This window comes from Jatropha curcas, chromosome 11, assembly GCF_041381405.1.
Source record: "Jatropha curcas cultivar XTBG-Jc1 chromosome 11, XTBG_Jcur_1.0, whole genome shotgun sequence".
NCBI classification, from domain to species: domain Eukaryota; kingdom Viridiplantae; phylum Streptophyta; class Magnoliopsida; order Malpighiales; family Euphorbiaceae; genus Jatropha; species Jatropha curcas.
Genome location: NC_143161.1, coordinates 3,346,729 through 3,621,135, shown reverse-complemented (window position 1 = coordinate 3,621,135; position 274,407 = coordinate 3,346,729). Strand labels below are relative to the sequence as shown.

Genomic DNA, 274,407 nt, shown 5'->3' with positions numbered 1-274,407 from the left:
GTGTGCTATTATCAACTCTTTGGAATTAAAAAATTTGAGTGCTTAGCTATGGCTGTAATAACTGAACCATACTTTCTTCACCTGAATTCATTTCTCAAGTGGTCCCTCCTTCCATAATGCATAGATTCTTGCTTGGACTTCAAATATACTAAAATGCATAATTATTGCAAAATGTATTAATATATATTTTTTCAAACTGCAATTATTAGAATCTTTAAATAAAAATTTAATCTAAATTTAGCAAGAACATATCTAGTATCTATGAAAGCTCTAAGTAGGGATGGTAAAGATGATCTTTGACCATATATAATTGTGATCAACATTGGATATTCTATAGTCAACATGAAAGAAAAAAAAAAAACCATATTTGATGGTTCAGATTTTGCTTAATCATGCAAATTTGGTTACTAAAAACAAGCCAAACTCATTTTGATTCTTCTGATTATTGTTATTGTTAATTATTATTGTTATTCCCTAAAGAATGGAACTACTTAAACCTCCCTATAAAAATCCCTCAAGTGTTTTAAATTAAGTTATAATAATTATCCAAAATTCCATTTCCAAAACCTTCCACTTGAAGCATTAATTAAATTCAGCTTTTTTTTCCCCATATCATATCAATTGCTACTTATTATGCCTTACTAGTATTGGGTAAGAAATTCTTTTTTTTTTTTTTTTGTTATATTATTTATTAGAATATAGTTTTAAAATTGAATTTTCATTGCATTTTATACTTGGACTGAAAGTGATATTTAAGAAAAATCCTCCCAACAGTGAGACTCTAGGTTTAAAATACTTGAAAGTAAGTTGAGCTATATATTATTTAGAGTCTGTTCAGCAAAACTAACTATTTTGGTAACTAGTAACTGTTTGAATAGTTTTTTATAAAACGCTAAAAACTAAATGTTATATGTGTTAACTTTTTATAAAATGCTATCTTAAATCTAAAGTTAGTTTAAACGCCATGTTACTGAACACTATAAAAAATAGCGTTTAGTGTTTTGACCGATCAAAATGCTAAAAGCTACTTAAAAAATAGTAAACGCTATTTAAAAAAATCATTATCAAATGCAATCTTAATATTGTGGACGTCATTTTAAATATTATGAGATCTATTGTAAGATTAAGCTCATTAAACCAAAAAAAAAAAAAAGAATCCAACGAATCAAAAGGAAGGGGAAAAAAAAACTTTGAATTAAATAGCCTAAAGAAAATAGTGAAATTAAAGGATTAATACATAGAGGGTAGCTAAAGAGTTAAAGAGGGGACAATGGATCCTATTAACTAACCCAGATGATATAGAAATGATTAGTTTTAGAAGGTGATGTTAAGCAATTAGAACAAATATGCTAATGAGTTATGGTTTTGTCACCCAAAACATTATCAAGAAAAGATCTAAGAATTGCTGGCTTGCTTTCTTGTTTTGCCCCCCCTTACCAAATACATTTGAAAAAAAAAAAAAAGTCAGTAAGAAAATTTTTTTAAAATAAAAAAAAAAAAAAAAAAGGCAAACACAAAACATATGGTCAACCATGTTTGTGTCTCTATTAGCAAATATGGGATACACATAAACCATCCTTAATTAGGTTTTAAATGTGATAAGGATTACTTAACCTCCTTTCTTTATCATTAATCATGATTAGTGATCATATCAAGTCTTTCTTTGTCATAAATTAGTCATGCTGTCACCAAAACACTAACATGATTAACCAAATGGGGTCCACACTAATCATCCAATTAGTCTTAGTTTTGGCCTCTCTATACGTGTCACATTGTCTTAATTCTTAAACTTGTTTTATATTCCAATTTTTTGTTAAGACAAAAAAATCAATACTTAATTTGTTTATTGAATTAGGGCTCTACGTATCAACATTCGGGTTCAAGTGTGGCTTTCAATGTTTTTTATTAAGATAATAATATTATTATTTTTATAATTAATAAATCATATCACTTTGTCTTAAAACTTGTTGTATATTCCACTTTTTGCCGAGACAAACAAATTAAACGCCCTATATAGCATAGTATGTGCCTTTCCTTTATCCCAAAATATAAGTTATTTATGATTTTTTTCATTAAAATTAAGAAAATATTTAATTCTTCAAAATTATAATAAAATCAATGGTATTTTAACTAAATTATTTTTTATCTCAAAACTAGAGTAACTTGTAAGGTAGTTATTATATCTAATGTATATAAGGTAACATTAGAAAAACGTGATTTATTACTCATTAAAAAACTCAAAACGACTTATATTTTAAAACAAAATAATTATCCAAAAATGACTTATATTTTAGGATAGAAGGATTATTGAACTACGGAGTTACATGGAGTATTGAATTAGAAAGCTAGATATCAACATGCAAGTTCAAAATTGGCTTTCAATTTTTTTTTTTTTTTTATTAACAACAAGTACCTTCAACTTAATGGGTTAGGACTAAATCCTACTCGTGCCGAGTCTGTCCAATAAGAGAAACCGAGAGAACATGTAAAATACACAATAGAGATAATCCATTCTAAATAACATTCATAAAATTGATAATAATTTTTTTAATAAAGAGGACTCGAATTTGAAATTTCCATTTTTCCACATTTTTTACAAAATGTGAGAATAACAACTATAACACAAATAGCATCACCTTTCTTAGACTTTATACGAATGATGTAGTGCATTTTTCCTTAACTCTCTAACTCCTAAGTATACATTAATATACCAAAAATGTGTATTTTTATAATAATAATAATAATAAAAAAAATGTTATAAGTTTGTGCCGCTTATGGCGTCTCAATAAGTACCAACAACATGTCTAATCGAAGACGTACACGCATTTGGCTATTAATTTGCATTGTGATTAGGGAACCCATAATCTTTTCATAATCACTCTTTCAAAACTTACATCATTTTTTCTTTTACCAAAGCTTCCAACTTGCCTTGTGCGCATGCTACTTTGCGGTGCCTTATTATGCTCTAATATCCTACTTTTTTTTTTCTTTTTTTTTTTCTTATTCCATCAATAAACTCTAACACCCTAAACCGTTTGGAATAAGTATAGTTTGCATATTGGTAAAAATCAGTTGCTTTCAACTAGAAAGAAACTGCTATTTTGGGATGATCAATTAGGGATAATTGTAGTAAAAATTAGGGTTTTATTGTAATCCAACCCTAAAGTTTGCTAGTCTTTTAATGACCTATAATATGTCCAGTTGGCTCCACTTACAAATTGTTTTGTGGATAGCAATTAGGTCAGCCAACCCTCAAATGATGTTTAAAAAGGCTACCAATTTTTTAGGCAACTCCTTTATTGCAAATGCACTCAAATCATTCCCTAAAATATGCATTTGTATACATTATGTTTGAAAAGGCTATAAATTTGTAGTTTTGTACCCATGCTGTCCCTTAATTAAGGTTGGGTCTGGATTGAACCATCTCACATGAATCTAGATATCTTGATCCTGCCCTAATTTTGCTACCTTGCTAGCTCCTCTCAATTCAAATATAACTAATACAAATCATTTCATGGATTCTGATATGGTTTGTAAATTTTCATTTTTGTTTAAATTGCAGCATATTTAAGATAAATTTGTAATAGAATGTCTTTGTACATAAATATCTCATGCCAAAATAATGTATATATTCCATTTAATAATACTAAAAATAATTTTTCTTTATATATTTGAAATTCGAAAAAATGAAAGAATTGTTAAATTTGATTTTTCTTTATGGCAAAAATGCTATTTGCATTAACTTGAATTATAAATAGACGACAAACATTTTGGGATATTATCCCAAACTTGGAAGGGAGCATAAGAGTGAGAAGCCCTAACCAAAAAATAAGGTCCTACATTAGTTTGCCTCCCAACGGATATATTAGATCTATCGGAGAATAAATACCTTACGATCCTTAATAACAATGCCTAATTCAAAATTAATAGAAAAATTCCGAAGTAATTAATAATTTTTTAAAAATATTTAGTAATTAACAATAAAAGAGAAAAAAATACATTAAATTATATCCAAAATAAAATTTGATCCCCACGAAACACACTTACTTTCTTTTTTTTTATATGAAATACATGCGATGGTGGGGAGCTATAAATTAATACATGCGATGGTAGGGAGCTATAAATTAATGGTGTACCCTCTATAGGTATTCAAGATGTTCCCTTCCAATATTTTTTTCATCTTGCAAGGCAAAAAATATATATGGAAATGATTATACATCTAAAGTGGAAACACTTCTCATATTTTGCCTGGTAAAAGTCCACTAGACTTGCAATTGCTCTCTCTCTAAAAAACATGTTACTCTTTCTATTTTTATAATTTTTATTTCTATTTCTTTTTTCTGAAATTGAACAAAAAAGGAAAGAAAAAAAAAAAATCAAAAGCTAAACATTGGTGATAAAAGGGAGTTGAAAAAGTTTAGTAAAAAATTTGCATTCTCATCCTACAATTGATCATTCTGTACGAGGTTAAAATTTGAAAAAGGGTAAAAGGACTACAAGAAAATGACTCTTCAATCAATTTTACTGTTATCACTGCTAACCACAGCAAAGTTCAAAGATAGAGAGTCCTGCAACACAATTTCACTTTCTTTCTTTTTCTTTTCCATTTTCCTTTTGGATATTGAGAAAAAGGAGATTTGAACTTCTAAACTCAAATTCAATAATTTAGTTCGAACATGAGAATACATCATTTGAATCTAATCTCTTGATTTAATCCACTAAACTGAAAATTGAATGACAAAAAATATACAAATTGAGGTTTTCTCATTCTATATTTCACTGTCCCAAATATTATTTTGTCTAGAGAATTGGATCTGAATAGCAAGAGACAAGATCCACTAATTGAATAATCAAACAAAAATATCTAAATCATTGTGGTTACAATGTCATACGTAATCCATACCATCTCCATTATTCTTGAATATTTCAAAATTTATTCTTTAAAAAAATTATCTTTCTCTCCCATTTTTAAAGAAACGATCAATTTCAAATATCCTTATCCACAGAATGTAAATTTAAGATCATGTCATCTGAACTTGACCTAATTCCTAAAATAATTTCAATGAGGATTTTACATTTGCTGGGAGTTCTGTTGGACCTTTCCTTTCCAAGAACCAGTGTGCACTTCAGTTGATTGAATATTGTGGAATACTTCCAAAACTTATTATGCTTTACTCCTAAAACAATAATATTCAATTTCTGACAAATAAACATTTATTATACTGTACCTCCAAAATCATATTAATCTTGTTTCATCCCAAGGCAAGAGAAAGCTAAACCCTAATTTTTATTTATCGATATTATTTTCCGAATTTTTATATTATTAAGATGAAATGGAATTAGAAAGATAATATGCTAAATACATGTTGGAGTTGATTGAGATTTCTCTTATTTTTATTAAAATTAAGTTCTTAAATAATTTTATTTGCGGACAAGAAACTTAAATTTCTGTTTTTTTACAACATTTTATTTGTAATGATAAATTTCAGTAAGCCTATTTCTTACTCTTAATTGCTTGGATTGCTCTCTATCTATTTAGAGCCTAATCTTTACAGAAAATAAAAATTAAAGGATTTAATGTCAATAAATAGATATTTAAAAGCTTAATAAGTAAATAGTTAATATATTTAATATCATATATTTTTATGTTTACACAAATTAAAAAACAAAAAGTTACTAAGATGAAAAAAAAAAAAAAAGTAGGTTCGTTTCATAAATAATAAATATTGAATAGAAAAAAAAAAAAAAAGTGAGAGCATTGATTAAGAAAAAGAGAGTGGGAGTACAGGAAGCCGGTAAAAAGAGAGCCGCATGGGAAAGCGTGCGGCTAAACGGCTGAATAGAAAGCGAAAGAGTGTTGACGTCCCGTCAAAGGGGACGATATCTTGACCCACCATATTTCATGGGTCCCTCAAATCTAGCGCTTAGCTGTTGCTTTTTTGACATCTATCGCTTTTCCCTAAACCCACTCTCTCTTCTTTTTCTTTTTCTTTTTCCACTTAATTAAATACTAAATCATTTTTCAACTAACTCATACACACCTTTTTTTTTTAATTGATAATTATCTATTGTAAAATAAAATTATTTGTTTTATTGAATTTTCAGATTACAGATCTTAAACTTGTGATCTTAAAAGTAAAATCTGGTAATGCATTTCATTTTTTAATAATTTAAAGTGATCAATAACTTAATATTTATATCAATATTCAGAATTTGAGAATCGAATTATAAAACGCGATTCCTTTAAATATTAACGAAAATTAATAAATTAATTGAAAGTTTAAAATAATTATTAGATACTAAAATAATTAATTTTATTAAAATAGATTATAATTAATTGTTTTCTAATAAAAAAAAGTAACAATAATAAAGTGTGGGATGGTGCAATAGTCAAGCATCTTACTATTAGGCTATTACTACTAATTATGGAAATTATCATTTCACTATTCATTTTAATATAATATAATAATTTTTATTTTCTTAAAGTAATATTATTATTATTATTTTAAAAAGTGAAATCAGTAAAAAAAAAAAGGTAGTATTTGTGATCCTGACGTTATCTTTCATCACCATCCATCTCTTTTTCTTTATGACACTGACTCGATAAAATATGTATATTAAAATTTTAATCAATAAAAATTATTTTACTCTTTTTTATTTTTAATAATAAATTAAAATACTAAAAGTCCTTTATTTAAAAAATAATTATAAAAAATAATTGATTATATATCTAAATTTAGAAATCTTATAAATATTTTAAAATATATAAAAAAAAACAAACTAACAAAATGGTTATTTCTTTTTTCTTTGCTTAATTATTGGGGTGTCATTTCTCCTTTGCCATCTTTGTTGACTTTTATTTACACAACTGCCACGGTCGGTGTTTATTTCATTTCGGACATAAATATCTCATAGCCGACCTTTTTGAAAATTCATTTATATATTTAAAAATTCTGATATTATATAGTTAATGATAAATTCCTACAAAAAAACATTTAATGACAAACTGAAAAATGAAAATTTGGCCGACTTTGTTGATATTTTTGCCTTTTTATTTTTATTTTTCTTTCCTTAATGGCTTTGGCTTCATGAAAAGTTGGTGGAAATTTTCTCTGACATTTTTGTCATTTTCAAACTCAAAGATGTTTATTAAGATCTCTACGTAATAGTTTTAAGAAAAGTAAGCATATATTTCATCCACAATTTTAAAACGTAACTATAAATGCAACCAAAACCTCAGCTTCATTCGTTTTAACAAATTTTGTACCATTTTAATAAATTTGATTCGTTAGGTTAATTTCAATTTTATCAATAGAAATCATAATTATTTTGTAGACTGTTTAGCTAAGAAGGTAATGGATACTGCATAATCTTTTTTTAACATGGCTTTAAAATTTGGTTTTATTTATGTAATAGCATGATTATGTATTTTTTTTTTCTTTTTTCTTTTTTCCTTTCTTCTTGTCTCAAGAAGAAATTTGATGAATGGCCCTTTTGATTTTGTTATATTGAGAAATTTTTATCAAGTTTTTTCACTTAACTTTTTTAAGTTAGGTTTGGGTGTATCGGGTTAGATTATTTGGATAAGTCAAGTTTTTCATGGTATGTTTTATTATAATAAAATAAATTAATTTTGCTGATAAAAAAAACATCATCTAATTAAATTGTCATATTTGAAAAAAAATATTATATTTTCAAATATTTATCATATCTGTGAATCTAACAAATAATAATATTTTTTTTCATTTTTGCCCTTACCAATTGAATTATTTTCACTCGAATAATAAAATTGAGGATAGTTTAGTCGATTCACGCAATAATTTATTATAACGTAGACAAATCGAATAATTTTATGAAGGCACATGAAATATCCAAATGTAAAAAGTATTTGGACACGGATGGAGTATTATGTTTTTAATTTTAAACAATGTGCAATTAAACAAAGTTGTTGACTTATAAATACAGTTTGAGATATTTTTATGTTAATTTCAGTGCATTAATATTAAAGTTTATTTTTAGATGGTTTTAAAAGTGCAATTATTTAATAACATGATGCATTTATTAATTCTATTCTTAAATTGCTTTCTACCAATTAAAATAGTATTATTGACAGGTACATTATATTATGGTAAAACAATAAAAAGTATTAATTACATTAAATATTTTAAAATCTCAAGATCAAAAATTGTTATTAAGCTAATAATTCAATGTGTAAGTGTGTGTATGTATATATATAAAAAGTTCTTTCGTTTTTTTATAAACTACATATTAATGGAAATTTTTATTTACAATTGGTCTATGAGTTCACTTATATCATTAAATCAATTTATTATTTAAAAACATTAATATTTTGTCCCTTTTTCTAATTTATAGTTAAAAATATTATCTTTTCAATTAAAATACTATTTGTAATAGATTTAGTGTGTATATAAACTCATACACCGAGTATAAATAAATATTTAACTTGTTAATTATCCTAATTTGGTATTAAAAAGAAGGGACAAACCATTTTGGTTTTTCCATTAATGGATAAATTAATATACAATCATTTGTTAATCATATCACATATGTGATCCATCCGAAAAAAAAAAAAGTTTTTGAAATTTTCTTTTTTCGTTTTAAATGGCAAGATTAATTTGAACATGAAGCCATGTATTGTACATGGGAAGTATTATTAATTATTATTCTATTCATACGTCAATTCTACATGCAAGAAATAGGAGTGGAGCCCGCTAATGCTTGCTCCCCAACCTGCTTGCAAGACATCTTCCATGATTTTGTGATATTGGCCCCTTCTTCACATATCTCTTCCTGTGAATTTGTGGACCCTTTTCCATTCTTCCTTATCTCTTTTTCAATTTTCTATTTATAATATATATTAAAATTATGCCAAACTTACTTTATTAGTATTAATTAAAATATCAAATGAAGTCACATACTCATTAGTGCCCTTTTTCATAAATATTAATTATTTGAATATGAATTTTTCATGAAAAAAAAGAATTTTAAAGGGTTCTGCTAATAAGATGGTGGTTTAGTTAATCTTTTCACTTATATAAGAAGTAAGAGATCTCGAGTTCGAGTCATCTGTATAGCCTATAGTATTATTTCAGCTTATAAAAGCTTCCAATGAATTAAAAAAAAAAAAAATTAAAGGTTTCTCTTTCTTTCTCTTCATAGTGGGGTTTTTTTTTTAACTAAATGAGAAAAAAAATCATTTTATTGACTTTCGCCTTTAAAATTACAAGATAGTGGAAATTAATTAATATATTTTCCATGAATAAAAAAAAGACCCTGAGTGTATATTCCTTGAGAAGGAATTCAATTCATCAACATCTGAAAATACCATCATTAGGAACATGATTATTAGGGTTTGAAAGGGAAAATATTAATTTAATTTCTCACCAATCCGTGGGCAAATTTATCCTAAGTTAAAATTAGCAGTGGTTCAGTCAAAATAAGTGTATATATTGATGGTTGTGATGACTATTGACTAGTGCTATGATGACTCATCAAAGGTTCTTTCGTTCTAATAGGTCAATTTTTTCAAACCCTATATTGCCCACTCAGGCTAAAGTAAGAATCAGGTTATCCTTCTAAATTCTAATTGGTGTTAAATTATTATATACCCATAACTGATCCTTCTAATTAGGGTTACAGCTCAGTATTTATTTATACCATAAGTTCTCTATTTATTCCTTTATTCCTTATTATATAATAGAGAGTCAAGAAGTGAAAGTGAACTATATCTCGAAATGAATTTTAATTTAAATATAAAGCCAAAATTTAAATTTAGAATTATTATTATCATTAAGAAGGTTTTACCTGAATATCATTCTGATTCAAGCGTAAATATACGCGTGCAGATGAAAAAGAAACTCAATTGAAGTTAGAAGCACATAAAAGCAGGGGGAATTACTTAAAATATCATGGGATATAATTTTGAATTTTCCACTTTAATTATGATGATTTTGATTAGTTAATTATCTAGCTGTACAAATTAAGGGGCACCCCCTTAATTAAGAGTACAACTGTGGGCATTAAGTTCCATCACTTTCTGCAGGATTGTTCATTGCCAAAATTATAAAAAGTGCAAAATACCAAAAATGTATGACCTTTTAGGTTCATGTTTCACTCACAAACTGGTCCATTGTCTACATTTCTGATGGTAATAACAAGATGATAAGGGCCATGTCCTCCTAACTATATATACATATAGGTATAGGAAGACCATATATATATGATGATATTTTACATATATAACACATGACCCCACACAAGTTTGATGTTTTTGTATAATTAATAATTATCTATCTAATTAATTAATCATGTTTAGGTGATATTGCTATTATTAGAAGTGGGAATGATGCAAATTGATGAATAATTAAAGAAAATAATTAGGGATAGCCTAATTAATCAAGAGTGAAAATGGGAAGATAGACGAGGCCATGTTGTTCATGGAAAAAAAAAAAGGTGTTAAGATATGAAAAATGTACCATATTTGAACGAGACATAAGCTTTGGAATTAAACCAAAATTGGAATGATGTGTTGTTGACTTGCAATTGTAAGGAATAGATGTAAAAGGCATCTATCTATCTATACCTTCTTCTTTGAAACGAATGTGCACAACATGTGATATGCTCAACTCTCATACCAAGTAAAGAGTTTCTTTAATTTCTTTTTTCTTTTTTTGTTCTTTGTACTTGGAAATAGTTTTGAGTTTCTTTCACATGTGCTATTGTGAAAAGAGGAATTCGTATTTCATGTCTGTCTTTCAAAAAGTGCTTTGGAGTAGAATTTATTGAGAGGTGACTTTTTATTTTTTTTGTTCTTTTAAAATCACAAGGCAAACTAAGCTATATATATTTTACATTGGAAATTTTTAAATAAATTCATGTTTAAAGACCTATGAAATAAATTAAATCAAAATTTATATTCGTCAATAGTTTTTTAAATATTTTTTACTAATTTGAGTTTGCTAACATATCGTTTGAACTAATTTTAAGAGTTGAATGGAGCGTTTTATAATCCCTATAACGTTTCGCTTTTAGCATTTTATGAAAAGCTTTTAAAATAGCTACTTATTTGCGAAACGCTACTAAAACAACTGACAACTTTTAAAATAACTAATTTTACCAAATAGGATCAAAGTATTATTTTTGATAAAATATAAAAAAACTCAAATAGTTAATCATATTTAGAATAATTATTTTTGTTTAACACTATTGAAAATTTTCATTTTAATATTAATGTATATATAGCGAAAAAAAGATTTTTGATTGAGAGTTTGAAATTTGAAATTGCTATTACCCAGAAATATTTATCTAAAAATTATTTATTGCTCCTATTCGAACGTGAAAACACGTATAAAACTAAATGAATAAATTATTATAAGACGTAGTATTTATGTTGACCTATATGCATTATTATGAACTACACGTAAAATACAGAGATGTGATTATGAAGTATACACGTTTCTATCAAATAATCTCTCTAATGGTTTTATATGGTGGAGAATTCCGATGACGTGGCTCCATGAACGTCTGGCCTCAACCCCACCATGCATACGCTCATACCAGAAAAAAATAAAATGCTTATCGACAGAGAAAAGAAAAATCATGAGTATTGTGTCCCTGCAGAGATAACTTTCAGGGAAATTTTTGAAATCCCGATTCGAAATTTTCATATTTAAATTTGTTGGCGTTTTTTTATTTTTCGTTTTTTTGCTGTCTGATTAAAGAGAGAACGTTTTAGATTCCTCATTTTCATAATATTTTTATAAAAAACAAAATGATTATGTTATGTATTTATGCATATTTGGTGAGCTGCAATAGTCAACAACGTCTGTATCATAAACATTATTCTAGGAAAAAAAAAGGACAATAGATGTCACAAAAAAAAAAAATGAGAAGCTTAAAATTTAAGGGTAGAATTAATAAGAAAAATGCTAAAATTGATATGAAATAAAAAAGATAACGATCTTATATTGTATTTTTATATATGTATTTTACTTTTTTTTTTCTTTTATTCATTAGTACATCTTATAAATCAAAATAACTGCATGATAATAAGATATAACTGTCCTTAAATTTAACAAATTGATGAAAATTTATAATTACAGATATTCGAACTCAAAATATCTCATCATTCATGAAAATAAAAAAAGACGAATCATATTATATCCATCGGCTTTCTTATGAGTTTATTCCATTATGAAAGGGTGGATTAATTCCATACTCCTAATTAAGATAGTGTAATGTACCTTTTGAAGTTGTTGATTAGGATTTTGTCTAAAGTCAAACAACATATTCTTTTAAAATTCATCCTCTAACATCAACTTTTTATCTTCAATTGTAAATATTTAATTTTGTTATTAAATATCTTTTATATGAAAAATGGAAGTCATAGCATCAATTCCTTAACTGGAATTGTACTAATATTGGATTAAGAATTTTGTTCTATGCCTTTCCCCACCATGTGTGAAAGATAATAAAAGATACAAAAATTACACAAACATTTCTAATAATGTTTTTGATACTCTTCTTATCTATTTGTTTTAAATAAATTACAAACTGGCTACCCAATCTTTGCATTGATTTTTTTTTCACCATTACCAATTTACAGTGAAAGAAAAGGGAAAAAACAAATTAAATTTCTTAAATGAATTGGGGTTTAATTGAAAATAATATCTCATGAATTTTTTATAATTTTAACATATACTTTAATGTTTATTAGTTCAAAATTAGTAATTTTGCTGCCTAAGCTCTTTCAACAACTCAATATTTTAGTTGTTATGTATTATTTATTTATTCTGATTTTTAAGCAATAAATTCCGATTTTGAGTATTTATTAATGTTAGATTAAGTTTTGGCACGTACAATGCTATATAAAATAATGCTATAAAATTTTTAATTTTAATTTAATTATATATTCCATGAATTATTGTGTTGTAAAATGTTTTACTAATTGATTGTGAAACTGTAAATATCGGATTAAAGCAAAAAGCATGTTTTACTGCAGAAGACTGAAATAACACAATGGAATATAGTAGGGTTAACTTTTTTTTAATTTGTTAAATTGATGAAAATTCTCGTGGTGAGGCGAGAAAACTCAAATTTAATATCTTTTATTTCTTATATTAGTAAAAAAAATAATCAGAGCACATAAGTGATACGAAAACGGCCGGTGATATGGAAACAGCCGTCATTGTTGATACTAAGCAATTTAAAAAAAAAATTTCATAACGTCTCCATCAGGCCAAGACATAATTAGCTAGCTAATGATATATGAAAACAAGATTATGGTTTGAATTATCATTAATTGTACCTTAATAAAGGAATGTTTTATAAAAGAAGAGCAGAGAAAGAAAAAAAGAAAAGAGGGTTATTCCAAAATCATAGGACAAACAGTGAATGAATGAAGGAATGACATACAGAGGGGGAGAGAGACTGACATATTATCCACTTTATAATATGACAACCTTTTTCACTTACAACCTGCTTATTTACATTTATGCCACTCACTCACTGCCAGTGATGAACGAGAGGGTAATTTATTGCGTGTGCCGTTTCTACACCGTACAATCTGACAGTGACCAATAAAAAGGTAAGCAGCGGTTCACCGTCAAGTCCCATCATGCCTTTTGGGACCCGCTATTCCATCAGCCAATGGTCAGGATTCGTCCTTTTCTCTTCTCTCCTGTTTGTTGTACGATAATATCTGCATTTTATCCGTAGGATCACAAGATTCGATGATGTCACTTTTCTTTTTTTTTTGCTAAACTACCCCTCGATATGTCTCTATTCCGCCTAAATCGCAAATGTTTGAGTTTGACTAAACCGGCTTAGGCCTTTCTTTGGTTCTTAACAGAAAACGGTCCAAACTAAACTGAACTAATAACAAATTTCATTTCTCTTCACCAAGTTAGGAGTCTTTTTTTTTTTTCAAATTTAAAGGAGCCAAATAAAAAAAAATCACAATCTTATATAAAAAAATTTAGTTATTTCTTATTGAGCATTGAATTTCTGCTCTAAAACAAAACCATGAGACAATCACCTATTAAATCTACTAAAATAAATAATAATAATATTTCGAGACAAATTAAAATGTTATAAATAGTATTACAGTCGATCCTTACTAGATAAGAAAAATTTCAACGAGAATATTAAATCTCTGAAGGGGATGCACATAACCCTCTTAAGCAAATCTAACGTTCAATAAACATGAGGGACAAATGCTGCATTTGAATATGTAGATTCCCTAGACCAACAAAAGGCCTTTTGGTGTAAAATATTAAGTGTATGTTCAAAAATAAAACTTTGAATAGATAACCAATCAAATCTATACCAAGAATGCAATTTGAACGAAAACCGAGTAGATCAGCTCACTTCAAGCTTGTCTCCAAGCTCGATGTCATTCTTAATAGGCTCGATACCTATGCAAAAATGATAGTCAATGGCCTCCAATCTTGATTTTGGGAATTTATAATTTTGAATTTTTGGAAAATTAGGGTTTTGAATCTATTAATTGCAATGAAAAGTTATCTTGGAAAAATGATTAAGAGAAGGAATGGTGATGATGTTCTTTTGGGATTTGATTTTATGGGTATAAGAGAATGGCGTTTAAAGAGTCGTTAGTGGTAGGAACAAAAGAGCCACCACGTAGCTGCTGCAACTGTTGCTACCACGCCCCATTAGAGTCCTTTCGTAGTTGTCACTTATGGTGGTTTAGATTATGATGAAATAAAAAAAGAATAGAGAAGAATATGGAGGAAAGAGAGAGAGGCATAAAATTATAAGGGAAAAACACAAATTTAGACGATAACCTCTACCTTTAATTATTAAATCATCGCTAACTCTTATCCTAATTTAATTTTAAGGTATAATTGCAACTAAATTTTGAAAAACGAATGTTGAACTTCAACTTTTTGCAAAGTTGAGAGTAAAAAGAATTATAGTTAAGCCATCTTTTACTTGATTAAATAAGTAGTTTAAAAATAAACAACAATTAGAAAAAATGAGTATGTTCATTATGATTTTTTATTTACTTTGAGTAATTTCTCTGATCGTTTGAAGTTTTTACAGAATAATTAAAAATAATAATCAAATCACTTAAATTATAATAAATTATTTCGTAATATAATTGAATTTCCTTTTTGTCTCGTCTAATTACTCCAATCTCAATAAATACTCTCTTTATTAATGTGTCACTAAAGTTAAGAGATACAAAGAGGGAGGTGACGATAAAGATGAGTTATTGAAAATTGAAAAAAAATAGCTATTGTATTTATAAATATAACGGTAAAATTGAAAATAATTAATTAATTAATAATTTTTAATATTCTTAAAACAATATATACTTTTAAACAATATAAATTTCTAAAATATGATAGAAAACAGAGAGTAGTTTCTTAACTTATTTGCCAAATTAAACAGTGTTTTCTCTAAATTAATTTCATGAATAGAAATCTACATTTATGAATAGGCACGGGAATTTTTTTCATAAACCTTTATTAATTTGCATAAAATGTTTAATTTTATATGAAAAAAGAGTCGAAAAATAGTATACTATACGTGTAATATCCTTTTATAAATAATTAAAAAAATGTCAATTGCTTTCGTTAGTAAATTTGGAGCATTCAAAAAAAAATTTTTACTATATAAATAATGATAAATTGAGAAAAAAAAAATCAAGATTGTGTAGTATTATGGTTTAATAAATTGTTATGTGTCCTTTCCGAAAAAAGAAAAAAATATTATGTGTCGGTTGCAATTATTTAAAATTTGAGGTTCAAATTGATCCCAGGAAGGTCATTAGGTCAAGGATTATAGTTTATTAACATATATTTTATGTTTAAAATTTTAAAAATTAATTGCTTCGTCGGATGACATATATTAGATCTAACCACTAAATTCATGCAAAAAAAAAAAATGCATGGAAAGTTTAATAACCGGGATAACACTATGAGCTGAGGGAGGCTCGATAGACCATAATAATTTTATGAGCTACAACCACAAAAATAACCATTATATTTAAATAACATTTATTAAATTAGCTGTAACTTTTGTAGCAAACGTGAAAAAGATAATTAGATTATAATTGACTAAGAAAAAAATGGAATTTATAAAATGTTAGAAATCAAAATGTTATTACATGGTCCCATGAAAAGATGTAATCCTTCTGGAGCTTAATGGATGGACCCTTCCCTCTTAAATTCTCCAGTAGTACATCACTTGCATGGATTGGTTGGACCTAACATTAGAAAAATGGAACAGTACTCTTTACCTATCATTTAATGAATTTAACCCATTTAAATATTTTTATTATAGTCCTCCTTTTTTTTATATTATCATTTAATATTTATTATCAAATAAAATAAAAGATTTTTAATTAGTTAAATTGCAAGAAAGTGAAGCAATTCCATAAAGATTACCAGAAATATCCAAATTCCTCTTAGTGATATGTTTGTGGGGATGCACTAAAACATTTTTCACCTTAGTAATAATAGTCTAAATTAGTGTTATTAATTGTTTAATTTGACTGATCAAACTATAGATTTTGTTTTTTTTTTTGCTAAATCAAATCGATTTGACCAATTTCAAGATTTGATTTCTAACAAATCATCTTTGCCCTACCAATTTTAATTTTGTGGTGAAATATTAATTATGTACACGTAAGTTAGATTCCTTTATAAAATTATATATTATGGTGAATTATAATAATTTAAACATCGATTTTTTAAAATTAAATTGAAATTTTTTGGCTAACACTTTAGAATGATGATGAAAAATAATTCTAAAAAAAAAGAGAAAATTCTCAAAATAAAACCATTTTGTTTTTCCTTTTTATTGTGTTTCTATGTTTAACCAATAACAAGTTATGATTTCAAGCTCATGCCAAAAAAAAAAAAAGGTGAAAATAGCTAATTTGCCTTTTATTTAATTTGCAAGAATACAATCATATTCTTTTTTTTTTTAACTTAAAATATGATTTTTATTGTACCTTATCACATAATATTGTTGTAAATAGGTTGAAAATCGAGTAAAATGGTATAATGATATCACAAAGTAAAAATAAATGAAAGTGCTTACAATAATGAGTTATTATAAAAAGAAAAAAGAATAAAGGTTTTTAAGTCATACAAATATATGAAATATGACTCATTAAATTAGTATTTACAAATAAAATTTATAAAACATGGATATATTTCCTTTATCGTATGGTAATGAAACATAATATAATACAATAAAATATATTTACATCATGTTACATTACGGTTCACCAAATATTATAATAAATATATAAATTATTTACAAAAATATTATAGAAGTGGATTTATAAAAAAAGAGAAATTGCTTGAATCAATTATTTAACAACAGAAAGAGAAAAAAAAAAATAAGATACTGAATTTTCTTTTATGTTTAAAAAGAAATAGGGCAGTGGAGATGTCTTAAAGAATCAAAACATTCATGCATGTAAGTTTTAATGGGAGCTGGGTTTCCTAAAAATATAATTGTACGTGTAGTGGGACTTAGAGTTGGCCCATAGCTAAGCAATGACAATCAACTTGCAACCATACTCTTATGTACATTTCAATCTCAATCATTTCATTCATGCAATGCTTTTATTCATATTCGTGGACCAACCCATTTCCTTATTAACCATTTCAAATACAAATATTTTAACTTGTAATTTAATCTAAGATATTGATTTTTTACGTGTATCATCACAAATTGGTTGATTAGTCCTCCTGACTTAAAGCGAGTTCAAAAAATCAACTTCTTAACTCGAAAATGGCTAAGAAGAGGATAAATATTTTTTTTAAAGTACTATCGGAAACAGATACATTGAAAATGGGAGTAAAATCTGTAGCTTATAGAATTAGAGCACATGACTATGAACCATGAATTTGGCTCCCTCTTTAACGAGATTATATGAATAAATTTCAGTGAGTTGGAATGCCGTTTTAATTAAGGACTTTTGTGGTTTCGACAAATCCTATTACAAGAAAATAAAGAAGGAAGCTCAATAAGAAATTTTCTTATCTTTTTTATATTAAATTAATCTTATTTGAATAGTAATTATTCTGATAAGAATATGTAATTTTACTGGAATTATCAAATCAATTATGTGCTTTTATATAAAAAACAATATTGTGAGTTCTGTTTTTGTTTTTTTAAACAATATATTTATTTGTGAATCAAAATCCAAAATCCTCGTTTATTTAATAAATTTATTAAAAAATAAAAGAAAAAACAAAAATAAAAGGATACCAGAGTAAATCTTCCCAACTTTGAGGGTAAATGATTCCTTCCACAATTGTCTGAAATGAACACGAAAAGTCACAGTAAAGTAAGAAAATCAAGAAAAAAAAAAACTCTCTAATGACAATCTGACACACACACTCTCACTCATAGGAACACGCACAAGCACTCACTCTCTTTCTCTCTCTCCTTGGGGTCTTTTGTTTTGCCTTGCCTTTTTCTCTTGGTATAAAAAAGAGGGAAAAATAATGGCGGTTCGGTGTTCATTGATTGAGCCAAAATAGAGAGAGAGAGAAAAAGAGAGAGGGGTAACGCAGCAGCAGTAAGTAGCAGCAGCAGCAGCAGAACCATCACCTCCACCGCACTATTTTCCATTACTGGAAACAACTGCCCAAACCCATAAAATCCTCTCCTTATATATATATATATATATTAATAAACTTATGTCTTTATATGGTTATAGCTATATATTCTTCTGTTAAGATCTTTAATATATGTTGAAAGCGGTTGCTATTGCATGTTCATGTGGCTTCAACTTGCTCTGAAATGCTCTGTACTTGAGTTTCTAACTTGTACTATTTTGGGGTTTTGCTCGTGTAATAAGATCTAGGCTCTTTTTTTTTTGCTTGTGAAAGTTCCAAAGGAATTAATATTTGGTGCTTTGAAGTGAGATCTGTTGCTATTTTACAAGTTTCGGATTTTGGGTATTTCTGGGTTTATTTTCAAGTTGCTTAGTCTTTGAGCTTTGCTCATCTGATTGGTGAAATCATATTAGAGAAGCACGCGTGTGGGATTGTAGAGTTTGGAGCTGGAATGTGGGTTACCATTTGCTTGTGGTTGAAGAGTTTTGTTCAGTGATTTGTGAAGTTGGGGGTCGAGGGTGAAGAAGATAGCAAGCGGATGTGGCTGAAATCGATCGTCTTTTGTAACAATACCGGGTTCGGTTGAGGATTCGGGAAGTGGGTTTTTCTGTTTTGGTTGTTAGATTTCAAATGAAGTTTCACATTGAATATTATTTGACTTCTGGGTTTCTTTAAATTAGAAGCCTGAATTCCTTAATCTGGATTGGTTTCTGAAGGGCAAGGGAGAAGGTGAAGGTATGGTATTGTGCAGAGAGAAGCAAGTGAAGAGAGTAATTGTTGATTGGTTTGGTAGGTTTAGTTTGGGGTTTAGTTGGTGTGGTTAATAGTGGTTTTTGGATCTTTTGGTTGTGGGTCTAAACGGATTTTAAAGGTTGTGTTAAATCTCTGTGATAATGAGGCTCGCTTCAGCTGGTTTTAATCCACAAACCCAGGAAGGTGAGTATTATTGCTGGCAGATTTTATTTTTTTCTCTCTCCTTTTCCCCTTTTCTTTCCTTTTCTTTTCTTTTTTGGAGGTGGGAGGGACTAAGTGATGCGCTCCTTTTGAATTGTTTTATCTATTCAATTTTATTTACCCAATGATTAGCTTGAGGTTTGGGGCAAATTTATGGTTTAAGTATAGAAATTGGGATTTCCACAAAATTATTTTCTTATCCAAAAAAATATGGGAAAGGGACAGAAATTGAGATCTTGAAAAGAATAGTTGGCGGATGGATTCTCTTAGGCTGGTTTAAATACTTCAATTTTTGGGTTTTCTTTTTGCGTTTTGATAGCCTTAGCTGCAGAGAGCTCAACTCAGTTGATACGGATACTGGGATTTTCTTTCCTCTATTCTCTGCCTGTTAATCAGTCAGAGGGCTAATTCGGTACTCCTTTTTAAGTTACTAGTTAAGGCCCTTCGATGGCATATGTAATTATTTGCTTTCACTAGTAGGTGGACTTATTATGAAGTCTTTCTATCTTTGTGACCTCAAATGTAGGTTTCAGGTGATTCTAACAGTACACTTGAAATGAATTTTTGCAGGGGAGAAAAGGGTTTTGAATTCTGAACTTTGGCATGCATGTGCGGGTCCTCTTGTTTCTTTACCTGCTGTTGGAAGCCGTGTTGTTTATTTCCCCCAGGGTCACAGCGAGCAGGTAAGCAGATATAATCTGAATTATCTTTTATCCCTGTAATTATGAAGCGAATTGGTATATTACTTGTCAGTAATTATGTTTAGATCATTTAGCATTTATTGTATCTTCAGGACAAATTAGGATTATTTTCTTGGGTAATATACAGACTTTAAAACGTTTAATATTGCCTTCACGAGTGGAGAAAATTTATTTATCCGATCTGCAATCATATTTGGGCTATTTAAGTATTTTGGGCTGCATGTTACATTTCCCTTTTTTTTTTTTTTTTTTTGGTTTTTTTTTATCTTCTATGAAACTGTTAAGTTGTCCATCCATCTAGAAAATCCAACTTGAAAATGTGAATTAGCATCCCTTCATCCCCTTCCTTCATGTTTTGTATTATTTGTCAGTTTATTAGCTACATGATCCCATTCAAATTGGGAGGTAAATTAACTGTATTCTTACCCAAATCAATAATCTTTATGCAGGTTGCTGCATCAACCAACAAGGAAGTGGACGCTCATATCCCTAACTACCCAAGCTTACCTCCTCAACTTATCTGTCAGCTTCACAATGTGACTATGCATGTAAGACTTGTTTAGTTTGCTTGTTCCTTATGCTGCATATTTCCTTTGGATCTATCTTAGATACTTGGAAAATATCTCTATTGCAGGCAGATGTTGAGACAGATGAAGTGTATGCGCAGATGACGTTGCAGCCATTGAGTCCTGTATGCCATATTGTCTATACTTGTGTTTTACTTTCTTGATCTATGGTTGACATGAATTGCATAACATGTTCAAAATAACCTTATTTCTGCAGCAAGAGCAAAAGGATACCTACCTTCCAGCAGAATTGGGTACCCCCAGCAAACAGCCAACAAATTATTTTTGTAAAACTCTAACAGCAAGTGACACAAGTACTCATGGAGGGTTCTCTGTTCCTCGGCGGGCAGCTGAAAAAGTGTTCCCTCCTTTGGTATAGCTTCAGTCTGAGATCATTAGATTTAAGTTCCCAACAGTTTAAATTTGGAATGACATACTTACATCAATTCTTTACATACAGGACTTTTCCCAGCAACCTCCAGCTCAAGAGTTGATTGCCAGGGATCTGCATGATAACGAATGGAAATTCAGGCATATCTTCCGCGGTGAGTTTTTCTTCCCTTTTATGCCTTCTTCTTTTTACTTAATTTTTATTATTGATCAAGCAACTGTACTTGATCTTGATGTTGGTTACATTGACACTTTCCTAGTAATGAAGCCCCACTTTGGTTGTTTAAATTGAATGGGATTGAAAGGCATGAGCTGTGAGCATGTCAATACTATCTTATGCCCGAAGTGATGAGAGCAGTGCATGTGATGGTCTTTGACTCAAAGTAGTTTTTGAGATTTAATGTTTATTTGGTCTCTTCTATGGGACAAGATTCATCCCTTATGTTTCACAATTGTGCCTTTCTATGTCTACCTTCTGTGTGGAAACTATTTGATGTGAAAAGGTCAAGTGAACTAAAATTTTAAAGATTTGATGTAAGAGCTGTAATAATGGTAAAATTGAGTAAATGTGAGTGTTATAAATCCACCTCCTACATTTCTTCACTGGTACAACCTTTTATTGGGTTTCTATTGGTTGAATGTTTAATCTCAAGTAGATGATAATTCTGAGGTTGCTGGAGAATTAAGATAAAAAATGCCTCTAAATGCTATACATCTGACAGTTCCATGGTTTTTTTTCTGTCAGGCCAGCCCAAAAGGCATCTCCTTACAACAGGTTGGAGTGTGTTTGTTAGTGCTAAAAGACTTGTTGCTGGGGATTCAGTCCTTTTTATCTGGTATTGATTCTTTTCATTAGATATTATGATTCTTTCCGAACTTCTGATTTCGCTAGACTAGAACATATTTTGGTTTTCTTTTATGATCTCTTTGAACTCCAAGTATACGCATGCCTGAAACTCATTTAGTCTATTAAACTGGTAAATTTATGACTTGACATATTTGATCTGCCTTCGAAAATACGTGGTGCGTTTAATTTGTGTGCATGCGTGAAATATGTGAACTTTTACCTCCCACTTCCCTTTAATGGTAAAATCCCTGTTCTTTAAAATAATTTAAAAATGAATCGCTGCAAAATATGATATTTTATATCTTTTAAATGCCTAACAGAGATGAGTATGACTTTATCAGGAATGAAAAGAATCAATTGTTGCTTGGTATCCGCCGTGCCAATCGTCCTCAGACTGTGATGCCTTCATCAGTCTTATCTAGTGACAGCATGCACTTAGGCCTTCTTGCTGCTGCAGCTCATGCAGCTGCAACAAATAGCCGTTTCACCATATTTTACAATCCGAGGTATGATACCTCAGTGTCAGTAAATTTACATTTTTATTGTTATATACACTTCTAAATTTTCAATGTCTCATCCAGGGCTAGCCCATCAGAATTTGTCATACCACTGACCAAGTATGTTAAAGCAGTCTATCATACTCGGGTTTCTGTTGGCATGCGCTTTAGGATGCTATTTGAAACGGAAGAATCTAGTGTCCGGCGGTAGGCCCTGCTGAACCTTTGCTGTTATATTCATTATAATTTTACAGTTACTCATTATTGGGCCATTGCTTATTCACTTTCTTGCAATTTGTTCTGGAAATCTTTTTATTTAATTTTTTCCCCTCGCATGTGTAAAGGTGATCTTCATTTTTGGCAGCACACTGAAAATTCATTGTATAAACCAAACACTGGAAATAAATATCTCCCTGCGTTTAATTGGGATCTAATGCTGTTAATTGCAGCTGGTTAGTTTCAACAGGCTTGATGTTGGATCCCTCTGTGTGTGTGTGTTGTGTGTGTGTGTGTGTGTGTGTGTGTGTGTGTGTGTTAGGGCAGTTTTATGCTTCTATCTATTGCTTCCTTGGCTCATCAATGATATGTTTTCATCTCTGTGTTGTTTTATCTTGTTTCATTGTAAATGACTTTCTTCCAGAGAAATTTTCACATCTTCTTAATATAAACATCTGAGAATTGTTTTCTCATCCAGCTACATGGGCACAATAACCGGCATAAGTGATTTAGATCCTGTTAGGTGGCCAAATTCACATTGGCGCTCAGTTAAGGTACAGTGAGAATAATTAGAGATGTTGTTTACCGTTGAATAAATCATTTCTTGGTAGAATGTTGTTTTTGTCAAGTTTTCTCAAATGTTTGGCTTGATTTATTTTTGTAAATTGCCTATCTAAAATGCATGGAACAAATAAATATAGGTTGGCTGGGATGAGTCCACAGCTGGAGAGAGGCAACCAAGAGTTTCTTTGTGGGAGATTGAACCACTAACAACATTTCCAATGTATCCATCTCCATTCCCTCTGAGGCTTAAGCGACCTTGGCCACCTGGACTGCCCTCGTTCCATGGTAAGCCTGTTGGTTGCCCATTTGATTGTTTTTATATCTGTTAAAGTCCAGTTCTAGGCTTTGGCTATCTTCTTCTTCTCTGGTTCTTTGTTTATTTTATTTCATTTTTAGTGCCTCCTTTGTTTCAGTAATAATACTTTATTAAGGATGATGTTCAAGTCTTTTAGTTCTTTTTACAGAGAACTTTTTCTTTAATATCTTGTCAACCAATCTGCTGACTGTAGGAATGAAGGATGATGATCTGGGAATGAATTCTCCTCTTATGTGGCTGCGAGGTGATGGGGACCGTGGAATTCAATCTATGAACTTTCAGGGACTGGGAGTCACACCATGGATGCAGCCAAGGGTTGATGCTTCCATGCTTGGTTTGCAAACTGACATGTACCACGCTATGGCTGCTGCTGCACTTCAGGAGATGAGGGCTATAGATCCTTCCAAACCATCAAATACATCCCTTTTACAATTCCAGCAACATGTGAATCTCCCAAGCAGAACTGCTGCTTTGATGCAGCCCCAGATGTTGCAGTCATCTCAGCCTCAACAGGCCTTTCTTCAAAGTGTTCAAGAAAACCAACATCAGCCTCAGGCTCAAACTCAAACTCAGTCACACCTTCTTCAGCAACAATTGCAGCACCAGCACTCACTAAGTACTCAGCAGCAGCAGCAGCCACTGCCACAACAACAGCAACTAGTTGAGCATCAACAGATTCAAAATGTTGTCTCTTCCATATCCCAATTTGCTTCAGCCTCTCAATCCCAGTCACCACCATTACAGGCCATCTCTTCCCTGTGTCAACAACAGAGTTTTTCAGACTCAAACGGGAACCCTGTGACGAGCTCTGTCGTTTCTCCTTTGCACAGTCTCATGGGTTCCTTTTCCCAGGATGAAACATCTCATTTGATGAACATGCCTAGAACCAATCCCTTAATGACTTCTTCTGCCTGGCCATCGAAGCGAGCTGCTGTTGAACCTCTTATTTCTTCTGGAGCCCCACAATGTGTTTTGCCACAAGTAGAACAGCTGGGGCCCCCTCAGGCAAACATCTCTCATAGTTCTGTTTCCTTGCCACCCTTCCCTGGCAGGGGTTGTTCTTTAGATCAAGAAGGTGCTGATCCACAGAGTCATCTTCTGTTTGGTGTGAACATAGAGCCCTCGTCTCTTCTACTGCAGAGTGGAATGTCAGGTCTTAGGGGTGTTGGCAGTGATAGTGATTCCACAACAATACCCTTCTCATCTTCTAATTACATGAGTACTACAGGCTCTGATTTCTCGCTCAATCCAGCAATGACACCTTCAAGTTGCATTGATGAATCAGGCTTCCTGCAGTCCCCAGAAAATGTGGGCCAAGTTAACCCACCATCTAGAACCTTTGTCAAGGTAAGTTGCCTTTTTGGGATTCCAGTTGGTGTTCATAACCTCATTTGGCTTTATGGAATTCTTGTCTTATTATTTTATTTTATTTTTTTGAAAGAATATGCAAACTTGATTTGCTTTTCGTACTATCTGATGCTGATAATATAATTGTTGGCAGGTTTACAAGTCAGGGTCCTTTGGTAGGTCGCTAGACATTACCAAATTTAGCAGCTACAACGAGCTGCGGAGTGAGCTCGCTCGCATGTTTGGCCTTGAAGGCCAGCTGGAGGACCCTCTGAGATCAGGCTGGCAGCTTGTATTTGTTGACCGGGAGAATGACGTGCTTCTCCTCGGTGATGACCCCTGGCCGTAAGTTTGCTGTCTCATTCTAACAATTCTTTTAGTTGATTTTTCCCCCCCTTAAAACTTCTAGATTATTGTTTTTCTGAAACCTGGCGATTTAATCCCAAGTTATACCAGATATGTTGTCATGAAATCATTTGGAAAATAAAGGCATCTTTCTACGTGCTGTGGTTTTGAAATAAATATTTCCAATAATAACTAAACAATGTTTGCTTTCCATCTGTTCTTTGCTATTCTTAATTAGCACTGCTGATATATTCTATGCTTCTTAAACCAGGGAATTTGTGAACAGCGTGTGGTGCATCAAAATACTATCACCACAAGAAGTGCAGCAGATGGGCAAACGTGGCCTAGAGCTTCTGAACTCAGTCCCAATTCAGAGGCTTTCAAATGGCAGTTGTGACGACTATGCAAGCCGGCAGGACTCAAGAAATTTGAGCACTGGTATAACTTCTGTGGGGTCTTTGGACTACTGAACAATTTAACCAGTTAAGATACCATTTTCTCTTTTGTAATATTAGTTTCAACCTTGAACACTTCAAGAGGTGGGAAGTACTGCCTGATCCTAGCTTAAAATTTATATATAAGCTATTACTGTAATTAGAAGATGCTGCTTCTTGTTTCTTATGTTATTGAATACATACAATCCATTATTAGTAGGACAGAGTCTTTTGTGGACTTAGCTGTTTTTTTTTTTTTGTTATTTAGAAGTCAATTTATGATAAGATAAATTTGAACGCAGAGAAATGAACATGATACTCCCGTGTCATTATTTGACCTTTCGGTGGATGTGACAAGAACCTTATGCGATTAGATGAGTAATACAAGTTGTAGGAACCAGTTGCCATGTGCTGAGTGTACAATAGCTAGGTCTTGAAAGCTACTTTCTAGGCTTGCATTAATGTGAAAATTGCCTGATTTGTTAGGTTTTTTGGCTGTGGAGGAGAGAATCTTAAACCACATTTTTGACTATTTTATCAGTGGTCCTATCTGGATGCCTTAACCTGGCTTGGATAGAACTGAATGCTCATAGGTTTACCTAATGCATGAATAGGTAAGTGGTGTTTAGTGGCTATATGACGTAAAATCAAGATGGCATGTAAAAAATTTTGGGCGAGTGATACTCTAGATGTAGATGGAATATATAATCTATTTCCATCTACATCTAGAGTTACATGAGTATTTTAGGTTAATAATTAGAGCTAGGTACATCGATACATTATCCAAAAGGAAGAACAGGCAGACAGTGTTCTTCTACAGAGTACATTTGAAGCATCTTCAATTATTACAGGTATGTCCAAATGTGTGCCCTAGGCTTAACAATGGGTCATCAAATTGTCGGTAGATTGACCCCCACGTGAGGCACGTGAGTCCATCTCCTGATTTTTTAAAATCTCATCAGTCTTCTACATTTCTTTGGTGTTTGAATCAGTGAAAGGGAAAGAAGGAAATTTGCTTTTTCAAGTTAAGCTGTCGTTTTATCTTTTGTTGGACTTAGACGGGCTCGTGTTCTGTAATGCATGTTGTGGGGGCACTAATTGTAGATAGGACTTGGTTAAGGGATGGAATTGTGACAAGGTACAGCACTATCAACAATAATAGTACCAATAAAAGGTAGGGCTGGCTATCCAACAACCCCTTCTAAAGGACCTTTACATTAAGAGTTGGGTAGGGTAGGGTAGGGTTTGCCCCTTTTTACTCTTAGCTTATTATATGTAACTTTTTGATTGACAACCTATTCTCTATCAACCACAAAAGGATGAAAAATAAAAAGATATATCTATCTTTGCTTAACATGTTTGAAGTCTGCTTCATCATGTGGCCACTTTGTGTCTGGTTTTTGCTAAAAAGTTGTGGTTCAATCCATTTCATACTTCTTTTCTCCTTTTCTTAGGTACAATTTTGAAGACATCTCTAAATTATGGAAAACATTTCCAACACCACACCTAAGGTTGGATGGTTAATTTCAACTTGATTTGTTCTCTAGGCAAGTGGATTTTTATCTTTTTATGTTTATTATCAGATTGTATATATATGTATTTGCCTTTAAGACTCTATATTTTGATATATTGAACTTTTGAAAAATATCTATTTCATTGTATTATAATCTAAATATTGTTTTTGGTATGCATAGAACTTTTGAAGCTTTTCCTGCAGCATAACTAGATAGACACTAATGTTGAATAAATGGTGGAACTGGAGATTCCCCTGTTCCTACAGACGACAGGTCGTTCTAGAAGGTGCTTGACTCTCTTTATTAAATTGAAATTTGAAACTTAAAAAAATTATAAATACATGCCAACAATATTAACTTAATCCACATTTTTAAAAAGTAAAATATTAATTCGTTTTAGCTTTTCCTCTTAGGTTTTGGCCTTTTGCATTTGTGTGAGTTTTAAACGGCAGATTGTCGGTCGTTTTCAACCCGTCGTGTCATTCGTATTGTTCAATAGTTAGAAAAACACGCATCTACCAATCTTTATGTCAATACTTATTCTTCTTCCTCCTTTTGCTCTTTTAACTTTCATAGGATTTTCTCATATAATATAAAATGATAATTTTTTTTATTTGATAAATTTTGGGTTTTAAACAGCTTACAAATAATATTAGCAATTTTTAAAAATTAAAAATCAAAAGTGGATGACATGAAAGTCTATATATATTCTGCCTTTTCTTTTAGTATTGGAGGACACAAAAATTACGGTTAGTAAAATTGATCATGGAAGAGGCAACTTCTTAGTTTTTGGGCCTCCTACTACAGTAGAGCTTACACCCATCCAACTCGGCCCAGACAAATAAGGCCTATCCTGGGTCAGAAAAGCCGAGTCAGGGCTTTTATAGTCCAGTTCATATTGTCATGTTGAAGTGTACCCCAGCCCAAGCAAACTATCAAACACTATCGGAATATTCACAAAGTTGCAGCAACAAGCAGTCATAAGAAACTTATTTAGTAGCTTGTACAGATTCTGAAAATAATTATATTTAATTTAATACTTTTTTAGGGTGTTGTTCTTTATCTGGCTTTCAGGTACTCAAATAGGCACACTAAGTTTGCAAATGACTCAAAAACAATAAAAAAGCAGTGAAATTTCACATTTTAACCTGAAAACTAAGGTCACCCGTTAGATACAAGATTGAGCAACATACAAGACAAGTGGACAACGCTCAATGAATTATGAAAGAAAAACAAAAAGTACAAGAGATGCCACTTTGGCTCAACGAGATTATGAGCAGTTTCTTTCTACTTGAAATACTTCAATTTTTCCAGTTTTATGATAACCAACCACAGCAGATATAATGGGATGAGGGCACTCGGCCTGTTTGGCGAATATAATCAACTTGAGCAGCAGTCCTTTCTGCATCCCTACTTTTCCTGGCTTCTGCGGCTGCTCTTTTTTCTTCTGATTTTTGCCTTGCCATAGCTATCTTCTTTACCATCTTTGCTTGAGCCTGCGCTCGCATTTGTTCAACTTGGGCCTGAAAAACAGATGGATTCAGTTATAGTTTCGCGACATTGGTGATTGAATCAGTCTCAAAAATTTTAGGTAGTTTGTGCCGTAAATCATTTGTTATGATGCCTAGATTTCATCTACGCTAGAAGTGAAGTTGACCCACTTCAGAAATTTTTTGGCATTATAAAATTTCTCTTTAGCAATTTTCATATCATCAACCTATGATCTGAATATTTCCCGAGTCTATTACACAAGAATGTCCACAAAACTGCAATGTTGTAACGACCTCTTCAAAAAAAAACATTTAAATACCTCTATTCTCCGCATCTCTGCTTCTAGTTTTGCTTTCTGCTGACTTTCCCATGCTTGAATTTTGATTTCTTCACGCTTATATCTGAAAGGAATCAAGCGTTCTTTTGTCAGTGAAACAAGTTAATTGAAGTACTCTATAAACTAAACTTTATGGGAATGCTACTTTGAACCATGTTCAAGAGTGAGGGTCATAGAAGAAACCTTGCTGTGTGTTTAGATTTTTCAACTTCCTCCCATGCAGCTGCACGTTTTTCAAATTCAATCCGCTCAAGCTCCTCAACATCAGCAGCAGTCTCAACCGAAGATGTGTTCTTTTCCTGATCTTGTTTACTTGCCCAAGCAGCAATATTCATCTTGCCAAGCTGGACACCTAATGCCACAATCTCTCTTCTTGTATTTAGTTTCCTTTCTTGCTCAGTCAACTCTTTTTTACCACTTCCAGTGGCATTATGCGTATCATCATCAGCACTGTGCTCCATAGGTGTCGGCGCTGGTGCTCCTCTTCGGGGAGTAGATGGAATTGAAGAAGTTGGGCTGCGAAGAGGAGTTGTTGCACCCAGAGGTGTAGCAGTCCTAGAAGGCTCTTGACTTGTAACAGGGGTCATTTCTGTTCCCATGTCTCTCATGCAAACAGATCTTATGACAGGAAGAACTGCAAGGCCATATCAGCATATTATCAAAAATAAAATAAAATGAAAAAGATACCAGCTAAATCAGAAGAAAAGGGATTATTTCTTAGACTAACTGTCTATTTCTCTGAATCATCCAACCTATTTTTGCAAGTCCATAAACTAAAAGTTCCAATTATTAAGTTCCATACATTTTGAAGACTCATAGACCCTAAGTGTTCACTGCATCTTACCATCCTATTAGGATTGCAAGCACCAGCCACCAAAATAAACATTGTTGTGTTAGTTCCTACAGGCGTGGAAAATAGGAAGACTTCTTTCTTGATTATTTTGATGAAGGAGATCAATTGGTAAGTACCATGATGCATCAGCAAAAACTCACTGAATAAAATATTGATATCGTAGTATAAACGTATATTCCTAGAAAAATGCCATATCATTATAAAAGAACTTCCATATATTTCTTATTCATACAAAACCTATTAGTACAGGAAAAAGTGTTTTAAATCCACAACAAGCTTGCAGTTATCAGCCCAGACATTAGTTAAAGCACAATATAAATGCAAGTTTACCTGTTGTCTCTTCTGTTGAACTTTGTGCGCTAGATAGTCCTCTTTGATCCACTTCCTTCAAATCCTTACTCTGAGTGCACTGATCTATAAGCACATTCCCTCCATATGCTTGACCAGAAATGGAGGGAGTTCCAGGAGGAATAAAAGAGAACTTCTCAATTGCCATTTGTGTAGCAGGCTGACAGATATCTATGCGCTTAGTATCCACCACTCGACTCATTGATGACTTATGATCATGATTTGCTGATTCTGGAGCAACCCTCACCATATTTGTCCCCAGCATCCGATTAGCTTGGCTGTGTAAAGCATTCTTCTTAGAGTAATTAGGCTGCATATTTTGCCTATTCATAATCCATTTCTCTGCATCATTCCACTTAGATGGCATGGACCTTGAAAATGATCTTGTGAATTGATTATGTGCCGATCTCTCCTTATGGAACTCAAAGCTAGATGAACTAGCATTACTATCATAATCAAGATTCTCATCTTCAAGAGATCTCATTGGATGTACTGCACTTGAATTACCACTTTCAACCTTTGCGAATTGCTGCATTTTAACACGACCCACATTGCCATTTTCCTTTGGCAACGTCTCCTTGGCCTGGCAAGACATCTGAGCAGCTTGGCTGGGATCAACCACTGTATCGTCCAGTGCAGTAACAGATGGAACTTCTAAACTGGGAGCTACAACTTGATACCACATTTCAATATAAATACTCAATGTTATGCACAAAATGCAACGTTTAAAGAGTAACAGAAATTCAAAATTGAGCTAAATGCTAAAAAAAAATGTACTCTATTAAGCTAGTACCTAACCCTATTTTTCAGAATAAAACCCTAATAAAATTTGCAATCAAAGGGGGGAGAGATAGTAAATACCAACCTTCTTCATCGTCAGTGGCTAATAAGCTATTATTGACAAATTCAGTGTCCTCAAGCCTTGAAGGAGATGTTCTTGAAGAATTACTGTTTGATCCATCTTTCTTTCTATTATGATGAGGTCCCATTAGTTTCATCCTTAGCTTACTTGGAGATATTATAGCAGTCTGCAATTGACAAATCAACCATTCAGTCCACAAATTTCCAAGAAAGACAGCAAAAAGCTATTCAAATTCTTTCAAAATAGTCCCTATCAAATAAATTAAAGTGCTCTGTTGTGCAATTTCCTTTGCAAAATCATATAGTGCATTTCTCAAATTCTCCCACCGACCACATATATAATTAAAAAAAAAAAAAAAAAAAAACATAAAGAAGAAAGCTGTTGAAAATTTGACCTTTCAATACATTAACATTTGTAAAACCCCAAAAATCTCCCAATTCAAATAATAGATCACAATTTGGAAATTAAAATTTTTATAAAAAAAAAGATATAACGAGAAATCACAGGCTAGATAAGCAAAAAAACCCAGATCATAACAGAAGTAGGTGACAACAAGAATGAAAACTCATTAATATAAAAACTCATAAGACACCAATAACGGACAAATAAAAAGAAAACAGAGAACCCATTACTTTGAAAGTAGCAATAACATCAAGAACAAAAACAGGACAAGGGTCTTTCAATACTCTATTAAAAACAGAGTTTAAAGGACAAAAACAAAACTATACCTGCACTTTGTGTATTCTCTCGTACTCCATTAGATCTTTCTCTCTCTTTCTCACTAAACTGTTTGGTTCTCTAGAAAGAAAGGAGGAGGAGAGAGAGCTACACGCATACGTCTTTCTCTGTATCTCTTTGTTTAAGAGAGCTGTTGTGTTATTGTAGCAGACACTACAGGTCACAGGTGGAAAGAACTGTGCCTACTGTTAATCAAAGATCCAAGCTTTAGCTTCTCTTCTTTACTTTCCCCCCTTCTCTTCCTACCCCACTCTGATTTCACCACGTCACCACCGGGGGCCCACATCTCAATCAGGCAAAAATGGTGGTCGGCGATTTCTTACTTGACCAGCCGAGGAATTGCCGATTCTTTCAAAAAAAATTATAAAAAAGATAACTTTTTTCTTTCTTCTTTTTTCATCAAGATTTCCAAATTTCTAACACTTGAATTCAAAAAATGGCAAAGAGAAAAACGTGGAGAATGATTAAGGGCAGGCTTTTACACAGTGAGCCCATAGTGGAATTTCACTTTGCTCTGTATAGTAAGCTGTTCAAGTAAAGTAAATGTGTCATTATTCTGTCAATCACTTGAACATATTACTAAAAATACAAAGTAATAATAATATAAATGCAGAAAGAGTTTATTTTTGTTGCTTTCATTATTAAAGCAGAAACAAAAAGCTCTTTTGTTATAGGTTTTGATTCATTATTTCACTGGTTCTGTTCATTATTTGCATTTTGACCAATTTGGATTTTTCTTATATTAAGAGGGAGACTATAATTTTATTTTGATCTTACAAGTTAAAGTTATGTTCAATTTTGGGTAAAGAGAAAAATCTTACTGGATTTGATTTTTCTGTTTTTTTTTTTTTTTTTTAGTTTCTAGTATTATTCATTTTCCCATTAATTATATTTTATATATTGTGGATCAAATTTCAAATAGATTATACTAATTTGTAATCTGCATTTACAGATTATTAAATTGTTTATGAGTAATTTAAGATTTGACTCGAAAAAAATTTATTTGAATTTATTTGATAAATTTAATGAGTCAAATTCGAGTTTAATTATTGAGATTGTTTGATAAATGAGCTAAGCTCAAGTTTGAATTCGAGCTTGTATATTTTATTTTTTTTAACTAAAAATTTTAAATCAACCAATTCAAAATTAGTTTTTCATTTTAAAATTGAGTTTAGCTATATTTTTATTAACTCTAATCCAATAGAATTCAACTTGACTGGATTCATTTATTTATAGCAGTAGGTTTGTGTATTGTAAGTAACTTTTAATTTTGTTTTTTTGGACGTAATCTATGTTTGACCACATTGAAAATGAAAACTCAAGTATATGGAAATTTACTCAATGCCATCCCTACAAAATCAAAATTCGAGGAAAGTAAGATAAAAATAAAGACGGTCAAACCGTCAAAAGTAGCAGGCACATTTACTGTCACTGCCATGTGAATTTTTTATGGTGAATCTTTGTACAGATTTTAACTAGATGTCTCGCGTAATAATACACTGACATAATTTTTTTTTTTATTTTTAGGGTATAAACTTTTATATATTTTTCTGAGGAATTATAAACTGATATTAACAGGCCCCTGAAAGAGTAAAAAAAAAAAAAAAATAGAAATAAGAAAAATAAATAACTGCAACAACTATCGTGTCCTTTCATCGAAAATCAGACGGTATGCGAGAGCAGTTAGGTTGGTTAGGTTTACCCGCTCTCTGTCAATTAGTCAATTGCTTATTAAAATATTCTGAAATTATTTTAACAGTGAACTATCAATGATCACCTTCATTTTTTTTTACCTCTCTTCCTCCTATAAATTAAATAGGCTGAAAAAAAAAAATTATCAATTAAATTGAGTCAGTCCAATTCGAGTTGATATTTTACATTTTATTTAAATATTATTGAGAAAATCAAATTTTATTTTTTTTTCATTTTTATTTTAAAAACCAGCAAATTGGCAATTAAAAAAAAGAAGACTAAAAGCCAAAATTTGAATTAAAAAGGACAAATAAGATTTGCGATAATCACGCATCTATCATGGCCTTAAAATAAATATTATTAAGTTTATAATTTAAATAAAGTATTAAAAAAGAAAAAAAAATGAAATAATGAATTCCTCGCAGAGGTATTTAACGAGTAATTAATTAGAATTTCTTGGGAGTCTTTAGTCAAAGATACTTTTGTGTCCAAAATTGCAACCATTTACCAATGCTTTCTCCTTGCTTATTTTATTGCTCTATTGCTTATTCTTATACATTAATGTCAGAAATAAATAATAAAAAGAGAAGAAAAGAAAAACTTATGTTTAAATATAAAAACTTTATTTTTAATATTCATTATATTTTTATTTTCTTTATTTTTTCAAATGGTTCTAGACAGCTATAACTAGGGTTTATAGAATTCAATATATAAGAAATTCCTCCAAGAAAATAGAGAAACTCCTTCTTCCTCGTATGTTGCCAATTTGCCATTGCCAAGGCTACCAAATTCAGTACTATAAAATTCTAAGTAAAATTCCATATTGTCTTATTCTATAGCAATTAATCTAGAGACATGTGCACTCTAATTTCAGGTTTGAATATTCAATTTAAAATTATAAGTATATATTTCCTAAATTCTCATTTTATAATATACATGTAAAATATACACATATAGTACACAAATATTTTTAAAAAGAAACTTAAATAGAAAAAATATTTTAATAATTTGTTGTTACCAAATGATTTTGGGGTAGAAAAAAAATTCTACACAGAATTTCACAAGAGGAAATCCAAAGAGAAATACCTGCAGAACATAGATGGGTAATTTTCTTCTCAAGAAACATTTCTAGGGTTGCAAAACTCTACGCGTAAATAATAAAGAAGATGACCCAATACGTTACAGAAACCTTTATAAAGTGTGTAAATATAAATAATATTATCATGAATTTGGTTTCCAGGTAATTCTTGCAAATGCATCATTAAACTTGCGATTCAATAATTTAAATTGGATTAGCAAAAATCCATGACATATACATGTATAATTTTCAAACATTGTTGAAAGAAAAATAAATTTTGAATTCAATAATTAATAATTTAATACTTAATTTTCCACAAGTCGAAAATTGATAATTTAAATCCGAAACGTTTTTCTTTAAATAAAAAATTATAAAATGAGAATAAAATTAGTCCATGCTCATTGGTTATAGAAGAAAAACCCATAGGATCCCTCTTCTTAATGCTTTTGATGTGATAATCCCACCTACATAATAATAAATTAATCAATAATATAGTATAATAATTGTCTATCAAAATGTTTTTTTGGGCTCCAAACCCAATATTATCATTTCTTAATTAAATAAAAAAGCCTAAGTAATAATATATATTATCCACTAAATCTATCAGCCAGAGGACAAAACCCTAGAAAAAGAAAGTAGAGGTCCCCTCCAATATTTTTAATCTTCTAGCAAGTAAAAATCCTTTCTCAAAAGAATACTTTTTTGTATGTCCAAAAACATTCTTTATAGTATTTATATATGACGTGGCATCATTAAATTAAATAGAATTTGTAATTGAGCCCCACTCACATGTATTGTTCCCGTTGTCCTTTGTTTTCTGGTGACTTAGGGCATGACATGTCATCAATGTCCTTTAGCTCAGGGTTTTGACCCAATCTGTCTCCCTTTCAAATTAATTTCTTTCCTTCAATTAATTAACCAAATATGAATACATTGACTAGCCCACTTCTTTGACCGCATGACTCACATTGTTAGACAAGACGGCGCCGTGCCAACTTATTGTCATTATTATTATTATTATTATTATTATTATTATTATTATTATTATTATTATAAACTTAGTTGCAAGAATTATATTTACTTTCTCCTTCTCAATTTTATGCCACTCTATGCATCTTATTATATATGGGAAGTTGCCTTTGAAGAGGGGCAAGGTGTGTTATGGTAATAACAAAAATATATTTTTTGATAAGCATATATTCTAAGAACAGTTGTAACCTTATAAAAAAAAAAAATAATTATCCTAAAATACCATGTATCTAGATGTAATGGTAGGGTATAATGAATACTCAAATTGGGTAGAATGAATCTTGGGCAAGGCAGGTTGAGCTGGACAAACTAAAAAAGAAGAAAGGAAATGATCTGGCACAAAAAAGAAGTTCCCTTTCTTCTAAAAAATCACTCAAAGTACAAAGAATGGGGTCTCTCTTTCTCAAAGAAAAATTGTGTCTTAAATACACATTTGTCTCTTATTTTGATCAAAGTTGTCTCCATTAAGCTCTGTCACTTTCTCCTATAAAGTGCTACCACATGCCTTCATATATTTCCTTTGATCGTCTTTCATAAGGCAAATGGAGGGAAAAAAAAAAAAAACAATTAATACCAAATAGAAATGAAGAAAAGAAGTTCTTGTATGATAAATTAATTACTATTCTTCAGCCCAATAGATTGATTTATAAAACCCAATGTTTGTGTTAGGAATACCAAAAATTTTCTTTTAGGGTTTTTGTATTACAAACTAGTTTCACATGATTTTGTCTTTTTTTTTTTTTTTTTTTTTTTTTTAAAAAAAAGGAAAATCATTCATTTAATTAAATTCATATAATATTTGCCTTATGGAAGCCACATAAATTTTTTCCAATAAATGACACAAATTTATGTGTCATGCAAGCTTGTTTATCCTTAATATTATCTTTTATAGAACCTAACTAATTTTAGAGGGCATTCTCAAAAAAAAGGGCAGTAGAAAATTGGTTCATCAATTTGGAAAAAAAAAAAAAAAATTAAAATGCTATTCCTATATTCTTTTTGGCAGTCAAATTCTTCCTAGTTTTTCTTACATGAATCACATTATTATTTGTGCTTTGCTTCCCAAGAATTCAAAATTTAACAACCATCAAAGAATTTAAGGCCCATGGCTTAGAGCAAATAGCACATGAGTCTTCATGGCTCCTATTGAAGCTTTGATTTTTGCCACAAAATTTCCAACCCAAATAGAAGGGAAAAAATGTGGGACATGCAATTGGGAGAATATTAAGATTTGGGACTCATTCAAAAATATGGAGTTTGAGTAGAATGGGCATTATATAGAAAAAAACTTTAAAAATTTTCAAATGGGTCCCTATAATAGTATTACTTTCCCTTCAATCTTTGAAAATTTTGATATGCAAAGTCACCTTTTCTCCTTTGACCAATGAATGCTGTTTAGCTTTTATATTGTCAATAATGGTGTATGCCCTTTTGGAAGGATTTAAGGTCGGGTGGAGCAGTTATTGAAGGTGGCAATCCAAAAAATTTAATTATTAATTCTCAACGTGTTAAAAGGAGAGTTCTTGAAACTCAAAATAATTTAGTTCAGTGGTTGAAGCGCACTGGATCTCACTCTGACGATGGTTGTGAAGTCAGCGCTTTGGAGAGGACTTTTAAACATAATCACTTTCCAGTCTAAAATGAATTAATCTCTTATTTAAATCAGAGGTGTGGGAGAACACCTACTTGATAAAAAAGAAAGAGAGATCTTTAACGTGATAATTTGAAGTTTTAATTATTGTTTATGTGGGTCATGAGTTATTATTAGGGTTGATGTTTACCCACTTAAAGGAATGGTTAATAGCCTAGAAAAGTTGGGACACTTGATGTTTATTCTCAAGCAAATCAAGTAAGGTGGGATTATTATGATTGAATGTTAATTGGCATCTTGTGTTTGTGTCGTTGAATCCCTAAAACACCAAAAAGGCCACACAACCCAACCGAAGCCAACCCAGTATGATTGATATAATCTTCTTTATAATAAGGTAAATTATTCTTTATTGTGATAATTCTTATCAGCTAATAACAATTGTTCTCAAATATTATCTAATTGATAGGTAATCATGCATATTATCATTTGATAGGTAAATTTTGATTGGAGATACAGTCTATTTTTATTAACCCAACCGTCTTGATTGGGTCTCCTATAAATGTACATTTTTTAATTATTCTTATTTCTCCGGAGGCCTAAGTTAACAACTTGGTTATAGAACTTGTTTTTGTTGAGATTTGCCAAAGCCCAAATCTGTAGTTGGCCATAGACTAAAATTCACAAGGCAATTGCAAAAGAAATGGGCCTAAATCTCTAGTGGGGTTGCTGTGGCACTTTTGTATTAGCATTTGTATTGAATAATCTCACCCCTGCATGCAGCCCTTGCCTTTATTCGACGTGTCGTTTAACGACAGGGACAAAGCCAAAAGAAAGGTTACAGCCAAATGAATGATCAGCTGAGCTTGGTTATGGTGAGTAGCCGACCGGTCGTTCAACAGCATGACGAAACGACTAATCAGGTTACTATCAATTAATTGCTTATGTTACACATTATTATATACAAAATTTCTTGGGGCGCTGTATTTCCCTTTGGCACTCTACCTAGTATTGCTTGTACAATCAGGTATACTTCTTTACCATAAAAAAGTTATCCTGGGACGATCACGATACTCTTTTTAGTCTTAACTTATAAAAGAAAGAGGCATACGACTTAGTGAACACTATTAATTTACATTATACATCATTAATTTACATGGTTCAAAAGTTTCAACCTTGCATAATTACTGTTCCCTTTTCTTTGCTATTGCCTCCATTTTGTAACATGTGATTAGGAGAACGATGCTTGTAACTTGACACATTTTCACTACTAACAAAAATTACCCTAAAAATATCATACTTAATGTCAAAAGAAAAACGTTCAAGATATGGAAGCATGGTCTTTCTATGGTCAGAATTTATAATCCAGGAGTAACAAAATTGCAGAGATTTCCAGACATAAAGACATGCCACTCTAGGCTTGCTTTGGCATTTCAGGCATACTCCGGCAGTTGCACCTCCCATTTTCACGAAGTGAGATTTAAATATCGCTAAATTTGCATAGGATATTTCATTTATGTCTCCGGATTCCGGCACTATCATGTTCATTGATATTGCATCTCCGGTTGAGAATTTCGCCGCTGAGGAACCGTCTCTTGATTCTCCGGCATATGCATCGAAGAATCCATGTTCAATCAAGATTGCCATGCTTGATATATTTGTTAACATTGATAGCTGGCCAGAAATCGAAAGAAATAAAAAATTAACGCAAATAAAATGTATTTGAAATTAAAAAAAAAAATTGAGATCATATTTCATTAGAATATATTAAACATGACCTAATGGATATGAAGTGCAATTGACTTACAAGGGCTTCAGTTAATAACTCTTTGTTTTCACTCGACTTCTTCATCCATGCTCCATACCATATGATCTGAAGGGAGATTAATTAAGGATTAATAAAGTCAATCATGGTCTTTAAATAACTTGCAAATCTTTTGGTTTAAGATCTGGGAATTTTAATTAATCAGGGTTAATTAAAGGAAAAAGTTAATTAGGTCACTTACCATATTTCCATGGATGCTTTTGAGAATGGAACTGTGAACACACCCAAGATTCTCGGTGCTTCCAGAAAACTGCTTAAGGGTTTCCAGAAGTTCATCAACTAAAACTACAGTTGGCCTGAAGACAAAAAAGCTTACATCCAAATTCCTGCTATTAAGAGGCAAAAAGCATGCCATCATCTAATTTGCTTTCTCTCTCTCTAATCAAATAAATTAATCAACAGACAGAAACAGTACAAGAAAAAAAAAAGGCTAAATGGGTACTTGAAAAAAAAAAAATTTGAATGGAGATGGGAATGACCTTAGCTTTAAATGAGCTTTTTAAAGGTATTTTGAGACTTTGGAAATGGCTTCCAATTCATTATATTCATTAGTCTTTTGCTTTGACTATTTCTAGATGTTTACACAAATCAATTACAACAGGAGAACGAAATAATTGAATATTAATAATGTTGGATGAATATTGAAGCTGAAGACCAAAGTGTGAGCTTAGTCAAGCGCATGGGTTGAATACAACGTAATTTAGAGGTTGAAGATAATGTCAGTCGTGGTTGGGTCAAAGCAAATATGGATTGTTGCATACAAACAAAGTTGCAACATATTCTCAGCCCTATCCCCACGTTGAGTTCTAGGAAACCAAAATACACGTCTAGAAAACTCCCAAGCTTCCCACCACCTGTCTCGCCCACAGAAACTCTAAAAGCCCGCAATACTATTGCTATCAAGCAGAAACTATTTTCCTTCTGTGTTTTTGAAAAAATATATTACCATATATAAAAAACAAACACGAAAGTTTTGAGATTAGTCCAGCACTTCAATGTCCAGGCTGCTGAATTTGTTATTGGGGACCATCCATGAATCATGATATTTTAAGTAATTTTTTAAGCAATTATTGAGTTAGAACAACTCTTTCGTCCTAACATATAAATATGCCTCTGAGAGCCTATTATACTTTGTAGTTTCAAACCTTTTTTTTTGTTAATAGTTATTAAGAATTTCAAGTTAATTTTTTTAACAGTTTTTAAGAATATCCTTCCATCCTGTCTTGTATTTTGATTGGATAATCCCTTTTCAGGATAGACAATAATTAAGTTCTTTCTCTAAAATACAAATTCCATATTTTCATGCTATTAATGAACTTATACATTTTTTTTTTCTTCTTTTTTTGGACTTAATACCCTCCTCAGAAGTTTTTAAAAAAATCTTTTCATTTTTACATTATTCAACAAATTATTAATTAATTTAATTTTAATAATTGGAGTATTCAATCGAATGATTTGACAATAAAACCTAAGTGTCGCAAAAACAGTTGAGAGATTCTTTAACATCCTATCGTCAATTGGCTCGGCCAACCACATAACAGACGTGCGCGCTTAACATTCGCGCAACACCTTTACAGCGCTTTCGCTTTACATCGAAGGAATTTGAACCTCGTATCCGTGGATATTTAGATAGGTGAAATTTTGAAAGTTAAGATTAACGAGTCAAAATAAAAATTGAGAAGGGCATTAGATTCTTCTTGTAATGTTCGGAATAAATTCATAAATTTGGCTAATTTTAATAACAGCACGACCATATGTCCATATAAAGGGCACCAATACCCAATAAAATACGCAGTAAAAAAAGGTTAATGTTTCTACAGAATTTTGCTAATCCATATAAACTAAGGGTCTAATTGAAAAAACAACAAAAATAAAATGTTTTAACTATTCAACTGATCTCTGCTCAAGCTATATAAATAATTTCACCTTGATGGAAATTATGGAACACACCTTATGATTAGTGTGAAGAATAATACCGCAACCTGCATATAAATGTTAGTATCATTAATTCCAAAAATTAGCATGCGATTGCAGAAACGCTAAAATCAAGAAGTGCTAGCCCGGTAGCCACCTAAACCATAGGGGTAGGGCCTCACAATGGCAATTCAAGGCCATCCCCCAACAAAATCCTTATAATACCCCTCCATAGATTTACCAAGCTGATGAAGTTCTGAAGATTAGATGTATATATTTCCATAACAAGAGTTGGGTTTACCTTACTATAAGTCTATAGGAACTCTCATACCATCATGTGCAAGCTGCACCGGTATTCCTTCCCTACATGCAAACAATGACAAAGGTAACAATGATAAAAAGAAGAAGAATTCTGATGAAATAAAACACAATATTAAATCCTTAAACTATACTGATATGATCTATTGCACTCTGCCCACAGCCAAAACATGAACAGCGTCAATGAAAATGCACTCTGTCAATGAGAGCAAGATCATCAAGTCGAGAAAAGTACATACCTTTTAGACCATTCCATTAGGAAATCATTGTCCTCGTGATGATCAAACTCATGAGTCATTCCAATTAAAAGAGCTCGCTTGGGACATAATCTCTTCACAGCTTCAAGGGTCTGCATATTAGCAGAATGAGTGACAGTACATTCCAAAGATGAAAGACAATGGACAAATAGAAACAAACCTGAGGAAAGCAGAAGTGGGTATTATGGGAGCCACGCTGCAGAGTAAAGGCAAGCAGAAGTTCAGTGATTCAAGGAAATTATATACATATAGAAAAGCAGAATGGCAACAGAAGATTGCCTAATCATGTGTTGTCAGCGGCATAAGGGGGAGGACAGAAAAAAGGAGGTTTCTCAAAGTGTAAAAGGGCCCATGCATTATACACCGCCAAATTCATTGATCAAAAGATGGTATTTATACAAGAGAAAGGCCTACCTGAAAAACCAACTATGTCATCCTTAAATTCTATTTAAGCTTTAGTTCCTTTATTCAAAACATATCAACCAATCATAATGATTCCTTGCAAAAATTAGAAGGTGCATAAAATGCAATGGATTTGAATGACAGCTTTTGTCTCATAAATAAATGCTAACATTCCAGGTGAATGGTCCATTAATTTATTTATTTGAGAGAATTGCGCTGGTTTTTCCCTTAGAACGACAGCTTTTTTTCCACAAGTTTTAATTTCAAAAATTTAAGTTAATCTAGAGTATCGGAAAGAAGGCTAAAATGGAATAGTCCACTAGTGTGAGGAAGTGAGACCTATAGCTAATGGCTCGCCTTATTAGAGCTTATTAGAGAATTCATGTTTATATATCTGTGCGAAACATGTCAATAATTCAATACATGCTCATTTCCAGGTAACTCATGCATATTCTGCTGAAATTTTGTTAGCATGGGTACATGTGGATGAATCAGCATATGGGAACCCCTAATCATTATGCTGCTAATAGATCTTCTTTCCTTTGAAACAATTGAGGGTCAATTCAGGAAGTACAAGTAAACATAATTTTGTTGACTCACCTTGTACAATGTGTCTAAGATAAGAAGATCCAACTGCCCAGCCCCAGCTTTTGAAATCACTGCCGAAAGAAAGATTTATTAAATGAAAGGGAAAAAAAATTATAAAAAATGTGATATGAATCCATAAAACAGTCCTCCATCTTATACAAAAACAACAGCAAATCTCTTTCTACATGAGAAAAGAATCTTTGTTCATTTCACAGGAATTAAAAATCTCAGAAAAGATGGAAATTGGATAAAATATGCATAAAAATTAATTATCATCAGAAAGATGAACAGATTAAGACTCACCGTACTCTGTACTTGCAGGGAAACGTGAAACATCAGATATATAAGCTACTCTACTTTTTTCACCAAAGAGAAAACCCAAAGAAACATAATCTTCTCCATGCATCACCTGCATTATGAAACAAACATAAGAAACAAGGGCATGTGTATGAACCATCTGCTTGTCTCTCCGTGTGTATAAATATAGACAATGTCTTCAAGAGAAGTTTAAGGAAACTAATTAACTGGCAAAGCAACAAATTGCAGGCTTGATGCAACAAATGGTCTCTGACAGTCTTCCTCAATTATCTGCCAATCCAACTGTGCTACCCGTCTTATTTCTTGACCTTCCCTTAATTTTTTCTTTATCAGGTAAGGAAATTTCACTGCAATGCTGTTTTCAAAAGTTTTAGCAGATATCAATGCAGTGTTATGAGTTGGATCACATTTGACAATTCAAAAAGCAACAGTAAATTAAAAAAAAAAAATGCATGAATTCTAAAGACAAAAGTTCTATGTTTGAGAGTTCAACGTATGATAAGGATTCCTTGTTCTCCATAATCTGATGATTATCAGCAAACCAGCAGAGATCTGACAGTATCTTTATAATTCAGCCATAAAGCTGATATTTAGATCGTGTGAGTTATTCGTACTGACCCGTGAAACAATTAAATACATAAAGTAAAGCTGGAGATCCAAGGAACTTCAAGCTTTAATTAATGGCCTCATATAAATCAACTCAGATTCCAGTTGTTAAATATGTATGTTCAACAGAACTGACTATTACAGTGACTGTTACCTGGGAATTTTTTTTTTTTTTTTTCTTTGGTGAAACAAAAGGGTCCTAAGTTTATGATTGCAGATCTCATCACCACAAAATAATAAGCAGATCAAGCATCACACGGCCATAATTATTACACACTACAAATGCATATTCTCACAATCAAAGAGTTTAAATAGAGATTGGGCAGATTGTTGAAAGCTGTATGCATATAGCTGAAAAGGAAAGAAAATTACCTATCCATGGCAGATTGACTTAGGTGAATGGCAGTTGGATCAATGTCATTTGTAGGACTAAACGGTTGCACAGCACGTATATCATCAAGACCAAGAACTGCATCAGCATGTTCATGAGTCAAAATAATCTGCAAGTAATAAAAAAATTTATTACTAATACTACCTGAAGGAGGCAGCCCAGTCATGAAGCGAAATGAGAAATACTAATATGTTAGGATGTATCACAAATCCAAGACCACGTGAAATAAAGTCCCCTTAAATTTTATGATATCATGGGAGATTATGAACACCTACGGTTTGATTTCATATTCTTACAAAGTATTCCCCCCGTTGCTCATAATGAAAAGAAAAGAAATCTGGCATGGAAATTACAGAAGGCGGCAACTCAAGGATGTTTGAATTTCTCAAAAAGGCAAGCTATCAACATGTAGGGGTATGCTTGTGTCGATACATACATACGTAAAAGATTGATAGTGTATTATAATTAATGCAGAGAGTTGACAATCTTATGAGGTTGATTTTTTTTTCTTTTCCATTTTATTGCTTGCTCATCTTGCCAACCATGGCTACCCAAGCAACCAACTACTTTTGGTGAGCTTCCCATTGCTAAGTTTTCCCTTAATATTCTTCATTCCAACCTAGGAAAAATCATATTGTGCGAATTTCAATAGCAGAGATCACAGTTTGCGCTTTACATACAGACTCGCATATTGGAATTTGCAAAAATGTTCAAACAAACCATTCAATTTATGAAATTCTAAAAGTAAAAGGCTGGAATAAACTAAATGAAGGCTTGAAAAACTAGCCGCTTAGAGATGCCACAACTTTTATTCCTTCTAAATCCTTCTCCATCTAGGACCAAATTCTATGACAATAACAAAGTTAACTAACATTGCTACTCATATCGACATTCTCATTAGTCTTTATCTTCCTCCATAACTTGAACTCAACCCAATCTTATAACAAGACCAAAAGACAAAATCTTTTCAAATCAATCCAATTTTTTTATAAAATAAAAACTTGTACGACTACTCTATCTAACCAACATAAGAATTCATCAGCGTAGAAGAGAGTTTTGCTTGATGTATGAATCATTAATGAGAGAACAAGAACGTTTTGGTTGATGTGTAAATAATTAACAAAGAGTGCAATGAAGAAGAAAGACGACTCACAGAATCCACACGAGGGATCTTGTGGAAAGTAAACCACCTAAGTACTTGCTCCCTGAACGTCTTCCCAACATCAATCAATATATAGCTATGTCTCTCATCACTCTGGCAATAATCTATAAGCAGAGATGTATTACACCTACAAATATTAAAAAAATTAAAAAATAATAGTAAGAAGATAAATAAATGAATATCCAAATGTTTAATTTGCATAAAAAAAATAATATGATCTATATTAATTAAATTTTCTCAACAACCAAACACAGGACAAAAAAACATTCCTGATTGAAACTACAGCAATTAAAATAGGAAAATCGAACCTGTAATTAGGGTTTTGCTCCGGTGGAACCGAGAGCGCCTGAGAACAAACATGGCAAGGAGGATCAGAGGGCTGTATAAGGCACATTGCGTTGGGGACAGCGCTGGAGCAACCAGTACCGAGAAATATGAGAGCCGATCTAATATTGCCATCATGATTAGTAGCAGATGGTGCATTGGTAGCGACGCCATTGACCAGATTGTGAGACTCCATTGCAAAATGGAGAGTCTCTCTGACTTCAATGTGAAAGGCGTTCCAGTGCTGTGTAGCGAGAGAGAGAGAGAGAGACCTGAGTCGCGTACAAACAACGTGGAGGGGAATCTTTGATGGCTAGGGAATTTTTGTGACAGATCTGACCCGCGAAATTTAACGGTTATGGCGGTTGATGGTGCTTCTTCTGTTCACGTGTCCGCTTCCCATTTACAATGCGCTTGCCCTGAAAGTATTATCACTAAGAGAACGTTTGTTTCACGGGTTTATACCAGCTATCACGGGCTGATAGCCAACAGCGGTCACCTGATTATTTATTTCGTATTTGTTAAAATATTATTAGCAATTATTTTTACGAGATTAACAAAGTCTGTTAAGAAAAAACTCTAAAATGTAGCTGATTGTGATTATTATCAGTTATAAATCACTAATTAAAAAGTTTATCAAACATTTATTAACCTAATCGTTGGACATGAAACATTTAAATTATTAGGAAGTAACTCCATATTATTTAAAATAATTAAAAGCTTGTGATGTTTTTTTCATTAAATATTATTGGTTTATCTATTATACATTGAATAATCATATTTTTAGTGTAAGTATTATATTAAAAATATTTTTGATTTTATATTATATTTTTAATAAAGTCGGTATCTTGTAAAGAACTAAAGAACTTTCAACATGACAAAATCTATCACCAACTACCATAGGTGGGAGGATACTTTGGTAGTACCAAAAGATATATGTTTTGATTTTATTATTATTGCATTAATTCTATTACTTCTTCATTAAATATATAAACTTAATTCAATTGGGGATGTATGTAATAATTTTAGTCAAATCCCATGTCGAATAAGTACATGAGAAAAATGATATACTTAAATATAGAAATGCAAGTTTGCCCAATAGAGCAATAAGTCTCTTTAACAAAATAAAATTGCAAAAATAAAAACTGTATATTCATGATATATTGAATTTTTATTTTATGACAATTTTACAGCATAAAAACAAAATATTGTTACTTGTTTTAGGGCAATTTAGAAAATTTTTTTTCATAATTTTATAAGTTTATTTGAGTTTTTTTTATGGATTGTTTAAAAGAAATTTATGAAAATTTTAGAACTAATAAGTTTAATGGAATAGAAATGTAGTGTCTTTTTAATAAAAATGTTAAGTAAAAAATTCATAATAACTCAATGCTTAAATAGTAATTTAGTCTTATTGTTAATATAAATAGATAAATACAAAGCTAACGTAAATGAAAAAAAAACAAATAACTATAAAACTATATATATATATATATATATATATATATATATATATATATATATATGTATATATATATACAATGAAAAATAAAGACTATAGAGTTTGGAGCTAATAGGGTGAACGGGTGTTGGACGAAGAAAAACCTGCTGACTGAACCCATACTTCTTTTCTCTGGCGTTTTTATTCAATCTGAAAACTGCTAATACTCCCAAAGCTTGCCTCTTGATTTTCTAAAAACCATCCAAGAAATTAACCTTTCCTATCTTTCTCTATAATCTAGCAAAATTTTTCATATAACAACAACCTCTCTTTCTCTGTCTCATTTTCATCCTTTTATCTGTCTGCAAGTTTCAGTCTTTGACCGGTTTTTCACGCTGGTTTTTTCAGAAGATTATATATATATATTCCTGGCACATGATTTCCATTGACAGGTTATAGGAAAAGCAATAACTTCTTCTGGTTTCCATGATCTGAGGATAATTTAGCAGTTTGGGATTGACTAGTTGATCATGTGAAGGCAAATTTAGAGCAATTTGCTCAGTACCAAGTCGTACTATGGTGACATGTTCTGCTTCGTTTTTCTTTTATTTATTTACAGTGACAGCATCTCATCTGATCAGAAGCCAGAAAACTAGGAAAGAAAGAAGGAAAACTGGGAAAGAATTTTACTTGTTTTTTTTTTTTTTTTTTTTTCGATCAGCAAATAAGAAAGTCACATATGCAAATGCAACCTGTCATTTTTTTTGTCTGCTTAGACATCATCATTTACAAAGAAAGTTCATTTAAACTTGTCTGCAATTCTACAGTGATTCCAGAACGGTCCATATATTCGTATATGTTTGTTTTCATTCAAGTGAATCTCCATCGATGCACTAATATTCCACGTTAATGTCACAGATCACTGTCAACGCACTTTATATACAGGTCTATAATAGTTCCATATCCTTCATTATTAGATCACTTCGTGCAACCTTCTCGAAAATGATAATTAAACTCAATTATCTTAATTGATAGACGTTAACATATGGTGCTGATTGGAATAGTAATTAAGCTACTTCAGTCCTCATAAAGGTGAGAAAACAAATTTTATCTTCTAGTCGGGAATCTACTGAGTTGTCTGAAAACTAAGCTAATTAGTTAAACTTTTTCAGTGAAATTATTTCCAAATAAGAAACCGAGCATATATATACATCAATATGCCGTTGGTCGTGTATTTTTTTTTTTTTTTTTTTTTTGAGAATGGTCGTGTATTCATATACATGATTTTGTATTTTCTGGCAAATATAATTTTTTTTCACTTATATATATATATATATATATATATATATAGTCTGACTTCAAAAGGGTGAAAAGTCAAACTACAAGAAAATTTTCCCATTTTTATGTTATAGTTGAAGCATGTGTTAAAAGTGAAAATGAAGTTCACGCATGGCTAATGAGACGAGAGGTTCAATATTCTTATATCCTAATGAGGTTTAAAGTTTGATCCCATCCTCATATACAAAGTAAATATTTATTAATTAAGCACTTTATTCTTAATAAGCCAATTAAATATAATCTAATGCGGTGAGCAAATATTCACTGAACGTTATACCTATTAATGGGTCGATCTAGTGTGAATAAAATTTGGTCTGAACCTAATAGATTAGAGAGTCATCTTGTTAATAATATTAATAATATATTAGATAATGAACGGTAAAAATTAGAAACACTTTTCTCTCACGATCTACTGTACGAGAGGAGATTAATTAATTTGTGTTGATTGATGCATAAGGTACAGCTCAAGAATACTTTGACGGTTCAAATTGGGAAAAAACAAAATGGAGATTGGGACATGTTTTAGTTAAAGAAAGAAAGAAAGGTACTAGAGCTTCTCACGAAAAAGTTTTGCATCACAACTGGCAGACAGGATAAAGAAATTAAGATTTAGCAGAAAAGAAAGGAAGCAATATTATGACAGACGAGTTGGCCATTTCTTGTTAGAGCAGTTGCAGAGTGCCAAGTAATATATAATGGTGGCATGTTCTGCTTCGTTGTTCTTTGATTTATTTATAACAATATTAAGAGCATCTCATCGGAGCAGAAGCCAAAGAATATGGAAAGAAAGCAGGAAAACGGGAAGGCTTTTACTAGTTTTGCTTTTGTTTTCAAGAGATGAAATGGTATCTTATGTTGAAAGGTACATTTGCAAGCTTCAAACTTGTCTGCTTTATGGCCGACCCAACGATTTCTTAAAGAATGAAAAGGTGATGTGTATAGAAAAATTCATTTTTTAAAAAATTTGAAAGTATAAATGAGCATTTAGTTGAACCGAAATAGATTAAATTACCCTGATAAAAAAAAAAAATAGTACAAAAATTGAACCAAACTGAAATAATTTGATTTTATTGATAAAACTGAATTCATAATTTTTATTAAAAGAAATCGATTTAACTAAAAAACTGAACCAAATTGACTGAAATCAAGCCAGTCGGTCGTTATAGCCTATTCCACAAATAAAACCTAACCAAAACCATAAAACAAAATTCATGGCCCCCTCTCTTCAAACTAATCATATTATATCTATATATTATATGATTTCTGAATACGAATTAAGAATTCCAAAATAACAATATATAAATGCAATGGATGCATTGTTTCTAGTTCTTCTAGCAACCCTTTCTTCTAAATTATTTCTCTGTTCAACAAGAACTTTTACATATATTTGGCAGATTATCAATGTCTTGCTGTGGATTTTATGCAAAGCAACCTTAAATTTCCTTTCAAACACCTATTCAAAAAAAAAAAAAAAGAATAAATTCATGTTCATTTAACACATCTACGTACAAGGATTTCAACAAGGTCCATATTCATGTTTGTTTTTATTCAAGTATCTCTGTACATGAATCTCTATCAATGTATAAAAGTTCCATATTATTGTCCCATATCACTATCAATGCACTTTATACATAGGTCTATAATACTTCCAGATCCTTCATTATTAGATCAATATATGTATATAGAATGATTTTGAAAATGATAATTGACTCTATTTTTTCATAAATAAATATATAAATCATATTTGTTAATTATTAGTATGGTTATAATATTTTTATTAATATACCATTATATTAATTATTAAGTTATGTATATTATTTTATTATAATTAAATGACTCATACTAAATTATTTTAAAAGCTTATCAAAATTTATATAAATGCACATTTAATAGGGATAGAACAAAAAAATCTAAAAATTATTTTCTTCTGAAAAAATGAAGTAGAACTATAGTTTGAGAAAAATGAAAAAATAAAACTAAGATAAAAATTATGAAACAGACCAACATTTAAATACTTGATGCTTATTAAGTAGACATATAAAAAAACAAGGATGAAATTGAAAAAAAAAATTATCTCCTTAATTTTCTAAAATATCAAATGAGGTAAAAAAAATAAAAATAAAAATAAAATAAAGTTGTGTCTATTTAATGGACTGGAGAAAATATATTTGCAATATTTAAATTAAGTCAAATTCAAAATTTGACTGTTGATGGTCTTTAAGAGTGAAACACCCCGTAATTTTATTTTCAAAAATTTAGAATTTTTATTAAATCAAAAATCCGAATGTTGACGGTATGGGCTGTAAATACCAAACAATTTTAATTTGAGCCCAAATTTGCCAATTGGGCCCAAGCCCAAACATATTCTATTGGAAATTCCGATTCGAGAACCTTTAAATTTCCCGAGAAATAATATAAAACTCTATCAATATGATTAATATTAATTAAATGGAGGAAATGTTATGGAACCTAACTAAAATAATCAAAATAAATCGAACCGGACCCGAAAATCAAATTGATTTTTCGAAAACCACGCGAATAACTTGAAAACCAGTGGAAAAACTCGAGAATCAAGCAAAATCGAGCCAAATTGTTGAATCAGATCAAACCGGTTCGAATCGAACCGGAATGATCTAGAAACCGACTTGGTTTCTTCTTTTCTTCCTCTCTCCTTCTTCTTCTGGGCGTGCGACAGCAGCCTCCTCCTCCCTTTCCTTCTCGTTTCCGGCCACCGCTCAACGAAAGCGAGGTGGCGGTCGGCTCGTCTGGTACTGGTGGTCGTGTTTCCAGCCTCCTCTCGCGCGGAAAGAGCTTCAATGGGAGCGAGACGGAGCTGTTCTCCTGGACAGTTCGTGTTCACCAATTTCCGGCGATCCACGCCGATTCCGGCAGCTTGAGGTCGAGGGACACGCTTCGGTCGACTCCCCTCTTCTCGGAGATCTTTTTTCCCCCAACAATTCCGGCGATGAAGCTCGGATGACGGAGCTGCCATTAATGGCAGTGGCGAAGCCACTGTCGGGGCCATTCCCGGCTAAAGCAGGCACACCCAGTTCAAATGGAACACGCGATTGGAGTCCCCATAAGATTTCGAGCATTTTGGTGTGCGAGTCACAAATTTCTGGGTAAAAGTCGATTTTCCGGCCACCGTGGACGGCGGATACGGCGGCGGTCCGGCGACCGGCCGGCGAGCCTCCGGTGAGGCACCAAGGGACAGAATGTTCCTCTCTTCGCGAGGATCGTGGAATTGTCGCCCAAATTTCAATCGGTACGCCCTAAAACTCAATTCTCAATTTTCGTATAAATTCTGAATTAGTTAATTACTAAATTTAATTGAGTAATTAAGTAAATTAAATTGAATAATAAGAAATTAGGTTATTGGAATAGCCTAAATATATATAGAACATTTTTAGTCCTTTGTCATTAAATTAAATTGATTAGTATGCGGATTTTGCGATAGCGGAATATATTTAGTTAATTGGTTTAGGATTTTAGAATAATGTAATTGCAAATGAGTTTAGAACTTTGTCAAATAAATTACATGAACTATAATTATATTTAGGAGGTTTGATATTGAAAAAAAAAAAAAAAAAAAAAATTTTAATTCTTAGCTAATATTTATGTAAGCTAATTTAGGAACTTTAATGAATATCGTCTGGAGGTTAATAGTTAATATAAATTGTTAATTAATTGATTTGGAATTCTTAGTTATTAATATGTGAATTGATTATTTGTTGATACAAGAGCTTAACGGATGTTGAGTTACGAATGTGGCGGATGTGAAATGTTGTTGTGAGTTGCCCGACGGATGGGCTGTGTGTATTGATTGATATATATATGATATTATTGTGATATTTAAACAGGTAGATAGTCCTACTTTTAGGGGAGGTGCTGCCGAAATTTCAATAGAAATTAGATTAGTTGTAAGTAATAACATAATTAATAAATTTATTTAGATTAATTCTATAACTCAATACATAATAAATATAGTGCTCTAATCATTTTATGATTATCATTATTATTTATTTAATTATTCAATTATTTATTTATTTTGATTATCATTGTTTATTATTATTATTATTATTATTATTATTTATTTTATCTTTGTTGTTGTTAATATCATTTATTTAATTATTTAATTGTATTTAAGAATGAATGCCTAATTGTGCATTGCATTATGATGCTCAACTGATCAATATGTCTGCATTTGATTGCATTGTTTGATTACCTGTGCTGTGAATATGTTATGCCTTGTTTGTGTGGAATTGGGATGAAGTGGACCACCATGGGTTTGTGAGGACGGTCTGTGATATGGATCCGATTATGATTTGACATTTGACCGTCGGCCGGGAAAATGGGAGATCGGCGCCCCCTTGTGCACCTGATGATATAGATTATATGGGAATTCACAGGATGGCTTCTTGTTGTTGCGCACCTGACAATCTAGATTTGATTGTAGCCCGCAGGGTGGCCTCCTGTTGTGAGCACTTGATGATCTAGATTGGATGGAGACCACCGGGTTGCCTCCTGTTGGTATGGAAAAGAAACGAGAGAATGGAAAAATAATGAGAGGACTGGTCAGTGAGGATTAGACCAGTTGGCCGTATGGGGGATCGGCTCCCTGGTGCACATGTATGAGAGGGCGAGCCATGTGTGAGGACGGCTCGTTGGGGTTTCAGGTGGCGCCACTGACTAATTTCCACGTGATGTGATTACATGAAGATGTTTATGATTGTGAGTGCTGATGATATGCCATTTGTGTGACTGGCTGCGTGAGCATATAACTAGTCGGATGACTAGATTGATATATTTATTCATTTGTGTGAATGAGTGTGTTGTGCTATAGGTATTACTTCTTAGAAGGCTCACATATCTTGTTTAACTTTTTAGGAAGTAAATTTCTCTTTAATTCGGTTAAGTTATGTTCCTTTGCCGCAGGACTAGAAGAAAATTTTCCCAGTTTTATAATTATTTTACAATGTAATTATATGTATAAAAAGAAAAGCTATGTATACTAAATAGTTAGTGACTCCGCAGTTGTAGAATTTACATACGATTAGTCGTGTATTAATATAGACGAAATAATTTTGTGAATCCATATTAGAAATGTGATGTATTGTTAATTGGGCCCGAACTATGAAATGTTGTAGATGATGAATTTGGGCCGAGATTTAATAAAATCTTGAGGTTTATTTTTCTAGTAGTATGGGCTAAATGTTTGAAATTTATATTGAGAAAGGAGAATTTTATTGATTCAGGCTTACTACGGGCCTCGGGGGCCTTAAGCTTACCTGGGCCCTAGTGCCGGTCCGGCCCATGGTTTCGGGTCGTGACAAAGTTGGTATCAGAGCTTAGGTTAGAATTCTAGGACACAACTGCGGAATATAGGGAATTTCTTTATGTTGGGATCGGCCGTAACCAACATAAAGAAAGAAACTTTGTGATTTTCCTCCCTAGGGATGGTGGACGCACTAGACCCTATGAGGTGGGAAAATCCACACCTATGGCGTAGATCAAGGATTATAGAGAAAGTAGTTAGAGATTTGAAGTGAAAGTAGTAAACAATAAGATAAGTCTATTACAATACTTATAGGGGCCAGAGCTAGTATCAATTTTTAGGCTAGGGAATAGAGTAATACCTGGATGGTAGTGGATTGGCCTGATCACCCAGTACACTACTTTTCATGTGAGCTCTGTTCCTATCAGTGAATAGGATAGTGTAGAGAATAAATAGGTTTTTCATTTGTATGGCGGATTGATGAACTTTTGGTGATTAGGAATCGGTATTTTAGTATTCAGCTCGGCTACTGAATTTCTTTAGAATTTATTCAAAAGATAATCTTTTTATTGTTTTATTTACTTGATATTTGATATTTAAATTTAAGACCCCATTTTAATTTTGAATTTAAATTGTGTTATGATAAATAATTTGAAATTGATTATTTATATAGAAAATTATTTTTGAAAGTTGTCTATTTATATCACGGGGCCAATTGGATTAGATCATAAAATGAAACGATTACAAGGATAGTAAAATTTGAAAGAAGATTGGAAAAAGAAGAATAAGACTGGGGGTGATAATAATAAGTAAGTAGACAATTAGTAGTCAAGTTGAGAACATGAACGCTGGAAATGTCGGGTAGCCGATTTTGGTATAGAAGTTAAGTGACGATTAGATTTAGAGTATAGGATTGTTTAACGTAATAAATGGAAGAAATAACATTAAGAATGAAGTTGGATAGTTTAAGGTATAAGGAATAATCTATGACGAGTTGTAATAAATATAAGAGGATTAACTAGTAGATAAAATATTAGAAGAATTCATGAATATCTTACTAGACTTAGATAAGGAAATTTTATTGGAAAACTTTTGTGTTGATAGGTGTTAGATAAAGGTGAATATTTAAGGTAGGTAACGATGATTAGGAGACGAAATAATTAATGAGAGTATTTAATATCTTTAGGATGAACTAATAAGCAACATTGGTGCAATGAAAGGTTATTAAAAAGATAAGAACTAAGAGAGTGTGCTCGAATTGCCTTGTGATACTATAGACAACTAAAGTTATGAGAATGATTTTCTTGAAAATCTTGGATTAAAGTAATAGTTTTCAAAATTTTGATTGAGAAGAGTTTTAGTAAAAGTATTACTGAAAGTATATGTGAATTGATGAGTTAATTCTTATCATTATAAATAAATTAAATTTTGATTGTTTTATTCTTTTGGTGAGTTATATGTTGGTTTTTATGGAGAAATGCCTAATAAAAAATTTGGATTTTCAAGTGGAACTATATAATCTTGAGAAAAATATATACACGTTATGCATTTTATTATTAAACCCGATTTTCTTGTAAGATTTTATTCAAAGAAAGATTTTCTAAAGATTTCAGTAGCTTTCTGCAGATAGTAATTCGAGATTTAGGTAATGATTTTAAGTTCCTTGTAAGCTTTAGCTAGGTGGTACTAAATAGTTAAACGGAATTTTGTTTTTTAAAATATGATGGTTGGTGATAGAAGTACAATTAGAATACCCGATCCTCTTTCCTTCCTCGATTTATATTAGCTACTCTTGAGCTGTCTCCTTCATATTGGAAGTAACTTCGTATGACTTTGAAATTCCCTATGTATCCATTCTTATACTTTCCACTAGATTTCAATTCGAGGACGAATTGTCTTAAGGGGGGGGAGATTGAAACACCCCGTAATTTTATTTTCAAAAATTTAGAATTTTTATTAAATCAAAAATCCGAATGTTGACGGTATGGGCTGTAAATACCAAACAATTTTAATTTGAGCCCAAATTTGCCAATTGGGCCCAAGCCCAAACATATTCTATTGGAAATTCCGATTCGAGAACCTTTAAATTTCCCGAGAAATAATATAAAACTCTATCAATATGATTAATATTAATTAAATGGAGGAAATGTTATGGAACCTAACTAAAATAATCAAAATAAATCGAACCGGACCCGAAAATCAAATTGATTTTTCGAAAACCACGCGAATAACTTGAAAACCAGTGGAAAAACTCGAGAATCAAGCAAAATCGAGCCAAATTGTTGAATCAGATCAAACCGGTTCGAATCGAACCGGAATGATCTAGAAACCGACTTGGTTTCTTCTTTTCTTCCTCTCTCCTTCTTCTTCTGGGCGTGCGACAGCAGCCTCCTCCTCCCTTTCCTTCTCGTTTCCGGCCACCGCTCAACGAAAGCGAGGTGGCGGTCGGCTCGTCTGGTACTGGTGGTCGTGTTTCCAGCCTCCTCTCGCGCGGAAAGAGCTTCAATGGGAGCGAGACGGAGCTGTTCTCCTGGACAGTTCGTGTTCACCAATTTCCGGCGATCCACGCCGATTCCGGCAGCTTGAGGTCGAGGGACACGCTTCGGTCGACTCCCCTCTTCTCGGAGATCTTTTTTCCCCCAACAATTCCGGCGATGAAGCTCGGATGACGGAGCTGCCATTAATGGCAGTGGCGAAGCCACTGTCGGGGCCATTCCCGGCTAAAGCAGGCACACCCAGTTCAAATGGAACACGCGATTGGAGTCCCCATAAGATTTCGAGCATTTTGGTGTGCGAGTCACAAATTTCTGGGTAAAAGTCGATTTTCCGGCCACCGTGGACGGCGGATACGGCGGCGGTCCGGCGACCGGCCGGCGAGCCTCCGGTGAGGCACCAAGGGACAGAATGTTCCTCTCTTCGCGAGGATCGTGGAATTGTCGCCCAAATTTCAATCGGTACGCCCTAAAACTCAATTCTCAATTTTCGTATAAATTCTGAATTAGTTAATTACTAAATTTAATTGAGTAATTAAGTAAATTAAATTGAATAATAAGAAATTAGGTTATTGGAATAGCCTAAATATATATAGAACATTTTTAGTCCTTTGTCATTAAATTAAATTGATTAGTATGCGGATTTTGCGATAGCGGAATATATTTAGTTAATTGGTTTAGGATTTTAGAATAATGTAATTGCAAATGAGTTTAGAACTTTGTCAAATAAATTACATGAACTATAATTATATTTAGGAGGTTTGATATTGAAAAAAAAAAAAAAAAAAAAAAATTTTAATTCTTAGCTAATATTTATGTAAGCTAATTTAGGAACTTTAATGAATATCGTCTGGAGGTTAATAGTTAATATAAATTGTTAATTAATTGATTTGGAATTCTTAGTTATTAATATGTGAATTGATTATTTGTTGATACAAGAGCTTAACGGATGTTGAGTTACGAATGTGGCGGATGTGAAATGTTGTTGTGAGTTGCCCGACGGATGGGCTGTGTGTATTGATTGATATATATATGATATTATTGTGATATTTAAACAGGTAGATAGTCCTACTTTTAGGGGAGGTGCTGCCGAAATTTCAATAGAAATTAGATTAGTTGTAAGTAATAACATAATTAATAAATTTATTTAGATTAATTCTATAACTCAATACATAATAAATATAGTGCTCTAATCATTTTATGATTATCATTATTATTTATTTAATTATTCAATTATTTATTTATTTTGATTATCATTGTTTATTATTATTATTATTATTATTATTATTTATTTTATCTTTGTTGTTGTTAATATCATTTATTTAATTATTTAATTGTATTTAAGAATGAATGCCTAATTGTGCATTGCATTATGATGCTCAACTGATCAATATGTCTGCATTTGATTGCATTGTTTGATTACCTGTGCTGTGAATATGTTATGCCTTGTTTGTGTGGAATTGGGATGAAGTGGACCACCATGGGTTTGTGAGGACGGTCTGTGATATGGATCCGATTATGATTTGACATTTGACCGTCGGCCGGGAAAATGGGAGATCGGCGCCCCCTTGTGCACCTGATGATATAGATTATATGGGAATTCACAGGATGGCTTCTTGTTGTTGCGCACCTGACAATCTAGATTTGATTGTAGCCCGCAGGGTGGCCTCCTGTTGTGAGCACTTGATGATCTAGATTGGATGGAGACCACCGGGTTGCCTCCTGTTGGTATGGAAAAGAAACGAGAGAATGGAAAAATAATGAGAGGACTGGTCAGTGAGGATTAGACCAGTTGGCCGTATGGGGGATCGGCTCCCTGGTGCACATGTATGAGAGGGCGAGCCATGTGTGAGGACGGCTCGTTGGGGTTTCAGGTGGCGCCACTGACTAATTTCCACGTGATGTGATTACATGAAGATGTTTATGATTGTGAGTGCTGATGATATGCCATTTGTGTGACTGGCTGCGTGAGCATATAACTAGTCGGATGACTAGATTGATATATTTATTCATTTGTGTGAATGAGTGTGTTGTGCTATAGGTATTACTTCTTAGAAGGCTCACATATCTTGTTTAACTTTTTAGGAAGTAAATTTCTCTTTAATTCGGTTAAGTTATGTTCCTTTGCCGCAGGACTAGAAGAAAATTTTCCCAGTTTTATAATTATTTTACAATGTAATTATATGTATAAAAAGAAAAGCTATGTATACTAAATAGTTAGTGACTCCGCAGTTGTAGAATTTACATACGATTAGTCGTGTATTAATATAGACGAAATAATTTTGTGAATCCATATTAGAAATGTGATGTATTGTTAATTGGGCCCGAACTATGAAATGTTGTAGATGATGAATTTGGGCCGAGATTTAATAAAATCTTGAGGTTTATTTTTCTAGTAGTATGGGCTAAATGTTTGAAATTTATATTGAGAAAGGAGAATTTTATTGATTCAGGCTTACTACGGGCCTCGGGGGCCTTAAGCTTACCTGGGCCCTAGTGCCGGTCCGACCCATGGTTTCGGGTCGTGACAAAGAGTGTGGCTAACAATGATTAGATGAGTTAATTAAAGTAGACAGCTAATTATTTTTTTTTTATACATATGTGCCCTCCATTAGAATACAAAATACTAATAATAATAATTAATTAACTAATTTTTTAATTAAATCCTATAGTCATTTGAAAAGAAAAAGTTTTCTTTTTAACTATGTCCCCCTCCCCCACCACAAAGAGCAACACAGTTGCCTAGATTGCCTATGGTTTGTTTTATGGACCACAATACCCTTAAAAATAAAAGATTTTTTTTGTTGGATTATCTCTTAATTTGTAATCATTATTAGGGATTGTTCACTTTTGAAACACCCTGAATTTTTATTTTCGAAACTTTTGAATTTTTATTAAATCAAAAATCGCAAATTTTGGCCGCGTGGGCTGCAGTTGTAACACAGTCCCAATTCAAGCCCAAATTTTCGAATTGGGCCTAAGCCCAAAATAGTTCGTTCGGAAATTTCGAGTAATAAAATGAAAGTCCAGCAATTAATCTATTATGTATATATATATATTAATTTTTCCTAAAAATCAAATATGATTACTAACTATATTTTTATTGTTATTAGTTAATGGAGGAAATGTTATGAAAACTAATTAAAATAATTAAAATAAATTGAACCAGACCCAAAACGCAAATTGATTATTCGAAGACCAAGTGAAAAAAAAAAAAAAAAAAAAAAAAAAAAACCTGCAAACCGAGTAGAATCGAGCCGAATCATTAAATTAGACCAAACCGGTTCGAATCGAACCGGAATGGTCTAGAAGCCCAAGATTTTTCTTTCTTTTCTTTTTCTTTTTCTTTTTCTTTTTTTCTTTTTTCTTTCTTTTCTTTCCCTTCTTCTTCCTTGCGCCAGCAGCAGGTGCGTGACCTCCTCTCCCCCTTTCCTCTCTTCGTTTCCGGCCACCATGCGAGGAAAGCAAGGCGGCGCTCACCTCCATTCACGCCACCAATCGCGTCTCTCGCTTTTTCTTCGCGCCGAACGGCCTTGCAGTGGCGTAGCTCGAAGCTGCCTCCTTCGGCAACTCCTTCTCCTCCGGCCTTCCGGCGACTGCTAACAACAAGGTGAGTTGTTCATGACTTCCTAACCTCCTTTCTTGGATTTTCTTGTGTCAATAGATAATTTACTGTGGGATTTAGGGAAATTCCTTGAAGAAATTTTTGTTAAGGTGTCAAAAAAAAAATTAAAAAAAAAATTAAATTAAAAATTAAAATTTGGGATTTCATTAGATAATGGCATGATTTATGTAAAGTGAAGAGGAATTTGTAATTTTCATGGAAATATTAAGCAAATTAGTGTCGAAATTGCTTGATCCTAGACTGCCGCCTCCCTCGCCACCCTGTACGGCGGCGACGCCGGCAGCCAACGGTTGTTCCGGTCACTGAAGCATGCGTATGGCAGAATGTTGACCTTTTTATGTAGATTACGAATATACAGTTAGTTTTGCAACCCGAATTCAATTGACCTTCAAATAATTATTCGACGCAAATTTAGAAATTCGGTGTTATAGCTGAAAAACTGTAGAAGTTTAGATTTAGTGACTTTAGCAAATTTATGTGGATTAATTATCAAAGTAGGTACAATAAAACAATAAGTAAAGGAGAAACTGGTTCTTAAGTTAGTTTAGTTTGAGTTAATGATTGTTGTTGGACTATAAACCAAACGAGGACGTAAATTAAATTCTCCCTGTGATGCGAGTTACTTAGAACATAATATGTAAATTTGGGTAAAGTAAGACCTGTTGTTCTAATAAGCGGCAACTAATGTGAAGTTAGTGTCAATTTATATAAGTTAATATAGTAACGGATTTGTTTATTAAGTTAATTGGAAGTGGTGAATTTAGTTACTTAAAAGATGCATTTATCTAAGTGTAACTTAATTAAAGCAATGATTCTTAGCAACTAGTCTAGGATTTTATTAAAGGATACTTTTGCCCGAGTAAGGTGGATGAATATAGATTTATTTATATTTATATATATGTGTGTGTGTGTGTGTGTGTGTGTGTACGAAATGTTTCATTTATTAGATAACTAGCTAAAGAAGCTAATTATATTGAGGTAAAGTAATAATATCTGATAATGCGCTTGGATCAATGAAGATTATTTCAATTTATATGTTGAGAGTTGAATGTAATTTTGATTTTGTTATTTGGAATGGAGGAAGGGAAATTTAACTGTTTGATCGCCCGACGGATGGGCTGTGTGCATAGATTTGATAAATATATAATAATATTGGGACATTTGAGCAGGTAGATAGTCCAATTTTTAGGGGAGGTGCTGCCGAAATTTTAATAGAAATTAGACTAAATTTCAATAAATAACATAATAAATAAGTTTATTTAGATAATTTCTATAATATGATGCAAAATAAATATAGTGCATTAATTACCTTATCATTATTCTTATTATGTAATTATGTATTTATTTTCATTATCATTGTTTATTATTATTATTATTATTATTATTATTATTATTATTTATTTTATCTTTGTTGTTGTTAATATTATTTATTTAATTAATTATTTAACTGTATTTAAGAATGAATGCCTAATTGTGCATTGCATTATGATGCTCAACTGATCAATATGTTTGCATTTGATTGCATTGTTTGATTACCTGTGCTGTGAATATGTTGTGCCTTGTTTGTGTGGAATTGGGATGAAGTGGACCACCATGGGTTTGTGAGGACGGTCTGTGATATGGATCCGATTATGATTTGATATCTGACCGTCGGCCGGGAAAATGGGAGATCGGCGCCCCCTTGTGCACCTGATGATATAGATTATATGGAAATTCACAGGATGGCTTCTTGTTGTTGCGCACCTGATAATCTAGATTTGATTGTAGCCCGCAGGGTGGCCTCCTGTTGTGAGCACTTGATGATCTAGATTGGATGGAGACCACCGGGTTGCCTCCTGTTGGTATGGAAAAGAAACAAGAGAATGGAAAAATAATGAGAGGACTGGTCAGTGAGGATTAGACCAGTTGGCCGTATGGGGGATCGGCTCCCTGGTGCACACGTATGAGAGGGCGAGCCATGTGTGAGGACGGCTCGTTGGGGTTTCAGGTGGCGCCACTGACTAATTTCCACGTGATGTGATTATATGAAGATGTTTATGATTGTAAGTGCTGATGATATGCCATTTGTGTGACTGGCTGCGTGAGCATATAACTAGTCGGATGACTAGATTAATATGTGTACACATTGTGTGACTGCGTGTGTTGTGTAATAATTATTACTCCTTAGAAAACTCACATGTATTGCTTAAATTTTTCAGGAAGTAGTTTCTCTTTAATTCGGGTTAAACTATGTTATCTTCGCCGCAGGATTATTAAGAAGTTTTCCCAGTTCCATAATTGTTTTGCTATGTAATTATATGTACAAGAAGCTATGTATAACAAACAGTTAGTGACTCCGCAGTTGTAGAATTTACATACGTCTAGTCGTGTAGTAATATAGATGAAGTAATTCTGTTAGCCCATATTAAAAATGTGTTATATTGTAAATGGGGCTCGAACTGTGAAATGTAGAAGATAAACTTGGGCCGAGAAATAATCAAATATTGAAGTTTATTTTTTTTTTTTATTAGACCGAGATAATAGACTCTAATGTTTCAGGCTTACTACGGGTCTCGGGGGCCTTAAGCTTACCTGGGCCCTAGTGCCGGTCCGGCCCATGGAATCGGGTCGTGACAAAGTTGGTATCAGAGCTTAGGTTAGGGTTTTAGGACACAACTGCGGAGTATAGGAAATTTCTTTATGTTGGGATCGGCCGTAACCAACATAAGGAAGGAAACTTGTGATTTTCCTCTCTAGGGATGGTGGACGCACTAGACCCTATGAGGTGGGAAAATCCACACCTATTGTGTAGATCAATAGACTATAGAAGAAGTAATTCAAGGTTTGAAGTGGAAGCAGTAGACAATAAGATAGATCCATTGCAGTACCTATAGGGGCTAGAATGGTATCAGCCCTTAAGCTAGGGAATAGAGTGATACCTGATAGTAGTGGATTGGCCTGATCACCCAGTACACTACTTTTCATGTGAACTCTATTCCCGTCAGTGAGTAGGATAGTATAGAGAATAGATAGGATTTTCATTGGTATGGTAGATTCATGAGCATAAATAATAACTTTGGGGCAATTAGAAATTTGTGTCTAGTTTTCAACACAGCTACTGAATTTCTTTAGAGTTTATTCAAAAATATAAACTTTTTACTTTTGTTTTCATTTTATTTACTTGACATTTTAAATTTAAAACCCCATTTTAATTTTGAATTTAAAGTGTGTTATGATAAATAATTTGAAATTGATTATTTAAATAGAAAATTATTTTGAAAGCTGTCTAATTATATCACGGGGCCAATTGGATTAGATCATAAAATGAAATGATTGCGAGGATAATAAAATTTTAAAGAAGATTTGGAAAAGAAGAATAAGGCAAGTGGTGATGATAATATTAAGTAAGTAGACACTTAGTAGCTAAGTAAGAACATAAACATTGGAAAGGTTGAGGAGACAATTTTAGTTTAGAAGCTAGACTGCAACCAGAGTTAGAGTGTAGGACTGTTTAATGTAATAAATGGGAGAAATAACAATAGAAATGAACTTGGGTAGTTTAAGGGTAAGACATAATAGGTAACAAATTGTAATATATATATAGGAGTAAGTGGTAGATAAAATTTGAGGAACTTATAAATACCTTACTAGACTGAATAAGGGAAGGATTGATTGACCAAAGATAGATAAAATAGGTAAGTTGAATATGAAATTGACGTAAAGCAGTGATAAGTAGATGCGAATCTTGAATAAATAATTCCACATAGAGAATTAAACTTTTGTTTAATTAAGGTTCTAATTAAAATGTTAGAACCGTGGGTTGTAAATTCTAATCTAGGCCACGAACAGGAAGTGAGATGTTAATAGTAAATATAAACTGGACAATGAGGAGTTATTGAGATCAACTTAATGTAATATGTGGATGGTAAGGTATTATTAGGTTGGGAATTAACGAAATTTAATTGAAAAATCTGTGTTGATAAGTATTAGATAAAGGTGAATATTTAAGATAGGTAATAAATATTAAGTTGAATTATTGGTGATTAGATAGATCGCGATTAATGATGATTAGTAGACAAATGATTAATAAGAATACTCTCTTATCCTTAACGAATTAATAGGCAACATTAGCAGAATGGAAGGTTATCAAATGAGATGTAGGTTGTGAATGGAAGTGCGAATTACTAAGAGATATTATTATGAAAGTTAAAATTTTGTAATGAGTATTAAGGCGACATAAGGAATAAGCGTTGGAAAGAGAAATTGATGGTTAAGTGGAAGGAGTGAAAATTTTATAGGATTGAGATAGCTATGGGATGCAGTGATTTAGGATCTGTATAATAGATGAACTAATCTAGAGTAAAGATATTATAAGGACAATCGAATTTGCAAAGATGAGAAACAAAAACAGTTATTTCGAAGCGGCCTGTGATATAATAGATAGCGAAAATTGCAGACGATTTTGCCTAAAGTTTTGAAGTAAAGCAACCAGTTTTCAAAAGTTTTAATTAGTAAGGGTTTTATTAAATAACACATGTGAATTGAACGAGTTAATTCTTATGATTGTAAGTAAATCATAATTACAATTGTTTGCCTTTGTAAATTATGTTTGGCCTTCACAGACGAATGTCTAATAAAATTTAAATCTTCAAATGAAGTTACATAATTTTGAGAGAAATCTATGATATATGATATGTACTTTTCTGTTAAACCTGATTTTATTGTCAAATTTTATTCAAAGAAAGATTTTCTAAAGAGTTCAGTAGCTGTCTAAAGATAGTGATTGGAGATTTAGGTAATAAACTCAAATTCTTGTGAGTGCTAGCTAGGTGGCACTAAATCGGATTGTTAGCAATAGAAGTACAATTAGAATACTTGACTCTTTTCATTCCTAGGTTTATATTATCCACTCTCGAGCTGTGCCCTTGGTGTTGGAAGTAATTTCTTATGGCTTTGAAATTCTCTGTGCGTTCATTCTTACTCTCTCCTACTAGATTTCAATTCGAGGACGAATTGTCTTAAGGGGGGAAGATTGAAACACCCTGAATTTTTATTTTCGAAACTTTTGAATTTTTATTAAATCAAAAATCGCAAATTTTGGCCGCGTGGGCTGCAGTTGTAACACAGTCCCAATTCAAGCCCAAATTTTCGAATTGGGCCTAAGCCCAAAATAGTTCGTTCGGAAATTTCGAGTAATAAAATGAAAGTCCAGCAATTAATCTATTATGTATATATATATATTAATTTTTCCTAAAAATCAAATATGATTACTAACTATATTTTTATTGTTATTAGTTAATGGAGGAAATGTTATGAAAAGTAATTAAAATAATTAAAATAAATTGAACCAGACCCAAAACGCAAATTGATTATTCGAAGACCAAGTGAAAAAAAAAAAAAAAAAAAAAAAAAAAAAAAAAACCTGCAAACCGAGTAGAATCGAGCCGAATCATTAAATTAGACCAAACCGGTTCGAATCGAACCGGAATGGTCTAGAAGCCCAAGATTTTTCTTTCTTTTCTTTTTCTTTTTCTTTTTCTTTTTTTCTTTTTTCTTTCTTTTCTTTCCCTTCTTCTTCCTTGCACCAGCAGCAGGTGCGTGACCTCCTCTCCCCCTTTCCTCTCTTCGTTTCCGGCCACCATGCGAGGAAAGCAAGGCGGCGCTCACCTCCATTCACGCCACCAATCGCGTCTCTCGCTTTTTCTTCGCGCCGAACGGCCTTGCAGTGGCGTAGCTCGAAGCTGCCTCCTTCGGCAACTCCTTCTCCTCCGGCCTTCCGGCGACTGCTAACAACAAGGTGAGTTGTTCATGACTTCCTAACCTCCTTTCTTGGATTTTCTTGTGTCAATAGATAATTTACTGTGGGATTTAGGGAAATTCCTTGAAGAAATTTTTGTTAAGGTGTCAAAAAAAAAATTAAAAAAAAAATTAAATTAAAAATTAAAATTTGGGATTTCATTAGATAATGGCATGATTTGTGTAAAGTGAAGAGGAATTTGTAATTTTCATGGAAATATTAAGCAAATTAGTGTCGAAATTGCTTGATCCTAGACTGCCGCCTCCCTCGCCACCCTGTACGGCGGCGACGCCGGCAGCCAACGGTTGTTCCGGTCACTGAAGCATGCGTATGGCAGAATGTTGACCTTTTTATGTAGATTACGAATATACAGTTAGTTTTGCAACCCGAATTCAATTGACCTTCAAATAATTATTCGACGCAAATTTAGAAATTCGGTGTTATAGCTGAAAAACTGTAGAAGTTTAGATTTAGTGACTTTAGCAAATTTATGTGGATTAATTATCAAAGTAGGTACAATAAAACAATAAGTAAAGGAGAAACTGGTTCTTAAGTTAGTTTAGTTTGAGTTAATGATTGTTGTTGGACTATAAACCAAACGAGGACGTAAATTAAATTCTCCCTGTGATGCGAGTTACTTAGAACATAATATGTAAATTTGGGTAAAGTAAGACCTGTTGTTCTAATAAGCGGCAACTAATGTGAAGTTAGTGTCAATTTATATAAGTTAATATAGTAACGGATTTGTTTATTAAGTTAATTGGAAGTGGTGAATTTAGTTACTTAAAAGATGCATTTATCTAAGTGTAACTTAATTAAAGCAATGATTCTTAGCAACTAGTCTAGGATTTTATTAAAGGATACTTTTGCCCGAGTAAGGTGGATGAATATAGATTTATTTATATTTATATATATGTGTGTGTGTGTGTGTGTGTGTGTGTGTACGAAATGTTTCATTTATTAGATAACTAGCTAAAGAAGCTAATTATATTGAGGTAAAGTAATAATATCTGATAATGCGCTTGGATCAATGAAGATTATTTCAATTTATATGTTGAGAGTTGAATGTAATTTTGATTTTGTTATTTGGAATGGAGGAAGGGAAATTTAACTGTTTGATCGCCCGACGGATGGGCTGTGTGCATAGATTTGATAAATATATAATAATATTGGGACATTTGAGCAGGTAGATAGTCCAATTTTTAGGGGAGGTGCTGCCGAAATTTTAATAGAAATTAGACTAAATTTCAATAAATAACATAATAAATAAGTTTATTTAGATAATTTCTATAATATGATGCAAAATAAATATAGTGCATTAATTACCTTATCATTATTCTTATTATGTAATTATGTATTTATTTTCATTATCATTGTTTATTATTATTATTATTATTATTATTATTATTATTATTTATTTTATCTTTGTTGTTGTTAATATTATTTATTTAATTAATTATTTAACTGTATTTAAGAATGAATGCCTAATTGTGCATTGCATTATGATGCTCAACTGATCAATATGTTTGCATTTGATTGCATTGTTTGATTACCTGTGCTGTGAATATGTTGTGCCTTGTTTGTGTGGAATTGGGATGAAGTGGACCACCATGGGTTTGTGAGGACGGTCTGTGATATGGATCCGATTATGATTTGATATCTGACCGTCGGCCGGGAAAATGGGAGATCGGCGCCCCCTTGTGCACCTGATGATATAGATTATATGGAAATTCACAGGATGGCTTCTTGTTGTTGCGCACCTGATAATCTAGATTTGATTGTAGCCCGCAGGGTGGCCTCCTGTTGTGAGCACTTGATGATCTAGATTGGATGGAGACCACCGGGTTGCCTCCTGTTGGTATGGAAAAGAAACAAGAGAATGGAAAAATAATGAGAGGACTGGTCAGTGAGGATTAGACCAGTTGGCCGTATGGGGGATCGGCTCCCTGGTGCACACGTATGAGAGGGCGAGCCATGTGTGAGGACGGCTCGTTGGGGTTTCAGGTGGCGCCACTGACTAATTTCCACGTGATGTGATTATATGAAGATGTTTATGATTGTAAGTGCTGATGATATGCCATTTGTGTGACTGGCTGCGTGAGCATATAACTAGTCGGATGACTAGATTAATATGTGTACACATTGTGTGACTGCGTGTGTTGTGTAATAATTATTACTCCTTAGAAAACTCACATGTATTGCTTAAATTTTTCAGGAAGTAGTTTCTCTTTAATTCGGGTTAAACTATGTTATCTTCGTCGCAGGATTATTAAGAAGTTTTCCCAGTTCCATAATTGTTTTGCTATGTAATTATATGTACAAGAAGCTATGTATAACAAACAGTTAGTGACTCCGCAGTTGTAGAATTTACATACGTCTAGTCGTGTAGTAATATAGATGAAGTAATTCTGTTAGCCCATATTAAAAATGTGTTATATTGTAAATGGGGCTCGAACTGTGAAATGTAGAAGATAAACTTGGGCCGAGAAATAATCAAATATTGAAGTTTATTTTTTTTTTTTTTTTAGACCGAGATAATAGACTCTAATGTTTCAGGCTTACTACGGGTCTCGGGGGCCTTAAGCTTACCTGGGCCCTAGTGCCGGTCCGGCCCATGGAATCGGGTCGTGACAACTTTGTTTTCAAATTTTCTATTCTCTATTGGCACCACCATTATTAGTGTATGTGTGTGTGTTGATGATAATAATCTTTGGTTGAAAGATTTATGATCATCTTTGTTGGAAAGTAGAGAGGTGAGGAATAAAGTTTTTTTTATGACAATCAATTTAGGGCATGCATTGTCCCCTCTTCAGTTATCAATCAAATCCTTTCCTTCACCGGCCTTTTTTGTATCCAATTCATTGCAGCTAATTTTAGTATCCCTCCTTTTTCCTCTAATAGTATCAATAATAATGCCAATTATGTCAACTTGTCATTTTTTCAAAACCCTTATCTTACTTTTCTTTTTTTTCTACCCCACTTGCCGTTTAACGGTTATACGAGAGATCAATATTTTTATTGAGGGCTGGAGAATAATTGTGTTAAAAATCATATTCAAGATGCCAGCTCTATGATTCAATCCTGAGATCATTAGAGTAAGATCTAATGCGCTTAAACCACTAGACCTTGAGTAACTTCTTCCTTTCCTTAACTTTCCTTCTGCATATATCTAGATTCATGCTGTCAACTATTCAAGCCTTTCGCATAAAAACATGAGCAAATGACATTAAGTAGCAAGAAGCTAAAGTTGTAAGGAGTCATTATAGAGGTGAAAATGGCAGGAAGCAAGCAGATTTTAGTGGCTTGATGTATACCAATTGAGCAATATTGTCTTGTGTTGTTTGTTATTTCTTTTAGTGCCTTTTTGTGCCTTTATTTCTTTTCATCCGTAACTTATGCATAATGTAAATGTTCCATATTTTGTTTGTGCTTCAGGATACAAAGCAACTAAGTAAGTCATACTAGAGTGTCCAAATTTCATTGCTTTGATTGAATTTCATACCTATATCCTTGTTAGCTAGGGTTTCTTTCCCTCTTCCACTAAATTATAAAAGCATTTATTAGAGTAACAATCACGAACTTTAAATTGATACGAAGATAGTCGTTGAACAATTTAAAAAAAAAAATTATTAAGATTAATGTTTATAAACATAATAACATTTACATGTATATTTATATTCTCTTCTAAATATTCGAATTTCACTAATATAAAATTTATTCCTATCCAATGTAAAAAAAAAAAAAAAAAAAAATCCATTGTTAAAGAAAGATTTGTTTTCGATTTGCGGAGGATTCAATAAAAGCTGAAAGGGGATAAAGAAGAAGACATAGGAATTGCTTTCTTGACTTGCCTTTTAACTTTAATCACATCTATTCAAACATTTGCCCCTTTGTTTTTCGTTATTGGTATTAGTCACTGAATGGTATATTCCTTCTCCTGTCACTTAATTAATTGGTTGAAAATTGGAATAAATATAATAGTCCCTGTGCCATAATTAATGTTATAAGCATGTTTTGGCATCTGGGGTTAATTGTACAGTTAAAACAATAATTAATTAATTAATTTCACAAAGTCCATGCTTCACGATGAGTTAAATCAGTTATTTTCTGATTTATATTATTTTATTAATCTTTTCTTTTTCTTTTCCTCTTCATCTTTAGCAAACAAGAAGAGAGTAAATCCCATGCACAAAGTTGAAAATTTATTTTAAAGAGAAAAAGGCAAATACTCACATCATGTTTTTGTGTGGGGACTGAATCTCTTCTCTCCATCCAAATACAGCTTTCCAGGTAGACGTGGGAGTGCCAACTTTGATGATGATTTCCCCACTCCTCCATATATCTCTCTCTCATTATATGTCATTATCATCTATATATATATATATATTTATTTATTTATTTATATTCGATTAGCAAAAATGGTTATTTATAAAATTCTTAGACCGAAAAACAGGTATGCAAACAAAAAAATAAAAATAAAATCTTGAAAATTTTATTTTATTTAATAAAAAACAATATCAAATATACTCAAAAATCAATTGTATACTGACTTTTATTTTGTTTTTAAATTGAAATATTAAAAAAAAATGTTAACACTAATTTAAAAATGAATAGAAATTAAAAAGTTACCGCCTTTTCCTCAAAGCTGCCTTTCTCATATGTAATGTATGGTATGTATGTGTACATACTTGTAGCAGTAACTAGAAAAATCTCCATATATATATTGTTGGCTTATAAATCCTGTTAAGCTCTAAGCAAGCAAAAAGAAACTATATGGACGAATCGTGGAGAATGCGGATGGGAATGCCGAGCCGTCCACGTCGCCGTTCTATGGAAGACACGTCGGTGGCTGGTCATACACGGCGTTCGATGGAAGCTCTTGACCCTGAAGACTTCGCCGATGTTTTTGGCGGGCCACCACGGAGTGTTCTGTCCCGGAAATTCTCTGGCGACTTCACTACTACTAGATCATCTACTTCTTTCTACGAGGAGATTTTCCGGCCGCCGGAGTTATTTTCTTTGGTGGATAAGAAGAGTAGTGGACGGAGCTTGCCGGCTTTCAGGATCCCAGCAAAAGGTGAAGGATTCTACAGTGATGTTTTCGGGTGGGAAGAGGGACGGAGGTCGAGGGAGAGATCAGGGCCCAATTCCAAAGCTAAATCGAAGTCGAACTCGTCATCGGTGTTGAGTTCTGAGGAGCTGAGTCCTCACCGGAGAGCCGTGACCGGCGATGATGTGGCATTGTATTCTTTTGCTTCAAAACTCAGGTACACACATGACACAAAGATAACTGTTTTCAACTGTTTTTCAATTGAGATTTGTCGATCTGACTTTTATGCCCTTGTAATTTCCCCAGAATTAAAAGATATTTTCAAGTGTTTCCCTTCTTCTTCTTTTTTTTTTTTTCCCCCTAAATTTTCAAGTTTTTTAAGAATTATAATGCTCTTCAAATTGTTAGAATAAAATCAAAATGGTCTTATATTCATAATTTTGAAATTTAAATTCGCCATTGTTAGTAGAATTTTACCAAAATAATATCCCAATCTGAGTCGGTCGGGGAAAAAATATATATATATTTACACAGAAAAAAAAATCATAGTTGAAGTATTCTAGTTTTAGTTTCATATCTATGGTTTTTGGTAATCACCATATAATTTGACATTATTATTAATAAGATGCTTTTAAACAAAGAGAACATTTCACATGGTTTTGTGGGGTAGCTAAGGCTCCACAAGCCATTTCAAATCATTCAAGATTCCTTTGTGTTCTAATAATTAATTTTCTTTCTCTTCAGCAAACAAATTTGTTGTATACCACACTATTCCAACTTTTTGGAAATTCCTGGGAATTAATTTTACTATATATGCAGTTGTTTAATGTTGTTTCTCTTCCATTGTACCTGCTCATATGCGCAGGTCAAAAAGAAAAGATCATGATTCTAAGTTTAGATGATATATTTTTAGATATTTTAAAAATAGAATTAGAATATATATATTATGATCTAAATCCTAAACATTCATTTTCATTTTCATTTTCATTCATTTCGAGATGAATCAAATATAAATATACTCTCCATTATCTTTCCTATGATTGATAACCATTGCTTGTGTTCCATAAGTGGGGAGAGCTTAGATTTTAATCTTCTTACAGGCCAATCAATGTACCATGTAGGTGGAACTCCAACACTGCGAGACCTGAAGAACAATTTAGGAAAAATGAAGTACCACCTTTTCCAAGCAATAGTAGTTCCTGTGCTGATAGTTATTGCGTGGGAAATGAATACGATGACAATAATTTCAGAAGCTCCTATGTTAAAATTTCGCGGCAGGTCTCATCCCCAGAAACCATCAGTCTGGAACCTAATTCGTACAGGAGCATTAAAGTATCAGTGGATGATTTAGAACTCAATTCACCTTCATCTCCCGTGTCTTCACTTTGTCAAGAACCAGAGGCAACAAAGTGTTGTAATACAATGGGAGAAGAAGAAAATGAACAAGAGGAAGATGAAGTTATGAGTTCTTATGTTATTGAGATTAATTCTGATCATAGAGAAGTGTCTGGCGAAGCCATTTCTATTGATGAAGCAATTGCATGGGCTAAAGAGAAGTTTCAGTCACAGAATTTTGACAGACAACAGAAAGAAGATCACTCTGCTGACAAATTAGAAGTTAATCAAAATTTTGGAGAAACACCAAAGGCGCAAGAATTTGTAGAAATAATGCAATCTCCCCCGGTAAAGTATTGTTCCTGAGAGTGTAAATGATAACAAAAATGAAAAAGGTATTGATAATATATTTTCCCTCTACTTTTGCAGGAAGAAGAGCTAAAGAAATGGAGAAGTGAAGAAGAAAGAGTCCAATCAGAAAAAGATGTAAGGTCTCGATCCTATCAGGTCAATGGACTAAAAAGCTTGAAAACATCTAAACTGCAAATAAAACTGAGCTTTGATTGATGTTTTTATTTTCCTCCTGCAAAAACTACAGATGGAGATGGAACTACTGGATGAAGACATCAGGTTATGGTCAGCTGGCAAGGAGACTAATATCCGTTTACTTCTTTCAACGTTACATCATGTAAGGTCTTTAATTTAGTTATTATAATTTTTTTTCTTTTTAAAAAAAATGGAAAAAATTTCATTTTAGTTACTGAATATGGGTAATGACTCCTTTGATTGCATGTAATGTTTGATTGGTATTGAATTCAGATTCTATGGCCCAACAGTGGTTGGTATGCAACTCCTTTGACAAGCCTAATTGAAAGCTCACAAGTAAAAAAGGCCTATCAGAAAGCAAGGTTATGTCTCCACCCTGATAAATTGCAACAAAGAGGAGCTACACTTCCACAGAAGTATGTTGCAGAAAAGGCATTTTCCATTCTCCAGGTAAATCTCAAGAAACTTTTTCCTAAAAATTGTTTCTGTAGGAGCAGAAAACAATCTAATGACAATAAACATTTCTTCTGCTGAATAAAGGGTAATAATTTGAAACGTACGATTACAGGATGCTTGGGCTGCATTCATCTCCCAAGATGTGTTCTTTTAACTCGTAGACAATTCAGGATCTCTCCTCTTGTAAACAGTTTTGAGAAGCTTGGATGTGATATTTGAAGTATGAAGCTGATTGTCAAATATCTCACAAATGAATGCACACAAAGCATCTGTTATCAGGTGGTAAAGTGCATGAGATCTTTGTATTTGAGAATTTTGTATGTTCATCTGATGCCTAACTTGCTTTTCTCTTCCATCATTATAAACTAAATAATATGAACATGAGACGATAGTATTGTTGATATCAGTTATATTTGGGCTTGTACAATATTTTTTTTTTTTTCCAGATCAACAATTTCCCCTTTCAGACCACCTGTCTATCAGATTGACATGCACAACAATATGGTAGAAATTATCTTCCACACCCTAGAAAACAATAAGATGAACAATCCACGGAAAATTTAAATAAAGGGGAAAATACGATTTTATTCCCACATTTTGGCATAATTAACTACTTTATCCTTGCATTTTATATATTACTCAAAAAAATTCAGAGATAAACTATAAGAATAAAATAGTAAAAATACAAAGACAAACTATAAAGATAAAATAGTATAATTTTTAAAATGGCATGGATAAAGTAGTTAATTATGTCAAGATACAGAGAAAATAAAAAAGAATTTTTTCCCTTTTAATCCATCAGTATACAGGGTTAGTCCTATAATTTCACTAACACTTAACTACTTAAATCAAAAGGATAATTTCGTTCAACGGATACAAACTACAAGAATAAAATAATATAATTTTAAAATACAAAGATAAAATAATTAATCATGTCCAAATATAAGGACACAAATATAATTTTCCCTTAAATAAATACCTCTGATATCAATTCATATGAGGAAGCAAAAGAACTGAAACCAAGTCATTTGAGTAGAACGTCTATTTGAATAAAAGATTATTTTGTTGCCCTTGCGTAAAGAGATATATATAAAATTTACCATAATCAGGTCCCTCTAAAAATAATTATCTTGAACGATAATCAATGTAATTGAATAAAAGATAAAACAATAGGGTGGTTGGCCCTTGACCTACATGAACGGTGATTTCTTTTAGAAGACGAAAGGAAGAAAGAAAGAACAAGAATATTCTCACTTATTCCTTGTGATCACTCTCTGAGTTAGATCGATTAGCGCTCGCCTCGACTTCCTTACTTCTTCATCATCGGTTTCAGGAAGAGAATCAATAGCTTCTGCAGCAGCCTTAGCATGCTTTGCAGCTAACTCCCTCGTCCTTTGTATTCCACGGCTCTTTCCAAGGTACTCCAAGGCCTGCATTTTCCAAATACAGATAATCTCATATAAGGTAGACGATCCACTGGCGTATACATTCATGATGAAATTCATAATGAAAAATAAATCACCATGACTGCAGAAGTAGAAACAATCAGCGCATATAACTTTGGACCAAGAAACAAAAAGTTACTGCTACGTCTTACATGAAGATAATCAGTTGTACTTACTCAGGTAAACAAACATCTGAGGAACAGTGATCAAACACAAAATAGAATCAAAATTCGAAGTCGGTGATTTTTGTAGAAATCAAAATGGAAAATGCATTATAGTCTAAAACTGCTTGGAAATTGATGGTGCTACATTAGACATCCCATATTTGATAATAAATATAACTAACATGCATGAAAAACTGCTAAGAGCATAAAAGAATTGAAAATATAACATGGAATTATAAGAATCTCAAAAATTTCATTTTAAGCGTCATCTGAAAATCCACAATCTCAAAGGAAACGGTGTTACAGCCTCAAGGGTCAACTTCATCTAATGAATAATGGAATAGCACGCAAGACTTCATCATGATTTTAGAATATAAACGCTTTCACCAATACAGATTCAGATAATGAAGAAAAATTAGAATTTCACAAGTTCCCTGAAGAGCTTACAGCATTAGGATAGATTAATAGTAACGCAACCTATCCACTTTTTCTAGATTAAGTACTTCATAGTAATGCTAGATAAAACTACTAGAGACTTACAATTCTAACATTTTCAGGTTTGTCAAAGCCCTGTTCAACAACTGCTCGCAATTGAGGGAACTCTTCCATGGCAAACAATATTGGAGCTGTCACTATTCCCTACAAAATTTATCAAATTTATACACATAACTATGATTTAACTAAAAATGGTGGATGCAATATGAAGGATAGATGAACTACATGGCGAATGTCAGATAATGAACCCTTTCCAAGGGAAGCTGACGTGCCAGTGAAATCGAGAACGTCATCTATCAGCTGAAATGCCAATCCCTGAAAAAATAAAAAGGTCCAGTTCAGAAAAATGAACCAACTTAAAAAAATGATTCAAACGGGAGCAAGTCCAGCCAGCAGCAATTAAGATACTAACAACTGCAGCATGAAACCCCAACCATCAACTTATGCAATAAGCAAATAACTTCTCTCAACACATTAAAAAGAAGTGTGTTGAACTGTGTTCCATTTTGCAATGTGCAAAAGAGAGACATCAACTAGAGAGATCATATTAAAACTGATTCCCCAAGCTGAGTATCACTAGAAACTAGAACATAAGAAAAAGATTCACAATGCCTTAAGCACTTCCCACCACTAATAAACAATATATGGTTGTTCTATCTGATTTACAAGTTCACTGACTTTGCAAATATATTGACCTTAAAAGAAAAATACACCAAAAAGCTTGATATTTTATGTAGTTGGCAAATCAAGGACCTAGTAAGGAATTTACAAACCAGATTTTTCCCATACTCAAAAGCCAATATTGCAACTTCTGCTGTTTGCCCAGCAAGAAGAGCTATTGCCTTGCAGCTGTTTGAAATCAAAGATGCAGTCTTGTAGTATGTCTTCTGCATATAATACTCCATGCTGCATGAGAAAAACAACTTCTTAGTCGAATCAACATTTAAAAAAAGTTATTGCAGGTACAATTGCAAATCAGCTTGAGTATGCCTTATTTACTGGCATTTTAGACAGCTATTTGCATTCAAATACGTATATAAATTCCTATTTTAAAATTTCACTTTAACTTCTAGGCTTTCCTAGTAAAAAAAATAAAAAGCTAAAATAATTGATATGAAGTTAGAGGAAAGGGTGCTTAAAATTTACAAAACAAAGTTAAAAAGACTCTTCAGATTAACAAGTTCTCTATTTAATACAAGTTTAAATCCTCAACCACACAACATATGAAGCAACTATTTACAAATGGAAGGAAAAGGTAAAGCAGCATACCTACAACATTGCTCAGATGTACTAGTCATCTGCATGGTTTCTCCTGTCACAAGATGCTCCACAACTGTTGCTAATAGCGAAACAACCTAAAAAAATCTAGTTATGATGATGACAAAAGGAAAAGATGAAATATATGCAAATGCTTTACCATTTCCTCTGCCCCTTCACCCAAACCACCCACCGGAAAGGGGTTTGGGAGGAGAATTAAGAATGATATAACATAGATATTCCATATTACTTGTCAAAAGTTATGCCCTTCAATAACTTTGGCTACCAGAAGTAATTTCCTCTCTCAATTCATAATGCAGACCAATGATGTCGACAGATAAATTAAGGTAAATGATGACATTCACTTTAACTATTTTGGCTATTGCAGAAAAGTAAAAAGCAGCTGGTATTTTACTAAAGATAGACAATCCATTATGCTAGATGTCCACCACCTATTCTTACCACGATGAATAACTGGTTGTGAAACATATTGAGGAATAGTTTTGAGGATTCACTAAAGAGATGAAGAAGGTTATGATGTCCATTAATGCTAAACCTGAACTGATATGCATACCTCTGTGTTTTTCAGAGAAGCAAGAGCTACACAAGCTCGTGAAAGCAGAAAATCTCCAGCTAATACTGCTACCTGCAATAAAATGAATGGAAACCTTAGAACACAGTCCTTCGTAATTTTATTCTTCTACAACTAATAGAACTCCCAAGTAGCACTTGATTTCAACATATTTTCAAAAAAAAAAAAAAATCATAAAATTGGAAAGCTCCACGATATCTGATTTTCATGAGCAGAAAGAAGTTATCCCTATCCATTGTATAGTACATGCATAAACAAGAGCTAAAAAAACAAAAGTTGTGATGCTCCAACAAAATATATAGTATGAGGAACTACATGTCATAAGATGATAATTTGTTCCTCCTAACTCCTCAAGAACCCACAATTCGTACAGGAAGGAAAACATATGTAAAGAGTTGCAGGCACTACAATAAATACTTTTCACTGCAAGCTTTTCTTTTCACAAATAAGCAGGAAGAATGAGAAGTATATATTATTCAGAGAACTAGATATCTACCACAAAAAGTTGTTCAAAAATATATAATGATATTATGGGGTAAAATATTATAGCATTACCTTATTGCCCATTACATGATTTAGTGAACCAATACCCCGTCTTGTATCCGCATCATCCAAAACATCATCATGGAGAAGACTTGCCACCTAAGATATGTAAGTGATTGCATCAGTCTCGGGAAAGCGACAATAAGCTCCTTTAAATAAAACAATTCCATAAAGACTGACATTTGACCATAGAAAAATAAAATGAGACAAAAAGGAGAAACTGAGAAGAGAAAAATGATACAAAAACATGAGAAATTGACATGAATCATTTCTGTAATCTCAGCTATACGTTGCTGTCTTGTACGTAGTTCCATTGGCAATGCGTCTCCAACAGCATTAGGTGCCAGTTCAGGTATATGCACATTCAAAGCTGTTGCCATCAGCAACAAAACCTGCACAAAACAGGCCCCTTATTCTATATCAGACAAGAACAGAGAGATCAAAATACGTAGATAATTCCAACAACTCTACAGCACTAAAAATTTTGGAACTGCAAGGGTAAGGTGAAAACTCCATAGTTATAAGAAGTGAATGGATAAAAAAAATGGAAGCTAGCATCAGTGTCACTAATTTATGACTCAATTACTAAGGAAACAGCCAGTTTCACAGTCAAATCAATGATCACTTAAGACTTATAAGAACTGATAAAACCATGTGAAGGAAATATTACGAAAGAGCAACAGCAATTATTGTACTTACTGTGGGACGAAACCTCTTGCCTTCCACTCCCATTTTGAAGAAGTACTCAGCTGCTGAGGCAAGTTTTGGAACCTGGATGCAATTGAAATTCAACTTTGATAAACACCACACACGCACACTATTGAAAGAGAAAGCTGTCCACTATTCTCACAGAGCATAAACAACTCAGGGAAATAACAGGAGGAAGAGGAATTAGATACCTCAGCAATTACCATTGACCTCAACCTATTAGCAAGAAGTGATAGTTCATCAGCAACAAGTGAAAATGGATCATTATGTTCCTGAAAGAAAGAGTACATCTATCTCGATTGAGTGGATAACCACAATACCAAACAAGAAAACATATGGGGGATGTGGAAGTGGCAAAAGAAAGGAGAACGTTACGCTTAACCTCAACAAAAGTGGTGCTCTGATGATGAACTTGCTGTTTAAAGATATGAAAGGCAGGAACACTCCAGGAATAAGTTTCTTTGCTACTGGAAACCTAAACTTCACCAGAAACAATGTAAACTAAACCCTAAACCTCCTTATCTCTCAGGTGTAAAGAAAAGTACAGATAAAAATGAATAAACAAATAAATAAAACAGTTCCCATGGTTACAGAGAAGGTAATGAATGATAAGCCATTAACGACATACAAAATAATCCGATCGAGACTTCCTTTTCGGTTTTTGAAAAGAAAACTGTGAAAAAAACAAAAATAAGTAAAAAAAAAAAAAAAAAAAAAAAAAAAAAAAGATAGTTCTGCATCACCATTTGAGTAGTACAGTTGCCATGAGGCGATTGCAAGGAAGCAAGAATCCGTCGGCAGCCAAACAAACCACCATTTCTGGAAATCCGCAGCAACTCCCGATACAATGACATCGCCGTATTGCCGCTTCGTTATTTGCTCCTCAGAAGAAGGAAGATGAAAGTCTAATTTGTTTGAACTTTGAAGTACGATTTGTTGCTTGAGCAGCCACAATTAAATCAACGACCGTCAGTTTGACCAATGATTATAACAATACAAGCATTTGCTCGAATAAATAAGATTGAATTAGTAATATTTAATCTCTTTATTGTAATAAATTCCTAAAAATTGATTTTATAATTTTTATATTTTATTTACATATTACTATAATATTTGGCTATTTTCTATTACGAATACTTTTTATGCATTTTGGCTAATTTTATTTTAATTCCAATTAAATTACTCTCTAAAATAACCATAATGAATATTATTTTAGCACTTAATCTTTATTAAAAAAAATAATGGATAGATTTTTAACAACCCTCACACTTTTTAAAGTTTTTCACATCTCCAACAACTAGATCGACGTCGTATGTGGTGTGTGAATTACTGGCCACTATTCGTTTTTTTTTTTTTTTTCTTCCCAATTCCCTAAAGTTCTAGGCTTGGACTTATTAATTGTTCAAGTCCAGCCCACCAAACATATCCTTTCTTTGTGACCTTCAGCCCACAAAAAAAGAAGGAATAGTTGTTTATAAATTAGTTAAGTTCGGGTGGATTTTCATTTTTCAAAATATAAATAAAACTTGTTATATTTTTATACTCCTACTTATTTATATTATATAATTTCGTTTTTCAAAATTTTTATATTTAAATTTTCAAAACGTGATTTTAATGTAATAATTTATTTATTTATTATTAGTCTTCGGCATGTATCCATATATGGAGCTTATTTTTTCATAATTTGAAGTAATTTTCATTTGAATGCGAACGGAAAATATAGTTATTTTATATGTACTCGTAATATGTTTGGTAAGATACAATGAACCGTCATTTCATTTTATATGTATTCGTAATATGTTTGATAAGATACAATCTACCGTAAAGTAATTCAAGAAAGTAAATTTACCTTGGAAATGTATCTTATTACATTATATTTTATTAGGCTTACCAAACCTGCCAATTGAGAAACTGTTAAGGAAATATTCTTTACAAATTAGACAAATCACCAAGATTTACAAGTGACACCAAAATGTCAATTGAGAAAGTAACAGAGAAAGGAAAATGAATCACACCATAATTCCTTATCCAGCTCCTTGCCTTAGCAACTCCCTAAACTGTTCATCAGTGCTCTTAAGCATAATTGGCAAAGCCATTTTAGTCCCCAGTTGAGTAATCTCCAAATGCCTTGGCTTAATCCTATTTTCCAAACTAAAAGCAAAATATTGAGGAAACGCTTTCAACTCCTCCAATTTCCCATTCATCTCCTCCATGAAAAAACTGAACTTTGGCTTAAAATTATTCTCAACACTAAATGTAAACAAAGCAGGACATCTTAAAACCATGCCCACAGTCTCATCTTTTGAAAACCCTAAACTCTCCAAATGCTTCAATTTAGGAATCAAAGTCTTCTCTACATTAGAAACCAACAAGATAGAATCTTGATAAGCCAAAGCCTCCAAATCCTTAAACCCTAGCCTTTGGAGATAAAATAGGCATGGTTTAAGCTGATCTTTAACACTAGAAATGAGCAACCTAGGGCATTTATTGATAACCCTTCTAAATTTATTTTCTGGGACTTCAAGGTCATGGTAAAGGAAATCAAAAACTGGGTTAAGTTCAGTTTTGATGTTAGAGGTGAGGATTTGAGGGCACATGCCGAAGATTCTAGCTAAGTCTTTTTGGAGGATGCCTTTGGAATGGAGAAATGAGATTATGGATTGAATTGAATCTAGAGAAGCTGAATGGAGAGAAGGGTTTTGAGATAATGCTTTGCCAGAGTCAATACCCATGATTTCAAGGCATAGGATTTTTTCTTTGATTTGGAAAGAGATGTTAGTGTGAAGAGGCGTATAGAGTGGGTGCTTGTGGAGAGGACTTTTAGGCTTTGCTGATAAGTGGGCGTTTGGTTGCTGAGAATTTGAGGGTGTAGGTGTAGGCTTTTGGGTAGAGAAGCACAGCGTAGTGTGTAAAGCTGCTGCTGCTGATGATGCAGGCATGGTGTGTTGGGGAGAGAGAGAGAAGGTTAATTTTATCCCTTTGTTTATATTGGATTATGCAAATGACACGAGGGCATGTAGCTCAAATTTGATTGGCTCAAGCTGGATTACAAGGATTTTTTTTGTGGGTGGAAAGAAACTAGGCTTTTTTGGCAGCGATTCCCTGTATCGGTTCACTTCTTGGCTCTTATTGTAATTAACACAGACATCGTCACATGGACCTCATTCAAACGACGAAGGACAAAAAAACAGCTAAATGCATTAATGTTTTAAAAACTAAAGAATTCAAAAAATTTATAGTTCAAGAATTCGGTGAAATCATCCAATAATTAGTTTCTCAATTTCAAAGTAGAGTTTAATTCTTGGTTAATCTCATGAGAATAATGCTAAATGTAGGCTGATAATGAGGCAAAAACAAAATTCATAATTTCATAATTAAGGACTATAATATTATGTTGAATTTAAAAAAGTAAAAATAAAAAACTCAAGAACTAACATTACTAACTTCATCACAACAAAGACAATTTAACGGTGTTTTGTTTGATTAACCTAAAAGAAAATGATTAACGATTGCCTTAGTCCTAATGATACACCTCACATTCACTGAATACATTATACAGAATGACTGAAGGGAATGGAAAATGATAGCCATCAAATTCATTATCTTCTCTTTCGTAAAACATACAAGACTGGTGGAGAACAGAATTACTTTTGTTAAAGACAAATTATAAACACTCAAAACTGCAACTATTATCATGAGCTTCAAACAAAAAGAATAAAAGAGAACCAAACAAATTTTGCAATAATAAAAAGCAAAAGGTTTCTGATCATTACATCATTGATTAACTGTGCTGCGGTGTCCATAACAATGAAGCAAACTACTTGACATACATGAACAGGCAAATTATGCTGGCATTAAACAGCACCTCATTTTCTTTTCTGAGTGACATAAAAATTATCCAAACACGGCAGGCAGCGGGGGCGAAAATGGGGAGGAAATAAAAAAGGAGTGCTATAACTTTCACCAGCAGCAGCTCTTCAGCCAGTTAGCAAAATCGATTCCAATGGTTACTTCCAATACTGATGCAGTTTCATCCTACACAGGATTGGCATAAGAATGATAAATGATTGCAGTTACTCGGTTGCATTATTAAAAATGAACTTTTCCTCTATTATACTACACATATTCCATTCAACGCAATCTATACATGCTTTATTCTGCCAAACAAGTTAAGCGTCTGTTTAGCATTGCTATTGAAGTTGCTTTTTGGAAAAACATCATATTGAACATACTGATTACAAGGCCGTTAAAAACTGCTTCAAAGGTAAAATCAACAGAGCAGCTAAAAAGAAGTATGAAACTGCTTTTTGCAAATGCATCTAAAAGGGTCCTACTTGAAAAGGCAATTACAACCTCAATGTCGAATAGCCTATTAGTGACCTTGCGTGGAATTCAGCTTCATTAAAGTCAACGACAATTACATGTAACAAGGTGCATTACCACAAGAAGCTTTGTGCAAAATTTATTAGTTGAAATGATCTTGCTATAACTGTGCAAGTACCTTCACTATCACGGTTAAATATCAATGCTGCCCTTGGCTTTTGCTAATAGAATGCCGTCGAAGGAGCTTTTGACCAGGAGTTTGATGATCATCCTGGTAAAGAACCCAATGAGGAAAGGCGAAACAAGCAAATCTTTTACTAATAGATATACCAAAGAAGGGAAAAGAAGAGTAAGCTACTTGAAAAGTTAAGATAGAAATTAAATTTGCGTCCAATTTACTGCTCAAATGGGAGAAAGCAAATTAGAATACGAGATGGTTGACCTTGTACAATGATGCCGCAGACTCAGACTGTACAGTTTGAATCGGGATATTCCCTAGTGACCTCAGTGCATCTAATGCATCCAAAGTCAGCTGCCAACCACATAGTGCAGCTGCATCAGCATTGTTGCCAGAACCACCACGGCTGCTACAGCCAGCAGCAGCAACATTTCCATTCACCCATGGACAGAATTGATTGTGATAAATAATTGGATCGAACTCTACAACCTCTTCGTAGTTGCTTTCACCTTTTGGAGGTCCTGAGAATCAAGTAGGGCAACAACGCATCAGCCATACATGGAGAGAGCAAGAGGAAGACTAACAACCAAGCTTTGAATGATGCTTTCATTTGAATCATTCCATCTGAGTATGCTACTAAATGTGTAACGGGAAGAAAAAAATGAAAAACAATGGGCAAAAGTGGAACGCACATAAAACATCCACTTCATGACAATCATCCAATGCAATGATATCAATCTAAGAACAAGGAAGAAATTAGACAGCTTAACAAAGGAAATAACAGAACAAGTAATATATATAAGGAACTCACCTATCCCATTGGCAACTGCATAATCAGACTCTATGCAAGGACAGTTGTTCGTAGATGATGATTTTCCAGCCCTGGTGACCCCTTTCTTGGTTGATTGATAGCCAGAGTACATATTTGCATTGCAGGAAAGCGAAGGGTGAGCATTGTTATCTAATGCTAACTTACAGCTTTGGCTTGCCTTTTCACCACTTTCAACCGATTCAGCCTTTGTAGAACCATCTACTTTTGAGCCACTATCTGCCCTTTCCACAGATCGAGAGAACATCTCCTGGCTATCACCATGAGGATCTTCCCTGTTAATTTCATCAGGGACAATCTCATCCATCAATCCAGGATCAGGGACAGACTCACCAGTCTGACCTTGATTTTCAACATCTTCTATTCTGGGTTCCACATCACCAACTACACTATCTGCTCTGTGGACAGAAACATCAGCTCCGTGAATTTCAGCTTCATGACTAGCGCACATGCCAACACTGCCTCCACTGATACCAAAACTGGGACCATCCCGAGCCTGAGCTGTCACTGTTTCTGCATTGAAAATTTCTTCACCATCATTTGTACTACTGACACCCATTTCACCAGCGGCTACTTCAGCAGCACGTGTGAAACAAATGCTTTGCTGGGCTTGATTGCTATAATTCAGTTCAGATGTCTCATTCATGTCCAGATTGCCATACGTACTGGAAGAAGGGAAATGAACATCATCAATATCGCCAGGATGATTTTCAACACTTTCCATAGAGTCATCATCTGCACTATGACAGACTGTATCCATTGCAATGACAGATGACGCACGTGTTGAATCCCTAGCTGATGGAATTCCAAAAACTTGGTCACTTCCTTGACGAAATAAATTAGCTCTATTTCCATCTGCATAAATTTCCAGACCCACTGAATTGCTAGGTCCAGCACCAGATAAGTCTCTCTGATACAGTGAACAGTTTGTATCAAAAAAATCCGAATCACGAGCTCGCTTTGAAGGTCCAGCTGAAAATTGCCTCCCATCTGTGACTTCATCACCATCACGATCAATGACAGTTCCCTCCACACTATCAGCAGGCTGCATTATCAAGTTTGGCCTATCATCTGAGCTGCCACCTATCTCCAGGCTCCGCTTACGAGAACTAGGTCCTCGTGATTCATATGAAGCAGCACGATCACCAACCTCACTGTGTGAAGGTTGACCAATCATTAAATCTCTCCCCATCTCAGCATCATGAACATTTTCAGGGATTTCTACCCTGTCTGCATGAATAAAAGGTAAGCCCCCTGCCATAGTGAGATTCAAATCAACTTCTGTGTTCTGCAGCAATTTCCCCTTGTCGGTTGTTGCCACTTCATCACGGTCTTCTGTATGTTCTTTCTCTATATCATCAGCAGCAACCCAACCACTGATTCCACTGGCTGCACTTACTCCACGTGTCAATGCCATTTTTTTGCTTGCATCAGGAATGTCAATATTATTAGGAGCAAAACGAGCAGGTCGAGAAACTGTCAAGAAATCCAATATCCTGACGGTAGCACCACATAAGCTACAATCTAATAAGGGTGACCTGGAATCACATCTTGACTCCACAACTAACAGTTTGTTTTTTCCAGTGTCCTTTTTTGCTGAAGTAGAGTGTGCTTTCTTGCTTGTACCAGGATCATGTGAAAGATGGACTTGGGCCTGGGCAGGGCCAAAAGAACACCCATTTCGAGCTGATTGAGCAGAATGTTCTTCGCAGTCTTGAACATTTGGAAGCCATCTTGGTTCCCATCCGCAGAGACTTATAAGCTTTTGGGCCTGCCAGAGGAAAGAAGCAGAATGGACAAAATTAGAAGAGTATGAGCTGGTAACTGATTAGCAAAATTATGAATGACTCAGCAAAGTGAAAACGATAAAAGAGAAAATCTTACTTGAGAGTACAGACAGACAGATCCATCTCTAGAGGTTTCAAGTTCTGGTATGCACTCTGACCTGAAGTCTCCATCTCCAGAAGTAAAATTCTGAGACTGGGACAAAAAGCGATCAACCAGTGGACCCCGAGAAACCTGCATCTGCTCAACTGCAGATGCAGCAACAATAGGAAGAAATAGAAATTGCAGAAGTCCATCACATCTGTCTTTATATCCACCAATGAGGGCAGATTGAGGAGTGGGAGGGAACTGCACCAAGCTTTCTGGGCAGCTGTTCCCTCTCCAAGGACAGCTAGCTTTGTGACCATCATCAAGCTGTTTCGCAAATGCCTCAGCAGCACTTTGAACTTCAAAAAGAAGAAAGGCAAAACAAAGAGGAACAAGAGCATAATATCAATATGAGCAACAGTCAGATTTAGCAATCGAATAAACTTTGCTTAAACAGTGACAACAGCGGATACGTCAATTTATACACAAAGATAACACATCATGGCCTAAAAAAGGTAATAATGGGAAGAAACAACTTTAATCCAATCTCAAGAATAAGAAAGCGACTCTAATTGATTTTCTATCCTATGAAAAATTCTGCCATTACTGTTCCAAGCAATCTTATTTTGCTATTTGTGGTAAGATGAACATGAAAGCCTATTATAAGCCAGAGTGATCTTTTCAAAAGCAATAAAGCTCAATGTGATGGAAAAAAGTAATTTTCTCTGGGATTCTAATTCAGCTATCTGCAGTAATTGGCTTAGTCACCATAGCAAATAAAATAGAAATGGCAACATTCCAGTTACTCTTCTCTTTATCCTTCTACCTAAATCATCCATAATTCATGTAAGTCTCGAAAGTGAGAAAAAAACCAGGTCAATTTTGCCAATTCCCCTTACTCTGTTTGCAAATATAACCAACTATGGTTAGATATATGACACCTCCTGCTTCATAAAACAGCCCATAATATCAATGTTATGAAGATCATGACAAGTGAAAGATGCTCCTGTGGTAAAAGAAAGTGAGTGCTATAGGGAGATTAGAAGTACTAGAATTACAATATCTAACCTTCAGCTGCACTCCAAGATGGTAACAAAACAAAACTCAGGCATGCACCGCATGATTCACATATAATTTTATCAATATCAACATTCATCCAACCCCTCTGAGCACAAGCTAATGAACTAGTAATCTGCAAGAAAGTAGAAACGAGATGATTATGACCCAAAACTGCTCTAGTCTTACTAAAAGAAGAAACAGTCACACTGTAAAGCAGAATAATTTACAGAGCTGAAAACTAATTAAATTCAGAATCTAGATTTAGACTGAAACATGTCAATGGGGAATATCTTTATCTCCTCCTTGTAAGCAATTGTTATGCAAATCCTCCGGAAGTGTCTTAAAAGTGATTATAGAGTAAATCACCATCCTTGTATCTCGATATGACACCAGGAACACTTTTGCCAAAATATCCATTTCAGGTCTTCCTGTTATTCAATTTTTTTATATCTTTTTCCAAAGCATTTCTGCATCCAACTGCTGCTTTAAATTTGAAACTAGCTAAAACATCAGATGGTCAATTTGGACAAAAAAAACTTGAAGTGGTTTTTATCTATTTTGCCGGAAACAGCTTTTGGAAAAGCCACAACTAGTAAGCACAGGCAGGCATTCATGGATAGGTTGAAATTTTAATTCTTGGAATGTGGGTGAAATCTTTTTATCCTGGAATTTAGAAGTGTATTTCCATTCTTTTTTAGCTGGTATCTAGTAGCAATTACAGGGGGTAATCTAAATTTTGAATATGAGTCTTCATAGTTGCCCTAACAACAGCTACTTTTGTAGGGTACAAAACTGAGATATCATGTAATCATGAATTCCGCATAGAAGTATAATAAATGCAGCGGTACCTTAGGCTTTCCAAACCAATTGGACGGCTTAAAAGTAGCCAACCGCCTTAGCAAATCCCCTCTTTCCCAAGGCCTGCATGAAGGCCTTGATGATCCAAGAACAGAACCACCAGCACTGGTGCTCAAGGAGGTCCAAGGTACTTGTGAGCCAACACCAGATAGAGAGGCTGCTTTGGAATTATGAGCTTGACTGGACCTCTCTATACTTCCAACATTTGCTGGTACAGCAGGTGAGGATGCCCCAGCAGAACTGGAGAAAGGCAACATGCGAAAAGAATTGCACTTCATAAGAACAAAAAACTAAGCTTAAGACATTTATAAATATTGCATGATTCCATGAAAAATTGATTTCCTTTCTCCTCCTCACTGCCAATCCCAGTTACATAACTACACTCTCCAGCTCTTACGAAAATAAAATAACCATAATAGAAAACAAATTACAAAGGAAATTTTTTTTCCCCAGTTACTTATTAGTGTAGTACATTAAACTCAATTGAATTTTTCAAAACCAGAAAAAAAAAAAAAAAAGAAGACATGTGAAAGCTCAAAATTAGACTCCCATTTCTTTGCCTCCGCGTTCCAAACAAGAACCCAAAGAAGCAAAAGGAAAACCAACTACAAAGAACAGAAAATTCAGAACCCTAATTTCACCGCACCTAGCTGATTTTAAATACTGGAACAACTAAAGCCTGGAATTAGAGATCAAGATTGAGTGAATGCATGCGCTGAGGTTAGGGAGAGATGTTAGGCGGGATCTAGTACCTCGCAGCAGGGGTGGGATCCATGTTCCCTCCTCCGGAGCTGATAACTTCTTCTCTCATGTTTACTTCTCCAAGGGAAATTTTTTGGGTTTTTTCCCCCGTTTCGAAAAGAGCCAGAGAGACGCGCGTCACGGACGTCGCCTTATATCGAGTGAGTATTGATTCTATCTAACCTTTGCGTGGCGCGTAATGCCCAAGTCAACAGTCAAATATAATTTTCTATTTTTCCTTTTTTATATAAAATAAAAAAGGCTGTATAAGTTTATATCTTTGCAAAATAAATTGCATGAGTCTGTAGAAATGAAGTGCCATTTCTTAAAACTCACTTTATCACCTCAATCGTTTTCATTATCTTGTAAGTGTTGTTAATATTAGAATGGCTAGTTTTCTTGAACGTGTTGCACATTGTTTCTACTCCTCTAAAGACTCCCTTATGGAATATGTTGATGTTGGAAGAATATACTTTTCAGCTTTTTTTTTTTTTTCCCCTTTCAACTGAACACTGAAGCAGAATAATAAAAACATTTATACATATAAGATAAAGAGGTTTAATTAGTCTCGTTTTCTCCCTCTCCCTCCTCTAAATCCCTCCACCGCCGTCATTCACTGCATTATTTAGGTGTCCATCAATCCGTTTTCTCACCTGCTTTTTTTTTTTTTTTTTTTTTTGTAGTTTGTTTCTAATTATTTATTTTGGTAGATCTTGTGTCTTGTTTCTTTTTGCTATCTCATAGATAAAAAATAATGAAATTATAGACTGACTTGCCAAAAGATCACAAAGTCAAACAATATATCATAATTTATATTTCAAACACATATTACGTCTTATATATGTTTTCATATACTTTCCTTTTGAAAAAAGGAACAATAAATACATTTATGCATCCAATATTGATGGTTAAAGAAAAACCACTGATGCATTCATTGTTTGAACCAAATCAAACCAAGCCATGGATACCATACATAAGCAAGTTCATGTCACAAGTTCATTGGAAAATTACAATACATACTTTATATCTTGTATAGCAATCAATATACACTCCCAACTACAGATGATATTTCTTTCAAAGATCAAATATTTGGAGTTTCATGGAAAAGAATTCATCTATAGACTACTGTGTCGGAACCACCGTAGCACCTGTAGAAAAGAAATAAAATATCAATTTACTTAAATGCTTACAGGCAGTAAGCATCAGAAATGTGAAGAGTCTAATTTATCGATCTTTGCAATTATTACAAGATCCCATAAAAGCAAAACAAAGTTCCAATCACATAAAAAAAGAGATGTTTTTAGAACTCCAATTCTGCACCATTTCAGCCTACAAATAAAATTTTTTCCCAACAAATACTAACCATTTGACCCTTCTCCCTTTTCTTCATCAATTGTTTTCCAAACAATATCTTTCAGTCCAGCTGATAGGTTCTTGTAGAACTGTAAGTAATTTCAAAATTAGAGAAAATTAAAGAATGGGCTTGTGTACCTTTCCATAAGCCAGAAGCCTAGAAAATCATTGTTTGTACGTATCAACACATCGCATTAACATATTTAAAGCATATTGAGCTTTTTCGTAACATCACAATAACAACAAATAACCAGGAATAGACATGACCTGGCTGCAGAAGCAATCACTGATTGTTGTCAAAGCTGAGACTGTTTTCTATTAACTTGTCTCCTTTATCAGAAGCAACACAAGCATAAACATTTTTTAGTATCATACCTTGTGAAATTCCAGGGTATCTCCAGCTGATTTGCGAAGTTCAACCATATAAAGAGAAGGGGCCACCTCATAGATCTGAAACAAAGAGAATATCTCAATAAAGAATAATCTTAGTACCACAGGAATATTGTTTTCTGTCTAGCTGATCTTCAAGTATCAAAACATACTTCTGTCGAAACAGATAAGTGACCCTTGCGTCCAGTCTTCTCCCCCTGAATCTTCATCTGATATTGGAAAGAGAAAAATGGTTTCCATTAGAGATAAAAATCTAACTGTTGACCATAACAGAACAGCTAAAATTTTAACATCATCGATTTATTTCATTTCATCTATTCCATGATCAGAAAGTGGGAATACACGTTACACCACTATTTTTGGTTTCTTTAAAATTTGATCTTATTATTCATCAAGTAACAAGAATCATGCAACTAATGACTCTTGCCATCAGCAGTACGCTTTGGCCAGCAAGAGCTTTAATAAAAGATCACTCACTTTTGTATTATAAATTTAAAAATGACCAAAAATGGAAAGAAATTTTCAGTCAATCGATCATATCCATGCCATCATTATGATCCCTAACATGAGGTAGCCAATTATAAGCAATAGTGATAGCGAGCAGTCTGTTAATAAAAGAACAACTAGATGATTAGCACTTGCCCAATGTTTCACCTCGAATATTATTCACCTTTTAAAACAATTGCTAAATAACAATTTCATGCAATCAAGTACTAAAACAATTCACGCCTTCCAGTCACATGAGCTAATCTTTGGTATTGAATCAAAGCTGATTTACAAGTATCAAGAAGAAATGCATGCTTAAATGTAGGGAAAAATGCCACGTAATCATGCAATTATTTTTAGGAACTCCATTGCAAAAAGAAGTATGAAGTTGTGGATAGAAATCCAGATAATCCATCTAAATTCACATTGGGAAGAATGGAGATAATCCAACCTTGAAGTTATTTTTCTTTACATCAAAACCCAAAGGCATTGCAGCTTCTTCAATTTTTGTTATTATCTCGTTAGCAGAATATTTGGATGTAAATCTAGTTTCCCGTTTCACAAGGCCCTGGTCAACAAAGGAAATGTACTCTGTTAAGCTTTTGGTAAAGAATAACTCATATAAGACTCCATACCTAAAGAGGTATGGCTCATCAAACCAGAGAGTTAACGAGTAACATACAAGATGAGACACAACAATTACTCTTGACTGTTCATTCAGCGATATTTTACAACATCCTGCTCAAAACAAATTATATGATTTTTCTTATTTTATTTTTCATTTGTTTATTTATTTTTCTGTTGGGGTACAGTGAGTTGAGGCAGGGGTTGCATTACAACTCTGCGAGTTGGGGCAATAATTTTACACATTAAAAGAATAAAGGTAGATGAAGACCCAGGACTAAAATAAAATATACCATTTGTTTCTCAAAAAGACTACTGAGGTTAAGACCCTGAGACGTGGAGATAAGTTCAAATGCATTCATAGTCAGAGGTGCAACAGGCCCTATAGGAGCTTCTCGCCTCTCCACAACAAGGTTTTGAGAATCCTGTCCACCAAGAAGAAAATTAAGCACATAGTAGTAACAAAATAACAATATACAACCAAAATAAAGGAATCTTACCCCTGATTCATCAAAGATAGAGTTCACATCATCAAGACTGACATCAGCTTGTTCAAAAGTGGGTGGTTTATATCCCTTTTTGAACCACTCATTTTCAATAACTTCAGCAATAGTAATACGCTGTTACATACCATTAGAATAGATAGTAAATTCAAATGCCCCTGGTGCTGTGATGTGTTTCGTTAAATCATATATTAAAAGAATAAGAGAGGGGGACATACGGTTGAAGGATTTGGATCCAGAATTCTTTTGATTAGTTTCTTTGCACTCGATGAGAACCACGGAGGACATGTGAAGTCCGCCTTAAATATCTGCAATCACATAGGAACCATATATAGCCAGCTATAAACTTAAAACATAATGATTTACAAAGCTTTTCAATAGGATGCATACATATATCAATTCAAACAACAACAAACTCCCATTTTAGAAGACCAGAGGATTATATATGAACCATTTATTCTCCTATTGCCATTTTGAAATCCTGGTCAATCGGACTTCTACAATAAATAGAACAGCTGGTAAATCTATTTGTGACTGGCTTGTTACCTTGTGATTGGCTCCTTCACAATCTCTCTAAAGCTTTTGTATATCAATGTGCCAGACATCAGCAAAAGCTTGCAATTTATGCATGTAAGTCATGCACACACCAAATTTCTACGTAGTTACAGTGCATCATGTTCTGTGTAGCAAATGACTTCTAGAAGAAACATCTGAAGTGCCAAGAGATATATACATTTTGAAAATAGCAATAAAGAATATTAAAGTGCAACTGCAAAATATCATTGATGTGTGCTTTTCCTTTCCCCTACACTAGACAGCTTATGAACAACAAATATTTCATCATTTAACAAGCAAGATTTTTAAGGAGGCAAAGACATTGCAAGGGATCTTGATCAGCACTCCAATCATAGATCATAATAATGTTAACAGAAAATATTCTCACCAAATCACCCAAATATCACATATGACTAGAATTTTTTTCATACACTTCGTTTGAGTAGTCTCAAAAACCAGTGCACATACAAAATAAGTTGCAGGAAACGATGGAATTAGTCACCTTTTTATATAGAGCCATAAGGTTGGACTCTTCAAAAGGCAAGAAACCAGCCATTAAGACAAAAAGGATCACACCGCAAGACCACAAATCTGCCTTAGCTCCATCATAGCCTTTATTGTTGATGACCTAGAAAAGTGAAGCACCAAATAATTGGAAAAGGAAAACAAAGGATTGATGACGCAAGAAATAATGGTCTGCAGAAAATACTGGCACACCTCTGGAGCAACATAATTCGGTGTTCCACATGTGGTGTGAAGTAACCCATCTTCCTAAATGACATTCAAGAAAATCAGTAATACTACTGTATGAAAAATCTCTACATGACAACTGATGCATTTGCAAATTGACTTGCCACTATATGTTACATATTGAGTGAGATAAATTGCAGAGTACTCAGGCCATGAAGTTATTAAACTCACTCGAACTTGCTGAGGCAGCGCACTTAATCCAAAATCTGAAACTTTAAGAACTCCACTAGCATCCAGCAGCAGATTCTCAGGCTGCACCAAAATTCTAATCTTACATAAGAAATAAACCATCATAGCAATAAGAGAGAAGTGCGTCCCCTTAAAAACTCAACTAAAGCAATTCTAGGTATTCGTGTCAGTTGCAAATATAAGTCATCAAACCTTCAGGTCTCTATGGTACACTCCTCTGCTATGACAGTAATCCACAGCATTTATAAGCTGCTGAAAATACTTTCTTGCTTCATCCTCTTTCAACCTCCCTTTGCTTGCCTGACTCAAGAAAACAGCACAAAAACCAAAAAAAAAAAAAATAATAATAATAATAATAATAAAATAAACAGAGTTCTTTAACATTCTGCACAACAATAATTTGGAAGTATTGTTTTCAGTTATCCAGCTTACAATTTTGTCGAAAAGTTCACCACCAGTAACAAATTCCAAAACAATATATATTTTTGTCTTGCTTGCCATCACCTACAACAAAAATAGTACTTTAATTGAGTTATGCAACTTAAGCACAGAAAAAAAAAAACTTGGATTGACACTTTGATATTCAGGTATACAAGATGGATGATACAGAAACCCAAAAGACAAGCACGAACAAGACCAATACTACTCAAATGACTTACAGTTTAAAAGAATCAATAAAAATGTAAACGGACTTCAAACCTCATACATACGGATCACATTTGGGTGCCTAATTAGTTTCATGGTTGAAATCTCACGTTTAATCTGCAAAAGGAAAACAAGGAAACCATATGAAGTCGTTAGGTAAAACAGCAATTATGTTTATGCCCAATATGTCATTACTGTAATTTAACACACACCTTAAGTTTACATAGAACCCAAAAAGTAAAGTCTCTACTGGTGAGAAAATTAAATTTGCTTTTTTTTTTTATTATTTTCTTTGCTATGGTATTTTACAATGAGATAAAAACTAGCAAGATAAGGAGCCTAAAATGAAGATGCAGCACTAACTTAGCTTAAACCAAAAAAAAAAAAAAAATTCTTTTTTCCTCGAAACAAGCTGGAAGAGCATTACTAGCACAAATTTAGATTCCAAACCCCAAATAATTATTTTCCTTCCCCTAGCACATTGAGAATTGATAGAATAACAGACAAGAAAATTACACAGCCAATCAACGGAAAAAAAAAAACAACTAAAGAGAACAGTAACAAAAACTAGCCCAACAGCAACAATCTAATGAATAAATCGACTGTCCTCCATGACAGCAAAACGACGATTCTACCCTTTACAAGTTGACTTTTCCACCTTTCATCTTAAAATTTACATCGTTGTTCGTTCCTTCTTTTCCCAGTTCAGTTGCTCGGCAACCAAATAGACTTCAAGATAATTTTAAAAAATTGCAGTAATCATATAATCAAATGAAATTAACGAGTAAGCAAACAACAAAATCATCAAAAACAAAACAGCAAGGCCTATATAAAATTACTCGATACCTGACCGATCATTTTATGCTTGAGAACCTTCTCTTTATCAAGAATCTTAATCGCAACATTTTCACCGGTCTCAGTATTCCTAGCAAACTTCACTTTCGCAAATGTTCCTTCTCCCAGTGTCCTTCCAAGCTCGTACCTCCCTACGCGCGTCCTACTCGCAGCATTCCCTCTAGAAGTCATTTTTTTCCCTTTTTTTCCCAAACTATTTTTTGTAGGATTTCGAAATTCCCTTTTGTCACTGTCACTTTCTATACCTAAAAATGGAATTAAATTCCCTCCTCTTGAATATTCCAAATTTCAATTCCTCTGTGTCTCCGCCGTCCCTCTCTATTGCCAATCGTTAAAATCTCTTCTTCTTGCAAGGTTGCCAGACCTGAGACTTTTCCACCCTCATCTTCCTTCACTTTTCCTAAAAACAAAAACAGAAATACAAACCCTAGATTCCTACAGGAAGATTAACCTTCAAAAAACTTATGTCAACGAAAATGTTTCGAGACATAAAGAAAAGAAAAGACTACTGACGACTTCATCAAATTTGAACCCCATGAGTCGATAAACATAAATGAAGATAAAAATTAAATCCTACAAGAAGAAAGAAAAAATTTGATCGAATCCACTTCAATCATGTAAAAGAGACAAGCAGCAATTTCACACTAGCAACTGAATTCTGGCTAAACAAATTTTAAAAAACAATGTGCAGAGATCTCGAGAAAGATGAAATCGGAGACGTTATCTCACTGCGGGCGGCTGTTAAATCGAAGGGTTGAATCTTTGGGGTCATAGGTGGTTTTTTGATGTGATTTTAGCAAAATCAAAATATTATATTTCGTCCAAATGCGAGGAAGGCGTTATCTGGTGTTGGGTCTGTTATTTATTTATGGAATTTGGTTCCGCTTAATAAGCATTATAGTAATACCCGCCAGAACAGACCAAAAAATAATATAATATATTTATTAAAATAAATATCTTTATTTTAGTAAATTGGCAATTCATTTGATAATAAAAGGAAAAAAAAATACAAATATAGAACTCTAAAATATTATATTTGGAAATAACTCTAACATAAGAAATTAATCTCCGGAGTAAATACTTGCCTTTTTAAATAAATGAAAAAGAAAATTTTCCCCGATTTTCTTAAAATATTATATTAAATTTAACATTCTAGTATTTACAATTGACTTAGACAAAACTAAATTGTAAATTTTATTTTATATATGACATAATAAAATAAAATATTTTGATTATTACTACATTCACATTAAAATAAAAAAAAAAAATAGAGTATCGTATATATGTAGATGAATATTAAATGATATTAGGAGAAAATAGTGAAAATAACTAGAGATAGAAAAAAAATAATAAAATAACTATATTTTCTTCGTGCTTAAGATGTGAAATGGTTTTTTTTTTTTTTTTTTAAGAAAAACAATCAAAATTCCATTAACCAATAGAAAGAGTATTAGCTAAAACAACCGGCATAACTTTCTCCATCCATGTTTTTGCTCATCTAAAATAAGATTAAGAATAGCTAAATTAATTGGACAATGATTGAAATTTATGATGTGAAATGGTTAATTGATTTCCTTTATTTAATTTAAATTAATTAAATCTGTAAATTTTTATTTTTAATTAACTAAAATTACCTAAATGATTGTACATAAAACTAATGAACATTGGCTTTACTAACTATATTTTCATCATTGAGCTTAACTCAAGTGTAATGTTTTTTTTTTTTTTTTGAAAGATTAAGTATAAATTGATAAATCAGAAAGCTCTTTTGGTTAATGTTACTATAATAATAACAATTTTATCTTATTCTATAAATTAGCATTTGCATGCATAATTAACATTTGATTTTTTTCTCAAAAATGTATACTTTACCATTATTTCTAATAGCTTTATCTAGTGAAATTTAATCAGGGATTCCCTAAAAAAATTAATTAGGGATTCAATTGAGTAAAAGTGAAAGTTCAAAAGTCTCAGTTATAGTATAAATTAAAAAATAAAAAAAGGATTCAATTGACCAATGTGTTAAAATTCGATTTGTCGTAATGAGATTTTCCTCCTGATTCGTACAGGAGGGAAAAAAATGAAATTCGCGGAATATTCTTTCTGTTGGGCCCACAAATAAATCGTGAAACATCCGGTAACCGGTTTGGGAATTATATGGAAAATACAATTAAAAGGTAAGAAAATGATTGATTTTAAAATCTTAGTTTACTTATTTACCCTTCTAATAAAAATGGAATTACGTACTTCTTTATTGGACTTATAACTTTGCGTTAGTTAATCCTAATTCCTAACAAGGATATTGTAGTTTTACATTCACTCACCTTTCCTTTCCTCGGTCTCCAAACTAGAGAGGAGAAATGTCATCATCAATCATTGTTTTTGGTAAAATATTAATGCGTGTGAAAATTCCTACTATTTTTTTTATTATTATTATCATTATTGATTTAGACAACGTACTATTTCACATGTAGTTAACTGATCAATTTGGAGAATCAAACTTAAAATTAAATTGATATTATTTTTAAACTATTTAAAATTAGACTGAAGGGATTGAAATGGTCTCACCAATCACCCTTCACAAATCCAGATCTACACCGATTCTCTTTTTAATATATATTATTAATTATTAATATATTTATGACTCGATAAGTGAACCGACTTGTGGATTAAATCAATTTTAATCGAATAAATGCTAAATTGGATCAATGCTGGATCGTATTTAATGGCGGTGACTTCATGCACTTATTTTATGATTTTCATTTTTTAATTAAATTGTGAGCATGATTGATTTCTTCATGTATACAATAATATTCTTGGGTTTTGATGGATTGCATAATTGATTTACCTTGACTTACTTCCCTTAATGGAAAGACATGAAGGCCCCCCGCCATGTGGACCGATTTTGTCTATAACTGAAAGTGGAAATAAAAATTCGGTACGCTTCTTATTAAAATATGTTGTAATTTTAAGGTTTTAAGCAACAATATATAATTATTACGAAGAAATGTATTTGTCTGTTTAGAATGAATCAAACTTTTAGTAATAATACTCTAATATCTATGTTCATCCCCTTTGTTTTTTTCATTGAATTCTACATACAAAATATATATGTTACGATCTAAATATAGACTGTTGTAATTAAAATAATTCCATATCACAATTTTAAATATATTATTATAAATTATATCAAATATTTAAATATTGGTCTTAGTGAAAATGACTCAGATCTAATCTTGATGTTCAGTAGAAAAAAGAAAAAATAATTGAAGTAGCAAAGTTTTTAGCGTTACTGTTTGAGAAATACAATTGGTTAATGAAGTTTCATACCAAATTCTGATTTCAATTTATGAAGAATCTTCTCTATTAATTTCTAGCATCCGAAATTTATTTAACACGTGTTTGAGAAAATATGTTCATTGTCCACAATACTATTAAAAAAAAAAAAAATGTGCGAGAAAAACTTTAAAAATCGGATGGAGGATGATTAAATGCATAAATAAATATACCTTTTATATTTTATAGAAATTTTTTTATGGTGTTTTTATTTTTATTTTGACACGTTAGACATTTTAATTTATAAAATTGCATTTATTAAACATTTAAATCTATAAAAATTTTCTATTTAACATTCCAACGTTGTAAATTTTCATCAATTAAATATTTATTAAATGATTTAAAAATATAAAAAACATTCATGCTGTATCAATTCAAAGGATACAAAATTCCACATTGAACTAATAATTACATAAATAATCATGCTTCGAAAATTTTAATCAATTATTTGAAACTTTATATCCTAGCATTTTAAAAGGGAGGAATCTTCCAATGTTATGTTCGGTCATTTAGTCTTATTAAATAAATTTGGGACACCCGGCAATCCTCACTTATCGTTAGTCAGCGACGACATCGTTTCGGAGATCAAGTTAATTATATCATGATCATATAATTAAACATAATATTCCATCCGTCTCATTTTGTTTGATTGTTATTTTTTTTTTTTAGATGTCTCAAAATATTTGCAAGTTTTCTAAATTTAAATATGTAAATAATTATTTTTTTCATAATAACCTTTCCAATTATTCATTAAATTAAGAGATTTTAGTATCTTAATGAGTTATTGAGGATAAATAAGCGCAAAATCACTTTGTTGACTAAATTCTTAATATATGTGTTTTGTCAAACTATGCAAATAAAATAACACGGTGGGATTATATTATTTAAATTTGAAGATTCTAGTTAAATTAATATTTTTTAGTCCATTTGTAATTTTGTTAGTCAGCTTTGTGTCTTTTTTCCAATATGTCAATTTTCTATTTAAGCTTAGCTATTCCCTCCAACTACCGAGAGAATCTATTGGTTAAATGCTTCAGATGTGATAAAATAATATGCAAAAATGTTACAAACTGGATTTTATATAATAATGAATTTATTGGCTTTTAAATTTAAACACTTGTAGCAATAAAACATACCGGTAAGTACATATACCATATACGTATATTCTGATTTCAATTACTTCTCGCAATATTTAAAAATTTTAAATATTTATATAAAAATGTTAAAAATATATGAGAATAAAAGCAATTTATAGTTGATGTTCTTAATTTATTATAATAAAATTTTAGATTAATGATTAACAAATTTATTCTTATATAAAATGCATGAATTTTATTATGTATTTTTTATGGTACTCACTATTTTGAGAGATACTTGTTTTGTTTCTAAAATTATTAATTTTGCTAGTATTGCTAGTCCTTTTATACAAATAATAATAGTTTTTAAAATTTTGTTAATATTATTTTGATGTCTTGTTAATATAACTTTTCGAACAATTAATTTTTATATTTTTATGAATTAATTTATGAATTAAAGTGTTTAATTCAATAGTTTAAGTTGAAATGCGAAAGGCATCAAAATAAAAATTGAATATATAATATAAAATTAAATAATAAATTTATTGGTAGTGGGGTGTGATGCTAAATCGATCTTATCTTGATTTTAATATATATTTTCTTTAATATTGATTTAGGAATTAGCATAGTACATTGACTTTGCACAACAGCAACTTTAAGATTTTAATATGTATTTTATTTACGTTGGTCAGGTTATCTATTGTGAGGATTTCATAATTTTACAAATTTAAAAATAAATTTTTAATATCATTAAATCAAAATTTCAATCATTTAAAAGTTAATAGTTAATGATTCTAGAAAAGTTTGACGTACTATGGTTTAATAATAAATGATTGTCCTTAAATAATTATTAATCATTAATCTTTGTTTTATGAGGAGATTAAGGAATCATTCCATGTGTTATCTAAGGCTGTTGTTTTTTTTTTTGCCTAATAACATTGATTGGGTTCATGTTCTCCACTTATCTTGTTATATACTTATCTTGTTATATGTTTTTCATTTTTTAATTTTAGATATATTTAAAATCTTAATAAAAAACTTAAAAGTGAGAATAGAAAATGGTTGGTTATTGTTATTATTACTATTATATTCTCCAACTTCACTAATATTGAATTTTTTTCTGTTTTTATTTTATTTTTAAGTGTCTTTGTTATTTTGATAATATAACATGTAGCATTTTATTAATTCTACTCAAAATAAAATGAATTTTTCCTAAAAAAAAAAGTAAAATGAATTTTCTAATTTAATTATGAACTCAAAATTTATGTGCTAAGTTAATTCAAAAGTTTGAAATTTATGTTTTAAGATTAAGATTGTATTTGGTAATAAAACGTAACCGCTAATTTTGTGGAATGTGCAAACGTACGTACAACAAAGTTCAAGGTCCAACTGAGCATTTATCTTTTGTTCTTTGATGGGCCTGCAAAAGTGGAGTTTTTTTACCGTAAATTTACCGATAAAATTTGGCCGTTGGTTTTAAACTTGAAGAGTTGAACTGGGCTAGGCCTAAATCTGGAACTGTTGGGCCCCAGTGAATTACTTGGAGCCCTTCTGTTTCTTCTTCCTCCCTCCCTCACTGTAAAACCCTAGTTCCTGCACTGTATCTTGGGGTTTAATGTGAGTTTTGGGCAAGAGATGGAGAAAGAGAGGGGAATAATGGAGGAATCAACAGCAAAGAAGCGTATGCCGTTTTTGCCATGGATGAGAAGACCAGTTGACATTAGTGAATTTCAAAATTGCCCCATTGAGCTCCTCCCTTGCCTTGACCCCAGGTACCCACTTCTCTATTATGCTGCTATGTCATTTTTCTTAGTATTTTTTGCTCAGTTTAAAATTCTAAACTTTTTTATTTTTTATTTTTTATTTTTTTATCTTTTAATTAAGGTTGAAGGTGGCATTGCAGAACATGGGTTTCTCATCACTCTTTCCCGTACAAGTTGCTGTTTGGCAAGAAACGATTGGACCTGGTGGTTTTGAGCGCGATATTTGCGTAAATTCACCAACTGGAAGTGGGAAAACATTAGCTTATGCTTTGCCGCTTGTCCAAATGTTATCAACTTCTGCTGTTAGATGTATACGTGCTTTGGTTGTTTTGCCCACTCGTGATTTAGCCATACAGGTTAAAGACGTTTTTGCTGCAATTGCACCTGCAGTAGGCTTATCGGTTGGTTTGGCTGTAGGCCAATCTTCAATTGCTCTGGAAATTTCTGGTCTTATTAAAAGACCTAAGCTTGAGGCAGGCATTTGTTATGACCCAGAAGATTTTGTGCAAGAGTTAGAGAGTGCTGTGGATATATTGGTGGCGACTCCGGGACGGCTTATGGATCATATTAGCAGCACTAAGGGATTTACACTTGAGCACCTACGGTATCTTGTAAGTAGCAGAATGTGATAACTCAGTTACATGTGTATCTTGGAAATCTGAACTCTTAAGGCATTTCGTGTTTATGATTAATCTCTATGGATTACGCTTAGGTGATACTTTTTATGTGCATTTCGTGTATTATATTATATTATATCTTGCGATACGTATGGCTTAACTGCTATTCATCTAGATAAAAGTTTTTTTAGAAACTGATTGTTGGTGGAATTTGTTTTTACGTGTGCATTGACTCAGAATTCATCCCTATATGCTCAAGCTAATGATGAGTTTCATGATATATTTACTTAAAAATATATAGGAAGAGTAACTGAATTAGTTAGTGTCAGTTATAAAGGATCTTGTGCGCATTTCCTCAGTTTGTGGTTTTCAACTTGTTCAATAGAGTGGAGATTCCATTGATTTATAGCAGATTTCTTGGTGGTTATTGAGCACAACTTTTTCTTTTATTGTATCAGTTTGATCTTTTTTAATTGACTACTGACATTAAATTGGGAAAATAGCTTGTGTTTCTTCACTGTGGGAGAACTTGTTTGGGAAAATAAATTTAAGTGTTAAAATGACATATCTGGTTGTGTGCATGGGCTTTATTTTAGCAGACTTCCATTTATTGTTGTTTCTTGTTTGGTTGAACATATGCTGATAATTAAGCTATTTTAGGTTGTCGATGAAACAGATCGCTTACTCAGGGAGGCATACCAGTCTTGGCTTCCTAATGTGCTGAAAATGACTAGTTCTCATGATGAAAGTATCATTCCTCATGTTAATAGTTACCTTCCTCCTGTTTTTGGTTCTTTGAAAACCATAAGGAGATGGTGAGTTCTATTCTGTTTTTCCTTCTTTTTTGTTCACTTTCAAATTTTTCTAGTTCTTGCTATGAGCATGGCATGCACCATTATTTCTACTTTAGCAAATATAGTTCACTTGGTTGCTACTGATGCTAGGATTGTCATGGTTACCAACTTACTGATGCTTGAAATGACTGATGTGTTCTTTGGGTTTGGAAGCATCAATCAAATTCCTTGATCAAATTAACACAGCAGTTGAAATTTCTCCCTATTATTTTTGTCCGAAAGATGGATAAAGATTTATGTTAACTTCTACTTACATATAATTAAAGCTTCAAATTTGTTGCAGTGGTGTTGAGAGGGGCTTTAAGGGCAAACCTTACCCTAGGCTTGTGAAGATGGTTTTGTCTGCCACGTTAACACAAGATCCAAGCAAACTCGCTCAACTTGATCTGCATCATCCATTGTTCTTGACAACTGGGCCTAGGCGTTATAAACTTCCTGAAAAGTTGGAATCCTATAGAGTGGTATGGTTTTGTAACAGTACTTGTAAGCTAGGTCAATTTTCAACATGCTACTGACTCCATTTTAAACAACTAGTGGAGTTTACCTTATTATCAGGCAGCAATATGAAAAGTTACAGGCAATGAATTCTGAGACCATTTTAATTTATGCCTAAACTTTTTACTTAGTACAGTATTACTACCTTACTATGAATGGAATTTAAAAAATAACTTGATATGAGATGGGAAAAAAAGTTGAAGAATGTCTGAAAGCTATAAAAAATGTTGAAGCTTGGGATATTTTCAAGGGGAACAGGTTTCCAAATGAAATTAATTCAAACCTCAGTTTTCATACAGCTTTGGAGCTTTCATAATTGGCAATTTGTATTGGGATGGTGGAAAACATAATTCAAGGAAATTTTGCTTATAATTTGTGACCAGAAGATATTATCTTAATGCAACAAAAGGGAAGTTGCATCTATATTTATTGGCTTCATTTCCATGATTATGGAGAAACCTTAGATCACCTATTCCTACTTTAGCAGGCCATGAGTCTTTTGACTATTTATTTATTTAGATTGGAGTAAGTTTGTCATTTTTGAGGTTCAGCAATGAAATGGTACAAGTATGGAAAACTTAGTTCTTAGGGATTACGGCTACGGTTTGTAGAAATCAAGAATTAGGGTTAAAAGTAACTGGGAAGATCTGATCTTAGAGAAGGATAAATGAACAAACAAAATGAAACTACCATTATCATACTTGTAGGATCTAGGACTCACTCCTATCAAAAGAAAGCCTCATTGTAGGATCTAGGACTCCTTCCTGTCAAGAAAACCTCACAATTTCTAGTGTTAGAATTGCATCAAGAAACTCGAAGAATTTTTAAATTCCTTGTCTGTGTCAAGCATGGTTTTTGAGCGTGTATAAGTGATGTTAAATTTAGATTTCTATAGAGGATTATAAAATATTAATATGACACGTTGATTTTGAGTAGTTAGGAAAGTTTAAGATGTTCTGAAATTTGAATGCTGGCTATTAAATTCCTATATTAACTATTTAACATGATTCATTATTTATCCTGACTTGCCTATATGCCTTTGACTTAACTGAAGCTTCACAGTTGTAAAGAAAAGCTCATTTGCCAGCATTGATGTTTTCAACAAAAGTATTTATGTCTAATTCCCTCTGCTGCAATCAAATTTCCATCTTCCATGCAGATTTGTGAGTCTAACCTGAAACCTCTTTACCTGGCTGCTCTTCTACAAAATTTAGAAGGGGAGAAGTGCATTGTTTTCACATCATCAGTGAAGTCAACTGATTTGCTTTTCAACTTGCTCAAATTTTTTGGTGATCTAAAAGTCAAGATCAAGATGTATACCGGTCATCAACCTCAATCCGTGAGAAGGTAATTTATCTACTTTTCAATTTTATAACTGTGGGATCCACGAAAAGTATATCACAACTGTAGGAGAATTTAAATGAATTCTTGTCTGCTGGTATTTAGAATGATTACTTAAAGTAGTGCTCCACCATCATAATGCAAAATATTATGATGTTTGATTATAAAACTTGTGATTGTTCTGCTGTTCCAACTAGAAACTTGATATGGCATATTACTTCATAATCTAGGGGAACCTCTTGTTAGAGGTTTTGATGAATAACATATAATAGTGTTATGGAGAGCATATTTTAGTTGTTCTGATGTCCAATGCTAACTAACATCACTTGGCATTTGTAATGATGGGAAAGAATTAATGTTTATCGATCTAAATTATTTAACAAATTGAAAGTAATACAAGCAAATACTGCAGCAAGACATTGAAGGCCTTCCGTGAAGGGGAGATACAAGTACTTGTTTCCTCTGATGCAATGACTCGTGGAATGGATGTTGAAGGGGTGAAAAATGTTATAAACTATGATAGTCCTAAACACATAAAGAGATATATTCATCGTGCTGGTCGAACAGCTAGAGCAGGCCAGACTGGCCGTTGTTTCACATTGTTGCATAGAGAAGAGGTATGAGTATCGGTCCAGCCTTGCTTGAAATATATTGCTTAATTTTATATGCCATCATTGGGTCCAAATTAGGTGTTTCCTGGGGATTCAAACTAGAATCTCAAGCTTGACACCAACGACTCCTCTAGACAGTTCGGCTTGCAACTGAAGTGATAAGCTGGTCTGAAACTAAGATCTTATCTCAAGGATTATCTATTGAATGGGTTTGATGTGTAATGAGTATATATCTCTCATTTGTATATGGTAGAGCTGGTTTGAGGCCAAGTTATTCTTGATTGAGATTGAGCTCAACTGAACTAAACTTGGTCATTGGAACTAGCATTTACCAAGTTCAGCTGAATTTAGAATTTCATCTGTAACATGGTATGCAAATTATCTAAAATTTTACTTGTTACAGGTAAAGCGTTTCAAGAAACTATTACAGAAGGCTGACAATAATTCTTTTCCTGTTTACTCTGTCCCTTCCAGCTTGGTTGAGTCGCTTCACCCTATTTATATGTCAGGTAATTTCCTAGATTTCTTTTCTAATGATAAGCTTATAACTGCATTGATGAACCTGCTTTGAGTTTTGGTACAGGTGCAATTTAATTGAGAAATATTCATTTTGGATTTGCTTATCTGCACCATTGACTTAAAAGTTTGAATTTTGATAACTCTCAACTGATTTCCAGTCCATTTGCGGTAGTTTTCTGGTTGCTTTTAATTTTTGGGTGCTTTTGGAACAAGCCTGGGTATTGAACCCAAGACCTAGTATCCTAATTGAGCTATGCTCAATTGGTTCTTCGTTTCTTGGTTTCTTTATATCTTTGGTGGTTTTTTCACATTTAAGGGCATATACTAGAAGGAAGAGTTTATAATGTGATATATGTTGACAAAGATCTTTATAGCGATATCCTGTTAAAGAGTTGGTCATGTTTTGGATTAGGAAACAATGCAATGAATGGCCTAATTTTTACATTGAGAATGTCATTTCATGCGCCAAGAGCACTGAGCCTTTCATTTCTTTTTGATGTGTCAGCACTGGAGAAACTGAAGGAGACTGTTGAATCAAAAAAATCTAGGAAGCGCAAAATTCATTTCAAATCTTCAACGATAGTCGGAGAAGAGGTGAAAAAAAAAATAGCCGGGGAATAATTTATCAATTAAACAGCCTACTTTGTGTGAGACATTGTTTTTGGATATATACAGGTTCGTTCAGGCTTATATTTTACCATATAAGTTCGCTCTTACAAAGTTTAGGTGTACAATTCTGTCTTTGTACCATATTTAGTTATATTTCAGCTCAACCTTTTCCCTATGATCAGAAATTGTTAATCTGTTCTCCATAGGGAAATTCTTGATTTGTGCAAACACATGGGGAAAATCTGCCTGTCCTCTTTTGGAATTTATTGTGATTTTGAGATTACTATAGTATGTTGTATATTTTAGGTTTAATAACGTTATTTTTTAGTTGTAGAACTTCCTGAGACCAACTGTGTACAGAAAATGTGCTCTAAATACTAGCAATGCCTAAAATAACAATGTCCATCCATTGAACAATGATGCTAACAATTATCAGACAACGGAAGAGATGGCCATTGCGACTTACATTGCTTCTTTCTCCTGAAAATTTCAGACATATCTTAAAATAAATGTGTAATTGTGCCGATGACTTATTATCAAAGACAATTACTCTCGTATATGAATTTACAGTTTCAAATTTATTTTTATAGTACCATGTCTTCTTTTAATTATACGTTGTGCTGTTTCTAAGGCTTTGTTTATTTTATGGAAAATATTTTCCCAGACCCATTGATTGAGGGCTTAGAAAAATTTATCAAGTTAATGTATGTTAGTCAAGGAGAAAGCGAAATCATTTTCTTTGGCATAACTACTTCCTACTTCTAAACAGAGTGCTTTTTTTTTTTTTTTAAATTTTTTTAAATTTTTTTATTTTTAATTATACAAAGAAGAAACCTATAAGAAACTAATCAAACTATGTAGGTACATATTCATTTGTCCAACAATTGCTGTCAATCTGGTAACAATTCTGAATGACTACAGTGAAAGAATTATGTTGTTGATTCAAAAAATTTTAATAAAATATTATTTATTGAAAGGAAAAATTTTTTTCCCAATGCACTCTAAAATCTAAACAGCAGAAAAGCAATTTTCAATTAATTTTAGGTACCACAACCAGATAAATTGTTGAGGAAACAGAATTTTATTTTCTAAAAAGAATTTATTAAATGATTTTGGTGTTGATGGTGGTGGTAAATAGGTGGCTAGCAATAATTGTGGTACTGGTGGTTATAGTAATGACAGAGGGTATATATTATATATATATAATTCTGGAACAAGTTGCAGTAATACAAAGGCAGCCATGCATGGTGGAGTAGTAGCAGCGAGCAGTAGTTTGGTGGTGGAAGTATGGATGTAGAAATAATTGTGCTGGAATAATAGACTTAAAAAAAGTGGATATAATTGAAAAATATATTTAGACAATGTGAAAAACTATATTTATGGTGTTCATTGGTGCTCTGGATAGAAAAACAAAAAGAAGTATGTTCAAAACTTCAACTAGCTTTTTCTGATTATTATTACCGGAAATTTTTTATTATGTACAACATTGGCATTACAGTAGCAGTTGCTTAACATGAGCAACTTCTGGTCCACCAAAACCAATTCCCTCAACTTAAAAATAACACAAGGGAGTGAATAGCAAACAAAAACTGCATTCCTCTCAGTTTTCAAAGATTGAGAAAGATCTTTGAACTCCTTTAGGAAAATACTTGGAGTTTGCTGCAGTAGTTGCTGCTGTTGCAGCAATGGCATTGGCAGCAGCAGCAGTAGAAATAGGTGATCTTGGAGCAGAAGCAATAGAATTGCTAGGGCTAACATCTCTCTCCTCTTCATTAATTGTATCCAACATCTTTGATGCTCTGTGCCTCATGACACTAATATATTGTGGTGGTGCAACTTCTATAAAGAACTTTGCTATGCGTGAATTCGCCATCTTTTTTCAAGTATTTTGTAAGTTGAAGAACTCAGGAACAGAAGAAAAGCTGAAAGATAAGAACTCAGAAGCTTGGTTTGATGGGAATGAGGTGAAGCTGCTGGTGAGATTTATAGGAACATGTTTAGGCTTAAATTGAGCCACGGGTCATATCAAAATGGGAGGATAAGTAAAATTAGTCTTACCGGTTAGTGCCGCCACCCACTTTTGACATTAAATATAAAGGCTTGACCTTTCCATTACAGTTTCAGGAGATAACTTCATTGTGGTCCATGTTTCTTGTATGTGTCACACTTTGTATGGAAAATTGAGTTATCTCAAGAGATATGGTTTTTGTTTTGATTGATAGCTTCCAGTTTTGCACTTTTCTTGGCTTAAAGCAGGATGGCCTCTTGCTTGCCATCTGTCTCTTGATAGACGTCAGAATCCTTTGTAACTTTCTAATTACTTGCTTGAGAGAAACGTTTTTTTTTTTTTGATTTTTGAGCCTGATTTTAAGAGTGATGGTACCTGGAAATTCATATAACTTTGCTTCATCTTCAGGGAATTGATTTTGTCTGGCTCAGGTTTTGTATTTTTGCATTGGTTGGATAAGCATTCACCATAAAATTATCGCTGTTTTGTGTTTTTCACTAACTTGAGGGGACATCCTGAGAATAATGCGCGTGGATTTTTATCCAAAGGTCTCAATTTCAATTCCTGTTAGGATAATGCATGGAGTTTACCTTGTGGTTTTTATTTGGCTTGATATATTGTTTATGAAAATAGAAGATTTATACAACTGACTCTAACTAATTTAAGAACTAATGCTTAGTTGTTGATGTTGTTTCATGGTTACAGACTGTTGGGGGTTGGTTGGAACTTGAATCATTGAGGCCTTTGCATAATGACATAATAGCTGGGTTAGAGCCTATCTTCACTGGAAACCAAGATTAAGCTTTTTTTTTTTTATTTTTTTTTATTCTAAGAGTAAGCTAGAAACAGATTTGGAGTTAAAGCAGATGACAAAAAGAACCAACGGTAGAATTTAAATTGATGCTAATAAATGTTCATAACAATAAAAATACTAAACGTCTCAATACTGTATGATTAGTGTGTTCTATTCAATCAAATCAATGATGAATTTGTAATTTTGTACTTGCAGAATTTTTTTTTTCTTCTGAAAAAGTAGTCGCTTGACTGAGAAAGTATAACGGTAAGACCTAATTGAGCAAGGATTTTGACTTTCAAACTATAAGTTAATACATCAGAATAGCTGGCATGTTATTATGGCAAACAATGATCTTAAAAAAAAAAAAAAAAAAAAAAAAACCGTCGGTCTAGTTCAAGTTCAGATTAAAATCAAATTACAAAAAAAAAGTTCAGATTGAAATCGGCTCAATGGTTCGAAAACACTGGTTTAAAATAAAATTTTTTTAACAGACGTATTTTTATAATTCGACAAAAAAAATCTGCATCAAAAGAATACATATTGACAACCTCAAATTGTTTCCAATGTACTAAATTATCTCATTAGGATTATTGAATAATGTAATTAGAATAAAAATCTAGATATTGTGTTAATTAGATTCATGATTATACTAACAAGTAACAAAGATTTTGTTTAATTAACAATAATGTTGCATGTAAAATGTCTCTGTGTTCTTATTAGGCGGTCGTGGAATCATATATAAATAAAATATCCAATGCTATCCGGCAGTATCGTGGGTTTTTGGCTAGGGACTGGCAACTGGGTGTGCTGCATTGTTATAGGGAGGCCAACCAGGTGGCTGATCTCTTGGCTAAAAAGGCGGTACAGACCCCCCTAGGCAAGCAAGTATTTCATGTGCCTCCTCCTCCTGTAGTGCATTGCCTCAATCAGGATCTTCAAGGTATGGCTTGCCCACGGGTTGTTAGGAGCTGTCAGTTTCCTTTGTTTCTTCGGAGTCCCCTCCTCTGTATCCAAAAACAAAATATTAATTTCTTCTAGCAAGATAATTCCCAAACAAAAACTTTTAATTTTATCCTTGTGCATTTTTTATTCCTTTTATAAAATATCATGATGTAATTATTTTGTATTGTTCATTAATAAATTGCCAATTAGCTTAAAAGTATAAAAACTAATAAATCCCTAAATCGTTAGAAATTAAACTTCAAACGAATACGAGTTGTCAATTCTAGTGAAATTGGCCTTTAGGGTTCGTCAAGGGTTTCTTAGATCTTATATTTTAGGGGCATACCTCTATAAAAGCTTGTGGAGGCCATGCTCCCCTCCTCCTTACCCTAAAACTTTTCAAATTTTGATTTTCTTCCTCACAAATTTTATATATTTTTTTAAGATATACGATTTAAGCATGCTAATATATATATATATATAAAACGCACCTCTATTTAAAAAGAAAAAATTATGTATTCATATTTCATATATTTTTTTCCTTTTCTATTTTTCACATAAGATAGAAGAAGGAAAAAGAGAGTAAGAGCTACTTCAATGCGAGTAAATTATACCCGCAACATCACGCGAAAATCAAAGGACCCAAACCATTCGAAGTTGCAAAATTCACAAGGGATGCTAAAATTACCTTATTGGAGAATATGAGTAATCGAAATAGAATAAAAGAAGGATCAGGGCTGATGCAAGATAAAAGAAATAAGAGAATTTATATAACCGAAATATACATAATTATAATTGATATATAAATATTTTTATAATATAATTAATTATAGCATTCAAAAAATTAAAAATTTTAATCTTGTCCCTTGAATTAAAATTTACTCATTTTCATTTCTATTATTACTCCCTAATTTACCAATTCTGGTTTTTCATTACCAATGCTGTAACTTAGCTAGGGTTTTCCCAAAACACAATACACCGCTCATGTCGACATCAAGATCGAGCTATCTAAACCTAATTTTGCAGTCAAATTTAAACAAATTGAGATCTGAATGAAGACCAAAATTAAATACTAAAAGTGCAGTTGCAGACAATAGTCATTGTTAAGTTTTTCAATGGACCTACAAAATCACATGCATATAACTAGAAGCCATCGCATGACTTTACAAGTAAGATGTTGATACGAATATGCTATCCCAATCCAATTGCACTGGTTAAGTTAAAAGAATTCGAATTTGTCCTTGTTTTGTTCAGAGAAACCCTTCAATTTTCTTTTGCCTCTTATCCATGGCAATCGAACCAGAGAAACTGAGCAGCCAAATTAGGACCACAATTTTCGATCTTGAATATTTTTCAATTGAGATCTTTTAGCGGAACTTTCTTTGTTCTTTCAATCACATGGGAGATGGGTATGTAGAACTACATTTTCTTGGATCAAAGAAGACAGGAGAGCTGGCAGCTGCAGAAAGCTATATTTGCACTAAAATGGACAAGGACAATAAAAAGGGACCTTATTTGGGTTTTAATATTCAAAAATTTGAGTTTGAATTTTGAGATTCTATAATTGCATTTTGCATTTCTTTAGCACAAGTATCAAATGGTTTTGGCTTAAATCTGGACTTTAATGTTTAATTTAAAAGAGAGAACACACGAAGTATAATTAAATAAATCAAATGTCCCAAACTCGTCGAGTTAAATATAATTTTGCTTGCACTATGTCATACCCATAAAAAAAAAAGTGCTCCCAGAGGAAATTTTTTAAATTGGTTATATCATATCAAATTGGGTATAAGTACTTTGCTTATTGATTAGTAAACCTACTCATCACGTTATCGATATTGTTACTTTTTGTATATAGAAGATTTTAAGAATTCAATACCTCTTTCAAAATTTTCTATTCTAAAAAAAAAAAAAAAACACTTCTATGATAATTAATAGTAAAAGTTTTGCATATTGTTGATTCATTTGTTGGAGAATAATTAAAATTTTTTCAATTAACTTAGCAATAACTTTCTAGCTTGAAATTTTCTTGGCACCCATTCTACACCACAATAATCAGTTGTAGATGATGATAAACCAAAAACCCTAAAATGACTCGTGGTAGGCAAAAGCACATGCACAAGATGATGTTGAGGATATGGCAAGGACAAGTATAACCTTTTCTGTTCATTCATCTTTTTATGAAATTTTGTTGTTTTGTTTAGCAAGTGTATGTTTTGACTCCCGAATAAGGATATAATTGATGAGAATGATGATCTAATAATGTATTATAGACATAAAACATATAAGAAATTTCACATTCAACGTGTAAGCTAGGGCAAAAGTATAGACTACAAGCAGCAATCTGGATAACACTTTTTCAAAGCAGTAGCAGCTGCCTATCGATCAATATGGTGGCCGAGCTATAGAACGACACAAAATAACAGTCTGTCAGGGTGCGTACAAATGTCGTTTCTAGGATTTGAAGAAGACTTGTTAGAAGAAAACGACACTAAAACGAGCAAATCCAAATCTTGCATTTAAGTCTTAAAGTAAAGCAAGGGCACTTTTTTCCTTCAAAGTTGTCAATGCTTAAATTTTCTATGGCCCCACTTTAACGATCATAATCAATTCCATTGACGAAAATAATTCTTGCATTAATTGGTTTTCTAATTTCTGATCTAACTCCATCGTCATCCTTGATATGTATTATTATCATTAATTTTACCGATTTATAATTTTAATTCAGACCGGACTAACTATTTATAGAAAGTAAAAATGACAATTTGATTTGATTTGTTTTGTTTTACACTTTTTTAGAAGCCTACGTAGAAGGCTGCCTTATGCATTAACAAAACTTACCTTTGGTTTTGAGAAATCTTGCCATATATCATTTGGTGTGGGTGTTTTGAGAAATCTTGCCATATATCATTTAGCATGGCGCGAAGCTAGGATTTATATTTGTGAAGGGGGATAAAAATTGAAAATGCAAGTTAAGGGGAGCAAAGTGATGAAGTTATGTTATATTTTCTTGAAGTGAGGGGGGGCAATTGCCCACCGTCGTATCAACGTAGCTTTGCCCCCCTAATTTAGTGGATAATGAACTATTTACATTGTTTATATTAAATATATATGTAAAGAGAATTCCCTTTTTAAAAAAGAGTAAATGATTTTTAACTTTTTCTTGAGTTGATAGAGACTTTTATATGGAAAAAATGATATTTACGAGTTGAATATCATAAAAAAAAACACTCTTATCCAAATGTTTATGGATTATTATGGATCATTGATCTTACACATGAGGTAAGATTTATGTAAGATTGATGAAATCTATCCACTGAGAGATAGTCGGGAGTTGTATAAGAAATTTTCTACGTTATAAGATAAATATTTGTTCATTGAACTATTAATTTGATGATATACAATAATATTGGATATTGTAAACAATAAGTATAAAAAAAAAAAATAGAAAAATCTTATTCGTGAATGGCATATATGTGATTATATGAGAAAATAAGGACATTCTAGTTATTATAGCTTGTGCATAACTTCAAAACTAAAGTGTGGGATTCATGTATAAAAGCAATATCCCCTCTCCCTTTATGAAGTAAAACTTGATTGCTAACTAAAGCAAGAACATAGAAATCTTCATCAAGAAATTAAACATGGCAAGAATAATTCAACCATCTCTACCAATAAACTCACTGTCAAGTTCTCTCATGTCCAACCCTAACCCTAACCCTAATACCTCGGTAAGGACTCCATTTGCTGCAGTTGCACCAGCTCGGCTAACCAGATCAATCTCTGGTTATAGGGTTGGTATTCAAATAACTTTGGAAACAATTTATGAAGAAGAAAGTGAAGAAGAATGCATGGATATGAATGTTCAGAATTGTTCTTCATCAATCTTGTCAAATCATCACTCCATTTGTTTCTTACAAGGTCAAAAAACTTTTTCTTCTTATAGTCGTAACCATAATCTGGGGTGTGCTTAATTAATAATAGATAATTAAGCATTTGTAATGCTAATTTATTTTTGTTGTTTAAGTAGGATGGATTTCCCTTTTATGTAATTTTATATAGTTTTAACAATATGGTAATATTTTATCTATACTCTTGAATTTGCATATATATGGAATAGGCCTATACATATGCAATATATGTAATTAGGTTTTTCAATTTGTGAAAATTAAAATAATTAAGTATAATTAAGAAACCTCTATATATATATATATATATATATATATAGTCTTGAACGTCAAAGGTTAAAACTTTAACAATTTTCATTTTTATTATTTTCGATTGTCGTAATGAAAATGTTCCAAATGAAAATGACAAGCTAGAGTACTATCTCTGGTCCTCATGGATATAATAGCTTATCCATAAAATTATCATTACTTTAAAAGTCTTTGATATCATACACTCGGGGGAAAATTTTTTGGTGTAAACGTGCATGCATTTATGCATGTTTTGAATAAATAAATGTAAAATTCTTTTTGTTTGCAAATATATATATATATATATTCTTATGTTTATGAATTATATATAAAAAATTTATTTTACTTAGAGCTAAGTGGCTCATAAACTAATCGGAATTTGACTCTATTGCTTAATGTTTTATACAAATCTAATTATAATTAATGGGGTTCAACTTGTTTATTATCAAGCTAAACTCGAGCTTAAAAAACTCAGTTTAGTTCAACTCAACCTATTTAAATTAATTATGGAAATTTTTTTAAAAAATTGATTGGTATGATTAATGGATCAAAATAATATTGTGGACTATACGATAATGTATTTCTCATTTTTAGCTGACATTTATTAAATTTGAGATAACCTTTGTAGTGAAAATGATTCGAACTTTAGACTCCTCACTCCATACATCTTGTACAAGACGTGGAATGCTTGTTTAATTTCTTATCACTTGCCTCTTTTTGTTTGTTATTATTATTTTAAATATTTTAGTTAAAAACCAAATGAGAGTTTAATACTAGTTTTTGCACATAATAACTGAAAATTTTCTTAATTAAGGTGTGTTCGTTAACATAAATTCTAATTAAAGGTTAAGATGGCTTAACATTGACTAATTCCATCTCTCTAACAATATTTCCATTTTACTCTCAATAGACTTTAAACCACTTCGTCCACATATGAATACGCAGCCTCAAGCCTCTTCCTAAACCATATTAATTTCTAGGCACCAAGAACTCAAGAATTCAATAAAAGAAAATCCAACATCTGCTAATCAATTTCTTGTTTAAAGACTGAAAATGGTGAAGGATGTGAATAGGTGCATCCAGCAATTACGGGAAGTAGCACCAGCTCTTCTCATATCGCCACAGAAATGTTCGACTTCCCCTAAGTTAGAGACCATTGTTGAAGAAAGATTAGAAAGCTCTGAAATTCTATCGAAGAGGGCCTTGTTTTTCCTTCCTGTTGTTCTTTCTTTTGTTTCTTATTTCTTGTTGCATAGATATGTCGTTTCACCAAGTTTTTAATTAACTAAATTATAATTAATTAAATGAAAATCATTATCTTCTACATCTCTCATGTGATTTACTTTCCCATTTCTCTTTTTTTTTTTACTGATATCAACTTCTGAGCATTTAATAATAATGAAGTTGCATTTCAATTCATATAATTTAAGTTTTGGGGATAATGGAAAAAATAATAATGATGAAGCAGAATACGTATTAACATAATTGAATAAATTTTCTTTAATAATAAACTGCAAAAAAGAAAGAAAAAAATAAAAATAAAAATAAAATACAGACCACTTAAAATAAGGTTACATCCTTATTCTATTTTCATCAATATACCTCAAAGAGGATGAAGTTGTTCAACTTGTGATATTTCATAAAATTTGTTCAACTTGTCCTAAATTGTAGACTATTATTGAAGAAGGAGCTGAAAGCTTTGGGGTTCTTCTAACAAAAAGGCTTCTGGTTTTAATTCCTTCTTTTTTTTTTTTTTTTTTTTTTTTTTCTGCTCTGCATATCAGGAGTTCTTAAGAGGCAAAAATCATTATATCATATTTCGAGCAAAAATAGTCAAATTTGATATTTATATTGCAACATATACTTAATCATTAAATTGGTAATTTAATGATAAAATATTATACATATGCAAAATTATTATTATTAATTAAAGAAATCCAACATTTTCATACCTTATTCTTGAGTTCAAAGTTCGAGCTCCAATTTATTAAATTTATTGAACAAATTTAATAAATTGAGCTTGAATAATGTTTTATAAGGAAATTTTTTGCCTGTCGAGGATGTAAGAGTGCACTCATACACTAAGCCATTAAACAAATGATTTTTTAAAAAATGCTAAGTTTTTTTTTTTTTCTCTGTATATTAGGAATATTCTCGTTTAAATTAAAATATTATTTATAATTAATTTGTCATATAGATGAATCAATACATCACATGTACATAACCCTTTGACTCTACCCGTGGCCATTACTATAATTACTAATTAAATTGATAAAAAAACTAATAATTAAATAAGTAATAAATTTTTGAGATATATTCAAAATTTGACCTATTACTAATACTGGAATTTAATAAAAAAATTAATAGTTTCAAAAAAAAAAAAAACAAATTTGCATTATCATTTTTATTTTTATCTTTGAGTAGAAGCATACACAAACGACTGCATTCTCTCCAGGGTTTCTGTTTTTAGTCTCAGCCGCCGCTCTTGGTCTTGGGTGACCCTTTCATTTCTTCTAAATCTCTCTCTATTTTCTATCTACTAGTTGATTTCATTTATTTCTTTTGTTCCAATTCATTGATTTGTATTATATATTCATTGAATTTCTCAAACAATCCCTTGATTTGAGTTAATAATTTTGTTCAGGAACTGAGAGAATCCGATTACGAGAATGAAAGGATTAGCTTTTGGAGGTATTTATTTTGGTAAATATGCTCTTCAAGCTCTTGAACCGGCTTTGCTTACGGCTAATCATATAAGAGCAGGGCGAGATGCAATTACGAAAAATGCACCGCGCGAAAGAAAAATATGGATACGAATTTTTCCCGATCATCCACTTACTGTAAAACCCGCCGGAACTCGTATGGGTAGAGGTAAAGGATCTTTCAAATGTTTGGCAGCTGATGTTAAACCGGGCACAATTCTTTATGAAGTGGATGGAGTAGCGGAAAAAGTAGCGAAAAAGGCAATTTCAGTAGCAGCATCCAAAATACCTATAAGAACTCGATTTGTTATTTCTAAATAGAAATAAAATCGAGTTCTCACAATCCAAATTATGGAATTCGGAGCATAATTGGAGGTAATTCTTGTTATGTTTGATGGGTTATTTATTTTTTCTATTTTTGTCCAATTTGGATATATTGATTTCTATTTGTAGTGGTTCTTCTTAAATGAAATTAGGGAATTAATTTATGATTGTTAATTGAAAGGCCATTGTTGTTTTCAGTAATCAGATGAACTATCATTTTTAAATCAAGTTATTAGGAATTGAACTTAATTCTGACTTTGTGTGTTAGACTCAGATGGGAAAGGAATTTTAATTTTTCAACCACATTGTGATTAGCAGCCTCTTAAATCTTAATTAGAAGATTTAGAGATAAATAAAGAATAAGGAAAACATCAATAAAACTATAATTTACATACACTAATATGAGATTGAAATTGCAACTGCATATTGATTAAACACATCCCAAATGTTTTATCAATACTTTTTAGCAGATCCCTAATTACAAGATCAAGATTGTTGAAGTCCTTCTCTTCCCCCTCCTCCATCTCCATCAATCTTCTCAATAAACTAATATTAAGGTAAATTTGATGATCTTCCACCTCTTCTCATAAACTAATAACACTGTCCACATATTTATTTAGCAAGAAATACATTCCCAAAGCCAAGACTACAGGGAGAAGGAAAACGACTCTTTTGGGCAGAATAACTTCTTCAAGATTTTGGTTATTATGAGAAACTGATACTTCTTCAAAGATTGTCTCTAGCTTTGGATAATTGCTTGATGATTTCCTGTGTGATGATGTGAGAAGGATTGGTGCTACTTCTTCAAAAGAATGAACAGATTTGACACCCTTCACCATTTGTGTATGTACCACTAATTGAACTTCCTTTTTTTCTGGATTTGAAAATTGGGAATTTTTTTTTTCTGTGATGAAGGGTTCTGGAGGAAGATAGGGGGACTAGAAGATTGGTAAATAGTGGAGTGTAGAAAGAGATATATATAGAGAGAGAGGGGAAAGGAATGGTTTATTGAGGTTTGAAGATTATGCTTATAAAGGAGAAGGAGAAGTGATTAATTTGCTAAATTAAGGATTGTTTTTTAAACCAAGGAAAGGCCATGGAAGGCGGGTTGTTGTTATTAAATCTGCTCGAATGTTGAGTTTTTGACTCGGTCTTCTGCAGTTTTCTATTTCGTTTCCTTTTCCTTTTTCTATAGTTTGTCTTGTTAGGAAGTTGGGATACATGAAAATATGCAAACTTTGGGGTTATAATTTTAAGATTTGTCCTTTTCTTAGGTTTTTTATTTTTATTTTTTTTTAAAAATCTTTAAAATAGGAATAGGGGAAATATTTTTTTCTGGTGGAGAATCAACCCAGTCCCTTCAGAATGCCATTTTTAACTTCAAGAAACTTGCATTTGAATTTGAGGTGGAGCTTAATTCAATTGCATAAATAAAGATTTAGACTGAAATTAAAGAAAAAGAGATTTTGTATATTCAAATGCTATCTAGCTTTCGGTAATTAAGGAATACTATATTGCTATTATTTATCATGTTTTTGTTGAATATAGATAAAATTTTTTATTTTGAAAATACATTGATTATCTATTTGCATGATAGGAAAAGATGAAACTCTTTCCATCATATAAAATTTTTCAATTTCAACCAAATAAAATTTGAGAGCATAAAATATTTAACTTATAATTCCATTATTGGTTGATTATTGTGGTTTCAATATCAGAGCGATGCATCAACTGAAAACTTCAATTCAGAATTCCCTGGGGAAGAAGCAATTACATTTTGTGGATAAGGCATAAATATGGAATATCACCAATCTGTGTTTTTGGGGAAGAAGCAATGTTTTTCTTTTCATTTCTGAATCATAATTTTTAATAGGAATCTCTATATCATCAGATGCATTTAATCAATAACAATGTTTAATATTTCTACTGAAAATCTTTTTATAAGAAAAAAAGAAACATTTACAACGAAATCTAATTAAAATTAAAATCTTTAGCATCATGAAGAGGAAGGTAATGGGTGCTTTCCGACAAAAATTAATATACCTACGCGTGTGGGAAACTATGTGAGACCCACCACCAACACCCATTCGTGGGGAACGCACGTGACGCACAACCACACCCATCAATGGGTGCCACGTGCTGCCACAACCGCAAACAGCCAAAAGCTGGAAAAGTGGTTCGCGTCGGGTACTCACATCAGTCGAGTCAACTTTTGTTGACCTTATCCACTAGCGCAATAATAGAGCGAGTGTCCACCCCATGCATAATAAGACGGACTTGACACTATATAACCTTTTAGCCCAAACATTCAAAATGGATCGAATGAAATTTTATAAAATTTATTTCTGCTCTATTACTAGTGTTTCTTTTTATATTTTTGCATACCATACAAACACCTGTTAAGAAAATGATTGAAAAATCCCAGATTTTCAATTTTAACAAAATAGTTGTAATTGAGTAAATTACCTATTTACTTAATTCTCGAAATAATTAATATTTATTTAGCAGATGTAAGAAAAAGCAAGTAAATTTATAAAAGAATAATTAATGACTTCTTTAATATTCTAGAACATTTATAGCAGAAGGTAGATAGTATGAATTTACCATTGTCATTTCTTTCAAAGCCAGAAGGAATGACGTACCTACTCCATGACAATGAACGTGTTACTATTTTCTGCCGACAAATAAGCTAATCACCAATGGTCGTCAAAATCATGCAGTTTCAATGTTTATGGATTGGGATACTGATTACCCATCCTTTTTTTCTGATGTAATGGCTTTTGATAGCATTATTAAGCCATTTTGATTTTTCAAAAAAAAAAAAAAAAAAAAAACAGTATATATATTCATAAAATAAATCAATTTCCCATATATATATATATATAATCAATTAATATGGATATTCGACCAAGATCAGTTGCCTAATCTACTCCTACTGAGCTAATATTTATGGTAAAATACAACATGATTCTTCTTAAGCAGATCACAAAAAAATAATAATAATAATAAATAAAATAATAAAAAATAAAAAATCCACCGTCTCTGGCTTGATGTATTTTGACATTACTCCGGCAATTTCGAGATTTACACGAATCTATAGGATCAACCAGAATCATAATAAATAACTTGAATTTTGCACATCAACTTTTCAACTAGAAATTCCTTTTCTGTTCCAGGATAAGTATGTTATGTCTCCATATGGCCTGCAAATAAATGATGCAGCAGCAGATACGGACTGTATTAATAGAAATTTCACTGGAAATCAGTATCTAGAAATTGATCATTAAATCTCAACTGCACAAGGGACTACTGAAATCATGGTAATTCCAGAAAACCAATAGTTGCAAACACATTTAATTATGAACGGATTACAGAGAAACAGTCATAACTCAGATGTCCGGTCAAGGCAGTAAAGCTGAACACATATACACATAGTAATTATACAGGTGCAATGAGCAAGGTATGCTAGAATTTTCTTCTCTTAAACAAAAACGGATCTAGACAAATAATCATGTTGAATACAAGAAAAGGGAATGAAATCAAGACAAACTACATCACCAGCCAAACAAAAGAAACAATAATAGGAATAAATCCTTGTGCTAGAGTAAAGTAGATCCTTATGTTAACTTGTATGAAATTAAAAAAAAAAAAAAAAAAAAAAAAAAACACACTACGATTTACATTGATGGAGAGATATCACAATGTGATAGGTCATAAAAATCAAAATTCCAGGTTTTTTTCAGATGTGGCAGCAAAGGACTAATGCAGTGATTCAAGGAAATTATGACGGGAATCAACTAACTATTACCTTGGATTTTTCACATGAAGCAATAAGAAAACAAGTGAGAGGATTATGGCAGAAGAACCAACAAAGATGTAGGCAACACCAAGGAAGTCGTTCTTTCCTCCCAACCAGGTTGATGTTGAAATAACAAGCTTCTTCTTCCCTCCAAAGCTGTATGTATTGTAATTGTTCATCAGGTAAACAAATATAAGATCATCTGCATCCAAATCCTCTTCAATTCTTCCATACAACTTTCGGAAGCTAGGAAGAGCAGCAGTACGCATCCAGACAATAAGATCCTCTTGATTGCTTAGCTATTAATGCAATGCACCCACATGGACCAGAAAGCCATGCAAAACAAGAAAAGGAAGATAAGAGATTAAGATTTGGCTGAAGAGAAGGATCAAAGAATTGTATCAGACATGTAGGTAATGGAGCTTCATCAAGATTAGAACCATGCAAAAGCACTAATTCTATGTATATCATGTATATACAACCCAACAACTGCACAATATGGACAATAATGTTGGACAAGAAACAATGAAGTCCTGGATTTTGATATTCAGGTTACTTTGAGTATTCTGCACAAAGGGTTCAACAACCATTTCTTGCAATACCACCATTCAATCATATATATTCAACAAGTATGAAAAATATTATGATTACTTGGTAACACGTTCCACGAAATTTTCATATCACAGTTCAACTGATTTTTGCAGACCAAAGTTAGGGATAGGTCCAAATGCTACAATGATTTTGATCATGCACACTACTTCTTTCATTTTTAAAGATCAGATACAAGTTAAGAAAAATACATCAACTGATGACAGTAGGATAGTCATCTGAGGATATAATAAATAACGGAAAGGTGACAAAGTACATTTCTGTTAGTGAGGCCAGTGCATAAGACATTTCTATTTACTCCAATGTGGCTATAGTCACGAAAAATTATAGAAAAAGCAACTAACAAATGCCCTATTCTATTGACACTCACAGGGATTTTTGGATCTAGTTTTCCACCACCAATCAATGTCCCATTCTGAAAATTGAAGGGATAAACATGCTTCCCAAATTTGTGGTTCCGATCACTCTTCCAAGCAATGTTCTTCCTATTGATCATCAGTTCTGATTTCCCACGAATAAATGTGTATGTGTCATTGAACAAACTCCATGCTATCAACCCACAAGGGACAATAGGAAGACCATTGTTGGACTCTTCAGGTTTACAGGAACTTGTGTCATTGTACTCCAGTCCATGTAAGAGTTGCTGATCACTTCTACTTTTGACATACCTGCAAACCATTCGGGAGGTGGTGATGCAAGAAAAAGTTAAGGATGTTGAAGCAATAGCTGAGGTTATTTAAAGACATACAAATTTGCACAGATCAAGCAAGAAAAGCCCCCAGTTATTGCTGAAGAAACTAGCCAGAATTTTGTTCAACATGAAGAAATCAACTAATCACTACCTTAGATGGAAGGAAAGAACTCTCACCTTCGGTGATTTTGGTAGTAATTATCAAGCTGATAATATATGTAGATTGGAGCTTTCATATACTTGGGTACCTATTGACAAATTAAAAAAAAAAATTCAATATGAACAGCAATAACTAAGAATTTAATTCCACTGCATAAACAAGATTTCAGAAGAACTTCTGAGCTGAACAAATAAAATTTCAGAGTTGAAAGTCACATATAGAGATGGCTTGTTCATCCATGAGACACATGAAAAGAAGCAATGCCAGTTTAAATAATTTGGTAGGTGATCATGTGCATGATAAGTTGCAGGCTTTTAAGATCCGCATGTTAGAAAGCAAACCTGTACAAATCCCTCCCACTATCCCTTTCTATGAGAAAAATGTACAGAAATTTCCTAAAGTAATCCAAGTGAATAAGAAAAACCCCTTTCTAAAGCTATTGGCCCATAAAAGGGCACCTGAAAGCTTGAGGAAACTCATAACGGACAAAAGCTCATTTACTAAAAAGTAAAAATGAAAGGAAGAAGTGTCAGCTAAAATATTTAGATGAGTCATTTCTTGAGAGCTTCATGAGTCTCAAATGATAGCAATACCCTCAATTCATTATGAAGACTCAGCAAAAGACAAGTTAACACCAACAAAAAGCATAACCTTCAAAATACGAGTGCAATTTTTGGGAACCGAAGTATCCTTGATATATGACACTTTGTTGCCTTTAAATGGCTCAGGTACACAATCTGCATCATATCTGTCCACAATTTCGACAACCTAAAAGATCATATAAATTCTCAAAGTTATAATGGATTCCTTTAACACAAGCAAAAGAATTGAAAAGCTTTATGGTAACTTGATGCAATAGAGAAGGCATTTACACCACGTGAAGCACGGAGAGTGACAAGTCCAATAGGAATGAAAACAAAACCTAGCAACAAAAATGTAGTAATGACCTGCAAAAAAGAAAAACAAAAAAAAAAGTCAATCCCGTGAAGCACATAAACAAATCATAATAGCGACAGAAGAAAGATATCAATCGTAGCTTTCATACACTCACCCATGCCGGTGTCAAGACAGGTTTACAAGCTGGAAGACTTTGCTGTTTGAACTGACGCAAAGCTGCCAGGAAATATTACAAAAGGAAGTAAATACTAAAAAGTGGAGTTTGAGAGGTTGAGAAAGGACAAGTGTTCAAAACACCACATCTCAGCTGCAACTATCTGCACATCTAATCGCAACTTTGAAACCTAAAATGGAAAAGGAATGAATACAAGATTCATTTCTGATAATCTCATAAAGGTCACAAGCATATTTCCCACATTAAGACAAGACAGACAAGCATGGACCACACTAGGAGTTATTATTGGTTCTTCTTAATAGTCCACAGTTACCTTTTTAAAAAAAATTAACATGATATGCTAAGCCAATCTCTTCCTCTACATGCATTCTGCCTCTAGAAAAATCTGAACTCTTGTAGGAAAAAGATCACCCATGACAGCTGAGGTATAGAATAGGAAAGAGGCATAATTTTTATTGAAGAACTGGATCATAGGAAAACCTCTTTAGATCATATTTTTTTCCAGCATTCATTACAGAAGTTAGTGTAATAATTTCTTTTACCAACTTATTCATTTTCAATTACATGTTTGCAGGAGAATAAATCATAAAGCAAGATATTACATAGTCAAATCACAACCAGGGCCTTTTCCCCTTGCGTATAATTGAAAAAAATGATAAGGATAAGAATAACCATGGAACTAACATGGTACTAGGACATTGCTTTTGTCTTTGAATTAATTATTAATTGTTCGCTTATTTATTTAACTACTTTGAGTCTGGGACTTATCTCTACCACCAAAATAATACAATTGTTACTAGGAAAACAAACTGAAGAAGATAGAAAATGGACAAAAGCATACACAGATACCTATTTAACAACAACGTTTTGCCCATAAAATCAAGAGCTATTAAGCTGGTAAGAAATTAGAAAGATTAATCACCTTTGGATCTCCTAGAAAGTGTTGGTCCTATTGGAATTGATCGAATTACTGTAGAATCCGATGAGGTACTCCCCCCATCCCCATCCATTAATCCCAAAATTCAGTAATAACAGGAAGCAAAAATCCAAATCCTTTGAGAACAACCCCTTGACGTCCAACAATAATCACCTGAGAAATTTACTTTATTTATATGAGAAGCATCTTATAGTTTAAAAAAAAAAAAAAAAAAAAAAAAAAAAAAGGTCAGTGTATGCTCATTCAAATTCAGGGCCAAATGCAAATATCAGAATTTAGCTTCAAAGCTTGAAAACCTAACCCAGGGTTATTTTTCCGGTAGCCAATCACCTTAGCAACTAAAACCACAAAATTTAAAGTTTCACATTCCCCATCACCTTGAATTCCCTTACAGATTTCACGCACCAAAACAACAAATAAACAAACAAACAAAAAAATTCAATTTGAGCAGAAGGAAATGGCAACTATTTTTCTTTTCCTTTTTCTCAGCCATATTTTTCCTTTCTAAAAGTTAAACAAATAAATAAAAACACTTCGACTATCTAAAGGAAGAGTACACACAAAAGCACTTCAAATTGCTAAATGAAGAAAGGTTCAACTATCTAAATCATGCATTAACCTCAATTAGGCAAACAGAGTCATGTTTTTCACACAATCAAAACAGAAGAACTTCAGCTAAATAGATACATGTTTCTCGAGGAACAATTTTCCTTACATACCTACATTTTCTCTACAACCAAACAGAGAAAATGGTACAAAATAAAAAAAAATGAAAAAAGAAGTACCTAAAAGATCAGGTAGCTAATGTCATTTCCCATTCCGATGAATTGTAGACTGGAACACCCACTGGAATTGATAGGAAACGATACAATAAAGAAAAATAAATAAAATCTTAAATGTCAAATGAGATCAAAAGGGCGACGAGACGAGACGAGACGAGAAATACCTTGAAAATGACGAAAATTAAACGACTTGAAAAGGAGGAATGGGAAGGTAGGTAGGGGAGAAAAGTTGTTAGGGTTTGTGATTCGAAGGAGAAGGAAGCGAGGGATTGCTTGAGTCAAGAAATTTAGAATATGCGATTTCATAATATACTTTTCTCTCTGTAATTTTCTGTTATTGTATGCTTTTGGAAAGGTTGGTAGCAACAGCTACCCACGTGTCCAACAGACCAAAAGCCTCATTTCTCAGTTGGTAGCCAATAACTTTTTACTTTGATGTTTAGCTGCTTAACTGATTATCATTAATAAAGTATAATTTTTTTTTAACAGACTTACCATTTATAATTTGATAATATAAAAAAATTAAAGATAAAATAATTAACAACTGTGATTAAAACATAAACCATTAACAAAATTTTATATTTTCAAATATAAAATAAATTATGTAAAATGAATACAGTATTGATAAACAGTCATTTATATTGAAATAAGTCATAAAACACTTATTTCGTAAAAGAAATCATAAAAACACTTTTTACATATAAATATAAACACATTGATAATGAACAATAATTTGTAAAATTTAAATTATAATGCGCATAGTATTTTTAATTTTTGACTCGAATTACACTTAATCTTCTTTCTCTTTCTTTTTTTTTTTTGTTTTAAATAAAAACTAAAAAACAAATTGATGTTTAAATTTATGAACAATATGAGAAATTTAATTAAGAAAAAGAAGTCTTTATCCACTTTTTTTTTTATGTGGTTTAGTATACGATAATATAATAATTATTATTATCATTAAGTTTAGTCTTTCTTCGTCGGCAAAGTCAATTTGGCGTTAAAACAATGAACAGTAGCAATAAAAAGCCATTGGCCCAACGGAGCCATCCGAATGCTTCCTGCAGGGCTGCAACTGCCAATCTACGATGCTTCATGCTCAACGATCAATCAATTTTCTTATCCGAATTTTCCCTCTCAAGTTCTCACTCTTTCCAGTTGCCCAAACTAGGCTATTCACTGTCCTCTCTGTCCACTCTTCCCTTTTAAATTTATGCAAAAAACCAGAGCACCTCCAACAGGTACATGCTAGATTTATCCTCTATGGTCTCCACCAGTACCCAACACTCTGTTCTAAATTGATTGACTGCTATGCCAATGTTGGTTTTCTACATATGTCTAAACAAATCTTTAATTCTCTCTCTGATCCCGATACGCTTTTATACAACACAATTTTGAGAAATTTGGCTAAATTCGGTGACTTTAAAAATGTCCTTTTTATGTACCAGAAAATGAACTTAAACTCCACACACCCAGATGAGCAAACATACCCATTTGTTTTAAGTTCATGTTCTTGCTCATTGGATATTGTAAATGGTAAAGCAATTCATGGGCATCTAATAAAATTAGGTTTTGAGTTATTTTATCTTGTGGATATTGCTTGTGTAGAGATGCATAGGAATTTTGATGAGCTTCAGAATAAAAGAAGGGTTATTGATAGGAAATCCGATAATGATAATTTGAATTATGGGAATTCTTCGGTACTTGAGGTATCCAAAACTGTGAATACAAAGGAAAGTTTTTGGTCTTATGAAAGAACGAGAACGGAGAAAATTGAACGTGACACTGATACTGTGATTAATTTGTTGAGGTCAACTGTTGATTCGAGCTCATTAATAGGGGGAAAGGCCATTCATTGTGTGATTTTGGTGTGCGGTTTATGCAGAAATGTGTCAGTGGGTACTGCTTTATTGTTTATGTACTCAAAGTTGAGTAGTTTAGCTGATGCAAGGTTACTGTTCGATGAAATGCCTGAGAAGGATTGTGTTGTTTGGAATATAATAATATCTGCACATTCTCAAAATGGGTATCCTCAGAAATCCCTAGAGTTTTTAAGGTATATGGGAGGATCAGGGGTTAGAGCTGATATGTTTACTGCATTGCCTGCAGTTTCTGCAATTAGGAAATTGAAATCTCTTGAATTGGGCAAAGAAATGCATGCTCATGTGATAAGAAATGGTTCTGATTTTCAAGTATCGGTTCCTAACTCTCTTATCGACATGTACTGTGAATGTGATTGTTTGCAGTATGCCCAAAAGATTTTTGACTTGTTGGAAAATAAGACTGGAGCTTCGTGGAGCTCAATGATTAAAGGATATGTAAACCATGATAAGTCTCTTGATGCTTTGTCTCTTTTCTCCAAGATGAAACAGGAAGGACCATTTGTTGATTTCATTACAGTTATTATCATCTTGCCTGCTTGTGTGAATGTTGGGGCATTAGAACAAGTAAAATACCTCCATGGATACTCAATTAAAATTGGTCCAAATATGGTATTTGTTAATACAGCACTTCTTGTTAGCTATGCAAAATGTGGTTGCATAGAGATGGCCAGGACGCTTTTTGATGAAGAAAAAATCAGCAAGGATGTAATTGCTTGGAACTCAATGATCAACGCGTATGCCAAGCATGGAGCCTCATCCCAGTGTTTTGAGTTGTACAACCAAATGAAGCAATTGAATTTAGAACCGAATGAAATAACCTTCCTTGGTCTATTGACAGCTTGTGTAAATGCCGGTCTTGTTAAAGAAGGACGAGAAATTTTCAAAGAGATGGTAAAAACCTACGCTTGCCTACCCCGCCAGGAACACTATGCTTGTATGGTTGATTTACTAGGGCGTGCTGGCCATGTGAGTGAAGCTAGGGAAATCGTAAAGACTATGCCATTCAAACCAGATGCGCTGGTGTGGGGTCCTTTGTTGAGTGCTTGCAAGATTCATTCCGATACTAAGCTTGCAGAGGTTGCGGCTAAGGAGTTGATATCTATAGAACCGAGAAATGCTGGAAATTACATTTTGCTGTCAAACATATATGCTGCAGCTGGAAAGTGGAATGGAGTTGCTAAAATGAGAAGTTTTTTAAGAGATAGAGGATTGAAGAAAACACCTGGCTGTAGCTGGCTAGAAGTAAATGGGCGTGTACACGAGTTTCATGCAGCTGATCGATCTCATCCAAAAGCGGATGATATACATACTGTATTGAAGAACCTAGAGTTGGAAATCAAGGAAACTAGAAATAAGTTTGAACTAACTCTCTTGAATTCTGATTTTGTCCATTTCTTGATTTTTTCCTGTAAATGATGTTTTCCATTTGGTGCCCAACTTTAATATCAAGACTCACAAGTGCCCCTTTCAAGGGGTTTTTCAAAGGAATATCTACATTTGGTGGTGACTTGTTTCCGTTTGAGAAGAGTCTTTCAAGTTGGAGGGGCCAAGTGCAAGGAAGTGGAAATTCAAAGAAACAAAATTTGATTCGAAAGTTTAAGCTGTTAAGGCCTGTCGTTTCTTATTAACGATCTTAACGACTTGTCGTTCACCTAATGACGTTTTGGTAATAATTTGTACTTTCCTTAAACCCGACTACCCGATCAAAACCTTTTCGAGCTTCCTTCTTCCATAGGGTTTTTCAAATTCCGAAAATCATAAACCCTCAGGGTTTGAAGCTTACAGCAACGCTACCACGACCACAACCACGATGAGTTTAATTGCAGGGTCTTATGAGAAATTCATCTGGGGCTTTAAGCTCAAGCCATTGAAACACAATGATTCACAAGAAACTTTAACCCTAACCCCACTCTTCTCCTACCCTTCTCATCTCGCACCCATCACCTGCGCCGCTGCTGCTGGCCCCGCCGCTGCTTCTGGATCTTCCGACGACACTATTCATATATACGACCTGCCCTCTGCTGCCTCCCTCGGCTCTCTCCACCATCACACCTCCTCAATCACCTCCCTCTCCTTCTTTACCCCTCCTTCTTTTTCCTTCCCTCGCAATCTCCTCTCTGCCTCTGCCGATGGCTCTGTCTGCATCTTCGATGCAGATCCTTTCCTCCACCTGAAGACAATACGGGCTCATAAGAAGGGTGTGAACGACTTGTCGGTACATCCATCTGGTAAATTAGCGCTTACAGTGGGGAGAGACGAGTGCTTGGCGATGTTGAATTTGGTGAGAGGAAGGAGGAGCTTTTATTGTAGACTGGGAAAGGAAGCTAGTTTAGTTAAGTTTGATTTGGATGGAGAGAGGTTTTTTATGGTGACGGAGGAGAAGGTTGGGATTCATCAGGCTGAAAATGCCAGGTTGGTGACTGAGCTCGAGTGTCGCAAACGGGTTCTTTGTGCTGTACCTGGAGAGGTTAGTATAATATCTTATTCACCAAAAACCTCCGTATTATTATTGATATTTTAATTATCTCACATCTTCATCTCATCTTGATAAAGTCATTTGCTTGGTAATATTTTCAGTTTATGAAATATCTTTATCATGGGTCTTCCAAGATGACACCTTTCGTTTACATTCAGTTTTTCCATATTATATCTATATATAAATGCTATCAGTTGCTTATCTTATTCCATCTCGTGAATGCTCCTCTGTTTCTATCCATATTGATATTGAACAATTGAGTTTTAAAATATTCATTCATATAATTATTCAAGTTAATGTGCTTGGCATCTACGAGAAAAGTTTAACTTCCGAAATAACTGTGGATGAACCTTTGGACGACCAGTATGGCTTAGTTTTTCCTCCAAAAGAGTCCTTTTTTAAAAAAAACAATTCTGTTTGTGATTATGTTTTCTCTCGCTTATAACGTTTTGTATTTCCAACAGAATGGAATTCTTTTTACTGGTGGTGATGACCGGAATCTTACAGCATGGGACACACACACTGGCAAAGCTGCATATTGCATTGAGAATGCGCATTCTACCCGTGTGAAGGGTATCGAAGTGCTTACTAAGAGTGATGGAGTTGCCGATGATCCTTATTTATTCGCATCTGCATCATCAGATGGAGTTATACGTGTTTGGGATGTTCGCATGGCTTTGAAGGAGAAACCAAATCCATTGGCTGAGGTTAACACAAAATCAAGGCTGACTTGTCTTGCTGGATCATCTCTTAAATGTGAGTGTTGTTTATGATTGATGTTCTCCTTCCAGTTGAATACACACTCTTGTTTTCTCTAAATGTCTGCTCCATTTTTTTTCATTTTTAATCCACTATCCTATTTGCTGGTATCATTCTTATGATCTGATTCGACATGCTTCCTTTTTGATTCTCCTGTCCTAGTGAAGGTGATGTGTGCTTTCTTTATGCTGAAGTCAAGTGATTTCTTCAACTAATTTATGTTCAGTCTATTTGTTTTACCAATTACTTGTGTATTCTTACAAATGTTATGGCATGATGCTACTTGAAAGTGGAGTAACTTTGTAAGTCTGCATGACAGCAATTTGGCTTTTAACAAAGAGCGCACTCCTAGCACTCCTAACACTCCTTCCACTTTTGGAAGACCCTGCCTTATATCATCAAATCTCAATTTTTCATATAAAAATGTAACTACTGTATCTGATTCCCTTAATTGCTTTCTTGTCTTGCAGCTCTCAAAAAACCAAAGATGGGAAACAGGATTCCAAAAGAAAAGGATGATGCAGCGGATGAAGAACTGCAAGGTTAATGAATGTAGCATGAGAAACGTGGGGGTCAAAATCTCAAGGCGTTGCCAGCTGAGAAACAAACAATCTTCTAACGGAGCTATAGTTTTTGTTGTGTCTAGTTGATGCAACAAAACAATTTTGACACTGGAAAAGTTTGTTCATTTCAAAATTTTCAGTTGTATGGTGTTAGTTCTTAATGATATCCAGATGCAAAAATTATTCGTTCTGCATTGTGACTTTTGCTGATAGTTCTGATATATAAAAAGAAATCCCTACTTGTATTTAGCATTGTTTGGATTGAGGTCCTCCAAAATATCATGTAATTCTCAGAATCTTTCTAGATTTTATATATTGGAATTGAACAATCGAAATTGATTTGCATGCAAATCAAATCTCAGATGAAAAACATTCACTTTGAGAGATTTTATGGAATTAAGATCATTTGAAAAATGCATGAATTGTTTTTTTTTTTTTTTTTTTTCCTTTTTTTTTTAAACCAAATTGATCGAGAGTGATCAATGATATTGGGGAAATAGGGAAATTATCACAATTTATAATCTGTAGATTGTAGTTAAGTAACTAACCAAATGGGTCTTAGTAATACCGCTAAGAGCAGTTAATAGTAATTAGTATACAAGTTTCTCAAGTCGAACGCTTTGTCGCAACTGGGTCCCTCCTGATACGACATCGTATTAGCCTATTGATCTTTACCTCCAGTTACTATCAGAAAGGTGTTTCTGTTTTGCTTGTTGACAATGGAGACTTTCCTGAAATCGCAGTTAATAGTGGCAGAGCCACAGGCCACCGTACAATTTGGCCAATTGGGTCATTTCCTAGCGCAACATGGACTTACTAATCCTAATCAAAATACCAATTTAAAACGAAACCCTTGAAATTAAAGCATCTCCCGTCAATGGGCCAAGAACAAAAGCAAGCTCCTTCTCCTCCTCCGTCTCAACCGCCGATCGCTTCCGCCGCTGAAGCTGCAGCTACGCAATCCGATTCTCATCCTCCACCATCACCTCCTCCTTTCGATCCTAGTCGAAGTAAATTCCTTTCTCTTTCTCTTGCTTTTGATATTTAGGCGTTTTATTGTTTTAGCCTTTTAGGGTTTTTGCTGCTTTCTTGCTATTCGTTCATTACATAACGTGTTGGGATGAAATTGCTGTGCTGACCTGAACTTTTATAGAATAATATTTATTGTTATTGTGACTTCTTATAGTGAGAAATTACTGAATATGCGATTTGGTTTTCGTTGTACATATTATGATTATACGCCTCGTTTCCAAATTCTTTTCCTTGATTCCTGGCGATGATGGCATTTTCTTATTCAATTATTGTATCTGCATTTTCTCTATGTGCCTATTTGCTTTACTGAGAATTCCATGTTTGTCTAGCAAACTGACCTTTTTTTTTGTTTAGAAATTGAGTGGCTAAGAAATTTATGCTAGGAAGGATTGAGGTTGTTGAGCATATTGTAACATATGAACTTATTGTTATTTGCTCATTATATCTGATTCATGACATGTTTTTCTTCTAAGTGATTGGTATCATCAAGAGGAAGGCTTTGATAAAAAAGTTGGCAGCAGTTTACCATGCTGAGTGCCTTGCATACTGTCAGGAACTTTTGGAACTTCAAAAGAACTGGGAAGAGGTCAGAATGATGTCACCTTGTTTTTTATACATTCTTCTCATTATGATATTTTCATCACTTGATAAATCTATATGTCTGCTAGAAGACTCTGTTATCAGCATTGAGACCTGGTAACTTCTTAGATTATTAGAGTTGTCCATATAAGTTGGGTTCTTGACTTCGCTATTATTCTAAGTGTAAGTTGAAGTTGGGTTTTGGTTGATAAATAAGATCGTATTAGGATTCTTGAACAATGTCGTAACTGCACGTTAACCTTGTTAAATAATGGGCAAATTTTAGAGCATAACTAAGTTTCCCTGTAATGACAAAGTAATGGGAGATTTCACAGTGTTTCAACTTTAAGAGTTGAGAGATTTTCTTATTCCCTTCTCTTGTTAGGAATGAAGCAAAAACAAGATTATGCCTAACAACATTCATGAAAATACTGTCTCAGGGAGTGAAAATACTGTCTTGTTAGGAATGAAGCAGAAACAAGATTATGCCTAACAACATTCAGCATAACAGGACTTGCAGCTAGTATAGTTAATCCAAAACTTCCCATTGTTCCCATTGTTAGTCTTTGACCACATATTCCAATCAGTCTCCCTTGTTGAAAATATTGGGAATAGTTATTGGCAGGACAATACTATTTCTTGATTTTCTTCCCAATAATTTCTGGTGCTAGAGATGAAGTAGAGAAAGACTTACTGTTCTATGGTATAATTACAAGAAATGGCAAGGGGATAGGAGTAGTGCTCTTATCAGGTAAATTGTATATAACAAATATAATGACAGGTTTTGACCTGAAAGTGAAGGGATTTATTGTTTGTAACTCTCATTTGCCTCTAGTTAAAGGCTTGTGTATAATTATTCCAGTTGCCTGTAGTGAGAACTTGTTAGGAAAATGCCATAACCATGGTTGCTATTGTTGTTAATCAATATAAGTTGCTATCTTTGACGTAGGTGAGTGTAAACTCATGGACAATAGAAGGATTTTTCACTGCTGAATATTGTAGTAATTTGGTACAGAATGGTGAAATGTTGTTTTCAGTTTCTTACTCGTGTGACTTGAAAATGTTTGCAGCCATTTGTGGATTTAAAAACTCCTGATGATTCAAGGAAAGAGCCAATGAGGCCTCCCAAACGTCTGAAAAAAACCCGCTAAGCATATTGCAAGTAAGATTTTGCTTCTTAATTTCATTTCTGCCTGGTAAAAGCTTAAACATGCATCAAAACTACAGCTAACTGTCTTTGTTAAACTTGGATTATTGTTGTCCTTCATGTATCATATTTCCTCAATTTACATTTTGCTAGGGCCAAAAAAAGGTTACTGTTATTGTCATTTCTCCGGAAGATATTCTACATTGATTATCTAGCTGGTGTATGCCATGCCATCTATGTCATGCTATAGTCCCCATTTAGGATATTGTGGTCTTGGAAAATCTTTTAATCCAATCTTTACATATTCTAGTGTCCTGAGCACTGCCTGTTCTTTCTTCAGGTGTGTCATGTTGGAAGTGATATGCTTTTAATTTCCATGTTTACAGATATGGCGATGGTTCGGTCTGTTCATCAATGTAAGAACCACCACTCTCTAACCAATTTGACTCTAAATAGAAAGGTTTCAGGGCCATAAGGATTCAATATTGCAATTGGTGCCTTAATGTGCATGTCATTGTGGCTGTCTTAGTATGCTTGTAGACTTCGTTTCAGTTTGTACCGGTAGTGAGACGTGTATCTCCAATGAGTTTTTTTTCTTCTTCCTTTTTTTTGGGGGATAGATTCAGTGATTGTATTGTACTATAGACAAGTAACCTTACCGATAAAATCAGATGTTTTTCAAACACCACCTTTGATTGCGTTCAGAACAACACTCCAATGGCATTATTGAACTTCTATAAGGTGGGATACATCAAGTAAAGAATGTTTGGTAAAATTAGTAAAAGATATTTTCAAATAGTTTTATGCGTTTGATTAATAAATACTTAAAGAAATAATTTAATTTATCAGAGTGATAAAAGAAGAGGTTTGTTAAGATGAGGTTATCATTTAATCTGATTAAAGAGTAGTTCTAAAATAAATAACTAATCATAAGAGCACTTTGTTTATCATTTTGTCGTGCGGAAACCAAAGACCCGGCGTTCAGACTCCAGAAGACAGCTATTAAAAGTGGGCTTAACCTCTGGGCCAACTAATTAGGCCCGCCAATCGAAAGCCCCATAAGCAGTTGAAACACACGTCTGTCGTTTGTGTCATCAGTATTAATTCTTCATAGCAGCAAGACTCTTCATGCTGTCGTTTATTTTAGAGGTCGTTTACTTACAAATATCTTATCAACTTGGCGCTGTTTCTTTACTCAATAATCAAGCACACGAGATTAAAGAAAGTGTCATAAACCAACGGGATGTCGTCCGTGTCACCAGTGGAAATTGTCCATCTCTCCGTCGTTTCTGTTGTAATCCATTAAACGTTTACTCCTAAAATCCTACTATCCTATCAAATTAGCTTTTCTGAGTTATTTGATTTGTCTGTCCCACAAACGATTGTACGTTTAGCTCTAATTAATAATCACTAATCAAATGACCAGTGGTTCAATCGGTATATCAAACTGGCTGTCTTTTTTTTTTTTTTTTTTTTTTTTTGGAATAATTGTTATTTCCATATTATTTCAGCAACCTTTTCTTCTCTTACAGGTCCACCTCATAGTCGTTAGTAATATCATTTTAATTAATTTTCATTTTAATCATGAAGCGTCTACTGCTTTTTCTATTAATACAAAAGTTAATATTAACAGTTATAGTCTTCACTTCAACTTCAAGGACTAGCTGTTATGTGGTGTAACGGTCAAAGAAGATAGTTTAGTTTGACAGCAGAGTCAAATTATGAGCAAAAAGAGGAAAATGTGTCAGGAAGAACAAGAAGAAGAAGGAGGAGGAGAAGGAGGAGGGATCAGATTCACATGTATTCTCTCTCTTTATATTGGTAGTACTACTGGAAATGAGAAAATCATTTTGGTCAAAAACATAACAAAAAATGACTTGCTCAGCTCATGATTTCATAAACGGATTATAACAAATCCTTGAAAACGATACCTCTCATCATTTTCCTGCAACCTCTCTTTACCTTATCTATATTCTATTCTGTACTACCAAACTGCCACTCTTCTTCTCTCTCACTCTCTGCATTATCTACACATATAGCCATGTCCATGTGATTTTCTTTCAACATGTGAATTCTATACATATATAATGTATTCCCTTTTTGCTTCTTTTTAATGGTGTATAATATATACAACCTTCTAACTAATTAACCTAATTTTAGATCACATTAATACATGCAAGAAATTAAATCTTTTTTCATTATGTAATTAAGAAAAGTTAATTACTTTTTTTATCAATATGGAAAAGGAAAATACCATGCTTTATATTTCAAGGGTTAAAAAGAAAATCATAATCCAAAATCAATATAAATAAGTCTCTGCATGTGATCATGTCATACAATGCATGAACTCTAAAATCATATCAACAACCTAACAGTACATTGAACAAATGTAATGGGTGATGTCATTTTTTAACTGTTTGATTTTTAATTTACAGACAATTAAGAGCCTGACAAAAGAGGAATTTGATTCCCAATCCCATAATATTCATACTGCACTTCCCTTTTTACTAATATCGCCAGTGTAAAATCATTGACTGATGGTTTGCATTTTTAACCATTGTAAGAGTAACTCTAATTGATATCGTGGAAATTAATATAACCATCAGTATTCTGCTTAAACATCAGCTTATTTATAATTGATTAATAAAACTTAAACCCATCAGTTGCTTTTAAGTATAATTTGTAGAGACCGTTAGTCAACTTAGGGTTAGTTAATTAATTTCTCGATCATGCCCTTGATATTAATTTAACAATTATACTCTTCACTGACGCTAAAAACTTTAGCATTTTGCACCAAAAAACAAAGAGAGAAAGCTTTCGACTTTAATTTTCATTACACCGCCGGCCAACCATACAAAATTTTCCGGCAACATCAGATAATAACAATATAACATCCTGCTTTATATTACTAAAAAAAGAAAAGAAAAGTGTAGAAATAACTTTTTTATATATAAAAGTTGCACTTTATAACGTACAATGTGATATTAATGGTCATTAACTAGAAAAGCATCAAACTGTTAAAGTAAATGTAACTTTCTTCTGTACATTAAACATACTGCACTCAGAGAAAGAAGAAGTTAGCAAGAAAATATTAAAGAAAAGAAACAAGGAAGATGAGTTATATATTAGATTAATTAATTCATGAGAATTAATTAGTTAATTAGAGCCAAAGAGCACCAGCGTCCTTGAGAAGAGGCACTAATGTGCCATTAATATGACACGCCATGAGCGTTTCAATGCCACCAAGAAACTTGCCACCAACAAAAATGGCCGGAACTGGCTGCTGACCGTCGGATGAAATCTGAAAGAGAACGGCCTGGATGTCAGGCCCAGAAGAGTGGTGGTCAACCTCTATTATGGTAGGTCCAACGCCCAGACCAAATAGAAGGCGTTTGGCTACAGTGCACATGCAGCAACCACTCATACTGAACAAAACGACGGCGTTACTGGACGCCATTTGCCTAACCATCTCATATGGGTTCTCCAGCTCCTTCACTGCTTTCGACGACGAAGACGACGTCGGTGGCTCGCTGTTGATTGCTACACTGCTCGCCATTTCCGGTGTTTCTTCAAATTTCAAGCTTAATGAAAATTGTAAAGAAAGTAAAGATCAAGAAAATCGATGGTCAAAGTAGAGAGAAAAAAGAAACAGTAACAGAATAACAGTTGTTTTTATCGTATTGACTTATCGCAGCATTAGACAGTAGGGTTTGGCTTCTTTTTATATATAATAAAGATTTTTGAAGAGAAGTATAGAAAATTGAAAAAGAGCATCAAAAACCTGATGAGTAATATCAGGGAAAGGGACGTTTCTGTGAACCCGGCAAACTCTGACGGATATGATCGATTTCTGATATGCTTATTATTGCTGTTGTTTCAATGCAATTGTACGGAGAAAGACCGCCATAATCATCAAGCTTTATTTCTGGGCATGCTTGCAGAGCATTTCTTTTGACGTGCAGATAAATCCTCTCTGTATAGAAGAAGAAGAAGAAGAGAAGAGAAGAGAGGAATACTATTTTTATAAACCCTAAAAACACATACAATGAGCTGGGACCCAAAGAAATCCCAACAGAAAAGGATTCTTACACAGAGAGAGTCACGCCAATGTTAAAAAAAACCTGAGAGATGAATAACTGAAGAGAAAGGAATCGCATGAGCCTTTCGTACAGATACTTCAACGGCTTAGATTTAATTAATTAATTAAACAGATGGATAAGCTTTTATCATTACTTAATTAATTAATTAATTAGTGTCAAGTAAATTTAAGTGGGTAATAAAGGTCCAGGCCCAAAAGAAGAAAGCAATGTTTAAATCTGGGCCTGGCTAGAGAGAGAGAAATGGATATGAAAAGAGTAACCGACAAGCCGACAAGGAGCGTCTGAGACGCCGTCGTTTTGAAAGAGGAGTCAGAGTCAGTAGCTTTCGTTGCTATACTTACCTGCTGCAATCTGGGAAAGTGACCCCGTCAGATCATGCTTGGCCAGTTAGCCTCAGCTTTGGTCCGGTCCTTGCCTTTTTTTTCCCTATGCTGTTCGGTCAAACATATATCTCCAACATATTCTTTTCCTAAATTATTTGCCTTTGATTTGCAGTTGCCAATATCCATCTTAATATGTAGGGTGTTCAAACTGATGGAAAAAGCTTGCCTTCGTCTAAGTCATAGCTCCATTTAGGAATCAAATAAATGAAATTAAAAATTTTTTAAAAAGTATTCCGACTTTATCCACTCATATCTCAAGTTGTAAAACACGTTTAAATTGAGCGGATGATTTTTAGCGTGCCATGAACTCCAGAGTAAGAATAATCAAAATTTAAGTCTCGATAGAACAGAATTTATGATATAATATTTACAATATTAGATTTACAATAGATAATTAACAATATCAGGCATTTAGTTTACAAATTGAGATACAAAAGATACACATTCAGTAAGATACAAATCAATAGAGTAATGAAGGGCAAAAACAAAATATTAGTGCCTAATTAAGAGAAAAGAAAAATAACCCTAACCTGTAATGAATGGAGAATGGCGCATGGGCCAAAAGCAAGCCCAAAAAGGGTCACAAAAACTCACATGCCACCATGAAATTGAAGCAAGCTTGTTCTTAACCTTGTCCCAGAATCTCAAAAAACAGTTTTGGTTTCTGGTCATAAGAATTGCAGATTGAAGGTAAACAGAAGCTGCATGCTTCACCAGTTGATTGCTGATCATAATATATGATGGATCAAAATCATATGATTGATAATAACATAATGCAAGTGTTGGTGGTGAATTGACAATGATGTCCTTCAAACTTGTGTACTTATGTTCTTCACCAAGTTCCTTTGTTGATGGAAAATTATTAGGGTTTTGAAGCTCTGCGTCCATAATTAAATTAATTAACGTGAAGGTATGGGTGAATGATGGATTTGAAGGTGGTGCTTTGTTTTGGTTTAGGATCAATAAAGTGAAAATGGAAAAGGGGAACGGTTCCCATTGATGGTTTTTCTTTTCTTTTGTTTTCATCACTGTAATTTGTTAATTTGAATGTTAGTTACGTTGGAAATAGGGATTGAAAGATTAATTAGTAAATCGTGCTTTTAAGTTGGTATCTATTATTGTGATTGGCTAGGCATTCATAACGGACACTGATTTGGACTAATTTTGGCGGTTATTGCTTCTGAGTTCTGAGGTTGTTTCTTTCTTTGGTCTTTTTTTTTTTTTTTTTTTTTGAGAGGCATTTAAGAAGCTCACGGACAAAAAGACATCGTGGATTATACAATCTCCATTTTGATGTACTTTCTGTTTTCTAATGGAGTTTAGTAGGGAAGGTTATGGATTTATCCACATGCATTTATATCTTTCTTCATTTTGTTTGAGGATATATATATATATATATATCTTCACTTCGTAATTTGAAATTTGATGGGATACGTTTTTTATAAAATTTTAAGTGAGTTATAACTTTTTTAAACATTAGAGATTACCTCCTAATGTTAAGATTATATAACAAGATAAGATAATTTTCTTTTTTAAAGAGTTAAAACTATTTGAAACTGTCTTTTTTTTTTTTATTATTATGAGAAATAAGAAATTAAAAAATATACAATTATCATGTGAATTATATTTGATTATGAGAGTGTACCAAATTCACAAAGTAATTCATGCGAATTTAGTTCCCATGACAAAAATTAACGTGAATATTTGTATTGATCCCTCCATTTTGCTTTAAAAGAATAAAAAATTGTCCCTTCACTCTAGTCATCCTTTTACCTAAAAGACAGGCCCAATCAATGAGTTTGGGTTTACATGGGCCCAAGTAAAGTAACGTGAACAAATTCCAATGGGCCTCTTTGAATTCCTTTTTTTCTAATTTTTATTTGGGTTAATTATAAATTTAGTGTCTGAATTTACGAAAATGTTCTATTTCAATGTTTCAACAAAAAACGTTTGTAATTAAGTATCTGATTAATTTTTTTCAATCTAGTGTGTCGTCCTACGTGGTTTGCCAGAATTATAAATAAGACGCATAAGACCCATTAATTGTTAAAAATGAAGCTGAGTATGATGCCAAATAACATGATACGTCGGATCTAACGTGTCAAGCAGTGAAGTGTAAAATCAAAGGACAAAATTGTCCTTAACAAAAACCCAACTCACTCTCTTTCTCAACCTCCTCAATGCAGGAAAAAAAAGTTGAGAGGTGGTGATCCATTGAGGAGGCTGAGAAAGAGAGAGAGTTGGGTTTTGAGTAGGGTTTTTGTTAAGGGTAATTTTATCCTTTGATGTTTGCACTTTACCGCTTGATACGTTAAATCTAAAGTGTCATGTTATTTGGCTTCCTACTCAGTTTCATTTTTAATAATTAGTGGGCCCACGTGTTTTATTCATATTTCCAATGAGCCACGCAGGTTGGTGACATCATATTGAAAAAAATTAATCAGTTCCGACAGTTAGTTGTAAATATTTTTCGTTGATATACTGAAATAAAAAATTTTCGGAAATTAAGCACTAAATTTATAATTAACCTTTTTTTTATGTAGCAACCTAAAGTCTAGTGTGGTCAGAGTTTATTTGATCTCTAATTTCTATTTAAATTTACGTAAATTGAAAAGGGAGGATGATAATAAGTGGTGAGAACGAGTAGCTTATTAAATGGGAATCCTTTAGCATTATTCTTGAACCTCTTTAGCAAAAGCAAAGTGGGAGAAGTAATCAAAGGAAAGAAAAGAAAGAGAAAGACCATTTTTAGCTTTAGGAATGGTCCAGAACCAGAATCTCATTAAACTTTTTGAAAAGTATTACTCAATTAGTGGGTAGTTGAAAAAGGAGAAAATTGGAATTTTGATTGGACATGCATATAATAAATTAATCATACTATATAATATCAATATAAAACAATGTTTTAGTCATAATTATGAATGTTAGATGTGGTTTGAAAAATAGGTAACTCTTCAATTTTGATGACTTGGAGAAGGCAAATTAGGAAATGTAAATTAAAACAAGCAATTTGTCACGTGTTTCATTTCCAAATTCAAATTGTGAGAATGTGAAAATTCAACATTTTACATAAGAGCTTTTTTTTCTTTTCCTTTTTTTTTTTATTATATATAAACCTTTGCATACACCAAGTTCTATTACTATTTACAATTAAGGATAGTGCAGTCTTCATTTTCTTTTTTCTTTTTTCTTTTTTTTTCTAAGCAAGCATTATATATATCATAGAATTAGTAATTCCAATAAATCAATTGAAATTTACACTACGCAATTGCAAGTAACATCTTGAACTACTAAGGTACCTGTTAAAAAAAAAAAGAACAGTCAACTTGTTATAAACAAAGATTAATTGAGAATTTCATTTTCAAAAATATTAAAAAATTTTCTCTATCTTGGCTACGTGGACTACCAAATTAAGAAGATCGATTAAATATTAGAAAATCAGTCATCTTTACAGGCATAGCTAGTGGAAATTGATCATGCATAATTCTATAATTTTATTGACTAATAATTAGAAATTAATGAAATAATTATATAAAAATTAAATATTAACCAATCAATCATAACATTACCAACCGTGACAGCCAACTCTTTCGGCAGGCATTGACTAGCTATGAACTCTGACCTGCCTGTGCGATGTGATGAGAGGCACAAGGCAAAAGCTTCTTATGATATATGGAGAGAGAGGGGAAAATAAAAATAAGTAAATAAATAGAGGTTAACTAATTATTTAGTCCATCGAGTTGTATTATAATTATAACTATTACGATTTTTTTTTATTATTAGTAAATTAATGGACTAAATGATTAAATTATACAAAATTAAATAGTCGGGTATTGATATATTAGTAGTTTTCGTTGTCACTGCGGTGATGTCGTTGTTGGTAGGTAGTCTTTCTCTGCAGAGTATAGGCCAAAGAGAAAAAAAAGTTGATATCTCTTTGTCAAAAAAAAAAAAAAGTTTTTGGTCTCTTTTGACAGTCAGCCGTTGACGCTAAAACTTTTTATGAGCTTTATTAATTTAAAAAAGAAGATTGAAGGGAATCTGGCAACCTGCGTTTGGCTTCTTTTGTATACAAGAGTGAAGAACCCCTCTTGTTACATCAAACCCCATAACTTCTCTATAGTTTTACAGATAAGCTTTATTCTCTATTTTATAATTTTTTTTCAATTTAATAACTAAGAATTTATTTATTTAGGAATAATGATTAATTTTTTTGAGCAAAACCTTCTGTTACAATAACTTCATATATATATATATATATATATATATATATATATATAGATAGATTTTAAAATTTTTGTGTTTGAACTGAAAGTTTTTCTAAATGTCTCAATCGTGTTTCTTTTTATCATTAAGATACTTAATTTGAAAATTTATCATTGAAATATCAAAATAAAAAAAAATTAATATACATGAGAATATAAAATTGTTGCATGTATAAGAAATTAAGAACAAGTGACTTTTTTTTTTTTCTTCAAAAAAAGGAACAAGAGCATATCTGTCAAAAACACCAACTTTTACAAAGAGAAATGCGACACATGTAATCCAGAGTAGAGCATTTTCTTGATACAGCCTCCCCAAATTAAAAAACAAGAGTCACAACTTGAGTGTCCCAAAAATTTGATGGATCCTTAAGTTGTGACAACCATACATGCACATAACCCATTTGAATGATAGATTTCCTTTATTTTTGGACTTAATACAATCATTTCAATGTGTTGGTTCATCGTTACCTGACCCCCACTTACCTTCTTTCATTTGGGTATTATTTTTTTGGTATATTTGATCTCATGTCACACTCAATGCTCATTCTTATGTGTTTATAAACTTTCTACTGTATTGTTCAACACAAACATTTGTTTTATTTAAGGTTGGACTCTGATTTTTTATATTTTAAGATTATAATTCTATATTTTATAGATGAATATTAGGATTAATTAGATTAAATTTTCTGTCACACTTTTTTTTTCTTTGTGCGTCATACTGTTAGAAAATAGAAAATAACTCTTCGGATCATCTGAATTTTTTAAGCAAGAAAGTGATGTTCGAAGAAAAATAATAATAATAATAATAATAATAATAATAATAATTTCTTCTATAAGAGCTTTGAAATTAGGCTGTCAATGGCGTCATCTTTCTTCCAAAGAAAGGACTTTTTTTTAAAAAAAAAAATTAAGTCAAACTTCCTTTCTTTAACAAATTAGTTAAATTGTTTTTTTTTTTCTTTTAAAAGGAAAGATGTTTAATTCTAGTTTAAACACCAATTTCCGAGGAGGAAAGTATATATAACTGCCAAGGCGAGACTAAAAATTTGACCGTTATTTAGTGTGAATTATTTTAATATTGAATCTTATCCATATGTATATCAAACAAGATTTCTTTTTCTGAATTTTTGTCATTTACTTGTATTTATTTTGCCCTTTCCCTTTCCCTGGCCAAAAGAAAAGCAAAACGAGATTAGCGTTCACATTCTTCAACGAGCAACTGGGGGCCGGGCTATGCCCGCTGCCTCGATCCCGGCGCCACGTTTATAGATTTTGCTCTTTTTCGTCCCATAATCCGATAGATAAAAAAGAAATTCTATCTCGACACCGTTCTTCCCCATCCTTATTATGAAAAAAATTTAACAGGAGTAGGACTAAATTTGAGGCAGTTTCGAACCTCCAAATACCAATAAAATATAATTTTGAGATGAAATATTAAAATATTAAAATAAATCTCTTTATCTGGATAGAGTTTTATAGTTTTTTTTGTAATATTTTATCGTCTTTAGAGTTGTAATTATATAAGTACAATTTTATATTTCAAATTAGTCTGGAAATAAATTTTAAACCAATTGAATAATAAAAGTTTCTAAGCATTTATCCTCTACATATAAAGAGTATGAATTTCCCCGGCAAAATTATCATGTGAATCATGGAGACAAGAAAAACATAATATGTGAATGTGATGAATCATAGTAGTGTAATGATTTTAGCAATCAACATCAAGAACCCAACAAGTTGGTGGAGTACTCAGATTCAAGCACGTGGATTTCAAATCCTCGACCTAGTGGAGTCACACCATGCTTCCCCCAATTAAACCCCATATGTCTAATTTTTGCGTTGCCTGTCCTTTAGTAAGCTATATTTCAAAATAGCAAATGATGATTGGGTTAGTGCCACAAATGGATGTCCTCGTTGGATTTCAGGTCGGTTCCCCTCTCGTTTCTATTACTTTATGGCAATTATGGAAATTAGGGCGAACATTTTCCAATTGCAGCCACTCTTGTGCTGAAGATGAACAGAGATAAGCGTTATGCTGAAGTCATAGATGCATGAGAGTATTCACCTTCGAGGAAAAAGCTACGTGAGTGGAGTGGATGAACCCAAGATTTTATTCTGTTAAGTCGCTAACAGACCGACGACCTCAAATCTTTTTTCCTACAAAGATTTTATTAAAGAGGTAAAAAGAAAAAAAAAACAGAGAATTAATTAGTCAAGTTAACTTCAAGACATTGGAGTTGTCAAATCATAGTAAAAAACATGGATTTTTTTTTTTTTTTTTTACTACATGATAATTGGATTGGGATTTGGACCATTAGATTAAAGCACTAAACGCTAACGACCTTCAAAATTAGAGAGAAAAAGAAGTGGAAAAGCTGTGGCCGACATCAATTGGGACCATACCATGTCAAAAATTTCTTGTTTATAGAATTTATGCATCCACATAAATAATTCATAGTCCTTTTCCCCTTTCTCTTTTCTTTTTTTTTTTTTTATCTCTCTGTCTTCCCCCTTGCTTTCCACGTTTTTTTTTTTTACAAAAAATAATACGATAAATGTTACTCCTTTGTTTTGCTTTAATAGTAATAAATAGATATTTATCTTGTTTTGCTTTAAATACTCATTCAAAATTTTGAGATTTTATTAATTATTTTTTTAATTTTATTTCTATTTATTATGTATAATTTATTTTTATATTTACTTTTAAGAAGAGTAATTTACACATTTTACAGTGTATTTTTTAAAAATCAATAAATTTAAACATATTTTTAATTCATATAAAAAATAAATATTACTATTAAAATGAAACGGATGAAGTATATTTTATAACTCAATAGATTGGAAATAAATAAATAATTAGTAAAACCTTAATACGCTTTCCCACCTTTTTTCATTGCATTATTTTTATTTTTAAATAACTCATTCCTCTTTTATTATTCCTCAACCACTTAATTATGTCTTATTTCATTTAAAACCTTAATTTAGAAGATCATAACTGGGAAGGATAAAGCTCAACGTACCTCCTAATTTTAATTAAAAAAATCGATTTTTTAGCTCATTTGTCTCCTCAACTTGTAATTACACTGAAATAATACAAAGAGCTTCTAACATCAACTTGTGACTTTGTATGAAATTACAAATTTAAAAATAAATTGAGTCAAAAAGCTGAATTTTAGACTTTTTTTTTTCCTGAATAATAAATTCAAAACGCAAAATAATACTTTATTTAAAAAGCAATAATAATTAGATAATAAATAGGTATATATTCTATTACAAACGACAGGAAAGATGGAAGTGCATGCCTTCAATTCCGAACGGTGCAGGTATATATCAGGCAGATAGAGATGGAGCTTATGCTTATCCTTTTTCTTTTTCATTTTGATTTTGCTTTCTTATTATTAGGTTGTGACGGTTGAATTTAATGCCCAATTTTTGCCGGTCTATGAGGTATTTATATATTACTGATTTTTTATTAGGTCTGTTGTCATCTTTGTCTTAAAATTTGTACAATTGAACTTTTACTACTTGAATAAAAAAATTTTTTTTAAATTTTCTAAAATATAAATTGAATATATATGATGAGAACACTCTATATAACCAACTATAAATCAATAAACAAAAAATAATATCCTCTAATTATGATTAAGGAAATAATATAAAGAAATGATGGGATCTATAATTGATGAGCCTAAAAGTTGTTCATGATTAAAAAGGGCATTAATCCAAATAAAAAAAAGGAAAATATATATAATAGAATAATAGTAAGTGCATGCATGTACACGAGACTTTGGAAAACGAATAATATCTAGTCTAATATTTAAAATTAAATAATATGGCAATGCTATATCCTTCTTTAATATTATTATTATACAAAAAAACCTTTTCGGGATTCTACAATAATAATAATAATTATAATGTAAATAGAATACTGAGATTAAAAAAATTACCTCCCAAAAAAAAAAAGAGATTAAAAATTAAAATTTTTTTAATCAAAAGCAAATTACAAATGCATCTTGACCTTATTTTATAAATATTTCCATTTTCTTTAATCTTTAAAAGCGATTTTTTTTAGAAGATCTTTGAAAGTGATTTAAAATCTTTAATTAACAGAAAATTACAATCCCCCCCCAAAAAAAAAAAAAAAGAAAAAGAAAAAGAAGGAAAATATAAATTCCAGTCCCTATAGTTTTAAATTAGTAATTATTTTAATTGTATCCAAATATTTATTAGTTGGTGATTTCTTTTTCATTCTTTTTGTTCAGGAAAAATAATGCATTTTGGTATTATAATAATTATTGAATTATATTTTTGGGGAAAAAAATGTTTGATGTATCTGTTGAAAGCTTATGAAAAGGAAAATTATAGGAACCCCAATCAATACGGGGAAAACAAAAACAGAAAAATATTTAATATATTAAATAACAAAAGTATGGTGCATTGAGAAAATACACGTATCTGTCCATGATATTCCTCCCTCAAATCGGACAAAAATTCTCAATTTGTCAATACATATGAACTTAACATTCCTTAAATAATCAATAATTATATATACAAACACGTATTTAATTATAATATAAATGGGTAATTATTATTATTATTATTATTATTATTATATATGTAATAGATCAGTGCTACAAATGTTTTTCTTAATTGATGGTTTGGATTCACTTTTAAGGTTAGATTATATTATTATTAATTATTTAATTAAAGAAATGCTTATTTTTTTTTATTCTATTAGGCTTAAATATGAAAATAAACAAACGACAAAATTAGTAGACTAAGAAATCGTAACTCTTGACTTTATAGCCAGATACTCCCAGAGGTCCCGATATTTATAATTTAACTCAGACTCACCTTCTCATTGCTCCAACCCCCAAAATTTGTCTTTCACATTTTCTCTTGTTTTCCTTCACTTTCTTCTCTTTTCTTGGAAAATTCAACTCCAAGAGTTTGCTACCAGTACTAGTCTTATCTCTTTGTTTCTATACATATGTTCTTTTTCTTTCTTTGTGCCAAAACTACATAGAAAAAGAAAAAGAAAAGGGAGCTTAATCCTCTTCTGGATTGAAGAAAATGGAAGGAGGGATACATCCTGGAACAGATGCATCTGCTTTTAGAGAATGTTTCTCTCTTGCTTGGAAGAATCCTTATGTTCTTCGTCTTGCTTTTTCTGCTGGCATTGGCGGCCTTCTCTTTGGCTATGACACTGGTTATTCTCTCTCTCTCTAATTGAATTTTAATTTACTATATATATATATATATATATATATATATATATATATATATATATATATATATATTAAAAATATTTTTGGAAATTTTCATTTTTGGTTGCAGGAGTGATTTCTGGTGCCCTTCTTTACATAAGAGATGATTTCAAGTCCGTGGATAGGGAAACTGTATTGCAGGTGATTTTCTTTTTTTTTTTTTAATTATAATTAATTATAATTTATATTTTATTCTTTTACATGTATAATTAATTATTATGTTAATGGTCCTGGATTTTATTTTAGCTTTTTAATTTTTAGAAAATTTGGTGTTCCCTTTATTTTCAATTTGAATTTTCACCTTTCACCTAAAAAGCTTTTCTCTATCCTTATGTTTGTTTTTATTTTCTTTCACATATATATTTTTTAAAAATAAATTATTTTTACCTGTCACCCATCACTTTGAATAAGTTTTTAATCATTTTAATAGTTTTTTATGGGATTAAAAATATAATATTAATTTATCAAGAATATGCTTTTTGTGTTGATAATTCAGAAACTCATAGGCATAGGAATTTAATTGTATATGGCCAAAACTTCCAACAGATCCTGGTATGCAGACAAGTGTCCAACCAGGATTGATAGTGAAGTTTCTGGTTTTGGGCTTAGCAAGCCCAGCAACTCAAACTGACTATTTCTGGGCTGGTATAAATATTTGTAACAGCCCAAAACACTAATCTGTTTAATATTACTGTCGCATTTTTTTTTTTCAAATTATAATTTTAAATTGAAGTTAATTTTGACATATTTTGATTAATAAAAATTTCAGAACTAGTGAATATTAATTTAAAACATAGACCATATAGACAATTGTTTTTATGTATATAATACTAAATGTAGTTTGATGAAACGACAAAAAAAAAAAAAAAATAGGAGAGCATAGTGAGTATGGCTGTTGCTGGAGCAATAATTGGAGCGGCAATTGGTGGATGGTTAAATGATCGGTATGGAAGGAGAAGTGCAATTCTTGTTGCAGATTTCCTATTTTTCATAGGAGCAGTAGTGATGGCTGCCTCTCCTGGCCCTGCTATGTTAATCATTGGTCGAGTTTTTGTTGGACTTGGCGTTGGAATGGCATCCATGACTGCCCCTCTTTACATTTCAGAGGCTTCTCCGGCGAAAATTAGAGGTGCTCTTGTTAGTACTAATGGGTTTCTTATTACTGGTGGCCAGTTTCTTTCTTATCTCATCAACTTGGCCTTTACTAAGGTAAACTATTACGAGGATTGATGATACCAGAAAACCTGAAGCTCCTGAATCAATCTGTAAACATTTTCCTTTTTATTATCGTTTAGGCGCCAGAGACATGGCGATGGATGCTTGGCGTTGCAGGTGTCCCAGCTCTTCTACAGTTCATTCTGATGCTATTACTTCCTGAATCGCCTCGTTGGTTATACAGAAAGGTTTAATTAAAACCTGATTTTTATAAAAGTACTATTTCTTGTCAATCACATACTTATAATATTTGCACATGATAGGGAAGGGAAGAAGAAGCTAAAGCCATATTGAGGAAAATATACCCAGCTGAAGATGTTGAAACAGAAATCAGAGATTTAAAGGAATCAATCGACAAAGAAATTCTAGAAGAAGGAAATTCTGAGAAGATTAACCTTATTAAACTATGCAAAACCAAAACAGTGAGAAGAGGACTAATTGCTGGTGTTGGCCTTCAGGTTTTCCAGCAGTTTGTAGGAATTAACACAGTTATGTATTACAGTCCCACCATAGTTCAATTGGCCGGTTTCGCGTCTAACCAAACTGCTTTACTGCTCTCACTTGTTACTGCTGGACTCAATGCATTAGGTTCTGTTGTGAGTATATACTTCATTGACAGGACAGGAAGGAAGAAACTTCTGATAATCAGTTTGATTGGCGTGATACTTTCGCTTGGTCTCTTATCAGGAATTTTCCACGAAACTACAACTCACTCGCCAATGGTTAAACCAACTGAAGTTCGCTTTGGAAATTATACCTGTCCTGATTACAGTTCGGCTACAAATGCTGCTTCTTGGGATTGCATGAAGTGCTTGAAGGCTCATCCTGAATGTGGGTTTTGTGCTTCAGCTTCTGATAAGGTAAAAAAAAGGGCACATATCACTATGTCAGATAACATTTTTCTTATCAGCTTTATCACTAACTGACATTTGCATTTCATTGCAGCTATTGCCTGGAGTATGTTTGATCTCAAATGACACAGTGAAGGATTTGTGTCACAACGATCACAGAGAATGGTATACAAGGGGATGTCCAAGCAAATATGGATGGGTGGCACTAATTGGCTTAGCTCTCTACATTATATTCTTCTCTCCTGGAATGGGTACCGTGCCGTGGATCGTTAATTCTGAGATTTACCCTCTAAGATTCAGAGGAGTCTGTGGAGGAATAGCTGCAACAGCAAACTGGATTTCAAATCTTATAGTTGCTCAGTCTTTCTTGTCTCTTACACAAGCTATAGGGACATCATGGACATTCTTAATCTTTGGTGTTATATCTGTAGTAGCATTGGTCTTTGTTTTAATCTGTGTGCCTGAAACTAAAGGGCTACCGATCGAGGAAGTTGAGAAAATGCTGGAGCTCCGATCTCTGCAAATCAAGTTCTGGGAAGAGAGGCCTAAACCATTTGAGAAAAAGCCAGAAGTTTGAAATTTGATTAGCAGTAGGACATAATTATACATAATGAATTTATTAGGGGACCCTGCAAATTTAAGAATGGGGTTTCCTAATATTATAGCTAATTCAAAATGGCGGTTTCTTGAGTCTTCGTCAGTAGATGATTGTCCATATAGTTTCCTCCATTATTATTGAAATGAGGAACTTATTTATGTAAGTAGAAGGAATAATATAAAGCTCCATAGTTATATAATCTTTCTCAGACTCTGTCATTTCTCAAAATCAATATTTTAAGCTTAAGTATGGATGCAAAAGCTGTTGATTTTAAAGAATAAACGATGAGTTCTTGATTGAAGAAAAATTTTTCTGATCAGTGGAAAATTTTCCGTGGAAAATATTCCTGTGTCGTCCGTTTATGAGGTCGGTTTCTGGGCCAAGTTGGACCGTGTTGCCCTCCATGTCATTTAAGCGCCTAGGTCTTCTTCTCAAGACTCAAGAGTCGAATATTGGAAATAGAAAGCCCAAATATAGTGAAACGAAAGCTAAACGATGTCGCTTCGTTCCGATCATTTAAGCCGGAAATATCAAAAACCACAGAACCGTTAAAATTTGAATTCATTAAAAAAATCGTGCAAGATAAGAAAACTGGTCATGTAGGCGGTTGTGCGAATATGCAATTTTATTATTTAAAAATATTAGTGATTGTTTATTAGAATTATTGTTATTAATTTTATCAATGATTAATAGCTGAAAAATCGTTAATATAATTAATGATACTAATTCAAACTCCATTAATGTCTAAATTAAAAAATTCAAATAAAACTAATTTCCTTTAAAGTGAAAATTAAACATTCCTCAAAAGAAAATATTAGTGAGGTTATAAATTTCATTATAATTTATATAGAGATTACTAACATTATGATGTTGTTAATTACTTTGAAATAATATTAGTGATATTACAAATTTCATTAATTACTAAAAAGAAACCAAAACATTTTATTATTTATTGAAAAAGAAATTGAACTGTTTTCGAAATATTAATTTTATTAAGTATTAGAAGAATAAAAGTATCATTAATGATATTAACCTAACTCCATCAATACACATATCAATATTAAAAAGATAACTTTAAAAAAAAAAAAAAATGAAGTCAACGAGATCATATTTTAGAATTGTGCCACCTTAGCGAATTTATCCACTTCAACGTAGTGATTATGGTTAGGAGCCAAACCCACAAACCCTAAGGCCGAACGTAGTGTTCATGACCATATTGGCCCATTCATACAGCTCAAATTAATCAAATATATTTAATGCTATTTTTAATTCCGAAAAATATTTTATTTTTAAATATTTTTTTGTATACAAATATTTTATTTTAAAATTAATACCTGTGAAAATCAAGATTAGGTCCTTTTTTTATTATATTTTACCATATATTAACCTATAAAATTTTTTTTTATATCCGCCGTTAGTTTATGATTTGATTTGACTTATTTTAGCTTGAAAATTGAAGCTAAGCCGCAATTTTTTTTTTTATGTTGTTGCTTCTGTCAATAACTTACGACTTCGAGAAGATTGTTGTATGGCAATTGAAAGAACTCATATCTCGCAAATGCATTCAAAATTAATTATTTTTAATTTATTAATTAGTTTTCTAGTCAAAATTGAAAGCATCATATAATCAAACCCAACTTATATTTAATTAATTTTTGTATATACATTGAGTTCAAGAAAATATTAATTTTTTATTCGGTTCATAACTACGTCTTTGAGAGGTAGGAGGAAGATCGTCCAAAACAGGCTAATCAGACACAAAGATTGGACATGCAGTTATCTAGTCAAATTTATACTGCAGCAACAAGAAAATCCTAACCATCTACATGCAGAATCCTACCGACTTTTTTTATTTTAAATTCCAGATTTTAAACTAATAAATAATAACAACCAATTCTAAGGAGATTGTTATTTATTTATTAATATTATAATCTCTCTAGCTGGTGGTCAAACCCAAAAGAAAGAACATCTCTGAATTATGTGAGTATAGTGATAGATTAGACACAAAGAAAAGGATTAGACCCTTCAAGCCATTGTACATAGTACATACAAAGTGGATTTAACACTTTGTTTGCTTTTATACTCCAAAGAGTATAACTTTGACTCCCAAAACATGATTTTGACAGGACCACCATTAATCCTTCCCAGCTAGCTCCATTACCTACTTTTCTTTTACTAATCAAGGAAAAGCATGGAGGGTTAAAGTAGGCAAATTAAACTTACTGTTAGCATCTTATTCTTTCTTATTCAGCATCAATTTTCCTTTTTAAATATATTTTTTTAGTCAACTTGGAGTTGTCTAGTTATCCAAGCTTTCTCAAAATAGAAAGCTAAAACCCTTTTGGAATTTAAATTTGATTTGTTTACATTAGGGTTATTTTTCTTTTCTTTCTTTTTCTTGAAAGAGATGTGATTTGATCATTCATCAGCAAAGTCATTGAATTTGTACAGTATTTTGAATTAATTAGATTGAATGTTTCTGATTATGGATAAATTATTTTATTATAAACTCTTCATTTTTATTCTCTTTCTCTTTCATAATTAGAAGTTTTTCTAAACTGTAGAGAATCCAGAGGAGACGAAGAAGACATATAGGTGAATTACTATTGGAACCTTATCTTGTTATGATCAGAAAGGACGTTATAAATATGCATTTTTCAAAAGTTTATAATTCATCGAACCAATTATTCTCTTCGCTGACTTGAGAATTGAAACATTTGTAACCTAACTCTGACTTTATCGTACAGGTCTTTTCTATCCAACATTTGGAAAAAAAAAAAAAAAAAAAAAAAAAACAACATCAACGGTAGAAGAGATATTTAAATATTATATTTTTTATATTACGAAAATGGACATTACCATCATCAGCCAATTAAAAAAATCTGACTTTATTTGATAAATATGCAATTTTGACTTTTGAAAAATTTGAATACTATAGCAAAAGGCAAAAGAAAGAAAGAACTTAATCAAATAAAGCTTTTAACGATTTAAGGATTGTGTCAAATATTAAACATATTTTGCAAATTTTAAGGATAAGTGAGAAAATTTCAATTAGGAGAAAGAAAAAAGAAAAGGGAAAAATAAAAGAAGAAAAAGGAGAAAGAAAAGAGATCCCTTAAAGTGAAAAAGGTAGAAAAGAAGCAAAGGTAAAAAAAGCTATAAGAGAGGACAAGAAAGAAGGCTTATGCTATGTATCTTGTACTACTGCCTTTTTACCAGCATAAGGCTTTGATTTATCATTTATCAAATAGAGACTATATATATATATATTTTTTAATAGAGACAATCAAAATGATAGTGAGAGATAATTAATCATTAATATTCCAACAATTAATCCTTATAAAAGGTCTATTCAGTTCGTTTAATCCCAACAATCAAAATGATAGGTAGCTCCAGTTAATCAAACTGAGTTAGCTTAGTTTTATTTATTTAAATATATTTTTTACAGTATTTAAATTTGAAATTAAATGGTATAACAATCGATTGAAGTTGAATTAAATCGATTTGATTCGAAACTGAATTAGTTATTTGTGACTTAAAAAATAAATTTAGTTGGTTATATATGGTAAACAAATTTCTAAAATAACTATCCGAATCTGACCGAAGTGAGTCGATTTAAAATCGAGAATTGGTCACATGTACTCTTAAAAAAAAAAAAAAAAAACATACAAACAAATCATCCACCGTTATGAATAGCAATTTCATTTCTATAATTTTAGTTTTAACATTAAAACAAATTAATAGAACAGTAAGACCTAAACCCTAAGGCAGAAAAGGAGAGAGGCAGAAGAAGCACGAAGCATCCAACGAAGAAGAGAGAAGGGCAAATCATGGTGGTTGCTCATACACACTCAGTGACCAAGACCATGACACGTGCTCTGGTCTGGTCATCGAGAAGTCAGCCACTCCCACTCCCACTCCCACTCCCTCTAAAGCGCATTGATATATACTTTTTACACTTCTCTTTCCCTCTTAGACCACGAGACACGTGCCTCTGCTTCCTTCCTCTCATTCTCGAGCGTGTCACAAACTCTGTCACTCACTCTCTCTTTGCCTTGAACTTCTCAACATAACCCTACCTTTTTCCCATCTCCCCATTTGGCCATCTTTTACCCTTTTTCTCATATGCTACATAGTGGGTTTTGCTTATAGTTTATGCCTTAATCATATCATACTCTCTAATCCACTTATTTTATTAATCTAAACTAATCTTAACTGCAAAGTCGGTTTTGCTTAATTATTATATAACTTTAACAACTTTGTTATCCAGCATCAATAATCTTCACGAATGACTTTAAGCCTATTGGTAAAAATAATTCTACCTTTTTGGATATTGAATCCTTAATTTTGCATAAACAATAAATTTTACTACTTGAACTGCACAATACGAATTAATCCTGTAATTATTTTTTTATTTAGATAAAAAAATACATATTCCCCTTTAATGATAAACGAGAAAGATTTACACACACGAGATGAATGAATTTATTTATATACTATATTAATCACATGTAGGCATTTTAGTTTAATACTATAAAAAAAGATAACACGTTAATACTTGTTAAAATGTTTTCTTTTAACTGATCCCATGTATAAGAGGATCCATAGACATAGACAAATCTTATTTGATCTAGAAAGAAAAGATAACAATTCACATGAAACTATTGTAGGCAGTTTGATTTGAAGATTCATATTTGATAATAAATCCCACTAATCCGACGGTGTAAAATGTGGGTGCATTATTCTTATGTAGAATGATTCGTGTGGAGTAATATTTTTCCCAATTTTAAATTTGTAAAAAGTAGAGTATAGGGGATTATATTAAGGTTGGCTTCATTTTAGCCGGCAAGGGATTGAGCATGGAATTGCGAGCAACACGCCTTTCCTTTGCGCTTGAGTTTTTATTTCTAAATTTTTGACCGTTGATGTATTAATATATAGTAATGGTGAGTTTTTTGTTTTTAGATTTGTTTTTGGTAATTGGGGGTTATGGGGAGACATTACTATGATTTGGATAAAAAAACATGGTACAACCCACAACTCCACAACTACCAATTTTCACCTTATAATCTTTCTTTAAATTTTTCAAAAAAGAAAATGGCTATATATATAAATAAAGGCAACAACCTAGTATTTCTACGTATTTCCTTCCCTACGTGCTAGATTTTTCTAGCATCATACCAAAAAAAAAAAAAAAATGGGCCCCCCTTGACACCAAAGTTAGATTCAGTGGATTAAAGTGTCGCATAATCTTTTAGGTTATGGAATGTGATGACCATTTCACAAAATCTTGGCTTTCTTTTCTTTTTACACGTCCAACTTAGTTAATTAGCCACCCAAAATGCAATTGTCATTGTATAATCATTGTTGAATTTTTGGGTTTTTTTTTTTTTTTTTCATGAACGTGAATGATAAACCAGTCTTTAATTTTCTAAGTACATACTTTATACCTTATACAGTTAGCTGATCTTTTAGCAAATTAAAAGATTCTTTATTTATATTCTTTTAATTTTTTGACTGATCTTTAATTATTTTTAATAAATATAACCCAATTTATCAAGATTAATTTATGACATCATTAAAAATATACTATAAATATTATTTTGTGATTTACAAATTAAAAATCCAAAATTAAAAATATAAACAATAAGTATAACACATTTAATGCCAATAAAAGTTGTTTATGTGGAAATTCACCTTTTTAAATTGTAATATACCCCTCAAAAGTTGTCATTTTAGATTTCTTCCATTTCATGCGATGCTTCAATAATGAAAAAGGAAAAAGGTGAGTGCCAAAAAACTGGTCTCGTTGCTATTTTGTTTGCCAGCAAAGGGATCATAGTTGATTTCTGTTGCATCCACAGCCCATCAAATGTAATCTTCCATAATTAATTATTATATAAGTATATATTAAAGATGGGAAGCAAAGAGACACATCATTACTAACTAGTACGGAATTATAAGTTTAACCACATTAATTAAATCCCTAATTCCTCATAAGATCCTTGCTTTAAACAAATCAATTTAAATTTTTTAAACAAAACCCAAAAACCCCTTTTTTCAAAAGTTTGTGATTAGCTGTAAGACTGAGTTTTCAACTTTGACATTTGGGTGCTAAAGACTATTAGTTTTTGCATCAACTTTACAAGCTGCATACTGCACTCTATTAACCCTTCTCTAATTTAAAGCCTTTTCTTTATCCAATTACTATTCTACCATTATCTATTTGGTCATTAAATAATTAATCAATTAGGGTTATGTATGGTGTTTGTTTCTTGATCTTTAAAAGTTAATTAGGGTTTTAATACCCGTCTTATTTATATATATATATATATTATAAATATGTAGAGATGGTAATTCAATTTAAACAAACCTAATCCGTAAAGGATAAAAATTTCAAATTAAATAGTGAATAGATAGGAACTTAAAATTTGAGACATTTTCATATTACGACATCGGCATTGTTTATCTTGATGAGGCATAATTTACAACGTTCATCTTAATCAATAGGATTGAAACTACTAAGTTAATCATAAAAAAAAAATGTTTTTACTTTAATTATAGATAGTGAATTCTGTGACTCCATGAAGGGTTGTCCTTTATGTCGGGCCAATGACTGTACAAAATGCCCAAAATTACTTCCATGCCGGAGTGTGTTGTGGCCCATATATTACAACCAAGTATGAATAATTTTGAATATGGGTCCCTATGTTGATTTCATTTTTGGACTAATTAAGGTCAGAAATCATACATATGTCTGTTAAATTCCAACTTTTTCTTTGATAATATAACTCGCAATTTTTTAAAATAAAAAAAAAAAAAAAAAAAAGCAAATGCGGTGATGAATCCTTTGAAAATAAATTCCTAGTATTTATTTATTTATTTTTCATGTCGTTTTAAAATCTCTCTCTCTCTATTAGGATCGCATATGGGAATGGAAATCTTTATTGCTTTCTCCACTGCTTTTTGTTGGGTATTGCTTGCTTACCTTCATTTTATGTGATAGAGATATACTTTTTTTTCTTTTCTTTTCTTTTTTTTTTTTTTGACCGAGTAGTCCTTAATGGGTTTTTATTTATTTTTTACTGCTTTTATTGAGCTTCGATACTGTTCTAACTGTTGCCGATAGATTTTGATATTATTCTAACTCACCGATAGTGTAGATCGTATAATTTTCCTTGTACATGTAAAAAAAACACTATATATATATATATAAATTATCCACCACTACATTAGAGTTGTTTGTTAGGGTTAGGAGGGCATATATTTATAGCAAATATCATATTAGCTTCTAAAACTTTGATTGTAATGACAAATTAATTCCTCTAATTATAATATTATTTTTTGAAAGGTTCTAATTATAATATTATTTTCATTTTTTTTTTCTTAGTACTCAGGAGGAAAGTATAAACATCGCAAAGCAACAATAATGGTTCTGTTCATCAATATATTTTATCTATGGAATTCTTTCAAGAACAAGTATTTAATAATGCAATTAAATCATTTTTTCATCTTGTTAAAAATACATAGATATATATAAATTTTTGTTTCTTTTTTTATTTAAATTCATGGATCTTTGTAACTCATGGTTATTTTATTTATTTCTATAAGTAATTAATGATGGCAAATATATTTGTCACTAATTACTTTCTGCGACAGCTCTCAGTCAATTATTTTACTTGTCTATGTGAGTAATAGAAACTATAGGAATAGGTCGGATCAGGAAAAGCACGATGTAATTTTTATTCCCATTTCAGTCATATCTGTAGTTTTATTCGAGACACAATGGGATAAAATCTGAGATTGTAGGACGAAATAAAATGGATTGGACTAAATATTTTTCATATTTTTTCTAAAATTATTATTTTGAAATAGAAAATATAACTGTTATAAATATCGATTGCAATCAAATAAATTCATCAATTAAAACTCGAGCAAAATAAAGATGAAAAGGAAAAAAAAATGCAAAAAATTTAATGACGAGGCAAATCTTCAAGTCGGTAAATATTGATTTTAACTAAACAACTGTTATCATTCCAAAATTATCTTTGCAACATTTTGATAAATTTAATAAGGGAAATGAAATTTAAAACATGGAAGCTTATTAAGCTATTAGTAGTAATATTTAATAATTATAATGGGAGTGGTTGGTCCATGCCAATGCAGTTTTTGATATCCAAATCTTCTTACTGTAATTGTTTAATTATGACTTCAAAGCTATATATAATCCATGTAAATTGTAAAAGGACTTTTATGATATTTTATCTTCTTAACTATTTCACTTGATTGATTGTAATTTATAAACCCTAATAGTGAACAACAAATTGTAATTTGTACCTTCTATTTTCATTTTAAACCCCAAAGTTTTATTTCTGTGATCATATTAAGTAACCTAAACCGTCACAATAATGCATGCTAATAATAAAATTAGAAAAAAAATCATAAAAAAACCAAACCGAAAAGTTAGTTAATAAGTAAAAGTTAGATAATAAGTTGTGGTTAGATTAGTTTTCGAGTTCGAATTCTCCCGATCACAAAAATGATCTAAAAAGTAGAATTATTTTAGTTATTTGGCTTTATTTATCTATTAAAACCCCAATAAATAAAAAATATATTGAAATGATATAAGGCATGAACACATATTTGAATTGAGAATTTTAAAATTTATGAAAATTTTTAAAACCCACAAAGATATTTGATATATATGTTATTTTTTATATAATAACAATAATTAAATTTTGGTCCCAAATTAATTAAGAGGATTAAATTTAAACTAAATTTATGAATTATTCAAAATCTTTGATGGAGCATCTAATGAGAACGAATCAAGAAGGTTGGTTTCTAAAATAGTAGTTCTCAAAAGAGAGGTTGATTGAAAGGTACATACAAAAATGTTTGGTTGTTCATTTCTTTTATTGTCATAAATATTTTTTTTCATTCATTGCATAAATATTTTAAAGCTTCATTTTTTATTTAAAAGAAAATCCACGAGACAAATGAATTTTTTTAAACAAATAGAAAAGGAAAAAACAATAAAAATACAACCAATCAAATAAAAAACAATTTTCTTAAGAAAAAAAAATAAAAGAGTAAAAAACAAAAGAAAGTGTATTATTGCCAGTGTACTAGTATTTCTAATTAGCTGGAAATTTTAAAAAACACATTATTTTTCATTTTTTGCATTTTTTTTAATGATTAGGGAGTGGCAATATAAGTAATTAAGTGATGAAGTACAGGGCAAAAGGAGGAGAAAAAGAAAGAGATATATTAAAGGATGAGGAACGGCGCAGTGTCTGCTCTTTCCCGATAAGCCCGGTGGTTTGCTCGAATGGGTATGCATCAGCTTCTTCAACCCCTAAACTCTTTTTCTCCTCACTTCGTTCCTTCTCTTCAAAACCTAAAACCTAATTACATAATATCTAATTTTTCTCTTATTGTTATTATTATTATTATTTTTATTTATATTTTCTCAGTTTTCCTCCATTTTCAACCCTAACTTTTTGTGTTAGCGAGTGAGTGTTAATTGTTTCTCTGAATTCGAGGTCTGTTAATGGTGGGCTACCTGTTTTACCTTTCTTTTTTTTTTCTAGGGAAGGGTGAGTTTTTTCTAATTAAGCTGAAAAAATTAGCAAATAATTTTGAAAAAGCTCTTTCGTATTGTTTTGCATTTTAAAGCTGAGACTTTAACAATCTATAAGTAAGCTGCAAACTCTAGCTAGCAAGTCAGTACCAGTCTCAAGAGTCCTTTCTTCTTCTTATATTTCTTCAAAGTATATAACTGATTTTCTACTTGCGTTTTTTCTAGAGTTTGCTGTAGTAGCATTTGCAAAATTTTTTCTTTTCTGAAATGAAGGTTTAGAAGTGTGAATTATTTGAAATTTTCTGTTTTATTTTCCTTCTTGGATATTCACTTGTTCTCTTGTTTTTGAGCTGACCTGAAACGCTTACTTTAATTTAATTTAATTTTCTTCTTCAATGAGCTTATAATTGCAGGTTAAAGATAATGATTGATAGTATTACATTGAAGTACTTCACTGCATTCATTAGAAGAAATAATAATTTTGTTCTGACGACGAAATTTCAGTTCAGGTTGTAATTAGTTTAATTACTGTCACATAATCAAAATTGATTATTTAAATTTTAATATCTTTTTCATTTTTGTTTTGTGGTTTTGCAGTACAAGGACTGATCCCTCAAGCTAATTAATCTTCTCCAGCAAGGGCCACAGATCCGTCAATTTTGGATGCTTGTAAACAAAAGATCTGCGAGTAACCAATTGGTGAAAAAAGCGCAAACAGGAACAGAAGAAGCAAGCAAAGGAAAGAAGAGGGACAAAAAAAGGAGAAAAATAAAATCTTTTAAGAGCTTGACACCTGTAACTATACCCAACATTGTTTCAGTGTAAGCTACTCTTTATTTTTTTATTTTTTTATTTATTTATTTTGGTTCCTTTGAACTATAGTCCGTGTTGTTGGTAATTTTGAAACAGTGTTTTAATAAATGATTTTTTGTCATTTATTGTTCTTGTGTATAGTGGTGGGAGGTGGTGGTGGTGGGAGGAGGAGGTGGTGATGGTGGTGGTGGTGGTGTTAAGTGCCTGCCGTTTTTAGAGTCAGAGAAAGGAAGCTTTGAATACAAGAGAGAGAGAGAGAGAGAGAGAGAGAGAGAAAGAAAGAGAGAGCTAAAAAGAAAAAGAGTCAGGCTCAGATCGGCAATCCGTACGCTATTACTGCTTCTTCTTTAGCTTAATTTTGAAGCAGAAAGGCATAGATCAAGAGTCTTTGTATGTGTTTTTGTGTGGTGTGTGCAATTTGAATGCGTAGGTTGGGTCTTTTTTTTTTTTTTTTGTTTCGACTTTTGTTAAAGCTAATAATCTTTAGGTTTAAGCTGCTAAAGGTCATCTATAGACAAATAACTCAGATCTCAGGCTATGAAATGAGCGAGTCTATGGCTATATATCTATTTCTCTATATGTGGGTGCGGTTAAGGCAGCTGGGTGTGCTTCTGTGTACCTATTTAAGCCATCTTTTGCTTTGTTTTTTCTCTATCTTTTACATATATATAGCTGTTTAGTCTTTTCTCTTCTTTCTTTCTTTCCTGTTTTTTTTTTTTTTTTTTTCTTGAAAAAAGAAGACATCTTGTTTGGTTTTTTGATTGCAGGGCTGAGGCTGCCATTGCAGGCTTTGCTTTTTGAGAGTCTTCTGTGCAAACTGCAAAAAGCTTAACCGAGAGAGAAGCTGAGAAGGGTTTTCTCTTTCTATCTCTCTCTCCTGACTTGGACCGTGATATATCGAATCGTGAAAAAAGGTCTTTTTATCACTACAAAGCCAAAGTACTCTTCTGAATTATCGTCATCAATGCATAGGACACAGCAACCCCACCTACTGCACTTCTTCTAGCTTCTTCATTTCTCTCTCTTTCTATAGAAACCACAACCATTTTTCAGCTTTATTCTCGTTATACTAAGTACGAAAACATAAGAAAGAGAGCTAGATAGGAACAAGAAGTAAGCAAAAAGGAAAGGGGAGAAGTGGAGGAGGGTCTTGGCTTTTGAGTTCTCGTTTTGACAAAGGAATGAAAGTGCTATGGAGGTGGAGGAGATTCAGACACAACCCTGTAAATTCTCTAGAGTTGGTAATGGCAGAAGTGACACCAGCAGAATAGCCAAAAAAGGAAGTGGTGACCACCAATACCCAGATGACGAAGAAGATGGAGAGCTCAAAAGGTCTAATCTTGGCAGTGGAAGTGGAGGTGGTGCCGGTGGTGCAGGAGGCGACTCCGGCAGTGCCAATCGGTTTCGAGGTTGGCACCCCTCTTCACGCATAATTAGGGTTTCTAGAGCATCCGGTGGAAAAGATCGGCATAGCAAGGTGTGGACTTCGAAGGGGTTAAGGGACCGGCGGGTCCGGTTATCAGTAACCACGGCGATACAATTTTACGATCTCCAAGATCGGTTGGGTTATGATCAGCCAAGTAAAGCGGTAGAATGGCTGATTAAAGCAGCTGCAGATGCAATAAATGAGCTCCCTTCGCTTAATGGTTCTTTCCCTGACACTCCAAAGCAATTAAGTGATGAGAAAAGAAACAGTGACGGTACTGAACAGGGATTTGATTCAGCTGATGTAGAGCTTGAAGATCCAAAATTTAACCAGAACCAGAGCCAGCATCTTTCATTGTCTAAATCTGCTTGTAGTAGCACTTCAGACACAAGCAAAGGTTCTGGTTTATCTCTATCCAGGTCTGATATTCGCCGTGTTAAGGCTAGGGATAGAGCAAGGGAGAGAGCCAAGGAGAAAGAGAATGAATCACGCGTTGCACATCACCAGAATATGAACCCAATTTCTCAAAATTCTACATTTACTGAGCTTTTAACTGCGGGGATTAGTAGCGTGAGCAATAACAACCATCACACTGCTGCTACTACTAGTCCTTCTGGTTCTGAGGCCAACTTGTTTCACAAGTCAAGGCATTGGCCCTTGACCCCAATGGATTACTTTGGTACAGGGTTCTTAGGGCCGTCCTTGTCACGGACAGCTCACAATTCATCAGGGTTTTCAGGGCAAATCCAGTTAGGGAATTCAATCCCTCAAGCAATGACAATGTCAATCCCGCCATTTAATTTCTCAGGGGAGAATCACCAGGAGCAATTGCAGCATTTTCCTTTCGTTTCCGATCATTTGATCCCAGTGGCCACAACACAACCGGGTCCCGGTGGGGACTATAACCTTAACTTCACTATTTCTTCAGGCCTTGCTGGTTTCAATAGGGGGACCCTTCAGTCCAATTCATCATCACCGTCGCTTTTGCCTCACCTCCAGAGGTTTTCTTCTTCTCCTATAGACGGCTCAACAAACGTACCTTTCTTCATTGGTGCTGCTGGACCACCGCCACCACCTATGGAGAATCATCAACACCATCAGTTCCAACCTGGGTTGCAGCTCTGCTATGGCGATGGAAGCAGGCATTCTGACCAGAAAGGCAAAGGAAAGAACTGATCATTGCCTTGAAGTGCTCATTCCTCTTGGTCCATCTTCTTCCGGGTAAGCTAAAACAGTCCTCCCTCCTGTATTTTTATTCTTATTTCTGTTTCGCATTTTAGTTATATTGTTTACATGGTTACATATATTATATTCGCCGTTCTTGTGGTTTTTTGTTTGTATGTCTTGTGCTTTTTTAATGTTTTTGTGATTTCTCCATGTGGAACTGGTATTTAGGTTTGCGTGAAGTGCATAGTAACACTAACCATGACAGTTTTTTTTTTTTTTTTTTTTCTTGGTAGTCATAAAGAAAGTTAACCATTGGGTGTATTTTTATGGAGGTTACGTATTATAATGCCTTTTCATGGTTTGTACATGGGTTGGGGTGAATGAAAATCGGCTGGTTGTCTCCTTGTTTGTTGTATTGCTTGTTCCCTTCTCCCTAACATCTGTAATCTTAGCCAGGTGTTAGCTTCCCTGTGGCGCAATAATGTGGTTGGCACTGACTGGAATAAAGGTTAGACCTTTCAAAGGTGGAAACCTTAATAAGCTTTAGAATCCCAATTCTTTTCTGCGAGTAGGGTTGGGCCACATGATAATAGATCGGCGTATGTCGGTTCTGCTAACTGTTTTAGGGTTTTAGTTGTTAAATTGGTTACATCAATAGAATGAACAGACTGCCTAAATTTGAAAAAGAAAAAAAATGAACAGATTGTAATGCTGTAATTGTACTGCTGGTTATTTCATGCCCGTTGTCTAACTTAGTTTTCCTTCAATAAAAACTTATGTTATAGCTAATAAATTCCAACCTCTATTTAAAATCCTACAAGGGTTCAGGAGGATTTCACTTGGTGATCATTCATTTTAACTAGAAGTACCAAAAGAATATTATTTTCCCCAATTTAGCATTTAACTAAAAACCTCTTTGAGCAGCCTAATGATGGAAATGCAAATCATAATTTAAAAGGCTTGAGATTTTAATCCTATATTCTTCTTAGTTTTCCTTTGAAAGGGAAAGAATCCATTAAAATTATGATTTTTAGGTATATAGATAATATATCTGTTCTTTTTGAGAGAATAATATGATAATCTGTTGCTTTCATATTTATTCTTCTTTATGGAATCTGCTAAAAGACATACAGGAAAACAATGAATATTCTGAAATGACAAATTTAGGAAATTGTTAATAAATGTTGTTTGTTTGGCTTCAAATGAAATAATAAAAGAACAAAAATAACTATTCTTCTTATACTATGATAATTTTAAATATTATATCATTTTGGCAGCTTTTGTTTTGATAGGACAATAAAATTTCTATAAATACACAAATAGCACTTTGCTGAATAGAGAAAGTAAAGAATCAAATAATTGAATGATCATAACTATTACCTTGTTAATTGTCCTCAAATGATGATTCTTGAGGTTTCAAAAAAAAAAAAAAAAAAAAAAATTATTGGCAAAATGAATTTTTTTTTAATTTTAAATTCAGGAAAAACTTAACTTATTTAAAAAAAATATATCCAAGTAATAAGGCTCCCTAGTCCCTACTTACTAATTTCAAAATTTTGATGATTTCAACATCTAGCTAATTGAAAAAGGGGAAATTCTTTAAAATTACAACTAACTTTTCTTTTAAAGGAAAATTACAATTAACTTTATTTTTAGATCAAATGGTAAAATAATAATGTAGTACATAACTATGGTTATTTATTTAACGTGATATAAGGCACCCCTTTTGGCTTTTATATGGGTTATATACACAAGCTAATTTAATTGTTTAAGGATAGAGTTCTATGTATACCTGCTCTGTATTAGGCCAATATTTTATTATGTTATCCTAGAAAAGATGAATACTTGGCATTGATAACTTGTTGAATTGCTAGAGGAGCACATGCGAAAATTTGAAAGACAAATAGATTTGGTAAGTAATGGCTAATTTTGAAGGGATTACCAACTGGGCATATGGTACATAGTGAAGATAAGTGATATAGGGTTTATATACCTAAAATTTATAGGGAGCTGATCATATTGCGAGGATACCTTTGTTAAATTTTAGTTCTTGGGAAGTGCCTCTTTAGTTCTGTGCGTTCTATTCTTCAATCTGGTGTCCTGGTATCAAGTTTCTTTCCTTAGCATTTTAAGTCTTCGGTTGAGTGTAGAGGGTGAATCTATCCATCTAAGTTTAGTTTAGACCTTATAAGTTTAGTTTATCTTGATTCTTATTAATAAAATTGTAATTTCCAAGATAAATATAAGTAAATAAACCTCAATGTTAAAATTTATTTACAGTTTAAATTTCAATACAAGAATAACACTCTGATGCTAAATTTCCCAAAATGGTTAATCCAAATTATGTTAGGCCTAACCATCAATTTTACTATAAATTATTCGAATAGTTGTAAATTTATCCTAAATTGTCCTTTGTTTCCTAGGCAGCTTAAATTTATCAATTTATTTATAATTACACTTTAAAAGAAAATTAGGTTACAAAAATTACACTCTAAAAGCAAATTAAGAAGGTCTAAACTTTTCAATATGTTGTAATTGCATGCTAAAAAAGAAATTAAAGGTTAGAGCTTTAACTTAAGCTCAATTAAATGCAAAACACACTATTTGATTTTTTTATTACTAAAAAGAAATTTTGTTTTATTAATTTGGTCTAAGAAAAACTTTAATATATCTGAAAATTAAATCCGGGCCAATGGACACTCTCATATATCCAAATTTATCCTAGATTTATTCCGTGAAAAAAAACGTGATCAAAACATCGAAAGTAAAAGGAACATACAAAAATAATCATACTAATGGCCAAGGAACAAAGTACTGAAAGTCTTGGAAAAAAAAAATGATGAGAATAGTCTTGAAGTAAGAAAAGATCGACCAACATACCTCCTGAAGCTCAATAAAAAGAACTAAATCCCACTTAAAACAAACCAGCAATAATAAAGCATACGAGACACACCAACTATAGGAGAGAAGAGGTAGTTAATATCTCACACCAACCTAACGAATCTACAAAAGGTGGAAAGGACTGTTGAAATGTAAACCTAATCTGATTGACCAAAAGAAGAGCCAAACCAGTAGTTTATAACCATACTAAAAACGAATCATTTGCATAAGATTTTAGCCAAAGAGTCTGTGAAGTGTTTGTGTTCTATATCTATCTTAAATTGGAATTGTAGAGGAAAGGAGAGGAAAGGAGAGAAAAAGTGGAATTAAATATCTCTTCCCAGTAAAATGAATGTTATTATTTTTTCAAAATATTGATTAATAATATACAATTGCAAAACTAACTTTCACATTGGGATTTAATCAGCTGAATTTTTAAAATAAGATACAGTTATGAAAATGCAAAAACTTTGAGGTATAAATAACCAAGTCATTAGGCCATGAGATGAACATCTCCTTTAATAGCTTTCTTGTATTCATAACTAATCATCATCATATTACTTGGAAGGACATGACAACTCCTACTTCCTAATAAAAGGGATTCAAATTCAATGCGGGAAAATTTTATTTAGACTGGGTCTATGGCCTCACTCATAGACCAAACAAATGAGAATAAGATTTTTTTATTGAAACGAGGATATTTCTGACTATACACTGGAAACAAAAAAGATAAAGTGGGAACACTTTTTAAAAAATCCTAGTTTGATCCATAAGTGTGACTATGGACCCGATCTAGGCGAGTAATTTTTATCCAACACCTCTCTCTTTCCTAATTAAACTGTATGAAGAGACTTCTATTATATCTATAATAAGAGCTAGGTGACTAACAAATTTTATTCACTTATTGGGAAAAAAAATCTGGAATTTCATCTTTATTAGGAAAAGAAATTATCATTTTTTTTTAATTTTTTAAAAAATACATTTATCAGTGTACACCCTCTTCCTTCTTCCCTCCTTCCTTTTACTCAATTTCACTTAGTGAGCTATACCCTTTTTGTAACTACATTCATTTTCCATGTGAGTTTTAAGGTTGGTGGAAGGGGAAGTTAATGAAGGTGATGCTGGATTGGGAACGAAGGAAAGTAAGTAATTTGTTAGAGATTTTCAGGGTAGTGATAGGTGTATTGGGAAAGTTTATTGGCTTGGGATGGATTCCTGAAAATATTACTTTTTCTGGTTTTTTTAATTCTAATAAAATTTTTTGTTGCTAATAAAAAAATTAAAGTTTTTTTAATTCATTGGAGGCTTTATGGGGCGAAAAAACAATGCGAGTTACACAACAGGGGGTAACTCTTGACTCACCAAATTAGTGAAAACAATTATGGTCAAGAGGACTTGAACTTTTGACCTTTCACTCCTCACATAAATGAGAAAACTAATTAGACCACTACCTGATTGGAAAAAAAAAAAAAAAAAAAGAAAAGAAAGTGATTTGTTAGAGATTAATAAATAATGAATATATAGCATTTGGAAACCTTTTGTCTACGTTTTTGCCTAAAGCTGTTTTCCAGTTAAGAAATGATGTTTATGCAATTATGAAGATTGTGAGACTTCGCCCTAGAAGTTCTACTAGAGCCTTAGGGTTTCCATGTTTAACCGTGTAGAGACGGAAAACTCTGAGAGGACATAGAATGACCTAGTTTAATGAGGGATTGCTAAACCATCAATGTGGAATTGATAACTTCCAATGAGAATGTTGTATAGCTTAAAGAATGCACTACAAAAAGCTATAGAAAATATTATAAGTTGATATGAAACTTCTGAAAAATAAATACATGAAGTCTAGGATAACTATCCATGCTAGCTGACCACATGGTGAATTCCACGGCTTGATATGAGGAACAATCCAATTGGAGAATGAAAACAGTGGTAAGCAAATATTTGCTTGATCAATAATTTGGTGATGTGATCTGTATGTCCTTATTTTTTGCGATGTGGGCTTGTGGCTCTCAGTTTAGCATCCTAAATCTGAAATTGAACACTTACTTTCACCCGCTGCCTAGGAAAAGAAAGCAGTTGCCTAAGATTTGGGAATATTGTAATTTCTCAGGTCAAGTTTTCCAATTTAATGGTAAATTTCTCATCTGGAAAGAGCTAGTGTGGGATAGTGTGTGGAGTCATTCAACCACCTTTTTGTCAATCGTGTGCCAATTTTTGCTGCAGTCAAAAGAAAGATGAGGATGATATTCTGCTGACTAGAGGCAAGTAAAAGCTTCTGATAATAAGTTAGAACACTCCTATGCAAGTCAGGAAATATGTTTTGTACCTTTCTAGAAGAAATTAATTTGTTGTTTGGTTTCTATTTTATCATTTGCATTCCCTGCGTCAAACTAATTTATATTTAACGGAAATAAGTTGAGAGATTCACTTCTTATGTTATGATGGATAACAATTTAGATGATTTAATAACTCTCATGCATTCTTTTCTTGAATTCTTTGTAATCTAACTTTATTTGCAATACTTGATTGCTGCTATTAAATATGCTTCTACTACAATCTAAAGTATGCTGTGCTATGCATTATCATACTAGTTTCCTAGGAGGTTCAATATGGATACAGCAATGGGGCATCTCTTGCATCTTGACCTTCTTTTCTAGGCATCTCCATGCTTTGTATTAATAGGCGATTACTTGGGAAGCACTTCCCTCTCTGCCCATGAAAAGGGAAAATGCTGCTGATATGTTAGGCGGATTGAATATGATTAAATGTAGTTTCAACTTTGCAATTGATTGCAAGATCCCTAAATACCATCTGGCATCCCAATTTTATGCTCTTATATTTCTATGAAATTCCTAATAAATTCCTTACATGCATAAAGATTAGTACTGATTTTGTTTGCAAGCACAAAATCTCATCTATATATATATATATATATATATATATATATATATATATATATTTTTTTTGTTGATTTGTGCCAATATCTAATGAATACCATGTAAAAAACTGTTTGATTCAGGAAATTTTAAGTGAACAAGGAGAAAGAGCAGGCAAAGCCATGAGCAAATGCATATGCCTTCCTAGCTATGATTGGGATGGTAATAACATAAAAGTATTAAGGTTCTGAAAGTGTTGGTGTTAAGATTTATCCATTTTGGAATCGTTCAGTTCAGCTAATTGCATTTCTCATGTCAGGAGTGCAATTTTAATGTATGCGTGGATGTGTGTTTTTTGATGAAATATGTCAACAATTCGATTGGAAGTTACTCTTTTTCCCATTGTGTATGATTTATTATTCTGAAATTGTCTATACCATTTATTTGTCTCTTCAATTCATTTTACCATTCTCTTACTATATATCTTCACATCAACTTGTATCTATAAAATCTGCACCCTCAAAACATTTATCTTAATTTCTTTGATTTTGGGGTTGGAGTGACCCGCACAGGGTAATGGAGAATCTTGGCTTGCAACTTGCAACTGCTATGTCTTTTCTCTATTTTCTCTTTTAATCTTTCTCCAAGGAATGGAAATCTTGGAATCCGCTTGCTTTTGAAATAACCAGGGAATTTAGATGCTCTATCGAGCGGTTTGATATATTTTAAATTTGGGATGTCTTTGGTAATTGTATTTATTTTGAAAAAATAGATGTACTACTCCTAATCAATTCAGACATTAATCTCAGGAATTCCATTTCTATTCCCTTAAGTTTTTAGCAGAAAAACTAAATCTTTTAGCTGAGTTATTAGTAAACTTTCTAACGAGCGTTTATGTATCATATGTAAAGGCTCACACTCTGTATAAAATGTGTAATTATTATACAGAAAAAAGTATGAGGTATGAATTGATAAAATTAAAAAAATTGATTGAAGTTGTAAAAAATTATCAAAATTGGGACTGTTTTTTTCTCTTTTATCACATGGCCTTACCGATATTGTACAAAGTGACGGAAAGTTGGCTTATAGTGGTATAGTAACCAAGTTGCGAATACTTGGCAGGAATCACGTGCTGCAGCAAAACAACAAGAATCGGCTTATTTGCATCACTCCATGACTGAGCCCACTCCAATTACTTTATTCTTGCTTCTATAAATAATATGAAATGATGAAGCAAATATAAACGGAAACGGTGTAGAAGAAGAGCAAAGATAATAACAATGGAGAAAAAGCTTAAGCAAGATTCTGATATTCGGAGGAACTGGTTACATAGGCAAGTACATGGTGAAAGCAAGTGTGTCATTAGGCCATAAAACCTACGTCTATACTCGTCCCATTACCTCACAGTCTCCTCCTTCCAAGTTACAAATCCACAGTCACTTTCAATCAATGGGTGTCACCATAGTTCCTGTATACTTCCTTTCTCTCTCTTCACTTACAAACACACCTGCCTATGTATATATATGAAATAAAATGAACTCATTGTTATTTTTATCTCCTAACATCAATTTATTTTGGCTGTAATAACACTTCAGAACTTTGCATTAATAATATATTTGGCAGGGAGAATTGGACCAGCACGACAAAATTGTAGCTTTACTTAAGCAAGTAGATGTAGTTATCTCTGCATTAGCTTATCCTCAAGTTCTTGACCAACTCAAAATCGTAGATGCCATCAAGGTTGCTGGTAAGATAAAGGTATATATTAATTGTTTTTGTTTTTGTTCAAGTTCTTGTGAGATTCTTTAAAAGAATCTTTGATTGGTATGTGTATTTATGTTGCAGAGGTTTTTTCCGTCCGATTTTGGGATCGAAGAGGATAGAGTGAGTCCATTGCCGCCATTTGAAGCTTTTCTTGAGAAGAAGAGAGAGATTCGAAGAGCCACTGAAGTTGCTGGGATTCCTTACACTTTTGTGTCCGCGAATTGCTTTGGTGCATACTTTGTCAATTACTTGCTTCGTCCATATGAGCATAGAATGGATATTTCTGTCTATGGTAGCGGTGAAGCTGAAGGTACGTCCCCTCCTCAACCACCTATAATAAAAATAGAATAAAGTTTGCTTAGACCCGGTCCATAGGTTTACATATGGACCAAATTAACTACGGTAGGGATTTTTTTGAAAATTATTCCTGCTCTGTATTTTTTTTTTTTAACTGGTTTGATCTATAAGTGGCCTTATGACTGGATAAAGGAAAGTTATTGTCGTAAAATTATGCTAATAAATTGATCCACTTTTTTTTTTTTTTTTTTAAATGAAATTTTATGTCATGCATGCACTAAAATCCTTCTATGGTAATTCAGCTGTACTAAAACTACGAGGAAGATATAGCAGTTTATACCATAAAAGCAGCAGACGATCCAAGAACGCTTAATCGAGTTATAATTTACAGGCCAAACAAGAATATTATATCTCAGCTTGAACTAATCTCTCTCTGGGAGAAGAAAACTGGTCAGATTTTTAATAGGGTTCATATCCCCGAAAAACACATTGTGGAGCTATCTGAGAGTAAGTTCTTGAAATAAAGAAATTACATTTCAAGAATTATTTGTTTTCTTTTTGGGGAACTTGAAATTAATTTTTGTCCGTAATATTGTATAATTAATGCAGCCCTACCACATCCACAGAATATTCCTGTGGCCATACTTCATAGCCTGTTTGTAAAGGGTGATCTGATGGGCTATGAACTGGATAAAGATGATCTTGAGGCTTCAATGCTTTATCCAGAAGTTGCATACACTACAATTGATCAGCTTCTTGATCTTTTTCTTACTAATCCTCCAGAGCCTGCATCTGCTGCATTTGATTGATATGATCCGTCTAAGGTTTCAAAGCCAGTCTTTCAACTTATTAATAGACATCATATAAATTGAAGTAATTATAGATACAAGCCGACTGTGTTGATTTATGTAATAACAGTAATAATGTTACGGTCAACTGGGTTAGGAGATTAGCGAACAAAGTCGTGCTTTAGTTAACGTATCTTGTTCGTATGCTGATGTTGATCTTTGGTTTGAGCTTCCTTCTCATATTGAAGCTCTTCTTGTTCTAGATTCTAATAATGAATGGAAAATTATTCTCTCTTCAAAATATATATATATATATATATATATATATATATATATATATATATATATATATATATATATATATATATATATATATATATATATATATATATATGTACAAGCTATAATAGTTATTTTGTTTAACTATTACCAGTCGTTAATGATATATATCATCTTTTATATATAATGTATTAGTTTCTTACTTATTATTATTATTTTATTTGACATGTACAACAATCTCACAATTAGACTGCTCTTAAATCCTGGATTAATTTGAGAAATAATAAGATGATTAGATAATTATAAATGTTTTTCTTTCACTGCAATAACTTTCAATAGAAAAAGAGAGAGATATAAATCTAAGAATTTCTTCCTCTAGTTTGTTACCTGAGAAATCGATTGCTTGACATCCTTCCATGACAGGATTGTTAGCATCTGGTGCTAAATTATCAATTATATTTTCTGTTTTTATAGTTATCTTTTTTTTTTTTTTTTTTTTAAGAGGTTATTATAGTTATCTACTCATCTTATTATTTCTCAAATTAATCCAGAAAATGTGAAAATCTGAAAATCAACAATTCAGTCGTTCAAGGATGTCCAATTGATGATTTCCCTTAGATTCTTATTTAGACTTTTCCATTTTTAAAGATTCGGAAAAAAAAAATTCTTTACAATTATATTTGAATTAATTCTAATTACTTACTGGCTGTTACTAATTATTTCTAATTATTTCTAAGATTTGGAAAAAAAAAATGTTTTATAATTATACAAAAGAATATATAGGCCCAGAATAAGGCCTTATTAACCTGGTCCCAATAAAACAAAACCCAGAATATTAAGCCCATTCTAAGTAGGCTATTTTAGGCCCTAAAAGATTAGCATGTGAAGTGGATATGTAATTTCTAAGAGTAAACTTCGTTACGAAACCATGTCCCACAATTTCCCTTTTTACTTTTTCTTTATTTTAGGCTCCAAAGAACCCATCAAAAGGACTTTTATTTTAGACCTTTGAATCTAAGAAAATAATTCCAAAACCCATTAAATCAATAATCTAATAAAGTAATAATTGGATATCTATTTTATAAAATCAAAAGTAAAAAAATTTAAATCCAGCATTTCATTTAAGAACTTCCAATGTAGTAGAGAAAATAAGAACAAAAAAGCTGAAGAAGAAAAAAAAAAAAAAAAAAAAAAAAAAGCAACACGTGTTTGAAAGAGACACCTCATGGTAGAAAAGAGAGAGCTAGTGCATGCTTCCATTTTTATCGGCCTTTTCAGAGGAAATTAGTGCATAAAAATTGCGTTGCCTCTTTTTGAAAAGCACTTTACAAAGTAATTTTCCGTTCTTGTAGAGCCAGCAGAGGTTAATTTTGGTCCCTTGCAGTAGGAGGCATTATATGTTTCTTTTCAATTGTCATATTATCTGAGTAATATATAAAAAAATTGAAGGGCAATATGGTCATTTGACCCCAACAAAAAAGAAAAAAAAAAAAAGGATAATAATTAACATCCACCTTACATTCTGTGGCTGAAAAAGGAGAACAAATCACTTGAAATGCTTGTATAAAGAACATGAGGTGGAGAGAGTGGAAGAAACAATCATATAAAAATAATTAATTTCGCAAATTAACATGTTTGCTTCAAGAATTGCAATTTATTAGTACATTTTTTTTTTTTTTTAAATTATAACTTCCACTACTAAACCTCCTTCCTCTCACAGTCACAACCATTGCCTGCCAATAAATAAACATGTGGGGCTCTATTTTACCATATCTGTTCCTCATATAATTCTCCACTATGCTCTTTAAATGGGAAAAAATAATTCTAATTATTATAAAATAAAAATAAAATTAATTACATGCAAAGCCAACTGTGACATCTCCAATTATGAAGGTGATTACATTTTCAATCATATTTGGTGGTATGATTATAATTATCATAGCACAAAGTCAAAAGGGTTTTCTTCACGTGAACTGTATCGAGCTAAAGATCTATCATGTGATCAGCAGATAAAGGTAGAGGAAGAACCAGCTAATAAATGGTGGCCAATGGAAATTTATAACTTTCTTCTTATTTTTAGTAGAATTTGATAATACATTGAAATGGCATCTTCTTCTTATTAAGTTTTGGTAGATAAAAATTTTTTGAAGAAATATTTTATATTTATCGAGTATAATTATTTTACAAATGGGAATGACAGATAGCCATCATTCCATCATTCCGTTCATGAAAATTGGGCACATAATAATGCAATTATGCAGTGCTTGGGGCCCTGAAAGCTACGGATCAGAAAAGGAAAACAAAGGGTAAATCGCCCCTCTGGTGTTTCATGGCTAATATTAAAAATGCAACTTGTTGAGCTGAATAATGTAAAGTGAGAATGCCGTACCATTTTTCATTTGTGTTTTTTTTATAGAAATAATATAGAAGAAAACAAAAAGCACTTTGTTTGTAGATGTAGCCAAGGCATTCTTCTGCTGATTAAATATGCAACCGCTTTGCTGCTAATAATGCTAAAGCGATTTTGATCATTCATTAACTAGCAATATAGTTTTGTATTGTGTTATTTGGAGACCCAAATATTGCCAGATTCGCTATCTTCGAGCTTCAAAATGATTACAGTACAATCATCAATTCCCTCATCTGAAGACTAAAATGCAAGTTGCCAATAAAACACTCCTTAGGTGCAATACAGCTTTATGTGAAAAAGAAGTACAGAGGCCAACTAGAATTAATTTAGGGGGAGAGAGAGAGAAGAGGCTCAGGGTTAATCCGAACTGGATTTTCTCAATGTATGTCAAATGTGTAATATAAGCACAACATATTCATACCTATAATTTTTCACATACAGAGATTATAGATTAAAGTAAAATGACTACAAACTCAAAGCTCTTACAACATTTATCTAGTTGCATGCGTGCACCCTTACAAGCATATGCCTCAATAAAAACAAGCAGATGCATTTTCATTTTCATGATTAGTTTATGCGTCGAACTATTGCAAACTTGCATTGCGTGATCGACTAAGGATGGCCGTTGGCAGTGGCAATCCCTCACAAGATTTAGGCTCCATGAGACGGTGAACCCACTTCAGGCAAAGTGAAAAGCAAAATTGGTTTCGAATCTCCATTCTACTAGAAAGAACTTGCACATTCACCTTCCCCAAAACCATCCGCGCTTTCCCTGAAAAGTCCATAAATTATCAAACCAAAAGCAATTGCTTTAATTTAAGTAATGAAATACATCTGTATTACAATTACACAATAGCAATCCAACTAATATCATGTAGAGCAGTGCAGTCCAGCAAAGAACATCTTAACATTGACTTGTAACACTTCATAAGAGTATTGTCACCAGAGGTAATGGATTTCCAAATTCTTCATTCAGGAAGATCATTCATTGCCGATTGGCATAAAAATATAATTATAAAGCAATTAGCATGCACTAGATTGCAAATGACAGCATAGGTAAATACTCTAGCTATATAAAAATCCATTAAAACTCTTACAAAGCATAATTACAGATTCTAAAATATTACCTCAGCGCCATTGATATGTTCAGAATGAGTTCATCTCCAGGCAGTAAGTCCTCCTTTTCACTAGCATCTTAGCAGCAGTACCATAAGGCTCCTCAAATGCTGTTGAAACCCAAGAAGAATCAGAGACTTCCTTCTTGGTAGTAGACTGTTCGCTAGGTCTAATTGCAACCAGAGTTGCCCCTTTTAACACAATCCCATCAGGCAATTCCAAGTGGGGTGCATACCAAAGCCGCATATTCAGTGCAGGCACAAGCGTCCTCTTTGATGCAGAAGAAGCTGATAAAGGCTTCACCCTTAACTCCTCTAACTGTTCCCTATTCATACACAGCACTCCTTGCCCATCGGCATCAGTAAGCACCAAGCTATCAAGAGTCTTGTGCTCTGCAATTATTGGTTGAAGCAAATAATGCCTTGCAGATGCAGCAATCAAGGAGCTAATTGTCCACACTACCCTCAACTTTAAACCACCATTGGTGTAAAACGACTCGGGTATGCTTCCATTATCATCACCAACACTATTAACATTAGCAACAGCATTGCTGTTATTATTAATATTCCCGCAAGCAACATCAGCTCCATTTTCTTGCAAAAGAGAGAAACTTTTGCCATGGCCATTGTTGATTACCGACGCAGCACCGAGAATAACACAATTATCAAGGGTAGATCCAAAATCAGCTCTCCATTTCAAAAGAACCCCATCGTCAATCCCTAATTCCCCACTCGGCAATTCGATCCGCAAAAACCTAATTTCGTTAAAATTCTTGAGAACCTGAGTAGGGGAATGATGGGTAACACCGCCCTGATCCATTTCCCCATCATCCTCGTTGCCAACAAAAAGGGAAGAAGAAGACGACGCTGCAGAAGTCGAAGAGAAGGAAGAAGAAGAATAAGAAGAAGATGATGAAAAAAGGCTATTCCGCGAAGAATAAGAATTTAGCATCTCTCTTCTGGGTCCAAGCAGCTGACCCAGAGCCTGGAATGGCTTAACGATGCCACCAAACACCAACCGAAAAAGAGAAGAGAACCCGGAAGACGAACCAGAAGAGCGAGATTTCTCAGAGGAAGAGGAAGGCGAGCTGTCGTCATCAGAAATGACGCAATCGACACGTACTACAACGTTGTCTACTTGTGGAACAAGAGAGTGGAAACGGCGAGACACCACGCAGCACCGGCCAAGCGCTTTAACATCTCCAATTTTGTTAAATACGAGGAGCAGAAGCGAATCTGGTAAGCGGTCGAAGTGATCGATTGAGAGAGACTCTGGTTCTGGGTAGATTCTGGAGGTCGGATCTGAGCGAAAAGAAGTCATCTTTAACGACTCAAGGAGGTGATTAGAAAAAGAAGAATTAGAGAGATCTGGGATTTACAGGGAAGAAGTTAGTAGGAAGAAGAAACAAAGTTAGATCTCAACCAACGAGATAAGGCCAAATCAATGGAAGGAAAGAATTCTAGCTGCAAAAATAGGCAGGTCTGTGAACAAAGAAAGAGATGGAGAGAAGGAAAGAGGAGGAGAAAGGGAAAGAGAAGAGAAGGGGAATGGTCGGAGGAGATAGATCCACGGTTTTGTCTTTACAGAGAGATGAGAGAGACGATGTTGACATATCATAAATCACAGAGAAAGCATATTATTGTGCGCGTAAAGAGAAAAAGATGCGTGTGTGTATGTGAGAGAGAGAGAGTGAGAGATCGACAGAGAATTTTATTTTCGGATTTTATATGCTAATAAAATTTATTTAAACCTTTAATTTATTTTATTTAAGAGAGTGCATTTTACTTTTTTTTTTTTTTCATTTTAAAAGAAAAATCATAAAGTATTTAACAATAATATAGGTATTGCTATTATTGTCTATTGACATTAAAGTAATGCATTTACCTTTCAGCTGAAAATGATAATATTTTAATGCTATGTTTTAATTATAATTTTTAATTTTTTTTATTAGTTTGGTCCAAGAAATAATTCAAATTCAATAAACACATAACACACTTAACATAAGATAAAATAGTCTCCATAAATTTCTCATATATAGACAATTATTAACTAAATAGAGTATTTAAAAATATTATATGCATACCCAATAGCTATTATCAAAATTAACATTATATTATAATAGTTTCATCCCCTCCAAACACATTTCAAGGTAATCGCATAACAATTAGAAAAATTATCAAGTAACTCCAACTTGAAAAAAATTGTTATAATTGATTAAATTATTCATTTGTCAATTATCTAAATATCAGTAGAGATACTAAAAGACAAATGTAAAGTTAAAAAAAAAAAAACCAAAACTTTCTTAATATTCTAAAATGATAAATGAAATGAAAAATAATTTAAAAGATATTTTTAACTGATACCTAACCGTTTAAATTAAAATAACAAAAAAATATTAAATATTTAATTAAATGAATTTGGTGAAAGAAATAATAGATATGATTATAAAAAAATTTAATTAATATTTTTAAAATCTTTTGTTTTTTTTTTTTTTTGAATACTGAGATAAGGGGAATTTAAACTTGGACTAGGCATCTACATATATATATATATATATATATATATATAATTTAAACTTGGACTAGGCATCTACATATATATATATATATATATATACACTTACGGTGGGGTGCACCTTGATATATAATCTTTGTAAAATTTAAAACATTGAAATATTTAACATTAGATAAAAAGCTCTCAAAAGGCTACCAATTCGTTTGGAACGAATTAATTTATAGAATTCATTTGAAAATTCAAAATACTGTGTTTAGAATGGAAAAAATATAGAATTCTACTAATTAAATTATATGAAATTAGATATGTATAATCCAAATTCTACTAAAATTGATGAAATTTGTAAATAAATTTCACAAAATTAACTATTGAAATGTTTATCGATAAAATTACCCCTACTATAAACTCAACTATTTTTACTTTTTTTTTCCTTTTTCGTTTTTGTTTATTTTTCTTTGGAAAATTTCAAACTATAACAATGTTATTTTTTTTTATCCAATAATGATGTTTTTTTTATTTTTATTTTTTTCTTTTTTTTTTTTTTTTGAAAAATTTCAAACTAGTAATGACATTTTTTTTAAGTTTAGTAATAACGTTAGTTATTATTACTGTGATACTATAAAAACCAAGTATCATCAATTGTTTTCAAATGTAATTAAAAACAATAATAATATTCTTAATATTTTTTTAGTTTTCAAATTAATTACTTAAATCAATAAAATTTTTTACATCATTTAAAAATAATTATTATGGTGAATGTTATTGCTTATGTAATTAATTAATTAGCGTGAAATATTAGTGTACTTATTTATATGAAATTTATTATTTATATTTTAATAAAAAATGGCAAGTTATTATATTATACATAATAAATATAATTGGTGTTTGTTATTCATTTAAGAATTTATTACAAATATAATTTTGTGGAATTCAATTGAATTCCTTATTTTAAATTGTAGCATACCAAATATGATAAACTCATTTGCAAATGAATTCTACAATCATGATTCATTTGTTTCAAACATGCTCTAAAAGCTAATTGTCCAACGATACCTAAGACTTTAAAATACTTTTGGTTAATTACATTTTAAAACCATTCTGTTCACTTATAAATTAAAAAAAAAAAAAAAAAAAAAAAGAGAGAGACAAAGGGGAATAAAAAAATATATTTCAATTTGGTAATAAAATGAGCAGTAAAGTATATTTTAAGGCGATATTTAATTTAATCGAGTTTTAATTTTAAAGTAATGAAGCTATTAGAGTATGGGTGGTAGACAGTAGACACCATAGACAGGTAGGGCAACAACTTGTGATTCTGCTTTGATTATGGTGGGCCATGGCCCTCAACCGCTACTCGATTTGCCTGCTCCGGGGCGTGTGATGGATCGACCGAACCGAACCCAATATGAATCAAGGCCCATTTATATGGTTCATATAAAGAATATTTTCCTTGACAAAAGTAAATTGGTAATAAATTTTTAAGTAATTTGTAAATGTCGTTTAATCAGTTTCTCCAATTACTAAAATTTTAATAATATCAATCAAGATTTAAGAGTTTATTAGATAAAATATGTGAAAATAATTATTTTCATCAATTAAACACTTTTATATTAAAAAAATTTTGAAAATCAACTAGCATTTGTAAGTTCAACCTCATGATCAATACTTGAAAATAGATCAAATTCAATTATTCTTCTCTAGTTATTAAAAATATAAATTGTTTAAATTCATGTGTTGTCAATTTAATTAATTATTTTGGAATTAATCATAAGTGTCGTATGCTTTAAGTTGAAATTTGTTCGTCTCCTATACTTTAGGAATGAGCTGATTATGAATGACGTAATTTGAAATTATCCACACAATTTCTTAATAGACATTAAAACAAAGCTATTAGATGACGTAAATCATAAATGTTTTGTTCATGGGTCACACAAATCAGGTTAGTTAATTAGTCCAAATTGATGAAAGGGTGATAAATTCAATTATAATCACTCCATTCATTTTTAAGATTCTAGTTGAATCCTGGTTTACTCAGTTTATTTTCAAAAAATAATTTATATTAAAAATATTTTGACATTGGAGATACACAAAAAAATTAATTAACGGAAAATATTTATCTGAACTGATAGAAAATTAAATTGTAATTAAAAAAAACTTATATTAACAGGATCTAAGTGGAAAAAACGTAGGACATCATGCAGTAGTGAATTAGGTTTAATCAGATCTAATCTAAGAAATCAATAAAAATACACTTAAATTATAATAAATAAATAAAAGCAACCTCACGCTGTGGCATGTGTTCTTGATTTGTATCTTTTTAAGGTTGGACGCAAAGGAGTAACTATAAAGAAGAGAAGTATTAATGTACAATCTGATATTATTTCCGTACATCATGAAAGTACAGATACAAAGGATTAATTTACCTATGCTTTTTTTATGCTTACATTAAAATTTTGGTCAACTATATTCACATGATTAATTTTAATTAGCAAGTTTTGGTAATCTTTTCTTTTCCTATAATCTCTCCCAACCACATACATAAATGATTATTAATTTTTTTGGTTCAATAATCACTTTCCTAATCAACCTTTTTCGATTCAAATTTAATATAAAATCATGTCTTTTCTAATTGCGTTGCTAATTACTAAATCAATCAAATTATTGGTCAGTTCTTCTTATCCTTAATTTATTTTTAATATTAGAAATGAAATTGTTCTAAACAAAATTTTATTTATGATTTAGTTCACAACAAACAATGAAAGAGTTTATTTATTTCAGTGGAAAAAAAAATACTATTTTAATTTTAAAGATCTTAGTTACATATGGATTTGAAGTTCACTTAAAAAAAGTTGAAAAAAAAAAAAGAGGTAGGACTTAAAAAAAAATTATAATTTATAAGATATTATTTGTACTATATATATTAATAATAATAATTAATATGGTGCCATTTGGCATAGGTTTAATCAACTTGTATATGTGTATATGTAATGGTTGTCATTGTCCCCTTTTCTTTTTGAAAGGTACACGTAGACATAGTGACTTGGTCCTTCACATCCAATAAGAAGCTTAAATATTTGAGAAAAAAAAAAAAAATTTATGAGTAATGACAATAAATATAATTATCTTAAATTTGGTAAATGTGGGTCCCACTTAAATTATAATTGTCCACTCCCGTGATTACACAGTGAATGATGTTAATGTTTTAGTACGTGCTTAACATTAATGATCGATGATGTTGGGATTCAACTATATACTACCACTACATCACCTTAAATTATAAAATTACTATTATACACTTTAATTTGTAAAATTAAATTGATACACATTTATTAAATTGTTAAAAATAATAAAAATCATTATTCTAAAAAATTATGTTAATCACATATTATATCATTATTTTATATTAAAAAATAAAAATTCTAAAAATTATTATTATTAGGTGAATAAAAATATGTGCAAATTGATAGGTACAGTAGGTTTCCGGTTTCCCACGACAAATTTAATATGACACATAATCTAAGGATAAATTTATGTATTTATTTAATTATATTTTCTTATTTAGATTGGGATAATATTTAGATAAAACTCTCTCAATAACGAAGAATGAAAGTTTTGAATCTTTGATGTTGTCTACTTTTAAAAATATTATTTTTCTCAAACATGCATTACACGTTATTTGCACTTATTGATTTTTAAACATCGCAAGTAAATATAATTTAATTTTATATATAATTTATTATTTTTTTATTATAAAGCATAATATTATTAACATACTTATAATAATAAAATATTATTATATTTTAATAATTAAATTTTCATGAAAATAAAATTACTTATCAATCAATTTAAATTCTTTATAACCATTTAAGTTTAATTAACTTAACTTTTTTGCATATAGTATAATACAATAAATGGCCTATATTACTAAAATATGAGAAACCAATATTAATTATTATAATAATTAATATATTAGTCATTATAAAATTAAATTCTTTAAAGGCATCATATTCTTACCATATTTATTATATACCTTATTTAGTCTTCATCAAATAATATTATCATATAATATTTTATTACCATATATATATATTCATATTTAATATATACATTATATACCTTATTTAATATTATATTATATGATTTCGGTTTCAAGACTACTAATTGTAAAAAAGATGCAATCAAATAGTATTATTATATTATATATATATTTTATATAGTATATAATATAATTTCTTATTTTATCCAATACAATTTAGTTTTAAATATATATAGAAAATTAATATGAACAATCAAAATTAAATTATTTTTATATTTTCAATTAATCAAATAAAAATTTTTTTAATGATATTTCTATCAATTCATAAACTTACTATATATTTTTTAGCAATCCTAATATTCCCTCCACCCATTCCCATTTTTATATATATCATAGATTATTAAATATTTTTTTAAATTGCAAAAAGAATAATTTCCATTAAATAATTGAATTAGACTATTTTCATTTGAATGAGACGACTTAGTTAATTAGTGAAACCTAATAATGCAACAGCAAAGACATTGTCATAAATGTTATATTCATTTCCCAAAAAAAAAAAAAAAAAAAAAAAAGAAACAGAAATACTTGTATCATAAGGAATGAGAGGACAAAGACAGCTGGTTCAAAGAGTATAATCAGAAATGGTCGTTTCTTTCTCACTTTTCTTCTAAGATTCCACTAAGTTTAAGGTTTAAGCAAACATAATCACTTTTAATTATTTTAAGAAAGAGCTACTTTCCTTCATTTGAATTTGATGAAATGCACATACAAACAGATCACTTTACTGCAAATTACTTTTTTTTCCGATGTTAACAGGAGAAACAGAGTAGGCTAACTTCCATAACTTTAGAGTTTTTGGTCATTATGAGGACTAAATTAAAATACCATTTAGTAGTTAAACTTGGTCTAACTAACTTTACAACCTTTAGATTGTTACTGGTTAAGAAACTTGCTCTGAAAACACTGGAATTTTCCAGGTTTCCAACTTCTGACATTGTAAGTAAAGTTCATACACATATTTCTACATTCGAGTTCAAGAAAAATATTTAGATAAAACAGTTATAAATTTTAATTTTTAATGGATCGTATTCTTATGGACTCAGTATATATATACTTTTCAAACATTAATAAAAAAAGGATGTTAATAGAATTTTTAGTTATGTATTTTTAATATTGCTGTGTAAATAGTTGATTACTGAACTAATAATTGGCTGGCAAGAAAGATATGGACCAACCAATACTTGAAATGCTCAGCCACAAATAGGATTTTACAAGCTTTTGAGCAAATGAATTCCATGAAATAATTTTAACTGGGGTCACAAGTTGTTTATTTATCCTCTATATCTCAAATCCACCGACTACAACATCTTCAACCACCATGAAAGGATGTCTAGCCACATTCCTTATTTAATAGGTTTTGGTACTATATATTATTTTTTTGGCATTTACATAATACATGATAAATTGGCTATTTCGCACTCTCAGCAGGACAAAATTATACTAATTACACACTCATATACGTTTAAAAACTGTTATATTTATATCGAGATCAAAGCTTAAGTATAATGTATTACGAGGTCAGATTATTATTAATTTGAGTATCTTCCTTATAGTGTAGAAAATTAGTGATTTTAATTAATATAGTTTTCTTTTTCGAAATTTCTTGAGTATCATCAGAAGTGGTAGAGCCTAAACAATATTTAACTTTGTATTTAATTTTGTATTAAATACAAAGTTGCAAGTTCTTACAATATTATGATCATTCATATATAACAGCTAAGCCTTTTGCAATAAACAATAATGATATCCAGCTAAGGTGCAAACAAACACACTTCTAAAATAGAATTTGTAGGGCACATGATCCATTATAATAAGGTGAGGCTGCTAACAAGGGCTCCCTCTCATGGGTTAACATGATCCGTCTGCAAGTATATCAAATAATTAAGAAGAAGAAGCTGTTTCTTGCTATATAATTACATAACCACCAAAAGTTTTTCCATTATTGTGTCTCTAACATGTCTCCCTCCACCAAAATCTTCAAAAAAAAAAATCATACCCTTTAATTATTCTGGTGTATACAATTAATATACGTGACCTTATTTATACTTATACCACAAGACAAGGATAAAAAATAATAAAGAACAAAGCTATGGAGTGTGTCTAATTCAACAAGAAGAAGGAACAAAAAGAAAAGTGATATAGAACTTTAACTTGCTAGCATTTCAAATGAAACCTGAAAAATCAGTTAAATGTTTATCCATAAATTATTAATCTCTATTTAAAACTAAAATGGCACCACCAGACAAGAATATATAAATTAAGCAGCTTCCATAAAGAATACATGTGACGCCTGTGTGAGAAGCTCAGAAGAGAGAGAACACTATTAATATGAAGCCCTGTACTTGTTTACAGGAATGAGTTTGCAAACTCATGCGTATGCAAGCTCATGTATAAGCACATGTACACTCCTCTCTTCTACGTTGGTGTGTGCATATATATATAGAGAAAAATTATAATTTTGTATCAGATAGGATTCTATCCTAACTGAGAAAGAAATTTAATGTACCTGAATCCCATGTTTTGCCCATCTCCTATTTCCACGTGCAACTGGACAGGTATTTGATTCCGAGCCATGCTGCACTTAAACCGATACAAGAGAGCAACAAACTTTGGGGAAAAATGCTTTCTCCCTTTGTCTAACATGCACAGATACAGACAGTGTATAAAACCTAAATAAGAACAAAGTCATATAAAAGTTGAAAGATCACATTTTATGGGGCCAGGGCCATCTCATCACCTAATCTGGCAAATCAGCTTTGAAGTGAAATGACTTGCTTTAAATTATGTTGCAAAAATATTGAGGATAAATTGCAACTCATCAGATTTTTTCTGTGAATTTCAGATAACTGTTGGTAGCAAATTATGAAATTCAGTACTCAGGAATGAAGCTTATTGGTTGCATATTGGGTACTATGGTTGGACATCTTCCATTCCAATATCACCGTCCATATTTCGTTGAGTACAAAAGAATGTTTTGGGAAAAAAAAAAAAATAAATAAGGAATGGAACATTTAAAAAAGTAGGTCAAACAGAGAAATATTCTACTTCTATTATTCTTGCACAGTATAAATCGCTTGAATGATGAACAGTAGAAAGTGAAAACCATCATTCAGATTGAGATGAGAATCTCAGTTGCATAATTTTTATAAAAGAGGACTAGAAATGAGCTTATAAATTTCAGAGAATCTATATGCTGGTATAGTATCGGAGATAAAAATCCAGTGTCATCGCCTTGAAACATGCAAGTTGTAGTTTATAAGTCTTAGCCTGAAAGAACTAGTTATTTATACATCTTAATCTGAAGAACCATACAAATTTCGCCCACAGTGATCACATGCTGCAGAAGCAGCTGGGGAAGCCTTCTCTGGTTTGGTTTTCTGCATGCTTGGTAAATCAAGTTCCAACACTTCACGCAGAGCCTTCGTGCCTTCTCGGAGCTCCTCCAAACTGAAAACAACACAGTTATTTATCAAGTCATATACTTGTACCATAAGAAACAATTCTAGTTAGCAAACAATGGAAGATGGATATTAAATATTAGATTAAAAATTTTAAGAGAGAGAAGTGGATTGGTCCAATTAAGATATTATACAAAACTACATAAATCTAGAAGATATTGACTCAAGAGTTTGTACTAGAACATATATGTCTAATGTCTTAGTTTTCACAGCATAATGAATTTCTCATCAACTTCCAAGTAAAGGCATCCTATTGTCATTAAATAAAAGGGAACAAAATGCCTATCTGAAAGTGAATCTGCTCAGAGCTCAGTGTAAGCTACTGTTACAAGACAACATTTGCAAGAATTCTTCGACTGAAAATGCAAGAGATATCATCCAAAAGAAAAATGGATAAAGCCACCAAAAACCAAACAGAAGAACAAGGATTACGAAAAAAATCTACTCCTCACAGAAAAGATGCTCAAGGCTTTCAATATATCGTCATGCAGTGATAAGTTGTTATGCAAAAATGTTGTCTATTATTTCTTTGCACATGATATATCTTCAGCCTACCTATCAATTAGTGTCATATTGAACTAGAGGAAAGAATTCGGATGGCCTAGTACAACATTACAAGGTAAACCAACTTAAACAATGCTATTGGTTGATGGCCCAAGCATTTATCAATTATCAGTATGGGGTTTGAATAGGTCCCAACTATCCTACTTTAAGGCCTACAAATGGTTATCATTCATCCTGGGGAATGCAAAAACTTCTCGATTGACCAATATCAATGATTTCATTTATTCCTTTATTTCATTGCACCAAAAGGTATCATCAGATCAGATTAAGTTCATAAAGAGAAATTTAAAGTTTTCAGTGCCACAATTTTCATTCAACACTTATCAATGCTTCCTTACCTCATGGAGAGTGGAGGTGTTAACCGGACAATGGTGTTATGTGTGGGTTTAGCGAGAATTCCTCTGTCCTTCAACTTCAGACAAATTTCATATGCAGAAACTGGGGACAAAGTCTTGCTGTTGAACTCCACAGCATTAAACAAACCTCTTCCTCGAACTTCCTTAATGTAGTCTGGAAACTGTTGCTGAACCTTAAATAGCTGATTCCTGAGTTCCTCCCCTAAATGGGAAGACCTAAAAAATTGAAGAAATTCAGTATCATGGATGAATTCTTCAAAAAGAGAAAAACTTAAAACAAGGAGAAAAGAAAATGGATAAAAATACTCCTTCCATACCATAATTTTTGTCATGGTTTGAATTGCACATAAATTAAGAAAATTTAGTTAATATAGTTAAAACTATAATTTTTGCATTGTTTTATCCTAATATACTTTTACATTAATCCATTACATTTAATTGGTACATATTAATAATGTCATATAGTTGTTTGACAATCATATATATTGACAAAAAAGCATATTAAATAAGGGAAAATAATAAACTTTAAATATTATTCACTTCTAAAAATAGGAAAAGGACAAAAATTTAGAATGGATGGAAAAGGAAAGTAGGATAAGAATTATGGAATGGAGGGGGTAAATGTTTTTATGCTTAAGTGAGGTTTATAAGAAAGGTTCTCAAGCAAATTTCATTTAAATGGATTTCAAATTTGAATTCAAAACATCAAAACAAATGAAAGAGATCCTCATGCGAAGAATGTCTTTTGCTTCCCAAGAAGGGATGTCTTATGAGTTGAACTTTGATTAACAACTCTATTAAGTCTTCTTATTAATAAATCAGATCTTAGTAAATTAATGGAGTTTGTTCAACTTCTGTATCTCTCAATTTCCGATGATTTAGATGACAAAAAAGCAACATTTTATCAAGTATTAATTATTAAATTTCCAGAAGATATCTTGATAATGTATTATATGGATATATACCTTTCAGCAAGCTGCTCATCTTTAATGACATCAAGTGAGGCAACAGCAACTGCACTGGCCAAAGGATTTCCCCCAAATGTGCTGAGGATAATAATAACAGAGCCATTATAAGCAGTAACCCAGTAATAACACAATGAAGATTGTAGACACTAGCTAAGAGAGATCTCAGAACAGAAAGCTATAGATATCTAGGAAAGTAAATAATATACATGCTAATATACACATAGAAACAACCAGATAGAATAGACAAACCTTCCATGCTCTCCAGGTTGAATGCAAAGCATCACATCTTTGTCTGCGAGCACTGCACTTACAGGTATTACTCCACCACCCAATGCTTTCCCTAGTATCTGAGCAGAAAAACCATAGAAAGAGTTATTTCACTTATGGAAGCATATAAGACAAATTTGTAAAATAATATTAATTCACTCAATTAGGTTTAGCATGCGTAAGAATCAGTCAATTTCTAACCTAGAAAGCTTAGTTAATTCGCCAAAAAATAAATAAAGAAAATCATTATAAAGGTCGATAATCGACAAAGGATGGTTATTGCTCTTATAATTAGCAAAATCAATCCCTTGCAGCTCACAAACTGGAGTGGATTTGACCAACATATATGCTTGTAGCATTAACTCTCTGTTTACTTCAAATTCCAGAAATTTTCGTTTAAACAAGGGAAATGATAAACTGTAGCTGCAATAGTGGGTTCATTTCTGAAGATGTAACTTCAAAGTGTAATAGATTTAGGCCTAACTTTTCTTCGTCAAGTTAAGATAATATCAAGTTTATAATTGTGCTGCATTTCCGAAGGCAAGAAAACACAAATGCAGGTAAACATATTATATATATATATATATATATATATATATGTGAAAGAGTATAGATATTGAAAGTCCAAATGAGACTATCATTCATTTACTTCAAGCAAATCCAATAAAAGTTCATAACCAAGCATTCTATTACAGGACGAATAGTTTGGTTTATGGAAAGTCAAAGATGTATATAAAAGCATATTCTTAACAGACTTCATCCTAGGACAGAATTTGGATCTAACATATCCTTCTAGGAATGGCCACTGCATCTCAATCCTCAGGAGATGAACCCAAGCATTTTTACATATTGTGAAACCAAATTATAGCCAGCATTACAATAATCAGTTTCAATTCAACTTGCTACATTTCTGCTGCTTATAGTACCATATTTCCTCAATACATGCTATATGTGCTGCTTCAGAACCTAACTACAGAATTTAGAAAAAAAAGGAAACCGGCTGGTGAACCAATTTTTATGGAATTATAAATAATCTACAATTCAGGCAAACATTTTTTCACTAAATGTTAAAGAGGCAGCATGTTCATCTGAACTAATTTTGAAAGGAATGTCTTCACTACAGCAGGAAACCCATCAAAACAAAAGAAGAAAAAGAGAGTTACCACTACATCAGGGCGAACTTGTTCCCAATCGCAAGCCAGCATTTTTCCTGTCCGTGCTAAGCCAGTTTGAATTTCATCAGCAATCATCAGAACATTATATTTTGAGCAAAGATCTCTGACAGCTTGTAGGTAACCATCAGGGGGAATTATAACCTATCATACAAAGAGAAAGTAAGCATTTAAAATAGTTCACAAGTAAACAGAGAGGTGGGAATGATTAAAGGGAACAAGGAAATGGAAGAATTAGCTCCTCCAAGAGAACAATAAACAAAAAGAAAACTCGTTCTCTGCTGAACAAGGAATGTGAGCTTTGACATAAATTGCATACGTTATATTATCAGCACATACATTGAACACGCTCAACAAGAAGCAGATTCTGCATTCCTACTTTACTATAAATTCCCTAACATTGTGAATTTAAACATGAATATTACATTCTTAATTTAGTTTATTGAAAGGAAAATAGAAAATGATTGAAGCAACCACGTTGCTCTATTTCGTAAACATTCCACATCAGAGTTAAGTATACTGCTACAGGACTTACAAATAAACAACAGAACAATTATTCACTTCTCATTTGAAACTAAATTCATGTACTTAGGCAAAGATCTAGATAGACAGGCCAAAGATTTGTACTTCAAATCTTATAACAATTTTTCAATCCAAAACCAGAAAACACATACCCCTGCCTCTCCTTGGATAGGTTCAAAAAGAAATCCAGCTATTTGGTCTCCTCTTTCTGCAAGCATAAATCATTTAAAACATTTTTTCATATCCCTCTCGCACAATAGAGCTAAAAACTATACAGATAAATCACAATGGTTCATAAAATGAAATATAAATTATAATGATCCATGAAGTGAAATGCTTTACCAAAACATCGATACCATGCAAATGGAATAAGGATCATGACTATTAAAACCTTTGGTATTCAAACCTTTAAAAATTTTCTCAAGGGCAACTTCATCACCAAAATCAACCTTAAGATGGCCAGGCAACAATGGCCCAAACCCCCGAGTTGCCTCATTGTCACAGCTCATAGAGATGACAGCTAATGTACGGCCATGGAAGCAGCCACAACAAGAGACAATAATGGCCTGCATAAACCAAACTTCAATTAAGAACAATTTTTGCAATAATAAACTAAAAAGCAAAAAGAAGTAATATTTGAGGTTTGAAAAATGACAAGTTATAAACTAAATGTTAGTTGTTAAAATGAGTATAATATATAATACTGCAACCTTAAATTGTGAAACCCAAATTTCTTGATCAGCATCATTAAAAAAAGAAAAAAGAAAAAAGAAAGAAAGAAAGAAAGAAAGCAAAAGACAATTACTTTATATTATCAGCAGAACACTTTATATAACAACTTCAGATTTTAAGACAAATAAATGCTTGGAATACAGAGTAAAAAACAAAAATTTTACAAAGAATCAAAGGCAATGGATGCTATAAAATCATTTATAACATGAATTTCAATAATAATAATAATAATAATAATATAATCGGCAAAGAATTGATATAGAAAAATTAAAAACAAAATATTTATGTTTTTGATGATCATTGGTAGATTTATCGGCATTATAACAAGTCCCAATTACTTTTAAATTTTAATCACAAGCAAAAATTCAAAGAGGCAGTATGGCATGTTAAACAAAATTTTCTTTTGCTTGCCTTATCTCTCCATTGCCAAAGTTCACTTGATTGACTAACATTCTTGAATCTTCATGAACTGGCATAACGGCATACCAAGAACTATCTTTGCACATAAATTGATTAGAATAGAAGAATTTCACATAGTTTTACATAATAGCCATTAACCACAGCAGGTATTAATACACACAAGCTGCTCGTATTTTACCTCATCCTTAGGAATTTTCTTCTTCTCATATCCCCATTTCCTAGCCAACTTCAGAGCTGTTTCCACACCCTCAGCACCAGTGTTCATCGGCAGCACCATATCATAGCCTAACATGCTTGTCAAACGCTCTGCAAATATTGGAAATTTATCATTATAGAAGGCTCTAGAGCTGAGAGTAAGCTTTTCTGCCTGCTCTTGCAATGCTTTCATTATCTTTGGATGGCAATGTCCCTGTAAAAAGGAAGCTATAAATTTAAATCCAAATCCATCTTAAACAAAGAAAAGCCTTCATAAGCAAAAGAAAAAAGTGCTGCTTCTGTACACGAACAATTATCTATATAATTGATTGGAGATTAAACCCATTAAGAAAGTATAAAAAATATCATTAATTACCTGATTAACTGCAGAGTAAGCTGAAAGAAAATCAAGATACTTGTTGCCTTCAGGATCCCAAATAGAAGAACCCTTCGCTTGAGAGAATACAACAGGAACTGGATGGTAACTACATTACATCGACAAGACCAACAAATTACACCAAAAAAACAAATCTACACATCAATTGGAATGTTATGATCATAGAAAACAACATGAATTCTAATAAAATGAAAAGAAACAGAGAAAAAGAGAGGATTTTTTTACTTGTGAGCGCTGAATTCATATTCCAAGCCGATGAGTTGTTGAGAAGAGGAAGGAGAGGCACCTTCAGGAAGAGCGCCATAAGTCCTTCTAGTTTCTCTGCAAACTCTGCTCAATAAACACTGGATTGGTTTCTTAGCTGATGCAGACATTGATACAAATGAAAATTTGAAAATTTTTAAGATAAAGTAGTTATTAGCAAAAGTGGTTATCAGTTGTGTTATTGTTCTCTTCTCCGTCAATAATTTATATTATCTCTCCAATGGCTTTTTATGAAGGAATGATGTTAAGGATAAACAACTACTACTAGTTCATTAGTCGGAATTTTCTTTTTAAAAATCAATTAAATAATTTTTATTAATTTTTCTATAAAATTAATATAACAAAACTTTAAATTCACATTTTGCATTTTTTTTATTTATCGATGGACAATAATAATAATAATAATAATATTATTATTATAAGTCATTCTTTAATTTACCCAATTAATGAAAATTCTTTGGATAATTATTCACTTTTTATATTAATAAAAAAATAAATTGATTCGTAATTTTTTACTTCTACTTTCTTTGATGATTATTGAATTTCTTTAAATATATGAAAAGTTCTATTTAATGCAAAGTCAGGTTGATCGGATCAGTGACATTTAAATATAAAATAGTATAAGAAAAAATAAATAAAAAATAAAAAATAAAAAAACAAAGAAGAGAGTGTTTTGTATAGTAGGTGTTTACGTTTTCCTAAGATTTGACGTCATATTGCGGCGATACACCTCCCAAAGCACATATTATCGTAATCACTCGCTTCCCAATTATATACCAGTTTCCAAAGCCACCTATCACCGTCGTGCTTCTCTTTTATTTCCTTTTTATTTTATATTATTTATTTAAAGAAAATATATACTACCACTAAACCAAATTCTGCAGTAAATATCAAGTGGATATTCGACTCGATGCATATTTGCTTTTCTTTCTTTTTCTTCTTCTCTTTTATTGAATGACATATTGCTTAACAGTTGTTATCTAGGTAGAGTATGATTCAGCTGTTGATTTGCTTCATTCCCATGCAATCTTTAAATAAGGTAATTTTTGAAACGTTTCTAATAAGACAAGCATCACCTCACAATTACTATTTGAAGTAGTGTTTTGTTCCTCCAATGAATCTCTCTTTCACAATACAAATTCATCCAACAGAATATTACGCGACTTAGAAATATATGCAATTTGTAAATTATAGCGTCTTCTACGTCGGATATCCACTTTGCTTCCCAAACCAAAATTGGGTTTTTCCTTTTTGTAATGCACTTGCTAGCAAGGCCTATCATAGGCCGTGTCGTTTCATATGCACAGCTGATTTCAGTACCTTTTCTTTATGCAAATAGATGCAAATGGGCAAATATCAATTTGTTGACTAGAGAAATAGACATTCCACCAATTGCACATTGGAAAGCTTAAGCCGAAACGGCAAATGTTTTGCAAACTACACCGCCAAAATTGTAAATCATGGAAAGCATTTTGTTTAGTTGCAAATTTTCTTTCTATATGAATCCTACGGCAAGTAATCTGAAAATTGACAACATCTACTCAGCTTCTTACAGAAACAGAGTAAATCAGATAAGCTTCATCAACAAATCAAGCCAATTCCGCCATTTAAAAAGTAGCTAAGCATTTTAAAAGATGCAATAACTTTAGTGCACACAAGAATTACAATATAGTACGCGAACCATGAATACAGAAAAAATGAGGAAAACATTTGTTACAGAAAAAATAAGGAAAACAAGCACATATACTAGTGCACATACAAATACACAAAGGAGAAAAGATAGCCATATACAATATCATTTGACAAAAGGTTCCCCCTCTTCATTATGCTTAATTCAAAAGTTAAGCAAGTTCTCTAGTTACAACAACAGGTCTTTACAACAATATACAGTACTGTCTATAGCAACTGAAAAAAATAAAAAAAGTACAAAACTAAGAGAATACATAAATTGCTTTCTTCTCATCTAAACAGCTACCATATCTCATTGACCTCCATTAAAACTGTACAGGGACGCAAAAAAACTATTGTATCTATCAAATGCTAACACAATTGGTCAAGAAGTGCCCTGTGCAATTAAAAGGAAGGGGCACAATGAAGGAAATTTTTGCATGTCAGTAGACAGAGAGCAAAGAAAGTGGGAAATCTTGCTTATCATAGCAGACTATGTTATCACAATCTGACAAGGCAAGAAAGAAGCTAACCCTATAAAATAAAACTCTTCATTCTAAAAACAAAGCTTGATATCCAGTCAAAACCACCACAAAGTGACTCAGCATAGTACAGAACTGTCAACTGTAAAGGTACTCTACCATTAAAACTTTGTCAAGTTCAAAAGCTTGCACTTTAGGATCGACCTCTAAGATTTTAAGAAGAATGCCGCTATATAAGAAATTAATATGAAATCCTGATTGGAGGGGCAGCACCTAAAAAGTTGAGCTTTACCTACAGATTTTCAATGCAAGCGTACTAGGACAAGATCACTTGGTTGTCAAATATAGCAAAAGGAAGGAGCTTAAGGGGAGGGAAGGCTGTTCAGACAAAAATGCCTAGTGGATCAACATCGATAAAATTATAATAAACAACATTGCCAGAACATGGCAATCTGAACTTCGCAAATTGCTTTGCAGTTCATTGTCACAAGCTAGAATTATTTGGGATCACAATGAAATACTAGGATTGAATCCCAAACCAGGCAATCCCGCTTGCGCATAAGGAGCATCGTATACCAAGTGAGATTAGGAACCATTCTTGTGAAAGTCCAGTATCAATAATCCTCAAATAGACACAAAGAAAATGGAAAAGTGACAAATATTCAGTGAGAACCACATAGTAACATGTGACTGACACTGAGTTGCAGCTCCCAGAAAAGACATACAGGAAAACAAGATCAACTGCCGTTGAATGAAAATTAAGCAACTATCACCAACTACCTTTTACATTTAGATTGTGTTATATAGATATCTAATAACCATAAAACTCTGCATGAATTTTCAATCTTAACAAAGCATTTTCATTTTCCCAATTTATCCTAACCTTTTGATATTGGTAACCATTTTGGCCAATTTAGTGAGAACTGGATTTTATTTTTAAAGCTCACTTAGCTGTCTTGGTGGGCAAAAATATAGTTTAAATTGCTTTCAGATGTTGATAAGACAAAATACTATTTCTTAAACTATTTCCTTCCTAAAAAAGTTAATATTTTTATTTACCAATTATTAGAACAGTTTTACATAGATATCTTTTAAAAGAAAACATAAATTAGTTAGTTTCAAATTTAATAGTAGGGATAAAAAATAAATTGATTCCTGAGTTGTAGTCAAATTAATAAATGAGGACCTCTATTTTCAAAAACTAACTATGAAATCATTAACTTATGATTCCATTAACACATTGGTCCTTTCATTCAAAATAGTCTCTTTTAAATGTCAATTGATTAAGAAATTAGTCTCTAAATTATAGTCAAATTAACTATGAAGTCCCTAACTTATGACTTTTGTTAAGGTTTCATTATGATTTTCGTTAATACTTTGGTCCCTTTTTTTTGGACAGAAGGACCAAAGTGTTAATAAAATCATAATTTAAAGATCTCGTAGTTAGTTTTTAGAAATAGAGGTCCACATGTGTTAATTTGACTATAACTTAGGGATTTTATTATTTGCCCTTAATAGTACGCAAAATAATATTTTGCAAATTGAGATAGATATGAAGGATTTACAGAGATTTCATTTTCTCTAACTAAATTGGCCAAAATTGTTATCAATGCCATAAAGGCAGGCTAAAATGACAATTAAAAGAATATGCTGAAGTTGAAAACAAAATGCAAATATTTGGGTTCTTTTGTCACAAGGCCTTATATATTTTATGGACATAAAGAACGCTGTAGAAAGAAGATTCACTATAAAAAGGAACCAGTAATACTTTTTCAGAAGAGCCCTTCATCAACAACTAAATAGTGCATTGAAAATAATGCAAGAAACAGAAAGTGTACGAACCAAAGTTGTAATAGATGGAACTAGAATTGGAGGGAGGCCCAGAACGAAGTGAAAATAGAGTGGGAGCCATTAGATGGGAAGCTTATTTAATTATGCCCTTACAAGTCATCTAGAAAAGATGCTCATAACATGAGTTATCATCGCTACTAACGGTCAACTAAATTTAAGATGCAGCAAACTCAGCAGTCAACAGAAACAGCAACTAATCGTTACAGAAGAAATAGGTGAGCCAAAGAGTAAACAAGAAGTACATCATGTGATTTGTATGGAATAATAAAAGTTTTCAAGACAAAAAAGATATTTGAGCCTTCACAGAAGGATATTGAACAAATAATTCGCAAAAATATATATTGAGGATACTAAGAGATATCCTGGAGCTGGATGGTGGCGCAATTTAACTGCCCTCTGAAACATTCTCTTTATAAATCAGAAAAAAGAAAAAGACAAGACTCTAAACTAAGAGGAGAATTAAGAAAGTTGAGCTCCTAAGAGTCATATCTACTTTATTTGAAGAGGAACTGATAGCCTTTAGTAAGCTACATTAGAAATGCAAAAACCAGGAAAATATAAAGTAGAGATTCAACATCAAATATACAGCATTTTGAATTGCTGGGAGAGATCTTCCAACAAGCAGAGTGCACGAGATTGTATCGCCAGAAAAACAACACACATTCATAGAGTTTGGCAATATGGTCACTGAAAACATTTTCTGACGTGAGTATAAAATTAGAGAATAAACAATAACGGAAATAGGATGGGCCTCATACTAGTTAGTGATAAGACCTGATAAAACAAAAGAAGGGAATGAAAGAACCTAAAAAGTTCTAAGATCCGCAGATCAGGGAATAGATCAAGCAACAATGGCGGTAAATCTCCCACATGATCTTGATTGGCAGCGTTATGTAAGAAACAGGAGGACTTCAGTTGTGGAAGCCTAGTAAATGAAGCCCCTTCCAGACGAAACCTAAATAAACTAAGGACAAATTGCCGAAGAAAATTTTCCAAGATTTTTAACCATTCACCTTCAAATATCAAGAAGTGTTCGCAACACTTAGGTGGCCATTATAAATGCCTGGATCAAGTTTTCAGCTGCACGCTTCTGCTCTGGTGTGCCAGATATATGAGCAATACGATCACCCCTAGCAGATTTGGCATCAGATATCTCGATCATTGCCCCTGATATCTGAAAACAAAACAAGCATAAGATGTAATTTAACTCACATCGGAAAAAAATTAAGATCAAATATGAGGAAAATAAATAACCCTTGCGCGCGCGCGCGCGCACACACGCATAAAATTTCTGAAAATGGCTGTAGCATAAGTTCAAATGCTTTTATGGTATTCTGGAATGACAATATGCATAAATTAGCATGGCCAACTGGTATACAAATTCAATATAGTGGAACCAAAATGCAATACAAGTGAAAGTGACAATTACTAACAACTTAAGTGTGGACAAAAGCAAACAAAGGCAGTAGCAATACACATGTAGATTGCGGGGATTTATGATCTCAACCCCCATGTACAGTAATTCACGGTCACAAGCACTTAATCAGCTTCATCTTTCATCTCTTGCATGAGTAGGAATCTTGTCCAACAGACTTTGCTTTAAGAAACCCAGTAGATATACTTGTGCTCAGTCATACCAGATTATACTAAGAAAAGAAAGATCCTGTGTGAATACTGTTTTTTGCATCTTTTTTTCCACAATGAATGCAATTTTTACTAAAATCCCCAAAAGTTTACATGTTTGCATCTGTGCATCCAGGGAATGAGCAAAGGTATGAACACACCTTCCGGATGTTGGCTATATTAGCCCCTCCTTTGCCCAAAACTTTACCCACTGCATTAGCAGGCACCAAGATCTCTAACGTTGAGGGTTGAGGCAACCTGCACAAGCACATAGAAACAGCTTGAATTGAAGGTATAGAACCAAGGGTAACAGGCTTATCTCAAGAATTCACGAACAAAATGTACTAACCCTCCATACAGCTTAGATGATGAATATGAGGACATTGAACCATAACCGTTTTCCCCCATCTAAACAAAAATAAATAAAGAATGAATACTAACAGAAGCAAGAAGACATTAAATCAGAAACTCACAAGGAAAAAAAAATTCCAATGGAGCAGCAACCATCATCAAATTTTGATTAAAGCAAAGAAGCATGAAAAGAAGAAGAGGAAATAAAAACTTTAACAGAAATGTGCACATAAGAAAAATAGCAGGAGAACTCAATAAAATATGATATATCAAGTAAAACACGCAAACGAAAAGAGACATCCTTCATCAATTGACTTGAACAGAACTCCTGATGCCTATATGAAGGCTATAAACTAAAATAGTAAATTATCATAAAGAAGAAACTAGTGGGGGACAAAATTTGCCCAAGTAGGCTCATACCGCCAAAGATCCATATCCATAAAGGCTGTTTGTTGAAAGCAGGCCCAAGCCACTTCCAGTTTCAGCCCTCTGGTCATAAGCCAGTGGAGCAACTGGTGGAACAGAAGGCAATAGAGATGGCATAGGAATACCAGCGCCACCTGAATATAGAGAATCAGCACCTGCTGAAGGATTACGGCCATTATCTTTCTCTTTCAATATATCATCTCTGAGTCTCAAAACAATCTGGACTAGTGCATCTCTCACATTACCAACTTCTCCTAATACCTACAGAGGTACAAAGTCAGCGCAAGCCAAATCTAGATATGACATAAACTTATAGAATAAAGTCTTGGATAAGTTCATAAACCAGACCTCAACAAGTTCATCATTGGAATCAGCACACTTGGGCTTCTCGCCTTTTGATATGCGCACATCTGCTCTGGTTCTCTTCCGAATTTCATTTACAATTGAACCACTTTTCCCAATAATGCACCCAATAACTTTAGAGGGAACAAGGAGTCTGATGCTAATGGTGTCATCATCTTCATCATTAATCTTCCCTTGGAGTAGTAAAACAGCTTCAACTGCCATGGATTTCAAATCGTCGGGTGACTGCCACAATGGTAGAAACATTAGATGACCAACACTCAACGTATTCTATGAGAACATTTCAGTTTATGAGCAGAACACCAATTGGTATCAGATTTCTTTTTATAAGGATCAATATTCTCACCAAAATATTTGAACTAGAACATATAGGAGAAGTAAAAACGCTCGCATCCAATCTATGAAATAAGTTTTAAGAAATAACTGCACTAAGTATTGCTATGAAACTAACAAATATTTGATGCAGCTTGGAAGTGAGATGCTTTATTTCATACATCTTTTGTATTGAGATGCTTCTTCGAAACAGTATATTAACAAGGAAACTTTGATATAATCAGGTTCCTTCTCCACATAGTTTGACTGTTCACAAAAATTCAAAAAAGAAAAAAGAAAAAAAGAAGAGGAAAAACAACTGTGGAAACTGGAAAACAAAAAAAGAAAAGAATTGCACCTCTGTTGCGGTAACTGTAATGATGCACTCATCACGGTCAGCCTTGGTATCATCGACCTCAACACGAGCTCCACTAGCCTGCCTTATGCTTTTAATAGTGCCCCCTCCCTTGCCAATTACTCGCCCAATCTTGTCAAAGGGGCACAACACTCGTATTATTAACTCCTCAGATCTCAAGTCACTGCCAAAGCTAGGTACTACAGGGAGGGTGGATGAATATACAGGCCATGAATTCCTCGTATCCCCATAACCCTGAAGTTCAGGCATATGTGTTGAACTTAAAATTGGCGGAACAGATCTAGGAGGGGCAATTTGATCTGCGTTTGGATATAATCCACCTGGTGGATAAATAGAAACATCCGAGGGTATAATAATGCTTGGAGGAGCTTCTGGCACAGTTGTCTCAAGAGGAATTTCTTCTTTAGGGTTGAATTTATACATAATTGCAGAAACTGCAAACAATGCTCTCTTCACAGATTCTGATTCACCAGTTATCTATTCACATGGGAAAGAAAAAAAAATCTCTTAAGCACCAAGGAAGAGCTCATAATGAAGCGTATGGGAATGCCTCAAGAGTTCTGGAGAAAATGAGGCCCACAATACCAATATTAAATTTCATCATAGAAATGTGTGTGCGCGCGCGCACACACATATAGATAGAGAGAGAGATAGAGCACAATTAAGGTTGTGGAGGCAACTCTGTAACAAACTATGATATCATTTACAAGAAATGGAACTGAACTGACAATTAAGCACCAAAACCAATCGTCTGAAAGTCATGACTTTTGAGAGAGGTAATCTTAATGTATCACTCATATGTCCAGTATCCAATCAGTGTGAGAATTGTGACTTCAGTGTGCTTTATTTTATGAAGCTTCTTATTTCTTTCCCTTTTTCTTTTTGTTTAGTTTGAACAAAAGTTAGAACAAGTTACATAACATTTATGTAACTTAAAGAATGAATATTAAACACACCAATTATATTGGAGAAAGTAAGTCAACAATTAAGCAACTATTAACAACCGTGCCAAAAGGGTCTAACTTTCGAGAAAGCATAGCGACTCAATATTCTACACATGCATGTGCTATTAAGAGGATTTAGGCTTTTGATCTCATCATGCCATGTTTAATTGTTGAGAGAGCACAGAGAAGTAATATATACCCAGATGCAAACAATCAAAAGAACTTTAGGACTTGTGACCTCATCATCCTACCAGGTTCAAAGAATTGATGAGCAGTTGAGTTCATCTAAGTATATTGAGATGTCATAACAAAGGTCAAGTATGTTGATTTGAGGTCTTTTTTCCAAATGAAATACAGGTTCAGCTGTTAAACTCTCATATTATAAATAAATATCAAAAGGCAGACTGATGTTGCACGGAAACTTTCTTTGGCTGCCGTTCCCTCGTTTCTGAAACATTTACTGCACACAAACATTTGGAAACTCCTCGGAAACATTTAGTGGCCATTTCCGTAAATTGGGTAATTTGGAAACATGTTTCCCCCATCAAAAACAGAAAACTCTTGGAAACTCGATTCTTAATGAAAATAAATACATACATAAAAGCGAATTCACACAACATCTATTTTTTATGGGTATGGAACTTGTAAACGTATTCTTTTTTCTTTTGGATATAATTAAATGTTGAGTAATAATTAATTATTTATGTATTTATAATTAAATTTCTTGTCGAACAATGGTTTATAATAATTTTTTTTTATATTTATAAATATACCCTATATTTTTCACATTTAGGAGTTTTCCCACGTTTCCGTTTCCTATATTTCCTATATTTTTAAAAATACCGTTTCCAGATAGACTTTTCCAAAATGCACTAAAGTCTATATAAGAAAACCTTAAACGTAAAATGGAAAGAAATTAATGTTCTACATACTAACCAGAATAAAGTTGTCAAAGTCCAGAGCACACGAGTGAGTCGGGTCGGAGGCATCCTTGGCAGTAACTTTAATATTTGTCCTCGTCTTACTTCTCAATTTCTTTATTTTCATCCCAGCCTTACCAATGATATTTGCAGACTGGCTAGACGGGACAAGAATTTGGCACTCCTCCTTATCTTTCCGTTTCTTGTCAGAATCTACAACAGATGCAACTGCGTTTGAAATTGCAGCATGAACTCTAAGAAGAGCGTCCTGGGCAGAGCATAACGGCTCATGGTCATTGAATTCTTCGTCAACCTCCACATCTTCTTTCGTTTTGACATAGCAATAGATTGTTATGACCCTATCCTTCGCGCCAGGAAATGGGTCCACAACCTTAACCTTTGCCCTTGTCTCTTGTCTTATTGAATTTATGACTTTCCCATTTTTGCCAATTACACTTCCTATAACCTCATCTGGACATAGTATTCTATAAACAACCAGTTCATCGCTGCCCCTTTCATCCTTCTCATTTATCCGTCTCTTCTGATTCTTACTGTCGCTATCGTGTTCTCTATGCGAACGGAACCTCTTCCCACTCTCGCCCATTTTTTCACATACCAATTACCAATTGCCTCCTGAGAACAGAAAACAAGTCTCAACTGAAGCAAAAGATAAAGTCGAACAATTCAAGTGCCAATATGTTATCCTGATCTTTTATACAAACGGCAACTGCAAGCATCAAAAAGATTCAGATAAACATTAAAAATACAATTCTAATATGTTTAGCTATATTATAGGCCCACTCTGAGAGTAAAGAACTTATTTTCCTGGCCTCAAATCACAAGAATTATATCTGGAAAATTCTCTAAGCAATTTAACAGATACAAAATAGCCACAATATATACAAAGAAAAAAGGGTTAAGAGCCAATACAGAGAAAATAATATAAAATATTGAGACGATATTGAACCATTATTTATAACAATGAATTAAAACAAAACCAGCACAGTCAAATAAAAGTTAAATTGCTCTTTTCAGCTAAATTCAAGCCAAAAAGTTCATATTGGCCCTTGAATGCCATCACAATCTGGCATATAAATTAATAGGGCAAAAAGAAAATCATAACAGCGAAAAAGGTTTGGCAGTAAAATAGAGTATACAAAAACCATAAACACGGGAAAAACGAAACACAAAACAAAGGAATTGAATCAAACTGAAATTGTTGATTAGCTAATGTGAAAAAGTCCTTACCAGAAAAAAACGATGAAAGAAAAACCCTAAACAGATGAGAGAGATGGCTTGTTGGCTTATGCGTAATAGCCTTGTGGCCTTGTAGCCTTTGCTTGGATTCGCACTCCCACTCCAAAGTCAAGTCGCGTATTTTTTTAAGGTTAGTTACAGCTTTTAATCGACTATCCGCCGGTAATTTTTTTTTTTTTTTTTCACTTTATTGTTTCTTAATAAGAAATTAGTAAAAACATTTTATTAGGTGAGGCAACATGTTCAACAAGTTGGGCTTTAGATGAATTAGGGTTAAGTTTTTTACGACAACAAAGGTGAGTTTAGATGATTCTAACGGTAGGTTTCATGTTTATTATATTTTAATATAAATTTTGACTGGATTTTTAATTAGAATGTAAATTTTACAAAGGTTTGATATTGAAATATTTGAGATTAAATTCAATTTACGGTGAAATTGTTATAAGTCGGTGATATTGTTACAAGCCGCAAGCAAATATTGACGTATCGGGTATGATTTAACCTAAAAAGGTTCTGTCGTTCAGGTCGTTGGACTTATACTCCATTGTAAAAGTCTATCGAAATGCAATTGTCGTTTCATTAAAAATCAAAGCTCCACAAAAGAAAACATTTCCACGTAACCACGAACGACAGGGAGACTTTTACCGTCGTTTATAGACGAAAGGAAAAGTTTCTCTGAAATCTCGTCTTCTTAAAAAGGTTTCAATAAATAAAAGCCCCGTCGAGAAACAGTTCTCTTCGTATGAAGTAGCTCGATCTATCCGCTCAAATCGAAGAAACTTTTGTGCTCATTCAATTCAATCGTTGAAGAGGTACTATTCATCTCCTCTTATCAAGAATCGCAATTTCTTTTATTTGCTTTTGGGAACTTTTTCTTTATTTTAAATTCACATACTACACAAGTTCGATTGCTGAGAAAAAGAAGTAAATCAATATATGAAAGGAAATCGAAAGTACTGTAGTGGGTTTTTGAAGAAAGAGTTATTGGTTTAACTAAGGGACAGAGGAGAGGAGTGTTTGCTTATGAATGGATGTGGGTTTTCATGTGGATTGCATTATGGATGAGTATACTGCATAACCATCTTGTTTTGTGTTTGTGGATCTTGTAAATGAATTTAGTCATGGGTTTATTATCCCAAAAGGGGAGATGTTAAGGAGGGCAGTGAGCAGTGTTAAGGAAGAGATTAGGATTAATGTAACATGTGATTGTTGGGGAATGAGATGGCCCTTTCTATATGTTTGTTTCAACAATATAAGTATTGTTTTTTTTTTTATTTTTTGGCCCAGAAGGGGAGGAAGAAAAGCAAACCTATGCGAGGTGAGTTGGTGATGTAAACAATCTGATGTTCTCCTAGGAAACAGGGAAGGATGCGATAGGAGAAATGATAGAAATAATGAAAAGAGTTTAACTTGATCGATACTAAGGAGAGAAAAGAAATTGATAGCTACTGGAAGTTAGTTTCTATGAACGGGATTTGAAGGCAAAAACTGTTGAAATTTTCAGCAAAGAGGAAGTAGATATACAAGAAATAGAAACTATGGATTGTGGGGGTTGGTTCCTCCTAGCTCTCTACCAACCATAGTATCAGGTGAACTTGCTTTATAATGAATGAAGCTATTTGTAAGCTTGTATGCTACTTGCCGGTCCTTTGCTTAAGGTTACTTCAACGAATTACTTAAATACTAAATAAAAACTGAAAAATCCAGGAAAATGTGAATAACTCAAATTGTAAACAAAATTCTTCAAGCCTTATAGACTGAACTGTAATACTGTGAACTTGTTGATCAACTCATAGGAAGTGGTCTGCTAAAAGTCAAGCGAAAGCTGCTTAAGAGGTTGCCAGAGATAACTAGCCAAGTTACTCATGCGTTTATCATATTGTTGTTTCTGGTGCCTGATGCAAAACTCATTTTTGCCTATTTTGGATGGCTAGAAACTCTTCTTGGCTTTTGTTTTTACAGCAGAAATGTGTTATTTATCCATTTAATGCCTTTGTGATTAGGTAGTTGATTTTGATTAATAGGAAAAGAACAAACTACAAAGGGTGATACTTGAGATAAATGCATTTTTAACTCGTTATATATGATGGAGATAACTATGATGAGAAAAAAAAAAAAAAAAGAAAAAATTTTGGAAGAACGAAAACCTAACTGAAAAATAGTTGTTAACCAAACCAATGGGTTTGCTTTTTAATTTTATCATTTGAAAATTCAGTAGTTGACTTACTGAACACAATATGGTTCTATTGCACGCTATTTTATCAAATAATATATGCTAGATCAACTTGGCTGCTGTTGTATTCTCATGAACTGGGTTTTTTTATTTTTTGGTTATCCTCGGTTTTCAATCCATGTCCATACTTCATGTGCAAGTTTAGACATTTTACACAACTCATACAGCATATCTAGATTTTTCCATATGTTCTTTACTGCCCTCTTTCCTTTTTCTGTGCATAACCGCATCCATGTATAAAACCTCCATCAAGTTGCAATTTTGGTTTTTTCTCATTTATTTCCCTAATATATTAGATCTGAAGATCAACTGAGACTCTTCTCCCTCTCTTTTTTTCATTAACAATGATCAATTCAAGCACATGGACATTGATATCGAACACATGATGGAATCCTCAACGCTGCCAGGGAGCTCAGATGGGTCTAACCCAAACAGCTCAAGTCTTGTATCTCGAGTGAGGAAGCTTCTGTTTCGCAGGATGCTGGTAGGAATTAAAGATGGGCGCTTTTTCTTGGGCATGTTTCATTGCATTGACAAGCAAGGGAACATCATTCTGCAAGATGCAGTAGAATATCGAAGCACCCGGCGGTCCTCTCCTTCGCCAATGGAACAGCGGTGCCTAGGCCTTATTCTTATCCCTTCCTCTTGCAGAACTTCATGTCATGTAGATTGCTCCATTGAAGAACAATTGTCACTGTTAAAGTTTCAGGAGTAGAGAGCAATTTTGGATTCCACACCTTTCTCCTTAAAACCAGTATGATTCCTGGTTTGTAGAACTAGCATACCTGCTAGAATTTAGATGCAGAGATTTGTCTTTCCTTTGGGAATTGTCTTGTATATGCACCATTCACGTGATTGCAATTAATGACTTGATAGTGGAACAATTTCAGCTTTAAATTTGTTTTCTTTTTCGAAGCATATGCATCTTGGGTATAATCTTCCTAGTCTTTAAATTGATACATCTTGGATACTTATAAAAAATTCAAATTTGTTGGTAGCTTTGAAATTTCCCAAGGAACAAACTCAACATACGTCCTTGTTTGGTTCTGGGAATCCGAGGAATTAAGTACATGAAAGCATTAAGAAAAATAAATTATATATAGTTCATTTTCATTGTTGCAATTGCCTATCAGAGTTATTTAACGTCAACTATTCGTAGTTATCGACTTCAACTTCACATAAAATTATCATGGCGGCAACAAGAAATAACAAACTGTTAACAATATAAATTGACTTCATTTTGTTTAAAGGATATGTTAACACATTAAATTAAAAAAGTTCATAGTAACAGAAGAAATGGAGAAAGAATACATGGATGGCCTGAACTCTCACCAAAAGGCCATGTCAACCTCAACAACCACCAATCGGAATGCTAACATGCCAGGATTGATCATTCAATTGAAAAACATATACAACAGAAACCAAGAAATTCGTTTGGAACTTGGTTTTACAAAAATCTACAGGATGCCTATATACATGGAAAGCGATCAAAGAAGAAAGAGATGATCATCAATGCACATACAAGTACCTAACCCAAGAATATGAGACCAGCAAAGTTTCTCTATTTCTCGTTGTTTTCTGCACAAGTTGCTTCTCTGATCCTGATTATATCAAAGGCAGAGCATTTGTCCCCTAATCCAACAAGAAAGTTCCCCCACAATACCTGTATATAACATCAGACGTAACAAATAAAATTTTCTAACATTCAGCAACTGGTAAAAATGATATGCATTTAATGATAATAATAATAATAATAAAAGAAATGATCTACCTGTTGCTGAACTTCTCGATAGCATCAGAGGCATAAAGAAGTGTCTCGTTGGCTTTTTCCAGAACCATGTAAAGCTCTTTCCCTCTGGTAGTACGAGCAATAACCCAAGCATTGTTGTTTGCTCTGATGCATATTTCCAAATCTTTCTCCTGATCTACACTATCCTGTTTCACTCTACTCTTTTCTAAATCTACCTCTTCTCTTAGTTTATTCATGGCAAGTAAAGATTCCTGCAACATGTGACAAAACAAACTCTTCAACAGACCAACAATAAGGCCCACAAAGGTCAATTTTAGAGTGAACTTGTTGCGAAAATGCATTAATCAATCAAGTGGATGAAAATGTCACTTTTCAAGTCAACAGTCACTAAATAAATTTAAGATGACTTTTCTGAACTTGCCATCCCTGTATTATTCACAATTTTGTTATGGACTTGTGCTTCAAATTCAAAATAATAGCAAAATTTCATATGTGTGCTTCAGTGTGAGGAAAAGAGTTATGCTGTCAAATCCACTAGAGGTAGGACATGCAGCAGAAAGTTAAACCAGAAAAGCATGTCTTCATTAAGCAAGATTGGAGGCTCTTTACCTTTGTAAGTGTCGTAACCTTTACAGGTGGAGAAGCCCTAGATACATTTCGATCATCATCAACCAGCAAGTAACGATACCCGCTGACATGATAGGCATTCTCACCACCCCATCCTTTTGATAGTTTCTCTTCAACTTTCAACATCTTAGTTGATGCCTAGTACAGTAGCAAAAAAGAAAAAAAAAATTGTTGATGAATGTATATTCAATATTCAATTTTCAAAAAGAAGATAGAATAAGAACATAAAGCAGAATATCTAAATAGCTTGATCATTATTGTGTACTTAACAAACAAAGTTTCAGTATGTGTTATTTATCTAATACTGGGTCAATGATGCAAGACTTTCTTTACTGTGCAACACCATGCTGATGTTCAAATCTCAGACAAGCAAGAACAATCAATGACCTATCCTCATCTATCACATTTCAAAGTTACCTTTAGGTTATTTATGCACAAATCTTTGCACATATAATGAGTGGACATAGGTAGAATCTAGATATTACTGGCTGAAATAAGAAACGCATATTACATTTATGTAGAGAGCTATTTTGAAAGACTAAAATTATTAGATAAAAGATTGTGAAATTTTCATACCGGTTCTATACAATGAAAACAACTAAAGCCCAACCATGTACCATAATGGAGTATCAAGGCTCTAAAGCAAAAGAACCATTTTATAAGGCCTGGTTATACGAGTCCTACAAGCTTTTTTTCGACAAACAAGGAAAAAAAAAAAAAAAAAAGAAGTTCATCTAGTTGAGGGAAAATTTTAGGATACTGCTTATAAATTACAATGAATAAGGCACGGTAAATGAAGAAATTTCAACAAATGAAAATTGACAAGAGAAGCTGAGAGGCAATGCACTACTAATCACCAAAGGTAGGTACTTACATTTTCAAGAACTTGCTGCTTCACCAGGGAAATACCTTGCTCCCCATTAAGAATGGAGGAAACAGGAATCAGAAGTATCAAGGTCAAGCTTTTATGCTGATAAGCACAGAGATACATCTGTTCCTCTGTCTGCCGAAGCCAAATGGTTGGGGTGGCTGAGCTTGAGCTAGCAATCTCTGTTCCCCAAATATTAGTGACAAGAAAACCATCCTTCTCTCTAGCCCACCTGCCAAGCTGTAAAGGTCTTTTAACATGGTAACTACCATCTTGGCCAACAGAGTTACCATGTGAATGATAAAAGTGTTCTAACACAGAGGCTGAGTGGACCACGGGAGACCCTGCAGCAATACGAGATGCAGAATTTCCTTTGCGTAAATATGACCAGGAACTTACTCCAGATGATAAAGCACGAGGAGTCAACCTTAAAACTGCATATGTAAATAAGTTTATGGTGTCATCCTGACAAATGCAACAAAAGTTAGAATTTGGCCCAACAAAGTCTTTTGGCAACATAATTATTAGAATTCACTTTAAAAAGTGCTATAAAAGCTTTGAGATTCAAATAAAATTTAGAAGTACAGGAAACTGCAAATCATGAAAAGTAGACATCTATCAAAATTAAAAGGTGTATGGAGAATGAAACATACAGGAGAAACTGTTGTGGAAACAAGCAGGTCCTGAAAGAAAATCAGTGAATAGCAAGGCGTGGTCCCAGCACAGGATTCTACGACCCTGACAAGTGACTGCCAAAAAAAAAAAATGTAATAGTTAAAATTAAAACACTTCTACTACTAACACGCCAACATGGCAACAGGTGCATCTTCGAAGTATTTTTCTCAAAACTGACACTGGTATCTTGTGTAGTATATAACAATCGAGTTTCAATCAAGTTACTTTCCTGTATGGTAATTATAATGTATAATGGCTAAATTACATTGATGGTCATCAAAGTTTGCATTTAGTTTCATTTAAGTCACATAACTTCAATTTGTTACTTTTTTTTTAGTCATCTAAACTTTGATTTTTGTTTCAATGAGAAGTCACCCACAAAAATTCAGTGACCATAAATACAAGTCTAGCACTAAAAATAAAATATTTTATTCAAAAAAAGATCTTATTTCCTCTTAATAAACTAATGAGACCTACTCATCAATTTAGTTAGGAAAAGAAAAAGAAATTCAAATATACCATTGGATATTGTAATTGTCTCACTCAATCTATGGCCTTATAGAGCTTATTCTGGAAAATTTTCAATGGAATTTGGCATTTCAAATGTGTATGAGCACTAAACATTTTATAAAGGCAGACCTGAACTTCAATTGCAGCTTCCCTCCCAATAGTCAACATCTGTACAGTTCCACGCTCCGTTAAACAGTCACGAAATGATGGTAATTGGATTTTCTTCCCAACGAGAAAATCTGTCCCAAAGATAAAAAGTTACATGTAAGGTACTACAAGATACAGCAACTTCAGCAATACTTTTGGTGGTTCAAATCCAATGGACGCGATTTGATACAGCAACTCCAGCATTACCCCAGCAGCAGTTTTCCAATGGAGACCACATTTGATATGCTGACAATTAGTGACTTACAATGAAATATTTTGAATCAAATACAGAAACTTTAATAATAGAGCAAGCAATACTAGTTGGGTAAAACAATGGAATAATTTATCTTACCACTTAGATAATCCATTATGAAAGGGTACAAATGAGATCGAATTAGTCCTCCACTTGGTTCTCTTTCAAGTATTGCTCTTATAGACCCATTAAACATCATGAAAAGAGAGTGAACTTGCTTGAGAACCTCTCTTAATGCATCGATCCGCCATATAACTTCTAGCCCCTTACTTTTCTCTACTACCTGCAGTAAAGAATAATTACCAACTAAACTAAGCAAATTTCACCAAAATTATATTGAAGAATCATTCCAAAATGACAATTTTGAACAAAACCCACTTCAGAAAAAATAAATTTGATAAAACCAAAGTTGATTTAAAAAGGAAGGAATATCATACCATCACCATCCAGATATCAGGCTCTGCCTCATAAAAAACATGAGAATGTCTTTCTGCTTCTATCACCTCACAAGCTGTTTCCGGAGAGAAGATTCTGCAAATAATTCATGTGATAACCTTAAACCAAATTAGGCAAAACCAATAATATCTGATCAAATTGATGGATTCCAAATACAAAACAAAATTGGGCATTCACCTTGTAAAGGTGATAAGTCCTTCGCTGAGGCCTATGACGGAAAGTTGGGTAGAGAAGGGCAAATCAGCTGGGAAGAAGAAGAGGATTTTGTCCAGTTCCTGCCCTTCAAGCTGACCTCTTCTTAAATCAAAAACGCAGAGTTGCATGCCTTCACTAGCAGTATTAGCGGAGGCCATAACCATATTTGAAATGAAAGAATGCTTGAGAATTTCAAGATTCCAATGGCTAAATGGCAATATTGCCTAATTGGGTTAGTCGGTGACATTTGTGAAAGAGAGGCAATAGGCTTTCAAGTATTAAGCCCATATTTTGTTGGGTTTCTATTATACTAGTCCTATGCATTGGGTTGGTCGTTGGCATGCTTGGACCTAGCCCATTTTTAGTTCTTTTCCTATCCCCTTAAAATTCATTTCTTTATTATATTTATTTTAAATAAAACCAAAATTTATAAAATGTAAATTTCATTTATTGAATGAAAAAAGGATGAAGGAAAGATGTTCAGACAATTGGTTTGTAATATTTGATGGGAGAGATTTGGAATGGAGCCTCCAACAACAAGAAGTAACAAGTCATGACATTATTGAATTCAAGTTATTTTATGTTTTTGCTCATTCTATGAAAAATAAGATTTTGTTTGGGGGAAACTTTTATCTATCATTTCCCTCCTGCACTATTTTCAACTTAGTAGATAGATCACCCAAGGGCCATAATATGTTTGTATCATTGCATTAAAATTATGATACACATCAAATATATAAAATCCATAACCTGCATAATATGGTACATTTCAAACCTACAAATGAAAAAAAAAAAAAAAAAAGGAAAATCCTTATCTACATGGTATAATTTTACATATAGAACATATCAATTCCAAAACCTACATACATAGAATACAAAACGGTAACGTTCATGTTATTGACATTGATAACTTCTTATCTATTGCTACAATAATTCCAGAGGTCTGATCTTAGCTTCACCAGGAGAACTAAAAATGTTCAAAACCTGTCGCTGTAAGGAGTTCCATACACAATAAGATAAGGTACAGTCCGCAGGACAGTATCAATTGGTATTGCAAAATTCACACCAGAGGATATTCCTGTTCCTGCAATGAATGCAAGTAAAAAATACATTTCAGAACTTCGAACTGGACCAGTTAGCTTCCAGTATTTTTCTTTTAATGTGCCAGTGGCAAGAACCAAATCCAAAAAAAGTTATAAATTATTAGAAAATGGCTTACCTTTAAGTAGTAAATCTAAGTCAGTGCAGACTTATTTTCCAAATTCAGGTGTGAGGGAACACACTAAGAATGATTGTTTCATAACATGTTTACTCAAAAGATAAAACTAAGACCTAAGAAATAAATGAAATGAAAAGCATCTCTCTTCACCTTTTCGAGTGAAAGTTGCCGTATTCACTCCAATAACATGTCCATACGAATCAATCAATGGACCACCTGAGTTCCCTGTATAAGTTTTAAGATAAAAGTTGAACGTAACCATATATGGATTTAATTAAATATTATTTTCCTAATGGCAGGTAAAAGCGTTACCATTCTTAAATAAAACTTAATTTAGTGATGGAAAGTTTAAACTGGAGTCAAAGAAAACAGTCTCGTATACTAAAAAGGCACTCCATAGAAATTATAAAGCAATCTACCTGTATTTTGAGCCTACTATCACTTCCATGAACAAAGCATTCAAAAAACATAAAATAGAATGAAATAAAATAAACTATTAATTTGTGTTGTCTAGAAAACATTTTAATATTTTACCTGCATTAATAGCTGCATCTGTTTGAATAGCTCCTCGAATGGCTCTTCCATTTGGTGAAGGTATTTCCCTGCCTAGGCCGCTGACCACCTGCATCATTTTGACCCATTATCCAAATCATCATGCTTGTGAACAATCACTGAATCACATACATCCTCTCTCCGTATGGAAAAACTTTATTTAAAAGATTCTAATTTTGATTCCAGCAACAGCATCTAGCTAGATAATATTACTTAAAACAATTTAGAGCAAAACGGACCCAGAGGAAAAAAGGAAAACTGTCACCTCAATAAACTCCAGACCATTCATTTAAAAATGTCGACTAAATAAACAAAAGGACCCTCGCAACGCAATTTGATACTCCATGCAAACACATAAATGGATATAGGCAATCATCCCAAAAAAGAACTTTTACATATTATTGAAGATTTACCCCTGTTGTAAGTGTGTTATCATATCCATAAGGATTCCCAATTGCAAAGCAGCTTTGACCAACACGTAAATCTTTAGATGTACCAAGAACAGCAGGCTTCAGTTCATGGCCCTCAACATCAACCTGCAGATGGAATCAGAGTAAGCATCTTCCAAAACCTGCTACATTGCAAATCCCAGTATGACTACAAGAATTCAAGCAGAAACCAGATAACCAAATGCATTCAAATGCATTTGCTAATATAAAATACTTAGCAATTCCAAACAGAAAGATTATAGTTTTGTTATAAATGCAGCAGCATGACCAGCAGAATTTGCGCCTCAGATACTTCTTGGATGAGCGTCTATCTGAAATCCTACTTGCCTAACTGCCTACTGTACTTGGAACAGCAAGGTACAACTTTTAACCAGTTTTAAAGGCAAAGAAAGATCTATAGATCATGCTTGAATGGAGATAACAAGGTCTGCATATAGGATATAACATATAGAACCTGCCCACAAATCACTGGGACAATTGTCTAGATACTGAACAACTAGGTCCCAACTAAGAGAGTGAATTTGAACTCTCCATGTATCAAAAATAAGTTTAAAATATTTTCAATGCACAAGTCCAACTGGATACCTTAAGAACAGCCAGATCATAAGCTGGATCAAAACCAATGATCTTGCCTTCCCTATACAAGCCATTGCCTCCAGCATCAACTAGAAAGACCTATGAAAGAGGAGACCAAGAATAAAATGCTGCTCAGGCGGATGACCAAAACCCAAGGAATACAGTTTGACCACTTGGAGTAACAAATTGAGATAAATAATCATTAAACACATGATAACTAAAAATGGACAAGACCTTACAACGCTGTAATCCGCTCTTATCCGTTGCCAATTTATCAACAACATGGTAGTTCGTTACCTGTCAAATATTGAAATATCTGAAAGAATCACTTGAGCTGAAAGAAAGAATTACAGTGAAGCAAGCAAAATCAAAATTCACTTGGATATGAGCAAGTGCGTCGACATTAATTAAAATTCTTAACAATTAGCAGATCTAATGAAGTTATCTGCTAATAGTTTATAAATGGTGATCACTTTTATAAATTCTACAATATAAATTTATAGACCTATAAGAAACAAAAGAAGGGAAAGCTTACAATGTGACCAAACTTATCCCAAATGAAGCCCGAACCTGTCCCCTCAACTTTGGCATTTTCATCCTCAGTAAACGCAACATCAAAGGACGAGCTTTCAGGGCTTTTAGCTAATTCAAGATCCTTAATGAAAACAACTGATGGTGAAGTTATCTGCAACAGTATGGGGAAAACAAGAATAAAATTTAGTCAAACATAAAAAAATAAATCAAGCAAGAAGCTTGACGGGTTATCAAATTAGAGCTATAGGCGAAAATTAAAATGTGATATAAAGAAAGAAACCTGGAAAAGATTAACAATTCTATGCTCTTCTTTCTCAAGTTCATCTTCTTGAGCAATAGCATAATTAAAAGAAAGTGGTTTTGAATGGAGATTTTGCAAATTGAGCAGAGAAGCCAATACCAAACTGGAACCAAAGGCTGCTGCTCTTCTCCTCGTAAGAATGAGAATTTTATTTGAGGAATCCTGAGAATTTGAAGAGGAAGAGGAGGTTCCCTTGAGTGAAAATGTAGAGGAAATGCCATGCAAAGAGCCTAACACCATCATGCTACTCTGTCTCTATTATGCAACTGACAAACCGTTCTGTGATCTTAAAAAACTGAAGATAAAAGCAGGGAACTGGACCTAGTTGGAAAGACCTGCTCTTTCTTGGGCTTAACCATACGGGTTTGATATCTTGGATCCATTTGAGACCCAATTTTTTTGTTTGCATACCCATTAGGTAGAAAGAAAGAAAGAAAATCCAAATTTGACTAAAATTAGGGCTCTCCCATTCCATCATTAGGTACGTGACTTGTCATAGTTTGCCGCCAAAACAGAAGTTGACTGCAGTTGAACAATCTCCGACAAAATAGAATTAGGGCTCTCCAATTGATCTGCTAATAGATGATCAGTGCATTTCTTGCCAAAATCGAATTCCCGGTTGATACTTTCTGAAATTTGATGAATCTGGCCTTTCGCGTTGGATTTTCCTTGTTTCGTCTCAGAACATGAAGGAAATTCGTCCCTTAACTCTCTGAAGGACAGAGGGAAAGTGTTCTTTTGTCGAGCTTTGTTTGTCAATGAAACGACAGTTGCTTTGTAGTTCGTTTTATACGAACAACGTGAACGACAGGTCAAGAGTTTTGTAGTTGGGTAAATTTGGGCTTTTGCATATTGGGGTTTGGTTTAGAAATATCCCTGCCTTCCTGGGCCGTTTATGTGGGTCTTGTTATGAAATAAGACCAACAACCCTAAACCTGGCCCAATAACAGTGTTATATATAATTTATTATTATTTATGATTCCCATGGAGTTTCTGTTGTGGTTTTTTTTTTTTTCCTTTATTTGGCTAGAAATTCGTACTTGTATGGAAGTTGAGCTCCAAGCTCTTATTAACTGTCTTTCATTAGCATGGGATATATATGGGACACAGATAGATAGTTTTTAATCTGATTTCTTAACGTCGGTCTCCTTTTGGCTTGTGATTGGATTGTTGTGCTTCAACATTGTTATAACCAGATTGCAGACAAGTTAGCCAATTAGCTGTGGATAGTGGTTGGACATATATTCTCACTCTTATCTTTTTTTTAGATACTCTATATACCATATACTGGGATGAAAAGTCTGATTTCGTAACGAATAAGGTCTTATTTGGCAACAACTTTAAACTGACTTTTATCGTTTTAATCAAATTAAAGCTTTATCTTTATTCATTATATTGTTTAGTAAGATAGCTTTTAGAAGTTGACGAGATTTTTATAAAATGTGTTTTGATCAAGTCAAAGCTCTTTATCTCTTCTAATTAAATTGTTAAGTAAATCTTAGAAGTTGATGAACTTTTATAAAACATTAAATATCTTAATGTTTTTATCGTTTTGAAAAAGTCAAAACTCTATCTCTATTAATTATGTTATTCGGTGACATAACTTTTAGAGGTTGATGAGTTTTCTATAAAATATTAAATATTCTAATGCTTATGGGTTGTTTGAATGGAGGTAAAATATAGGTGGATTTAAAATAGAGAGTGAAAATATCTTGAAATTTTTAAAATTCCTTGAAAAATATCAAGGAGTGTGAAAATAGCGGATTAAACATAACATTAGCGTCGTTTTATACTGTTATTTCACTTCCTCTCTCTTCCCCTCACATAAATTAATTGAATTTTTTTTTAGTAATCATACTCATTGTTTTTCTCCCAAATTAAACTAATTAATCGTTTAATTTTTATTTTTTATCATTTTAAATTAAACAACTATTTTTTATCGAACGCTTCTAATTTAATACGATATATAAATAACTACAAGCAAAAAGTTAATTCCTAACTGATAATAGAATAACTAGCTACTAATATACTGTGAAAGAGGCACTACAACGGTGTTTGTAGTTTCTTTTCTGAGATTTACCCCTCCTCTGTATTAAAAAAAAAAAAAAATCTTAAACCAAATTAATTATTTGCTCAAACCATTAAACATCATGACATATAGATTATCTTTAAATAATCTTGTCTGTTAACTAAATTAACTAAACGACACAAAAGGCCGGTTGTGATTTGATGCACTAGTCCCATCAATCAAACGACTGCGTTAATTTTTGTGCTCTTTTGAATCTTCCTCTGCTCTTGCCGATCTTTTTCATCCGTCCTTTTTTCCACGTTATCCTTAAATTGTCTTTGTTAAATAGAAGTACCTAAACTAATCATCTCTGTATTGTTTATGTAGGCGAATGATCTTTCTGATGAACTAGTGTTTTTTATTTTCTTTTCTTTTATCAAATTTTGTGGTTTGAAACCATTTTTGTTTATGAGAGGCAAAATAAACTATTAAACTTTTTCCTCTTAATTTTTATATATAAATATACTTTAATCATTTGCCAAAAAAAAATTTAAATAATGTAATAATAATATTTACTCATTAATTGTATAAGTTTAATAATAATAGGTTTGACCTGTTTCATCTATCGAGTAATGGATTAAATTTGAGTCAGTAAAAACTTTACTCGATCACACTTTTTCCTCCTCGAGAACCACAAAAGATAATCATTTTCATTATAAAAAAATAATTTTTTTAAAAAAAATAGTGTAACATCAATGATTGGTTTTCTTAGGGGAAAAAAATAAAAAGAAGTTAAAAAAGCGAGTGCGTACAAATCTATAAACAGTTTAGAGAACGTGAAGTCGTTTTCTAAATAGGTTAAGCAATGACCTACATGGGGCAATACTATAAACAAGTCTACGGACCTCCTCAATTGATGTCTTTTCAGGGGAAAATGTACGTATAGGTCTGATTGAAGAAAAAAAATATCTTTCTACTTATTTTTCTAGTTTCCTCCTTCATATTTCTCCATCAAGCACACCTGGAAAATAACATGCATAACAAAAAGAGAGAAAGCCGTCTCATGATTTGGGATGCCCAATTAAAATACAAAAGTAGGTTTGCAACTCAAAATCATATGAAATAAAAATGTGAACGAATTTTTTTTTTTTTTTTTATGTTTTGCATGTAAATTAAATAGAAATTTCAGATATATATTCCTTTGTTTGATTGTTTGGATAAAGAAGAAATGAAATCAGAAATCATTAGATAAGAATAATTTTAACTTTTTTTTCTTTAAAAAAAAAATGTATATTTGGTATTTTTATGGGAAAAAAGGGCTATTCCCTTTCATTTTTGTAATAAATAACGGAGTGAAAATTGACATTTCATTTCCTATTCTATTCTATGTAGCAAATTGAAATAGTAAAATTGAGATTTTTTTTGTTTTGTTTTGGCATAATTGATTATGATTAACATAAAATTAGCACATTTTTTTTTCTAAAAAGAAAAATAATATTAATAAATTTAGTGGTAAGCGATATTATAAAAAATAAGGTGGGTGAGAGATTTCAAATTTATATCATTTTTACTATAAAAATTATCACCATTATGATAAATGTCATTTAAAACCTCTATTTTGTAATTAGCAAAATTCTTCCGATTCATTTGATTTTTTATCAATAATAATAATAATAATAATAAGAGTATCATTAAGATGCTAAGTATTTAGTTAATGACTCAATATAGAAATTAAATTACTAAAAAAATAAATTAACAACGACTCCAACATTTAATTAATTGAATAAAAAATTCCCAATTTTACAAGAAAACAATTCACAAGTCTTCCAGATCAAGATATCGATCTGGCTTATATACAGTTAATTGTCAATATCAATTTCTTGATTTATTTTCAAGAAAAGTTTTAAATTGCAAAAGCAAATTCTACATATAAGTATTAATAAATATTTCCAACACTCTCAAAATCTGGATAGAGAAGACGTACTTTTCATGTTGGCTGCCGTATTATACATTAAGATCATCCTGATCTTGTAGAAAGGACAGTCACCGACCCACTGGACTGCTGCCGTGCAATTATTAGTAGTGGTCAATCTAATCAAATCTAAACATCAATCATATGGAGAGAGAATGGGAAAAACTTGAAGAATAACTAGGGTTTAGAAGCTCGACTCACTCTTTTGAATTATTTCTTGACGATTAAACGGTAATTTAATGTTTAACCGATGAATATTGATATTTACTAAAATTTTAGTAGCAGTTACTATTGAAGTGTATAATGATCATTAATAGTGTTATTATTTTTATAAATTATCATGTAACATATATGTATATTTTTTATTTTTAAGATAAATATATTATTTTCTATTTTAATGCCTTGTATTAAATTTTATAATATTTAATAGTTCTTTTAATTTTTTTTTTTTGGAGAAAGTATTTATTATCTTTAATTAATTATAAAGAGATGATCATAAAATATTAAATTCAGAAATTATAATAATCTTAGTCATTATTACACTTTCATAAGGTTAATAAAATTTAAAAATAATAAAAACACCAACTAGCTAGCAATTGATAGGACAAAATAAAGCTCATAAAATTTTTATCAACTATCAATTGTTGACCAAAATTCTTAGCAAAACACCTTTGTTCTTATCAAAATCCTCTTTCAAAGTAAAAAAAAAAAGATTCCATATGATAGAGTAATTAATTGATTGTACTTGCGATAAATTTAAACCATAAAAAATATTTAAAAGTTCAAGTTGCAGAATATGGATCATAGAAGAAGTTAAAAGAGAGATTAAGAAAAGAAAGTAAAATATTATTGACAAAGACAAGTCTGCACAAAGTCTAAAGCATTTACAGTAAGAAAACTTTAAAAACCATCTATAAAGAAGCTGGTGGAGGACAAGACACAATCAAAAGCATAAGCTAAATGACACAGCAAAATGTCTTGGAAGATCTCCTCCTATTCACTTAAAATATATCTTTTTCTCCTGGTGATTTTACAGCAAAATTTCTAGCGAGCCAGCTGAAGCCTCTCTTAATTAATTTTTATACTCAAAATTCGCCTAATAAGAATCTCTCTGAAGCCGGATCTGACTATTGAATTTCTGAATAAACTCTTCAAATCTTTTATTTAATTCTTCATTAGACATATTTGCATATTCATTATTTTTATCTTCTTCTTCATCACCATTTTCAACGTTTTGTGGTGACTCATACTTTTCTGTTTCAACTCTTCTAATTATATTCTTGCTTTCATCAATCACTACCCTTTTAATAATCTCCGATTGACTACGTTGAAATGTTTTTGCAGTAATGGTATTCTTGTCGCAAACATTATTAATATTGCCATCGAAGCCAGTCTGCGTGCTCGTGCTCGTTTCCGTTCTAGGTCGACCTTCAGGGAAAGTTGTCAATTTCTTTTCAGGGATTAATCTTTGATGAGCCATAATCCTCTTTTCTTGAATGGATTCTTGAGCTTCTTCTGCAGGAATGCAAGTTCTTATAATAATTTGTGGGTCATAAGATTGTCTAGAGAATATTGGAGCACCTGTTCGCCTTCTTATTATGTATTCTTGATAATTAAAATCATGTTGTTTGTCTTTGTAACAAGAAAATGCACCATAATCTACTAAAATGATAATTATCAGAGTGTTGGAAATAAAGAACCAAAACTGGGTGTTATTGAAGAGCTTTGAAGGGGATAGTTTGAAGATATAAAAGATAGAAATATAGATAAAAACGGAGAAAATAAAGGCAAAGAAAGACATGCCCTTAGCTTTTTGTGGATAGTTATCTTTAAATTTGTAAGGACTGCATAGTTTTTCCATTTTCAGAGAATAAGAGAGAGGAAGAAGGTCTAGAGAGATTTTTAGTGTATATGCTTATTTTTAGTAAGCGGTTGGTGAAGTTCATCTCTAATTTTTGGGGTTTATATAGTGCAAACTATAGCTATCGTACGCATGGATTCGGCCAATAATTGAACTTTTGTAATTACAAATAGATCCTTACTCGTGTATTTTATCTGCCATTCTGACCACCATTAAAACTGTCTATTAGATTGCCATTGCATAAAGGGCCACTAATTGCCACATCATAATCGGATCACATGTCTTACATAAGATACGTGGCATCTTTTTTTAATTTTTATATAAACACGTCATTTTCTCTATATTTCATATAAAAATTTCAATAATTTTGAACCATTTATTCTTAAAACATGTCTTACATAAGAAACTGCTATCCAAATTCCAAAGTATTAGTAATTAGTTTCAAGTGATCAAATTTTAGTTGACGGCTAGGATTATCTTGTATGCAACACTCCAATGAGGCATAGATAAATGGTGTGAGACTGTGAGTGGAATATATATAGTCTAGAGTTTTCTATACACGATGATTGGAGAATGCATGATTAAAGCACTTTGAAGGAAACTCTACATGCATATCGACATTTCTCATGTCAAGAGATTCTATTCATGATAGTTATGTATCAGAAGAACAAAACAGACAATTGGTTTGGCCTGTAATTGAGTTTTACTTTCTATTTTAATAATTGGAGTTCCAAATTTTAGAATCACAATTTAAAATATATTTTTTGAGTTATTAATATAGTTGTGTATATAATTTTATGTTTTCTTTTTGGAAAGATAAGTTGGAGCCTATATTATATTAAATGATGTTGAAGAACGTGATTTGAATTTTTTTTTTTTTTGAATTATTTATGATTGAAAATTATAAACTTTATTTTTGAATATAATATTATAATCTAATCATTCAAATAATATCATCAAGTAATGATTTAACGTGATATACAGAAAGTAATTAAGCGTAATTTACCTTTAATTCCATTGAGGAATAGACATGATACGAGATATTAATTTATAATATGATAAAAAATAAGAAAGAAAGAATGGTGAAAGATCAAGACCTTGTCCCATTGTGCACACAATAATGGTGACCGTGGTGGACCCTTATCAAACACAACCACATTTTATGTTAATCCTATGCAGCTATGCTGTTAGTTCTTTTACACGTATACCATGAATTTACATTTAGGACCCATGAGCTATGAACTCTCTCTTTCATGTAGCCGCCAACTGCTGGGTCCCTGCCGCACAACTCATCTGGGTGTTTGCCACATGTGAAAAATCCAACAATGTGACACTAGAGCATCTATAAGATTACGTGGAATATTTTAACATCTTCAAGGTTTCCATAATGATTACAATATAATGAAATAATTGTACTTGTAATATAATAATCAACGATCATCATCACCGTAATTTTGTAATATTTTTGCTTACTTGTGCTTGAATTTCACTTCTTCCTTGGAACAAACTTTGGTTTATGACTTGTTATTAATTATATAATAATAATAATAATAATTATAAGCTAATTAAGAGAACAGATGACTATTGTGGGGATTGAAGATTAAATGGCATTTGCTAATTGGTTACTACTCTCTCCCTCTCTTGCATGATGGGGTTATAAGATTAGATTATTTGTCGAATAATCAAGTTTTTAATGCAATAGAGTATTGTAGTAACGAAAGGAACACTCCAAAGACAGCAAGACAAAGATGTCCAAATGTGTGTTTCTTTCTTGTGACCATTTAATAATTTTTGGTCACGGAAGACAAGGCTACATTTATGGTGGCTTTTTGTATAGTTTAAAGACTTTGGTATAAAATATTTTATGAGGAGTAAATCACACTCTAAAGCAAAATTCTACTTATTTCACGTTTTTTTTTTCTCTTTCGAGTTTTTTTAAATACATTAACTTTTTGAAATGGATTCACAAATTAGATTTGTGTTTATCATGATATATCCATAAAAGTAATAAACAGTGTCCTTTCGCATTTGTTCATTAAAAAGATTAATAATGCATCTTTTACATTCCCTCGTATCAAATCGTATTTATTTATCTTCGTAAGAAACCAAAATTAGTAAATCAATCATATAAAATATGTCAGTTTTCATATTCATATTCATAAGATATAAACTGAATTTACACATAAATTATTCTTTAAATTCTTTTGATAAAATTTATTACTCTTGAATTTTTATTGAAATCTAGCTTTGGGTGAAAGTATTTAAGAGAGAGTTTTTAAGCTATACTTAGAAAATCATAATAGAACGTAGTATACTTTAACATGGAAAGACATTTCTAGTAGGAGCGGATTTACAATGGGGGTACTTGCCCCCACTCGCTTTTTACCGTTCAGTTTATAATTTATTATATTTTAGTATATATAATTATGTTAATTTATATTTATTATATTTTGCCTCCATTGAATTATTGCTCTTATATATCGTCCCTACTAATTTAATTTTCAAGATTCGCATGATTTCTAGTGCATTGTTGATAATGAATACAATGGATTTTTCTTGAAAAAATGCAATTGCTAATTTATGACCTTGTACTTTCTAATGGCACGTGGATGTCAATGCATGGTACGTCAAATAATTTCTCATAGAAATAATAATGTTTTAAATAGTTATTGACTTGGAAATAAAGGATGGAGTATATGGGCTTACATGGGCTATTAGTCACAGTATACGGAACTAATCACCTTGGGCCCTGATTCTGCTTTAGTCCATGCCATGCCAGCTTGAACCCATAGCAAAGCCTATGAGCCCGAAATAAAGACACTAGACATAATTTACTTCCGGCCCACATCACAGAGCTTTACTATTTTTATGCTCCTCAGTTGTCTAATTTGTATTTTCATTTTTATAAAAATTGACGTTGCCACTCACTTACTATTTCGATCAAATAAAATTAGTTATTTAGTAATTTTTAAATGCCATTAACGGTCAATTGTTTTATTAATATTTCTACAAACATTAAAAAAGAATAATATTTTATAATGTTAAGTATCACACCACTCAACACTTCGAACGGAGACTTCATAGAAAAATAATAAAAGAACCATTTTGCATGTTATTCTTAATCATTTTGCTCATAAATCGAAATTAAGTCTTTCTCGGATGAATTTAATGGCAAATCTTCATTGGTGTGCACGTAGAAGGCACAAATTAAAAAAAAAAAAATTATGAATGTATTTAAAAAAAATAAATTTTAAAAGAAATTGTTGTATACAAGTACACGTGACTGTTTAAATAACAAAAATATATAGATCAAATTCAGAACATCCAAAAAATTATAGGTCAGAGCAAATTTTGAGAAAAATAAAAAATTATTATTTCTACCAGTCATGTCTAACCAAACTGTTAAGAAGATGAATAAGCTTGAGAGTTGAGAACCAAACTAGACTGCAAAAACAAAAGATTCCAGTAGGTCTAGTGGCCAATCCAATTACTATTAGTCCATTCCAGAAGACAGAGACAGCAATAAAAGCCACATAAATAGCTCTACGAAATCATAGCTATACAGTGTTATGTTATGTTATGTCGGTCTCACAGAAGATGCTCATCAGGTAGCTCGCCATAGCTCTGTCCCATCATTTTACCCCTTTCTTTCCCTTTATATTGCCATTTTGACCGTTCTGCAATTTTTCCCCGTTTAATTACTGTTTCTGATTCCAATCCTGTCTTCTCATTTCACTCCTCTTCCATACAACCTCTTAACACTATCACTTTCTTTGCACTGTTTAACATGGATAAACAAAGGCCACACTGTATATTAGATTTTCCATCTGCAGCTTCAGTAAAGACACATACAGTAGCACAATGATTAAAGTAGAACGAACTGCTATATGTATATATCACTGTCTGATATTATTGTTTGAATAACTATTAAGAAAATATTATATTTAAAATATTTATCAGAGTTTTTCTTTTTTCTTTTTTTAACAACATATATAAAATAATATTTTACAATGGACTCAAAGAATTAAGAGGATTAAAGGGAATAATAGCTCAAGTGCTGGATCCAGTACGAGAGGACAGGATTGGCCTAGTCATCACTTGCTTTTCTTTCCCATCATTATATAATATAAATACAGACCAGGTTTCTCTTGTTATTCGTTACCTACAGGACAAGGTCTCTCTTGTTAGCAATTAGTTTCTTGCTTCTCTCATGGCTTCTTCTTTATTTCTTTATTTCTTTCTTGGGTTTCTTGTTTTAGCAGGTGAGGTGATTGCATTATCATCAAGAAATGAGAGTGACCATATGGTGATGGATAAAGAAGAGCTTTTAGGAGTTTTTGAGGTTTTTGATGCTCTTTTAGATGATCCTATTTGGGCTCAACTTCACCCACAACCATGCACTGACACACCATGGCCTGGTATTCAATGTGAAATAGCTTTTGATGAAAATAAAGACAACCCTCCTGTCTTTCATGTCACAAAAATTCATATTGGTCCTGATATTGTTAACCCTCCATGTAAATCTTCTGCTTATCTATCAAACTCCTTACAAAAACTACCTTACTTAAAAGTTCTTTCTATTTTCAACTGTTTTTTAAACTCGCCAGCTATTCTTTCTCCTACTCTTTTTGATTCTTTATCTTCTTTAGAGCATTTATCTCTTGGTTCTAACCCATCTCTCTCTGGGGATATACCTTCAAGTTTAGGGCAAATTACAAGCTTAAGAGTTCTAAGTCTGTCCCAGAATAATCTGCTTGGAAATATCCCTAATGAGATTAGTGGGTTAGTAAATTTAGAGCAACTGGACCTCAGTTACAATAATTTAAGTGGTGAAATCCCTAAAAGGATTGATGGGTTAAAAAGCTTAACCATTTTGGATTTAAGCTTTAATAACCTTGAAGGGCAGGTTCCTCATTCTTTAGGGCAACTTCAGCTTCTGCAGAAAATTGATTTGGGATCTAACAATATTGTTGGAAGAATACCTCCAGAATTGGGAAAGCTAAAGAGGTTAGTCTTGCTCGATTTAAGTCATAATTTCATGAATGGACCAATCCCTGAAACTTTCTCAGGTTTGCAGCAGTTACAATACTTGATAGCAGACCACAACCCTATAAATTCAGGGATACCCTTGTTTGTGGGGTCACTTAAAAGACTAACATCGATGAGTTTGGCAGGTTGTGGTTTAAGAGGCACCATACCAAATTCTTTGTCCTCATTGAAAAATCTCACTGCCCTTTCTTTAGACAACAACACCCTTATTGGGACAATCCCTTCAAGTTTAGGGTTTCTTCCAAATCTAGACCAAGTAAATGTGAGCAACAATAAGCTAAGTGGAGAATTACTACTTCCTGAAGAGTTTATTATTAGACTTGGCAAAAGATTAGATGTTAGAGGAAATATTGGATTGTGTACAAGCAATGGAACTTACAGTAAGAAAAAAATTTCTCTATATTTAAAGACTCCAGTTTGCTCGGGTAAAATAGACAATGACGGTCCTGAAGAAAACCCAGATGAGTCCAAAGGGATGGAACCTTCTCGGTTCCATGGAAACATAAGTTCAAATGCTGTTCCACCATGCTTGGATCATCAAAAGCTTCTTGTTTTATGTATTTTTGTTCTTTCTTTTTGGCTTTTCTTTTTGTAACACTGTATATTTTGTATGACAACTGGCTTTTTCTATGAATGCTTGTAATGGAAATTTATGAGTTTTTTCATGGCTAGATATACTATATTGGTGTCAAATATGTTTAGATGGGTACATAGTATGCAAAGTTGAAGTGAAATTTTTGCATTGAAAGGTGAAAAATATTTACAGTTTGCTCTTTAAATATTTAATATTTTTTTCCCCTTTTGTGGTTTGATTTTGATGTTTCATAAGCGAAGGAGGAACATGAAAGCTGATTGTGTTGTTCCACCAGGGAGTGTAATTTTCTGTACCAGTCTTTCAGAAAAAGAAATAGTATTTATAATTATATATACACAAACTTATCTGGGAACTTCAAATTAACAGCTATCTTGAATCTTTTTTTTTTTAATTTAATATTTTACCGATTGAGTGAAGGACTAAATATTAATCAATAATAAATATGAGAAACTAAACAAATATATTGAAGTTGAAAGATCAAACATTCAAATATTACGCTTAACCTCTGAAATGATTCTACTTTTTAAATTAAGGAATTATACCTTAGGGATTAATTAATCAATAAATTTTTCAAGCAATAGAAATGGAATTGTAATTATGTACAAACATGAGGGATTAAATAGTTAATTACCCATTCAAAAAAATAGTATTCATTACACTGGTTGAACATGAAGCCTAATTAGCGTGAGTTGAATATATATTCATTGCACAGACCTAAAAAAATTATGCATTAAAAGCCCAATGGACCTAGACCAAAAAGATTAAAATGAACAAGAAAAGCCCAACCTGACCCAATTTATAAACTATATAATATAACAGAATTTTTAAGAAATCCATCTAATTGTTGAAGCTTTCTTAAAAATAGCTGAGTTGGACTATTATTCCTTTTAGACTGCAGAAGTTTAATTTTGGTTCTTCAGTTAATTGTCGATTTTCTATAAACAAAACCAAACTAATCAGAAAACTCAAGGTTCATTAAAACATAAAATAAACCGAATTGAACTGATTAATATAAATAATTAAATCGGAAAAATCAAACCGAAATTTCGATTAAAACTGTTAGAATACTCACTTCCACAACTAATCAACTCCATTAAAAAAAAAAAATCAACAATTAGTTTGAAATTAAAAATTTTGAAAAATAATAATAAAAAATACATATTTTCTTATAATTTCTGTTTTAAATATAAAGTTATATAGACTAAAACCACAATAGTCCTAGGCAGAGCAGAGCGTTGCCGTGACTCTTTTTAAATACATAACAAAAGTAGTCAGCAGAAATTATCAGAAAGGATATGGTTTGGCATTCTTAATTCTAAGCCCCCAGAATTTGAAAATATAAGCAATCAAAGCCGCCTTAAGTTCTTGATTATTCCGAAATATTTTTTTTTTTTACATCATCGTTGAAATATAAGCAATTAAACCCTTTCTAATTTCTTATTAGTATTTGATTATTCAGAAAGAATATTCTTACCCTTGCTTTAATTGCAACATTATAATTAAATTTAATTATTAATAAATATTTTTAAATCTAAAATTCTTGGTTGTATATTTTCCAATATATATATATATATATATAGATTATGGATATATTTTGATGAATAAAGGACTAAAGAGCAAAGTAGTACTGAAATTATTTGTTTTACTTCCACTTGCAAGAACAATATATGTATATTTACATTAAATAATCAAAAGTACTAAGATAATAGAATTCAAAATTCTCTTTTCAATAAACTAAAAATGCTTATATATGTCAGAAGCATCTATTCACATTCTCCTGTGTTTTGTTTTGATCTTCAAATTGAATTTGGATTATTTGCCAAATTGGGTCTTGATAAGCAAAACAAAATGCATTTATTTTACCTTCACCCCATTTGATAAAATTAATTTATTATCCATTTATATTTACTTAACTCCTTGCACATGGCCATGCATTATCTTAGCCATAAGATAGAGGACTGAATACTCTTATCTTTGCTGAATTTTGTGAGGCAGCTAAGCTATCCCAAATCTCCATCACCTGCAAATAATTGTCATTTTATGTCCAAGCATGTGAATAATATCAACCAGTCAATACACAGATGGGCCTATCCAATTTCCTACATTGAAATTTTGTATTTGATTGGTTATTAATTATCATAATTCTGGATAATTATTTATTATAAAATTAAAATCACTCAGCAATTTTCATGTGACCCAGTGCAGAATTGCTTTTGTTTTGCATTTCTTGACCTCCAAAAACTGGAGCAATTGCCTACTTGTTATGCATTAGTTATTCTCATATTTCATCAACCACAACTTAGAAAGAGATTGTCAACTAGTAACTCCTTGTTTTCCCTCATCTAATTACTCATTTCATCTTAATATCATTATTAAAAAATGTCATAAAAGCTTATTTTACATATATATAAAGACTAAAGAATTTGCAAATTCACAGAAAAGGAAAATTTCTGATACTAGAGCAAGAAAATAAATTGTCTTATCAACTAAATTGTATTTTTGGGGATATTGACAGTGACCCTTTCCATCTTTTTGCATATCCAAATAATATTCTCAATTAAAGTGTTGTATCCTTAACATCTGCACTAGTTAATCCTTTCGAATTAGAACATATTGTGTAAATTAATTATTTTAATAGCAATTAATATAGTTATTTACTAGCGTTTCATCGTCAAAGAGAGAGTAATGTTGTATAATTCAGAGTCTCAAACTCTAAATATTGATATTGATACTACATTATCGAACAATAGAAAAGATAGATATGCTTTTTTGACTTCATCCAAAATGTTAAACATTCTTATTGCATTAATGCACAATAATAAATGTATACATGTATGACAATATTCTCAGTACAAAATAAATTAAAAAAAGAAAAAAGAATGAGCATTGTGAAGTGATAATCCAACAAAATTGCTCTCCACACAAGTCTCAAATTTCCATGAAACAGATTTGGCTACAAATACTCACCTTGAAAAACTAATCCTTCCAGCTCTCTCTGTGACTCATCTCTCTCATTTGATCCCCACCCTTTTTGTCTTTTTGTCCATTTTTTAATATTTCTCCGCATACCTTATTTGTTTTCTTGCGTATCACTTTTGAGCTCCAGACTTCCTCGTGTCTCTCTCCAGCATTATATTCACTCTTTCTTTCATTAGCTCTTTCCATTTTCTCCCTCTCCTATTGGTAGAGTTTGGCCAAGGTCTGTTCTTTCTTCTCTTTCTCGCTTCACTCTTATATTACTTTTTCTTTATATATATTTTGATGTTTATATTTCCTCAATTACCTCCCATGTTGTGGGGCTTTTACCTTTTGCTGTTTAATCTTATTGGTCTGTGAGTTTACTATCATTTGGGTCTGAACTGACAGTTCGGGTTTTTGTAATCTTCATTAATCATGTTATACTTTGTTGTTGAATTCGTTATTTGACTCGCATGATTTAACTGTTAACTATTGATGGTTTCTTCACGTGGGTATTCATCAGAGTCGATGATATTCGGTTTCTAGTTTTGTTTTCCTTATCTATAGGATTTAATTTCACATAATTGTGATTTTGCTGTTTGATTTATTCAAATTCTAACAATTCACAAGCTTATAACATATTCTTCTGGAGTGTAAGCTGTAAACCCCTGAGCTTAACCAAGCTACTCTTTTTCTTTATCTAAACAGAGTTCTTGTATTGGATTTTAATTTAATATAATCTATAAAGTGTCATCCGCTATCAAGATACGAGACATGTAGGAGAATCCTTCTCCTTTAGTTATTGGAGGATTCTTGAATCTTGCATTCGCTAACTAAAGCAGCTCATTTAGTGCAATTACAGGGGACTTCGAATTTTCTTTTATTACGTTTTCTTTTCTGGTAGAATTTTCCCATGTGTAATTTCCTGTTTCCTTCTTAACTTTTTTTATGGATAGTTTCTTATTCTTTTATCTTCCTTCAAAAATTTCATATTGGATTCCATTATTCACAAGTATCATTGTCTTTGAAGTACACTTATGAGATGCTATATGTGATTATGTTCATATTCTGTGTGAAATAGAAGTGATACTCATAAAATCACTTGGAATATTCTTTTTTTTTCAGAAAATATTGTGTTAAGGTACAAATAATCAATTTGGAAAGATGGAGATAACCAATGTTATGGAATATGAGGAAATTGCTAGGCAGAAATTGCCAAAGATGGTTTTTGACTACTATGCATCAGGAGCAGAAGATCAGTGGACTCTCAAGGAGAATCGCAATGCTTTCTCTCGAATTCTGTGAGCTCATTCATATTCCCGTTTAAATAATCGTGGCTATTCTTTTGGTTTTGATTATATCAAACAATTCATAGACATATTTTAACATTTTTGTGAAGGTTTTGCTTAAGCAATTCTTAAGTTGTCTGCTACTTTTTTTTTTTACCTTATATCAAGTGCTCTATCTTACTTCAGATTTAATCTTGGTGTGCTCATTCTATATTTTTCCCTTAAATAGATTTCGACCCCGCATTCTTATTGATGTGAGCAAGATTGACATGACCACAAGTGTCTTGGGCTTCAAAATTTCCATGCCTATCATGATTGCTCCAACAGCCATGCAAAAAATGGCTCACCCTGAAGGTATATGCTCCTATCTTCAATTACTTGGTTTTCTTTAAGTGGAATTGATTGAATACAAACACATGTAACATATGAATTGATTTCTTAGTGTATTAACTCGTACATTCATGTCTACATATCTGGACTTCCTGGCACGTTAAGGCATAAAAGGATATGAGCATGAAACCCAGGATAATCATGACCAGGAAAGTTGAATGTTTATAAGATATCCCTGAAAAAAACAGGCCTAATTAACACTTAGAGCAGAAGAACCCAGTACACAGCTTTCTGTGCTATGCTAGCTTCAGCATGAAGTGTCAAATATGGTTTCAAAAAACTGATCGTTGAAAAATTAGGCGTTATGTTATTCTTCAGTTGATAACAAATTCCTATTGAGTTCTCTTTTTCCTTCCTCTGTTCTATTACTGGCCACTGAACATGGAAAAGGAAAAAAAAAAGAGTGCTTCTGATTGGGAATTGATATATCATTGCAGGAGAGTATGCCACAGCAAGGGCAGCTTCAGCAGCTGGCACAATTATGGTCTGATTTTTCTCACCTTATCTTTTGTACATTTAAAATTTTGAAAAGTTTGTTCATAATACTAGTTTTTATTAGCAAACTGCAGTAGCCTGCTTGGCTCAGAGTTGTTAATGTACTTTGAATTGGTATTTTTCTGTGCCTAATTCAGTTGATCTTTTTTTTTTGTGTCTCAGACATTATCCTCATGGGCTACTTCCAGTGTAGAGGAGGTTGCTTCAACTGGGCCTGGCATTCGCTTTTTCCAGCTCTATGTGAGTTTGAGAAATCATTTTTCTGTTTCTTATCAGTTTTTGTTGCTATTTTCATCAGCATTATGACTGTAAATTAATATAGACAAATACTTTTACCTTTTTTCTACAAAAACTGTTTCAGTTACTAATTTTCTGGTGATATGAAAGTTGGAAAAAAAAAAAAAAAGAAAAGTATTCCATTCCCACAAGCAGGCCTCTGCAATTCATAACATATTATAGTATAATCTGTATGGTTGAAATGTTTTATAATTGCATTATCCTTGAGAGTTGACTTAATTCTGTCCCTTTTATTTTCTTATCATTCAGGTCTACAAAGACAGGAATGTTGTAGCTCAGCTTGTGAGAAGGGCTGAGAGGGCTGGTTTCAAGGCTATCGCCCTCACTGTGGACACTCCAAGACTTGGCCGGAGAGAAGCTGATATCAAGAACAGGTGAAAATCTTAAATATATAATAAAAATGTTCAGAAATATTTACACAGGTTTCTTGTTAGGTAATTTAGAATAATCAAGGTCAACTAAATTTAGTTCGCTATTTTATAGGAAGTGCATAATTTTTCAATGTATTTTATCACAGATTTACCTTGCCACCATTTTTGACTTTGAAGAATTTTGAGGGCTTGAATCTTGGCCAAATGGACAAGGTATGGCTGATTGACTAAATTTAGGATACCATTTTTCTGTGTATTGCTTTTATGTTCTTGAGTTGAGGTTTATTGACTCTGCAGGCTGATGATTCTGGACTAGCTTCATATGTTGCTGGCCAAATTGACCGGACACTTAGCTGGAAGGTAGGGTTCCGTAAAATGATTTTTACATTCTTGAGCTGAGGACATAAACATGATCTTTTTGTTAAATTTCTTCTTCGGCAATTTGGACAGGATGTGAAGTGGCTTCAGACAATCACATCATTGCCAATCCTGGTTAAGGGTGTCCTTACTGCTGAGGATGGTAAGAATACTAACAAATTCTTCTTCCACCATACAGTAAGATAGAGGAGCAAAAAAAAAAAAAAAAAAAAAAAAAAGTGAAATTCTTAAAAATCCCTCGATATTCATATTTTGGTAATTGGTGCAGCAAGACTAGCCATACAGAATGGAGCTGCAGGAATCATCGTCTCCAATCACGGAGCTCGCCAGCTTGATTATGTTCCTGCAACTATTATGGCTTTGGAAGAGGTATGAATGTTGGTTCTTGTAAAATTAATTTATTCCAATTGCAAGTAATTTTAACAAGTTCAAGAACATTCACCAATTTTGGAGATTATCATCTTTAAATCCTTTTTCTTTTTCCTTGTAATTACTTATTTTCTCCTTGAAATTGAAACCTTTTTTACTTTTTCAAAAATAATAACTGAAATAACCTCCTCTTTAATGGTTATGTGTCTTTGCTTATACTGAAACTTCCAATGTTTACATTATGGATGCAACTGAATTACAGGTTGTGAAAGCTGCACAAGGCAGAGTTCCTGTTTTCCTTGATGGTGGAGTTCGCCGCGGAACAGATGTTTTCAAGGCATTGGCACTAGGAGCATCTGGAATATTTGTAAGTACATATAGTCCTAACTAGTAAAACCAATAATCTAACTCATCAATCTCGTCTTTTTTTTTTTTTTATAATTGGGATATAAATAATCTTACTTTTCATACATTATTTGAAAATTTCAGATCGGAAGGCCAGTGGTATTCTCATTGGCAGCAGAAGGAGAAGCTGGAATCAGGAAAGTATTGCAGATGCTTCGCGAGGAGTTTGAGCTAACAATGGCATTAAGTGGTTGCCGTTCACTCAGGGAGATCACCCGTAACCACATCGTGGCCGACTGGGACCTTCCTCGCCCTGTTCCCAGGTTATAAGCAGTCTGCCTGTCATTAGAATCCACCCACATATATGAGATTTTAAGGGTTGATCAAACATTTCAAAGAATTTGAACTTTTTTATTGTGACAATCAATAGTATTTCTATGAATGGCCAGCGTTCTTGTATATTCTTTTATTCCAAACTAGCTGATGCACAAGCCTCATTTTATATTACTTGATCAGCATTGTTATGCTTTCAAGGTGCAGAATTGAGTTCAGTTCCTGTTTGGTGAGCAAGAAAATAGGATATAGAATTGTGTCATACATTTTGTAGTTTTCTCTAATTATGAGGTGTTTAACTTATCCACATTACTTAGATGTATTTGAAATCTTAACCTTAATTATTTACAGAAAAAAAAAACTATTTTATAAATAATATTTGAACCTTCATAGATTGCCAGAATGATCCGCCATTGTTCTGCTCTGCTTGCAAACTTGCAGTTGGTGTTCGGACGAAACCCATATAGGAACGATACCTGAAACACACAAGCGCAGTCCATGCGTGTAGTAGTTGTTGCCTTCCTGTCGTTTGGGTAATACCTGTGGGCTTTTGAGCAAAATTATCCGAACGGTGTAGAGGACATGTTAATTTCTTGGATAGATTTAATGGCCATTTTGTGTTTGGGTTCGCTTCGCTCGTAGGGTTTGTAGTGCTTCTGATTTATTGGGCCTTTTTTTTTAAATCAAATTATTCAACCGACAAGAACTACATGTCGGCCGAAGTAATAAGTGCAGCAAGCAGTTGAAGCACTTACTTGATATAAAGTGACTCGTCGTTTGAGAAAGATGACTGGAGAGAAACAGGTGTGAAGTGACAAGTGTTTAGTCTGTTTTTTATTAAGAAACACTGATAAAGCAAGGTAATCGTGTATTTTATGTTTGAAAGGTAATAAAAGTAGACAATATGAGAAACCAACAAAAAATTAAAAAATTTAAACCCTTCCTTCCCCTTCAATTTGGTGGGTTCAGAAATGAGGTGTTTTGGGTTTTTTAACCTAACAAATGATCATGAAATTACCTTCTAATCCAAATCCTCTTCTCCAAAAACCTTTAAAGAATCCATCCAAACCAAACCCTTTAATATAAATAATTGGCAGATTGAAAGTTTCCTGTTCATAGCAAATAAAATTAGCCGTAAATGCGGTGTGCTTCTGCTCATTCAATCCCCATTAGTTAAATCAATTACCTAGTATTAACTAACTTAATATTAGTAATGGAGTAATTCAATTGATTTTGGCATCCACAGAACGACCATATCAACAATTCAGTTGTTAGGTTTCAGACAAAGTGAAATTAATCATTTAAAACATTTTATTGGCGGTTATATATACCTTTGAAGTCACAATTAATGGATATCAAGATAGGTGCCAATTCAACTAAAACTATCATATGCCATTAAAAAAAAAAAAAAAAAAAATACTATTTTCTGAAAAAAAAAAACTTATTTTTCTTGGGTTTACTGCTTTTCACCTTTATATGTCTTTATATATTTGGTATCTGCGAGTTTTGAAAGTGTTTTTCATGAAATTATACTGTCAAATATTTTTATTATTTCATTTATTTTTTTTAAAAAAATGTCATTTTCACTATTTTCTGCTTTTCTTGCTGTCAAGTGTTATCACATGTCTAACAAACAGGCAGCTTCGTGTATGTTTTTTGTGGATTGTTTGTGATGAAGAAGATGCAGAAAATAAGCATACGAGGATGGGAAGTTTCGTTGTAACCATTTGGCAACGCAAAACTCATAAGAGCTGAAAGTAACCGCTCAATGCATGCAGTTTCCGTGACATAGAGTTTTTGAACATTAAAAAATTGACATCTTTTTATTTAATTACAAAATATTGAAGTTGCATCTTCTCTTTCAAAAGGAAATGTTTTCATCAGATATAATCAATTGTTATATTTTGAAATTAGAAAAATAATATATTTAAAATTTATTTTTCTTACAGAGGCATATATAATCTGTGTAGATGTGCAGAGGCATAAAGAAATCAGTGTTGAAACTTGAAGGACACCATACCAAACAGTTGTCAAATTGGGAATTTTGTGGAGCTCTAGCTGTGCTTCTAAGATAATTATTAGCATCAAATCAGATTTAATAGTATATTATCCTTATTTGACGGACCCAATCGTGAGGATCACGATCTGCATGATTTTTATTTGGAATGGCATGAGAATTTGATGAGATTTCACACATAAAATGATATAAACACAACAATATTTTTCACATGTCTTTGTAAAAATTAAAATCACAATTATATGGGTGTAAATGACAATACTAAATTTGACTTTAAAGAAAAATGTTTTAGTAATTTTAGTAATTATGTCTAATCATAAAAGTTAAGAGGCACATTTTTGGTGAGTGTGGAAAACGTATACCAATGTTGAATAATAATGTCAGTCCAAGAGGCTTCTTTAGTACTTTTTCCTTTTTTTTTTTTTTTTTTTTTTTTTTTTTAAAATGTTGGGGAAGTAGACAACTTTAGACTTGCCCTTATCTAGATGTTGAATTATAACGGATCACTACCCAAGATTTTGTGCTTTCAAGACTCAATCATACCTTCATTTCTTACTTTCAAGACTCAGTCATCAATAGAAATCTTATACCAATTGGACTTGAGATTTCATTATAAAATTGCTTTTAATTGGGTATTTCAATATAAGATTATTTATTGGCTATTTCCACGTGGAAATACTTATTTATCACCAAGTCAGTAATTAATTGTCATTTAAAAAAACTCTCGTAATTTTTTATTAATTTGTGTTTCTTATTTTTAAATGAAAATTATACATTGCACTAACTAAAGTTATGAGATTAGTTGATACATGAGCAAGCTCATACGTCAACTGTAGTTAATCAAGTTACACTCTCTCAAAATGGTTATATTTTGTTATACATAAATAACAAAATATTATTAAAAAAGAATAAATGTATCCGCCTAATTCACGTTAACACATTTTATAATTATCAAGTTCAATTTATTTTATTAATTTATTAGAAAAAATTTAATTTATTTAAGCAACTAACCTAAGCCAATAAGCCTCTCAATACACTCAAATCTAACATGAAAAAATTAATGGAAAAAACCTAAAAGAAATATACAAAATAGATAAAAAAAAATCAAACATAATGTTTCTTATCGAGATAAAAGAAATAAACACTAATCATGTTATTCTGGAACATAATATCATCATCAAATAATCAACAAATTGATTAATAAATGCATACATATAATGTATTAATTATTATATACAAGCCCCATCAGAAATGTAACCCTTTCAGGAGAGAAGGATTAATTAACGCCTAGAGATAATCCTTTATATATAATCATGTATATATCATCAAAAGCTAGCCTTCATGGTTATAAGGAGAGGTTGCATGAATCCTATGGTTCCTCTTCTGGAGGAACCTTTGGATTGATCTCTTCATGGAAAGACCTGCACTAGGCCTACACAGCTGAGATGGCAATTTCTGAGAAGCTGTTTCCGAGCTGCAGGTCGGGGTTCCCACTGGGCTTTTTAGCTTTTCTTCCATTTCCCGACTCGCCAACAGCAAAATTGCTCTCGCCTGTAATTATATGAACAAAACTAATTATTCCTAATATTTTCTATATTATGAAATTGATACTTAATAATTACGTTTTATTTGCTTTTTTTTTTTGATGTCCCAAAATATTTGCAAAGTGTCTAAATTTATACACGTAAACAATTATTTTTTTCATAATAATATTTATTATTGTTCATTAAATGAATGACTTTTATTAACATCTTAATGAGTTATTAAAGGTAAAAAAGGACAAATAACTTTTATTGACTAAATTTTTAATATACGTGTTTTGTTAAATCATAACAAAACGAGACGGAAAGAGTATAACCAGTAATAAAGCAGAAAAATAAAATTTTAAATAAATAAGACATGAAAAACTCATGCATTTGTATTAATATAAAGTCAAATGTCAAACACTGCGTCTTGCATTATTCAAATCATGAAAGTTCGATGAAACTTGAAATGTCACTGACTTTATATACACCGACCAAGAACTTGTCGGCATCGGCCTCTTTTATTTTATTTTTTATGAGAAATTAATTTGTTGAATTTAATTTTTCTTTTCTTTAATATAAAGAATATGTGTACCCAAAGGGGGTAATTAATTACCTTACTCTGATAAAGAAAAAAACTCATTTCAATATTGGCCGTAACTTAATAAGCCAAATCAAAATTTATAGTTCGAGTCGATTCAGATTCAAAAGAAAAGAAAAATACACCTAATCATATTAGAATCAAATATGAAAAAACTATTTTAATTATTATGTTTTTAAATTATTAATTAAATATGTAAAGTTGATTTAGATTAATTCTTAAATTTACATTAAATTTTTGAAAGAAAAATATGTGAGATTAAAATCAAAATGATTGTACTGGAGTTTTTTTTTTCTTTAAAAAAAAAAAAAAAAAAAAAAAAAAAAAAAAAAAAAACATAAACGTTGAAACCATGAGATCTAGGAACCCTGCTGGAATCGAAACGGGCACCGAACCGATGGTTCGGTTAATAGTCACTTCAAGTTGAATCTAAAAATTTTTTGAACCGGCGGTTGAACGACTGAAACTGTCAGCTTATAAGTCAAGAAAACCAACAACTAGGAACAGTATCTTTAACCATTGACAGAGCAATAATGTATACGCATGTAAAATTATAAATATTAAACCAAGAAATAAGAAGAAGAAGACGAAAAGAGAAGCAAAACACCTACTTGAAGCTCAGTAACGTCACAAACGCAAACGCTCCCATTATAAAAAATAGTTAGCTGTTGCTTCTGCTGTGGGCTTTCACTACCTTCCTTCTCTGTCCTTCAAGAACAGAACAAAAATTCCAATTAATGCATGAAAAAGCAGAATAATTAAAAAAAAAAAAAAAAGAAAAACTGAACCTTTTAGCAAGCACGTTCATCATCAACAGAAAAAGAACCAAAAAAAAAAAAAAAAAGGAAGGAAAAAATGAAAGAAAGAAACTTACGATATTGGTTGGTGATGGCGGTTGTCACGGTGGTGATGGTCGATATCAGAGAACGGAACAAGCCGGAGTTCGAGATTGCAGTTCCTTCTCATGTTTGATAGAATTAAGCAATTTAAAAAAGAGAGTAAAAGAAGGGGCGGTTTCTAAGTAATATAAATAAAATCATGAGTGTGTTTTGCATAATTGTGCAACGCGTTTGGTGTTATTATATATAAAAGGTGCAGTGTAGTGCAGTGGGTACAGATGCGGAATGTGTTTTGACAACTAATTAAGAAGAGGTTAATTAATTGTACGAAAAAAAAGAAATAAAAAGTTAATTAAACACGTAACGCACCTAATAGTAATTAGAAACTAACTAAGCTAAGCTAACTAGTTACGCACAATGTCATCAAGCGGAACAGAAACAAACGTTAATTTTATTCTGCACGTGAAACATACCTTCCTAATATTCCACTTCTAAGCTTTACCCAACAATCGCGACTAGTTTTGCTTTATTTGTTCTCTTCCTTTTATTTCTTCAATTTTTGCCATTTTTGGATTTTTGCACCGCTTCCAGTTCTTCATTATTCATGTTTTTGTAGATTCAGAAAGATAGTGAATTCGAGTCATAAAGTAAGTCACGTCTGAATCCTACGGATTTTTTGCAAGTTTAAGAATTTTGATCCATGAGAAAATACTTATCAAATGGGTAACTACAAAATTTCTGTCCAAAGAAAATTTAAAAATTTAAAATGAAGAAAAAAAAGAATTGTCATTTTTTTTTTAGAAATATAATTCATTAATAACAAAATCAAATATTACAAATACTCAATTAGACCAGATATAGAACTTACTATCATAATTAATAGAAAGTTTGCTGATCCTTCAACAACAAAAGAATTATTTATATTCTTTTAAATAATAAAACTAAAATTAAAAGAAACAATATAGGATTTTTCCGCTCGAAGATAATCTTGACCGATATAAATCTTTATAGTAGCAACTGATCCTTTAATTGATTTTGACGACAAAATAACTTCTCTGGACCTTCTATGCTTGGATTGTTTTTTCAAAAATATGACGTACACAGATGAGTTTAAGCCACTATGTATTAATAGTTTCAATGGAGAAACATGTTACATTATCAGACTCTATTAATCGAAGATACACATTAGTAAAACAATATCTAAATTCTACAACCAAATGAAATCAAATATCATATTTTTTTAAGAACAAACTTTCACAAAAAAAAAAGAATCAAACCCTCAATTAAGAAAGATCAAGAGAGCTTCAAATATGGAGAAAAAGCAACAATAACAAAAAAAAAAAAGAAAAAATAGATCTATTAAAAGAAAATAGATCTGAGTTCATTAAAAATAAATAAAAGATTAGAAGTGAGAAGAAAAAAGAAAAGTAGGGGGCTAACGCTGATTAACAACGCAGCCCAAATAAAAATTAGAGTTAGATAAATCGGAGAAAAAAAGATGAGAGAGAAACCGTGGACTTATGTGAAATTCCTTGAATGGTCAATTTTTACACGGTTAATTAAGATAAACATTAGGATGGGTTAATTACTATATTGTGCTATTAATTGGTCTAATAATAATAAGCTATATACTTATTACTTCTATAGTTCTATAGATATATTTGTGGGAGTTTTTCCAATCCTACAACCTTGAAATAAATACATATAAATTTTTCAAGAGCATGACTCAGAGCAACTGACCTTTTACACAAAGTTCACAATTTAAATGTTTAAATAAGATAAATATGAAATATTAGGAAATTACAGGAGAAAATTATTTTTATTACATAAATCCTTTTGACTTTGATATATAAACTTTAAATATTTATATTTTAATCAATATATAAAAGTCTTCATTTATATATAAATAATTTTTATATATGTTATTGAGTTAGTAATTTTTTTCAAAAGAAATATGCATAAAAAACCCAGTTTGGGAAAAACATTTGGATGTTGGGATATGTTGGAATTTGTCTCCTACTTGTGGAATGTGAAATTGGGTGAATAACTAGCTAGTGGCCGTTAGGTCGTTAATTTATAATTATATATTAATTATTTATTCACCGTAACCTGTATGCTGTACCTTTCAAGGAAAATGGAGAAATTCATTTCATTAATAAAAAGACTTAAGTTCATTTAAAAAGAAAAGTATCCAATAAATATTTAAAAATTCAAATGTCCCACTCCCAGCAGAAAGAATACAATTACCGACATGCTATCCATAAATTGATTGGTCGCAATAAAAACACATTTACAAACTCAAACAAAAAAAAAAAAAATTGTTATTTTGATATTTTACTAAAGAGCTATACAATAATTTTATTTAAGATATGAATCTTAATTAATTTTCATTTTAATAAACTGATATATTCAAATTTAACCTAAAAAATAATTTCCTTGTCTTCGTTTGACAGTATAATATTATTATTAACTTTTTAAGATCCAAAAAAAAAATAATAATAATTAATTATTTAAAAAAAAAAAAAATCAAAGATGAATAGGTTGGCGACGGTCATTCGTTATACAATTAAAATCGGTGGCCTACCCTTTCATCTGTCTGCCGAAAGAAAAATAGAAAGAAACTTTTCTTTTATCATTTGTCGCATGTGAAAAATACTTTCTTTGTAGCATTTCTAATACTCTAGATGACAGATTGATGTTATTGACGGGTTATTTGAAAAAAATTTTAGTAAAGGTTTTTCTTAAAATATAAAATAACTAATAAGAATATAGTTATTTTCATATTATTTAATATTTAAATGAATATATTATAAAAATAAATATTAATTAAATTTTATAATATAATTAAATAGTTATTTTTTTTAGTAAAGTTATTTTTTATATCTAAATATTTATGGATAATATGACTTTTTAAAATGTTATTTTAAAATAATTTTAATTATTACTAGTATAACTACTAGCTAATATGAAAAAAAAGTTTGAAATTGAAAATTTTAAAATATAAACTGACTGAGACTGTTACGAATTATCCATATTATTTAAAATTTTTACCGAATTAATTTTGCCAAATTATTAGACACAAATTAGTGAGAGGAAATAATAATAAAAATGATGTTTTAAGTGGTTTTAATTTTATGGGACACAATATAAGTTTTATATTAGGCATGTCTGTTGTCTAGTGTATTTTAAGCATGTAAGAAATTAATTTTAAAGATTGAGCTATACATATGTTCAAAGACCTTATTTTCAATTTCAAAGGAGAGCAATAATATGAGAGGATGACATCCGAATTTCTAAGTAAAAAAATATATTAATCATATGAATTTCGAAGGTATTTTATAAAATCACACTTGCTTATAATTGACAAATATTTATCTAAAATTTTTATTTTTACTTGAATTAAATTCTTATCAAAATTTGTAAATTAATTCAAAGATAAAAAACCTATTTAAAAAAAAAAAAGACGATATATTAAGAAAATTGACATATTTACCTAATTAGATGGGAGATATAGATTTGGAGATATTTAAAATTTGGTATTAGCTATCAATATCTACTCATATCACATGTTGTTTACCAATTCTATAAGGATTCGTATCCACCAGATTATAATTACCACATAATTAAAAATTCAGGCTTTAATTAAATTCCATGATTAGGTAAATAAAAGCTTTAAAGATGGTAGGCAATGTTGGACCGAAATTTTGGCGGGCTATCACGAGCCCCCACATGCATCTGTGGGGCGTGGATTGCACGTATCAGTCACGTGATAGAAAATAATGCTTTCTGTCCTCTAAAAATAATTTCTATAAAATCTTCTTTCGTTATTATGTATTTTTCATTTGATTTAACTTTTTTTTTTGAGAGGAAAATGAAAAAATTTCATTAATCACATCATTTCATTTAACTTCTTAGTAGGACTTAATAAATTATTCTGTTTTTATTGTTAACATACAATTTAAAATATTATTAGTATTCAGGAATAATGTATTACACGCAATTATTTTATTTTCATATCAATTATGCAAATTTTAATATATAAATATATAATTTTAACCAAAAAAATAAAAAAATAAAAAGATAGAAGCTATAGAAAGTTCAAATTTGTATATATGAATTAATTTGCAGTCTGCCAATCAAGCAATAACATCCATTCCAATTCTCAAACTCGTCTCTGTACATCCAACGTTCCATTGAAAGGTTTTAAAGTATGTTAGGTGCCAAATAAGTATTAAATTCTTAATCCCCTTTAGAACTTTAAGATAAATAAATAATACTAAAACATTGAATATTGATTCCATGACTAAGACTGAAACTGCATGATTCCCATGATCTGGTAATGTCTCCATTTCTCTGACAATAAATTAAAATTATATAGTATATCAGAAATTTCAGATTACACAAGCTTAATGTGCATTTAAGCAGAGTCATTATTTATTTTATAAAAGGTGAATTGGTCGAAATAATATTATGGATAAGTAATTCAAATTAACGATCTGTCCGCATAAGTTTTCAGTTATCAGCAATTTTTATGATTAAAATATAAACATAGTGACCGGTGCTAGAATTGTCTAGTCGGTAGTGACAACGGAAGCCTTGACCAACTTCTTATACGTGTGGAAAAGGTTTTTAAGGCTGGACTCTGTTATGCATGAATGTCTACTAGACTTCTATTAAATGTGATTTATTTTTTTGATTTACTTGCCTAATGCATGTTAATGAATCCATTCCACATGACTTCTTCAAAGCTACGTAATTTACATTCATTTTTTTTTTTTATCAAATTGAAAGTGATTTCTTATTTTCATACATGCATATGGATAATTATTTTATTCATCACTATAGCCACTTCCTTTTGAGTTATTCGTTGACAAGTAAATAACATGTACCCACCAAAGTACAAATAAAAAAAATGATACTGAAGACTGATTAGTTATTCATCACTTATTTTCATACGTGCACACGTTACGTTTGGGTATTGGTTGGGCTTCAAGGTTTCCTCTATTGATGATATTGAAGACTGATTAGTGACAATTGGGCTTGAATGGGCTGGGCTTAAATATCTCTCTTTCATTTTGCTTAATATCAAAACTTGAAAGTGCAGACAATCTGATATTTTTCACCTCCCTCTCTCTTATAAACAAGTAGGTCTCCTAAAAACAAGCTTGTCACGTTAAATAAACCTAATCTGGTTACAAGTAATAAATTAAAGTTTATCATCTAGTTTAATAGCGTTTAATACTAATACTTCCACTAAAATTAGCGAATAATTAGCTAATACTGTTGAATATGGCCTTCAAAAGCTAATCTAGCATAATCTTTTTCAAATAGAAAATCGACTTAATATTAAAGATGCATAAATAAATAAATAAATAAATGTGTAATTACACATATATAATAAAGGATAATGCAAGCTTTAGAATCCTTGATTACTCTAAATGTGCTAATGAACTATTGTTTCGTTACGAAAATTGAAAAAATTTGCAGTTAAAGTCCATCAACCATCCAGCCTATATTCGCGTCTTCCATTTATATTGTACGGATATGTTGCTTGGATCCGATGATTTCTCTTCTGAAGGAATCTTTGCAGCGATCTCTTCATCGATAGACCATTGTTCGGACTGTAAACCGGAGATGACAATGTCGGCGATGTCGGTTCCGGCGATCCACTCGCGCTTCTTATTTTATCATCCATTTCTCTACTGGCCAGCATCAGGATATTTCTAGCCTGCATATACATACATACATATATATTACCAAAAACATTAGCAAATTTTAAACAATTCCAATAAATAAAAGATATATTAATCATATTTTGATTAACAATGTTAATGTACCTGTAACTCTGTAACATCACAAACGCAAATGTTGCCATTGTAGAAAATAGTTAACTTTTGCTGCTCCTGCTGAAGCTTTCGTTGTTGTTGTTCTTCATCTTGTGGGCTTTTATTGGACTCATCCACACTTTAATCATCAAAAAAAGAAAATTCAAAAAAGTCAGAAAATTTCAATTTATCATTAAAGAAGAAATAAAGATTTCAAAAGAAAGATGAGTAAACTTACAAATATCGGCGGTGGTCGTCATCGGAATCGGGGAACGGAAACAAACGGAGTTCAAGATTGCAGTTTCTCCTCATGTTTCCTTGTTATTATATTGGAGATCTAAAAGCAAACGAAGAGAGAAATACACAAATAGAAGAGATGTGAGTTTGGAATTTGGAAGAAAGAGACGGAAATGGATATATATATAGAGGGTGCATGAATAGAACGTTTTTTTGAATGAATGGCTCAAGGGTGTGAAGTGGGTGGGGGCCACAAAGATTAGCTCATCGACAGCCAGTAAACGATAAACACGTAACGCACTTTCCCGTTTAATAATCACGTGGAAAATGCTCTTTTTCTATTTTCTTACTTGCGGCGGGTAAAGTGAAGCACAAGAACCGCCACGGCGCACCCGTTTTTATTTACTTATTTTCTTTTTATTTTTCAACTGCTTTCTATTGTTAATTAATAAAATAATAGCAATATAATAGTATTCAATCATGCACGTGATTTATGTTTATAATCTATTTTTGTAATCCATATGGAAACGTGGTTTCACTTTTTCAATTTTATTTCTTTAACTGGCTTTGTGATTATACTACTTTAAATTAATTGTCGGCTTGGCCCTTTTTTTTTTTTAATTTCACAGAAAAACCCAACTGCTTTTCTTGTTATTATGATTTTTTTTTTTTAATCCAAGGGAACTATCTACTTTTAGAAAGTAAAGACACGTGGAATTTTTGTTCAAATCATTGGTACTCCATCCATTCATAAAAAGGAACAAAACAGGACTAATTAATTTCGATACACTTTAATTTTTCTTAGTTGATATATACTTTCATTTTATATTAATATAAGAATATAATAATATTTATATTTTTTATTCATTAAGAGCCTCAACATATTGAAATAACATAATAAATTATATAATAAAGTTTTCTAAAAAAACTTACATAATTGGGTAAAAAATAGTTTATGTTTTAATCAATTGTTTATTTCAAGATGATTAATAATTTTATATTTTATTGATAAAACTGCACACTACATAAAGGAAAAATATTATATGAATATAAAATATTTTAAGATGATTATAAAATATTACTCCCTTTATTCAAAAACATGAGTCGTTTAAAGTTGTTATACGTTGATTAAGAAAATAATTAATTTTTTAAAGCAAAATGGTCCATTAATTTTACTAGATTACTCCTTAAAAAATTATAGAGATAATTATTTTAATAGTATAAATATTATTATTTTTCAGTCAATTTGCTCATTTTTTTATGAGATTTGATTTTTTTTTTATCAAATTTAAAGTATTATCGAATATAATCTAAAAATTCAATCTTAATTAGAATACAATAATACTAATTGAGAAATTAATGATTATGAATTATGACGATGATACAGTTTAATTTAGTTTGGCGGTGCACTGAATAGGAACATGGACTCGGAAGCTTCATCTTCTTGGAATTTGGCTGGCAAAAGCAAATTCATGATGAGGCAGTTTCTTGAATATTAGTCTCTCTCCTAGAAATTTTCATGAAGCAACTTAGCCACGCATAACAATTTCTAAGGAAATTTCGTTTTTCTTTCAATATTATAAATAAATCTTCTCTTAATTAATTCTACACAACAAATAATACTACTCCATAATTTATTTGCATGAATTATGTAATTAATTAGAATTAGCAAATGATTCCGTTCCCACGTTTATTAACATTAGCATTAATAATAATTAAAAATTTCTCACATGGAAACCAAACCAGACTAGAAAAAGAAATTAAAAATTTTTCACGTGAACCAAACAGCCGAGCAGGCTGTGTTTGTGGGGTTTGTTTTTGGAAAATGAAGAGTTCATTTCATAAACTGGATGGCCTACTTGCTTTTCTGGTATTGGGAGAAGAAAGATAACCTCTGATGCTCTTTATTTAACAAACGTGATTAATGTGTGCATTGCTTACCCATCACATGCTTATGGATCATGTCTAGGGCATGGAAAATGACTAGCTGGGTTTTGAACTTTTCATCCAAGATTCAAAAGATTATCTATTTTCAAAGTAAAATACAATGAAATTGTTTCTATATAAGAGTTTTATTTTTATGGACTAAAACAAAAATACAAAGGTAGAAACAAATAAAAAACAGTAAAAAAATTGTAATTTATTTATGGGTTTTAATCAATTCATTTTCTGTGTCGTTTCTGCGTAGTGATGTTTTAAAATATATATTTATGAGGTTCGTAGTTTTTTAAGACTAATTAGTACCATAACAAACATACGGACGGACACAAAAAAAAAAAAAAAAAAAAAAAGTCCATTGCTTATTTGAATTTCAAGTATGTATTTTATTTTAATTAAATAGAGATAACATAATACATAAATCACAGACCTAATTCAATGTCTTAATTATATAAATAAATCCAAATTGAACAGTTTTGATCATTGAAGCAAGCATTGTGGCACGTTGATGATTACTAATTTGATTTGATGTTTACTTCCTTAAAGACGGAAAAAAATAAAAACCGTAAAGTAGGCATTGAAGTTGAATTTCAATATATTTCTTTGCAAGAATATAAATTCACCTTATGAATTCGGTTGTCTTATTTTAAGAGACTTATTGAAATCTTAAAATTATGAATTTTAAAAATATTGCACACCTTCCCATACAAGTAACAATAATTCTTTAAAATTTTTAAGTTTTATATATAAAATATTGATTTGTGTAGTTCAAACATTTTAAAAATAATAATTATTAAATTTCATTTAATTTTACAAATTAAAATATTTCAATAAAGTAATTTCACCTATTAGATTGTTTAATTAATGAATCTTATAAGTCAAAATTTCTTGAATTAAAATAAAAATTAAAGATCATTACAAAATTAACGAAACGTAAAAATGAATTTATGTATTGAATATCACAACCTTTTCTCCATTTTTGTTGAAAATGAAAATTCATAGGGCCTAAACAATTTCAAGTCATCTTATTTGGCATATTTCTCGACGAAACTCTGCCAAGAAAAAAATATTACGTTTTCGTATGTAAGATTTCAATGAAAAAGATTCTATATGATCAAAGAACTTTGTCCGTTTAATTATTTTTGTTCTAGTAAGACAAGAATATTTAATAACAAAAAATACAGCCAAATAGTGGAAATAAATTTGACTGTTTCAGAAAAAGAATTCCAAGCTTTGACTTGGACATATCGTAAGTCTCTTTTGTTGTTCACATGTGTGCTTTAATGCTATGTGTTCTTAAAGTTTACTCAGTAAGTCAGCTAAACTATTATCTATAATATAATTTAGTTACTGAGTTATGACTATAACTCAGGCATCACCATCAATATAAACATTGTGGCTTCTTTCTTTGATTCTTTCTTTTCTATTAATTTATTGACCTCCACTTTACTGGTCAATTTAAGAATACCACCACTGGCCACGTGGCATCTTGTGTTTCGCCTCCGCTTTTTCCCCCTATTTCCAATAATAATAATATTATTTATGAATAAGAATCAAACTATACTTTCTTGTAATTTCTGTAATTTTGATTCATTGTTTCTCAATCTTAAACTTGATATAAGACCATTTGACTGCAGCCAAATAGGTGGCAGGTGGGCTGTTGTCATGTAAAAGCTTTCCCATGCCAAAAATGCCAAGTGATATGCCATCGACATACTATCTATACACTAGCACGAGAATCTCACCGGTAACGTTTTCAAGCAAAAGCAATAATAATGACATAGTGTAAAGAGACCGATTCTTCTTGAGGTCATAATGCAGCGCAAGCTCCTAGTGATGTCGACCTAATCAACCAAGCTAATTTGCTTTACTGTCGACCCAAGGAAAAGAAGGATAGTGATTGAGGCAGATATATAAGAAACTGCGCCACTGTTCCTCAAAAAGACTCTTGCTTTGTACTAAAATGCATCAAAATAGCCAAAGCAAAAAGAAAGTGTCCCACATGCAGGCAGAGAAGGTTAGATTATGTACACATAAAGCATATTGAAAAAGGAAGCTAGTACTATTTACGGACAGATTATGATCATAAATAATTGATCCTGACGATAATGATGAATGGTTCAGAGATATGTGCCATACATTTGCTATGAAAAAGTGATTACATAATGCCAGTTGCAGTTTCTCACATTTATATCATGAAAAACACTATGGAAGCACTTTTCTGAGAGCAAACACCCCCGAGTTGCAGAAAGATCAGTAAGGACTAATTTGGCATTGCCATTGCTAATAACAGATTTTGGACAAAAAAAAAAAAAAAAAAGGAAGAATCCCAATAGCCCAATGAATAATAGATTCTCGCAATATTGTTTATATGTAGCTGCATTTTTGATGGTTATAGACAAACATCACATGTTTATACAAAGTAAGATAAGAAACACCAAGTCTCATCCAATAGATTTTAGTGGAAAGCTTACCATTAGAATTTAACACCAAGGCCACTTGGCATCTCTCCACTTGAACTGTCGTTTCCTGTAATTCCTGTCAGTGAAATTTTCTGGGCAATGTCCTTCATCTTGCAAACGTTTATCCCTGTCCGATGCAGGTTTCTGATTGCATTGAAGCATTTGGTCACGCATTTGTGCTTCCTCCCTATGTTTAGGGTTACTGTACCTTGGATGTGTTATAAATTGCACATTTTTCCACCAGAGTTTAATAGCCTACATATGATAACATGGTGAGGATAAGAAAATATTAAATTTCAACTCCTAATATCTAAAAGCATAACTGTTCAGGTAAAGAAGAGGGTAAAAGTATTCTAGTAGCAAATATGCCAAAAAATAACCGTTTTGATATCAAAAGTATATTGATCTTTTTTTATATATATTTTCTCAAACTGCGCAATTTCTGTTATTTCCAATTAAAGGTAAAACAAAATGTTTGTTGTTTCCAATTACAGGTAAAACAGATTTGCAATTTCCAAGGCAACTGTAATAATAGTTAAGTGATAGGTTGATTAGATCAAATTGATGATTACAGTTACTCAAGTCTACTCACATGCCAATATATCCACAATGCAACTTTATGAGGCATCAACCAGAAGAACAAATCATGATCGGACACTGAGATTGAGGAGATTCTCTTAGCTTTTAATGTAGCCACAAAATAATCGCCATGCTTAGGGTGTTGGACTGAAATGCATACAGATAAACTGTCCTCAGGATCATTTGCTCTGATGCTCCAATTCCCAATCATATCCTGCAATTTTCCATCAATATTTTGAAGTGTGAAGAATCTAGTTTCAGAATACAGAAGAGAACAATTGAAATATATAAAGATTATGCAGAACTGCTACAATTTGGTTGTTGTAGGTCACATAACTATCACATCACTTGATTCTCTTAATCTTAATAAATGTGACATATTTGGCATGTTCGGTTACTATTGTCCTATATTTCAATTGGCATATAATTCAATGAGCTGTCATATAACCCTAAGGATCCTAAAGCTCAAACAATCACAACTAAAGAAGCTTCATCCACCATATGAAGCCAACAATTACAACACCATTTTTAATAGTTCTGCCAAGTACTTAACTAGGGTGCAGCACACAGTGTTGCAGACGCCTTCAGAACTCCCTGCCTGACAATAATGAAGACTTTCGTTTCAACTATTCGCCAATAAGATGCCAAGATTCCTTTTTCTGAATAAGAACACCATTCACCAATAAGATGTCAAGATTCCTTTTTTTCAATAGGAATACCATTCACCCGTAAGATGCCAAGATTCCTCTTTCTGAATATGAATCTATGCCAGATTGGCCTCAAGGTATTATCTAATTTAATGCCCATTCCAAATCAAAAGGTGAAAACTCTACATATAACTGGGTTCACAGCAGATCCTATCCCATAATATGCTAAAGCATGAAGGCTAAAAGATAGACATGATATATGTAATTACGGCAGAAAGCATCAACGTGATATAAAACTCATAAGAACATAAGAAAGCCATGGTTGACCAATTGGACTGCAAAACAGGAGTGAAATAGAACAGCATGTATTCAATAGGAAATAATTTGTTGGTAATATTAGTACATTAAGCAATAAACAAAAAGCAAAAAGCAGAAGGTAATTATAACAAACCCAAAACTAGAAAAGCAGAGGAAGTACTGAACAATACCATAAAGGGGCTGACATGCAATGGTTTTGCCACTAAATCCGAGTTTGGATTGAAAACAAAATTGACTCGTTCACCCCATGGTGTATTTGTTACCTAAACCAATCACATCAAGGTCAGCCAAGTGCCTGCTATATAAAATAATCAAAACATTTCACATTTCACATTTCAAAAGACAATTAGACGCATCAAATTTACTATTTGAATCATGAGGAGGTGGACCTCCTCCAATTGTCTCAATATTAGAAAAAAGGGAGTACCAGTAGATTCCACATAATATCTTACAAGGTCCAATGCATATCATACATTGTGAAAGGTATTTCAATGTATTCTATGATATGCATGAACTCCACTACATCAAAGCAAATATAGAAGGGCATGAAAATTCAAAATAAGAAAAGAAAAGTAGGAAAAACACTTCGGTGAGTAATGCAGCAATTCTGACTAGATGGTCGATGCTTCCCTTTCAAATGATAAGTGATAAGTCATCCAGTTCCAGTAAGCAATGTTTAAGCTGACAATTTTTCAAACACACATGCATTGGCACAAGCTTTTTCTATATTAGAACCTGAATGAAAGGATTTCATTGTTTCAGTGTGTCATATCTCCACTTTAGTTTTCTTTTCTTTTGAACTTGAACAAACTTTAGCAACATGAACTTCCAGAAAGACTCGATAGAAATTATGGTCTAGAGAAATTTAAGAAATTTCCACTGAGTCGACATAAACAAACAAGTGGCAGCCTCTGGTAACTTAACATAACAGTTCAAAGAATCTGACTAGTACAGACAAAGCTTCAAATCATGACCTTTTCTAAACAAGGAAAAATGAATTCTTTAGTTCATAATAAGATATTAAAACTTAATATGAGAGAAGGACAAGGAAATTCAATGCTACAGCATGTTCACTTTCTTAAGATGTGAGAGAAGGACAAGGAAATTCAATGCTACAGCATGTTCACTTTCTTAACATGCAAAATGGTAATAAGGCATTGATGTGGTTTATAAGATTTGATCTTCTGCATATCTCGTGAATGCATTAAATGGTGTTTGGTTCTTGATTGAACTCAGTGAGAGGAGTGTTTGACAGTCACTTTGAGTGAAAGCTCAGTGACTTTGATAATGAGTGTTCACCTCCAAACTTGGCTATTTCCAATTCACCACAGAGAAAACAAAACTACATACCTCAGCAATGCACTTCTTCAAATGCCGAAGAGAGCCTTCAAGGTCATAGCAATAGTACAAACTCAGAGGATTTTGTTCATATCCCACGCTGGTAGGTATTGTCAGGAGAAAACTGCCAAAAGAGCAACAAAAATCAATAAAGAGACTTCTGGATGACTGGAAAGAAAGTAAAATGTGCAGCAAATCGGAAGATATCATAACTTGGGGAGTTAGAACTTATCGAGTTACGCACTGAAAAATATACTTAGCCAAATTTTAGATACTGCATTTGAAATCATCTTTCTAGAAGTTATTTGAAAATTTACACACAAACGAGTTATCATTTAAATTTGGATTACATGACAGAATCTCATCAAACAAATTCAATCTATATTTACAAATATTGAAGCTAACATATCGAGTTCAAATCCTTCATTTCAAATATCCATATATCCAAACACAAATTAATAAAATAAAACAAAGAACTTAATTCAACTCAATCGAACAGTATGTCCTTCAATTAGGAAAAACGAAAATTCATTGCACAATAATTATGTGCTTGAACTTGATTTTTGAAAAAAAAAAGTGAATTTTCCATTATTTAATGTGGATTATTGACGCATGTAAATTTCGAGGCAATTTGAAAGTTTTAGAGTAATTAGTAACTACACTGGTCCCGAGGTTCCTGCTACATGGCGAGCCTCATCGGCGGAGAGGTGGTCAGGCGGCGGGCCGGGGGAGCAATCGAGGTCAAAAAGCGCATAACGAACCGAGTAGCGGAACGAGTGGCGCACGGGATGGCGCCGCTCGTGCCAGACAGTGCCTTCGTAGATAGAGACAGATTCTGCGGCGGCATTGGAGGAAAGAGCATCAGTGTAGTAGAAGGGGAGGAAGCGACAGAGTAGAGTACGGAAGAAGAGACGTAGAGAGAGAGCAAGGGAAGTGACGAACGTTGATATGATTGAAAACAGCAGATAAAGAGCTTCCATACTTTTGTGACGGTTAGTTGTTAGACTTCCTTAAAAGGCACTTAAAAACTTGCGGGCTGGGCTTTCTGACATTGATCTAACAACAAAGAAAATATAAGTCAGGCCTATTAATTATATGGTCCACTAAGTCTAGTCTAAACTCAGAAGCAGCAGATCTGAACCCAAAGAGCTCACAAACAAGTCACAAGACAATTAAGGAGCTGCTTGTTAGGGTTGGTCCAACCGTTAAAGTGGGTCACCAACGAGACAAAGCAATACACAGCTCACGTACTTCTTTCATTACTTGCAGGCTTGCACCCCCACTCCATTGCTCTCAACAACCAACTGGAAGTCTCCATCTAACGCCTCAAAGAGACTGAAATGACATAATTACCCTAAATGGCTAACGTGGCTAGTTTTCCAATTCAACTACGATTGGTGCGATGTAGCCTAGCAAAACCCTTCTTCAGAGAGAGGGAGAAATGGCGATGGAAACTATGTGGATTGTGGCCTGAAAGTTTCAGCATCAAATAAATCGCCCTACGTAAGCCAAAAAGACGAAGCACAACCCAATAGCTCACACTTAGCTCTTCTTCTATTCTGTTATACTCCTCAATTTCTCCGCCTTCTCTCATTTTCTTTCGCTGTTTGCTCTTTATAAATTCAATCTCTTTTTCTCTCCATCTTCCCATCTCTCTATCTTTCTCTGATCTCTTGCTTAGTTTTTTGCTAAAAGGCAGGAGAGAAAGGCACATATGGCTACAGTTTTCCAAGGATTAGGAACTGCAACGGCTTTAACAGCTTCCAATTCCTTCGATTCGAAGAAATTGCAGCTCCCCGCTCGTAGATCCTTGTCAGGTTCGGTTTCTATGTATAACTTGTTTTTTTTTTCGCCATCTAATTGTAGTTGGGGATATGTGAAATTTGCTTAATCTTTTTCGTTTTTTTGTTCGATTTAGAGAGGAAAGCGAGCTTCTTTGTGGTCAGATCTGATGGGAGCATGAACTTGAACTTAGATTCTAATTCGGGAAGTCGCAGGGCCGAGCAGTTGATTACCAATGCTGTTGCAGTAAATAATCTACTTCTCTTTCTTGATAATGGGGTTTTTATGTTTGCTATTTGTTATTTGGAACTGATAGTGTGTTTACTTTCTTTGTTTTGTTTAGACAAAGGCTGATAGTTCTGCAGCTTCAACCGCTTCTAAATCGGGGTATGCTTGTATTCTCTGGTTACTTATATATGTACACTTGTCAGCTCAATCATTTTGCTTTGCTCTACCTGTTTCTTGCACCATTCTATCTATAACTTTGACATATATTATGGATGAACCTTATTCAATTTTATATCGAGAATAAAATTTTCGGCAGACTTGACTTGACTCTTTGGAGAATGACTAACGTTAGTTTATGCATGCGAATTGGTTTGTCTTTGGAGCTGAAGTTTGAACACACTGTTAAGATACTCTCATCATTAATTGACTCTAATTATGACTTTCTAAAATAAAGAAACTAATAGCAACTGATGTGATTGGGTGTTATGAAAGAAAGAGAAATTATGTGGATGAAAGGAAAACTTGGTTTTGTATGATCTGAAATTAATAGTTAAGACGGCACAAAGTAGTTCCCAAGAATCAGTCTACTCAAAGCGGTTTTCAATTTTTTAACAAACTAGGTTCTTTTTCTAAATTTGAATGCCAAACCCTTTTTTGAAGTGCTTGCTTCTTTTTGCAAATTTGCTTTAAGATGCAGTTTTATAAGGCCATAAGGCTTATAATGCAGAGCTGACATGTGGATACAAGATTCTAATGTTGACATGATTTATATTATGCCTTGTCATATCGCATTCAAGTGTCTGCTGCATTTCTTAGTATTCTAGACTTGTGATTGATGTGTGCAGGATTATTATATCGTTATTTATGTTTATTAAGTCACATTGATTTGCATCACGCTTGAAGTACTGAAGTATCTCTGCATTTTGTGATCAGACATGAACTTCTACTCTTTGAGGCACTAAGAGAAGGCTTGGAAGAAGAAATGGATAGAGATCCCAATGTTTGTGTCATGGGTGAAGATGTGGGTCATTATGGAGGTTCGTATAAGGTGACAAAAGGCCTGGCTACAAAATATGGGGATCTCAGAGTTCTTGACACCCCTATTGCTGAGAACTCCTTCACTGGTATGGGCATTGGAGCTGCTATGACTGGCTTGAGGCCAGTTGTTGAGGGTATGAACATGGGTTTTCTTCTCCTAGCTTTCAACCAGATCTCAAACAATTGCGGCATGCTTCACTACACATCCGGTGGCCAATTTAAAATACCAATAGTCATCCGTGGACCTGGTGGAGTAGGTCGGCAACTTGGAGCTGAGCACTCACAACGCCTTGAATCATATTTTCAATCAATTCCCGGAATCCAAATGGTTGCATGCTCGACGCCTTATAATGCCAAGGGCTTGATGAAAGCTGCAATTCGAAGTGAGAACCCAGTCATACTTTTTGAGCATGTCTTGCTTTACAACCTCAAAGAGAGAATTCCTGATGAAGAATACATCTGTAATCTTGAGGAAGCTGAGATGGTTAGGCCTGGAGAGCATGTAACAATTTTAACCTACTCAAGGATGAGATATCATGTGATGCAAGCTGCCAAAACTTTAGTGAACAAGGGATATGATCCTGAAGTTATTGATATCAGATCGCTGAAACCATTTGATCTCTACACAATTGGAAATTCAGTGAAGAAAACACATCGTGTGCTGATTGTTGAGGAATGCATGAGGACTGGTGGCATTGGTGCTAGCTTGACGGCAGCTATCACTGAAAATTTCAATGACTATTTGGATGCTCCTATTGTATGCTTATCTTCACAGGATGTGCCAACCCCTTATGCCGGGACATTGGAAGAGTGGACTGTGGTTCAACCTGCCCAGATTGTGACAGCGGTTGAGCAGCTGTGCCAGTAATTACAGTAGTAGCATAAATAGACCTCACCTATATGGTAGGCTTTTCATGTTCCTCTTTAATTACATCTTTTATCAGCTTTTATTTCAGGTCATTATTTAATTTCACATTTTGTTGGCAATTTTGTGTGGTAAAAAACTGTCAATGAAGTTGAGGATTTTCTTGTTTTTTCTTTGCAGTAACTTAATTTATGCAATGGATTCAAGGTAGATATTGAAATCACCATCTCTATCATTAGGTTTGTCTGTCAAAGATAAGATTATGTAACTCTACTCTAATATGTGTTGGGGAAATATATGGTTAAATAACTGAACAAGGCTATTTCAGCCATTTATTTAGTTTTTTCCCTCCTTTTCATTCAGGAGTTTCTGTTATTACTTCTTTGTGTAGACTTGACTAAGTTGAATTCAAGTGTTCATGGTTAGTATAGTGTTCTTGTTAACATGATGGTAACTCATTTTTACAGAATTTGATTGGCAAAATGAGTTTTATTTGATTGTAATCTGTTTTTCAAAAGTTATGTCCCAAGCTTGTTAATTCATTAATTGCATTTTAGAGTTTTTTCTATTAGCTGCAAATTAATTATATTTTTATTTATATTATATTTGCACTGTACAAACTTAATAAAAATTATTACTAATATTTTTTTTTTCAAATTAATATTTTTGTTGATACCTTTTATTTATAGTTATTTAAAAGTAAATAACTAGTAGATATTATTATTATAAGAAATATAATTAATATTTTTATTTATATAATATAATAACTAGAAAATAATTAAAAAAATAAAAACGAAAATAATTGCACTCTTAATATTTATTATATATTTCAGTAGTATGATTATAAAATAGCATTTGTTAACTATCGGTTATCATAAATAGTTAAATCAAATGAGCACTAATCAATCAAAAGGACGTCTCTTGTTTGTTGGAGCGTTGTTATGTGCTTCAAATCTTAAACGAAATAATGCAGATTCTATTTATTGCTTTCATTTTTTGAGCAACTTCTATTGCTTTTTGGGAGGGATTACCGCTCTGAAAATCAAAATGGAAACATGTTTTTGGTTTGGTTTGTCAAAAATGTTTTTCTGAAAATGTTTTTATATGTTTTGCATTTTGAAATATTCAAGAAAATTGGCAACTGACTTTTTTTTTTTTTTTTTTTCAAAGGGATTACCAATTACACACTTTTTACTGACAAAATTATTTAAAAATTAAAAAAGTATATATAGAATGCATATCCATTAAATGTCAATGGTTGCCATAATTTTTACTCTTATTTTTCTTCTTTGTTATTAATAACAATTTTTTATGAGTTTAATTATTTTTACAATCTTATAAATTATAAGATTATTATTATTATTACTGATATTAAAACATTAAAAAATAGTTATCGATAATAATTTTACTGTTATTAAAACACTCTTTCGGATTTTTTTTTTTTTTTTTTTTGAAAGGAAGAACAAATTGTTAATTGAGTCTTGCTTTTTATAGGACCAATATAACTGAAATTGGACCAATCCACATGGCCCATAAACGCAATAAACCCAACTTATTATCATAATCGGTCCACAACTGCGTTTTGACGATCGATCATACCAATGAAGTTTTAAGCCTGTGAGGCTTTAACAACAAAAATTAGAATCCAATAATGATGGCCTTCGCCACGTTCTTTAGGTTGGCATACGACAAATTAGATTTTTCTTGTCTCGACCAGATTATATATATACATAAAAGGTTAATGTCGTTTATGGATTTGTAGTTGCTCCTTTTTGTAAATATTTTTTCACGTATGGGATCTCAAATCTTGCAGAAATTGTCTTCTGAGTTGAGCTACTTTAATGGGTTATAATGACATGTAGGTATGAAATTATTGAGAAATTGGGACATTATATATACTTTTGAAGGAAAAAATTCAAAAATTTTGGAGCATCTAAAAGTAAAATTTTTAAAATTAGAGTGGCTCAAGACATATTTTAGAAAACATACATTAAACTCTTAGATAAATATAAAATTATGAAAAATTAGAGGGGCCAACTTATATTTGGTTAAAGAAGTAGATACAAGTTATAGGGTAAAAAAAAAAAATTTAAAAACAAAAAAGGGGAAGATCGGGGAGGCAATTCAAATATGTTTTTGAAAATATTTCTGAGACGTGAAATTAGTTGTGTCCCTTGAAAAGATGTTAGCCACTGAATGACTATTTTGACTGAGAGACATGCATAAACATGTCTATCAGAATTCAGCATCAGTAACTCTCATATGCATGCGTGACTCTTCCATATAAGAACATGGCCATGTGGGTTCTTCGCAACTTGCAACAACACAACAACTGGTTCTTCCTTTATTATTTATTACCTACTTGAACTATCACAGCCATATGATATGTATTTATATGTATAAGCAATCAGCACTAGTTAATCAGTTCAGTGCATGAACATTATATGCATTATGCGTATGATTACCTCTAGCAAAATTCCTTTTCAAGATACCTTTTTCTCAATGAACAAATTGTTTTGCTGTCATTAAAATTTTGAATAAAGAAGCCAATCATTTTTCATTAGATGGGAGTTAATGATTGAATAGAATCAAATCTTATGTCCCCAATGAAAAAAAAGAAAAGAAAAAGAAAAGAATTGATAGAAAATACAGTTTTGAGCTTGAAATTAAAATCTTTGTCTTGTGCTTTAAAAAGCAGTCTCGATTCTTTGTTTTCTTTAAAGTAAAATATACAATATTAATCTATTAATATAAAATTTTACATTTTATGTAGAATATATTAATTTCTAAATAATTTCAGACACCATTAAAAAAATTAATTGCAAGTGGAAAAAAATAATTAATAATGTGACAAGACATGCATAATTTTTGTCCCCAAACATGCTTAAACATGCTGTTATGGCATTTGTTTCATCATTTACAAAATGAGTGTGACCATGTTGCTTTGTACTACCAATTAATCGATCCCTTTGCTTGCTGAATTAATATTGCTTCCCTAAATATTGAAATAAAATAAATAAAATTATTTCATTTTAACTTTGTGTGAATAAATCCAGAATGGCAAGACATGATTGGTAACGGGTATGCAAATCTACCCATGTGGAATACACGTGGAATATTACTTTGATTGGATAAATATATTGCCAAAATTATTATTAGTGAGTTATCATTCAGGTTTACATATTGTAGACATGTTTTTTCTCTGTCTTATTTTGTTCTCGAATATACTCTTTAAATTTATTTGTTATATATGGATAAATAAATAAAATCTTCAGTTGAATATGTGCTATAGCTATGCCTAATATAAACATTTTGCCTTATCAATTTAATTATATTTGATAATAAATAATCTTATCATCACATATATATTCAGACTATAATCTTCGCAAGATCATCTAAATTCTCAGTTTTTTTTTTTTAAAAAAAAAAAAAGAGAAAGAATTAAATATTAATTATGGGATATATATATATATATATATATATATATATATATATGTATGGTGGTGGGTTAATTACCCATCCATGGAAGCAATTCTTTGTTTTCGTCCAGCATTTGACAGCTATAAATTGCAACATAGAAGCCACCTGTGGACAGTACCTTATCCACGTCCACGATTCTGGGCTTCTCTTGTCTCCGTTTATTTAAATTTATTTATTTTATAGGGAACACTTATTTCTCTCATTTAACATAGTTTGCCACTTTTTTTTTTATACCGGATATTATGGATTATTATATTTTTTAAAATTTCTAAGAAGATTTAACATTTCAAACGCTCCAGCGTTAACATTTTGCAGGTTTTGTGGTTCATAGTCAATCTTTAACGTTAGAAAGTTGTTGTTTGGCGTAACCCTAGCTAGCTCGAAAGGGCAAACTGCCTTCGTTCATGTCATATTAATTTTTCCAATTAATCTATAATATATATATATATATATATATATATATATATATATATATATATATATAATCCAAATGAAAGGAGAATATTAAGATGGATAAATAAAATATAGTTAGATTTAATAATAATAGATTGCTCTATTTTTTAATTGGCTAAAAATGAATTAAATAATTATTAGTTTCTTTCTTAAACCTAAATTTTTTTTGGAAAATAACAAAATAATAGATTATTTCAAATAAATTAATAAATAAATATTGAATAATTTACAAAATAAAAAGTTTTAGTAAATAAATATATATACAACAACAAGATCTCAACGTGCATTGCAAAAATAAAAGTTTAAAAAATTGATTACAATTATAACAAGGCTAAATAAATATTAAATTAATAAATTGAATATGTATTATGAATTCTAATTACAAATAAATCAAAATTATATTACAAATTCTGATTGTATTATGAATTCTAATTGAAAAGTTTAATATTATCAAAATTGTATTAAATTAATAAATTGAATATGTATTATGAATTCTAATTACAAATAAATCAAAATTATATTATCTAACTTCTAAAATCTATTGTAAAAATTTTATCCTACCATATCATATCATTTCATATTTTATGAAGAAAAAAACTACCACTAAATTTTACTGGCATTGGCTATCAGTAATTTATTTGATTTTGCTATCAATAATTTTTTACTTTCTCTAAGATATGCTGAAACTCTTTGTTACTATTATGGATCATTGTTAGTTTAAATTTAATTTTTTTGATTTAGCTATCAAGAATTTTTGTTTTTTATTCTAATTTAAGGTTTGATTTTAATTTATTACAACTCTACAACTTCAATTAATAATATTTTTTTTTGTAAATATTCAATAATGCATATTATAAGTGTATACAAATATTTGGCTATGTGTTGATATGTTACATGTGTGTTGCTTTCAAGGTTGCAAGCTTTTGGTAGTAGATGGAAATGAAAAGCATTGACGTATAGGGGTGAGCAAACAAAATGAACTGAACTGAACTAAGATCGAAAAAATTAAAATTTTTATAAGTGAAATCGAATCAAATCAAAGTTGGTATCTAAACCATACTAACTTGAATCAATTAGTCGACTTTTGCAATATATCGGTTCGGTTTTAATAGTTAGGGTTTTTTTAAAAAAAAAAAAAAAAATAGGAAAACATAATAAAAATTTCATGTGCCTCGTTTATACACCAAAATGACAAAAAACACGTTTTCATATTATTTTCTGTATAGTGTCTTTTTACCGTTGCGTGTAAACACCTTTTCAACTATCTATCGAGTCTTATCGGAGAGTTTCTCTCAAATAATTAATTGCCATCCAAAAAAAACAATACATTGTGTCAGCAATTAGAGACCAAATGTATTTAAAAGAGAAAATTCCCTTTAAGTTATTGCAACCAAATTTCGAAATAAATCCCTCATCCACGTGTAAAACTCACGGCGTTTGGTTTCATCACAAATTTATCTTTGTATCTGGACATGGATATTCTTGTGTACTATATCACATGTATACATGGGGCAACGGTGTTTATATAAATATAAATATATATAATTTTAAATAATTATAATTTCATTATATTTATAATTCCTTTCTTTACTTTCAATTTTTTTTTTTAGTTTAATTAAGATTGAATACCTTTCAAAAAAAAATTAAGATTTAATCTGCAATCATATAATTGTGAATTTTCTTAAAATCATGTTCAAATAAGAAAATTTTAAATTATAATCATTTGGTCTCGTTCCCCTTTCCCTTCATTCGGTAAAGCATTTTCCTTAAAGGATATTTTATTTGTCTTTTTTGAGCTTATTATATAATATATAATACTCTAATAAGGGTAAGGTTCAATGTATCATTAGTAATGCATCACTCCAAAGTCTAAGCAGATCGGTTTTTCGTTAACGAAGATTCCTGTTTTATCTTAAAAAAAAAAAAAAAAAAAAAAAAATCGGTTTATCAGTGGCATGCAATCCAGTTCATGTGCAACAAAAAGTTATAGTACGTGCATATACGTGCATTTAGACATGTTTGGTAAAACTAACTATTTTATTAACTATTATTTATCAACTGTTTACTAGCGTTGCATAATTCAGTTTTTCAAATTCTGAATGCTAATATATTTCGGTGTTTAGAATATATGATATCTATCTGTCGTGTAACGAATAAGAGAATAATCACTCGTTATATAACTCAGAATGTCTTTTCTGACCTATTAAACCTCTTGATAAATAAAAAAATAAATACAATTGAATAAATATCATTAAAAACGTAAAATCAATCCTTAGGAAAGTTCTAATTAAGAATACCAAAGTGGAAGATACAATGAGGGAATGAGTGAAAAGATTATATATACAATAATTATTTGTTTAATTTACTTAAGTAACTTGGCAAGCAATTGCTAGATGATCAAGACTTTCCAAAACGAGAACGCAAATTTATTATTTTATCTTCATTGCTTGTAATTAGAGAAGCATGCATTATAAATATATCATAATAAAATTATATTACTATTATTTATTAATTATACCATCATAATATATCATTATAGATATAAAAATAGTTCCAAATTTAATTTTTCAACCATTTTCAATATTACAATTAAATATATATAAAAAATTTTTCTTGAAAAATATTTTTTAAAATTAAATTATTTTCCTAAAATAAACAAATAAAAGAACAGATAATGGGGGTAAAGTTAAAAAAAAAAAAAAAAGGATTTGATTCTTTTAATGATAAAATAATTAAAGAAAGAGCAACATTCTGTTTGATCAGCTAGTCGTCCTACAAAAAGAAGACAGACATTTGAGAAGTTACAACATCCACTTCAATCTCATCAAATAATTTTTAAAAACATAAACTAAAGTATTATTATCCATAATGATTTTTTATCAAGAAAATTACATAGTGACAGTTTAAACTAATTAATAAGCTGGAAGTTAGTTGGATGAGGATAAATAATAAATCAATCATAAATAAATATATTAATATTTGACCGACCACAAGAAAGCCACACTTTGCTAGTACTTTTTGTTATTTTAATAACTAGCTACGTGTTTTTCCAATGCTAACGCGTTTCTGCTTTTTGGGATTTTATTTTTAATAATTTGGTATGTTTATTTCATAATTTTTATACTAATTTTTTTTGTTATCCTTAGAACTCAATGGAAAAGTGGTGTCTATGATCTATCCATCCAATTGAAGTGGAGAAAGCAAGAGTGGCCATTCCCACTTCTTTTCCATCTTTAAATTATTAAGTTTCATCAATTAATCTCCACAAATCAAACTAATGCCAATCCACATATATATGTTTTTTCTTTAATTACCATTAAAAGAACTACAACTTTTTATTAATTAATAAATTAAAGGCATGATGCTTCATTAGGAGACACCGAATGCCATGATTCGTCATATGTTTTTCTATGTATTAACGTTATTACTTTATTTCATACAACTACCGGATTATTTATATATTTAAATAGGCATTCCTGATCCAATCATGAAGATATACATGCTAATAAAAAGATAATACGAATTTTTTAAAAATAATATAATATTAAAAGATAATTCTTTTTTAACACATTTAATTTCTTTCAAACGTATAGAAACTATATGTTAAATAAACTAATAAATTAATTAGACACAACTCTCTTAATTCCATGAGTTTCATGTTCTTAATAATTATTTTACACATGATCGGTACATAATTTAAAAATAATTGAGTCGGACATATATATGCGTAACGTTTCACATCAATCATCATTATTAAAAAAATAATTGAAGCATAATAAAGAAAGGTAGGATTGTAGAATGTTGTATTACATATATAGAAAATGTGGGCGTCAAATGAAAAAGAAACATATATAGAAAGTTAAAATGAGAATATGGTAGATGTTTGCATCATTCTATCCGTCACCCTCCACAGAATTAAGGAGATTATGACATCTCGTATATTATTTCTGTTCATGTTCTTCTTCCTTTTTATTTTTTTTTCTCTAATATTTAATTATTTATATAATATATTAATACTTAATTCTTGAGCTCTAAATTAATAAAAATGGAACCTAATAAAAATAGGAAAATAAGCGTGTAAGCGCCACTTCCTCCAACTTTTCTTACATGGACAATGGAGTGGGGAAGACGTGTTTTTTATTTTTATTTTTTATATTATATATAAGGTAATACATACGCACACGCATGTAGTAATATTTTGTATATTATATATTTTAAAAAAATATATAAACATTACAGTAATTTCGGCCCTTTGTCAGGACACGTAAGCAATGGCGGCCGTTGTCGGTCTCAGACAGGTCCAATTGCTGGGGTCTCTGTTTGTTTTGGTTTTACTTTTGGATTTTTTGGTTTGACTACTCGATCCGGTTGTCTCTGCTCAGCTCTTTCATTTCATTTGATTTCTTATTTATTTTCTTTTCTTGGCATTTTGCTTAATACTTAATACTGCTCTTGACTACCACGGGATTTTGTTTTACATGTCACGTGGCTTTCATGTGAACTTCAAGCATGCAACTGCAAGTAGCCCACTCCTGTTATTTGGTATTGATGCCACCATCCCCACCTTAATTACCTACACTACAAGCTAGCTAATTTGTATAATTTTTTTTTGTCTTCATAAGTTTATTGCAGATTTAATAATTAAGCTAGTGCTAATTAAGATTGGGTGTGAAAAATGTAATCTTTTTTTTTTTTGGGGGGGGTGTTATTATGAGCATTTTATACCGTTTATATATAAAATTATTCAGAAAACGTAATCTTTAATTAGCAATTATTCAGAAAACGTAATCTTTAATTAGCAAATATAACGAGATATATGAAGTTTTGAAAATTATTTAATTTGGACGGTGGAAGAGAGCACACGAGACAAAAGAAAGAATGATTAAAACCTAACTTTACAAGAGTTCACATTTGAATTCTCCATTAATTGTATAGTCAATTGTCATAATTAAGCATATCTATCCTGCTTCTGGTATGAAGTTCAATGCACCAATTTCAAGCAACAAACAAGCCCAACTTCACAACATATTTTTGCCTAATCGCATTAACAGAAGTTAAACTCGACAACTCAAAAAAAAAAAGCTAAATTATAGTTCGAAAAATATCATTGGATCAAGAAAGTGATGAAAGAAGCTTCCTTGCAAGTTACAAAGCTTTTTCTTTTTCTGATTCTTTGACTCCGACGGAACAATATTACAGACCGACTTTCACAAGAATAATTAAATTATTTGATTATATCAATTTCCAACCATAGAAAAACAATTGAATTAAGACATAGCCACACATTGAAATTCATGCGCAAAAACAAAAAGAACAAACAAAAACAAAAAGAAAAAAACAAGTTTATTAATTGAGTTGGGGTATGCTAATCTGGTCTGCGATGCTATCATATTTTTTTGACGGTGGGATGCGTTAGAGAGTACGTAACCAACGTCGGTGGATGGATATGTATCGATCTAACGGTGTATGGAGTTAAAAAAATATGATTCGCATCTAAAATATATAATAAATCCAAAAAAAAAAAAAAAAGAAAGAAAAAGGTACGTATTCACCGTAGTACTCGGTGATAATGATATTAATTTTTTTTTTTTTAATAATACACGGTAACTAAAAATTTCTAAGACAAGCAATCGGGGAATTGTTGACTTGTAACTAAAGATTTTCTTGATTAGTTATTGTTTTTTCCTCAATAATTAATTTGTTTTTCTTGTCTTGATCGATAGAGAGTACCGGTCATAGTTCATACAGTATGAAGTAAATAATATATATGTTTAATGTTATATTTGAATGTTCCGACATGGTTCAATTTTTATATAATTTGGTCTTAATAGAATATTAAATATTCTAAGAACCTAATGGTAAAAAGCTAAAAGGGTACTTCCTTAAATTAAAGATATTTAGGTATAACATGTATTTTTCCATTATTATTGGAGTACAAATTTTTGTGACCGTAGTACTCTTTCCCTGCTTGATTTATATTTAGCTATACACAGTAAGCAATTTAGATGTACGTTATTTCTTTTTCGCGATGAAGACTAACATCATGATACGTAGAGTTTTAAATCATTCCATAAAAATGTTATTACGTTTGAATTTTACCATCATCGTGAAGAAAACACCAGGTACCAGAATTTGTGGTTAACCATCATCGTTGTGAATTTTATTTATATTATAGTTGCAAGTAGCAGAGTATCCATATTAGTCAATACGAGCAGAGAAATGAATATTCTTTTTATTATTTTTTTTTTCCCAAAACATCAGGTGGTCTGCCCATGCAACAGCTGAAAGTGAGATGATGATGATGATATACTATCCGTCCACGAACATAAATCGTTAAAAATTTTTAATACAATAAGTGAGAAAGTAGGTCTTTTAAAATTATAATAAAATATTAATTAATTAAACTAAATTGTTCTTTTATCTTGATTTTTTTTGAAGAAAATTATAGAGATAATTAAATATTTAAAGATAAAATGTTAAAAAAATAATTATATTACTTTTAACATTGTTAATATAATTTGTATTTATAGACAAAAACAATTATTTTAAAATTAATTGTATTTATGAATATATATACTATTTGCATTCCATAATATTGTCATATTTAAAAAAATAGTTTATTCCAAAATACTTATCACATTTGTGGTTTCATGGAGTAATCAATCTTTTTTTTCATGTTACCCCTTTATATGCGGCCAATAATTATTACTTCAATTCACTAGTTTTGTTAGAGAATTAGTATTAAATTAGCCTAATATAATCAATTTACTTAATAATTTATTATAATGTAGATAATTTAATAATCTTCTTAATGACCGTTGAAATTTCAAATTTGATAAACATTATCGAGGAAGAATATATGTTATCAGTTATACTGTCCCACTTCGATAGCTACCGACCACGATAAATTGGAAATAAATAATGATTGTGAAAAATAATTAATCATCACTTTGCATGGAATAAGCTTGGAAAATTTGGCGAGTCGGTGGAATTAACATCAATCATTGCTTTCTTAGAAGAAAAGAGAAAAGAAAAAAAACAAACCGAAATCCTTTTATTTACCATTTGTCATGCTAAAAAACATACCCTAACGGCCTAACTTCACATCCACGTTGATTTTCTTGATGCATGATATTTGACAACCACAACCAATCAATTCAAATATATTGGAAAATAATACTTACACTGCAAAAAGTTTATTATCTATAAAAAATTGAAACAAAAGAAAGTCGGTGGAAATGCCAAAAAAAAAAAAAAACAGTAACAATAACAATCATAAATTTTGGTTTTCCAAAAAATAAATAACAATAATAAATTTATAACTGATTAATAATTATATAAATTGTATTTCTTACAAACTTTATTTATAAAATTAAGATTTTAAACTTGAAAATTTACAGCATTAAGAACTTTAAATTAATTGGAGAGTAGAGTTACGACGTGGGGGCGAATAAAAATAAAAAAAGAATAATTAAATGAATTTGTAAGTATGTTTCCAAAGTATTGTCTTTGCTTTGCTATCGTAGTGAAGAGTGAAGACTAGACTTTTTGGACAAACCTACGAAAAAGCTAAGTGGAACTCTTGCAACCCCACTGTCTCTCTGACCTGCAAAAGGTGTAACTGTCATTGCCAATTAAACACCTTTTCTTATAAAGTTGTGGCCAATATTGTTTCTCCGGCAAAATAAGAATAATTCATTTCTAAATAAATAAAAATAAAAATAAAACACCCAATAGAAAAGAGAAGGAGAGTTTCCCCTATCATTGTCTATGTTGTCGTATCACTCATATTCTGTTAGTTGGCACTGTGTGGCTTGTGGAGAAGAATTCAGAGAAATGGAAAAAAAAAAAAAATTAAGAAAATAAAAAATAGATTATTGGTTAATTTGTTTTGGTGAATGAAAGTTTCATATATACTTTTCCTAGCAATGATTAATTTGTTACCCAAATGTGTAATGTAGTTGATGTGTATCTTTTGAATTAAATAAGATAATGATATTTTTATTGTATCTTTAAAGAAAAGGAATAAACTCATATTTTGACAAATCACAATTTAGCTATTCGTTTGCCACTTTGATTGGCTTGCAAATTAAAAAAAAAAAAAAAAAAAAGAAAAAAAGAAAAAAGATTAACAAGAAAATTCTACAGGAAAACGTGTATTAACAAATATATTTTTGTCTTATTTGTTATGTTCAACTGTTCACTTTTTGGGGCAGATTTTTTTAATTATAATATTTACTGTTTTCATTATAATCACTTGTAATATCTCTTGATAAAAATTTTAATTATTAATCAATAAAAATAAATATTCTTTTAATATGAAAAGTTTATATTTTTATTAATTTAGTGTACGAGTACGGGGAGAATGAGATCACAAACGGGGATTAAGAAAGTCTAGCTCACAATAACCGTTTTGCATTTGGTATTTACTGCAAAAACACAGGGATGAAAAGCTAAATAAAACGCCTTGTCTCTTAAACGCAGTTTGCTTGGTGGGCGTCTATAACGCAGTTAATACCAATTAAATTCCACAGGTGGGTGACGTAACAAGATCACAACTGAGTGATGCAATAAGTTCTCGATGGGATCGCCCCTTTTATGGCTACCTCAGTGACTCAGTCGACTCTTAAAAGGCATTTGATATCTTTGACCGTGTTGGTTGATTTTATCTTTGAAGAAGCTCTAAAAAACATTTCACAGAATTAATTAATCTAATTATCCATAATAAATATAAATGTAAATGTTCTTCATTTTTATTAATTTTGGTTCCATTTTGTTGAATGCTATCAAAATTTTTGCAGACAGTAATTCTGAATGTATTAATCAAGTCGATGTCGAAAGAAGAAGGGAATAAAAAAAGCAAAAACAAAATTTCCCAATATGTGAAAGTGAAAATAGCAACTGAAAGTGATAACGTGGAAATCGGCAAACATTATTAGCCGTATCCTTAAGAACAACGACTGTAATAAACGTCCCAAACGGGCATCAGCCTAATTCTTGGCACTTGGAATGTTTCAGAGGGACCACACTCATTTTTAATGCCAGGATTAGAATTATTTAAACCAAGTTTTTAGGTCTACCTATTCATCAAAATAATTAAATATTTGAGATTTTTTTAAAATTATTTTTATTTTATTTTATTCGCTCTAGATAGTTAGAAATATTGTCATTGATAGATTTATATAGATCGGTTTAAATAAGTCAATCTTTTAATTCTCATCATTTATTTATCGTTTCTAATTTAAAAAAAAAAAAGGAAAATAAAGGGACGTAAAAGTGATAGATATTTTAACATAAGACAAGAGAGAAACTGTAAAAATTTTATTATCTACAGCCAGCAGTATTTAATTAAACATATATGTATATAAAAAAAAGGACTCATCACAACAGAAACCAGCTGAGCTCGAGTTCTAACTACTGTCCAAAAGCTACAAGCTGGTTCTTTAAAGAGCTATTATAAATAACTCTAAAAACAAAACCTAACAAAAACAAAAGGTTGTTAGGGTTTTCAATATCCAGGAGATTCCGGGGACATAAAGCCATCATCCCTCAGGTAAAAATCTCCTACTTGGGTAATTTTCACACATATAAAAAAATTACTAACAGTAATAAAACCTCCTTTGCAGCAGCAAATAACAAACCAAAACTATGCTTGGTTAACCAAGTCGCTGGAGTTTATATATGTCCCATGAAACCCATATGGCACTCTTGATGGCAGTTTGATTGAAGCTTCTAACTGTAAATTAATGGCATTTACTATTTGAAGCTCTGATTTGCATTTCTTCTCATCATGAACAAAAGCCAGAATGTACCCATCATCTTCATTTTCGCTATTTGGGTCTCTTGGCAAAAAAAATGGCTCACCACCATATTTTTTATCGCCGTAAATATGTTTTTTTACCTCACCAGTAAAAAGATCCACTTTCGCGAAACCGGAAACTTTAGGCCATGGCTCAGCAATGGCTAAATAAGCGTATTGACTCTTTCTTCCTAAGCGGTTCCGGTTAACCATTCCGGCCTCTAAATTTACTTGGTTTGATTCTTGAATTATAGGGCGGCGCGTGGACTTACCCGTCTTTAAATTCAGTCTGATTTCCGACAATACGCTTTTTAAACTTTCATCACATTCGTTGAAAATTGAGTCCGGTGGAGTCATGCAAGATCCGATCACCACAATTTCATCGGATTCCGGCTCTTCCCATGCATTCCACAAATGGAAGCAAAACGTCTCCGGCGATTCAACCCAAATAATATTGTCAGCATCAGTAGCATTTTTTGCAAGAATTCCAAACCGAGATTTCTTGTCTTTGTCGTAAACTACGGGAGAGCCACCTCTTATCATTTCTTGAAGCTTGAAAACGACTTGCTGATCGGGGATCACCACGAAATTTTCCGTGATAGCGAAATCATGCATCATTGTTGGCACTGAAAGAGGAATATTAACGTCCGGTGATTTTTTGCCGTCAGGAGAAAATTTGAAATATTTCAGATACGGCTTCTGAACGACGTCGTAGCTAAGAGCAAATAACTCTTTTGAAACTGGATCAATTTTGGGATGAGCAATCATTGCATTTTTTAATTGGCCATTAAAATCGTGTCGCCCAACAGTTTCAAGATCGCCACTGTTAGTGATACGTACTTGATAAGGAACGTCATCTTCTGACATGGCAAGAAGCCTGGCATTGAAGTAGACAAGACCGGCGTTGGCTACTCCAGTGCCTTTTGTATGATCAACGAGCCCACATAATCCTCTTGCGTAAAAAAGGAGCAATCTTGCAATACCAGAATGGCCATGTAACTCACCAATTGCTTTAGGAAACACTGGCCTGCCCAATTCTCTCTCTTGTTTCAATCTCTCTGTTTCAGTAAAACGACAAGCGTAGCTTGCATTGCCGTTTTTGATACTGACAGCATGAACCATGCCGTCTCCGTCAAACAAGTGATGGCCGGCGATTGGCTCAAAAAGTGGATTAGCACCGTTTCGAACATAAACACCATTTATACAATCAGGGATAGTTCCGGCCACCGGAAGAGACTGCCGGACGGGCTGTTCAGGTACCGGAGCGTAATTTCCGGAGATTTGGACACGAGGATCAGCAGTTTTAGGGAGCTGATGTTGGCGTTCCTTAGATACCAACGCGCCTTCCGCCACATCTAAAGCTATGGCAGCTGCTTTTTGAAGAAGGTTCCAGTGCGGTGGTTGACGGTGGTGGGTTTTGCGTTTCACGGTGATAAAAGAGTCATCTTTAGGAATTACATGTTCCGGGAGATGAAGAACAGAAGGAGAGTTTAAAGCGCAGTGAATTTTGTTCGTTTTACTACTTTTGGGCTTACTCTTAGTAAAAGAAATAGAGCCCAAATCAACAAGTGAATAAGAGGGAGAGGAGGGAAAAGGGTGAGAAAGTTGGGTTTTAGCCCAAATAGTTGAATTACAAGCAGCCATGGAGTAGTAGTTTAAAAGGGGTTCTTTCGTTTTTTCTCTTTAGATTGAGAGGAAGAGAAGAGAAAAGAAGAGTCCCTGTTGAACCTTTGGTGAAGTTTAGTTGAAAGAAAGAAAGTGAGAGGGAGAAGTGTTTTTGGAGAGAAAGGGAAAGAAAATGGGTATAAATAAGAGTTGGGGAAGGGAAGTCCAAGAATGGTCGTGGAGGTCCACCTCAGACATGTAAGGGAAGACCACGTGGTGTATTTTTAGAAAGGCACTTGGGGATTGACGTTGCATTATATTACAAAAAAACGTTCAAAAAAATTTTTATTTTTTTTTAAAAGAAAGAAAAAAAAAGAAAAATGGTAATGACACGGTCACACGAACCCTACGTTAAAAAAGAAATAAAAGACAGTGGAAATTGCTTATGACACAAACCATAGCTTAGAGTGAAAAAAAGAATGTACGGTTGGGGAAGATAATTGGAGGTGAGAGTGAGATGGGTTCTTCATCTTCTAGTGTTCTAGTGTTGCTAAATATTTATTATATATTGGGACCAATAATAGTTGTATAGTCCATAGAATGGAAATTCTACATTTCTACTATTCTCAATCAACATCTATGAGTGTCCCCATTTCTAAAACCCAGTTTAATTTATTTTTATTAATTAATATTAATATTAATGTACTCTCATTTTTGTTTTCTGTTGGTTAATTAACCACCTTATTATTCATATGATTGTAACTACCATATTTTTGTCTCTAACGACAAATACCACTTTCAAAGCCACTTCACAATTTTTGGGACAAAATCGAAAATTAAATTTTTATTTTTTTTGGTTTTTGCTGAATAATTTTGTTGTTCCAGGCTATTATTCTTAATGCTGGGGATTCCATTAAAGATGATTAAATTGTTATCTTCTTAATGTTTCTTTACTGAGATGCTCTTATATTTTATGGATTTATTTTTAATAGAACCATAATGGTTCAATTTCAAGGACTTATTCTAGTATTAGGATTTCAAAAGATCAAAAGATTAAAAAAAACTAAACTAATTAATTATAAAATTATTGAATATAGGAATTATTTTGTTAATTCAGTCAGTATTAATACAAGGATATACCATCTTATTGAAGACTTTGTTTGGAAAGGAAAAAAAAAAAAAAAGATATTGAGGAAAGAAAATACTAAATCCTATTTTATATTAAACAATACAATTTTCTTAATTAATTTATTAGTATTTTTTTTTCTCTAATTTACAAGGATTCTAATTTTATGAGCTTGAAGGAGAATGAGAGAAGATCCTTCTTATTGATATTTTTCTTAGATATTTTTTTCTATACAAAAAAAAAAAAAAAAAAAATCCTCCTTTCCAAATAAAACATAACATTAATTTATTATTCCAAAGTTATAAATACATATTTTGAATCAATCGAGTAATAGTTTACGTAATTACTTTAATTGTTGAAATTTTAAGCCAAAAAATATAATTCGTGTAAGATTTTGACATGAAAATTAAAAAAATTAATTCTTCTAATAGTATTCTCCTAAGTAACTAAACCAATACTTTCTCACATCATTACTCTTATCATATATAGTTATTATATTTAATACAAATAATGTTAAAATTTGAAAAAATCATTTATTACTCCTCAAAATATTCAAAACGTATTATATTTATAAACAAAACAAACACTCTAAATAAGAGCGGAGCTACATGTAATTGAAGAATAAACGATATTTTTTCACTTGGCTTGAACTTTGAACAAATAAAAAACTTTACGTTATGTTAAAAAATTTGCTCCCTTCAATTATGTGTCGAGGAATTTGCCACTCTTCTATTTAATTTCTAGCTTGGCTTTTATTAATTTACAAGAAGTATTAAAAGAAAAATTAATTAGTTATACCATTTTTATCAAATAACAATAAATATCGGGCACCCATTTGTTGGACCATCAATATCTAGTGCACTTATCACTTATCCAAATCATAATAAATACTATCACGAATATTTCTGGCGACATCATATGAAAATCACACTCCTATTTATACTCTAGTAGAAGAAAAAATTAGTATTTATACAAAATACATACACACGTGGCAGCTTATAGAGGTCAGGTCCCCACCATTGCGGGATGTATAAATGGTAGAAGAAAAGAAACGGATTGGATTGGGCAATTGAACAGTATAGGGTCGAAAAATGAAAAGAAAGAAAGAAAGAAGACAGCCAGAATGGCCATAATGGGAGGATGGTAATGGTGCACCAGTTTTGGATTTTAGTAAAGTCTATATGTTAGGGCATCTGGCTGCTGCGGTCCTATATAAACTACCCTATCGAAGGACACTGTCGAGGGCCATCGGAAAAGGAAGCCTGAAAAAGATAGCTAATTAATCTACCCATAACCCCTTTCTCTTCAACCTTCTTTCGAGTCCCCTCCCCAATGCTAAAAAAGAAAAAACACAGTTTATTTATTAATATCTCAATTTAATTAAACTTATTTTAAGAACCGCTTTTGTAAATATCTTACTCCTCACTTGGCAGGCAAAACGGAAGTTAGGTATCAAAAATTATAAACAACAATGGCATTATCTGTTAACATTGTCATTTTTTGATAGCAAATCTCCAATATTCTGATTTTATTTTAATTTTTATATACATACCTTTCTTTCTGGAGTTGAAATTAATAAGATGGGGAGCTATCAGAATCCATCCAATCAACGACTTACAGACACCTTCTGCTTTTGTGTTTTATATTACTAATTATAATATTTATTAGTAATGTATAGAGAAAAAGAATGGTGTCCCTAATGTCATGGATGACTCTAAAACAAACAGCAAGTGTGAATTATATGTTAATTATGATTATTAATTATTTAATTGGAACAGAGGTGCTCTTTTTGACGTACGCTTAGAATAGATATCCACATGTCAATTATTAATTACTTGGAGAAATTAATAAAAATTAATTATATGATTTGTGGTGTTGTTTCTTCGGCGCCGATGGATAATGTGATCACATGGAACCCAACTTATTCTCTAGTGCACATCTTCTTTTGCTTAATGCAGTTTTTTTTTTTTTTACACAATAATTTTTTATGTTTATTTATTTTTGTAATCTTGTCTGTGCTTTTAACAATCATTTATTTATAAATCCTGATGATAAACTTGTTGGATCCGAACTTCTTCATTTTGTTTTTTATATCAAACCCTTTTTTTTTTTCCTTTTAGCATGTAGCCTGTGGCAAATTGATATAAATTGATATAAAATCGATTAAGTGTCGTTCATTATTTAGATATATATGCATATTGTAAGAAATAGAAGAGAGTTCTGGTTTATTTCTTAATATATTATTTATTTTGATTAATTTAGTATTTTTTATTTTAACTAAGCTTCTAATTAATTAATGAAGTGGTATTAAATTCTCTATATATTTTCTAACCCCACAATTCTTCTATTAATTTAGCATTCCATAAATAAATGAATTGGAAATTGGTCACTTATCTATTATTGGCACCAAATATATTAAGATGGCAGTATGGCCTTTTCTCCATTTACGTCAACCTTTTCACCATAATATGTCCTAAAAGTAGTTCCACTCCATGTTATTTCATGCAAGTTGCTAAGCTATCTTCCATTCTTCCTGCTCCTGCACAGTGTAATAGACGCATTATTCCCAACCAAATGCTCACATATCTCAACTTCAAGTCACTTCCTAAGGACTGGGGTCAATCTCTCAACCACCTTTATTTGTATCTTTCAGGCCACAATAATGTATAACACTGTCGTATTAAGTGCCATCCGTCCATTTTTACATTGCAAATAGAACTTGTCAGTCTCCAATTCGGTCAAAACGTTTCCAACTTCCATTATCTGTTTCCAAAAAGCTGTAAAAATCGACCCCTCCCTCTGCCCTCTTCTCCCTCTCTGTACATGTGCTCGCTTTCTTTCTTTCTCGATATAGCTAAAGAAATTACAACATCTGCAATCCCACTTGCACATGAGATAAATTTCATTGGCCAATTTGGCACTCTCACATGCTAATCGGATTGACTTGACAAAGACACTACAACCAGAGTGGGTTCATCATCTGGGGCCATACATGTAATCCTAATGTTAATTGAAGTGACACTTTCTTCCAATAATGGTTTCGTTGTATATATAATTACACCTTCAACAGAAATTAGGGTTTTCTCAGGGATGGTAATTAATTACCATAGGAATCTTGTAATTCTTGTTGTTAGTATTTTATTTTTTTTTAATTAATGGTTCGATTATGGTAACCACTACCCTTAATAATTAATGTCTTATTATATATACATGAGCTACAATAGTGGATCATTCCCATAATTAATGAAAGATAACTAGGATAAATACTTAATTATATGTTCATGACTGGTGATCCAAGGAGAAGATCACATGGTTAGCACTCAAAGATTATATATCAGACAACATATATAATAATGGCCATTGGCCAATGATCTTAATTAATCTGAGGATTCCTTATTATATGGAGTATTTATTTTAATTTAGTAATCATTACCTTATAAGAATCAAATAATTAAGTTTGTTTTATCTAATCTGATGAAGAATTATTCATGCTGATTACAAAAGTTAACTGAACATGCTCTTTCGATTTGAATAATTTCTTGTAAAGAGAAATTGGTTTTCATTACCAGTTTGCACATGTAAGGTTAGTTAAGGTTAATCATTTGCTATTAATTTCATCATTATTATAAAACGTTTGATATCTTTTTTTAATTAGCTTAGCAATACATATATTATGGGAGCATACGATTTCATCAGCATTTACACAAAAATTAGTAAAAGAATTTGTCATCGAAAGTACATATTTTATTTTTATTTTTTTTATTATGAATATTTTCATGTTCTATTTGAAAATGAAACTAGTTTTTCTTAATTTAGGACTATTTCTTCCACAATTTGATTTTCTACTAATTGAACAAAAAATTTATTAGAAGATGTCAACTCTGTTAATTATGGTGAAGTACGAAGATGGATAACGATCCTTCTTTCTTAAAAGAAATCTAAGCTTTTTCTCAAAGATGGACCGAAAGTTCTTGAGTTTAAAGCCTATATATGTGCTGTCTAATCAAGAATTTTAGCAGAAGAAGTCAGTCACTAACCTATCAAAGTACTGAAAAATGTCTAGCAAGTAAGCAAAAATGTATTAAGAATTCAGCAAAATCTAAATTTTAATTATTAATTTGGCTTCATGGCTTCATGCTCATATATATATATATATATATTAGCTACAATGAACTGTACTTTACTTTGATATATAGAAAAAAGAAAATGAGACAG

General features: G+C 32.0%; 33 protein-coding genes across 63 annotated transcripts; 13 read left to right on the top strand and 20 right to left on the bottom strand.

Moving 5' to 3' along the window:
• Positions 1 to 18,413: 18,413 nt before the first annotated feature.
• On the top strand, positions 18,414 to 27,490 carry ARF6 (auxin response factor 6). Of its 2 annotated transcripts, XM_012216786.3 has the most exons (15): positions 18,414 to 19,562; positions 20,151 to 20,263; positions 20,731 to 20,829; positions 20,916 to 20,972; positions 21,065 to 21,220; positions 21,308 to 21,392; positions 21,983 to 22,073; positions 22,426 to 22,590; positions 22,666 to 22,788; positions 23,276 to 23,351; positions 23,499 to 23,646; positions 23,871 to 25,024; positions 25,179 to 25,369; positions 25,641 to 25,807; positions 27,258 to 27,490. In XM_012216786.3, the coding sequence occupies exons 1-15, from the start codon at positions 19,520 to 19,522 to the stop codon at positions 27,311 to 27,313; spliced, it is 2,724 nt and encodes a 907-aa protein (XP_012072176.1). In that variant the 5' UTR covers positions 18,414 to 19,519; the 3' UTR covers positions 27,314 to 27,490. The 2 variants fall into 2 exon arrangements, with proteins under 2 accessions (XP_012072176.1, XP_012072177.1); XM_012216787.3 differs by lacking the exon at positions 27,258 to 27,490 and having other exon boundaries at positions 18,415 to 19,562; positions 25,641 to 26,022.
• Positions 27,491 to 28,435: 945 nt separating this feature from the next.
• LOC105634028 (Remorin family protein) lies at positions 28,436 to 32,146 on the bottom strand. Of its 2 annotated transcripts, none has more exons than XM_012216784.4 (6): positions 31,937 to 32,146; positions 31,212 to 31,374; positions 30,329 to 31,012; positions 29,329 to 29,779; positions 29,128 to 29,209; positions 28,436 to 28,840 (listed from the first exon to the last, which is right to left on the bottom strand). In XM_012216784.4, exons 1-6 carry the CDS (start codon positions 31,964 to 31,966, stop codon positions 28,634 to 28,636), a joined length of 1,617 nt encoding a protein of 538 aa, XP_012072174.1. In that variant the 5' UTR covers positions 31,967 to 32,146; the 3' UTR covers positions 28,436 to 28,633. The 2 variants fall into 2 exon arrangements, with proteins under 2 accessions (XP_012072174.1, XP_012072173.1); XM_012216783.4 differs by having other exon boundaries at positions 30,329 to 31,018; positions 31,937 to 32,145.
• A 6,301-nt stretch (positions 32,147 to 38,447) lies between these two features.
• On the bottom strand, positions 38,448 to 39,963 carry LOC105634263 (uncharacterized). The gene is made up of 3 exons (XM_012217101.4): positions 39,340 to 39,963; positions 39,141 to 39,206; positions 38,448 to 39,007 (listed from the first exon to the last, which is right to left on the bottom strand). The coding sequence occupies exons 1-3, from the start codon at positions 39,514 to 39,516 to the stop codon at positions 38,504 to 38,506; spliced, it is 747 nt and encodes a 248-aa protein (XP_012072491.1). The 5' UTR covers positions 39,517 to 39,963; the 3' UTR covers positions 38,448 to 38,503.
• A 950-nt stretch (positions 39,964 to 40,913) lies between these two features.
• LOC105634027 (putative hydrolase C777.06c) lies at positions 40,914 to 45,880 on the bottom strand. Its single transcript, XM_012216782.4, has 10 exons — positions 45,423 to 45,880; positions 45,106 to 45,241; positions 43,934 to 44,061; positions 43,163 to 43,310; positions 42,941 to 43,046; positions 42,650 to 42,708; positions 41,808 to 41,843; positions 41,630 to 41,739; positions 41,374 to 41,435; positions 40,914 to 41,140 (listed from the first exon to the last, which is right to left on the bottom strand). Exons 1-9 carry the CDS (start codon positions 45,632 to 45,634, stop codon positions 41,378 to 41,380), a joined length of 993 nt encoding a protein of 330 aa, XP_012072172.1. The 5' UTR covers positions 45,635 to 45,880; the 3' UTR covers positions 40,914 to 41,140; positions 41,374 to 41,377.
• Positions 45,881 to 70,080: 24,200 nt separating this feature from the next.
• Positions 70,081 to 73,182, top strand: LOC105634026 (Chaperone DnaJ-domain superfamily protein). Of its 5 annotated transcripts, none has more exons than XM_089716054.1 (6): positions 70,081 to 70,652; positions 71,557 to 72,118; positions 72,200 to 72,277; positions 72,369 to 72,458; positions 72,590 to 72,766; positions 72,857 to 73,182. In XM_089716054.1, the coding sequence occupies exons 1-6, from the start codon at positions 70,159 to 70,161 to the stop codon at positions 72,989 to 72,991; spliced, it is 1,536 nt and encodes a 511-aa protein (XP_089572180.1). In that variant the 5' UTR covers positions 70,081 to 70,158; the 3' UTR covers positions 72,992 to 73,182. The 5 variants fall into 5 exon arrangements, with proteins under 5 accessions (XP_089572180.1, XP_089572178.1, XP_089572179.1 ...); XM_089716052.1 differs by having other exon boundaries at positions 71,536 to 72,118; XM_089716053.1 differs by having other exon boundaries at positions 70,087 to 70,652; positions 71,536 to 72,118; positions 72,200 to 72,256.
• Positions 73,183 to 73,799: 617 nt separating this feature from the next.
• Positions 73,800 to 78,969, bottom strand: GPS1 (geranyl diphosphate synthase 1). 2 transcript variants are annotated; one of them, XM_012216773.4, is made up of 13 exons: positions 78,720 to 78,969; positions 78,605 to 78,649; positions 78,359 to 78,451; positions 78,168 to 78,248; positions 77,968 to 78,039; positions 77,529 to 77,660; positions 77,281 to 77,367; positions 76,708 to 76,779; positions 76,146 to 76,231; positions 75,650 to 75,782; positions 75,102 to 75,191; positions 74,922 to 75,020; positions 73,800 to 74,202 (listed from the first exon to the last, which is right to left on the bottom strand). In XM_012216773.4, the coding sequence occupies exons 1-13, from the start codon at positions 78,828 to 78,830 to the stop codon at positions 74,023 to 74,025; spliced, it is 1,281 nt and encodes a 426-aa protein (XP_012072163.1). In that variant the 5' UTR covers positions 78,831 to 78,969; the 3' UTR covers positions 73,800 to 74,022. The 2 variants fall into 2 exon arrangements, with proteins under 2 accessions (XP_012072163.1, XP_012072166.1); XM_012216776.4 differs by lacking the exon at positions 78,605 to 78,649.
• Positions 78,970 to 79,820: 851 nt separating this feature from the next.
• Positions 79,821 to 80,952, bottom strand: LOC105634024 (Mitochondrial transcription termination factor family protein). The gene has a single exon (XM_012216772.4). The coding sequence runs from the start codon at positions 80,913 to 80,915 to the stop codon at positions 80,001 to 80,003; it is 915 nt and encodes a 304-aa protein (XP_012072162.1). The 5' UTR covers positions 80,916 to 80,952; the 3' UTR covers positions 79,821 to 80,000.
• Positions 80,953 to 81,691: 739 nt separating this feature from the next.
• Positions 81,692 to 88,007, bottom strand: LOC105634023 (IAP-like protein 1). 3 transcript variants are annotated; one of them, XR_001046853.4, is made up of 8 exons: positions 87,848 to 88,007; positions 87,086 to 87,335; positions 86,247 to 86,370; positions 85,191 to 85,537; positions 83,289 to 85,077; positions 82,742 to 82,998; positions 82,478 to 82,616; positions 81,692 to 82,011 (listed from the first exon to the last, which is right to left on the bottom strand). XR_001046853.4 is itself a non-coding variant. In XM_012216769.4 (8 exons), exons 1-7 carry the CDS (start codon positions 87,904 to 87,906, stop codon positions 82,499 to 82,501), a joined length of 2,898 nt encoding a protein of 965 aa, XP_012072159.1. In that variant the 5' UTR covers positions 87,907 to 88,007; the 3' UTR covers positions 81,692 to 82,011; positions 82,478 to 82,498. The 3 variants fall into 3 exon arrangements, 2 of the variants coding, with proteins under 2 accessions (XP_012072159.1, XP_012072160.1); XM_012216769.4 differs by having other exon boundaries at positions 82,478 to 82,570; XM_012216770.4 differs by lacking the exon at positions 81,692 to 82,011 and having other exon boundaries at positions 82,107 to 82,616.
• A 737-nt stretch (positions 88,008 to 88,744) lies between these two features.
• CIPK23 (CBL-interacting protein kinase 23) lies at positions 88,745 to 95,033 on the bottom strand. Of its 3 annotated transcripts, none has more exons than XM_012216767.3 (15): positions 94,178 to 95,033; positions 93,386 to 93,448; positions 93,119 to 93,190; positions 92,879 to 92,986; positions 92,669 to 92,749; positions 92,465 to 92,518; positions 92,250 to 92,375; positions 91,411 to 91,500; positions 91,190 to 91,309; positions 90,983 to 91,114; positions 90,517 to 90,633; positions 89,732 to 89,788; positions 89,565 to 89,639; positions 89,200 to 89,278; positions 88,745 to 88,984 (listed from the first exon to the last, which is right to left on the bottom strand). In XM_012216767.3, exons 1-15 carry the CDS (start codon positions 94,355 to 94,357, stop codon positions 88,959 to 88,961), a joined length of 1,380 nt encoding a protein of 459 aa, XP_012072157.1. In that variant the 5' UTR covers positions 94,358 to 95,033; the 3' UTR covers positions 88,745 to 88,958. The 3 variants fall into 3 exon arrangements, with proteins under 3 accessions (XP_012072157.1, XP_037493383.1, XP_089572183.1); XM_037637455.2 differs by having other exon boundaries at positions 93,397 to 93,448; positions 94,178 to 94,243; XM_089716057.1 differs by lacking the exon at positions 88,745 to 88,984 and having other exon boundaries at positions 89,195 to 89,278.
• A 5,085-nt stretch (positions 95,034 to 100,118) lies between these two features.
• Positions 100,119 to 105,743, top strand: RH1 (RNA helicase 1). 3 transcript variants are annotated; one of them, XM_012216764.4, is made up of 8 exons: positions 100,119 to 100,370; positions 100,483 to 100,972; positions 101,639 to 101,793; positions 102,116 to 102,293; positions 103,487 to 103,674; positions 104,081 to 104,285; positions 104,754 to 104,788; positions 105,304 to 105,495. In XM_012216764.4, exons 1-7 carry the CDS (start codon positions 100,234 to 100,236, stop codon positions 104,760 to 104,762), a joined length of 1,362 nt encoding a protein of 453 aa, XP_012072154.1. In that variant the 5' UTR covers positions 100,119 to 100,233; the 3' UTR covers positions 104,763 to 104,788; positions 105,304 to 105,495. The 3 variants fall into 3 exon arrangements, with proteins under 3 accessions (XP_012072154.1, XP_012072153.1, XP_020534929.1); XM_012216763.4 differs by having other exon boundaries at positions 100,120 to 100,370; positions 104,683 to 104,788; positions 105,304 to 105,743; XM_020679270.3 differs by having other exon boundaries at positions 100,235 to 100,370; positions 100,502 to 100,972; positions 104,683 to 104,788; positions 105,304 to 105,743.
• A 1,086-nt stretch (positions 105,744 to 106,829) lies between these two features.
• LOC149492381 (galactosyltransferase family protein) lies at positions 106,830 to 107,412 on the bottom strand. Its single transcript, XM_089716573.1, has one exon. The coding sequence runs from the start codon at positions 107,278 to 107,280 to the stop codon at positions 107,008 to 107,010; it is 273 nt and encodes a 90-aa protein (XP_089572699.1). The 5' UTR covers positions 107,281 to 107,412; the 3' UTR covers positions 106,830 to 107,007.
• An 11,806-nt stretch (positions 107,413 to 119,218) lies between these two features.
• On the bottom strand, positions 119,219 to 124,750 carry LOC105634020 (LEM3 (ligand-effect modulator 3) family protein / CDC50 family protein). 2 transcript variants are annotated; one of them, XM_012216762.4, is made up of 10 exons: positions 124,590 to 124,750; positions 124,429 to 124,489; positions 123,629 to 123,829; positions 122,686 to 122,747; positions 122,507 to 122,581; positions 122,286 to 122,402; positions 121,652 to 121,722; positions 121,154 to 121,451; positions 120,184 to 120,473; positions 119,219 to 119,578 (listed from the first exon to the last, which is right to left on the bottom strand). In XM_012216762.4, the coding sequence occupies exons 3-10, from the start codon at positions 123,714 to 123,716 to the stop codon at positions 119,524 to 119,526; spliced, it is 1,056 nt and encodes a 351-aa protein (XP_012072152.1). In that variant the 5' UTR covers positions 123,717 to 123,829; positions 124,429 to 124,489; positions 124,590 to 124,750; the 3' UTR covers positions 119,219 to 119,523. The 2 variants fall into 2 exon arrangements, with proteins under 2 accessions (XP_012072152.1, XP_012072151.1); XM_012216761.4 differs by having other exon boundaries at positions 123,629 to 123,796; positions 124,590 to 124,749.
• A 666-nt stretch (positions 124,751 to 125,416) lies between these two features.
• Positions 125,417 to 127,792, top strand: LOC105634019 (pentatricopeptide repeat-containing protein At1g08070, chloroplastic). The gene has a single exon (XM_012216760.4). The coding sequence runs from the start codon at positions 125,514 to 125,516 to the stop codon at positions 127,722 to 127,724; it is 2,211 nt and encodes a 736-aa protein (XP_012072150.1). The 5' UTR covers positions 125,417 to 125,513; the 3' UTR covers positions 127,725 to 127,792.
• A 146-nt stretch (positions 127,793 to 127,938) lies between these two features.
• On the top strand, positions 127,939 to 130,355 carry LOC105634018 (Transducin/WD40 repeat-like superfamily protein). Its single transcript, XM_012216759.4, has 3 exons — positions 127,939 to 128,775; positions 129,249 to 129,540; positions 130,014 to 130,355. The coding sequence occupies exons 1-3, from the start codon at positions 128,119 to 128,121 to the stop codon at positions 130,088 to 130,090; spliced, it is 1,026 nt and encodes a 341-aa protein (XP_012072149.1). The 5' UTR covers positions 127,939 to 128,118; the 3' UTR covers positions 130,091 to 130,355.
• A 499-nt stretch (positions 130,356 to 130,854) lies between these two features.
• On the top strand, positions 130,855 to 133,552 carry LOC105634017 (uncharacterized). Of its 2 annotated transcripts, none has more exons than XM_012216758.4 (4): positions 130,855 to 131,116; positions 131,612 to 131,724; positions 132,788 to 132,879; positions 133,205 to 133,552. In XM_012216758.4, the coding sequence occupies exons 1-3, from the start codon at positions 130,984 to 130,986 to the stop codon at positions 132,866 to 132,868; spliced, it is 327 nt and encodes a 108-aa protein (XP_012072148.1). In that variant the 5' UTR covers positions 130,855 to 130,983; the 3' UTR covers positions 132,869 to 132,879; positions 133,205 to 133,552. The 2 variants fall into 2 exon arrangements, with proteins under 2 accessions (XP_012072148.1, XP_012072146.1); XM_012216756.4 differs by having other exon boundaries at positions 130,859 to 131,116; positions 133,251 to 133,552.
• Positions 133,553 to 135,718: 2,166 nt separating this feature from the next.
• On the bottom strand, positions 135,719 to 136,997 carry LOC105634016 (glutaredoxin-C9). The gene is made up of 2 exons (XM_012216755.4): positions 136,646 to 136,997; positions 135,719 to 136,445 (listed from the first exon to the last, which is right to left on the bottom strand). The coding sequence occupies exon 2, from the start codon at positions 136,418 to 136,420 to the stop codon at positions 136,025 to 136,027; it is 396 nt and encodes a 131-aa protein (XP_012072145.1). The 5' UTR covers positions 136,421 to 136,445; positions 136,646 to 136,997; the 3' UTR covers positions 135,719 to 136,024.
• Positions 136,998 to 146,460: 9,463 nt separating this feature from the next.
• Positions 146,461 to 149,742, top strand: INT2 (inositol transporter 2). Its single transcript, XM_012216754.4, has 6 exons — positions 146,461 to 146,821; positions 146,950 to 147,020; positions 147,753 to 148,088; positions 148,175 to 148,282; positions 148,358 to 148,954; positions 149,040 to 149,742. Exons 1-6 carry the CDS (start codon positions 146,686 to 146,688, stop codon positions 149,520 to 149,522), a joined length of 1,731 nt encoding a protein of 576 aa, XP_012072144.1. The 5' UTR covers positions 146,461 to 146,685; the 3' UTR covers positions 149,523 to 149,742.
• A 9,025-nt stretch (positions 149,743 to 158,767) lies between these two features.
• LOC105634014 (transcription factor TCP2-like) lies at positions 158,768 to 168,761 on the top strand. 8 transcript variants are annotated; one of them, XR_016318663.1, is made up of 6 exons: positions 158,793 to 158,875; positions 159,537 to 159,632; positions 159,721 to 159,944; positions 160,704 to 162,583; positions 167,520 to 167,670; positions 168,429 to 168,761. XR_016318663.1 is itself a non-coding variant. In XM_012216750.4 (5 exons), exon 4 carries the CDS (start codon positions 161,129 to 161,131, stop codon positions 162,536 to 162,538), a length of 1,410 nt encoding a protein of 469 aa, XP_012072140.1. In that variant the 5' UTR covers positions 158,793 to 158,875; positions 159,537 to 159,632; positions 159,721 to 159,944; positions 160,704 to 161,128; the 3' UTR covers positions 162,539 to 162,583; positions 168,429 to 168,761. The 8 variants fall into 8 exon arrangements, 7 of the variants coding, with proteins under 7 accessions (XP_012072142.1, XP_012072140.1, XP_012072141.1 ...); XM_012216750.4 differs by lacking the exon at positions 167,520 to 167,670; XM_012216751.4 differs by lacking the exons at positions 167,520 to 167,670; positions 168,429 to 168,761 and adding an exon at positions 162,986 to 163,302.
• A 480-nt stretch (positions 168,762 to 169,241) lies between these two features.
• Positions 169,242 to 171,435, top strand: LOC105634013 (eugenol synthase 1). Its single transcript, XM_012216748.3, is given in 7 exon segments — positions 169,242 to 169,246; positions 169,572 to 169,755; positions 169,909 to 170,043; positions 170,131 to 170,359; positions 170,649 to 170,656; positions 170,658 to 170,853; positions 170,956 to 171,435. Coding segments are annotated over 7 exon segments (957 nt in total). The 3' UTR covers positions 171,156 to 171,435.
• A 2,745-nt stretch (positions 171,436 to 174,180) lies between these two features.
• LOC105634012 (F-box protein At5g46170) lies at positions 174,181 to 176,603 on the bottom strand. Its single transcript, XM_012216747.4, has 2 exons — positions 174,951 to 176,603; positions 174,181 to 174,595 (listed from the first exon to the last, which is right to left on the bottom strand). Exon 1 carries the CDS (start codon positions 176,257 to 176,259, stop codon positions 174,970 to 174,972), a length of 1,290 nt encoding a protein of 429 aa, XP_012072137.1. The 5' UTR covers positions 176,260 to 176,603; the 3' UTR covers positions 174,181 to 174,595; positions 174,951 to 174,969.
• An 8,239-nt stretch (positions 176,604 to 184,842) lies between these two features.
• Positions 184,843 to 190,974, bottom strand: DELTA-OAT (ornithine-delta-aminotransferase). The gene is made up of 10 exons (NM_001319922.1): positions 190,826 to 190,974; positions 190,580 to 190,688; positions 190,187 to 190,417; positions 189,263 to 189,422; positions 189,009 to 189,064; positions 188,326 to 188,478; positions 187,145 to 187,242; positions 186,893 to 186,973; positions 185,910 to 186,143; positions 184,843 to 184,996 (listed from the first exon to the last, which is right to left on the bottom strand). Exons 1-10 carry the CDS (start codon positions 190,972 to 190,974, stop codon positions 184,843 to 184,845), a joined length of 1,425 nt encoding a protein of 474 aa, NP_001306851.1.
• Positions 190,975 to 192,662: 1,688 nt separating this feature from the next.
• Positions 192,663 to 201,582, bottom strand: LOC105634010 (RNA-binding KH domain-containing protein). Of its 3 annotated transcripts, none has more exons than XM_012216745.4 (8): positions 201,429 to 201,582; positions 200,197 to 200,813; positions 198,299 to 198,793; positions 197,614 to 197,853; positions 197,260 to 197,526; positions 196,838 to 196,896; positions 196,650 to 196,746; positions 192,663 to 196,039 (listed from the first exon to the last, which is right to left on the bottom strand). In XM_012216745.4, the coding sequence occupies exons 2-8, from the start codon at positions 200,782 to 200,784 to the stop codon at positions 195,908 to 195,910; spliced, it is 1,878 nt and encodes a 625-aa protein (XP_012072135.1). In that variant the 5' UTR covers positions 200,785 to 200,813; positions 201,429 to 201,582; the 3' UTR covers positions 192,663 to 195,907. The 3 variants fall into 3 exon arrangements, 2 of the variants coding, with proteins under 2 accessions (XP_012072135.1, XP_012072134.1); XM_012216744.4 differs by having other exon boundaries at positions 200,197 to 200,907; positions 201,429 to 201,581; XR_005177664.2 differs by lacking the exon at positions 196,838 to 196,896 and having other exon boundaries at positions 195,898 to 196,039; positions 200,197 to 200,907; positions 201,429 to 201,581.
• A 510-nt stretch (positions 201,583 to 202,092) lies between these two features.
• On the top strand, positions 202,093 to 204,567 carry LOC105634009 (Small nuclear ribonucleoprotein family protein). 5 transcript variants are annotated; one of them, XM_089716765.1, is made up of 3 exons: positions 202,099 to 202,249; positions 202,725 to 203,026; positions 204,029 to 204,567. In XM_089716765.1, exon 3 carries the CDS (start codon positions 204,032 to 204,034, stop codon positions 204,383 to 204,385), a length of 354 nt encoding a protein of 117 aa, XP_089572891.1. In that variant the 5' UTR covers positions 202,099 to 202,249; positions 202,725 to 203,026; positions 204,029 to 204,031; the 3' UTR covers positions 204,386 to 204,567. The 5 variants fall into 5 exon arrangements, with proteins under 5 accessions (XP_012072133.1, XP_089572890.1, XP_089572891.1 ...); XM_012216739.4 differs by having other exon boundaries at positions 203,967 to 204,567; XM_012216738.4 differs by having other exon boundaries at positions 202,123 to 202,249; positions 202,728 to 203,026; positions 203,967 to 204,567.
• A 319-nt stretch (positions 204,568 to 204,886) lies between these two features.
• On the bottom strand, positions 204,887 to 209,365 carry LOC105634008 (vacuolar fusion protein CCZ1 homolog B). Of its 2 annotated transcripts, XM_012216736.4 has the most exons (10): positions 209,134 to 209,365; positions 208,938 to 209,031; positions 208,600 to 208,783; positions 208,455 to 208,493; positions 208,230 to 208,339; positions 207,569 to 207,664; positions 206,922 to 207,380; positions 206,030 to 206,185; positions 205,442 to 205,671; positions 204,887 to 205,333 (listed from the first exon to the last, which is right to left on the bottom strand). In XM_012216736.4, the coding sequence occupies exons 1-10, from the start codon at positions 209,313 to 209,315 to the stop codon at positions 205,303 to 205,305; spliced, it is 1,581 nt and encodes a 526-aa protein (XP_012072126.1). In that variant the 5' UTR covers positions 209,316 to 209,365; the 3' UTR covers positions 204,887 to 205,302. The 2 variants fall into 2 exon arrangements, with proteins under 2 accessions (XP_012072126.1, XP_012072127.1); XM_012216737.3 differs by lacking the exon at positions 208,455 to 208,493 and having other exon boundaries at positions 209,134 to 209,364.
• Positions 209,366 to 209,835: 470 nt separating this feature from the next.
• On the bottom strand, positions 209,836 to 213,456 carry DEG5 (DEGP protease 5). Its single transcript, XM_012216735.4, has 8 exons — positions 212,762 to 213,456; positions 212,483 to 212,632; positions 212,182 to 212,244; positions 211,957 to 212,046; positions 211,336 to 211,458; positions 210,905 to 210,992; positions 210,521 to 210,595; positions 209,836 to 210,235 (listed from the first exon to the last, which is right to left on the bottom strand). Exons 1-8 carry the CDS (start codon positions 213,023 to 213,025, stop codon positions 210,129 to 210,131), a joined length of 960 nt encoding a protein of 319 aa, XP_012072125.1. The 5' UTR covers positions 213,026 to 213,456; the 3' UTR covers positions 209,836 to 210,128.
• A 4,131-nt stretch (positions 213,457 to 217,587) lies between these two features.
• On the bottom strand, positions 217,588 to 218,682 carry LOC105634262 (cotton fiber protein). Its single transcript, XM_012217100.4, has one exon. It carries the CDS (start codon positions 218,621 to 218,623, stop codon positions 217,859 to 217,861), a length of 765 nt encoding a protein of 254 aa, XP_012072490.1. The 5' UTR covers positions 218,624 to 218,682; the 3' UTR covers positions 217,588 to 217,858.
• Positions 218,683 to 222,675: 3,993 nt separating this feature from the next.
• On the top strand, positions 222,676 to 224,337 carry LOC105634261 (uncharacterized). The gene has a single exon (XM_020679250.3). The coding sequence runs from the start codon at positions 222,834 to 222,836 to the stop codon at positions 224,265 to 224,267; it is 1,434 nt and encodes a 477-aa protein (XP_020534909.1). The 5' UTR covers positions 222,676 to 222,833; the 3' UTR covers positions 224,268 to 224,337.
• Positions 224,338 to 227,308: 2,971 nt separating this feature from the next.
• GOX3 (Aldolase-type TIM barrel family protein) lies at positions 227,309 to 231,701 on the top strand. Of its 2 annotated transcripts, none has more exons than XM_012216734.3 (12): positions 227,309 to 227,466; positions 228,351 to 228,526; positions 228,744 to 228,868; positions 229,342 to 229,388; positions 229,562 to 229,639; positions 229,946 to 230,070; positions 230,214 to 230,280; positions 230,365 to 230,427; positions 230,518 to 230,587; positions 230,714 to 230,814; positions 231,077 to 231,181; positions 231,304 to 231,701. In XM_012216734.3, exons 2-12 carry the CDS (start codon positions 228,390 to 228,392, stop codon positions 231,487 to 231,489), a joined length of 1,104 nt encoding a protein of 367 aa, XP_012072124.1. In that variant the 5' UTR covers positions 227,309 to 227,466; positions 228,351 to 228,389; the 3' UTR covers positions 231,490 to 231,701. The 2 variants fall into 2 exon arrangements, with proteins under 2 accessions (XP_012072124.1, XP_020534968.1); XM_020679309.3 differs by lacking the exon at positions 227,309 to 227,466 and adding an exon at positions 227,526 to 227,595.
• A 2,979-nt stretch (positions 231,702 to 234,680) lies between these two features.
• LOC105634005 (protein TIFY 5A) lies at positions 234,681 to 236,697 on the bottom strand. Its single transcript, XM_012216733.4, has 3 exons — positions 236,508 to 236,697; positions 236,245 to 236,341; positions 234,681 to 235,060 (listed from the first exon to the last, which is right to left on the bottom strand). Exons 1-3 carry the CDS (start codon positions 236,597 to 236,599, stop codon positions 234,842 to 234,844), a joined length of 408 nt encoding a protein of 135 aa, XP_012072123.1. The 5' UTR covers positions 236,600 to 236,697; the 3' UTR covers positions 234,681 to 234,841.
• A 5,115-nt stretch (positions 236,698 to 241,812) lies between these two features.
• LOC105634004 (protein TIFY 5A) lies at positions 241,813 to 242,699 on the bottom strand. Its single transcript, XM_012216732.4, has 3 exons — positions 242,536 to 242,699; positions 242,310 to 242,436; positions 241,813 to 242,200 (listed from the first exon to the last, which is right to left on the bottom strand). The coding sequence occupies exons 1-3, from the start codon at positions 242,607 to 242,609 to the stop codon at positions 241,970 to 241,972; spliced, it is 432 nt and encodes a 143-aa protein (XP_012072122.1). The 5' UTR covers positions 242,610 to 242,699; the 3' UTR covers positions 241,813 to 241,969.
• Positions 242,700 to 246,578: 3,879 nt separating this feature from the next.
• On the bottom strand, positions 246,579 to 250,824 carry LOC105634003 (DUF1365 family protein). Its single transcript, XM_012216729.4, has 5 exons — positions 250,477 to 250,824; positions 249,829 to 249,940; positions 248,649 to 248,741; positions 247,527 to 247,727; positions 246,579 to 247,189 (listed from the first exon to the last, which is right to left on the bottom strand). The coding sequence occupies exons 1-5, from the start codon at positions 250,794 to 250,796 to the stop codon at positions 246,956 to 246,958; spliced, it is 960 nt and encodes a 319-aa protein (XP_012072119.1). The 5' UTR covers positions 250,797 to 250,824; the 3' UTR covers positions 246,579 to 246,955.
• Positions 250,825 to 251,208: 384 nt separating this feature from the next.
• On the top strand, positions 251,209 to 254,198 carry LOC105634002 (pyruvate dehydrogenase E1 component subunit beta-3, chloroplastic). Its single transcript, XM_012216728.4, has 5 exons — positions 251,209 to 251,633; positions 251,735 to 251,844; positions 251,942 to 251,985; positions 252,760 to 253,767; positions 253,910 to 254,198. Exons 1-4 carry the CDS (start codon positions 251,531 to 251,533, stop codon positions 253,730 to 253,732), a joined length of 1,230 nt encoding a protein of 409 aa, XP_012072118.1. The 5' UTR covers positions 251,209 to 251,530; the 3' UTR covers positions 253,733 to 253,767; positions 253,910 to 254,198.
• Positions 254,199 to 266,963: 12,765 nt separating this feature from the next.
• NCED5 (nine-cis-epoxycarotenoid dioxygenase 5) lies at positions 266,964 to 269,253 on the bottom strand. The gene has a single exon (XM_012216727.4). The coding sequence runs from the start codon at positions 269,103 to 269,105 to the stop codon at positions 267,309 to 267,311; it is 1,797 nt and encodes a 598-aa protein (XP_012072117.1). The 5' UTR covers positions 269,106 to 269,253; the 3' UTR covers positions 266,964 to 267,308.
• Between the last annotated feature and the right edge of the window lie 5,154 nt (positions 269,254 to 274,407).

Bases quoted from the DNA above. Each gene is read 5' to 3' on its own strand.
- ARF6 (XM_012216786.3), top strand. From the start codon at position 19,520: ATGAGGCTCGCTTCAGCTGGTTTTAATCCACAAACCCAGGAAG. The intron at 22,591-22,665 runs GTATGATACCTC...TGTCTCATCCAG, and splicing joins ACCATATTTTACAATCCGAG to GGCTAGCCCATCAGAATTTG. The intron at 22,789-23,275 runs GTAGGCCCTGCT...TTTCTCATCCAG, and splicing joins GAAGAATCTAGTGTCCGGCG to CTACATGGGCACAATAACCG.
- LOC105634028 (XM_012216783.4), bottom strand. From the start codon at position 31,966: ATGGAGTACGAGAGAATACACAAAGTGCAG. The intron at 31,375-31,936 runs GTATAGTTTTGT...TGTCAATTGCAG, and splicing joins AGAGAATACACAAAGTGCAG to ACTGCTATAATATCTCCAAG. The intron at 29,210-29,328 runs GTTTCTTCTATG...GATTCCTTTCAG, and splicing joins AAATCTAAACACACAGCAAG to ATATAAGCGTGAAGAAATCA.
- LOC105634263 (XM_012217101.4), bottom strand. From the start codon at position 39,516: ATGATGGCATGCTTTTTGCCTCTTAATAGCAGGAATTTGGATGTAAGC. The intron at 39,207-39,339 runs GTAAGTGACCTA...ATCTCCCTTCAG, and splicing joins AAAGCATCCATGGAAATATG to ATCATATGGTATGGAGCATG. The intron at 39,008-39,140 runs GTAAGTCAATTG...ATTTCTGGCCAG, and splicing joins AGTTATTAACTGAAGCCCTT to CTATCAATGTTAACAAATAT.
- LOC105634027 (XM_012216782.4), bottom strand. From the start codon at position 45,634: ATGGAGTCTCACAATCTGGTCAATGGCGTCGCTACCAATGCACCATCT. The intron at 42,709-42,940 runs GTGAGTCTTAAT...TTCTTTCGGCAG, and splicing joins CCCTGCAAGTACAGAGTACG to TGATTTCAAAAGCTGGGGCT. The intron at 41,740-41,807 runs GTTTGTTTCTAT...GCTAATATGCAG, and splicing joins CCCACTTCTGCTTTCCTCAG to ACCCTTGAAGCTGTGAAGAG.
- LOC105634026 (XM_089716052.1), top strand. From the start codon at position 70,159: ATGGACGAATCGTGGAGAATGCGGATGGGAATGCCGAGCCGTCCACGT. The intron at 72,278-72,368 runs GTCAATGGACTA...CAAAAACTACAG, and splicing joins TAAGGTCTCGATCCTATCAG to ATGGAGATGGAACTACTGGA. The intron at 72,459-72,589 runs GTAAGGTCTTTA...TATTGAATTCAG, and splicing joins TTCTTTCAACGTTACATCAT to ATTCTATGGCCCAACAGTGG.
- GPS1 (XM_012216773.4), bottom strand. From the start codon at position 78,830: ATGTCATTGTATCGGGAGTTGCTGCGGATTTCCAGAAATGGTGGTTTG. The intron at 78,452-78,604 runs GTATGTCGTTAA...GGTGAAGTTTAG, and splicing joins AGTCTCGATCGGATTATTTT to GTTTCCAGTAGCAAAGAAAC. The intron at 75,021-75,101 runs GTAGTTCATCTA...TAAATTTTGTAG, and splicing joins CATTATCTGACATTCGCCAT to GGAATAGTGACAGCTCCAAT.
- LOC105634024 (XM_012216772.4), bottom strand. From the start codon at position 80,915: ATGCCTGCATCATCAGCAGCAGCAGCTTTACACACTACGCTGTGCTTC.
- LOC105634023 (XM_012216769.4), bottom strand. From the start codon at position 87,906: ATGAGAGAAGAAGTTATCAGCTCCGGAGGAGGGAACATGGATCCCACC. The intron at 87,336-87,847 runs GTACTAGATCCC...GCCTTTCTCCAG, and splicing joins GATCCCACCCCTGCTGCGAG to TTCTGCTGGGGCATCCTCAC. The intron at 85,078-85,190 runs GTAAGATTTTCT...TTCCTCTGGCAG, and splicing joins CTGTCTGTCTGTACTCTCAA to GCCCAAAAGCTTATAAGTCT.
- CIPK23 (XM_012216767.3), bottom strand. From the start codon at position 94,357: ATGACTTCTAGAGGGAATGCTGCGAGTAGGACGCGCGTAGGGAGGTAC. The intron at 92,376-92,464 runs GTGTGCCAGTAT...TCACTTTTCTAG, and splicing joins CGAATTATGTTGCTCCAGAG to GTCATCAACAATAAAGGCTA. The intron at 91,501-92,249 runs GTGACTAATTCC...ATGTGATTGCAG, and splicing joins TTATGGCTCTATATAAAAAG to ATATTTAAGGCGGACTTCAC.
- RH1 (XM_012216763.4), top strand. From the start codon at position 100,234: ATGGAGAAAGAGAGGGGAATAATGGAGGAATCAACAGCAAAGAAGCGT. The intron at 100,973-101,638 runs GTAAGTAGCAGA...AAGCTATTTTAG, and splicing joins TTGAGCACCTACGGTATCTT to GTTGTCGATGAAACAGATCG. The intron at 102,294-103,486 runs GTATGGTTTTGT...TCTTCCATGCAG, and splicing joins AGTTGGAATCCTATAGAGTG to ATTTGTGAGTCTAACCTGAA.
- LOC149492381 (XM_089716573.1), bottom strand. From the start codon at position 107,280: ATGGCGAATTCACGCATAGCAAAGTTCTTTATAGAAGTTGCACCACCA.
- LOC105634020 (XM_012216762.4), bottom strand. From the start codon at position 123,716: ATGGATGGGGATGGGGGGAGTACCTCATCGGATTCTACAGTAATTCGA. The intron at 122,582-122,685 runs GTGAGTGTATGA...TCTTTTTTGCAG, and splicing joins CTGTCTTGACACCGGCATGG to GTCATTACTACATTTTTGTT. The intron at 121,452-121,651 runs GTGAGAGTTCTT...AATGGTTTGCAG, and splicing joins TACTACCAAAATCACCGAAG to GTATGTCAAAAGTAGAAGTG.
- LOC105634019 (XM_012216760.4), top strand. From the start codon at position 125,514: ATGCTTCATGCTCAACGATCAATCAATTTTCTTATCCGAATTTTCCCT.
- LOC105634018 (XM_012216759.4), top strand. From the start codon at position 128,119: ATGAGTTTAATTGCAGGGTCTTATGAGAAATTCATCTGGGGCTTTAAG. The intron at 128,776-129,248 runs GTTAGTATAATA...TATTTCCAACAG, and splicing joins TTTGTGCTGTACCTGGAGAG to AATGGAATTCTTTTTACTGG. The intron at 129,541-130,013 runs GTGAGTGTTGTT...CTTGTCTTGCAG, and splicing joins TGCTGGATCATCTCTTAAAT to CTCTCAAAAAACCAAAGATG.
- LOC105634017 (XM_012216758.4), top strand. From the start codon at position 130,984: ATGGGCCAAGAACAAAAGCAAGCTCCTTCTCCTCCTCCGTCTCAACCG. The intron at 131,117-131,611 runs GTAAATTCCTTT...TTTTCTTCTAAG, and splicing joins TCCTTTCGATCCTAGTCGAA to TGATTGGTATCATCAAGAGG. The intron at 131,725-132,787 runs GTCAGAATGATG...AAATGTTTGCAG, and splicing joins TTCAAAAGAACTGGGAAGAG to CCATTTGTGGATTTAAAAAC.
- LOC105634016 (XM_012216755.4), bottom strand. From the start codon at position 136,420: ATGGCGAGCAGTGTAGCAATCAACAGCGAGCCACCGACGTCGTCTTCG.
- INT2 (XM_012216754.4), top strand. From the start codon at position 146,686: ATGGAAGGAGGGATACATCCTGGAACAGATGCATCTGCTTTTAGAGAA. The intron at 147,021-147,752 runs GTGATTTTCTTT...AAAAAAAAATAG, and splicing joins ATAGGGAAACTGTATTGCAG to GAGAGCATAGTGAGTATGGC. The intron at 148,283-148,357 runs GTTTAATTAAAA...TGCACATGATAG, and splicing joins CTCGTTGGTTATACAGAAAG to GGAAGGGAAGAAGAAGCTAA.
- LOC105634014 (XM_012216752.4), top strand. From the start codon at position 161,129: ATGGAGGTGGAGGAGATTCAGACACAACCCTGTAAATTCTCTAGAGTT.
- LOC105634012 (XM_012216747.4), bottom strand. From the start codon at position 176,259: ATGACTTCTTTTCGCTCAGATCCGACCTCCAGAATCTACCCAGAACCA.
- DELTA-OAT (NM_001319922.1), bottom strand. From the start codon at position 190,974: ATGTCTGCATCAGCTAAGAAACCAATCCAGTGTTTATTGAGCAGAGTT. The intron at 187,243-188,325 runs GTAACTCTCTTT...TTTTCTGCTCAG, and splicing joins AAGTTCGCCCTGATGTAGTG to ATACTAGGGAAAGCATTGGG. The intron at 186,974-187,144 runs GTTTGTCTATTC...TATTATCCTCAG, and splicing joins CAACCTGGAGAGCATGGAAG to CACATTTGGGGGAAATCCTT.
- LOC105634010 (XM_012216745.4), bottom strand. From the start codon at position 200,784: ATGGGCGAGAGTGGGAAGAGGTTCCGTTCGCATAGAGAACACGATAGC. The intron at 197,854-198,298 runs GTGCAATTCTTT...CCATTGTGGCAG, and splicing joins TTACAGTTACCGCAACAGAG to TCACCCGACGATTTGAAATC. The intron at 196,040-196,649 runs GTGTGTTCATAC...TTTTGTTTTCAG, and splicing joins ATATAGCCAACATCCGGAAG to ATATCAGGGGCAATGATCGA.
- LOC105634009 (XM_012216743.4), top strand. From the start codon at position 204,032: ATGGACATTGATATCGAACACATGATGGAATCCTCAACGCTGCCAGGG.
- LOC105634008 (XM_012216736.4), bottom strand. From the start codon at position 209,315: ATGGTTATGGCCTCCGCTAATACTGCTAGTGAAGGCATGCAACTCTGC. The intron at 208,340-208,454 runs GTAATGCTGGAG...TCTTTGGGACAG, and splicing joins ATTGGAAAACTGCTGCTGGG to ATTTTCTCGTTGGGAAGAAA. The intron at 205,672-206,029 runs GTAAAGAGCCTC...CACATGTTGCAG, and splicing joins AGGTTACGACACTTACAAAG to GAATCTTTACTTGCCATGAA.
- DEG5 (XM_012216735.4), bottom strand. From the start codon at position 213,025: ATGATGGTGTTAGGCTCTTTGCATGGCATTTCCTCTACATTTTCACTC. The intron at 212,633-212,761 runs GTTTCTTTCTTT...ATACTGTTGCAG, and splicing joins GAATTGTTAATCTTTTCCAG to ATAACTTCACCATCAGTTGT. The intron at 212,047-212,181 runs GTCTTGTCCATT...CCTCTTTCATAG, and splicing joins GCGGATTACAGCGTTGTAAG to GTCTTTCTAGTTGATGCTGG.
- LOC105634262 (XM_012217100.4), bottom strand. From the start codon at position 218,623: ATGGAAAAACTATGCAGTCCTTACAAATTTAAAGATAACTATCCACAA.
- LOC105634261 (XM_020679250.3), top strand. From the start codon at position 222,834: ATGGCTTCTTCTTTATTTCTTTATTTCTTTCTTGGGTTTCTTGTTTTA.
- GOX3 (XM_012216734.3), top strand. From the start codon at position 228,390: ATGGAGATAACCAATGTTATGGAATATGAGGAAATTGCTAGGCAGAAA. The intron at 228,527-228,743 runs GTGAGCTCATTC...TCCCTTAAATAG, and splicing joins AATGCTTTCTCTCGAATTCT to ATTTCGACCCCGCATTCTTA. The intron at 229,389-229,561 runs GTCTGATTTTTC...TTTGTGTCTCAG, and splicing joins CAGCAGCTGGCACAATTATG to ACATTATCCTCATGGGCTAC.
- LOC105634005 (XM_012216733.4), bottom strand. From the start codon at position 236,599: ATGAGAAGGAACTGCAATCTCGAACTCCGGCTTGTTCCGTTCTCTGAT. The intron at 236,342-236,507 runs GTAAGTTTCTTT...CTGTTCTTGAAG, and splicing joins CGCCATCACCAACCAATATC to GACAGAGAAGGAAGGTAGTG. The intron at 235,061-236,244 runs GTAGGTGTTTTG...ATATAATTACAG, and splicing joins GTGACGTTACTGAGCTTCAA to GCGAGAGCAATTTTGCTGTT.
- LOC105634004 (XM_012216732.4), bottom strand. From the start codon at position 242,609: ATGAGGAGAAACTGCAATCTTGAACTCCGTTTGTTTCCGTTCCCCGAT. The intron at 242,437-242,535 runs GTAAGTTTACTC...TGATGATTAAAG, and splicing joins GACGACCACCGCCGATATTT to TGTGGATGAGTCCAATAAAA. The intron at 242,201-242,309 runs GTACATTAACAT...ATGTATATGCAG, and splicing joins GTGATGTTACAGAGTTACAG to GCTAGAAATATCCTGATGCT.
- LOC105634003 (XM_012216729.4), bottom strand. From the start codon at position 250,796: ATGGAAGCTCTTTATCTGCTGTTTTCAATCATATCAACGTTCGTCACT. The intron at 247,728-248,648 runs GTATTGTTCAGT...GGAAAATTGCAG, and splicing joins TGCATGTCAGCCCCTTTATG to GATATGATTGGGAATTGGAG. The intron at 247,190-247,526 runs GTGAGTAGACTT...TATCATATGTAG, and splicing joins CATTGTGGATATATTGGCAT to GCTATTAAACTCTGGTGGAA.
- LOC105634002 (XM_012216728.4), top strand. From the start codon at position 251,531: ATGGCTACAGTTTTCCAAGGATTAGGAACTGCAACGGCTTTAACAGCT. The intron at 251,845-251,941 runs GTAAATAATCTA...TGTTTTGTTTAG, and splicing joins TGATTACCAATGCTGTTGCA to ACAAAGGCTGATAGTTCTGC. The intron at 251,986-252,759 runs GTATGCTTGTAT...TTTTGTGATCAG, and splicing joins TCAACCGCTTCTAAATCGGG to ACATGAACTTCTACTCTTTG.
- NCED5 (XM_012216727.4), bottom strand. From the start codon at position 269,105: ATGGCTGCTTGTAATTCAACTATTTGGGCTAAAACCCAACTTTCTCAC.